Raw genomic sequence first — 225,899 nt, forward strand, 5'->3', positions numbered from 1 at the left:
ATAGGTCTCTGAACAAAGGAGTCTGGTCTTTTGACCAAGGTGAGCCTTCGTAGCTGCCGTCTGGCCTTTGACCCAGCAGTCAGCAGAGAGAGGGTGAGTAACTGCAGGTGCCTTGGTGCCTTCCAATAGGTGCAATTAGAGACTTGCCTTGACTCGGTAGCCATCAATTATCTCCACAAAAACGCCTATAAGCCATGTGAGGGCAGAGACAATGGTTTATATATCCAGCGCCCTGTGGTAGTAAGGGTTAAATAAATAAATGAAAATGAGAGTTTTTTTTTTTTTTTGGCCACACCACGTGGCGTGTGGGATCTTAGTTCCCTGACCAGGGATCGAACCTGCCACTCCCGCAGTGGAAGCGCAGAGTCTCAACCACTGGACTGCCAGGGAAGTCCAAGAGATATTATTGCTGGTGTGGCTGCAACAACATTAGAGATGCCCTGCTTCTGAATTCCACTATTGTTGGGATTTTGATAATTCAGAACTCAAATTTGTCCTGGGCTACTTGTCCTTCCTTTCAAGCAGAACACCAGACTTGAAGGTAAACCTGTATTGAGAACATGGAGAAAGCCCCAAGTCTGTAGTTGGGGAGATTCAAAATTGACCAAGACACCACCTCATCCTCAAGGACTCCAGGAAAGAGAACAGGGCAGGATGTGTATATAAACACGAGCCCATATGGTGCCAGATGGAGAGTGCAGAGGCTACTTCTGGTATGAGATGTGGAAGGCTACTAGAGAAAAAGTATATTTTCATTTAGCTTGAATTGGTGGAACATTTCCCTGGTTAGGAAAATGTAAAAAGACTTTTTCCTAAGATCAGGAACAAGAAAATGATGCTTGCTTTCAACCCTTCTATTCAACATAGTATTGGAAGGTCTAGCTAGTGTAATTAGGCAATTAAAAGAAAATAAAAGGCATCCAAATAAGAAAGGAAGAAGTAGAGAAAAAGTAAAAGTTTTATTTTTTTACCTTTAAAAAATTTATTTATTTTATTTATTTATTTTTGGCTGCATTGGGTCTTCGTTGCTGCACGCAGGCTTTCTCTAGCTGCGGTGAGCAGAGGCTACCTTTCCGTTGTGGTGCGCGGGCTTCTCATCGTAGTGGCTTCTCTTGTTGCGGAGCACGGGCTCTAGGTGCGCAGGCTTCAGTAGTTGTGGCACGTGGGCTCAGTAGTTGTGGCTCACAGGCTCTAGAGCGCAGGCTCAGTAGTTGTGGCGCACAGGCTTAGTTGCTCTGCGGCATGTGGGGTCTTCCCGGACCAGGGCTCAAACCCGTGTCCCCTGCATTGGCAGGCGGATTCTTAACCACTGCACCACCAGGGAAGCCTGAAGTAGAAGTTTTATATGTTGAAAACCCTAAAGAGTCTACACACACACACACACACACACACACACACACACCTGCTAGAACTAATAAACGAATTCAGCAAAGTTGCAGAATATAACATCAACACACAAAAAAGCTACATTTCATACACTAGCAAGGAACAATCCAAAAAGGAAATTAAGAAAACAATTCCCTTTCCAATAGCATCAAAAAGAATAAAATATTTCGGAATTAATTTAACCAAGAAGGTGAAAGATGTGTACACTGAAAACTAAAAAATATTGTTGAAAGAAATTAGACACACACAAATGGAAAGACATCCCAAGTTCATGGATTGGAAGACTTAACATTGTTAAGATGTCAATTGTACCCAGAGTGATGTACAGATTTGATGCAATCCCTATCAGATTCCCAATGATGTTTTTTGCATAAATGGAAAAATCTACCCTAAAATTCATATGGATCTCAAGATACCCTGAATAACCAAAATGACCTTAAAAAGAACAAAGTTGGAAGTCTCACACTTCCTGATTGGAAAACTTACAACAAAGCTACAGCAAACAAAACAGTGTGGTATTTACATAAAGACAGACATACAGACAAATGGAGTAGGATAGAGAGCCTGGAAATAAACCCTCACATATATGGCCAAATGATTTTTGACAAGGGCGCCAAGACCGTTGAATGGAGAAAGGACAGTCTTTTCAACAAACGGTGTTGGGAAAACTGTATATCCACATGCAAAATAATGATACTTATTATTTTGCATACTAACTTTCACCATATACAAAAATTAACTCAAACTGGATCAAAGAGTTAAAAGTAAGAGCTAAAATTATAAAACTTCTGGAAGAAAACACTGGGGTAAAACTTCATGACATTGGGGCTTCCCTGGTGGCGCAGTGGTTGAGAATCTGCCTGCTAATGCAGGGAACACGGGTTCGAGCCCTGGTCTGGGAAGATCCCACATGCCGCGGAGCAACTAGCCCGTGAGCCACAATTACTGAGCCTGCGCGTCTGGAGCCTGTGCTCCGCAACGAGAGGCCGCGATAGTGAGAGGCCAGCGCACCGCGATGAAGGGTGGCACTCCACTTGCCACAACTGGAGAAAGCCCTCGCACAGAAATGAAGACCCAACACAGCCATAAATAAATAAAAAATTAAAACAAACAAACAAACAAACAAAAAACTTCATGACATTGAATTTGGCAGTGAGTTTTTGGCTGTGACAACAAAAGCATACAGAATAAAGGAAAAAACAAATAAGGTGGACTTCATCAAAATTAAAAACTAAAGTGCATCAAAGGACACTATCAACAAAGTGAAAAGGCAACCCATGGAATGGGAGGAAATATTTGCACATCCTATATCTGGTGAGATTAATATTCAGAATATATAAAGAACCCCTACAACTCGACAACAGCAAAACGAACAGCGCAATTAAAAAACAAGCAAAGGACTTAAATACACCTTTCCAAAGAAGATATAACAATGGCCAATAAGGGCCTGAAAAGACGTTCAACATCACTAATTATTAGAGAAATGCAAATCAAAATGACAATGAGGGCTTCTTTCAGGGGGTGCCTACATGCTTCCTCCTACAGATTGTCAACGAAAGGTGAGAAGGAGCAGGAAAATGACATTTGAGACGAGGCTCAGGGGAAGGAGATTTGCCAAGTGAGGCATTATGGGATGAGGGACGTGCATGTGCAAACACTTGTAAGTGTGTGGTGTGAAATTTCAGTGTGGCTGAGGTTTAGGAAGCCTGGCTGGAGAGTTGCCAGGCTCAGATGATCAGGGCCCCATGTGTGCTCAAGGATTTGGAAGAGTTTAGAAGTCTCTGGCCGTGTGGAAGAAAAGACTGGTGGGGAGTGAGGGTGGGAGCTGGGGAACCAGGGAGGAGCGGACCACACTGGTCCAGACCAGTGATGGCAGTGGTGGTGGACCAGGTAGGGGCCAAGGATGGAGAAGAGGTGGGTGGTTAGAAAGGAGAATGGTTGATCTGGGGGACGGGCTGGATGTAGGAGGCTGAGGGAAAGGGATGAGAGCCGAGTTAGATTTTTTGGGGCCACTGGAGCCACCTAAGAGGTGGGGACACAGAAGCAGAATCAGGTGTGGGAGGAACACGATGAGTTGGGCTTTGGGCACCTTGTCAGTGTTAATGCTCTGGAAGATACAAATGTCCTCATTGAACCAGAAATCTCTGAGACCATGACATAAACTAGAAACCAACTATTCTGTTGAATTAAACATTGGTGAGGAATCAAGAAATGGGTCTTAAAATGGACATGTGTCCACAATCTCACTAGCTTGGAGAAGCTCCCAACTCCATCCTCTTGTTCCCTGCTTCCAGGGGTAACAGCTGTTCAGGATATAGTGCGTTTGGGGGTATATCCTGACAGAACTTTCTCTAAATGTTTATGTGGCAGTGACATGGTCCAAAGCAAATATCTGAGACCCTGTGTGTGCTAAAAAAAAGGTATCTTGCGACTTCCCTGGTGGCGCAGTGGTTAAGAATCCGCCTGCCAATGCAGGGGACACAGGTTCAAGCCCTGGTCCGGGAAGATCCCACATGCCCTGGAGCAACTAAGCCTGTGAGCCACAACTACTGAGCCTGCTCTCTAGAGCCCATGAGCCACAACTACTGAGCCCGTGCGCCTAGAGCCCGTGCTCAGCAACGAGAGAAGCCACCGCAATGAGAAGCCTGCTCACCGCAACGAAGAGTAGCCCCCGCTCGCCACAACTAGAGAAAGCCCACGCGCAGCAACGAAGACCCAACGCAGCCAAAAATAATAAATTAATTAATTAATTTTAAAAAAGGCATCTTGCTGGACATTTCATTGTGTAGCTTGCTTTCCTAGCCTTAACATTGCTCTAAAGATCTTTCCATGTTAGCTTAATTAGACCCATGTCATTTGAAAAATTGTATTAGGATGTTCCAGTTGCTATCACTGTATAAGAAATCACCCCGCAGCTTAGTGGCTTAAAACAACAATCAGTTTGTTCTCTCTAATGGTTTCTTTGTGTAGGGAAGGTGGGAAGGGCTCATCTGCGCAGGTGCACACAGGTGGGCTTTGGCCAGCCGTCTCTTTCTCCTCCTGTGTTCTTGGTGGTCTCTTGGCATGGGCTTCTTTGGGCTTCCTCACAACATGGTGGCTTCTAGGCATTTGGGCTGTTCCATGAGAGCTGACGGCTTTAAGAGGGAGTGTTCCAACAAACTGTGGTGCTTTGTATGACCCACTCTTAGCGGTCACATTGTCACTTCTACTGCACTCTACTGCTTACCAAGAGTCCCAAGCCAAAGTCAAGGGAAGGAGAATTAGATTCCATGTCTTGGTGGGGGAGTTGCAAGGTTCTAGAAGTGCATATGGGGTGGGAGATATTGTTGTGGCCATCTGTCACATGTGATGCTCTATACTCTTCCTGACTGCCCCCCTCCCAGTCCTAGCTGTGTCAGGGCACCCCAGGGGCTCCCATCATGCCCTGACCATCTGGCATTCCAGCCAAAGGGACCTGCTCACCCAAGTCTTGCTGGGGCCTTCCCTGACTCCCTGAGGACACAGACCTGGCTACATTACTCAATGCAGCACCCTTTCCAGGGGCCATTTCACCCTCCCAGATCCAGGGCCTTTCCTCCAGATTCAGAGCAGGTCCCAGCCCCCGAGGACTCACTCCTGTGCCCCCACAAACCTGGGCCCAAATCTGTGTGGCCTTGGGCAAGTGTCTCAACCTCTCTGAAGTGCACTTGTGTCATCTGTGAAATGGGAGTGAAGTCCACACCCCTCAGGGTTGTTGGGATAAATGGGGGAGGAAGGCACTGGCCAGCCAGGCAGAGATAGAGGGGAAAGGACTGTCCAGATAGATGGGTGCTGAGAGCAAAGGCCGGTGGGGGGTGGTGGGAAGGCAGTTAGCAGCTGTCACCAGGAGCGACAGGAGTTCAGGCTGGTAGAGGTCCCTGGTTCCTGGCCAGTGTCCACATGAGGGCCAGGTTGGTTCCAGGACCTCAGGCCAAGGTCAACGTGGGAGAGCCAGGCCAGGGGGATGACCTCTCACCCCCAGCACAGCCCACGTGTTCCTGGGTCACCATCACACTTGGCTTTGCATGTGTTGGGTGTTCAGCCCAACTAGCTCCTCTTGTTGATGCCCTTCATTTTTTTTCTTCAATTATTTCTCTTTTCATTGTCACCGTAGAAAATACAGAAATGCCCAAAGAAAGAAATAAGAAACCTCCGTGAGCATCTTTTGGTTTATCATCTCCTAGTGGGCTCAGAGAGGTGCAGAGAACTGCCCAAAGTCACATAGCCTGGACGTGGCAGGGCCAGGATTCAAACCCACGACCACCCAATGTGGGAGGAAGGCAAGTGGGGCTTGACAACCACTGGTTCTAGGACTGGCTGTGCAGGCTTGGGCAAATGTTTCCCTTCCCTGTGCCTCAGTTTTCTCACCTGAAAACTGGGGCTAACCACCTCAAAGTACGCAGTGAGCAAGTGGTGTGCCCACAGCTTTAGCTGGGCACATAGACACCAGAAGACAGGCTGCATTTCTCAGCTTCCTGTGCAGCTAGGTGTGGCCATTTGACTATGTTGTAGCCAACGAGCACATAAGAGAGAGTGAAGTTTCAGTTTCCAGAGAGGGTCTCTAAGGGATGGTGGGCCTTTCTCCTTCCCCTTGCCTCCTTGTTGATGGCTGGAATGTGGAATGGATAGATGGAGCACCAGCAGCCATATTGGGCCATGAGGTGATGCTGGACATAGGGGTGGCAAGTACTAAAGCAACAAGACAGAGAAGGAGCTGTTCTCCAACACTGTGAGGCACCAACTCCAGACTTTGACATGACAGAGGTATGAACTCATGGCAAATAAGCATTATTTTGGATTTTGCTGCCATCTATTCACCAACAAACTATATCAGACAAACACTTTTCTCCTACTCAAACTTCACATATACTTTTTGCCCCCTCAAGGGACACATTTTTAAATTGGCCTCAGTCTAAATACCGTGAAATCAAGGTGAGCTGCTTTTCTGTAAACATTAAAATAAATTCAAATTTCTTAAAATGAAGTCAAAGCCATTCACACACAAAAATGTGGACTTTCAAAATGACATGAGTATCTTGGCAAATCCACTCCATAAAAGCAACCTTAAAACTAGACAGAGTTGTCAAAAACAACCATTTCAGGATTCTGGAGATTAATCAAAGGCATTAGACAAATTAAGAAGAATTTACTCAAAAATAATTACTGAATGGCAAGGTAAGAGCAGTGGGAGGTAATGGTTTTTTTTGGCCTCCCAGCTCCTATTGGACTGGACAAACCATGAATATCACTGCTGGAGGGGGCTGACTTGACTAGGAGCCAAGTAACACCTCAGGCCACTGGGCAAATTGGAAACAGCAGGGATCTCAGGGTGGAATGAATGGGGAAGGCCAAGGTCTCCTAACTAGCTGAGGTTGAGATGCTGGTTGCAGATGGGTAAACTAGTCAGCATTCAATCGGGAGGTCCGGAGCATGAAGCACTTGGCCCCCTGTATCCTGAGGGTCTGGAAAGCCGTGTGCACACACCAGGCTGCACGAGAGCCGGAGGGAGCCCCGTCAACCCACAAATCCAAGCAAGCTGCTCAGCAGGAGGCCATGTGCACATGTTGAGAAGACGCAAGAGGGACGGCAGGAAGCAAAGGCAGGTCTGGCTTGCAAACTGCCTGAGCACGGGCCCCTGGCACAGGGCCTGACTGACTCAGGGGTTTGAGCACAACCTCTGTGCCATCACTGGCTGACCCTGAAGCTAGGCTGACCCAGGGGTGACTCCGAGAGGGAGTCAGCTTAAAGATAATGAAAAACAATAACTTTCAAAAATTGAGCAGAGACATAAACAGCTGCACACAGTGGGGGAGAGAGACCCTACAGAGTCAGCTCAGAAATAACTAAAACAAACAAAACAAAAATGCCGCCAGGACAACGTCCTGTTGGGGGGGGGTTGGAATTCAGAGCTGCTAAAATCTATTATTTAAAAATGTCCATTTTTGAGGGAATTCCCTGGCGGTCCAGTGGTTAGGACTCTGTGCTTTTACTGCCGAGGGCGTGGGTTCGATCCCTGGTTGGGGAGCTGTGGTCCCACAGGCCAGGCAGGAAGGCCAAAAAAAAAAGTCCATTTTTGAAAAAAAAAAAAAGCAAGACATGCAAAGAAACAGGAAAGTGTGACCCACCCTGAGGAAAAAAGCAGTCACTAGAAACGTTCTCTCCAGGGGTCCAGATGCTGGACTTCACAGCAGTCAATAAAAATATGTTCAAAGAATTAAAGCGAACAGTGTTTGAAGAATTAAAGGCAAATATGATGACAATGACTCGCAAATACAAGCTCTTAATGAAGAGACAAAAACTACAGAATAGAACCCAAAGTAAGTTCTGGACTTGGGAGTTCTCCCTGATCACCTGGGATCCCACAATGCCCTGGGATTCCTGTGTCACGACTCTGACTGCTGTGTGGCAACTGCCGTTTTTTGGTTTTTTTCCAAAACAAATATATTTATTTATTTATGGCTGCTTTAGGTCTTTGTTGCTGCACGTGGGCTTTCTCTAGTTGCGGCGAGCGGGGGCTACTCTTCGTTGTGGTGCATGGGCTTCTCATTGTAGTGGCTTCTCTTGTTGCGGAGCACGAGCTCTAGGCGCGCGGGCTTCAGTAGTTGCAGCACACGGGCTCAGTAGTTGTGGCTCGCAGGCTCTAGAGCACAGGCTCAGTAGCTGTGGCGCATGGGCTTAGCTGCTCTGCGGCATGTAGGATCTTCCTGGACCAGGGCTCGAACCCGTGTCCCTGGCATTGGCAGGTGGATTCTTTTTTTTTTTTTAACATCTTTATTGGAGCATAATTGCTTTACATTGTTATGTTAGTTTCTGCTGTATAACAACGTGCATCAGCTATACGTATACATATATCCCCATATCCCCTCCCTCTGGCAGGTGGATTCTTAACCACTGCGCCACGAGGGAAGTCCTGCACCTGCCTGTTTATGTGACTGTCTCCCCGACCCCACCTTAGCTGCAGAGGGGAAGGGACTGAGCTGTTTGCTCCCTGCATGACAGGGCGGGCTTGAACGCACGATGGAGAATGGCAGTGGTAAGGGAGCCAGAGAGCCCAGGCTTGCAGTCAGATGGTGTGAGGCCTGGGCAAGGTGTTTGCCTTTGCTTGGGCTTCAGTGTCCTCCCGTGTGAAATGGGACCCCTGGGATCCGGTGATGGGAGGACAGGGCCCCGGATACGGTGAGGCCCCACACGGGGCCCCAGGGCCTCACAGCGCTTGGGGTGGCAGCGGACATTCACCACCACCCCAGGAGCCGGGAATGAGTCCACCAGAAGGCAAGACTTTTGTTGTAGGTTTAATTTATTACTGTTGACATCCAGTGACACTGACATACCCCCGCCGGGCCTGCGGACCCCTGGCCCTGGCGAGTCTGACCTGTCCAATAAAATACAGTACGAGGAGTGGACGGCTACACACATGCATCCACAGCTTAAACTACAGTGATTCCAAACTGCGGCCGAAACAGTACTGCCAGGGAAGGAAAAGAAAAACAGGTGTCGCGTGTTCCCCAATTCGTAATTCTTTTTTTTTTTTTTTTTTTTTCTCATTTTAAACAGTTAATGCTGTTACAAACGCTACTGATGCCAGGACAGGGCCAGACACAAACAGTCCTACATCTTCTCTGCTGTATAAATATGGAAGATTTTCGTTTATACAGTTTTATCCCAAGTCTGAAACTACATCTGCTGCTACCCGTTACTGCTAAGGGCTACACCATCTCGGATCTGGATCGAGCGGCTCGGGGTTGAGACTCTGGAATGTCGGGACTCAGTCTTCCTCGCTGCCACTTCCTGAGCGGTCCTGGAGGGGGGACAGGAGGAGAAAGTGTGAGCCAGCCCCGTCCTCAGGAGCACCCCGACTGGCGCCGACCTCGGCTTTAGATGCACTCAACCACCAAGGCAGGCAGCAGAACAGCTTTGCCCTGCAGGGAGCGGGCAGCACTGGCTCCGTGAGGCTGGGTGCGGACTGGCCTTTGCCCTCATCGCCTGCTGCCACGGCCACACCCCGATGCCACCCTGCGTCCACATCGACTCTTCCTCGGGACGTGGGAGGCTTGCTGGGCCCTCCCTGCTCTGTCCCACTGCTGTCTGCCTGTCCCTGTACCCCGGACTTGCAGCTTTATTTTAATTTTTGTGGCCATGCCACACAGCTTGCGGGATCTTAGTTCTCTGACCAGGGATGGAACCTGGGCCCACAGCAGTTACAGCGCCAAGTCTTCACCACTGGACCGACAGGGAATTCCCCTGACCTGTGGCTTTAAAACCACCTTGGCAATTCCTGACCATGTAAAATCTCTGCTCTTCTGTATAAACATTTTAAACAGCTTGGCAAGGGTCACAGAAGCCCTGCTGGATCCAGATGGGCAGATGGGGAGCTTTACCGCCCAGACCCTCCTCTCCAGAAACAAGGGCCACCACTCCCTGTGTTCACAATGTCATTAACGTCCCCATAAGACCATGGATGTCTATGGTCAGATTTATTCTGAGGCACCTGGGTTTTTTTTTTTTCCCTAATTAATTAATTAATTAATTTTTGGCTGTGTTGGGTCTTCATTGCTGTGCGCGGGCTTTCTCTAGTTGCGGTGAGCAGGGGCTTCTCATCGCGGTGGCTTCTCTTGTGGCAGAGCACAGGCGCTAGGCGTGCGGGCTTCAGTAGTTGTGGCTCGCGGGCTCTAGAGCGCAGGCTCAGTAGTTGTGGCTCGCGGGCTTAGTTGTTCTGAGGCATGTGGGATCTTCCCGGACCACGGCTCGAACCCGTGTCCCCTGCACTGGCAGGCGGATTCTTAACCACTGCGCCACCAGGGAAGTCCCGAGGCACCTGGTTTTGCTGCTACTGCAAATAGCTATACAAGAAAACTAACGAGGGACTTTCCTGGTGGTCCAGTGGTTAGGACTCCTCATTCCCAATGCAGAGGGCCCGGGTTCCATCCCTGGTCGGGGAACTAGATCCCACACGCATGCTGCAACTAAGAGTTCGCATGCCACAACTAAGGAGGCTGCGTGCTGCAACTAAGACCTGGTGCAACCAAATAAATAAAAAAATATTTTAAAAAAGAAAAATAGAAGACTAACAACAACAAAACAGTGCTTGTCAGGCCGTTCTGGGAGCCAGGCCCCGTGTAATCCATTTGACCTCCTTGCTTCGTAGAAGTGGAGACAGGCTCAGAAGTGAAGTGAAATGCCCAGGCCCTACAGCAGGGAAGGGCCTGGCATCCGGGCTAGAGCCAGAGGGCAAAGCTTATTTAAACCCAGCAAATGGGTCTGCCCCTGCCCCCAAGCCCATGAAACTGCCCAGGCTCGGTGCTCCTGTAGCTCTTCCCTGGTGTGCAGGGGACTGCGGCCTGTGCCAGGGGCCCATCACCGAGGCACCGCTCACAGCCCCGTTCACGGGGTCTGCTCCACAATGTTTTTATGACTGTGGATTATGGGACCTTTGTTTTTTGCTTGCTTTTTCTTAACCCACTACCATTGTTTAGAAATCCTTCTAGACAGGCCGGAACAGAGCCACAAGCAGAGACCTGGGGTGCATGGCGTGTGCCCCATGCAGTGAGGACACCATGGCAGCCCTGGCGGCTGGAGGGCCCTGTGCTGTGGGCATGGGGACCCGCTGGCGGCATCTCCGATCTCACCGCCTCCCGCCCCAACACTGCCGGCCCGAGCTCGGCAGCCCTGGTGTCCTGGGTAGGCAGCTCTGCAGACTGCTGCAGCAGGAACAGGCTGGGATGCCCTGCCTGAAGCCCAGATGCCCACCAGCTCCAAGAGCACTGCTTCTAGGGTCACGTGGACTTGGACTTGAGTTCCACGCCATATAACGCTGAGCCTCAGTTTCCCCATCTGGGGAGCGGGGGTGTTGGAGCATCCCCCCTCCCACGGGGCCTCGGAACAGGGTCCAGCACCTGGCACGGGGCGGACGTCCAGTGACCCGCCTGCCCCAGGGCTCTGGGGGCTTTACCTCCTCCTGCTCCTCCTCACTGTCGTCGTCGCTCACCACCGGCTTGGCCCTGGACCCGCGGCTCGGCCGCCGCCGGCCGCCCTTGAGCCGGTCCTGGGCCTTCTCCTTCCGGCCAAGCTTGATCTTCACTTTGACCGAGCGGGCTGGGGTGGGGACCAGGAGGAAAGAAGATGTGAGCTCGGGAGAGCATGGCACCTCGGAGCCAGGGGCGTCCGGGAGCCGTGCGGGCTTCGGGTCCTCTCAGGTGGGTGTGACCCCATCCCCGCCTCCCTCCACCCCGAGGATGGGCTGCAGCCCCGCCCCAGCGCGCCCCCCCCGGCCCCCCGCCCGCCCGCACTCACACTCCGACTCCGAGCCTTCCTCCTCGCCCTCCTCTTCCTCCTCACTCTCCTCCCCTTCACTGTCTTCCTCCTTCTCGATTTTCTGCCGCACGCTGGTGAAGACCGACTGTAGGACGATGGAGTCTTCGTAGATCTGGGTGGAAACACACGGGGCTCAGGTGGGGGGCCTGCTGGGGAGCTCCCCGCCCGCTGGGCCCCAGTCCTGGCAGAGGGACAGCTCAGTGATCCTTTCCCAGCCGGTGCCCAAGGGAGCACTGGGTTGATGAAGTGGTTGGTCCCAGACAAAAGGTCAGGCGTGTTCTTTCAGAAATAACCACACGTTCCCCCCTCCCTTTGAAGAATTGCACTGAGCGCGTTTTTAAAGGCTCGAGAGGGTCTGCCGTAACATTAGAAACGCGTGCCCCTCGTTGAAGCCAGCATTTCCCCCAAATATATGACTAGCAGATCTCCTTTCTGAGAGGCACCCATCCCGACACTTAGGGAAACTGCTAGGCTAAGGCTGTGTGTGTACACGAATTTCATCCCAGGATGGGACACAGCACAGGATTCCTTTCAAGAGAGTCCCCGAGTGAATTCAAAACAGATTCCGAGATGTACGCAGACTGTACCCAGGGTCACCATGGATGGATGGCACCGAGTCTATTTCCTCTTTTTAGTTTGTTTTTATTTTCTGCTATTTTTTCAGTAATATACACACATTGCTTCTGTAATGAGTAGAATAGTCCAAGTTGGAGGGAATCTTTTCTAAAACCAGTCAATCCACGGGCGGGGGCTGAGGGGCGTGTCCCCGGGGCTGGGGGCTGCTCACCAGGGAGCCCTCCAGGTTGAAGGTCTGCGCGTTCTGGCACAGCAGCATCACGTCCTTCTCTAGATCGTTGAGGCTGCGGTACTTGTGGCTGCGGATGCGCTCCTGCGGGCGGGAGAAGCGGCCTTACCTCTGGGCCCCCTCGCGCCCGGCGTCCCTCTGCCTGACGAGGTCACGGCTGAACCCCCAGGCTCTGTGCAGACTCGGAGGCCCAGCTGTGGGTGCCGGGGTTGGGGGGCCGCCCGTCACATCCTCAGGACCCCAGCGGCCACCGCTTGGCTCCCTCCCTGGGGGGGGCCCGAGGCCCAGGCTCGGAATCCCCCAAACGCCGACGTGGCATGTCCCTGCGGGGAGAACCCCCGCCCTCCCCGCACACTCGACACGGGGTTACCTTTATCTTCTTGAAGTCCACAGGCTTGCGGATGAGCTCGTAGTACTCGGGCAGCTCCTTGCGGGACGGCAGCTGGATGAACACCTCGCTGAGCTGACGTCCACTACTACTGTAGGGAGGGACACGGCGGCGTCACGCACAGGCCCTGCCTGCTGGGGAGCCCCCGCCCCCTGCCCGGCGCCCCCCACCAGGCCACGCCCCCATTGCTTGAGGACAGAGCCGGTGAGAAATGCAAAGCTGACTCGGGAATCATTTCCTGTACCTGTGCTGTCTTGTGAGTTCTGGAACATTCCGGAGGGGCAGCCATGCAGAGAGGCCCCTGATGCATATGAATCGAGGCTCTGAACTCACCCAACTTCCTCCCACCGCCCCCCCACCCCAGCCCTGGAGGAAACAGCATCACGTGCCACATGCAGCAAAAGCCTTGGCACTTGAAAGAGGGAGAACCACCCTGATTATTTATTTACGACGCAAAAATCAGTTCGCTCATGTTGGGAGCATCAAGTGCCAGCACCTTCGGAGGCCAGTTTCCCAAGCATACTGTGCACCTCTCACAGGCGGCACTTACGAGCGGTGAACTTCAGAGAATCTGGCCAAAACCCAAGGGAAGATGTCCCCCGGCAAGATGCTAATGGATGACAAAAGCTGTTTTCTAGTCTTTTCCAATGAGAAAGCGCTTGCTTTGCACAAGGGAGCAGAGGAAAGACGTGCCGTGAGCGGCCATGAGATGAGGAACCCGAGCACTGGGCCGCCAGGCTGTGCCACGCCTGCGCCCGGCCACGCTGGGGCCAGGAGCTCCGAGGCAACATCCTCCCAGTGCCTGCACGAGGAGGGGGCGAACAGAGACCTCCACCCGCAGCCTCCCTTCAGCCTCCAGCGTGGCGATGCTGTCTCCTGGCAACGCCAGTTTTAGACCCGCTAAATTAACGCTGCAGCCCACTAACAGGCTTGCACGTGGTGCCAGGGCCACGTGCTCCGTGCTCACCCGTGGCATCCACACAGGTGGCCTGGCCTCGGGGTGTGCGTGGCCCTTCAGGGAGCTCAGGAAGCGGGACTCTAGCGCCATCATACAGAGGGAAATTTCAAAGCAAAACCCTTTCACAAACCTCTGGGGGAATCGTGTCCTTGAGGAATCAAAGGCCCACTTGGCCCGAGAACTGTTCTCTGGTGCAACGTGCTGAGGGCAGAGGGCCTAGAACTGGTCATGTGTGAGGGAGGGGCAGGGCGCCAGGGTCACGGGGGACTTTTAAAACCGCCCTGACGGAGAAGACCTCTTGAAAAAAGCCACTGCCATAAGATTTTCGTTGCCAAAGTGCTGACAAGTCATTTTTAATCCTTAGAAGTCCCCTGGAGAACTCCCCCCCACCCCTGACCAGGGGCTGGCGCGGCCTTCCAGGCTCGCTCACCGGTGCCCCCCTCCTCGGGGCTACTTGGCCCTCCAGGACGGGCTGCCCGTGACCGCTGATGTCAGCACCCCTCTCCACCTACTCAGTCACCTCAGAATCACCGAAGCGGCTGCTCCCCCAGGGAACCCCGGCTCCCACCCTCACCTCCGCATAAATGTCATCTTCCCGACACCTCGTAATAACACGGATGACTGAGATGACACATAAAGGCACAAACCTTCAGTGCTTGCTCCTGTGAGCCTCCCTGACCTCCAGCACCTGGCCGAGCTTGGCCTCCTCTTGAACTTGAGGTTACGGGATCCCACAGGGTGAGCCCCCAGGCCTGGCCTCCCCGGTCACCACTGTCGGTGAGACATGCCTCCTGCCTTGTGAGACTTGCTCTGAAGAAGTTTCTACCAGGTAGAATTGTTGGAACTCCATCTCTGGCTCTGCTCTGCGTCCGGCCGCCTGGCAGCGGTGGGCACGTGAGTGAAGGAGCCTGAGAGAATCCTGAGGCTGTCAGGATTGGCCCTGTGACCCCAATTCGGATATAAAGAAAGGAAGCACCCACCATGGCCCTAATGCCTCCAGCCTGGCCTGTCACCTGGCTTTTGGCAACACCAGCAATGGTGGCTGCTGTTACATATGACAGTGACGTTATTTTCCAGCCTCTAGATGTCAGTTCCCACAGCAGGGATTTTCTTCTACCTCGTTCACTGCCCTGTCCCCATCACACTCGGACATGAGACACAGAAGGGCTCAGAGTGACCAGGGCCTTGCCTGGAGCTCCAACTCCTCCCACATCTAGCTCAGAGGGCATTTCTTACTGAACGAGGTTTGTGACCACGCGGTGGGGGAGGCCTTACCTAGTGTTCTAAGCCCTTCTCCTTGGAGCCCGAAGAGCCCTGGTTGGGACCCTTATTATTTAACCTGCCCAGATGGTCTCCTCCCTATGGGAATGTGCCCTCCCCCACACCAACTCAGGGTTCTGGTGGGGCTGCCCGTCACTGAGCCCCCACCTCTCCCCCCAAGACTACGGTGCGACCAAGCACAGCTCCTTAGCCGTCTGGTCTCAGGGACTGGTCCAGGCAAGAGCCTGGGACACAGCCAGCCAATAAGAGCCCTTCCCTGGGCCTTTCTACCAGGAGCTGGGGAAGCAGAGGTCTTTTTTCTTGGTGTGTGAGGCCTTGAGGACCAGAGGACCTTCAGGTGCCCAGAGCTGTGTTTCACCACAGGGGTAAGGGGAGAGGTGGCAGGTGGCTCTGGGTCCTGAAAGCTAGACTACACTAACTCCTCCATGGCCTCCAAGCCAAAGGAACCCCTGTTCTGCTTGCGGGGCTTAGACCTGAGCTCCTGATACATAGAGCTCCAAAGTCTAAATGGACACATCCTTTGATGTGTCCTTGAAACAAAATGATAACATGTGAAGGAGAAACAGAATCAGAAGAGACAAAAAGCAAACCAAACAAACCAAACAAAAAAACAGACCCAAACCCCTGAACAGGACAGAACCACGGACTCTCAGAATCTAAGAGGTCATCCGTCGATATCCCATTCCAACAGATGGAGAAACCAGAGAGGTTATGAGAGCTGGCCCAGACACAGAAAATTGGTGGCAGGCAGGACCTGAGCACAGGTCCCCTAAGCTAAGTCAGGGGTCTCTTCCATCCTTTCCCATATACTGTTCTAGTACCTTTTTGTTGTTCATTTTTTTTGGGGGGGGGGCCGCGCCACGCGGTTTGCGGGATCTTAGTTCCCCAACCAGGGATTGAACCCGGGCCCTCGGTAGTGAGAGCGTGGAGCCCTAATCACTGGACCTCCAGGGAATTCCCCCCATATACTGTTCTAAATCAAGGGTCAGCAAACTTCGTCTATGAACAGCCAGTATAAATGTTATAGGCTTTGTCGGCCATACCACCTCTGTTACAACTACTCAACTCTGCCGCCGTTGCACCAAAGTGGCCACAGAGAACATGTAGGCCAACGGAGTTTGGCTGTGTTCCTCATTTATAAGAAACAAAATCTGATTTTCATATAATTTCACATCATGAAATAGTATTCTTCTTCTGATTCTCTGAAACTCATCTAAAAAAAAAATTCTTAATTCACAGACTATACACATACAAGTGGTGGGCCATATCTATATTTTTTTTGCTAGTTTGCAAATGTGGTTTGTTGACCCCTGGTATGAATCCTGAAAATAACAGAAAGAATGTCTGTATTGGGCATGATAACATACTGCTTGATGCCTTCCAGTCCTCACCCTTTGACCAGGGCAGACATTGCAAATGGATCAGAGCACTCTCTCTTGAGCTCTGATAGCCTCAGGCAGGCAGAAGCAATCAACTGAAGATGGTACTCAAGACAGATCCTAGTTGCCTCCTCCCCAGTCCCTCAGCCCCACTCTCCTTCCTAGAGTGCAGTTCAGACCCTCTTCCCATGACACCTCTTGACAACATCTTCTCACCCTGGGGCTATTTTCTCTTTTGACTCTTAGTCAGTGAACTGAGCCAGCAAGGGTCCTGGATATGAGAAGCTCAGGATTTTAAAAACTGACTTAGCAGCAGAACATTTATCTGAAACAGAATCTCAGATACGTGTATGTACACCATACGTGAAATTTGAAAATGATACAGTGACACACATTAAAGAGGGATTAGTACAAAATGACTTTCCAGGTTCACTTTTTTGACCCATTACAAAGTCAAGGATCTCTTGAGAATTAGAAAAGCGAGGCGTCTGGGGCAGATCCACTCACACATATTCACGAAGAGCCTCCACCTGCCAGGCACCCACCCTTAAAAGGTCAATGTCAGGGTCAGATTTATGGCCGTGTGGTACAGAAAAACCCCTGACTCATGCAGGGGTGAAAGGAAATGATATTCACCAAGGAACCTGCCAACAAGGAAGGTCTGTAGGCTGCCTGCCCTGCGCCCTTGGCACACTCTTCCGACAAAGAGGGAGCGTGGCGAAGCTTTACTGCAGGGTCCACATGCTGAGGGCTGGACTGGCTGTAGGTCACAAAGCTGATTAAGAATCTCATGAGCCAAAATTTCTAATGAACTGATTATTTTACAGGAGCCAATGACACACCTGGGGGCTCATGTCTCTTAATACAGTTCAACGATGAAATCCAAATCTCATTTTAAAGAAAACCTGACCACCCCCGCCCACCCCCGCTAAGCTGTATTTGAAACCACTTAGTTTGAAACCCTCATTCTGGAGAAGAGGGTCACGCAGCAAGCAGCAGAAGCCGGATCATAATCCAGCCTGGCTCTCGGGGGTGGCATCTACTCCAAGTGTACGTTCCAGCTTCCCCAAGCTGACCTGAACGCCGCGAGGGCCAGTGCTGTGCTCTGCCGTGGCAGCTGCTCAGGGATGTTAGCCGCGGGTGACGAGCACTGTTCACGGCACTGCAAGGACCATTTCTCAGGACCAGGGAGAAGATGAAAATGAGGGGCACAGCAAGCCCAGGAGCTGTGGCCAGGGGTGGGCGGAGCTGGTCATGTGAGTGCAGGGCTGAGTGACCTCGGTCTTGAGGAGCGTGCTTCCTGTTTGGAGCCCCCATGTTACCATCCGCAGCTCTGAGTACCGAGCGACGCCAAGGCAGAGAGGCCTCAAGCTGCTTCTCAAGTGGCAGGGTCTGCAGGATGGCCACCCTGGGAGCTACGGGTGCTGGGGATCCCTGGACTGCCGGGACCAAGGGGCTGTGGTGTGTCTGGGGGTCGGCGGGTGGGGAAACCGTGCTGCCACCGTCCGGGACCCACAGACCCACTTCCACACCTCGGCGGAGGCCCCCGCAGACACTCTCTCTTCCCTCCTCTTAACTTTTAATCTTAGTTAAATTACATTTTTAATTTAGTTTCTGAGTTTCACCTCAGAAGTTTGACACTTCTCAATCTGCCTTTCTTTTATCTAGCTGTCTCCTGGCTTCATTTTAAATTTTACCTCTGTTTTGGTAATTTCTCATTTATTTGACCTTGACTTTGGACCTTTTTATTCATCCTTTCCCCGTTTTTTTTCCCCTGGTTGTTTGGAATTTTCCATTTTACACCTCCTGCCTTACCTGTTTATCCTATTCTACTGATATTTTCACGAATGTTCCTCTACTGCTTCCTGAGTACAGAAGCAGCACATGCCCGCTGAAACGCACTGAGCATGTCACAGGGTCTCACAGGGGACTCCGAGGGGGGCAGAGTGACGGGAGGGGCAGGCTGCCACCTGCTCACCCATATCTACTTGTTTCCGGAGTCCAGGTATCTATCTGTACCTCTCCTATTTTAAGCTTTTGTGTAATTCTAGTTTTAAGACCCTTAAAACTAGAACCCTGTTTTTTGTTGTTGTTGTTTTGGCGTGCTCTGTCCCTACCATGGCGATTAGCAGCAGGGAGTGAAGCGGGGGTGGGGGGGGGGAGATGGAATCGGCCTGACTAACTGGGCAGGTGGGGCTTCTTCCCGCAAATTCTGTGGCAGGCTCAGAACCTCACCACGGCGCAGCAAGGCCACCTGGGCTAATCCTCTCGTGGCTCTGAGCCCCACTCGGCTAGCAGCCCGGCCTGTGCCCACGCTCAGGCGGGCCCGGGGATTAATGATGGGGATCAGCACTGTTCTCAAGACACCTCACCTCGGCGCCTCTCACGCCAGGCTCTGGACTCGGGGCTGAGCAGACAGCGCTGACCCCACAGGCGGAGGGCCGCCTCTTGCCCTGCAGTGCCCATTCCAAGCTTGGGCTCCCGATGAAGGGCCAGTGCACCCTTCCAAAGGCCGAGGCAGGAGAAACCTGAGGCCTCCCTGCCCCCTCAGGAAAGGGCTCCCAGACCCACCCACCGTCCACCCTCTCCCTTCTCCCCAGAGGCCTGTTCTGAAGGGCCTGGAGCCAACTGGGGTGTCCTCTCCTAGAGAATGTTTCTGCCTGACAACCTGCCCTGAAGCCCATTACACTGTCCCAGATTTTCTTGCAAATCAAAGCACAACCTTTCAACTGAAGAGCCATCTGCTTTTTGATTCAAGGTGATGCAGGGCTCCTGCAAGGGCAGAGGGCAAGTGCTGATAGGGTTTGGGCAGTGGCCACCAGGCCTGGGTGAAGCTGCCACCGTGGATGTGGTGGGGCCCTTCGTCACCCACAGTGGATCTGGTGTTGATCCCAGATCTCTGTGACACTCAAACCCTATGGTCCTTACAGGGCTGCTGCCTCCTGCTAAGAGGACAGGAGAAGCGGACCCAGAGGGCCCACCCAGTGGGGCTCAGCCCTGGGAGGCTTAGCCTGGGCGGCCTGTACACATCACCAACTTTCTGAACCATCTGGAAATAACTTATGAGTATCTCCTAAAAAAAAAGATGTTCTCTTCCATGACCCCGGCTCGATGATCAAATTCAGGAAGCTTGGTGCCGATCCGCCTCCACTGTCCAACGCACAGTCTTTACAGCAGTGACGACTCTGCCCTGCAGCAGTTAACGGTCAAGCTCTACACATCAGCCAGCGGGGCACACAAGGGGCTCTGTGGGGTCCTCTGGAGCCTGTCCCCTGAGGTGGCGCCTTCCAGCAGATGCACTTCTCTGACGCCATCCGAAAGGCGCCACGGGATGCGCCCTGGAGCACACACCTGCTGACTGGCACTTGGAGACGGTGCCTAAATGCCTCGGCCACCAGCTGCTGACTCCCTCCGAAGGACCAGGGGAGAAGACACCCACCGGCAGCACACGCAGCTCCGCGACAAATCCCAACCTGACCCTCTGCAGCCTAACTTATTGGTGCGCTTAGATATTTTAAAGTGAAAATCCCTACTTCCAGCTTAATTCCTTAATTCCAGTTTCACTTCTGGCTGTTAACCCGAGGGTTCCTCCGTGCAGTTTTGGGATTTCCAGCCACCAAGGAGAAGGCACCCTGCGAGGCCCTGCGTGCGGGATTGGCCTCCGGGCCCCTGCATGCGCAGTCCCCTGGCCTGTGATGCTCCTTCCCTCCTCTTCCCCGGCGGGCCCCTGCTTTTCCTCAGGCTCTGCTTATGTGGCACTCCTCCCGGAGGCCATGCTGGACCCCAAGGTTGCCTGTGCCAGCCCTCAGTTGCGTAAAACTGCACACTCTTCCAGCGTTTTCCCACCGTGACCCCACGGGAGGACGCGTATTTTCACCGCCACCCAGCAGAGGGTCAAAGCTGCAAAGGCTGGAGACCTCACAACTCCAGGGAGGGCCGCTCACAGGGTGCACTGGGGCCTTGGGAGGGGTGGGCCTGGCAGCCCTGAATCTGAACACAAGTGAAAGACGCAAAAGCTTCCAAATCAGGACATTACCTGCGTGCAGATCAGGATGTACACGCAAAGGTTCTATCAAACACGACGGCACTGGTATTTTAACACAACTGGGGCGGGGCGTGGTGGGGGGGTAGGGATCTTGAAATCAACACTCAGTAGCAACATTTGGAGTGGTGCAAATTGGGGGCGGGGCGGCCCTGCTCAGACTCAGCAGCAGAGGCATGGCCGAGCCGCTTCTCTCTGGGGTCACTGCTTCGAGGTGCAACCCCACTCCCACCACGCTCACTAGGGGCAGGAACAGCAGCGCCACGGCCCCTGCTCAGCAAGGCAGGCTCCCCACTCTGAATCCAAACGCTGGCGATGTCCTGTAATCATTCTTTGGTGTCCAGGAAGAACCAAGCTGTAACAGTTAAGTTCTCTCCTCAGGATCCACATTTAACTCAAGTACAGAGTTTAGCTAACCATAGGGTTCTAGCAAGCAAATGGGATTTTTAAATCCAAAGTTTCATTTTCTCTTCTGGAAAGGAGCAATCGGAAGTCTGAGACAAGAAAGTGTGCGTCAAGCTACCTCTGGTTTCGTTCCACTCCTGTTCTCCTTGGTGTGGCGTGGTGGCCAGTCCCTCAGAACCTTCCAGGTACGTGACAGCTGTGTCATAAAGAATTTAACCTGGCCCAAAGAAAGGTCTGGCCTTTGCCCTTGGCTCCTGGGAGGCCATGTCTCTGCCCTTGAATGTCCTGCCTGGTGGGGTGCCTTTGTTTAGCTGGGGGCCTTTGGCACAGTCTAAGTGTGATTCCAGGCAGGGGCGTCGGGTCAAGCGGCATCGGTTCAACCACAGAGGGACTGGAGACTGGGCAGCCACGTGGGAGGTCGGCCGGGTATACTGACCAAGTTCCAATAAAAACCCTCGACACCAAGGCTTCCCAGGCTGGCAATGCTCTGTGTGCATCTTCTCGTAATGTTGCCAGGAAAGTCACTGTGGGCGGCAATTCCACGGGGAGGACGCTGCTCCCTGCGCCTCTCCCCTCGGCTGGTTTTAATCTGTGTCCCTTTGCTGTAATAAACCATAACTGTGAGTACACCAGCTTTCAGAGACTTCTGAGAGTCCTTCTAGGGAAATTATCGAGCCTGAGGGTGGTCTTGGGGACCCTGAACTCTGCAGTTGTTGTCAGAAGACAGGGTGGTCTATAAACCGTGCCTAACCCTACAGCTGCATGAACCATATTGTAGTTTTCCCCATGGTTACAAATTCTTATGTTTTGATAAGAACATCAAAAATGTCCATTAAGTAGGTCAAGTTTGTACCCAAACATCATCTTTGAAAGCATCTGCCATGAAGTAACATTTCAACCAGGATGATGTGACTATCTTCCTGAGTTTATGTGCCTTGCTTGATCTCTTCCTGTGTGGCCACCAGCAAACCAGCGAGTGGAAGGCCCTGCTCCAATTGAGAACCAAACGTTTCTCAAAGCCAGTGCGTGGGAGGCTTCCTGGAATGGTCATATTCTCCGTCCCACTTGTAACTCCTTTGCAGTTTCTCCCCAGTCTAATGGCGAACTCCCCGTCCAGTGGGGCCATTGTTCCAGGAGGACGTGAGGTTTAAACATAAGCCATGCTTCAAGCCCTCCACGGAGGCACCACCACATGGGTCTGACAGACCTGGGAGCTCAGCTCTGTGACTGCAGTGTCAGGGCTCTCATCAGGCTGGATCTCAGAATCCCTACCAGGATCTTGGTGTCCTGCCACAGGCCAGTCTTGACAAGATGCCCCTGAACCCTAAGAGCTAGTTTTAATTTACTGCCCGAGTTATCACCCAGCCTTGCACGGGCTTGAGAGAACAGCTGTTTGCAGCAGCCAGGGGAGCCAGCTTCTCTTCTGTCACGTGACCGACCTTCAGCTAAGCACAGCGCCTTTTCTCTGAGTCATAGGATGACTAAGAAAGTGGACTGACACTTGACATATTTTTTTTTAGTTTGAAAATATCCAAGGCCTTATCGAGTGCAGGATGCCGATTTCAAGTGTCTACTATTTTTAAACTGAGGTGTAACCTACTACAGGAAAGTGCGCACATCTTATCTTAGGTGTACACCCTGGTGAAGGTTTTCATGTGCAGACCAAGACCCCAACGTCCCAGAAGGCTCCCTGGTGTCCCGTCCCTGTCACTTCCGACTTGAGGCGACCACTGATCCATGCTCATCACCGTCGATCAGCTTAACTTCCTGTAACTGGAAGCGTACAACAGGTACTTTTCTGTGTCTGGCTCCTCTCACTCAACCAAGTGTCTGTAAGATTCTTCCAGGGAGTGGTAGTTTGTCTGTTCTCGTGGCCGTTAGAATTCTGTTCTTCGATGAGGCCGCTGTGGACGTGTTCTCCTGTGGGTGGACACTGGGCTGTCTCCTTTAGGGGAGTCGCGATCAAAGCTGCTGTGGAGGCACCTGTACCTGTCTTCTGGTGGATGCATGCACTCAGGCCTAGGACTGGAGTGGCTTGGTCAGAAGCTTTATCTGTGTGTCGAGCTGCAGAAGCCACTGCCCAGAGCCACACGCTCCCATGAGCAGGGTGTGAGGTCCTACTGCTCCACGTCCTTGGTGGTGGAACTAAAAGGAATTTTAGCCCTTCTGGTGTGTGTGAGGAGGCACCTCACTCTCATTTTATTGTGCATTTCCTTCTCGTAATGACCTCGATGTGGTGGTCCCGAGCACCTTTTCACATGTTGATTGGTCACTGGGGTATCTTCTTCTGGGAGGTGTCTGTTCATGCCTTTTGCCCATTTTAAAATTGAATTTTCTTTCCCTAGTCTGTGGCAATTTTCACCGTCTTCATGAGGGTGTCCTTTGATGAACAAATGTTCTTAATTTTAGTGAAGTCTAACTTGTGAGTCTTTTATGGCTAGTGGCGTTTCTGTCCTACTGAAGAAGTCTTTGCCTCCTTCAAGGACATGAAGATTTTTTCCCATGTTGTACCTTTCACATTTATGGGTTTTTTAAAAAAGATTTATTGAAATATAGTTGATTTACATCATGTTTATGTCTGTAATCCATTTCAAATTAATATATGTGTATGGCGTGAGGAGGGGTCAATACTCATCTTTTCCATATGGATATCCCAGTGATCAGCATGACTTTTTGAAAAGTCCATCCTTCCCCACTGACCTTCAAGGGTCTTCTTCATTTTGACAATGTTAAGGTTCCCTTGCAAGAATACTATTAGGAAGAAAACATCAGGGTCTATTATTTTCATTGGATTTTTGCACATTCCATATTATAAATAATTGTTGGTCTACTTTTTTCTTTGTGGAATTTGCCTCCAAGGTGAAGTTTGCAAATGAGTTCAATATTTTGTTCTCAATACTGACACAAGGAACTTCCCTGGTGGCGCAATGGTTAAGAATCCACCTGCCAATGCAGGGTACACGGGTTTGAGCGCTGGTCGGGGAAGATCCCACATGCCGCGGAGCGACTAAGCCCATGTGCCACAACTACTGAGCCTGTGCTCTAGAGCCCGCGAGCCACAACTACTGAAGCCCGCGTGCATCAATGAAGACCCAGTGCAGCCAAAAATAAAATTAATTAATTAAAAAAAAACCCAATATACACTTAAAAAAACCCCAAAACACAATGACACAAAACGTAATATATTTTTTTTAAATTGTTTTTTTTTTTTAACTTTTGGGTTTTTTTATTTATTTATTTTATTTATGGCTGTGTTGGGTCTTCGTTTCTGTGCGAGGGCTTTCTCTAGTTGCGGCAAGTGGGGGCCACTCTTCATCGCGGTGCGCGGGCCTCTCATTATTGCGGCCTCTCTTGTTGCGGAGCACAGGCTCCAGACGCGCAGGCTCAGTAATTGTGGCTCACGGGCCCAGTTGCTCCGCGGCATGTGGGATCTTCCCAGACCAGGGCTCGAACCCGTGTCCCCTGCATTGGCAGGCAGATTCTCAACCACTGCGCCACCAGGGAAGCCCAAAACGTAACATTTTTAGGCCCAGCAGGTGAACTTAAATATGCCTCTTTTCCACTTCATCATTTGTTTCTCTTCCAATAGTAAAGGATTCTTCTTAAAGAGCAATTTGTATCCTTTCTTGGGGTACTATAACCATCACCACCCCCTGAAATCACAGGCTTGGTAACAGTTTCTCCAAATGATACACCATGGGCTCATGCCTTGACACTATTCCCTCAGACAGATTAAAATTCTCCCCTACTTTGCTTGTGACTGACCTCAAAGCATTACTATGAATTCAAGTTGTAAAACCCTCCCGTTACGGGGACAGCCTCATCGACCTGCATGTAGCAGAAAGTGGAACAGACACTGGGGGGGGGGGGGGGGGGGGGCGGGGCGGAAGGATGCCCCTGGCTGCCCTGTGCAGCTCCACGCAACCCACCCTGCGCTGGTAGGACGGGCACAAGTCTCCTAGGAGGGCCACGGAAGAGCCGTTATTTTCTTCTTCTTACTTAAGCAGTACTCATGATCCACAAACGGATCTACAAAGCGGAAAGCATGCATTGTCTTGTGGTTGGCGTGTCTGTGAGGGCAGGGGCCCCCGTGCCTAGTGAGGAGCCTGGTCTATGTCTTCTCCACAAGCGGCTGACCTGTGATGGGCCAGGGAGACCACAGCTGGGGCGGGGCGGGGCAGGGGACTGTCTACAGAAGGAAAGCCACTGGCTCTCTGCTCCAGCCACAGGCGCCTCCTCACCACGGCCCACCAGTCACGTGATCGGCCTCCATCACAGCACAGACCCCCTTCTCCCACACTCACCCTGCCACTGGCCTCGAACCCACCGGCCACCTCCTAGACCACCTGTCCCCAGACCTGCCCTCCTCAGGGCTCCTCTTGAACGTCACCTCCCCCGGCCTCTCACCACGGCTGACGCTGCCTGTCTCCCCTCTTCCAGGACGTTAATGTCACGTCCCACGAGGACAGAGGCTCCGAGACAGAGACTCGACCTGAGTTTGTGGAGCGACTGCCCGGGCAGCGGCCTCGCCGGCCCCTCCCAGCGGCCCCAGCCCGCCCGCCCCGCCCCCCGCTTACCTGTCCTTGTACTTGATCACAGCGTCCACGATCTTCTTCATCTTCTTGGTGAGGTTGGGCGGGTTGGGGGAGAGCTTCTCGGCAGGCGGCCGGCCACGCTTCTTCTGCTTCTTGCTCTCGTCGTCCTTGTCGCGGCTGCGGGTGCTGGTGGTCGGGGTGGAGGGGCCGGCATCGCTGTCCCGCTTGCGCTTCCGCGACGATTTCTTCTGCCGGACCTCCTCTTCGATCTCCTCCAGCGTGCCCTCCTCGATGGCCTTCAGGGTCAATAGTGGTAAAAATAGGACAGCCAGCACCGAGGTCGACAAGCAGAGGCCGCGGCGCAAACCCGGGGGCCTGGCTGGGGCGGGACACATGCTGGGGCTCCGGACGGGCTCCGAGGGCACAGGGGCCGTGAGGGCCAGCTCTGCCTTCCCGATGTCGGCCCACCCAAGCCCGTTCTTCGCAGATAAACGGCGTATGTTACACATTTAAGTGTCACAGCCTCACTGTGCGAAGCCTGAAGAGTGGGCTCCTGTAAACCCTCCACCCAGAGGTGACCCCGTCAACACTTCTGCTCTAGACCACGTTTCCATGTTTTTAAAAAACTGTGGTAAGATACACATAACATAAAGTCAGCCGCTGCAAACGCTGTCAAGGGTGCAGTTCAGTGGCACTGGGAACGCTCCTGCTGTGCAGCCGTCCCCACCCTCCACCTGCAGGATGGCCCACCTTCCCACGCACATGTGCACAAGCGAGGCAGCGCTGGGATCGAGCCACATACCACATCACGACTCATCTTTTTGCTTACTATGTCCTGGATATACTTCCTCTCGTTTTTCTGCAACATAATTTTTAATGCTTATTTAATAGTATTTCCTTGTACAATGGGCCTTAACTTAACTTCCTCTGTAGTTGGGCATTTAGGTTCTTTCCAATTTTGCGGGGATGGGTGGGTGGGCTATTCTAAGTTCCGCCATAACTGACATTTGTCTTTCTTTTAGATAGATTCCTGGAAGTGAAACCGCTGAGTTGAAGAACATAAACGTGAATGTTAACTTTAAAATAGTTCCAATGTGTTAATTCTCAACGATAATAACTAACTTGCATGTTTTAGCCTTGAACACAAAGTGATGGGAAGCCAGCTTTCTAGGGGGGCTTGGAATCAGAAACGGGAGTGGGGCCTGGACCCAAACGGACGCACTGGTTATTCATCTCAGTTACCGGCTGCATCTGAGTGCAGGTACGGGGCCAGGCACTGAACACAGCCCCTCGTGGAGGGGAGACAGTAATACACAGCCCACAAACATGGCGACAAGTGTGCCGAGTGCCAAGAAGGAGGGTGAGAGGTGCTCTGAGGATGGTGGAGCAGATGTGTCCTGGTCAGGGTTGGGGAGAGCTTCCCAAAGGTGGGCACTTAAGCAGATCTGAAGGGTCAGGGCGGTGGAAGGAGGCATCCAGGCCAAAGGAACAGCATGGAGGGCACAGAGCAGACAGGAAGGACTGAGAGGAGGTTGGCACGGGGCAGGGCACGCAGTGGGTCAAATGGTGTCCCCTCTAATTCATATCTACCTGGAACCTCAGGATGTCATCTTATGGGGTAATAGGGTCTTTGCAGATGTAATAAGTTAAGAACAGAGATGAGATCATACTGTATTAGCGTGGGCCCAAATCCAAGGAGTCAGAAAAGGCCGTAAGAGAGATACTGCAGACATCCACGTGAAGGCGGAGGCAGAGACTGGAGTGATGTGGCCACAAGCCAAGGAATGCTGGGGCCACCAAAAGCTGGAAGAGGCAAGGAAGAAGCCTTCAGAGGGAACATGGTCCTGCTGACACCTAGATTTCAGACTCCTAGCCTCCAGAACTGTGAGAGAATAAATTCCTGTTGTGTTAAGCCACCAAGTTTGTGGTAATTGTTATAGCAGCCCCAGGAATCTAATACTGGGGTCTCTGGTCCTGTGCCCTAGACATGCAGGTCAGCCCAGAAGGGCAAGAGCTAGGCACATTCTACAGGGTCTGGGAACATATGGCATCAGAGTGGCTGCCAGAAAAGTGGTGCGAATTACATGTCCACCACTAAGACAGAGGAGTGTCTGATTTGGGTAAATATCTCTTTTATTAATGTAAATTTTATTGAGTATGATATATTAAAAAAATGGCATGTGCTCAAATGGGAAAGAATAGTCTTTTCAACAATGGTGCTGGGACAACCAGATAGCCACATGCAAAAGAATGAAGTTGGACCCTGACCTCACGCCATACACAAAAATTAACTCAAAAACGATCAACGGTAGACTTCCCTGGTGGCGCAGTGGTTAAGATCCTCCTGCCAATGCAGGGGACATGGGTTTGAGCCCTGGTCCAGGAAGATCCCACATGCCACGGAGCAACTAAGCCCGCGCGCCACAACTACTGAGCCTGAGCTCTAGAGCACAGAAGCCACAACTACTGAGCCTGTGTGCCACAACTACCGAAGCCCACGTGCCTAGAGTCCATGCTCTGCAACAGAGAAGCCACCGCAATGAGAAGCCCACGCACCGCGATGAAGAGTGGCCCCCACTCGCTGCAACTAGAGAAAGCCCTCGCACAGAAACGAAAACCCAACACAGCCAAAAATAATAAATAAAAAAAAAAAAAAAAAAAAGAGAGTAGCCCTCGCTTGCCGCAACTAGAGAAAGCCCATGTGCAGTAACGAAGACCCAACGCAGCCAAAAATAAATAAATAAATTTAAAAAAAAAAAGAAAAAAAAAAAAAGGATCATGGACCTACATGTAAGAGCTGAGACTCTAAAACTCTTGAAAGGAAACACAGGGGTAAATCTTTGTGACCATCAATTGGCAATGGATTCTCAGGCATGCTACCAAGGCACAGGTGAAAAGAGAAAAACAAATAAATTTGACTTCATCAAAATTTTAAAATTCTGTGTTTCAAAGGACAGCATCAAGAAAGTGAAAAACAGGGGCTTCCCTGGTGGCTCAGTGGTTAAGAACCCACCTGCCGATGCAGGGGACACGGGTTCGATTCCTGGTCCGGGAAGATCCCACATGCCACAGAGCAACTAAGCCCGTGCGCCACAACTACTGAGCCTGAGCTCTAAAGCCCGTGAGCCACGACTACTGAGCCCGCGAGCCACAACTATTGAAGCCTGCACGCCTAGAGCCCATGCTTCGCAACAAGAGAATCCACTGCAATGAGAAGCCCACACACCGCAACAAAGAGTGGCCCCCGCTCACCGCAACTAGAGAAAGCCTGAGCGCAGCAACGAAGACCCGATGCAGCCAAAAAACAATGAATAAATAAAATAATTTTTAAAAATATGTAAAAAGAAAGTGAAAAACAAAGACAAAAACCACCCCACAGAATAGGAGAAAATATCTGCAAATCATATATCTGATAAAAGACTTTAAAGAAGATCTACAAATGGCCGAAAAGCATGTGAAAAGGTGCCCAACACCATTAGCACCACCACCCCACCCCACCCCACCCCACCCCACCGGAAGCAATTCAAAACCACAATAAGATACCACTGCACACCCACTAGGATGGCTAGAATCAAAAGGCAGATAAAAAGTATCAGCGAGGACCTGGAGAAACTGGAACCCTCCTGTGCTGCTGGTGGGAATGTAAAATAGTGCAGCCACTTTGGAAAACAGTTTTCGTTCCTCAAAAGGTTAAACAGAATTACCATTTGATCCACTCCTAGATACACACCCCACAGAAATCAAAACACGTCCTCATAAAACTTGTACACAAATGTTCACCACTGCATTATGCACAATAGCTAAAAAGTGGAAACAACCCCACGGTCTGTCAACTAATGACTAGATAAGCAAATGTTGTATATTCTTATAATGGAACGTTATCCAGCCATAAAAAGAATGAAGTCCTGATATATGCTAGAACCTGGATGAATCTTGAAAATATTTTGCTAAGTGAAGAAACTCAGACATCAAAGGATCACAAAATGTATGATTTCATTTATAGAAAATTTCCTGTTTAGGCAAAATTATTGAGACAGAAAAGTTGTTTAGCGGATGTCAAAGGCTAGGGGGAATAAAGGGATGGGAAGATAGCTAAAGAGAAAACAGTTTCTTTTGGGTGAGAATGTACTGAGCTTCATTTGTGGTGACAGTTTCACAACTCTGTGAATATACTAAAAATCACTGAACTGTACATCTTAAACGGGTAAATTCTGTGGTATGTAAGTTATTCTCAAAGAAAGGGAGGAAGGAGAAAAAAATGCGCACCAACTATTATTATTAGCACGTGGGCAGCTATTTTTTTAAAGGGCACCCATTGTCTCAGTAATGCCGGGCTGGCAAAGGCCCCACGCGAGCCGTTTGGGACTGTGGTTGGGCTGATGTTCCTTCATCCGAGGTTCTCTTCTGGGCCCTGGAGCCCGGGGCTGATGGCAGGGAATGAGACACCCCACCTGCCCCACCCGAGGTTCCGTGGTTCCTGGCATGTTTCAACAGCTCCCTCTGGTGCACAGCTCAGTGGGCGAGCTTGCAAGTCTGGGGTGTTCTGAGCTCCCAGGAGGGGACCAGGGCCACCTGGCCACATGGCTGAAAAAGCACTGGGGCAGCAGTTAATTAAGGGGAACCCCAGGGTGTGTGATAAGAGGCCTGGGGAGACAGCTGCTCATTCCGGGGTGTGGCACTCAGCAGGGCGTAACCGAAAGCCGCCACCTGCCTTTCAGCAAGTGCTGTCTCAGGGACAACTCGAGGGTTGGACTCTTAATCATCACCTCTACACTCAGAACCCCTGGAGCAGGAATGGGGTCTGATTTGTCACTGTAACCGCAGTGCCAGGCCCCTGTGCAAATGCAGAGCGCCCTTGCTCGGGTGGGGTCGGGGGGCTGAATCAGGAGGACCAGCAGCCGCCCGCAGCCCTGACTCAGCTGTGGGCAGCCGTGAGGGCTGGGAGCCACCTGCTGAAAACGGGTGCTCACGTCACCTCCATGAGCAGCTGGTGCCGGGAGCCTCAGGCGGAGGCTTCCTCCCTCTTCCCCCCCCACAGCTCCCAGGGGTGACACACGCAAAGGCGGGGCTGCCTGACCCCGTCACCACTCTCAACCATCTCGCAGGGTGACTTGACGATCCCCAATATATCCCTGGGTCCTCCGGTCAGCCCCATGCAAAGACTGGCAATATTTTGCTTAAACCTGACGCTGGAAGGGCCAACTCCACCCAGAAGTGGGTTTTGAGCAGCTCGGGAACCACACAGGGGTGCCTCCCCGAGTTCCATCAGGAGGAACTGAGTGAACCTGACCCCACGTGTGAAGGGTCGCTGTCGTGAGTGAAAACCGACCAAGAACGGCCGAAGGGCACTGCCCAGGATTCGGACCAAGGCCTCAATCCTGGCGGCCGAGCCCTGCGCTGCCCGAGCCCCGCCCGCGGCCCTCTCTGGCATGTACCTTGAGCCACTGCTTCTCCGTCAGCGAGTCGCTGTAGTCCACCTCCTTGCGGTGGCGGGAGCCGCGGCCGAACATCTTCTCCTCCTCCTCCTCGCAGGTCAGCCGCTCCACCTCTGCGTCGTCCTTGATGATCCACGAGGGGAGCTCATCCTCCTCCATCAGGCGTGGCTTCCGCTTGGGGTTGCGGGCCTCCTCGCGCCTGCGGTCCAGGTCCATGCGCTGTGGGGTGCGGGGCGGCAGGGACAGAGGGACAGGCGTCAGCACAGAGGGGACAGAGGAGATGGCCAGTGGGCACACGCGGGGGCACCCTGACCGGGGGCTGCTTCCCTGCCTCGGGACCATCGCTGCAGCGGTAGTTAAACAGCAGCTTGGTCGTGCGGTGGCCGAGCTGGCCGGGCTGCCGTGTCAGACCTTGGCTGGGGCTCTGCTTCGGGGGCAGAGAGAACTGGAAAGGACAGGAAGGGGGCGGAACGGGGGCTGGAACGGGGGCTGAAACGGGGCAGCGGCTCCCCTGCCCCACTGAGGCGATACAGGCTCAGCGGAAGGCACAGGCCTGCTGGGGCCGAGGGCGCCCCCAATTCCCCCCGATTCCGTGCCCACGAGGGGCAACAGGGCATCTGAGACCGAGGCCCTCGCCAGCCCCTCAGTCTTGGACAGTGTGACTCCCTCTGAAAGGGAGCCTCAAGGACAACAGGCATTGGCCGGACGGAGGACCATAAACTGGAGCAGGGCTGGGTGTGTATGTGTGTCCCGCCATCCCTACGACACACTTAGGAGGCCACGGAACAAAGATGGGTCAGTTAGGAGCCATGGAGGGGCCACCCTGAGGGCTGGGTACCCGCCGGGGATGCCACCGTCACTGAGACCTTTTGCTCTGTTCGGTGTCAGCAGGGAAGGGGGCAGGGGGCGGGGGAGGAGGCGTGTGAGCCCCACTGCACGCGGTTCACACAGGCGGGGAACCAAGCCCCTGAGGGTGCGCAGGGCCCGAGTGCCTGCGGCGCTCACCATGAACAGGTCGAACTCTTCCTCGTGCCGGGCAATCATCTGGTTCACCGTCTCGTCGTCAGGCACCTCGTCTTCTTCCTACAAGATGTCACACGTTTAGTTGGAGTGCGGGGAGGCCGGGGTGGGAGGCGGCCGGGCTCGGAGGCGAGCGGCGGCGGTCCATGGGAAATGAGCTGGCGGTCCCAGTCCGGCTGCGGTGGATGGGGACCCACACGGCAGCGAGAGACGCACACGCACACGCACACGCACGCTCCGTGGGATCAGGGCCCTTGCTGGCCATCTCAGCCGAGAAGCCGAGGATTGAATGGGCATGGAGACTGAACTACCCCTCTCACCTTTAGAGGTGGCTCCTCCAAGTCGGGGTTGACGCCCGCTGGCGGAGGGGCAGTGTGGGCGAAGCTGGCACTGCCGCTGCCCGTGCTGCAGTGTCTGCTCTGTGGATAAATAGAGGACTTCAGTCTCCAGGGCTGTCAATCCGGCATCTTTCACCAGCAGTTTAGAAAAAAAAAACCACTTCAAAGAAAAAGCAAGTACTCATCCTCTTTCCTTTCAGCCCACACTCCCTTTACTCCAAAGGGATGCAAAAAAAATAAGAGTGCAAAAAAGGTAAAAAAACAAAAATGAAAGCCGCTCATGCGTCCACCACTCACGCCGGGGAGGGGGTCGGGGCTGGCGCTGCCCTCACCTCGTCCTGCTCCTCGTGCTCGAGGATGGCCTGGAGGAAAGCGCGCCTCTCGTGGCTGGAGGACTTCTGGTCGAACATGCCGGCCTGGATCACCTTCTGGTCGACGTTGAGCTTGTACTTGGCCGCGGCCAGGATCTTCTCTTCCACGCTGTTGACCGTGCAGAGGCGGAGCACGCGCACCTCGTTCTGCTGCCCGATGCGGTGGGCACGGTCCTGCGCTTGCAGGTCCTGGGGAGAGAGATGCCGGTCAGCCCCAAACAAGCTATTTTTTTTTTTTAATTTTTAATTTTTATTTTTTTTCAAACAATCTCTTTAAATTCGTTAAGGGACAGTAGATCACTGGATGCCGCTGGGAAAGGCAGGGGCCTTCCAGTTCTCGGGTGCCTGCCTGGCTGTTCTGCCCACCACAGCCAGAAGCTCCAGAACAAGACCCAGAGCCCGTGCCGGGATGACTTCACCCCAAATTCCTGCAGAAGCGTCACTTTCTACCTTCACTGGGATCTGACGGATACTCAGGAAGAAAGTGCAGTTGTAGAGGGCCACCCCAGTGGGTCATACCCCAGCAGCTCCTCTCACAGCTGCACAGGCCCCCTTGGCTGCCCCGGGCAGGGCCTGGCTTGGCGTGGCTGTATCACGGTGAGGGCACTGTTTACAGAATGACGCCAAAGCTGGGCAGCACCACGTTGATGCCTGGTTTGATTGGAGGCCCTGCTACTTCCTTACCATGCAAGCCGGGCCCAGGCCCCACCTCTCGGAGCCTCAGGATACACTCTGCTGACACCAGCCCCTCTCGTGGCTATAGTGTGTGAGAGGAGCCAACAGGCATCGGGTGCTCAGGCCAGTGCCTGGTGTGGAGCAAGCGCCCATAAAGTGGTAGGCGTGGCGCCAACGCTGTATCATCACGCCCAGCGTAGACCCAGGAGGGGCTATGAGATCCTGTGTCTGGGGCCTGTAGCTGTGTGGGGCTGACCTCCAGATCTGCACCTCACGGGGGCGGCAGAGGCCACACCTGGTGGGAACAGGCGTGCCTTGTGTCCACGGTTCATACCCCCACCCCTGCCCCGCAGCTCAGCCGGCGTGATTCCTGGCTCTGCAGTGTGCTTCATGACCTCTGATGCCCCCCGGGTGTGGAGGAGGACAGGGCTCCACGGGGGTCTCTCCCCCCGACAGCCTGTGGGTGGGGGAAGCACACTCGGACCACCTCTCAGGACACAGGCCAGTCACCGAGGTCCGGGCGGGAGCCACACCCCAGGCTGGCGCAGCAACCACCCCAGGCACTCGTCTGTCAGGCGCCCGTGGCTCACACACCGATAACCAGCTCTGCTGGGCTGTGGAGAAGGGCTCGCTCACACCGTCAACAGGAGTGAAAGCTGGGGCAGCCTGCTGGAGGCCACTGTGGCAGAACCAACCAGAACGTGAAGGGACAGGCCTGTGGACCGAGCAATCCCGCCTCGCAGGCTCGGCCTGGCCGGTGCTCCAAGAGAGGGACAAGAGGGCTCCCCGAGGGGAACAGAAAACCCGGACGTCTGCCAACTGGGGTTTGAGTCAAAAATCCTGGGGCCACCATACGCCAGGACAGCTGGCGGCTGGGGAGAGCCCCCGTGTGCTTGCATGGAGACATGAACACACCAGCTGCTGGCGGGAAGAGACACGTGCTGGAACATGCCGTGTTCATGTCAAACCCAGAACATATGTGTGTACATGGGTAGATGCTGGCTCGGAGAAGAGCGGGGTTGGTGGGGAAGGGGAAAAATGGACTCTTTAATTTGTTACTTTCACTTATTGGTATTTGCATTTAAAAAAATTACTACTTTTATAGTAAGACGTAAGAGGTAAACACTTACTTTAAAACTACTGTACCAGGGCTTCCCTGGAGGTGCAGTTGTTAAGAATCCGCCTGCCAGTGCAGGGGACACGGGTTCGATCCCTGGTCCGGGAAGACCCCACATGCCGCGGAGCAACTAAGCCCGTGCGTCGCAACTACTGAGCCTGCGCTCCAGAGCCCACGAGCCACAACTACTGAGCCCGCACGCCACAACTACTGAAGCCCGCACGCCTAGAGCCCATGCTCTGAAACAAAGAGAAGCCACCACAATGAGAGAACTGCACACCGCAACGAAGAGTAGCCCCCGCTCGCCGCAACTAGAGAAAGCCTGGTGCAGCAACAAAGACCCAATGCAGCCAAAAAATAAATAAATAAAATAAATTTATAAAAACAAACAAAAAACTACTGCGTCTATAAAATACCACATCCCTGTTATCTACAGGCATGGAGCCCTGTGCAGGGTGTGTGGATAAGAAACAAGGGCAGCAGTGCACAGAGCACACAAAGTATGCCCCAGTGTGGTTTTAAGAGGCGCCAGCATGAGAGCTGGGCCAGAACATGGCCAGGAAGGACCTGCATGACTAAAACAGTGACCATTACTGCCAGCTGATAGGACTGGGGCATTTTCCGCTTTCTTTGCACATTTACGTGACACCAGAATTTTTTTTGTTTTTGTTTTGGCTGTGCCATGTGGCTTGTGGGATCTTAGTTCCCCGACCAGGGATTGAACCCAGGCCCTCTGCAGTGAGAGCACAGAGTCCTAACCACCGGACCACCAGGGAATTCCCAGGATTTTTTTTTTTTAAATAACAACAGAATATGAATTTTTTCATAATCAGAGCACAAAACTAGTTTTGTTTTGAGAAACAGGAAAGTAACTGCTCTCTGGGCTTCTCTCCAGGGGCCTCCGGGACTCCAGGAGAATGTCAAGAGGCCAGCAGCACTCATGCTAGTGGGCATGGTCTCCCCGAGGCTTCGAGCCCCTCCCCCTAGGGGGCCTGAGAGCTGTTACCTGGTGGGGGTTCCAGTCACTGTCGAATATGATCACAGTGTCGGCTGACTGGAGGTTCAGACCCAGCCCCCCAGCCCGGGTGCTGAGCAGGAAGATGAAGTACTCGGAGCCGGGCTCGTTGAAGGTCTTCAGCAGCATGCCCCGGTCCTCCGCTTTCGTGGTTCCTGCCGGGGGGTGGGGAAAGCGGGGTTAGCAAGGTGACCGTGGCAGGGGGAGGGGGGGCGGGCGGTGGTGCTGAGGAGACAGAGGAACACCTACATCAGGGAGCAGGTATAGCGTCCACAGCTGTCCAACTCGGGCCCCCCAAGCCATGGCCACACTCGCTCAACACGTGGCCGTGAGTGGTGACTGGCGAACAACTCAGATTTATGGCGACGCTACTGACCGCCAGTCCTCCCACCCAAGGAGAAGAAAACGAGCCCCAAGGGGCCCCCTGTGTCTCCTCCGTGTAAATCGGGGCTGCTGTGGGAACTAAGTGGGCGGGTGCTGGAGCACCGTGCCCGGCACCCAGCAGACACCCAGGCAATGGGGCTGCCCTGCGAGTCGTCACCACCTGCCCTGCCCAGGGGTCCAGGGGGTGGCGGGAGACACTGCAGCAACACTGTTAACACCGGACCCCCAAACCCACGCAGGGTCTCCAGGTGGGCAGACGGGGCTGCTACGGTAGTGAACAACTGGCCAGAGGACTGGCGCCTGCCTCCGTCCTACTGTGATGGGTTTTCTCCATTCACAAAGGGAATCACCTACAGGCGAGCACACGGGGGGCTTACAATGGAGACTTGTTTCCCTCTGGGCAGGACGGCTCCCCTCTTCATGGAGCCACAGGGACTCTAATGTGACGGCCCAGGACAAGATCCTCAGCATCATGACCCTCAGAGGGGCATCTAAGCTCCGCAGGCTACTGCCAGCCTGAGGGGCAGAGGTGCCTCTGGGAAAGCAGGTGTCATTTTTGGTGTTGCTTCTAGCCACTCGCCTACACGTCACGATGAACAGCATGGAGGCCTGATGCCCACTGGCGCCTGGGCCGCCCCAATTCCAAGGAGGGGCTGAGGCAGGCCCAGGTGGAGGGGCCGCTCCCAGATGCCCGGCCTGCACCCTCACTCTCGGCATTCTGACAGCAGAAGGTTCCACTCCACGTGCCACCGAGCCCCCACCCTTGCCGTTCTGGCTGCACCGTGTAGCACACGGGACCTTAGCTCCCCAACCGTGGATTGACCCTGGGCCCCTGTAGTGGAAGAGCGGAGTCCTAACCACTGGACTGCCAGGGAAGCCCCCCCCCTTTGCCCTTCCTTCCCAGAGTTTCCGCTCATGTGGCAGTGACCACATAAGGTGCCTAGAGATGCAGCCACAGCCAAGCAAACAAAAGTCCTCATCCTACATAGAGGACTCTCATCATGGAGGAAAAAAAAAGTGGGGGGCGCAAATGGATGGGTGCTGGGGTGGGTGGGAACACGCTCTTCACGTTCGGCCTGTCCTCCAGGGGTCGGGGCAGTGACACAGACAAGGAGCAGCACGCATGAAGGCTCAGCCCCTGAAGGACGGAGAGGTCACTGGGGAGGTCAGCACGCAGGGGGAGGGCGAGGTGAGCCTGGCCATGCAGGCCTTCCAAGCCGTGGGAAGCACCTGAAGGAGGGAGGTTTGAGGGAGGACCTGACCACAGCTGTGTTTGCAAAGGTCGCCCTGGACAGAATTCCAAGAACAGGCCGAAGGAAGGCAAGATAGGGATGCAGCAAAGGTTCTGGGTGCGAGTGGGGAGGGCAGAGACCGACAGACAGATCCGCCCAGCAACCACGGGTCCACGGTCTGAAAAACACCACAGTTCCACAAGATGTACCGTGAAAGACACAATGGGGGCAAAGAGGTCTGGGGTGTCTGGCCATGGATGCACATAGCAACGAGCTTAGACAAAGGCTCTGAGACGTGTGCTTTACCCCACACTTCTTAACTGTGTTGACCCTGGAGGCCCCCAAGTCCATTTTTCTCGAGAGCCCCACTCACTCCATCTGACAGAGGGTGGGGGGCTCCCTCTAGGGTCTTCCCGGTCAGTTGCCACGTGTCAGCGCACGGGCCCTGCGCACTGTCAGCATCTCACTCAGCTCCCTCCTCCCCGGAGCTCCTGCGTGCTGGGAACAAGGCAGAAACAGGGCTCCTTATGAGTGCATGTGGTCACAGTCAAGTGCTGTTCCCAGGAAACTCGCCGCTATCACCCCTGCAGCATCGGTTTCCCTCCCTCCCTCCCTCCCTCCCTCCCTTTCCTGCTTCTCTCAGTGCGCATGGTTCCGGCACGAACGGGCCCGATTCCAGCTCCAGAGCCACCCAGGCAGTGGAGAGAAGAGCCTGTCGCTCACAGCAGCCTAATGAAAGTTCACCCCCAGACCCCCGGGCGAAAAGACAAGCTGCTTCTCTGTTCGGGACACTGAGCAGGTGGAAGGAAAGCCCGGAGGGGACGGCTAAGAATGAAGCCAAAATGGAGGACAAGAGAGCCAAGAGCTCCAGAAAAGCCCCTCTTAACACCATCTGGGCACCTGGATCCAGCTGTGCCCGAAGCAAGCCAACCCTTGAGGTTCAGTTATGTGAGTCTATCAAGGTTTCCTTCCTTACGCCCACAGGATATGGGTTTCTGTCACTTCCCACCATAACAGGACCGTAGAGCAACCCTTAACCACTGGACGCAGCGTTCTGGTGCAAACACCGTAAGCCTCACATTCAGGAGATCCAGCCATGATACTCCCAGGGCCCTCCCTCCCATTCCCGCAAGCCTGTGTCACTGAGTGAGCCGCTATGCCCGCTCCTGCCGCTAGACCTAGAGAAGCTTTGGCAGCAGTGGATAACGAGGCCGCCCTTTAACAAACGTCTCTCTCCCGGTCGTACTCACCGTCGAGCCTGAGGTATTTAAAGCCGCGATACGCAAAATAGTCTTCCATGATCGTCATGAGGGAGGTCATCTGACAGAACAGCAGCACTTTATGGTTGGTGGCCCGGAGTTTGGGAAGAATTCTGTCGAGCAGCTCGAATTTCCCCGAGGCTCGGTACAGGTCCAGCCTGCGGAGTGGAGGGGGTGGGGAAAGACACACACACCACGTGAACCACAGCGCCCTGCAGGCGGGCCAAGGAGGACGTGCGCTCCCATGCCCAGGCTACCTGAGCCGGCCTAGGCAGGCTGGCCACCAGGCTCGGGGGCACACAAGTGCTTCCTTGGCAGACTACCCCCGCGCCCGCCCCCCTCCCCCCACCAAAGTTTCAGCAAAGCCATTTCAACCCAACTAAAATAAACTCGGTCATGAAATTACTGACCAACTTGGATACTTGTAAGAGCGAGAGAAGGTGCTAGTTATTAGTAAAGATACTGGGACAATGGGCGTGGACAGGGGCTGCCCCGGGAAGCCAGGCCTCCTGTTTAAGAACCTTCCAAGAGCAGAGGCTCACAGGGGAGAGTGCCCACACTGCGCCACACACAGGGCTAAGGGCCACTGCAACTTCCGTCATTTGCTCCTGGTTTACAGATGTGGAAACTGAGGCTGGGGGACAGTGTGACACGGCTGCTGACCTGCCAGGGCCGGGCTCAAACCCAGGTCTGTGGGACCCCATTATGCAATTTGGTATAAAGAACTACACAGCTAAAGAATCTTTTGCCCTTTCATTCGGTGCCTCTGCTCTAGGAAATAGTTTACTATCCCAGAGAAATAATGGTGGCTTTAGCGTTAAGAATGTTTTAACGGTGAAACCTTGAGGCAGCATTTGTGTCCAACACCAGGGCTGAACGATGCCTGGGCTGCGCTTTATAAACAACGCTGGAGAAAACACCCCCAGAGCAAGGTGCGTGGCGCACTGTATAAAGAGTATCCCTCTGTTGGTGGGCAGAGTTTAGGCTCAGAGTGGTTAGGAAAGCTGTCACAGGTCACAGAGCCCAGAGTTGGGGCCTGGAAGCCAGGTCTGGTCACCTCTCAAAGTGGAGAATTTTTATTCTCTTCTTTGGGTTCATCTATGTTTTCAAAGTTTTCTGCCAGGAATATACTGCCTTTGGAATTAGACCAGTATAACAACAGAAATAAAGCCAACCAAAGAGAGAAATACTGGCACACAGATGGTCTGCCCACCCTGTTAAGCTAGGAAGATTCTCACCCTTGGACGATGCCACCGGTAAATCCAAGGTGCTCGGAAAAGGACTCCTGCGATGGAATGAGAGGCGGGTCAGTGCGGGGCAGGAAAAGGCGGCCAGGCCCCACGCCTCCGAGCCCTCCCACCCGTGCTCAGCGATGGCCCATAGCGGCCCCAAGGCCACACACAGATGCTGAACACAGCTTTTCTATCCCACTGACATCCCTCCCGTAATGACCTAACACTCTTAACCACGGAAGGAAGCGCGCCAAGGACAGCGCGTGCCTGAGACCACACTTGGTGAGCTGAAATGGAACCCCAGGGGCCTCTGGCATGACCCCGGAACTTTATGCCAGAATGTATGGACATATGTGTGCTTTTCAGAAGCAAGCACCCAGACTCCCAAGGGTACTGGGGCCCAGAAGGTCATGGCCAGAGCCGTCATGAAGAGGGACGCTGCTCTCCATGCTCTGCCCAGGATGGCCCCATGTGTCACCAAGTGGGGAAGGCTAGTAACCACCAAGCAGGGGCAGCACAACCCCACCGGAGGAGAAACGACTCCAAAGAACAGCCTCCGAAGGCTTCGGCGGTTATCTGAGGTGGGATTTTCATTTCTCTTGCATATTTCCCTACAGTTTGGATTCTTTACAATATACGAGCGCTTGCAAACAAAACATCCATAAACAGACAAATGCACAAGCATCGTCTAGCCTAAACCTTACAAGCTTTTTTTCTCTAAAGTTGCCAGAGAGAAGCGACCTAGCTCTGTCTAGGGGCTAGGCGCAGACAGACCCCTCTGAGAGCAGGGCCCTGTGCAGGCCTGAGGCCCACGAGCTCCGGGTGCCGCTGGGCCTGCCGCCCCGGCCCTGGGCCTCACCTCGATGTGCTGGAACATGTACGGGTGGTTGCAGATCTTCCTCAGCTGCATGATGGTGTTCATCAGGGTCTTGGTGCCACCTTTGCCCTGAGGAGGCAGAAGAGAGGCTCCCAAATCGGTCTTGTCCCAGGGTGGGGTGGGGCGGAGGAGGCGTGGAAGAAGGATGTGGGAGGAGCTGTGGCTTGTGGCAGAGGAGACGGGGCGTGTGCAGCTGGCTCCTGTCGGGGCTCAGAGGCCTGAAGCCAGCATGAAGCCAGCGCTGGGGGAAGTGGAGACCCCCTGGCACCCTGGAGGGTGGAGGGTAGAGGGTGGAGGGTGAGGAGGGGCCGGCGGGACGCAGGGGAAACATGACTGGCAAAGAGCTGAGGGTGGATCGCAAACCCTTTGTGAGGCCAGCTCTGTGGGCACTGGGGGGAGTCCCCGGGGCGGGGCTGCAGCCAGACGGCTTAGGAAGATGTCTGGCTGTGGGGTGAAGGAAGGATGCCGGGGTGGGTGCCGTGGGCCAAAAAGGAAACGAGGAAACAGGGTGCTGCAACAGCTCGGGTAAGAAAGGGCCCAAATGAAACATCTGGAAGAGAAAATGGGGTGGCAGGGCCAAGCCCGAGGCAGCGGGGGCAGAAGTGAGGGACCTGGGAGGACAACTGCAGTCCTGGTGAGGGGAGCAGGGGTGGCAGGGCCCAGGGCCTCAGAGGGGCCCAGAAGGCAGCAGCCTGCCCAGCCCCCACTCCTCTCCACCGTAAACTAACGTCACCCCAACGCCACGTAATGACAAGGTAAACGGACTCAATGGCCCTGGCTGTTGAGGCTCTTTCCCAGCCGGAAAGGCGGGACTCCCTAGAATATTCTAACGGCTGGGGTCCGTGCTGGGCCCCCCACTGCCGACTGACGCATCCACGGGAGAGAGCACTTCACGAGCAGAGGACCCCAGACTGCTGACGGGGAGGCTCGGGGGCCTCCCTGGAAACGGGCCATCAGCCTCTGCCCCCTCAGCCGTATGGACTGGACCCATCCACACCAGCTGTGGTTTAAACCAGGCCCAGTCAACACCCTCGGGACCACGAGCAGATGGGGCCTCGGCCACGACTATCACCTCCCAGGAGGCGAGAGCCTGCTGCTTACACTGTGCACAAGCCCCGCACCCAGCGGCCCCCAGAGCGCCTGCCGTGGACACCCGGGGGGGAAGGGGGGGCCCCGGGCCAACCTTCTTATCCTTCTCAGAGCCATCGGTGAGCAGCACCCCCTTGGCCTGCATGTGCCGGTAAAGCACGCGCTGCAGCGCGGACATGTCGCACTTGATGACGTACTCCACCTGCAGGGCACACGCCGCCGTCAGCCGGAACTGGAGCCGAGGGTCCCGGAGCCCAACGCCCAGCCTGGGCCCGTGTCTGACTGCCCAACCTCTCAGAGGCATCCTGGGCCCTGGGATGTGTGCTCTGATCAGGGCACACAGGGGTGACTGTGAGGAGACCCCATACCCAGGGGGATGAGGGGAGATGGGATGTGGCAGACGCACCAGGGCAGAGAAATGTGGGGGGGGCTTCCTGGGCCAGATGGGGCAACTCGGCTACCTTCCAAAGGCCTGCCCACAGCCGACCAAGAAACAAAGGGCAAGTGTGACTGGAGGGGCAACTGGCCAGGGACCCCAAGCCCACCCAGGGGAGAGGGGAGGGGGCCCTGGGGGGACTTAGTGCTCTAACTTAGCACACCTGCCTTCCACTTGAGAGACCCAGTGAGGGCGAGTGGCCAACCCCAGGCGGGATCGACTCCTGAATGCCGAGGCCAGACCAGGGCCAGGCCTGGGACCCAGGGGAGCCACCCGACTGGGTCCACCCCAGGGAGGCCCCCTGGACGACGTTGCATTGGGACTTCCGCTCAAAACAAACATGGTACGTGGAATTCCCTGGTGGTCCAGTGGTTAGGACTCGGCGCTTCCACTACCGGGATGCCAGGGTTCGATCCCTCGTCGGGGAACTAAGATCCCGCAAGCTGTACAGCGCGGCCAAAAAGAAAACAACTAAACGTGGTACCTTTTCAGGTAACTGAGCCTCGACTTCCTTCTTGAGCCGCCGGAGCAGGAAGGGCCGCAGCACTTTGTGGAGACGACGGATGATGAGAATGGTTTCCTCCTCGTTCAGGTCCACCTGGCAGCCCCAACGAGACACGCCAACCAAGCGTTACCTCCACAGGAGGGGACAGGGATGCAGGGAAGGGCCACCTGGAGTCACCCTGTGCTCAGCACCTCCTTTTCGGACTGCCCTAAGCTTCACAGGAGCCTGGCAGGGCAACCGCTTCCTCTGGAAAACTGCAAGGATCTAAGACCTTCCATGGAAGTCCTGGGACACGGAAGCCAAGGCCCCAGGGCACTATGAAACACGGCAGCACACGGCATCGCTTCCCCAAGAGTAACAAACCCACGTGCCTGGAATCCTGCCAACACGTCCAAACGAAATCTGGACAGCACTGCGGGGGCCACACGGATAGAGCGTGTGGTGTAACTGGGGGGGTGCTCCAAGAAGGCTCTGTCACTGGAAGCCCAAATCAACTCTCAATTTGGCCTGGGTGGGACGGACGGAAAGAAATGCTGCTCTCCCAGGGGGCCTGCTACTCTGATAAAAATGTGAATTAAAAAAATTTTTTTTAAGTGAAAAGATGACATCTGAACTTTTCTTCTCTGGGTCCCTTTGGGCAGAGCTTTTGCTCAACTTGAAAATACGTGAAACCAGAGCATTTCTTCCTCAGCTCTTGGAGGTGGGGGGGGTCCCTGGGAATCTGAAAACTGGGGGCTCCTTTATTGTAGGATCCTTGGAAAGGCCTCAGTTTCTCCTTCAGGAGGGCTTCTGCCTCAGCCGGTACCAAGGAGGCGGGGCCCCATGGATGGTGCTGACAGAGCCCCCCGTAAGAGCTGAGGAACAGCTGCCCCAGACCTGCCTAAGGAAAATCCGCTAACTGGAAACAAGTGAGCTGGGGCACGGCTGCCGTGGGCGGTGACGCCCATTGTTAAGCCCACCTCCTCGGTCACCAGGCTAAGGCCGCTAACCTCCTTCAACAGAAAACGCTGTGGTCACAGACACACCAACAACGCCACTCCCAGCCACGCAGACATTGAGAGACACCGGCCACAACCCACAGCCCTCTTTAAAAACAAAAGGGACAGAATCTGACCATGTTGCTCCTTTCACTGAAACCATCCGAGCTACCCTCTGCCCTCAGGGTGAAAATTAAACTCTCCTCAGGCCCTCCAGCTGCACCTTCACACCTCAGGGCCATATTACTCGCCGTCCCCTCCCTGTGCCTGGGGCACAGGGTCAGGGAAGCCCCGAGCATCCCCTGGGATTTCTCTGCCCTTCTCCTCTGAGGTCTTTTGGTGCCAGGGCTGCCCTGCACTTGGCTGGGCCGGCTGTGGTGGGCACTCAACCCACAGCGACCCAGGGAAGCCACCTGGGCCGGGACCATCAACTTGGAGGGTCCTCGGAGCTGCTCCTGGCCGAGGCTCATGGCTCCCCACTCCACCTCCCCGCCACCACGTGGCCGGCTGCACACCCACCTTTTCCCCAGTCATGGCAAAGGGCGCGTTGAACCACTGCTCGAAGGTGCTGCAGCTCTTGAAGATGGTGGGCAGCAGGAAGTTGAGGAGCGCCCAGAGCTCAGGGAGCTTGTTCTGCAGGGGCGTGCCCGTCAGCAGCAGGCGGCGGGGGGCCACGTAGTGCGTGTTGAGGACCTGCGTCAGCTTGCAGTGGTGGTTCTTCATGCGGTGGCCTTCGTCCACGATCATGTACTTCCAACGGATCTGCGGGCCGAGAGCAGGAGGTCAGGGGAGGCCAGGCAGCGGGGCTGCCCACCTGGGTGAGGACCTCATGGCCATTAGGCAAGAAGGCTCTGGGCAGAACGGCCTGCTGAGCTGGAGAACGTGAGCCCAACAGCAGCCCCTGACGAGGGACCAGCTCACACCGCAGCCTCTGTAAAGCAGGGGGCGAAGACGGACACGCGGACAGGGAGACACGGCTGTGACCTGCGACTGGGTGAACAAATCCAGGGGCAGAAAAGTACTTTGGTTTCCCGAGAAAATTATGTATGCTAGTACATGACACGGAAAAACACCCCAAGTAACAACCCCCCTGCTGATCAGAGGCCCTCAGGGGTGGGGTCTTCAGGGGACTTGGTTCAGCAACGGGTGCATTTCCAGTCAGCAGGCGGGAGCTCTAAGGCAGGAGCAGCACAGGTGAGTTCAGCACAGGTGTGCGCTCTGGGGGCCCCGGCTGCGCCCCAGAGCCTGTCAGTGGCCACACGGCTGGTGGACACAGGCTAGATGCCGATTCTAACCATGAGTGTGAGCCTGCAGGCGGGAGCCACAGGTGTAAATCCCTATTTATGTGTGACTGCGACGAGCTTCAGAGCCACTCTGGCTTTGGCTTCTTTGGTACAGCCTGGCTGAGGAACTGCACGTCAGGTGTCCCAGACGAAAAGGGCAGAACCGACTGGGGGAGGGGCCTAGCAGCCATTTCCCACAAGGAACCCCCATGGCAGGGGGTTTACGTTAATTAAAGCCACTGTCAGACAAACACAGGATTTTCAGAGCCCCGTTCTCATGCTTGGGATGGGCCTGGTTTTGTACTGGGTCAGAAGGGTGAGCCTGCAAACTGGACACCAGCTCCCTGGGCCCCCGTTTCCTTATCTGTAGCTCAGAGATACACATCAAGCACCACATGTCATCAGTACGACCAAGGCCGACAGGTGTGGCAACATGTAAACATCTCCTCTACCCACTGGGTCAAAAACTCTACCACTTGACTTAATCCCCTACATGGTTAGTGAGGCCAGATGCAGCACCTTCTGGCTCAACGCCTTCCCAAACCGGGAAAAGAGCTTTTTGTAGGCGAGGGATGGTGCCTGTCTCATATCTGGGTCATGGTTTATTCTCGGTAATTCCCTGATGGCCCAACTAGAGCTGCCTTCACAACTGTGTCAGCTAAGAGGCTGCCCCCGCGTACACAGCCCCCACTGAATGCACCAAGCCAGCGGTCCGAGGCTGACAGAACACACAGGACATCAGAGTGCTTGGACCTGGATGCCAAGTCCCTCCTGCTTCGTGGGCCACTTTCCTGTAGGCTGCGGTAGGGAGACACGGCCACCAGGGAGGGAGGTCTGAGGCCTCTAGAGACAGGTGGAGACAAGGGGGGCCTCACCACAGCCCTGCCAGGGACACAGCAGGCAAGACAGGTGGGTCGAGAGTCACCGTGTGTGGCCAGGCTCTTCGGGCAGAAGGCCCGAGAGGAGCCAGTCCACATGTTGCGTAGACGGAGCCAGTCTCTGGACGTGGCCCAGGGCCAGCCTGGGGACAGATGGTCGGAGAGGCAAGCCCAAGGTCACCTCGACCGGGGCTGTTCGCACACACAGAGCAGCTGTCTTTTTACACATATGCGGGGGAATCACTGAGAAATGTCTTCGGGGGCTTTGAGAAGATGGGAAGCGTGACACACTTGCGACAATCCTGGGCTGGATCACGGGCTCCCTGACAGCACGCGACGGCCTGGGCTGGCTTGTTTTACAGGCAGACACGCTACCTTTGCAAGGATGTGCTTGTCTTTAATGATGTACTCGTACGTCGTCAGCAAGACGTTGAACTTGCCGCTCCGGAGCTGGGGGACGAAAGCACGTCTGGCTGCTGGAGAGCCCTGTGAGGGAGAGAAGACACGCGCACCTCAGCCTCTGGGCCCCGGGTCCTGGCCCCTCACCCCGGCAAGGACAGAGGGCCAAGTGTGGGGAGCGGAGAGAGGAGTGTGGGTCCTGGGCGGCCCAGGCCCCTGGGAGGCTTGCTGCCTGCACCTCCGTCGGCCCCACTCCTGATGGTCGACCAGCTCCGCTTCCCACACCCTCCTCTTCCCGGGTCCCCATCTCAGGCCTCCAGGCCTCCCACACAGGCGCAGACCGCCGTGATCACTCTCAAAGGGCAGCTCCAGCCTCTCCCCGGTTAGCAAATCTGCCCCGTCCCTCCTGTTCCAAGCTCACGTTCCAGACAGAGCTGCACTCGTTCCCATAAGCTCTTGCCAGCCGAATGACTTTCAGCTCCTCAAACGCACCAAGTTCTCCCCACACACGCTGTCCCCTCTGCCGGGACCCGATTTTCCCCATCGTGGGGCTGAGAGCCGCTCAGCACAGGGTGGCGAGCCTGGACCCGGCAGACCTGCAGCCAAGGGCCCAACGGGGCTCTGCCACTGAGTGGCAGTGTGAGGCCCTCTCTGCCTCTCTCCCCACGAGGACAAGAGGCACGTTTAGTCCCCACTTCACAGGCGAACTGATCTAGGGGCGGCACTCAGAGCAGGCCTGTACGGGGCCAACGTGTCCTGGCGTGCCCCGTCACACAGCAGCCCACGGTGGACACTCGTTAAGTCATCCCACGTGAATGGGTTTTAACCAAAGCTCGGCAAGAATAACGAAATCTTCAGGTGAATGCGTTAATGTCACCACATTCCACAAACTGAGTCCATAACTTCAGTAAAAAAAGAAGCATCACTCCTCGAAATAAAGTGATCCAAACCCTGTGTTAATGGCAGGATCCCATGTGTATAACATAAGAAGACGCGCACACGCACACATGCATCCTGTCATTAATGCAAGTTGATGCCCCTCTTCACCCACACGTATCCCCTATTCTCCCACCCTGCCCATGCCCACCTCCTCAGGGGGCGACGTACCTTGTAGGACACCTTCACCACCGAGGGGGCCCACTTGTCAAATTCGTATGCCCAGTTGGACAGCGTTCTGGTGGAAACAAGGAAGGGAGAGTCAGGATCTAGTTCTGTTGCCAGCAGCTGTCCAAAAGATGTCCACGAGGAAGTGAAGCTGATGTGTCTGTGACCCTCAGAGCTGGCCAAGTAATGGACCATCTGAGGGAAGGAGGGGATGGTGCCCCAGGTGGGAGACACAGGGACACACAAAGGCGTGGTGGTGGGTATAGGGTCAGCCTCCACCAGGTCGGCCTGGGCTGGAGCAAGGCGGCCGGAGAGGGCCAGGACCAGGAGCTGGACCCTGGAGAGCAGTTCTCTGTCACCGCTGTGTGGCCACAGGCCCCTGTGAGAACACACCACACGCTGCAGACCTGCTTCCCAGAAAAACGCAGATTCACGGTGCCTCATTTCAGGCTCAGGACGCTGGGGGTGGGGTGCGGGAGTCATGCCACGGAGGCCGGGGCTATAGGAGACACCACCGAGTCGCGGTGCCGCGTCAAAATGAAACTGGCAGCCACTGAAGGTTCCTGCCCGGTAAGAGACAGAATGAGGATGGGAGGCAGGCGAGACCAAGCCAGGCCCGGGCAGAGGACTGCAGGAGGGGGAGAGCAGGAGGGGGAGCGCAGGAGGGCTCGAGGCCAGGAAGAGGGGGGACAGACAGAGATGGGCAGTGAGCAGACGTGGGGGCGGGTGAGGAGGGACAAGTCACCCCCGACTCCAAGAGAGAACCTCAGGAGAGGGTGACAGCGACAGTAAAGCCAAGTTCAGAGCGGGTGGGCTCTCGGGGAAATACTGGGACACAGAGTCTTCGGTGGGGGAGAGAACTCACTCAGACAGTCTAGACCAGGGGGTTTGTAAAGACAGGATGCAAAAGGCAAGTGAAAGAGACTGCTCGTGGCTCGCCCGGCTCCTCCCTGCAAGAACCTCCACCGAGGAGCTCCCCCAGGAGCCAGGGCCAGCCAGGGCCAGCCAGGGCCAACCAGGTGGGCACAGTCTGAGCCAATGAGATGGAAGCCTAAGTCGCTGGGCTGAAAGTCAGGGAAAGGTCTTGAAGGAGGGTGGAGACTCAGCTGCCATATGCTCCTGCTGCCCTGGGCCCCGCCCATCATTCTGGGAACCCAGAGGAGATGATGGAGGCAGCGCAGCCGTCTTGCAACCATGAGGGTAAAAGCCTAGGGGCAGGGGTCACATGCTAAGGATGACTGAGCAGAAAACTGCAGGAGCCTGGGTCCTGGAAGCTTGAAGCCACCTGGCTGTGGGCTTCCCCTTACTGAGGATCAGCAAGATCGCCCTGGTTCAGTCACTGAGGTCTGGTTCCTATTGCAGGGAGCAATGGGGGAAGGTCGGGGCACTAAGAGAGAGAGAAGCCAAGGGCCAAAGCCTGGGGTGGGGGAGGGGCCTCCGCAGAGCGGCAGAAGAGCTGAGGGAGAGTCGAGAGCAGAAGTAAGGAGACAGGCCAGAGTCAGGGGTCAAGAGGGAGGCAGGACAAGCAAACTCATGGCAGAGAGCAGCACGCCCCAGCAGGTGGATGGGACAGCGGGACACTCACAGTCTGAAAACATCCCCCAGGGCACAGGTGGCTCCTGGAGATGACACTCAACAGACTGGGCCCCGGTCTGGGGAGCACAAGGGTGAAAAGGGCTGAAGATCAACGCACGGGATAACTTCACTGAAGGGAATGGGGGAAAGCAGTCAACTTAAGTGACCTTGGAAAAGATGTTTTGGCTGGAAACTGTAAGTCTAAGGACAAAAGGAACTGGATCTCTAGTTAGTAAGGCTGTTCCTCACAGACTAAGTATTCTGAAAGCACTGTACATGCACACTGGGAATGAACACACGAGCAAGGAGAAAGGCTAGAATGGGCCCTGTGGTCCCGGCTGAGTCAAAGACAGCAGTATGGTCACACTTAACAAAACAGAGACACAGATGACCAGACGCAAATCATGTCAGCACGTGTGCACTAGGGTCAGTACACGTACATATACTTCCTAGCACTGCACACTGAGAGGGCCTAGAAGCAATGACGCCCCAGAAGCAAGGAGCACACCTAGCACCCAGGTCTTGGTTTCTAAGACCATTTTCTAATAAGGGAAACCAGGGCTTCTTGGAGAAATGGCTGGTTCTAGGCCTGGGAGGGAAATGTACCAGCTGAGCTTAGAGCGTCTTTGGGTGCCAAAAAGCAAAGAAGTGCTCAAAAACCCCACAATGATGGGGGCATGTCAAAGGAACAGAGCAGCCAACTGAGAGCTCCTGATGGCCAAGGCTGGAATGATTTGAGCAACAAATAAACTAGTATTGGAGTTTAACCCTATGTATAAAATAAACATCCAGGAGTCCATATTGATATAAATGATTGAATACATTCAGAATTGCGGGAGAAGAGAGAAATCTTCCACATAGGAAAACTCCAAAAAATTTATGTAGTGATTTCACCTTCAAGGAGGTAGCTCTTAATTGCCCACCTATTATGTGTGGGCTGAACTTAGTGACTTTTTTCCAGAATACAGTATGGAAGGGGGGAAAAAGAGTAACTTCACAGTGGAGACACCTGACACACACTACCTCAGCCAGGTGATCAAGGTCAACCTCAAGAGTGAAAAGTCATGTAGACAGTAACTGCCCCCCCTTGTGAGGTGATAAGACACGTGCTTCACTTCTGGTCTTCGTCCCGAAACCCACCATCCCATTTAAGGATGAAAAAATCACCAAACAGACCCAGGCTGAGGCACATCCTACAAAACACCTGACCAGTTCTCCTCAAAACCATCAAGGTCACCAAAATTACACCAAGTCTGAGGAATGGTCACAGACCAGAAAAGATTGAGGAGATGTAAAGGCTAAATGTCATATGAGGGACTTCCCTGGTGGCGCAGTGGATAAGACTCCGTGCTCCCAATGCAGGGGGCCCGGGTTCGATCCCTGGTCAGGGAACTAGATCCCACATGCATGCCACGACTAAGGAGCTTGCGTGCCACAACTAAGGAGCCCTGGAGCCACAATTAAGGAGCCCGCCTGCTGCAACTAAGACCCGGTATGTATGTATGTATGTATGTATGTATGTATGAATGAATGAATGAATAAATAAATGTATGTATGTATGTATGTCACATGGGATCCTGGATGAATGAATGAATGAATGAATGAATAAATAAATGTATGTATGTATGTATGTCACATGGGATCCTGGAATTGATAACGGAAATTAGGGCAAAACTAGTGAAATCCACATAAAGTTTACTTAATAGTAATGTGTTTAATTACTAGTAATGTTCCAGTGCTGATTCCTCACTTGTGACGAATGTAACACGGTCACGTAAGATGTTATCAACCACAGGGGGAACCTGGGGAGAGTATATGGGAGCTGAGTACGACCTTTTCCACTTTTCTGTAAATCTGATACTAAAGTAAACAACAACCACAATGCAATGACAGAGACGTGCTGAAAGGACACAGGGACCGATCTGAAGCGTCTCCCTGGGCCAAATCTGGGACAATTTAAGCTAAGTAAATAACAATAGTGTCCACGAGCCAACTCTTCTATGAAGAATTACACCATTAAACAATTAAATAAGGGAGAAGAGACAGCTCTGCCTTGTAGTGGAATTCCAAGACCTGTAGAAGGAATGACGGAAAGAGAAAACCACTACTCGGCACTTTCCAGAGGGATCATCATTTCAGGTGAGACTCCCCTGACGGATGCTGAAATTACAGGCGAAAGTATGATGAGAAATGGGATATTCATATAGCTTCTAAGTGCCTTCTGACAAGTTACTTATAAATTACAAAGGAAAACTCTTAGGTTTATGTGGGGAAGCCCGCAGGCACCACGTAAGGAAAGACCGAAGTGATGCTCTCCTGTCACGGATCCCCTGGGCTCGTGCCTCCTGATGTGAGGCCCCAAGAAGGGCACAGCACCCACCCCGGAGTTTCTCGCCAGAATCCCAGAAAGAAGACACATCACACAAACCCAATCTGAGGGACGGTCTACCAAATGCCTGGCCAGGATTCAAGTGTCAAGATCATGAAGGACAAAGACGGACTCAGGAACTGTCACAGACACGACATGACAGACACACGGCAACAAAAGGCAAAGTGGGATCCTGGACCAGAAAAAGGCCTTTAGTGGGGAAGTCTACAACATCTGAACAGAGTCTCTAGATTCGCTACCAGTTAACAATGATTTGTTAAATCACTGTTACTATCCTGGTGTTGAAACTGTCCTAAGGTTATGTGAGATGCGGGAGGCCGGGTGAAAGGTATAGAGGAACTCTTTACACTACCTCTGCAGTTGTTTGTGAGTCTGAAATCGTTTCAAAACGACAATTTAAAAGTGACAAACCCAGGCTGCAGAGCAGCACGCTGGACAGAGCTATCCCAGTGGAGATGGAGTCGCGCCTGGGAGGCTGGACAGGAGGGAGGGGACTTGAGTGAGTGGAGGGCAGGGAGTCGGCGCACAGGCAAGGGCAGCGGGAAGCAGAGAAGCAGCTGGGTCTGACCACGGCCTGGGACCTTCTGCCGCACCGTGGAAACAGTTCCCTCTCCATGAAGATCTGTTCCTGCCAAGGCAGCCAGATTTACACCGCCATGAGGGACAGAAGGCAGAAGGAGGAAATCAGCTTCTCGAGGTGAAGTCTGGGAGGGTTCTGGGGCCCCCAGCCGTGGGTGTGTGGCCTCTGGAGGCCTGGCCACCTTATAGGTAGGAGGGCATGTTCCCATGGGCTGAGGGATGAGTACTCGGTTTCCCATCCTCCCCCTCGACAGCTGACTTGAGGCAGACATGGTTCCCCCTGAGCGCTGGGCCGACGGTAAAGGGGGTTCCCCTTCAGGGCCAAGCCAAGTGTACACACAGAGGCCTGGCCACATCAGAGCAGACCATCCCCCAGGCCCATGACTGGACTGTTGCCTAACATGTGACCTGAACTGGGTCAATGACAGCCAGTCCTGGGACTTCTGGAAAAAACCCGGGAACAGGAGAACCATTTTGTGACACATGCAGAGCTGGGAAGAGGGATGCCCAGATGGCCTGAGGAATCCTGGCCCCTGGAAGGGTGCCTGCTGGGAGGAAGAGACCAACGGTACCAAGAGGTGGTAAATGAGAGAGCCTCCTCTGGACGCCGTTTGGGTATCCAGATGCCACCTGAGCGTCTGTGGTGCCTGAACCAGGCTGGGACACGATCGACAGGGCTTGGTGCCCCAGCAGTAAGTGGACACAGTGTCTGCACAAATGGCTCCACTCCACACTTCTAGTGGGCAGTTATCTGACTCCTGTGACAAGCTTGTGTGGAATTTGCTCATTGTGGGGCCAGAAGAGGACACCAAGGACATCCTGTGAGAGCTGCCCCAACAGTGATCATGGACGGGCACTCCATCACCTGCCCTTCTTCTATCCTGAGCCTTAACACCAGAGGCAGGTGGCTATGGGCTGAGTTGTGTCCCCCCAAAATTTGTATGTTGACATCTTTGTGCCCAGCACCCCAGAACGTGACTATATTTGGAAATAGAATCTTTAAAGAGGTAATGAAGTCAAAATACGGTCATTGGGGTGAGCCCTAATCCATGACTGGTATGACTTCATCATAAGAAGAGGAAATTAGGGCACAGACACACATAGAAGGAAGGCAATGTGAAGACACAGGGAGAAGACGGCCATCCACAAGGCCAGGAGAGAGGCCTAGGGAGAAACCAGCCCTGCTGACACCTTGTTCTCAGACTTGTGGCCTCCCGGGAAATAGTGCCTATTGTTTAAGCCACCCAGGCTGTGGTCTTTCGTGAGGGCGGCCCAAGCAAACTAACACACAGGCGTCTGAGCACAGGCCGGGCTGCTGGTGACCTCGGGTGGCGGGGCCTTCCCACCGGGCACTCGCGGCCCCTGGGGTGGGCACACTCACGAGAGAGGCACTATGATGAGGAAGGGCCCGTTGATCCGCTTGTGCTCCATGAGGTACGTGATGAGAGCGATGGTCTGGATGGTCTTCCCCAGGCCCATCTCATCAGCCAGGATGCCATTCAGGTTGTTGTTGTACAGGGACACCAGCCACTCTAAGCCTTTGATCTGCAAGGAGAAGCGGCCAGGACTGAAGCCCAGGTTGGGTTCGGGGGTGTTCCCCGCGCTTCGGAGACTCACAAGTTCTGCCCCAGCCAGGGACCTCCTGCGGCCATCTTCACTTGGTATTTTGCTCTGAGTCAGCCCACTCCTTTCCCACTCAGCCTCATCCTCAGCAATCCTGTCTCTGAAATCACAGGGTTGCTGTGCTAATGAGAGATGTATATGAAATGTCCTTTCTGGGCGCACATTTAAACAGCTAAGCTTCTAACTGTTACAGTGTCCGTCTGTCACTGCCTGACACCAAGCCACACAGCACACCGGGACCAACCTGCCCTCAGCCGTGTGACACTGGATTCAGGAGAGCGTTGGGGCTTCAGGGGAACTTGGTGATGAGTTCACCACATGACTAACAACTGCCTCAACAGCATTTCAAGATTAACTGAAAGGATTCCAAAGCTTGTGAAGCTTTCTGAAACACAGTCAATTAGAGAGAATATTGTCTTCAGAGAAAATCTGGAAATTTTCATAACAGATTAAGCAAGTTACGTCTTGCCCATGTTCTGATTTCTCTCATTACACTGGTCTCTGGAAAGTTCCACTGGCCACAGGATTCACCTTTGGCACTTGATATCAGCACGGAGTTTCTGAGATTTCTTTTAAGGGAAGTTGGGGATCAGGTGTTACAACCAAACTGAGTTATCAGGGACATGTGTCCTTTGGTTGGGGATATACCAGCTGCCTCTTGGGAGCTTACAGATGAGCCTGGGATATGGGGCCACAAGAAAAAGATTTTTACTACGAGCAGCTCCATTTCTTGGTTGTTCCAGGCCAGACCCTGACAAAGAGCTTCAGAGGCGTCATCACTTCACTCTCTATATATAACCCTAACCCTAACCCTAACGCTCCAGAGGCGTCATCACTTCACCCTCAGAGGCTGGCAGGAGGGGCTGCTGCCCCATTTCCCAGAAGGAAGGACCGAGTCTAGGGCTGCTAACCTCTCCTGCCTTGCTGCCTCATGCTGCACAGAGCTCCACGAAATATGTACTGAGCACCCATGGGCCCACACCCGGGTCCCATTCTGGCTCAGCCATTCCCAGACTGTGTGATTTTGAGGAATCGCTGTACCTCTCTGTTCCTCAGTTGTCCCTCCAACCACCACCCCCATGAAATTGGGAGGACCACAGCACCTACTTCAGAGTGGCTGAGGGAATTCAGATGCTAACAGCCTATAAAGTGCTCCTATTCTGCTTGGCACATAAGAAGCACCCAGCAGATACTGATTTATTGCAACATTTCATTTCCTCTTGGTCAGACCATGCTGCTGCTTTACAGATGGGGAGACCGAGGCTCAGAGGGGAAGAGCTAGTTGCCCAAAGACCAAGAGTGGACTGTGAACTCAGGTCTGCCTGCCTTCAGCAGCCACCCACGACCTGGGAACCCCTCTGCCGAGACCGCTATGTGGACGTGGCCCCCTCCAACCTACCTGGTACTGCTTGAGGACGCCGTTGACCATGAGCGCCGACTGCTTATCCACCCTCTCGGTGACAGCGTGGGCCACGGCGTAATAGGACTGCAGGCCACGAGCGAGAGCCTGCGACACGCCGTACTCGTCATCAACATCTTGCTTGGCGTTCCTGGGAGCAAGATCAAAGGGCCGTGTGAAGACACACATTCCTACTTGTGACAATGTGCTTCTGACACAAACCTCCGCAGAGCAGCTTTATGGCCTGAGCCAGAAGATAAGCCGAAGAGCGGCCGCACAGTCTGAGGACAGGCAAGGCAGCAAACACTAATCCAGGTGGGCCCAAGACTAGACTTCTGGGTGCCATGGGAATCAAGTCACTGTCACACCACAGAAGGAATGTTGCTTTTAGCCAGAGGCTGGTCACATGGCCCACCCTCTCTACCGGGAGTTCGAGAGTCTAAAGGGAAAACGTACACTCAACAGTCTTGCACAAACCAGAATCATTTATACTTTGGCTGTTTTGTAATCTAATCTAGAATTCTTTAATTAAAAATACCTCTTTTTATTATTTTATTTTATTTTTTTGGCCGCGCCACAAGGCTTGCGGGATCTTAGTTCCCCAACTAGGGATCAAACCCAGGCTCCCGGCAGTGAGAGTATGGAGTCCTAACCACTGCCAGGGAATTCCCTGGAATTCTTTTAAAAAGTGACTTTAAACTATTTACATTTTATTAATGTGACAGATATATGTGATCCAACTATCATATTGTTTTATGCTGTATTTGTTTTTGTATCTTCTCACAAATCCTGCACAGTAAGCTGGGTTTTCTTAGCTTAGAGGGTTTTTTCCTATATATTTCTGATGGATTTCAAAGACTGTATGTTTGTTCTAGCGGTTCCCTTCATACCTAGTGCATATGTAATACATAATACTCTCAATGCTCTATTTAAGAGTATCCATTAACTCTGTACTGTAAGGCACAATGAAATTGGTATGTTAATTGTAACTGTGCTTACAACGGCAAAGGATGAGAAATAACCTAAACGACCACCACCAGACTCAGGCCACAACGTGAGAGCATGACAGGGATGCCACGCGGCCAGATGTGGAGGAGTGAGACACCCTGTGTGCACAGACATAGGAGCAAGGGGCAGAACACTGTGCCCCAGATACACCTGGGCAAATGAAAAGAAACACAGATACACGTCATGCTTACTGATGCACAAAATACGTGTGGAGGACACACGATGCTGGAAGCAGTTTCTTCCAGGGAGGAGATGGGGAGGGCTGGGGCTGGAGCACAAGCATGAGGCGGCCTTTTGTGGTAAACCCGACTGTCTCTTAAACACAGGATGAGCCACGTGAATGGATGGAACGTCATTCAACCCCTACAGATATCAGTGACATCTGAAGTAAATCAATCTGGTGTTTGTGGTCCCACAACGGCTGCCGGCTGGACAGTGCTGTCCGGGGAGAAGCTGGGATTCTCACGGCTTCTGCCGGTGCCACCTCGCAGGAAGCTGGTGGAGGCAGCGGGAGCAGGTGAAGGGATGCCTTACTCAATGATGTGCCGGGCGTCCACCTCGGAGACGTCGTCGCTGTCTGGATCCGGAATCTTCTTCTTCTCCTCCACGGGCAGGGCGGGAGGCTGTGCTGGCTGCGGCTGCTCCTCCTCCTCCTCCTACCAAGAGAGAAGCCAGCGTCCCCTCAGGTCACCCCAGAGTGATGTTTTTACAACCCACGTGCCCTCTTCCTACCAATCCCAAAACACGTCATGCTTTTTATTTGCATATTCTTTTAATTGCTCAGTATATGAGTTTTAGTTTTCGTGGCAGGGTCCAGACACTTCTTTTTAAGGACATCTCAGGGTATTCTGTACTTCTGTTGCACCCAGCCCCCCTTACACAATGCATACTACTAAAACAGCTTTTCCCTTCTCTTGGATTTCCTAGGTATTAAACATTTTATAGGTAACCTTCAATATTTATTGCTCTTGATTTACTTTCAGCTTTACTGACATGGCCAAAATGTCTAAAATATGTCAAATAAGACTGATGGTAACAGGCACCATTGTTTACTAAGAGGTTTTCTATAAATCTGTATATTAAGTATGAGTGTTGTGTTTCATTAAAAGGATTTTTCAACATTTACTGAGCAGATAATAAAGGGGATTTTGTATGACATATTGAAAAAACACACACAAATACATTTCCCAATATTAAACCATCCTTGTATTGCGGTATAAATCCCACAAAATGTGTGTGTATAATGGAACTGCTATAAAACTAAAAAAAAAGGAAAAGTATCTGTAATTAACCTGTCAAATCATTCCAGTCAAAACCCAGTGGGATTTCCTTTGGAGCATGCAAAATAATTTTACAGATCATTTGGAATAATGAACAGGTAATGACAGCTCAAACATTTTGGTCAAAAAAATCATAATCGGTAAGACTTATCCTAGTTGATATTACCATGCTGGGCATTAAAATAGGAACGGGAAGCCTGGCTAATTCCACTTAAAGGGGTCAGCAAATTTTCCCTTCAAAAAGTGACTTTAGGTGGTGACTTTAGCTTCCCTGGTGGCACAGTGGTTAAGAATCCGCCTGCCAGTGCAGGGGACACAGGTTCGAGCCCTGGTCCGGGAAGATCCCACATGCCACGGAGCAACTAAGCCCGCGCGCCTCAGCTACTGAAGCCTGCGCACCTAGAGCCTGTGCTCTGCAACAAAGAGTAGCCCCTGCTCACCGCAACTAGAGAAAGCCCGCGTGCAGCAACGAAGACCCAATGCAGCCAAAAATAAATAAATAAATTTATTTAAAAAAAAAAAATTCCCCCTGGTTCTCCTGGGGAGTAGGTGGGGAGAAAGGTGGGGCTGCTTGACAGCCCTGCCTGAGGTCTGACTTATATTTAAAAAAAAAAAAAAAGTGACTTTAAAGCTGGACAAAAGTAGCACAGGCAACCATTTCAGAGCACTAGGAGTCTGAGAAGCATTAACACTGAAAAAACTGCTGAGCCTTGGGTAAGAAGAGTGGGAGTTTGTAGAGTTCTTACTTGGGGGTGCTTTCATCTCTCCTACCCCCAGCTCCCAGTTCTGATGTGAAAGCTCTCCCAGGGTGGGCAAGCCATGAGGCCTGGCAGCTGAGGCTGATGGGGACTTAGTCATTTTGTAGCAGTGGACGATGCCCGGGCCAGCAGCACTGTCAGTGGAGGTGAGGACCTCAGCCATGGGTGGGGAAAGCATATTACTGGCTGAGGGCTGTGCACATGCACAGAGGAAACGAGAAAGGGAGAGAGGGCCCAGCAGAAAGTAAAAGCCAGGGTGGGCTTGAAAATGGCCCAAACTTGGAATGTGTTCTTCTACACACACTGATCCACTGGCTGGAGAAAGAAGCCTTACTGGCTCAAGGTGTTTGAGTACAAACTCTCCCCAGTCACTGGAAGACTACTAAGTTATGAAGAAACACAATCCATTCCTAGAGAGCCGGGATTAAAACTAAAAATGAGAAAAAACCAAAAACAATAAACTGAGCAGAGACACCAAAGGCAGCACACACCCTGGGAAAACATTCCACAGATTCAGCCTAGATAATTTACTAAACAAACAAAAACACCAAAAAGAACGCACAGGGGTGGAAGTCAGAATCCAGAGTGGCTAAAACAGCCTTCCACTAAACATTCATTACAAGACAAACAAAAAGGAGGAGAATGTGATACGAACTCAGGGGAAAAGACAGTCGGTTGAGACTGTCTCTGTTCCCAGATGTTGGACTTAGAAGACAATCTTACAAGCAGCTATTACTACATATATGTTCAAAGCTATTGTAAATATGTTCAAAGAAATAATGGAAACCATCTTTAAGTAGAATGAATCAACAAATACAGAGTCTCAATAGAAGACAGAAATGATAAACTTCCCAAATTTGATGAAAAACATGACTCTACCAAGCCAAGAATCTGAACAAACACTAACGAGAATAAACACAAAGAGAGAGTTCACAAACTGCTAAAAGCCGAAGACAAACAGAAAATCTTGAAAGCAAGAAAGAGAAAATGAATCATCAAGTACAAACGAGCATCTATATAATTAGTAGCTAACCTTTCATCTGAAACAAGAGACCAGAAAGTAGTGGAATGACATATTCAAAAGGAAAAAGACTGTCAACAAAGAATTCTATGTCCAGCTAAGCTATCTTTGAAAATGAAAGCTAAAGAAATACATTCCCAGAAAAACAAAGGCTGAGAGAATTTGTTGCTAGCAGACATGCCTTATAATAAATGGTAAAAGAAATCTTTCAATATATTCAATATCTTGCAATAACTTGTAATGGAAAAGAATCTGAAAAAGAATACACACACACACACACACACACACACACACACACATATAACTGAATCACTTTGCTGTACACCTGAAACTAGCACAACATTGTAAATTATACTTTGATTTTAAAAAATGGTATAAAAAAAAAAAGAAGTCTTTCAAGCTGAAAGGAAATGATAGGTGATAGTAAATTGAATCCATAAGGAAAAATAAAAAACATCAGAAATGGTAAATGCATGTATCAATATAAAAGACTCTATAAATATATTTTCCCTTATTTCTTCTTCTCCACCTTCTTTAGACTAAGTCATAAGATTATATCAGGTATTAATTAGAAGACTGTATTGTTGGGTTTATAACATATATAGACATAACATATGTGACAATAACAGCACAAAGGAAGAAGAACAAATGGAGCTAAGCTGGAACAAAATTTCCATATTTTACCAGAAGGTAGTTAGTATTATGAAGCATATGATGATAAATTAACATGCATATCGTAATCCTTGGAGCAACTACAAAGAAAATAACTTTAAAAATACAGTAAAAATTTGTACTTCCCTGGTGGCGCAGTGGTTAAGAATCCACCTGCCAATGCAGGGAACATGGGTTCAAGCCCTGGTCCGGGAAGATCCCACATGCCGGGGAGCAACTAAGCCCTTGAGCCACAACTACTGAGGCCACGTGCCACAACTACTGAAGCCCACACCCCTAGAGCCCGTGCTCTGCAACAAGAGAAGCCACCGTGATGAGAAGCCCGTGCACCGCAACGAAGAGTAGCCCCCACTCACCGCAACTAGAGAAAGCCCGCACGCAGCAATGAAGACCCAATGCAGCCAAAAATAAAAATTAATAAATTAAAAAAAAAAATCAAATGATCAACTTAATAGAAAAAGTATGAGATAAAATCTAGCTCACAGGGCTTCCCTGGTGGCGCAGTGGTTGAGAATCTGCCTGCCAATGCAGGGGACACGGGTTCGAGCCCTGGTCTGGGAAGATCCCACATGCCGCGGAGCAACTGGGCCCGTGAGCCACAATTACTGAGCCTGCGCGTCTGGAGCCTGTGCTCCGCAACAAGAGAGGCCGCGATAGTGAGAGGCCCGCGCACCGCGATGAAGAGTGGCCCCCGCTTGCCCCAACTAGAGAAAGCCCTCGCACAGAAATGAAGACCCAACACAGCCAAAAATAAATAATAAATAAATAAATAAAAAATGTACTTATCCCTTTAAAAAAAAAAAAAAAATCTAGCTCACACATGCATAACCCTTAAGATCAAAAACAAGCTAAGAATATCCGCTCTAGACACTTCTATTCAACATTGTACTGGAGGATCTAGCCAGTGCAATAAGGCAAGAGAAGGAAATTAAAGGCACACAGAGGGGAAAGGAAGAAGTATTGAAGAATTATGGTTATTTATGAATGACATTATCCTGCATGTGAAAATCCTAAGGAATCAAACAAACAAACAAACAAAAAACCCTATTGGAATTACCAGTATGAGTTCAGCAAGTACGCAGAACACAAGATTAACATTTAAAAAATATACATATAAAATTGTATTTCCATGTAATAGCAATAACACATCAAAAAATAAAATCAAGAAAACAATCCTATTCATAGTAGCATAAAAGGAATAAAATATTTAAGAATAAATTTAACAACAAAAAAAGCAAAAACTATACTCTGAAAACTACAAATCATTGCTAAGAGAAATTAAAGATGATCAAAATAAACAGAGAGACATCTCATGTTCATGGACTGAAAAACTAAATATTGTTAGGACGCAATTCTCCCAAAACTGATCTGTATATTCAACACAATCTCAATAAAAATCCCAGCAAGGCTTTTTGTAGTAACTGATGAGCTGATCCTGAAGTGTACATGGGAATGCAAAGTACCTAGAATAGCCAATGGAGCAAACAAGCTGGAGGACTAACGCTACCTGATTTCAAAACTTGTAATACAAGACAGTGTGGTAGTGGCACAAACACAGACATACTAATCAACCGGAAAACACTGAGCATCAGAAACAAACCCTTAATTTTATGGTCAACTGATTTCCCACAAAGGTACCAAGACTATTCATGGGAGAAAGAAGAGTCTGTTCATCAACTGGTGCTGGGTAAGAAGGCTATCCATAGCACAAAAAAAAAAAAAACAAAAAACCTTAGACCTGTACCTCAAACCATACACAGAAATCAACTCAATTATGACCCTAAATGTGAGAGCTTAAATATAAAACTTCTAGAAGAAAACATAAGAGAAAAACCTTCGTGACTTCAAACAGTTCTTAGATACAACACCAAAGGCACAATTCATAAAATACAACATCGATAAACGGATTTCATCAAAATGAAACATTTTTGCATTTCAAAAGACATCACTGAGGGAAAAGAAAGGCAAACAGACTGGGAGAAGATGTTTGCAAGCTATATATCTGATCAGGGACACGTATCAAGAATATATAAAGAATTCTTACGACTCAGTGATGAGGTAACAAACAACCGAATTAAAAATGGGCAAAAGATTTCAACAGATTTTCACCAAAGAAGATATTTGAATGGTGCATAAACATTCGAAAAGATGCTCAACATCATTATTTACTAGGAAAATGCAAAGTAAAACCACAAGATACCACTACACACCCACAAGGATGGCTATAATGTAAAGAACCGATAACGCCAAGCATTGACAAGGATATGGAGAAACTGGAACCTGTGAAAAGGTACAACTACTTCAGGCAACAGTTTGTCAATTCCTTAAAAAGTTAAACATAAACTTACGATATGACCCAGCAATGCCACTCCTAAGTATCTACCCAAGAGAAATGAAAACGTATGTCCACACAAGGACATGTATGTGAACGTTCACAGCAATGTTATTCATAATAGCAGAAAATGGAAAAAAACACAAATGCCCACCAATTGGTGTATGGATAAACAAAGTGTGGTATATCTATACAATGGAACATGACTCAGGAATAAAACAAACTTTTTTTTTAAGACCTTAACTTTTATTAATGGTTTCTCCACATTTATTTTTAAAATATTTTTTAATTGAGATAGAAATTACTTAGAGTAAAATGTACATATCTAATCATAAATTTTGATAAGTTGAGTTTGATAGGTTTGGAAATATGCATATAAGGGTTAAATCTACAGCTTTAAAGCATAGGATATCTTCTTTTTTTTGCTTTTCCATTATGGTTTATTACAGGATATTAAATATAGTTCCCTAAGTGTAGGACCTTGCTGCCAAATAGTGCTGTTATGAACATAGGGGTGCACGTATCTTTTTGAATTATAGTTTTGTCCAGATAAATGCCCAGGAGTGGGATTGCTGGATCATATGGCAACTCTGTTTTTAGTTTTTTGAGGAAACTCCATATTATTCTCCACAGTGGCTGTACCAGTTTACATCCACCAGCAGCATGGGAGGGTTCCCTTCTCTCCACACCCTCTCCAGCATTTGTTATTTGTAGACTTTTTAATGACGGCCATTCTGACCGGTGTGAGGTGGTACCTCATTGTAGTTCTGATTTGCATTTCTCTAATAATTAGCAATGTAAAACAAACTTTTGATGTACAGACAACATGGATGAAAATCAAAAACATGCCACGTAAAATAAGCCAGACACAAGATACTACATGTTGTATAATTCCACTTATGTGAAATTCCGGAAATGGCAAATCTATAGAGACAGAGCAGACCAGTGGTTTCCTGGGGCTGGAGGAGGTAGCGAGAACAAACTGTAAATGGGTGAGATGTCATTTGGGGTGACAGAAACATTCTAAAGCTGGTGTAGAGTAATGATTGCACAACTCTATAAATTCACTAAAAAAATCACTGAATTGTACTCTTACTGTGGGTGCATTTTACATATGTAAATTATATCTCCATAAAGCTGTTTAAAAAATTACAACAAAATGTTACTGGTCTAAGAATTATTAGAACTTTAAAAGAACCTGAACAGTACATCAACTATACCTCAATTAAAAAAAATAAATTAAATAAAACCCAGAAAAATAAATTATAAAAGAAAAAAGAAACTGAACATGTGACCCTAAAAAGACACCAGTGTGTCTTTAATATTAGTTTCTTAAAATATCACAGATCAGTGGGGAAGGGATGGACTAACAGTATACCAACTGGCTTAACGCTACTACTGGGGAGGGGAAAAAAGGGCTCCATCTCAAGCCCTACACAAAATAAATTCCAAATGACCTGAAGAGCTAAGAGGAAAAACCACGAGAAAGATATAGGTAAACACCTAGCTGATTTCAGGCTGGGGTAAATACATAAAGAACACTTAAAAATCCAGTTAAAAAACACAACTGATTAGAAATGGGCAAATGAAGCAAACCATTCACAGAAGAAATCTAAATAGTAACACCTGAAAAAATGTTCAACCTTCATAAGCAAACATCTGCCCATTAAAATTCCCTTTTTAAAATCTTATGGAGGTGGCAAAAGCTTTTTAAAAGCCTTGTAAGACACTCTTACCCCAGCTGAAGGGGGAGTGCAGGACAGCACCCTTCTGGATGCTAACTGTGGAAAACGAGCCCTGCTTTCGGACACTGCAGCCCCGGGCTCCCTCTGAGTCACCCTTCCCGAGGAGGCCACCCAGGACAGACAGAGGAACAAGGCTCTCATCAGAGCTTTGTCAACCAGCAAACATCCAAAAATCACCATAACGTGGCATAATTAAATGATTTAGAGAACATACACAATAAATGCAACCATCTGTAACACTGCCAAAGAACAGATTACAAGGGGCCAACATGTATATGATTTCATGCTCACTACTTCATACCAATATTTTTTGGAAGGGAGAGCTGTTTGGGCGCCTGAAATGTGGCCCGTACAACTGAGGACACATGAGTGAGGACATTTACATTTTACTTAATTAAGTGAAAGTGGAAACAGTCACGTGTGGCTAGAGGCTACGGTACTGGACAGTGCAGCTCTAAAGCACCAACTTTCAGCCTTGCCCCCTGCCCGTGTGCCTATCTCCTGCCCGATTCGATGCCTGGCTGGAGCGGGAGAGGATCACTGTGCCTCCTGTGGGTAGAGGTCACACCACACCGCACTGTGGGCCTCGACAGCCAGGAAATGAACTCTTACCTCCTCCTCTTCTTCTGAGCCACTCTCTTCACTATCAGATCTTGGAGCTACTTCATACCTAAAAACAAAACCCCAGCATTTTAATATAAATCTCCCCAGAACCAGCATGATTCACTTTCCTTAGCAAATTGGCCTGTTTCCAAATGTAAGCAGGATCACCCCCAGCTGCCAGCTCCCCTGGAATGAGGCCGACCGTTGACTCAGGATCCTGGCTGCCTCCGGAACACGAAGCCCCACTCACCCCGGGTTCATTTCCAGCCAGGCCTCCAGCTGGCCTGCTTTGGGTGCGTCTGTGCCCGTGAGGATCTTCCCACTCTCCACGTGGATCACTTTCACCGGAAGGTCGCTCATTTGGCTGGTCTCATCCAGAGGCTGAAAAAGAGTCACACGTGTGACTTGAGGTTCCGTACAGTCTATACCTTGGGCGCCACGCTAACCATGGCCAACTGGGGAAGTGCCCTCCCAACTCCACGCCCAGAAAACGGCACACCAATGTGACCAGTGGTTGTGGAGATGGGTTAACTGCATATTAACAATTCAGTAAAAATATATATATAACCCACTGATGACAGTTGCTTCTTGGAAGTAACTGATATCCACGTTTTAATTTTCAAATAGGTAACATATAGTTCAAATTCAAGATTATAGAGTGTGGACTCTCCCTCCCTATCCCCCTGCCCGACGGTTTCTCTTCACAGGCGCCACCAGTATCATTTTCTCCTGTGTTCTCCCAGATCAATTCCACACATAAGGAACACGGACTTACGTACTCCTTCCTTTTTTACCCAAGTGACTACGCTATTCCCATTCTTCTGGCCCTTGAGTTATTCAATTTATATTGTACTGTAGACTGCAACAAGGGTCCTCATTCTTTTCTGTTAAACAGCTAACTAGAATATTTGAAAAATAAAACTTCCTTGTAGCAACAAATATGGAATTCCTCAATTTCCTGAGATATCAACTTGGGATGAAGTTTACCCCTTCATCAGTTCCTTCACATTTCCTGGTGAAAACCTTGAGGACGAGGATGAGGATGGAAACCTTTGTTTGCATCTACCAGGAACTTATACCTCCCACGCCTCCCTGCATCAACACTGACCCACAGCAGAGATTAGTCTCCATGCAGGTTAAAATCTCACCCTTAAAGTGGCCCACCACGGAGGGGAACAGCAACCCCCGCCCCACGAATGAGCTCTGCAGGCTGCCTCAATCGGTGACTTGCACCCCTGAGTCCTTCCTGAGAGCGGTTACGGTGCTGATGCCGGGACCTCCCCACCCCCAGAATCCTGACAGAACTGCTCTGGGGTGAGGCTTGGGCCTCTCTGGGTTTCAAAAGCTCCCCAGCTGATTCTGATGTTCAGCCAAGGCTGTGAACCACTGGGTGAGAACAAGGACAATCAGCAGCCATCATCAAGTGATGGCTCCTGTTACTGAACAGGATGAGCAGCTGCAGTGATTCCCCAGCAGAATTCCCCGAGTCACGCTTTCCTGTGATGTGACCTCCCCCTTGAAAGCCACAAATGGCCGTGTGAAGGCTTTGCACTGTAGTAAAATGCCAGCCCACATTTCTCTTAAAAAATTCAACAGTGGGTTTCCCTGGTGGCACAGGGGTTGAGAATCTGCCTGCCAATGCAGGGGATACGGGTTCGAGCCCTGGTCTGGGAAGATCCCACATGCCGCGGAGCAACTAGGCCCGTGAGCCACAATTGCTGAGCCTGCGCGTCTGGAGCCTGTGCTCCGCAACAAGAGAGGCCGCGACAGTGAGAGGCCCACGCACCGCGATGAAGAGTGGCCCCCGCCTGTCGCAACTAGAGAAAGCCCTCGCACAGAAACGAAGACCCAACACAGCCATAAATAAATAAATAGATAAAAATTAAAAAAAAAAAATTCAACAACGTTTCAAATAAAATCATGTGAAATAAGAATATTATTTGAGTTAATCACTATAGTCATTCATTTCTGGGAATCAGGTCAAGAGGAAAAAGCGTGCCATCTGCTACAGACTGGACTGTGTCCCCTCCAAAATTCATATGCTCAAGCCCCAGCTCTCCAGTGTCACTGTATTTGGAGATGGGGCCCTTGGGGGGTAATTAGGGTTAAATTAGGTCATATGGGTGGGGCCCTCAGGATGGCATTAGTGCCCCTATAAGAAGAAACACCAGAGCTTGCTCTCTCTCCCCCCATGTGAGGACACAGCCAGAAGGCAGCAGTCTACAAGCCGGGAAGAGAGTCCTCACCAGGAACCAACCTTGCTGCTCCTTGATCTCCGATTTCCAGCCTCCAGAACTATAAGAACGTATATTTCTGCCGTTTAAGCCACGCAGGCTACCGAAAAAAAAAACAAAAACAATAACAAAAAAAAAACAAAAGGGACTTCCCTGGAGGTCCAGTGGTTAAGACTCTGCACTTCCACTGCAGGGGGTGCGGGTTCAATCGCCGGTCGGGGAATTAAGATCCCGTGTGCCATGTGGTCAAAAAAAAAAAAAAAAAAAAAAGCCACACAGGCTATGGTGTTTTGTTATGGCAGCCCAGCTAAGAGAGCATCAAAAGGTAATGTACAAGGGGGCTCATTACAACAATGTGTGGGATAGAAAGAAAGGAAACAATGGAAATAGCCACCCATAGGGGAGGGGATATAGGGTGGTCCATCAGAGCTGCTCAGTGCAGGATCTAACAGCTACAGATGGGAAGCAACTTAGATAGCTATCAATCTGAACAATGAAAGAGATCCTAGTACATCAATACAATAAAATGAAAGAACTAACGGCTTGATATGGAAAGTGGTCCAAGATACCTGCTAAGAAGGAAAAGTCTTGCTATGTGTAGACTGACCCAAATGGTCCCAAAACAAAACAAAGAGAATATAAGCATAAAGGTTTCTGGAAAGATAAAGAGAGAGACATCAACTAGGGATCAACATGCATGCTTGTGAGAGAACAGGCACCATGGGGGCTTCTACTTTTCATGTTATCATTACATTTACATTTCATGTTATCATTACCATTTTTTTCCTAGAAGTATTACATTTATAATTCAGAGAAGCAAGCACTAGCCACCTCTCTAATACGGTGGCATTAGAAAGAGTCAGGTAAGTGTACGTGAGCTAAGTTGGAAAGACTAAGATACCAGGCGGGAAAAAGAAAACCACCTGGAGGCACAGGTACGGAAAAGGTCCCAGAGCAAACACACCGAAGGTTACTCAGGTTTCTCTCTGGGAAGGGGGACTGAGGAGGGGCTGGAGGAGGTGGTAAAGGCCACACCTTGCATTTACACCTCACTGTGCAGTCTTCTTTCACACTAGTGTGTTAACCGAGAGGAGGCGGACAGGAGTGTTGTGGCAAAGACGCGTGTGTGGGGACAGCAACCCCTGAGTGGGCCTCACTGCATGGTTCTGACTTTTGGAACCGGGCTAGTATTTCACACACTAAATAAAGAAATGAGGAGTAAATAAATAAAACCAACAAGGGTTGGGGGGAGCCTCACTAACGGGGGCACAAGGGGAGAACTAATCTTCTGAATGCAGTATCTGGAGCATGTACTTTCAACTTCAGACCAACACTGACCTCTAGCTAGGAGGTTTCTTCCCTTTTATTTTTTTATAAATTTATTTATTTTATTGATTTATTTTTGGCTGCGTTGGGTCTTCATTGCTGCATGCATGCCTTCTCTAGTTGCGGGGAGCAGGGGCTACTCTTCGTTGCAGTGTGCAGGCTTCTCACTGTAGTGGCTTCTCTTGTTGCGGAGCATGGGCTCTAGGTGCGTGGGCTTCCGTAGTTGTGGCATGTAGCCTCAGCAGTTGTGGCTCGAGGGCTCTAGAGCGCAGGCTCAGTAGTTGTGGTGCACGGGCTTAGTTGCTCTGCAGCATGTGGGATCTTCCCGGACCACGGCTCGAACCCGTGTCCCCTGCACTGGCAGGCGGATTCTTAACCACTGCGCCACCAGGGAAGCCCCTAGCTAGGAGGTTTCTTTTGCAGAGGGGTACATGTTAGCTATTCTGAATGTACTTCCTGCACGGTCTAGGACTGAGGAAATGAGGGCCTATCTCGTGGCAGACGGGTGTCAGGTTTTGGGCTATTATAACGTGGACAGGGAAAAGGAGAGAATGAACCCCGTGGTACTGGATTAGAATTGGAAGTATCAGTGTGACCTCAGTATTTTTAATATATATAACTAGCAAAGCAGATGTGTGTGCATACACACATCTGTTTCCTAGATCTGTCCACTGAGAGGGCCCAGAAGCAATGACAACTCAGGAGCAACGAACACATCTAGATGATGGTTTCCAAATATTCTTCTCTGATTAAAGGAATCAGGGCTCCTTGGAGAAATGACCGAGTCCAGGACTCGGCCAGAGAAAGCAGAAGATGAGCCTGGGCCATTTTCACATGCAAGGAAGTCAGAAACCCCTCAAAGAACGACGGGGACACATCAAAAGCAGGCAGGAGCCAATGTGAAGGGGCTCCTACTGGCCCAAAATGGAACAATTTGAGCATCAAAGTACATAGTAACAGTGCAGGATTAAACTAAGTAAATCCATTAAACTAAATAAGAATCCATGAGTCAGTACCAAGGGTTGCCAAACTATGAACAAGCCAAATAAAAAAGAAGGGAAGGCTTTTCCTTCCTGCAGAAAGTCAACTAATAAATGCAGAAGAAAAGACGGGGGAAAAAACATCACCATTTTGTAACCATTATGGCAAAAACTGATACAGGCAAAGACAACAGATGCTGAAACAGCCGATGAAAGTTTGAGGAATCACGTTATCTTTACATAGTCTGAGTATCTCCGCACAAGGTACTTAATCTTTACAGCTGGAGACAGCTTGGCGGCCACCAAAGGCTCAAGGGCAGTATCTCCAGTGGGGGAAGAAATCTACGCCACACACTCCTGATATGACGCACGGAGAAGGACCCGGCGTCACTTCGGGGTTTTCTGTTGCTGTGAAGGACACTGGAGGGTCAACTGTGAAACCTTAACAAGAGCTGTGAATTAGATCACAGTATTGCGTCAATGTTCATTTCCTGGTTCTGGTCATTGTACGGTTGTGGAAAAGAACAGCCTTGCTTTTAGGATGTACACATTGAAACACACAGAGGGGTAAAAAGCCCTCACGTGTGCATCTGACCCTCAAATGGTTTAGGAAAAATTAATGACACGTGAAAAGTGGGAATCTGGGTGAAGAGTATGCAGGAACTCTCTGCACTGTTCTTACACCTCTCCTGTGAGCCTGAAACTTTAAAGTGAAAACTGAGAAACAAATAACAGCACGTGCATAGAAAAAGCTCTGGAAGGAAACGCACCCAATAGTAAACAATGTTCTCTCTGGGCAGTGGGAGTGAGGAAGGGTGGAGTGTGGCAGGGGACCTATGTGGATTTTTACCATTGTCATATACTTTTATAATTTCGAAGGAAAAAAAAATTTTTTTTAAGGATGAAATAGACCTAACCTCCGGGGCTGGGCTGGCATTTCCACAGAAGAAACCCCTGGTTCCTCACCTCGCCATCGGGTCCGATTGCAGGTGTCTGTCCTTCAGCGTTTTCTGCCTTCTGTTAGGAAAGACAGACACAGTCACCCCCCGACCGGGGAGGCCGAGACACACACGCACACACAGCCACGCCAGTCCCACCGAGGGGCGCACCTTCTTTTTCTTCTTCTTCTTCTTCTCCTTGGCGACCTGGGCGGCCTTGTGCTGCCGCACCAGCTCCGTGAGGTTAGCCACGTACTCGTCCGTCTGCTGCAGGAGGTAGGCCAGGCGCTTGTCCTTCTTCTGGTCGATGAGCTTGCGGTACCCTTCCTCGTCCTCGGCCTGCAGAAGCGCGCGGTTATGGCGTGTGCCCGTGACACGCTCGTCCACCAGCACCCAGGGCGGGCAAACCAGACTCAAGAAGCCCGCGGGGCTGCTGTTAACCAGCAGCCAGACCCACATGTAGGGAGCGCTGAGCTCACACCCAGGGCTGCGCTATATTCACACCTTTCACGTAACTACTGACTCCCCTTCAGAACTTCCCCAGTTCCCACCCCGGGCCAGGCTCCTTGGGGACCTGCTGGACAGACATGGTCCTGCCAGGGGCCATTTAAAAGCTCTGTCCCCTATGTCCACAAACACACCCAAATCCCAACCCTTCTCTCCACCTTGTCCGAGACACCGCTCTCCCACAGACTGCCTGCCCCGGCTTTCTGAGAACACATCGGATCATGTCGCCCCCCACCCGCATCCCAGCTTACAGCCTCTCTCGGCTCCCCGTCGTGGCCAGAATTAAATCCAAAGCCCTCCCCGTGGCCTGCAAGGCCCCGCATGGCTGCCTCCGGGACTCCAACCTCACCCTGCCCCACGCCACGCTGTTCCAGCGGCCGCTGGCTGAGCCTCACACACGGCTTCTTCCCGCCTCAGGCCTTTGCCCTCAGCTCCTCTTTGCTGGGAGGTGCTTCCCCTGATCTCCGCATTCGTGGGTCACACCCACCCTGCCCGTAACACCCAGTCAATCCCCACTCCCTGGCCCTGCTTTGTTCTCCTCAGTGCGCTTTTCACCACCCCAAACTATCTTGTCTGTCTCGCTTGGGCATCTGTCTCTCTAGGGCCAGCACGAGCCCCACCAGGGCAGGGACTCTCCTTCGTACTAACGTGGCCCCGTCCACTCAGCAATGCCTTTCAATATCGGCCTGGTCAGAGAACCCTCCACGAATAATACATGGTCAGACGCGACGGGTGGGGTGGGAGGTCGGGCTCACACCGTCGGCGGCTCCTCCACCAGGAGGGGTGCCACCTCCACCTTCCAGAGAGCACAGAGCAGCCAGCTAACCAGCTGAGGTCATGCAGTCGCCAATGGTCAGTGACCGGGCAAAGGTCTGGAGTCAGGTCTTTCAGACTCCCAAACCCAAGCCCCTTCTTTCTCTGTCCTGCCTCTAACTCTGAGCACCAAAATGCCCCGGCATAACCCTGGGTGGTTGATCTGCCCCCATGCCTGCGACACCCAGCACCCGCGTGAAGGGACCCGGGTCATGATGGCCAACTGTACCATGAGCCTCCGCATTCTCTCCTTCTCGATTCTTTCATTCTCCTTCTTCTGTTCCCGCTCAGTGTTGGCATGGTATGTGGCCACCGCCTTCGTGAGTTTCTGGATTTTGCCTGTGACCGACCTGTGATATTCTTTGAAATCCTTGGCGTGCTGAAGAATGCTGTTGAGGTATTCCTGCAGGACGCACACAGAAGAGTAGACTGACTATGGGACAGGAGTTGCCGTGGTGTCACCCCGAGTGAGACGAAACTTTAAAGGGGGCTTGGTGAAAACCAAGGGGACGCAACCAAAACGATACCGAGACACTGTCTGCCTATGAGGCCCAACATTCTCTGCGTGGACTGTGTGGTGAAAAGGGACCCCCCCCACCTCAATGCGTAGCAGACGGGGCAAATGCCTTGGCAGAGACAACCTGGCAGTGTCTGCCACCCGCTGCAAGATGCACCCGCCCTCCCACCAAATCATTCACTGCTAGGGATTTATTTTAAGGAAAATAGCAGAGATTGGCCCAAAAACCCAAGGACAAGAATGCCTATCCCAGTATTACTTTTAACACTGGAAAGCTGAGAGTATGCTGCGTGTCCCCAAATAAGGAAACAGTTTCATAAATCACTGAATGCTGGGCACACTGAGATGGACAACACATACGTTAAGATCATGCTTCAATGATACTTTAAACAGCTCAATGTGCATATATATATTTTTAAAGGCAGCTGTTTAACTTTTGATTACTGTATGTATATAGACAAAAAAGGTCAGAATGATATACCAAGATATTAACAGTAGTTAAAACTGAATATTGACTTCTCTGTTATTTTAAACTATGCCAGTAACAGACACTGTTTGGAGGCAAACTTTAGAAAATATAAATGAATGAACAAACAGAATCACCCCAAATCCTACTTGAGTAGAGATTTTGGTCTCCTTGACGGATCTTGTAACAGCCTCAGTCAGATCATGGACTGAGGACCCTCCGTGGCTCCCACCTCACTCAGAGCACAAGCCCAAGTCATCCTCCCGGCCCAGAGGGCCCTGCATGCTCTGCCCATCACCTCCCCATTCTCACCTCCTCCCACCCTCCCCCTCGCTCACCCCACTCTGACTATACTGGGTCACTGTTTTTCACAGAACACTGGGGCACAGTCCCCTCTGTCTGCAAAGAGCCTCGTCCACACATCGGTGTAGCTCCTCCCTCGGGGCTCTGCTCAGACCTCACATCCTCAGGGAGACCGTCCCCGACTGACCGTCCTCTGTAAAGGGCTCCTCCATCACTCCCTATCCCCGCTTCATGTCTCCTTACACCCTATTCACTCCCAACGTGTTATACGTGCGCTTGATTATGACCCACCTTTCCGTACTGTTTGGTTTTTGTCCACTGAAGTATTCTTAGTGCCTAGGATACTCTTATAATGAACAGAAAAGAGACTCAGACATCGTGCTGAGAGGAAAACCAAGACTCGACAGTGCAGAGCTGACGACTCAGGCACACGGTCAAGCCTGCGGCCGCGGGGACACACCTGGTGCTTCTGCCGGCGCTTGCGCTCCTGCTCTATCTTCTGCTGCTTCTCCAGCTTCTCGGTGATGCGGGCCTCGCGCAGGGACTGCCGCTTACTGCGCTTGTAGGCCTTGGCGTTGAGGGCCGTCTCGAGGGCCGTGTCCCTCCTCATGCACACCACCACCTCCTGCCGCAGCTTCGGGAAGGAAGAGGAGAAACTGGCGACGGGCACGACTCGGTAACATCCACGCAACACGTGCACCTCCGTATCGCAAGCCAGGCAGCAGGCTGCCGCTCCCAGGAGCACCCGTGAGCACGAACGCGTGCGTGGGGAGAACCCGTGGTGGGTGCCCGTGGGCGGGGCACGCACAGGGTAGGAGACAGCTGCTTCTGGACACCCAGCAGAGAGCCCTATGCTCAGGCCTTCAGGTTTCCAGCTTTGCCCTCCCTCAACCACAAACAAACTTCCTTATTGGTTGTTCAAAAGTAAAGGACCCTTAGAAATTAGACCCATCTAGGGACTTCCCTGGCGGTCCAGTGGCCAAGACTCTGCACTCCCTATGCGGGGGACCCGGGTTTGATCCCTGGTCGGGGAACTAAGACCCCACATGCTGCACAACATGGCCAAATAAAATAAAATTTAAAAAAAAAAAGAAAGAAATAGACCCATCTAAGTACCCTGCTTCAAGCTGGCCACTGCCACCTTAGGGAAGGCCCACACTTATTCATCCCAATGTCCCTCCACTGGGCAGGACATGGAAAGGAAAGGGGACGGTGAGCTGACAAGTGTGCTTGGGCACTGCGACTTTTGTTTTTTAAGATTTTTTTGATGTGGACCATTTTTAAAGTCTTTATTGAATTTGTTACAATATTGCTTCTGTTTTATGTTTTGGTTTTTGTTTTTTTTTTCACACACACACACTGTATTTTATTTTTACAAGAGATAAATAGTATGTTTTGGTTTTTTGGCCGAGAGGCATGTGGGATCTTAGCTCCCTGACCAGGGATCGAACCTGCACTCCCTGCATTGTAAGGCGAAGTCTTAACCGCTGGACCACTAGGGAAATCCTGGCACAGCGGCTTTAATGGTCAGGGTACATTTAATAACTACCCAGTGAGCGGCTCTTTGAATCTAAGCATCAAGGCTGGCAGAAAGAGTCTCTTCCGAAAGCAAAGGCCCACGCCTGCGCCCACCTGCCTCTGGAAGTTCAGCAGCCTCAGGGCCTTGAGCTCGATGGTTGCTTTGGTTCGCAAATCCCCGGCCAGGGACCCGGGAAGGTTTTCAAGTTCCTGAATTCGGTGTGCGATGCGAGCCTGCAGCCTAGGGCGCGAAGACAGAAAAAAGACAGGTGATGAGAGGTCTCACCTGTTTACAAGGAACCCATCTGTTCCCTTTCTTTGAAGCTGGAGCCTCAGAAGTACCCATCCCTCAAGGGAAGCCGATATGAATCATGAGACAGGAGATGGCCGAGAAAAGGATGCCACACAACACAGACTACATACAGGAGGGCATCCACAGAGGTCTCGGGAGCCACAGCAAACAGGAAACCTGACGGGGCGCAGCTGGTTTCTGGCATGTCAGCAGTGGGAGCCAGCCTCTGGAGTCAGGCGGGCCAGGGTCTCCATCCCAGCCCTGGGAATCTACTTAGCCCATGAGCCTCAGTGTCCTCAGCTATGAAGTGGGGAGACCCCTCAGAGCAACCCTACAGGCTTGGTCTGAAGTTCAAATGGGATAATCTCCTTACTCGGTCTTTCACACACTTATTGAGCACCTACTGTGTGCCAGGGACCACTCCAGGTGAAGGGATTCAGCACTAAACAAGACTAACAAGGCTGTTTGTTGCTCTCATGAAGCTCACAGCATTATCAGGACGACAGGCCTTAAGGAGTTAAAAAATTAAGTATCTATGGTAATTCCGGAGAAGGACTTTGAGGAGGGTCCTGGAGGGGAGGGGTCGGGGGTGGGCAGGGCCTCTATAAGGTGGGGACCCTGGCAACAAAGCTTAAATAACCACAAAGAGTCATGCAGAACATGTGCAAAGTCCCTGCGGCAGGAACAAGTCTAACCTGTTTAAACAGAAAGAGGAACCGGGACAGTCAGGTAGATGAGGACAGAGCATTGGGCAGGGGCTAAAGAGAAAAGGGTTACTCGATGGATAACAGGAAGCCAGTTTTAACCCAGGGAACAGATCTAACATAAGTTAATTGTAAAAAGAGACTTCAAACTGCTGTGTGGGAAACACTGCACAGGCAAGGATGGGAGCAGGGAGGCCAGGGAGGAGGTGTAGATCAGATGGCAGGGTGAACAGCGTTGGGGGGAAGGGAGCTGAGAGGGTTCACCAAGGGGACACTGAGGATGAGGGAGTACAAGCGAGGGTCAAGGAGCCGAAGGGTCCATGGTCCATTCAGCTGCTGCATGAGAACAGAGACAGAAGGGAAAACTGGGGGGCATAAGGCCATCTGGACAGGCCATCTTTAAGCCGTCCAGATGGAGCAGGTGGGGAGGCGCCACCTGGAGCAGGGGCTGGAGCTCCAGGGCACGTCACAGCTGGAGATGCACTCTGTTGACAGTCATTGGCACAGATTTACTGATGCAGCTGGGGATTTACGGTGAACAAGGCACAACCCCATCCCCTAATGGAGCTGACATTTACCAAGGGAGGCCAGCCCTGAACAGGTTATAAAGGCAGTGGAGAAACAGGGGAGCACGAGGTGCTCAGGGAGTGAATCTCAGGCGCCCCCAGCAGTGTGGGACAGGGTGATACAGACCTACTGTGCACCAGGCATCTCACACAGCGCCCAGCGCTCAGGAGGCCTTGGCAAAGCGACCAACAACTACTGATGTTTGAGGAACATCCACCGCAAAGCTTGCCAGGTGGCTTTTTGAGTGAGGATGAGCCAAAAGTTGGATAATACACTGTGTTGGAGAGGTGAAACAGCACTTTCACTCCAACACATACAATCTCCATGGAGGGCAGTTTTGCAGAACTGATGAAATTTCCACGTGCACGTAAATCCCCTGCACCCAAACTATGCCATGTTCACAAATTTATTCTGACATAAATGCACACACGTGAAATGAGAAATATGCAAGTGTAGTTACTACGGCATCGTTTTACTGAAAGATTAGAGAGCACCTAACGTCCATTCGGGTAAGACACTGGCTAAATAAGTCACAGTAGAGCCACCAGGCAGAATGTGTCCAGAAAAAAAAGAGCTTATTTTGTACAAATAGGGGATGATCCCTAAGATATTTTGCTAGGGGAGGAACAGTGCACATGTCAGGTACCATTTGGGGACTGCACAGCCACTTGCACCTATCTGCCTGTACACATACTCGGTTTCTCTGGAAGGATACACACTGACCCAGAGAACTGGGAGGCTGGGGACAGAGGCAGGAGGGTGATCTCTGGCTGCATACCCCATAGGCCTTTAGAAGTGTGAACCACATCAACGCGTGACCTGGGGGGGGGGGGGGGGTGCGGCAACACCCTCACCTGTACTCCCGCTCCTGCAGGATCTCCACGGGGTCCAGGCCCCGCGGCTTCTGGATGGGGGTGATGCGGCTCTGCTTCTGGTGGAGCGGCACCATGGGGGCGGGCTGGGCCGGCTGCCCCGGCGACTGTGTCTGGGGCGGCATCACGGGGGAGGCAGCAGGAGGGACGGCGGGGGGCGCAGGCGAGGGGCGACCCGTTGGCTGCGGGGGGATCAGCTTCTGAGGTGTGCTTGTGGGGGCAGCAGCATTCGCCATGGGTCCTGGGGGGGAGTCAAGAAGCAGGGCACAGCGTTGAGTTCCGAGTCCGTTCCAGGTGGAGATGACAAGCCTGCTGGGCGTTTACTGCCCTGGGGACTAACTCGTCCCCAAGGCTGACAAGGCCTGGGCAGCTCCCCGTAACCCCCACCTCTCACTGCCACACCACTCCTCGCCTATGGGGCTCGCTTCCTCTTCCTCCTCCAGATCTCAGCCTACAGGCCCCTTCCCCAAAGCCCCCTACTGGTCCAAGTGCTGAGTCTGGGTGTGCTCTTGCTATGCTGTGGCCTCACAGGAGCAGCAGTTGCCTGCCTTTCATCCACCCCAGCTCCAACGGAATCCTATTTAAGCGATTAGCCCTTCAATGCCCATCACTGAACCTCAGGGCCCGTGAGAATGGGGAATGAGTCCGTTTTATCCACTGCTTTGACCTAACAGATGTGACCTTCAAATAAGTACTAACTACATTTTACACAGAACACAGGAGAGACAGAACCCCGAGCCACCCTGCCATCCTGCCTGCCTCTCACAGCTCTGGGAGGGAAGAGAGTCAGCCATAACCTCCAGGCTCGGGACACTGCGTCCTGAAGGACGCTGCCTGCAGCTGCAGCCGGGCCTCTCACTTGAGTCCCACAGTGGACTCAGTCATTAGTATCCTTCTCTTCCCGCGAGCAGCTTAGAAACCCCAGGGTCACCGCGAGCCACAAGACAAGGGTGGGCAGGTATAGAGGAATGGAACAAAACCCAAGCCTTTGGGAGCTGAGCAGTGCCAGGTGAGACCCAAAGAAGACGGCAGAGGCAGCGAGGACGCGTCCTCGGCCCGCTCTCTCTGACCGGGCTCATCTCAGGGTCTGCATGATGCAAACTTGACATGGGAGTCAGGGCACAGACGTGTCACCAGAACAGAGGGAACTTACCTTCAGGCCAGGGCTTGGGAGGCCCTCCGGGGGGCTGGCCGGGCATCCCGGGGGGCACGCCTGAGGGTCCTGGAGGGGGCATGTTGGGCCCTCCCATACCTGCACGCAGGGAGAAATGGACAAGAGGATAAAACGCGTCCTGTGTTTCTCCCTGCACCTGCCTCCCTGGGCAGCCCTGGCTCCAGGGGACACACCCAACAACAAGCCCCTCATTGTGGGCACCAGGGGAGAAAGGGGGCAGCTGGAGAAACATTTATCACGACAGCAACCCTGCTGTCGGGGAAGCCGATGGGCGGCAGAGTTCAGATTTGCCCGACACTGATGCCCACACCCCTGTCAGTTTGCTCTGAGACCCCTCCCTGCCCCGAGGGCCATGGGCGGTGGGCCTTACCGTGAGGCCTGCTGTAGTTTGGAGGTGCTGGTCCAGGACCGGGGCCTGGCCCGGGCCCAGGGCCAGGTCCTGTTGCGGACACAGAGGGTGGAGGTAGTGTTGGCATCTGCTGCTGCATCCCGGGCATCGGCCGCTTCCCCTGCACTGCCATCTGCAGGTGGTCAGGGAGGGGCTGCCCCCGGGCCAGCATCTTGTAGGCCATGATCTGAGCTCTGAGCTGGTGCAGCTGGTTCTGGTTAAAGGGGGTCGGGCCCCGGTTCTGCTGCCCCAAAGCCTGGGGGTCAGCACCATCCAGCGGGGCGCCTCCAGGCCCGGACGACATCTGCGGGCCCGAGGACGGGCCGCTGGCTGGAACCGGACTGGAGGCGTGCTCGGAGCCACCCAGGGGCGAGGGGTAACCTGCGGGGAAACGTGGATCCGAGCGGTCACTCGGCAGCACATGTCCAGTAATTTTTAAGGCAGAGACGGGAACCCTTGCCTGCTTACACTGGCCCCTACCCTGAGATTTCGTTCCCATGATTACACTGGCCCCTATCCTGAGATTTCGTTCTCATGATTCAAACAAGAGGCACCCAGAGGGCACACGCTCGCAGCTTGGTTGGCTGCCTACACAGCAGGTTTGGTTCGGCCCATCTCTCAGTAACCTGCCAACGATTAAAGCTGAGATGTCACACAGATCTGGGCTTTCTCTGGGCCTGCCCCCCTGCCCCTCGGCTTGGCCAGGCCCACTCCTCTCACTTCCATTACCTGCGGAGCCCCTGAGCTTCCCACCCCGTGACAGGAAGCCATGTACCCCATCGCTTCTCAAACCTCCCTGTTCAGAAAAGTACCTGGAGGGCTTGTTAAAGCTGAGTCCTGCCCCGCTCCTGAAATTCTGACTCAGCAGGTCTGGAGCAGGGCTGAGCCCAGGAGTCTGCATTTCTTCTTCTTTTTTTTTTTCGGCTGTGCCACGCGGCTTGCGGGATCTTAGTTCCCTGACCAGGGATCAAACCCAGGGCCCCGGCAGTGGAAGCACCAAGTCCTAACCACTGGACCGTCAGGGAAATCCCAGGAGTCTGCGTTGGGTGGCACCAGAGCTGCTATCCCGAGGAGCCCATCCTGCCCAGGGCTTGTCTAACACCCAGCGCTGAACACAGTTCTGTCCCACCAGTATCCGCTCTCCTAGGGCTGCTCCAAGACAAGACGCCCTGAACAGGGCACCAGCCAGGCACAAGCTAAACAGCCCCCTGTGGCAGGGTCTCCCACGAGGCTCAACTGTCCTAGGTCCTCTGAATCCATGCATGGGTGACCCGATTAGGAAAATGACCTCGGGACTTCTGGAGGGCAACAAACATGAAGAAAGAAAAGAAAGGAAACCATACCTTGGGAGTGCTGGTCCATGGGGCTTGGCGGGGGCCCCATCCCGGCGTGGCCCCCCGACCGCATCCCCATCCCCTTCATCTGGTTGTAGCGGGGGTCGTCCGACATGCCCTTCTCGTGCATGGACTCCATTGGCTACGAGAGTGGACAACAAGGCAGGATCAGCAAGGGGGGAAGGGAAGAGGCTGCACAGAAAGGCGCTGAGTGAGAGGAGCTCAATATCACTAATAATGCCCATCCAAAGTCGCCACGGCATTTACTGAACCGCCAACATGACCAAGTGGCTTAGGTCCAAGACATGGTCCTGACATCTACTTAGGTGTCAAGGCAGGTGCATGAAATAGTGCCACCCAGGGAACCTGCAGATTGGTGGTCTAGAGGCAAGGGGACAGCTGGACTAGGACATCAGGGAGAGGGTGAGGAGACACTTTCAGACAGCCAAAATCTCACAAGGAAAGGCCACACATAGCTCTAGGTCAGGAGCAGTTTTAGCTGGGACACCAAGCTCCCTGTTCATCATCACAAGAAGACCTTGTGACCACAAGTCTTTGGAAGGGGGACCCTCTTGCCTGGGAGACTGTAAATCAGAGAGACGGGCAGTAACTCCTGCCCATGAAGTATGGTAACAGTATGTCAAATGTCCTCACTGATCCGAGATTGGCCTCCCACCTGCTAGCTGGGAGGGAGGCTGTCGGCAGCATCGTTCTGCCCCTCCGCGGAGGCTCGATCAGATCCTGGTGGGACAGAAACACACATTTTCCCTCCTGGTGCTCAGCACTAAGCACTCCCCCTACAGAACGGCTGGGAAAGGGGACATTTTCCGAGACCCTTCCAGGCCCTCTGTAGGCCCGGTTAATGCAAACATCCAGCTCTCTGGTCTAATAGTTGGCCCAGCAAAGTCAGCTACAGCTCAGTGTGCGCCGTGAGAGGAGGACGAGAGGGCACCGGGCTGGGAGCACGAGGGCCAGCTTCACAAGCAGAAGAAGCAGGGGGCCCTCGGGATGCTGAGGAGAACCCTGGGTGGGGCCCACCGGGTGGGGCCCACCCTCTGCTCCTTCTTCCCTGGGCTGGTGGAGCTGACTGATGGGCTCGCCTCCCCCAGAGCAGGAGCTCTGTGCAGGCAGGTGAAGGGCACCACCAGACTCAGCTCCTAGGCCAGACACATGGCAGGCGTCTGACAAACATGTGTCAAGTGTCCAGGAGGAAGAAACAAAATGGTCAGAGAGGGAAAAGGAGATGGTGCTCGAGGAGAAGCTGGCCTCAATCAGCGTGTGTGTGGGGGTGGGGGGATGGGGGGAGATCACCAACAGCTTTCCAAGAGGGAAGTGACAAGACAGATACTGTATCGAAGTTGACAAAAATCTATGGGGGATGGGGAGGGCAGGGAGTCACCTCACTGTGTGGGAGGTCAGCGATGTGGCACATGCCTGAGGGGCTGGGAGGGCTGGAGGGGTGGGATGGCTCTGCCACCAACTCACTGAGTGACCATCTCTCTGAGACCTTACTTCCTCGTCTGCAAAATGGGCAAAATACTATCCATAACATGCTATCCATAAGAGGGTATTTTCCGCATTTCCTTCAACCACCGCCCAGGAATGCAAAGAGAGAGCACAACCATTTGTGTTAAAAGAGGTTTTTGTCATCTCACTGGCAAAAGCATCCCTGATCAACTCAGGTAAGTGGTTAAGACAGTGGTGTCCGAGTACAGGATCAAGTGGGGACAAAGGGCACCTGCTGCTGTGCTCCGTGAGTTACCCGGGTGAGCCAAGCAGCCCGAGTGGAGGAAACCATGGGCTGTAAGCCATCTTTTAGGATTTGGACATTTTTAATTCATTAATAAAACAACGGGCGTGAGAGACAGAGGGTGGGGTGGCTGCCGGCTCGCAGCGGAGGCCAGGATGTGCTGCTCACCCTCCCGTCTCTGATGGTGAGGACCAGCTGGTGGGGCAGCGGGCCCAGGGCTCCCTACCTTGTGCATCTGGTGCATGTTGTCCTGAGGGTATCCTCCAGGCCCCTGGGTCGGGATGGGGTGTCCTGCTGAGGGAGGCCCTGGGCTGGGCCCCATCATGCTGTGGGCGGAGCCGGGTGAGGGACCTGGGCTAGGGCCCAACATGGCTCCAGGGGAGGGGCCCGGGCCCGGGGAAGGGCCTGGCCGAGGAGTTCCGCCCAGGGGTGGGTCTGGAGTGGACATCTTCACGGGAGCTGCGGACAGTGGTCTCCTGCTGGAAGAAAGTCCCAGTCAGCGTGGGGGTCACGGCCATCGGCTGGGCGGGTCAGGGCAGGTCAAGGACGATCACACACAGTCATGTCAGAGCACCCATCTGACAGGGAGTTGGCGCCTTTGACGGGCACCCCCAGTCACCCAGTCCTTTCTCCTCCATTCCTCTCTGAGGAGGTGATACATCAGGCACCCAAAATCAGATCAAAGTCCCCCGAGGAAGGGGTGGGACTCAGGAGGTGGAGGCACCAGATGATACTGCCTCACTTCCCCTGGTATCTTTCTGATTACAACAGAGAGGACGTCGCAGGGCAGTGCTGACACACCCTTCACATCACTCCAACACTTGCTCATCTTCCTATTTAAGAAAAAAGAAGAATGTGACTAAGGCTCAAAGCCTTTGCTGGCAACAGCATCTGACTGGACCTTCATCAACTAAAACAAATATTCACAGCAAGTAATGCTGGTTTCCACTTAAGGCAGTGAGACCAAGTTTCCTTTAAAATACATGAATTTAAGTTTTAAAAGTAGGCTCCTTTAAAGAGAAGTATTACAGAACTAATGGCACTCTGATATCTCAAATACTTCAAAAGTGATATTCAAGTGCTGTAAACTAAAAATTGATGCCCGGAACTATGACCCCGAGCCTCCACAAGATCCAAAAATCAGGTAAAAAAATATCCAATGATGTTGGTAAGTTATGATTGCTATGATTGGTCTGTGAGCTGATAAATTTTATAAGTGCTCCCTACAGTAAGGGTTCAGTTTTCAGGGAACCCTCAATATGTTATGACTGTAAGTTCTATGGCTGTTAAGTAAAATTCTCTTTAACAACCCCTTTCCTGATAAAGGAGTAATACATTCTCAGTGCTGAAATCTGGAAAACATAAAAAGAATACAGAAACTTAAAATTACCCATCGTCCTACCAGACACAGAGGTTAAGTGCTTGCTGGCCCTGCAGAGAGCAAGAAGCAACCCTGCCCTCCTTACCCCTCCCAGCAGGGTATGTGTGTGTGGGGAGAGAGGGCTGCAGCTCCTCAGAGACCCCCAGAGCTGTGACGATGGAGCCCTCTCAGGATGGAGAGCTGACCGGTGCTCCCGCTGGGATCCGGCCACACTCCAGTGCTTCTCCTTCGAGGCTATTACACACACAGACACTCGCTCTACAGAATTACTCAGCACATTCTAGGCCAGCTTTCTCTTCAGAGAATCATACCTACGACCTTTTCATCATTTAACAGTCTTCAAGACACAAATTCTAGCAGTTCCACCAAGTTCCCTGGTGCTGATGCATCCCGAGTTATTTAAAAGCCCCTCTTTATTTATTTACTTTTTAATTGGAGTATAGATGATTTACAATGTCGTGTTGCTTGCTGCGGTACAGCAAAGTGAATCAGTTGTACATATACATATACCCACTCTTTTTTAGATTTTTTTTCCCATACAGGCCATTACAGAGTACTGAGTAGAGTTCCCTGTGCTCTAAAGTAGGTCTTTATTAATTATCAAAAGCCCCTCTCTTGTTGGCATGCCACAAATCTGCTTTTGTTTCTGTGGACTTTTTGGTTTGGGGAATGAATCTCTTTGCCCCTAAGCTCTACTGGGCTCTCCTGATTCTAAGGATAAATCTTGAAAAAGTACAGGAACATTTTTAATTCTCTTGACTCAAAAAAAAAAAAAGTCTTCATTTGAAAGGTGGGGGTATATCTTCCTGGATAACAGATCAAAAGCCCGAACTTCTTCAGTCCAGTTTTATGACTAAATAACTGGAACAGAGAGGGTCAGAAATCTTGGCAGAGCCAGGACCAGCAGCTGTCACCCCTGCCTGCTTGTGAACACACCTGACCTTATGAGAAAACACTCCACCATCCTCCCGGCATCCCTGATCTCCTCCAAAGCTCAAGGAGCCTCAGTGCTGGACCTTAAATACACCTAACAGGAGTGCTGGAGAACTGACATGTGCTCACAATCCCTTCCCCACAAATCCAAAACCCAATACGCTCAAGGAAAAAAATCAAACTTTAAAAAAAAATAAATTCGAGACAAATTCATTTGGAAGCAAAATCTGACCTGATTCAAAAAGACCTGTACTCAGAAAATTCTAAAACTCTGATGAAAGAAACTGAAGAAATACAAACAGATGGAAAGATACACTGTGTTCATGGACTGGAAGAATCAGTGTTGTTAAAATGACCAAATTACCCAAGGCAATCTACAGATTCAGTGCAATCCCTATGAAAATACCCATGGCATTTTTTACAGAACTAGAACAAATAATTCTAAAATTTGTAGGGAAACACAAAAGACCCTGAATTACCAAAGCAATACTGAGAAAGAAGAACAGGGCTGGAGGTATCATGCTCCCTGACTTCAGACTACACTACAAAGCCAGAGTAATCAAAAGAGTATGGCACTGGCACAGAAACAGACACACAGATCAATGGAACAGAATAGAGCCCAGAAATAAATCCACGCATTTATGGTCAATTAATCTACAACAAAGGAGACAAGAATATATGCAGAAAAGACACATGTACCCAAATGTTCATAGCAGTATTATTTACAGTAGCCAAGATATGGAAGCAACCTAAGTATCCAGCCACAGATGAATGGATAAAGATGTGGTGTGCGTGTGTATATATATACACACACACACACACACATATATACAACAGAATATCACTCAGCCATAAAAAAAGAATGGAATTTTGCCGTTTGCAACATGGATGGACCTAGAGGGTATTATGCTTAGTCAAATACGTCAGAGAAAGACAAATACTCTGTTGTCACTTATATATGGAATCTAAAAATAAAACAAATGAACATAACAAAACAGAAACAGACTCACAGATATAGAGAACTAATGGTGACCAGTGGGGAGAGAGGAGAGGGAGGGGCAAGATGGCAGTAGAGGATGAGGAGGTACAAACTACTATGTATAAAATGAATAATCGACAAGGATATATTGTACAGCATAGGGAATACAGCCAATATTTTATGATAACTTTAAAGGGAGTATAATGTACAAAAACGTCTGAATCACATCGTACACCTGAAACTAATATTGTAAATCAACTATACCACAATTAAAAAAAAAAAAATTTGACCTGATTCAGCTCCATGTGAATATTCACACATTCTGCCGCACAAACAGGATGCTCTTTGCACTGCCACGTGACAGCGGTCTGCGCCCTGTATCTCGTTTGCTAAAATGCTGATTCTAGAGTTGGAAACCTCTGGTCCAGGGGTTTGTCTACAGGGTGGATGCACCAGCAGTCACACTTCCCAGGTGGGCAGCCAAGTGATACGGACGTGGCCGTGGCTGGACTGAGGATGATGGCTCCTCGGGGCTCCCTTCTGGGCCCTTTGTGTCCACAGGCCCTCTCTTCGGGTCCACAGAGCGCTGCTGAGGCGGGAAGAGGGAAAACAGTCCTGCAGCTCCTTAAGGAACCTGTGGCATCTGGCAGCTCATGGTTTCTTTCTCACCTGGAGGTCTCCACTCCAAGTCAAGCCAACTGAAACTGATGGCAAAATAAAATCCACACCACCCTCCTATCTAAAGACAGACGAACCGATGTGCCTCTGGAAGGACAGCTCTTCCCAAGGTCCCTCTAGGAATCAACTGCCTCCTCTCACAGCACCACTAACGTCATCGGTGACACACGGCAGCTCACCAAAGACATAGGAGGGCAGCGAAAAAGACTTTCACGCCCGAGTATGGCAACCTTCGCCTTCAAGAAGCATGGGCTTTCACAAAACCCTTTTTAAATGGCATTTCCTTCAGAAGCTGCCACCTCTGAAGGGTCAGGTTGCAATGAAACAGGTACAGAGCCACCGTCAGCAAACTCGTTTCTGGACTTGAAAGCTCAGACACACGTGGCAACGACAGTAAAGGAGATCCAAAAAGTGCAGACACAATGCAAAACCATCCTGAGCAGCAAAGCAGGTAGGGTTCCATCAAAAGCCCCACCAGGGGTTGGTGCTGGTGCCACCTGTGGACACAGGAGGGCAGTCCTACAGCATAGCGTTGGAGAGAACAGAAAAATGGAACTGGGGAGCGGCTCTCGGGTCCTTGGTGTAGTACTGAGGAGGGGGATCTTGAGTTCTGGCATACCTAAAGTGCCCTGATCGTAGGTATACAGCTGGATGAATCCTAGATCAGACATAGCACTTCCAACATTCCAGAAGGGGTCTTTGGCCCCTTCCCATCCAGAACCACCCTCCCGGTGGAACTCCTGTTCTGACTTTCTCACTGTAGGTTAGTTTCGCTTGTTACTGAACTCAATCTGAAAAGAGGGTCAGGGACTTCCCTGGCGGTCCAGTGGTTAGGACTCTGCACTTCCTTTGCAGGGGGTATGAGTCTGAACCCTGGTCAGAGAACTAAGATCCCACATGCCGTGCAGTGTGGCCAAAAAGAAAAAAAAAAAAGGAAAAAGAAAGAAAAGAAAAGAGGGTCATATAATTTACTTCTGCTCATCGCTAGGTCTGGGAGGGGCGGGCATCCACGCAGCTGGATGCTACTGTCAATTCTCCTGTTCCCAGATGTTGTGCTCCCAGGTTTTAGCACACATAAAGCTGCTGTGAACAGTGTCATTTGGTGGATGTGGGCGCTCATTTTCCTTGTGTGTCCAGGAGGGGAACTGCTGGTCATGAGGGAGGCATAACTTCACCTTGGCAGATATTGTCAGTTTTCCAAATCAGCACGACAATCACATACACCGCCCTCCCTGCAGCAGCTGGGTGAGCGTTCCAGTTCCTCTAAATCAACTCTTGGTGCTGTCAGTCTTTTTAATTTGTAACCGTTCTGGTGAGTGTATAATCGTACCTTATTCCAGTTTTAATTTGCATTTCCCTTGTGACTAATAGTGTTGCACCTTTCCATATGCTTACTGGCCACCAAGAGGTCCACTTTTGTACAGGCTGTAAGCTTTCACTAACATTTTATTGGGGATATGTTGTTGCTATTACTGTCTCCCAGCGATGAAGAGAAGTTCTTAATTTTAATGATGTCCAATGTATCAAGTCAGTTCTTTTATGGTTAGTGGTTTTGGGATCCTGTTTAAGAAATCTTTGACTACCTGTGACAATGAGAAATAATATATTTGGTCTCTGCCTTCAGTTCCTGACAGAGTTCCTAAAACCTGTGTAGTGATAGGAGTGATAAGAGCATCTTACACAGAGCTCCAAAATCCCTTAGAATTTCCTCAGTGATAGGAGTGTCTTTTGTTCTAATGAGGCTACTCTAGGTGGGCTCCTGGATGGCTTCAGGATGGGAGCTGGTCGTCAGAAAGATCAAACCATGGTGAGAAGCTTAGAACCTTCATCCCCACCCCATTCTCCAGTGAGGGGAGAGGGGCTGGAGATTGAGTTAATCGATCATGGTTACGTGATGAAGCACCATAAAACCCCTAAACTATGGCATTCAGAGAGCTTCTGGGTTGGTGAACACATCCACGTGCCAAGAGGGTGGTGCACCCCAACTTCATGCGGACAGAAGCTCCTGTGCTCCGGACCTTTCCAGACCTCACCCTATGTATCTCTTCTTCTGGCTGTTCATCTGTATCCTTTATAAACTGATAAACATAAGTGTCTTCTTGAGTTTTTTGAGTTGTTACAGCAAATTATCAAACCTTATGAGGGGGTCATGGGAATCCACGTTTGTAACCAAGTTGGACAGAAGTGTGGATAACCTTGGGACCCACTACGTGCGACTGGCATCTGAAGTGGGGGGCAGTCTTGTGGGACTGAGCCCTTAACCTGTGAGGTCTGCACCAACTCTGGGTAGTTAGTGTCAGAATTGAATTGAACTGTAGGACACCCTGTTTTTGTCCACAGGAACTTGGAGAATTGGTTGGTGTGGAACACCCACGTTTGGTGTCAGAAGTACTGTGACACTTTACTACCCAAGATCATGGAGATAGAGAAAGGGAAGGAATATTTTAAAGTCCAGGAGGATTGTGACTTGTTCCTGCCTCCTAGTGGTTTACAATTATTGAGGATGAATCAGTCACAAAGAAAGCGCAGGGAGGTAAGATCCAGTCAGAGAGGGGAGGGAAAGGAGTGGTCCCATTTGGTAATAAGGACAGGAATTTATTTCCTCACTGAGCCTGCACCACCACCCTACGAGGAAGGACTACCAGACAGAGGGGTCCCTGAGGCTCACAGGCCACCCAGTGGGTCAATGCAAGAGCTGGAGTCACAAGCCCAAGGCCATAGTAGAGCTCAGACTCTGAGCGTGGACTCTGCCACCTGCCAGTGGCACAACGCCGCACTCCCTGAGCCTGTTTCCTCTCTGCAGGCTGGGGCTGAGACCAGTCCGTCCCTCAGGGGTCGCTAGCTGTGTCACACAACCTAACACACGCCAGGCACATGCCAGCAGCAAGCGCTACCACGCTGCTGGTGAAATCAGCCATTAGCGCTCCGGACGCACGGCACTCAGGACAACAGGCTCAATTCCCTCCTCGGGAAGTAGAGGTTGCACGAGGCAGCTCCGCTGACCTGGAGGAGCAGCGGCTGCCTGAACGCCAGCACAGCCTTGGTGCAAGTGAGGACCAGCTGTCAAAAGTGACCGCGGTCCAGCCTGACAATCAATGGATAGGATTTGGGCCACAAACTCTCCCTTGCCTTTTTAGCTCCCACTGCACAAAGGAGTTGTTCTTAGCCATCATCAAGCCAGCCCTTCCTGAGGTGCGGGGCTGGGCATGGCCCTGCGGAGAGCCAGAGAGGGTGTGGGACGGGATACCAATGTGCTCCTACCCAGGGCGGGCCAGACAAGTTCAGCCAGGAATTTCAGAAGAGAGATAAGATCTGAGGGCAAGGAACACCCCTCTCCCCAAACCCCTTCTTCCCTCATCACCAAACCTCCTCATACAGGAAACTAAAGATCTGGCATTTTCAGCAAAGCCCTTGGGTCCCCTAGGTCATCCTCAAGGCTGCCTCAGGGGGGTTCAGGTGGCTTTCTGGTGCTGCCTGGACTCCCGCAACAAGTCCCTCTCTGACAACTCACTTGGTGTCTGGGCTGGAAGAGGTGGGGCAACTTTGCACAACACAGAAATCCATCTCAAGCCAGACAGACAACCCAAACCTAAGCAGGCGAGAAAAGCGAAGGACAAGGGGATGCAGGGGCCAAAATGGCAAAGCCACTAGCACATGTGTGTCTGGGAGCCTCATCGAGATGTGTGTGGCCCGAGGGGCAGGGGTATTTGGGGGTTCCACGAGGGGGGAACGGAACCTTGGGCAGGTAGCCCGAAGGCATGTGACAGAAAGTAAATGTACTCCAGGGCCAGAACCAAAAAGCTGAAAACTAAAAACAGTTCAGGAGGCTGTGAGATGAAAACAGACTCCCAGGTTCCTGGGGCCAAAGGGTCTGGAAGGGACTCAGCCATTTCACCTCAATTTCTCTGAGAAGCCCCCCAACTGCCGAACAACCAGAACTGCCCGCAATCCATGCTGTACAAGTCAAAGCATCATTAAAAATGAATGCGGGACACGGTACACGTGGACACAGAGGATGGTCCAAAATGAAGCAGGGGAACAAGGCATCGTCAAAGTTAGGGGTGCTTGGCCCGAACCCCACTTTACTAAGAAGAACAATTTCTGCACGTTAATCCGAGCACAGAAGCCAGAAAACACGTACCAAACTGCCAGCGGCTCTCTCTGGAGGCGTCTGTTGGGGAGCTTACACTTTCCACATCACAGATTTCTGGACTTTTTCTTTGTGTGTTTGTTTTAACTATTACTTTTGTAAACAGATTTTTAAAAAACACTTTAAGGAAAAAGAAAAAAAAAAAGCCCTGGATCAGAAAAAATACCTGGGAGATAAACACCCAGAAAAGATGCCCCAAGAAGTGCCTTTGTGGAAATAAAGGAGGAAGATCAAAGGATCTGCGGACTGTGTTATTTTCCACCTACTTTCAACTTCACCAAAATCACTATGCCGACATTCACATGCGGAACCAGACCTGCTTGAGGATCAGAGGTCTAGTTTCTTCTTTCGTACCACTCTTAGCGTTTCTCTTAGAAATAAAAAAGGACCGTGGTGGCTGGCCACTGTGGCAGGACAGGCTGCCAACAGGCGATCGGGACCCTCTGAAATCTGCTTGCTGAGATTATGGGTTGGCTTTTTTTTTTTTCCATCTTGCCTAAAAACCAGCTTTATATTTAAGTTTGGTCCCAGGATGGCTGCTCTTTTGTTTTTTGGGGCGTGGAGAAATTTGTTCGAAGACACATTTCAGCAGCAGCAACACTGCGGTCAAGTCAGGACCCGGCGCTCAGATGGTGCAAGGTGGCCAGGCCGGATGGCTTCAGCAGAGCCAGCCCCATCCGCCACATTTAAACTACAAAATGAGATTTCCACCTCCCCCATCCCCACCCCCGCCACACTCCACGACTAAGAAAACCCTCCACACCTGACCTGACGGTGTGGGGTGCACTAGTCCTCGAACCTGCAAGGACGTGCAGGGCGGGGCACCTGTGGTTTTAAGGACCGCGTGGAAATGGCTTATTCCTGAGATCCTGGGAAGCTGGCTGTTCTGTGGCATTTCCCTTGCAATATAATTAAGTAGCAAAACCTTGCCCTACATTTAAAAGGGAATGCATTTGAGAAACTAAAAAACCATGTCGTGATGATAAATTACAGTGTCTTCTCAGTTCTACCTCAGAGGTAGACATGCCAAATTGCTACCAAGTACTATTTTTAGCACTGGGAATTATATATCATTTCATTCATTGGAATCCTCCCCCCTGCCCTTTTTAAGTTTTTCATTCATCTGAAAACCACTGAAGAGTACCTCCCCATCTATAACATGGCAGGAGACATGAAGACAACCAGGCCAGCCCTCTGCCCTCGGGGAGTTCAAGCTCTAATCCAGCAGGGAGATAAACTGTCCACACTTCAAGAACACAAACACGAGCCTATCTACACAGGTGTTTTCCAAACTCTTTTTACCATGACCCAGACTCCAATGTGACCCAGCACAAACACGCATCAAGTAACCAAGACAAGTTGTACAGTTCTGTCCAGACCCTGCCCCCCGTGAAACTTGGGTAGACTCTCCTCCTTTTCTCTGTTAAGCCTGACCAAGCCCCGCTGGATGGACATCATGACCCACCACTGGGTCTGCTGTGGGGCCTGCTCTGTACTCAACACTGAGCACGATGCGTGACCTGTGCGTGTCCCCCATGACAGGGACGCACAAAGTGCAAGTGTGGCCAAGAATAGGTGGGGCGGCGTGGCACCTGTAACTGCCGAGTGTCACTCGTGACAGACCCCCAGCCACCCCCAAATACTTAGGGAGAACAAACTCTGCGCTGAACAGGGTTCTAAGCACTGGCCATGCAACAGAGAACAAAGTCCCTGCCTGGTGGGACGGACAACTGAGTGACAGAAACAAGCACACAAATAAATAGCACACAATGTCACGCAGTGGGTGGAAGTGCTATGAATAAAGTAGCAGGGTTAACGGTCAAGCTTACAGGAGGTGCGTTTCCAATCATGGTGGGCAGTGATGGGGACACATCTGAGCAGAGACCTGAAGTGAAATGGGAGCCAGTGGCTATGGACAGGCAGAGGGACCAGCAAGTGCAAAGGCCCTGGGGTGGGACCCTGAAGGAGGAGAGCAGGCGAGAACGGTGTGGCAGCAGATGAGGTCAGAGATGGGCAAAGAGGGCAGATCACAGGCCTCAAGGGCAGTGGTAAGGAAGTAGGAGTCTACCCTAGGTGCAATGGGAAACTACTGGAATGTTCTGGGTGAGGCAGCGACATGGTCCGATGATGGTTTTAGAAGACTTTTCTGTACAGGCAGATGGAATGGATGTGAGAGAATGAGAGGAGACAGGGATGACCAAGGTGACCAGCAGGGCCTCAGCTAGCACATGCCATTTGAAATATAAAGGGTGTCCCTTCCTTGGGGGCGACCAGCCCTGGAACCAGGCTTAGTTTAGCAAAGCCCAGCCAGGCTGGATTCCAGCCCCAACTTGCATCCCCTTGGTTCATGACTGGCGACTGAGGTGCCAACTGGGGACTATGGGAGAACCAGGGGGTTTTACGCTCAGAGAGGTTACGTTGTTTGCCCAAAATCACGTAGGAATAGAGTCCTGCCTACCTCAAGCCTGTCCAACTCTAATGCCTGAGTAACTGATTCAGGCTGAGGATCAGAAGACGGAGGAGGAGGAGGGTCTGGAAGAGCACAAGGTGCAGCAAAGAGAAGCACTCCAAAGGCGGGAGCCTCTGAGGGGTGTTTCGAGGAGGCAGATGAGGGCGCTCAGCGCGCTGGCGGTCAAGGCTGTGGTCGGATGTGTGCTCTGCGGTCATCAGGGCCAGAAGCAGCTCCCAGGGCACATCGAGGAGCCCCCTGTGCTTCAGCGTCACCATCAGGACAAGGAGGCACCCACTGTGCCCCTTTACTGGGACTTTCAGAGCAAGGTGGGGTGGTACACATCAAACCCTGCCCCCTCAAGTCTCTCACTGTAACAGGTGAGGTAGCAACTGCCACTCGGCCACCTGCTTCCTGAACCAGCAGGGCGCAACCTGCCAGTGAAAGGAGAACTTAAACCACCCCAAGGAGCCATTTTAAAGCCCATCATCTTTTTCTTTTTCTTTTTTTTATTTTATAGAAGTATAGTTGATTTATAATGTCGTGTACAGCACATTAATATGTGTATTCTTTTTCAGATTCTTTTCCCTTATACGTTATTACAAAATACTGAGTACAGTCCTCTGTGCTATACAGTACAGGTCGTTGGGAAAGCCCATTCTCTTTATCACACTCCTGCGGGTGGTAAACTTCACACTGAGCAAAACTCAAGACTGTTCCCAGTTACAAGTGCCCACACACAAAAATGAAGACATGGCCCTTCAGCAAAGTAACAGAACCCCAAAACAAAGCCCTGGAAACCAGTCTGGGTTTCTAGGAAGGGGCCAGCTACCTGTTCTCTAAAGAAAGCCCCTTCCCTGAGGGAACTGGAGGGAAATGGATGCATCCCTTTCCTTCCCTCTGCCCTGTGAAATATGATCTCCCAAGAGACCCAGCTACACCTGGTGCCTCCCGCAAGGTCCTTCCCCACACAGGAAGATGAGTGGAGGCCAAATTTCTCATGCCCATCAAATCCATATCCTGAAAAATTTGCACGCAGCTAACAAAACTCTAAGATATCACCGATCCTATCAATGAGCTTAATACTTCTTAGGGATGACATCTGGAAGGTGATAGCAACAGCAACTCAGTTCTGATGTATTCACCCTCGGACATCTCCCTCCAATATTCTTGCCGCTGTTACTTCCCTTTTATAGTAGGTTTGGCGTATTCTTTTGATTTTAATTTTAAAAAAAACTCTCTCTTCAGTGTTCCAATCAACGTTACAAGTTATGAAGAGATATATGAAATGCAAAACAAACACTTGATATTTTTTAAAACCCATGCCACCAGACACACTTCCCTCTTTCCAATGCTGTATGGTGAAACTGCAAGCACACAATTTTTTTTTTTTAAGCACACAATTTTTAAATTATTAAGGACAAAATGAAGGAGCTGATTCCTTTGCTACCACTTTGAAAACATACAGAACTATTAAAATGGGGCAAAAATCTGTTCTGTATCTCAACCCGCTAGGATGTTGTAGAGATCATAATATATGACAACGGCTACAAACTGTTTAGTCTTGTGTGTCAGGCATTGTCCTAAGCACTTAACGTTCGTCATCTGTCATCTTGCTGTTGTTTAGTCCTTGCAGCAATCCAACAAGTTCGGTACTATTACTGTCCCCCTTTGCAAACAAGGAGACAGGTAGGAGCGGAGAACAAGGTCCTTGTCTGCCTGTTCCCAGCTAAACCCCCAGCCCCCAGCTGTGCCTGGCTCGTGGCAGGCACTCAATGCACACTTGTTTGCTATACGAACGGGGAATGCGTGGCTGGGCTACTTCTTGCACAACTGCAGGGGGCGCCATTCACGTTGTGCTCTGTCTCTGGTGACTGTGAACGCCCTCTGTGCCATGGTAGCCCTGATAGCCCAGGCCAAAATCTGCTGTCATGTCTGAGGACTTACAAGGTGCCAGGCACTGTCACCCCCATTGCCTTGAGGCACCAAGAGGGAAAGTGGCCAAGCCAGGAGTCAGACTTGGATGTTCAACCCGAGAACTCCTGGTGAAATATCCCTGGACCTTAGTTTCTTCACCTGCAGAACGTTCTCATGGGATATTCACCTAACACAACTAATCCCTCCCACTCTCCCACATCTGATAAACAGCTAGGACCTGAAGCTGGTCTAGGATTACCTCCCAATGTTTTGAGGGTCCGCAAGGAGTAGCAAAGGTATATAAATAAATACGTGTTTATGTTGGAGTGCTTTTCACTGACAGGAAGTTTGGAGACCACTGCACTGCCCTACACAGAAGCTCTGATGAGGTCACCCCACCACCACCCCCAGCTCAAAAACCTGCAAGATCAACATCTCCTGAAGTGCTGGACACAAAATGATTTTAAGTGGCATGCGGAAGAACGTTTATTATTTTCATAATTGTGTATGCATTGATTTTAAAGAAAATTATAAAAATATATATAACCGGCACATCAAACCTGGGATTTCTGGGATACAGAATGACTCTAACTTATGTTTTCAGTTTTTTAAACAGTTAATTTACAAATACATACATACATAAACAATATTAACTCCAATAAATTGAGGGCTCGTTACATGCCAGGCTCTGCAGTGTGTTAAGCCACTTCGCATACTATCTTTTCAACCCTCATGACAATTCTTTGAGGTGGTCCCACTGTCATACCTGTTTCACAAGTGGGGGGACCTACTGGTAAGTGTCTTGCTTGAGGTCAAACTAGGATTTAGAGCTGGCTGTGAATACAGGAGGTCTGATTCCAGAACTAGCACTCCACACCACCACCTCATATTAACCACTGCCCCACACACACCCTCATTGTTGGGGTAATGAGGTTTGGAAAACAATGGCCTGGAAAGTTTAAAAACAAAAACAAAAACAAAAACAAAACCAGCAACAGCAACTAACATTTATTGCCTACAACCCCCCTTCAGTCGTGTGCCAAGCACTTCACACACATGTTCACTCAATCCTCCCGCATACCCTCCTCATTCATCCACAAAGGTTCACTGAGGGCCTACTACGTGCTGGGCCCGGGGTACACTGCAGGAGATCAGGTAGACACAGCTGAGGGCTCTGATGGCCCTTGGAGAAGAAGAGATGTATAATTACAAACTGGGGTAACTGCTACACAAGAAAGGTTCAGGGTGATGCGCGAGTGTAGCAGAGGGGAGCGATGACTGGTCCCGGGTGGTCAAATACAGCCTGGACGTCCTCCCTGATCCTGAGTAAAGGCCCCCCTCTTCCACGCAGCCTCCCTGATCTCCGGTTCCCATCACTCACTCCCCTGCGCATCCATCCACTGTGTTCCTCACACATGATAGGCCAAGGGTAGTTGTTCCCACATTTACCACCTGTTCCCCTACAGGACTGGAGAGGCTCCTCAGGGCACCTAACCTCCAACCATCGAACACCCAGTAGGGACTCAACAAATAATGAACAATAAAGGAAGAGATTGTACTGAACAACAATAATAGTGCTTCCCTCTAGCCAAGAACCATTTAACAGGCCTTCACCAACTCCATTTGTGGCATTATTCCCATTTCACATACGAAGACAGTAAGAGGTTCAGAGAGATTAAGCTATTTGCCTCACGTCACACAGCTAAGTGACCAGCAACGCCAGGAATCAAACTCGAATGCGGTCTGTCAATTAAAAGTGAAAACTTGTTTCAAATTCCTGGGAAGTGGCTCTCACGCTTATTCCCTACTTTCCCCAAGGATTCACTGGGCGGGGGGGGGGGGGGGGGGTAGGAAATCAAGACTAGTGTCTTCAAGACCGGCACAAAACATCCTCTCCTGAAAAATCCACGTTTTAATTAAATAAAAGCCTTAATCTGGAAAATCTACTGAGAGGAAGAGAAAAGGATGCAAAACTAAAACAATGCTTTCAACAGCAAACAGTTTCCCCGGTCCTTCCCCACTTGCTGCCGACCCCCGCTTCAGGGCAAACATTCTGAAGTCACTACTTGCGAGGGATTAGGAGAGTTATTTACCTTTCCTTGAAAATCTAAAATGACATGATTTTTTAAAATAAAATTTTAGGTCGGCTAACCCAAGGGGGCTGCTAATGTTCGTGTCCAGGCGACGCTGGACACACCTGGGGTTTTTCCTCCTGAGTTCCGACCGCAGCCTCGCCAAAAATCAACATTCGAGTCGGACCCGTTACAACGTAGCCAGAAAAGCCAGGACGCCTGGCTATTGTTGGAGCCCCGATGGGGGCCGGGCCCCTGGCCCGCCGACGGGGCTGCGAGCTTTGTCCTGCGACCCCGGCGAGAACGCGCGCGAAGGGCGCGCGGCCTCCACTTGGCCCGGGCCCCCACCCCACCGGCCCGCGGATACTGTAGCCGCCGCGGCCTCGCTGCACTGTGGCCTTCCCCGCGCGCGCGGTGCCGGCCAGGCTTCTTGACCCTCGGGCGCCGCCGTACCCCAGCCCCAATCCGGGCGCCAACGGCCCCCTCCACCCTCAGCGCCCTGGCTCCATTCAAACCGTCCTCCCAAGTCCCGCGCCGCGCTCACCCCGAGACCCGCGTTCCTTACCGGGAGTCGACGGCGCCGTCGCCTTCCCGGCGCCGCCCCCACCCCTCCGCGCGGGGCCGGGGGCAGAATGGGCGTCTCGTCTCTTCTCACGAAACAAAGAAGGCGCCACCGCTGCCGCCGAGCGAGGGTAAGCCTGGCGCGCGCGCCCGCCCGCCCGCCTCAGCCGCCCCCCCACCACGCCGCCCGCGCCCCCGCTGCGCGCGCACTCGTCACCTCCCCTCCCCCCACCACAGACAGCCTCTCTCGCTTCCGTCGCCGGCCCGGCCTCTTGCGCGTGCCCGCCCGCCCTTCCGCTCCTATCGCGCGTGCGCGCCCGCCTGGGGGTTGGGGGGGGAAGTTGGGAAAGGTGGGTGGGGCCACAGAGACCAAGCGCGCCCGACTCACCTCCCCACGCTGTGCGGGACGGTCCTGCGCCTGCGCGCGGGGGGTCTTCGTCCTCCGCACGCCGCGCATCTCCACGCCGCCGGGCATGCGCAGAGCGGGTGGCACTGCGGCGGTTGTGGAGGAGGAGGTGGCTGAGGGAGGTGGGGGGATGGGGTGGCAGCGAGGTCTGAGGAGAAGGGGTGGCCGAGGGACCCTGAGACTCGTAAGTGAGGCCCCAAGGTCGTGCGTGAAGGCAGGAGGCGGACAGGCTGGGCCGGGGACGAGCAGAGCCGACCCCTGGGCCAAGGGCGGACCTAGGAACCGCTTTCATCCCTGGTCGGAGGATGGTGGTGCCCGTCCGGCTTTGCCGAACGGGCACCGACCGTGGCTGCCTTTTCTGCAAAACCTGCCTAGGGCTATTAATTGGATTAGCAGATATCTGTTGACCTGCCCCAGGCTCAGGTGCTACGGAACCGAACAAAAATCTCACCCTCTGTGGCGCTCACGGTCTAGTGGGAGAGGCAGGCGCGGGGCTAGAGAATTAAGTAACATACACTTTGTTGATATGAAGACAGGAAGGGTCGTGGGAGTTTTAAATGGGGCAGCTAAGGAAGGCCTCGCTGCGAAGACATTTGAGTCAAGACATAAAAGCAGTGACGGAGAGAGCCTTGTTCCGAGTGTGAAGACCCAGAGCCTGTAGGCGGCTTGGTCTCTTTATGTTTTTAAAGTATCTCCGAGTCTGTGTATGTCGCGTTTAGCTCCGCAGCTGGACAGACGCTCCCCAAGGTCAAGTCCCACAGCCTATGACTGTCCCTACCCCTGCTTCTCTCAGGCCGGCTCTTCCTCATTTTTCAGGTCTCAGCTGACACATCACCTCCACTGGCCTTGCCTCCTTTTTGATCACTGCCTCTTTTTCCTTTCTTTCACAATTCTTGCGTACCCCTTTTATTTGTCTGTCTCACTCAAATGACACGATGTTGTAAATTTTAGTCCCTAGTGAATACCCAGCATCTAGTGTGTCGCCCCCCTCTGCCACATGCTAGATACTTAAAAAAAATTTTGGGGGGGGCTTCCCTGGTGGCGCAGTGGTTGAGAATCTGCCTGCCAATGCAGGGGACACGGGTTCGAGCCCTGGTCTGGGAAGATCCCACATGCCGCGGAGCAGCTGGGCCCGTGAGCCACAATTACTGAGCCTGCGCGTCTGGAGCCTGTGCTCTGCAATGGGAGGGGCCGCGATAGTGAGAGGCCCGCGCACCGCGATGAAGAGTGGCCCCCACTTGCCGCAACTGGAGAAAGCCCTCGCACAGAAATGAAGACCCAACACAGCCATAAATAAAAATAAAATAAAATAAAAAATTAAAAAAAAATTTTTTTTGATTGAAAGAATAATAGAGATTCTATTGAGTGTGTATCATAAGCTCTTTGGGCCTTTCCAAGCCCAAGGTGAGTCCCTTGCAGCATAGAGCAGCAGGCGAGATCTTGGGCTGAAGCCAAAAAGACCTGAATTGAAAACCCGACTCCATTGTTAGTAGCTGGGGGATCCCAGGCAAGTGTACTGGACTCATCCACACTTCCTTTTCTTCACCTGTAAAATGCAAACAATAACAGCACTCACCTCCACAGGTTGGTTATGAGGAATCCTTGAAAGCAGGCCACCTGGGAGTTCTCAGAACCTTAGCTTGTGACGTTGGGTAGTGGACAGGAAATGGGCAAATGGAGTCTGGACTTTGGTCTCTCTCATTCACTCAAGTAATATTTCTTAAGCGCCCTCAACATGCTAGACACTGAGCTGGTCATAGGCTTGCAGGCAGGGTTCCAGCCCTTGGAGCAGACAGTCCTTGAGTTCAGCTGACTGTCTCCCACATTGATCACACTAATACATGATAGGAGAGTCTAAGTGCAATGGAAGAAAAGCCCAGGGTGTGATGAGATCATAACATGGGGCCTTCCTGGGATTGAGGCGTCAGCTCGACCTCTCTGTATGCCAAGACCCGAAGGAGGAGGGCACTAAGTGGAGGAAACAGGATGTGCCAAGACCCTGAAGAGGGAAAAGAGCATGGGGACAGCTCCTGTGGCTGTGAGGGGGACGTCGGCAGTAGCAGGGCAGAGCAGGGCAGTGGCAAGGATCTCGAGGTTTTTCTGGAGCACAGTGTGAGGCAGTTGGAGGGCTTTAATCAGGAATCCCATGCTGCTCTGGCTGCAAGGTGGAGACTGGGCTGGCGGGGCAAGGAGCAAGGAGAGGAAGTGGGGAGCCCCTTTAGGCCATTGCAGTGGCCCAGGGTGAAGAGGGTGTCTTCACATCTAGAGGTAGATGAAATTGGAGTTAGAATGGATAAATATGGAAGTGGGACTGAGGTGAAGAAGGAGGGCCCTGTGTGAACTCCAGCTTTCTCTGCAGCTGGGACACTGGGGACATGGACACTGGCAAGGAAGGATCAGAAGTCTTGTTTGGGGGGAATTCCCTGGCTGTCCAGTGGTTAGGACTCAGCACTTTTCATTGCAATGGCCCGGGTTCAATCCCTGGTCGGCGAACTAAGATTCCACAAGAGCCATGCAGCAAGGCCAAAAAAAAAAAAAAGAGTCCTGTTTTAAGGACAAGATATCTTTTAGGAATAATCCTATAGACCAGTGGTTTATGGCTGTACAGTGAGATCCCAGTTTAAGCAAAACTGATGCCTTTAGCACTATACTTCTGTCTGTGATACATTATGAGTTAATTTTTGTATGTAGTGTGAGGTAAGATTGAAGTTCATTGTTTTCCATAGGTATATGCAGTTGTTCCATGCTGTTCGCTTCCCCCTTTGAATTGCTTTGGTGCTTTTGTCAAAAATCAGTTGACTATTTGAGACAGAAAGTGTGAGTCTATTTCCGAACTCTCTGTTCTGTTCATTAATCAATATGCCTCCCCTTAAGCTAAGCCACACTGTTTTGATTACTGTAGCTTTACAGTAAGTCTTGAAATCAAGTAGTACTCCAACTTTGTTCTTTTTTAAAATTGTTTTCGTTACTGTAGATCCTTTGCATTTCCATGTAAATTTTAGAATCAACTTGTCAATTTCTACCAAAAACAGTGACTTATCACAGTCATGGTTTGGGATTGCACTGAATCTGTAGACCAGTTTGTGGAGAATCACCATCTTCCAATCCATGAACATGGCGTATCTCTCTGTTTATTTAGGTCTTCTCTAATGTCCATTAAACTTGCTCTTTTCAGGCCTTTCCTAGTCCAGTGAAATGACTCCTGTCCAGGTCACAGGGACCTACCTGTTGCTGAAGGCAGAAGTCAGTTCTCAGCTTCACCTTCCTAGGGCTGGTGGCCACAGTTGACACTTTCCCTCCTTAGAACAATCTCCTCACTTGGTTTCCAGGGCACCACACACTCCTAGGTTTCTTCCCACCCCATCATCATCTCCTTTGTGTCTTCCTCCTCCTCACACTGATCTTTTAAGAATGACCTGCCATAAGACTCAGACCTTCATCCCCTATCTACATTCACCCCCTTGGCTTCCAGTCTTGTGACTTTAAAATTTTTTCCAGGGGATTCCCTGGCAGTCCAATGGTTAGGACTCCATGCTTCCACTGCCCTGGCCCGGGTTCAATCCCTGGTCAGAGAGCTAAGATCCCGCAAGCCGCATGGTGAGGCAAAAAAAAAAAAAATCATCTACATCCTAGATATCTACCCAAAAGCACTGAAAGCAGGCAGTTGAACAAATACTTGTAAATAAATGTTCATTACTGCTGCACTATTCATAATACCCAAAAGGTTGGAACAGTCCAAATATCCATGGACAGATGAATGGATAAACAAACTGTGCTGTATACATTCAATGACTATTTAGCCATGAAATGAAGCGAAGTCCTATTATGTGCTACAGTCTGGATTAACCTTGAAAACATGCTAAGCAAATGAAGTCAGACACAAAAAGCGGCATATTGTATGAGTCTGTATATTTCAAATGTCTGAAATAGGCAAATCCATAGAGACAGAAAGCAGATTGCTAGGGGCTGGGGGTAAGAGGAGAGTAACTGCTTAATGGGTACAGGGTTTTATTTGGCAGATGATGAAAATATTTTGGAACTAGTTAGAGATGATGCTTACACACTGTTGTACTAAATAGGACTAAATCATTCATCTTTGTTTAATTTTATATGAATCTCACATTAATTTTTTTTTAATTTTATTATTTATTTATTTATTTTGGCTGTGCCAGGTCTTAGTTGCGGCATGCGGGATCTTTTTTTAGTTGCAGCCTGCAGACTTATTTGCGGCATGTGGGATCTTTTTTTAGTTGCGGCATGCTGGCTTCTTAGTTGTGGCATGTGGGCTTCTTAGTTGCGGCATGCATGCGGGATCTAGTTCCCCCACTGGGGATCGAATCCGGGCCCCCTGCATTGGGAGCGTGGAGTCTTACCCACTGGACCACCAGGGAAGTCCCTCACTTTAATTTTTTAAAAATCTACATGCTAATGATTTCCAAATGTTTATCTCCTGTCTGGACCTGGAGCTCCAGAAAAGTGCCTCTCAGATACCACCATTTGGATATTTAATAGGAGTTAAAATGTTCAGTTCCATCATGTCCCTCTTTTGCTCAAAACCCTCCAATGGCTCCCATCTCACCAAGAATAAAAGGCAAAGACCATCACGAGAATGAGAAGACAAGCCACAGACTGGGAGGAAATATTTGAAAAGTCATCTGATAAAAGATTGTTATCCAAATATACAAAGAACTCTTAAAACTCCACAATAAGAAAATGAACAACCCAATTAAAAAACAAAGACCTGAACAGACACCTCACCAAAGAGGATACACAGATGGGAAATAAGCACATGAAAAGATGTTCAATATCATATGTCATCAAGGAATTGCAAATTAAAACAACAGTGAGATACCACTACACACCTATTAGAATGGGAGAAATCCAAAACTCTGAAAATACCAAATGCTGGTGAGGATGTGGAGCAACAGGAACTATCATTCATTGCTGGTGGGAATGCAAAGTGGTTCAGCCACTGTGGAAGATAGTTTGGCCGTTTCTTACAAAACTAAACATACTCTTACCATATGAACCAGCAATCATGCTCCTTGGTACTTACTGCAAGGAGTTGAAAACATGTCCACACAAAAACCTGTACCTGGATGTTTCTAGCAAGCTTTTTTTTTTTTTTTGGCACGTCATGGGGCATGCGGGATCTTAGTTCCCCAACCAGGAATTGAACCCGTGCCCCCTGCAGTGTAAGCGTGGAGTCTTAACCACTGGACCACCAGGGAAGTCCCTCAGCAGCTTTATTCTTAATTGTCAAAACTTTGGAAGCAACCACGCTGTCCTTCAGTAGATGAGTGGATAAATAAAGTGTGATACGTCCAGACAATGGAATATTAGCACTCAAAAGAAATGAGCTGTCAAGCCATGAAAAGACATAGAAGACCCTTAAATGCATATTACTGAGTAAAAGAAGCCCATCTGAAAAGGCTTATGTTTGTTCTGCATGATTCCAACTATATGACATTCTGGAAAAGGCAAAATTATATAGACAGTAAAAGGATCAGTGGTTTCCAGGGATTTTAGGGGAAGGAGGGATGAATAGGCAGAGCCCAGAGGATTTTTACAGCCGTCTGTCTACTCTGTATGATACCACAATGGTGGATGCTTGTCATTATACATTTGTCCAAACCCCTAGAATGTACACCACCCAGAGTGAACCCTAATGTAAATTGTGGATGCTGGGTGATGATGATGCTTCCATTTAGGTTTATCAGTGGTAACAAAGGCGCCACTGATGGGGGGGGTGCTTTGATGGGGGGATGCTGTCCATTTGTGGGGGCAGGGAGCGTATGGGAACACTCTGTGCCTTTTGCTCAATATTGCTGTAAACCTAAAACTGCTCTAAAAGATAAAGTTTATTTTTTTAAATTAATTTATTTATGGCTGCATTGGGTCTTCGTTGCTGCGTTAGGGCTTTCTCTAGCGGCAAGCGGGGCTACTCTCTGTTGTGGTGCGCAGGCTTCTCATTGCGGTGGCTTCTCTTGTTGCGGAGAACAGGCTTTAGGCGCACAGGCTTCAGTAGTTGTGGCTCACGGGCTCTAGAGCGCAGCTCAGTAGTTATACCACACGGGCTTAGTTGCTCCGCGGCATGTGGGATCTTCCCAGACCAGGACTTGAACCCATGTCCCCTGCATTGATAGGTAGATTCTTAACCCCTGTGCCACCAGGGAAGTCCAAGATAAAGTTTATTTTTTAAGTGTAAACACATTTAAAAGACCAAAGTCGGTCATCACAGGGACCTGTAGGCCATTTGTCCCCTCCCTGACTGCATCTCCTATTGCCCTTCTCCTGGCTCATTCCCCTCCCACCACTGGCCTCCTCACTCGCTATTCTTCAAACCTGGCACATTCCTGCCCCAGAGTTTTTGCCCATGTGCTCCCAACCCATGCATGGCTCAGTCTCCCAGAGGATCCCGGTAATGTTACAGATGCCTCCACCTTGCATTCCCAGTTGTTTTTTCTCCACGGTACTCATCCCCCATGCTGGAGCGTAAACTTTGTGTCTGTCTCCACCACCCATGCATCCCAGCACCTAGCACAGTGCCAAATGCCTGGTGCACGGAAGAGAGAATGAAGGAGTACTCCCAGGTGACTCCTTGCTGCCGCTCCTCACACGGAATCCCGGTTTACGAGATGCTTCCTGAGGCATCAGTATTACACTCCCGGCTTCTCAGATGCCAGTGGGGAGAATGACTCGAGCCCTGGACTGAAGTTACAGCTTTATGCTCCGCCCCTCATCTCCTGTGTCCAGGTCCCAGTCACCCTCCCCATCTGCTGCCTGGCACAATGATAGCTGCCCCTCCCGCCTTCCCCGGTGGGAAGGAGAGTGCCAGGTGTGGAGGGAAGGGTGGGAATGCAAAGAGGTGTATAAAAGTCCAGATGTTTGCAGCATCACTCCTCACGCGGTGAAAATACAATTCCCAGTTGGTCTTAGCAGTCTCAGAGTCTGTGCATTCACGTCTACATCCTCTGGTATCTGCTGCCTTATTAGGCAGGAGTCTCTCACGTGGCTCAGAGGATGTGTCAGGGTTCTCTAGAATCAATATGATGTTGGATGTACATATATATACATCCTATTGATTCTGTTTCTCTGGAGAAATGGAATATATATACATATATAGAGAAAGAGAACACACACACACGTATATATATTTATATTTATACAGATAAAGAGAGAAAGATGTTTATTTTAAGGAATTGGCTCACATGACTGTAGGGGCTGGCAAGTCCGAAGTCTAATCTGTAGGGCAGGCCAGTAGCTGGAAATTCAGGGAAGAGAGGATGTCGCAGTGTTGAGTCTGAATTCCACAGGGCAGCAGGCTGGAAACTCAGGCAGGGTTTCTGTACTACAGTCCTGAGAATTTCTTCATTGGGAATCCTCATTCTTTGCTCTTATGTCGGATTGGATGAGGCCTATCCACATGAAGGAGGGTCACCAGCTTGACTCAACATCCTCAGTATGATTTAAACATTAATCACATCTATGAAAATCTCCACAGCAACATCTAAGCTGGTGTTCGACCAAACAGCTAAGCACCATGTGTCAAACTGACACCTAAAATGAACCATTGCAGAGAAAATGAACTTCTCTTTTTTGACTCAACGTCAAGGGCTTGAAATAAAATGCTCACGCATGTCCAGCAGGTAAAAACGTGAAATGCATCCTCTTCAGTTGCCACAGTAAAGTGAGTACTTTTTGAGTAATCTCTTCAGATCTTCCTTAGGCATGAAACTGCTTATTTATTAACCAAACATATATTTATTCCTCAAACATGACCTCCTGCCCTGAAAAATGGGCATCACAAGAAAACGATTTCCCCAAATCAAGCAGTGAGATGCGTTGTGCAGAGAACAAGAAGCCATCCTTCCAAATTATAAACCCAGGGCAATAGATTTCTTTTAGCCGGAAGCCCAGGTTTTAACTCAGCTCAGCAAATGATCAGCATATCGTGTTACACTTGCACTAAATCATGTCACTTCCTGCAACTACAGGGCAAAACCTAACTCCCCACGTTTGTCATAATTCGATAGGTTTTTTTATTCTAACTATAAATATGTCTAAATATGTTTTATTTTAGGTTGAGGTTTATTAAGCTCTTCTAAAACACTAGTTCGGAATTATTACACTTTGGCCCTCCATCAAGAATAATCACAATACATTTTTCACACACACATATACATATATAAGCCAAACATATGATTTGGGCTAGGCTTGATATATTTAGGCATTTCACCAAGGAGGATATCCAGATGGCAAATAGTGCGCGAAAAGATGTTTAGTGTCATTAGCCATTAAGGAAATGTAAATTAAGACCACAATGAGAAATCACTACACATCTATCAGAATGGCTAAAATAAGAATTAGTGGGCTTCCTGGTGGCGCAGTGGTTAAGAATCCGCCTGCCAATGCAGGGTACACGGGTTCGAGCCCTGGTCCGGGAAGATCCCACATGCTGCAGAGCAACTAAGCCCGTGTGCCACAACTACTGAGCCTGTGCTCTAGAGCCCGTGAGCCACAACTACTGAGCCCACGTGCCACAACTACTGAAGCCCACGCGCCTAGAGCCCATGCTCTGCAACGAGAGAAGCCACCGCAATGAAAAGCCCACGCACCGCAACAAAGAGTAGCCCCCACTCGCCACAGCTAGAGAAAGCCTGCTCAGCAAGGAAGACCCAAAGCAGCCAAAAAAATAAATAAATAAAAATAATAAAGTTCCCTTTAAAAAAAAAAAGAAGAATTAGTGACAACATCGAATGCTGGCGAGGATGTGGAGAAACTGGAATACACTGGAATACTAGTGGAATAATACATTGCAGGTGGGGATGTAAAATGGTACAGCCACTCTGGAAAACAGTTTGGCAGCCTCAGAAGAAACTAAACAGACCACTATCATATGACCCAGTAACTGTACTCCTAGGTCTTAATCCCAGAGAAATAAAAATGAATGTTCACGCAAAACCTGTGCATGAATATTCATAGCAGCTTTATCTGTAATAGCCAAAAACTGGGATCAACCCAGGCGTCCTTCACACAGGTGACTCAGTAAACAGACTGTGGTCCATCTGTACCGTGGACAACTCCTCAGCAATTACAGAGAATGAGCTATTGATTCATTGGACAACCTGAATGAAGTAATGTCAGGGAATCCTGAATGAAGTAATGTCAGGGAATTATGCAGTCACGCTGAGAGAGAGAGAAAGCCATACTGTATGATTCCATTTATGTAACATTTTTGAAATGGCAACATTTTGGAGATGCAGGACAGATTAGCAGTTGCCAGAGGAGGTGTGTGTGCGGTTATAAAAAGGCAGCACTAGGATTCCTTATGGTCTTGAAACTGTTTCATTTCTTGACTGTGGTGGTGGATATGCAAACCCACACAGGTGGTACAATTGAATGGAACCTAAGACACACACAGGCACACACACAAATGAGTACAAGCAAACCTGAGGAAATCTGAATAAGATCAGTGAATTGTATCCATGTCAATATCCTGTTACATCTCAATAAAGCTGGGGGGCAGGGGGGAGTAATGGGAAAAATATGTGTTTCTCTCTCCAGGCTGTGATATTATACTATCATTTTGCAAAAGATTACCACTGGGGACTTGAACAGATATTTGCACACCCATGTTCATAGCAGCGTTATTTACAACAGCCAAGATGTGGAAGCAGCCCAAGTGTCCATCAATCGATGACTGGATAAACAAAATGTAGCCCATCCATACAATGGAACATTATTCAGCATTAAAAAGGAAGGAATTCTGACACATGCTACAACATGGAGAAACCTTGAGGACATCATGCTGAGTGAAATAAGCCAGACACAAAAGAACAAATACTGTATGATTCCACTTATATGAGGTATCAAGAACAGGCAAATTAATAGAGATAGAAAGTGAATAGAGGTTACCAGGGGCTGGGGGAGGGGAAGGGGGATGGGGAGTGAGTGTTTAATAGGGACAGAGTTTCAGTCTGGGAAGATGAAAAAGTTCTGGAGATGGATGGTGGTGATGTTTGCACAACACTGTGGTTGAACTTAATGCCACTAATCTGTACACTTAAAATGGTAAATTTTTGTTATGTGTATTTTACCACATTTTTTTAGGTGTTATTTAAAAATAGCTTTGAGGTATAATTGACATACAATAAACTACACATACTTAAAGGTACAATCTGATAAATTTTGACACATACTGTGAACTGCCAACATGAGATGATGAGCATATGCACCCCCCACAAAGTTTCCTCATGCCCTCTTATACTCCATCCCTCCTGCCTCTCCCCACTCCTCGCTGAATACCAGTCCTGTCCCAAGGCAACCGCTGATCTGTTCCTGTAGATTAGCTTGTATTCTCTAGAAATCTATATAAATGTAATCACTACCACAATTTTTTTAAATGGAAAAAAAATAGTTACCATTGGCGGGGACTGAGAAAGTGTACAAGGAATCTCTCTGTACTATTTTTTCAACTGCACGTGAATCGACAATCTCAATAAAATTTTCCATTTAAAAATGTAAACCAACATGCAGATAACTAGTGGATCCTAATAGTATTGTATGCTTTGGCTACTATAGGAGCCTCTCGTTTCTACTGCAGTGTGTCTCCTTCAAAGATTTTTTTAACATATGTGTGAAGATGTTAAACTTCCATGGGATAGAAATTCACATAAACATATTACCATGAGGTTAAACAAAGCAAAGTTGCAGATCCCTTGCACTCTCTCAGATGTATTTAAGCTTCTATCCAGGGGAGCCAGTGAGAAGCTTAGGATAACATTTACAAGGAAAACGGGCTCCATACAGAAATATAGTCACAGATGTAGAAAACAAACTTATGGTTACCAAGGGGGAAAGGGGAGGGGAGGGATAAATTGGGAGATTGGGATTGACATATACACACTACTATAAAACATAACTAATAAGGACCTACTGTATAGCACAGGAAACTCTACTTAATACTCTGTAATGGCCTATATGGGAAAAGAATCTAAAGAAGAGTGGATTATATGTATATGTATAACTGATTCACTTTGCTGTACACGTGAAACTAACACAACATTGTAAATCAACTATACTCCAATAAAAATTAATTTAAAAAAAGATTCTTGTGTAATGGACTGGGTAGAAATTGTTATGCAATGAACTGAGCAAAAAATTTTATTTTGTTGTTGCTTGAAATATGAAACAAACAAACAAAAAAAATGGGCTCTGTAGCCTGCCGTATTCGTTTGGGCTATTTGGTCTCTCCTGCTCTTGTGTGAGTGTGTGTGTGTGTGTGTGTGTGTGTGTGTGTGTGTGTGTGTGTGAAATCACACTCCTTGTGGCCTTTCTAGGTACTCACACAGCAGGAGCAGCAGTGAGATCTGGTTAGTGCACTCGGTACATGCAGCTTCCCCTCCTTCCCAACCCAATCAGGACAAGGGGACAGTCTAAACTCTAATTGCGTCACCCTCTGTCAATGTCTGGAGGAACAATGCACAATATTCTGCAGTCTGCAGAACTACCCCCAGTTCTACGCCACGAACTGTGTATCACATCTGCTTTTTAACTCCATCTGACTTTCGGTGCTTATATGAATTTGATCAGATGAATAGATGAGCGTGAGAAGATGTGTCCGCTTATCGGTGATCTGGTAAGATATGTTGGGTCCCTTCTCTGTTGTAATCATATCAATACCTCAGTTGCTAGAAGAAAATTAAAAAGAAAGCTGTCCTCCCTTCTGGAAACTACAATCACGTTGGGTAACAAGACAATTCAATAAAAATGACTTAATCCATTACTTGATTTATTTGCACGTACTGTGCACCTCCTCTGCCCTGATGGAGGTTAATTTGCACGTACTGTGCACCTCCTCTGCCCTGATGGAGGTTATGTTCTAGAGAAATAGACAAAGAACATCACCTGTGTGGTGAATCACTGAGGGGGCTTATTCAGAACACAAGCCTAGAGAATTTTCTGGAGGTTCTGAGACCCTCTTGGGTGGAGCTCCAGACTTTTTTTTAGTAAGATGTGCCCAAGGTGAGTCTTACCATTTGGAAAGTCTGTGAACAGCTGAGGAAGCAGTGATTTCAGTGGGGCAGATCCACAGACTCACCGGCTTGCTGATATGAAAGGCCAGGGTGCTTCCAATGAGTAATTCACAACTAGTGTGGCCACGTGATTAATTTAACATGACCATTTTTTAAACTCTAGATTTAAATGTGTGCTAGAAAACACATTTTTAGTGTGTTTATCAGAATCCTCTCGAGGGCCTATCAAGAGGCAGGCCTCTGGGTCCCCACCCACAGAGCATCTAATCAGCAGACCTGGGGCAGGGCCTGAGAACCCTCACTGCTAGCCCGCTCCCAGGTAATGCTGGGCTTGGTGATGAAATCCTCGCACCAGCCCAGTGAGATTCAGGCTAGTGTCATCCTGGTGCCCTTTTCATGGTGAGGCAGCTGAGCCCAGAGGTTAAGATGCTTGTTGCAGCACTATTTACAATAGCCAGGACATGGAAGCAATCTAAATGTCCATCGACAGACGAATGGGTAAAGAAGATGTGGTACATATATACAATGGAATACTACTCAGCCATAAAAAAGAATGAAATAATGCCATTTGCAGCAACATGGATGGACCTTATTTTTTTTTAATTTTTTTTTTATACAGCAGGTTCTTATTAGTCGTCCATTTTATACACATCAGTGTATACATGTCAATCCCAATCTCCCAATTCATCACACCCCCACCCCCCACCGCTTTCCCCCCTTGGTGTCCATACATTTGTTCTCTACATCTGTGTCTCAATTTCTGCCCTGCAAACCAGTTCATCTGTACCATTTCTCTAGGTTCCACATATATGCGTTAATATATGATATTTGTTGTTCTCTTTCTGACTTACTTCACTCTGTATGACAGTCTCTAGATCCATCCACGTCTCTACAAATGACCCAATTTCGTTCCTTTTTATGGCTGAGTAATATTACATTGTATATATGTACTACATCTTCTTTATCCATTCGTCTGTCGATGGGCATCTAGGTTGCTTCCATGACCTGGCTATTGTAAATGGTGCTGCAGTGAACATTGGGGTGCATATATCTTTTTGAATTACAGTTTTCTCTGGGTATATGCCCAGTAGTGGGATTGCTGGGTCATATGGTAGTTCTATTTTTAGTTTTTTAAGGAACCTCCATACTGTTCTCCATAGTGGCTGTATCAATTTATATTCCCACCAACAGTGCAAGAGGGTTCCCTTTTCTCCACACCCTCTCCAGCATTTGTTGTTTGTAGATTTTCTGATGATGCCCATTCTAACTGGTGTGAGGTGATACCTCATTGTAGTTTTGATTTGCATTTCTCTAATAATTAGTGACGTTGAGCAGCTTTTCATGTGCTTCTTGGCCATCTGTATGTCTTCTTTGGAGAAATGTCTATTTAGGTCTTCTGCCCATTTTTGGATTGGGTTGTTTGTTTCTTTAATATTGAGCTGCATGAGCTGTTTATATATTTTGGAGATTAATCCTTTATCCGTTGATTCATTTGCAAATATTTTCTCCCATTTTGAGGGTTGTCTTTTCGTCTTGTTTATGGTTTCCTTTGCTGTGCAAAAGCTTTTAAGTTTAATTAGGTCCCATTTGTTTATTTTTGTTTTTATTTCCATTACTATAGGAGATGGATCAGAAAAGATCTTGCTGTGATTTATGTCAAAGAGTGTTCTTCCTATGTTTTCCTCTAAGAGTTTTATAGTGTCTGGTCTTACATTTAGGTCTCTAATCCATGTTGAGTTTATTTTTGTGTATGGTGTTAGGGAGTGTTCTAATTTCATTCTTTTACATGTAGCTCTCCAGTTTTCCCAGCACCACTTATTGGAGAGACTGTCTTTTCTCCATTGTATATCCTTGCCTCCTTTGTCATAGATTAGTTGACCATAGGTGTGTGGGTTTATCTCTGGGCTTTCTATCTTGTTACATTGACCTATGTTTCTGTTTTTGTGCCAGTACCATATTGTCTTGATTACTGTAGCTTTGTAGTATAGTCTGAAGTCAGGGAGTCTGATTCCTCCAGCTCCGTTTTTTTCCCTCAAGACTGCTTTGGCTTTTCGGGGTCTTTTGTGTCTCCATACAAATTTTAAGATTTTTTGTTCTAGCTCCATAAAAAATGCCAGTGATAATTTGATAGGGCTTGCATTGAATCTATAGATTGCTTTGGGTAGAATAGTCATTTTCACAGTATTGATTCTTCCAATCGAAGAACATAGTATATCTCTCCATCTGTTGGTATCATCTTTAATTTGTTTCATCAGTGTCTTATAGTTTTCTGCATACAGCTCTTTTGTCTCCCTAGGTAGGTTTATTCCTAGGTATTTTATTCTTTTTGTTGCAATGGTAAATGGGAGTGTTTCCTTAATTTCTCTTTCAGATTTTTCATCATTAGTGTATAGGAATGCAAGAGATTTCTGTGCATTAATTTTGTATCCTGCAACTTTACCAAATTCATTGATTAGCTCTAGTAGTTTTCTGGTGGCATCTTTAGGATTCTCTATGTATAGTATCATGTCATCTGCAAACAGTGACAGTTTTACTTCTTGTTTTCCAATTTGTATTACTTTTATTTCTTTTTCTTCTCTGATTGCCGTGGCTAGGACTTCCAAAACTATGTTGAATAATAGTGGTGAGAGTGGACATCCTTGTCTTGTTCCTGATCTTAGAGGAAATGCTTTCAGTTTTTCACCATTGAGAATGATGTTTGCTGTGGGTTTGTCATACATGGCCTTTATTATGTTGAGGTAGATTCCCTCTATGCCCACTTTCTTGAGAGTTTTTATCATAAATGGGTGTTGAATTTTGTCAAAAGCTTTTTCTGCATCTATTGAGATGATCATATGGTTTTTATTCTTCAATTTGTTAATATGGTGTATCATATTGATTGATTTGCATATATTGAAGAATCCTTGCATCCCTGGGATAAATCCCACTTGATCGTGGTGTATGATCCTTTTAATGTGTTGTTGGATTCTGTTTGCTAGTATTTTGTTGAGGATTTTTGCATCTATATTCATGAGTGATATTGGTCTGTAATTTTCTTTTTTTGTAGTATCTTTGTCTGGTTTTGGTATTAGGGTGATGGTGGCCTCATAGAATGAGTTTGGGAGTGTTCCTCTGCAATTTTTTGGAAGAGTTTGAGAAGGCTGGGTGTTAGCTCTTCTCTAAATGTTTGATAGAATTCACCTGTGAAGCCATTTGGTCCTGGACTTTTGTTTGTTGGAAGATTTTTAATCACAGTTTCAATTTCATTACTTGTGATTGGTCTGTTCATATTTTCTATTTCTTCCTGGTTCAGTCTTGGGAGGTTATACCTTCCTAAAAATTTGTCCATTTCTTCCAGGTTGTCCATTTTATTGGCATAGAGTTGCTTGTAGTAGTCTCTTAGGATGCTTTGTATTTCTGCGGTGTGTGTTGTAACTTCTCCTTTTTCATTTCTAATTTTATTGATTTGAGTCCTCCCCCTCTTTTTCTTGATGAGTCTGGCTAATGGTTTATCAATTTTGTTTATCTTCTTAAAGAACCAGGTTTTAGCAAACCAGGCTTTGCTATTGTTTTCTTTGTTTCTATTTCATTTATTTCTGCTCTGATCTTTATGATTTCTTTCCTTCTGCTAACTTTCGGTTTTGTTTGTTCTTCTTTCTCTAGTTCCTCTAGGTGTAAGGTTAGATTGTTTATTTGAGATTTTTCTTGTTTCTCGAGGTAGGCCTGTATAGCTATAAACTTCCCTCTTAGAACTGCTTTTGCTGCATCCCATAGGTTTTTTTTTTTTGGATGTTCAGTACAGAACATTTTATTTTTCTCACCCATTTGAGAGTAAGTTGCTGAACAGATGCCCTATTACCCATGGATTCTTTATTGTGTGTTACCTACAAACAAGAACATCTTCCTGTGTAACCACAATACATCCATCACATCAAGAAATTAACAGTGATACTTAACCATGATACTACCATTTTAATTCTTAGGCTCCTTTTACATTTTACACATTTTCCCCACAATATCCTTTATAACAAAAAAATTCCCAAAGGCTGTGGACAATGCCACCTTACTGATTTTCTAAATAGGACATTTTTGCTTTTTATACCAGTCTTTTGTCAAATTATGCTGCCCTCCTACTCTACATTAAATCTTAAATATGCCTTATTCTCTTATTCCTAATGATATGAATTTTATATAGCTATGAAAATCCATAGGTGGGGATTATTTTAATCCCTTGACTCACTAAATTTAGACCCATTTTCCCAAATAAAAAAAAACAAACAAACAAAAAAAAAAACAAAAAAATTCAGTCCAGAATCACAGGTTTAGTTGTGCTTTCCCCAGCCTCCTTCAGTCTGGAAGAGATTCTCAGTCTTCCCTGACCGCCCTGACACTTTAGAAAATTACAAACCAGCTACTTTGTAATGTGTCCCTCACTTTGACTTCATTGGATGTTTCCTCTTGATTAGATTCAGATTGTGATCCCATAGGTTTTGGATCGTCGTGTTTTCATTGTCATTTGTCTCTAGGTATTTTTTGATTTCCTCTTTGATTTCTTCAGTGATCACTTGGTTATTTAGTAACGTATTGTTTAGCCTCCATGTGTTTGTGTTTTTTACGTTTTTTTCCCTGTAATTGATTTCTAATCTCATAGCGTTGTGGTCAGAAAAGATGCTTGATATGACTTCAATTTTCTTAAATTTACTGAGGCTTGATTTGTGACCCAAGATGTGATCTATCCTGGAGGATGTCCCGTGCGCACTTGAGAAGAAAGTGTAATCTGCTGTTTTTGGACGGAATGTCCTATAAATATCAATTAAATCTATCTGGTCTATTGTGTCATTTAAAGCTTGTGTTTCCTTATTAATTTTCTGTTTGGATGATCTGTCCATTGGTGTAAGTGAGGTTTTAAAGTCCCCCACTGTTATTGCGTCACTGTCGATTTCCTCTTTTATAGCTGTTAGCAGTTGCCTTATGTATTGAGGTGCTCCTATGTTGGGTGCATATATATTTATAATTGTTATATCGTCTTCTTGGATTGATCCCTTGATCATTATGTAGTGTCCTTCCTTGTCTCTTGTAATAGTCTTTATTTTAAAGTCTATTTTATCTGATATGAGTGTTGCTACTCCAGCTTTCTTTGGATTTCCATTTGCATGGAATATCTTTTTCCATTCCCTCACTTTCAGTCTGTATGTGTCCCTAGGTCTGAAGTCGGTCTCTTGTAGACAGCATATATATGGGTCTTGTTTTTGTATCCATTCAGCAAGCCTGTGTCTTTTGGTTGGAGCATTTAATCCATTCATGTTTAAGGTAATTATCGATATGTATATTCCTATTACCATTTTCTTAATTGTTTTGGGTTTGTTTTTGTAGGTCCTTTTCTTCTCTTGTGTTTCCCACTTAGAGAAGTTCCTTTAGCATTTGTTGTAGAGCTGGTTTGGTGGTGCTGAATTCTCTTAGCTTTCGCTTGCCTGTAAAGCTTTTGATTTCTCCATCAAATCTAAATGAGATCCTTGCTGGGTAGAGTAATCTTGGTTGTAGGTTCTTCCCTTTCATCACTTTAAGTATATCATGCCACTCCCTTCTGGCTTGTAGAGTTTCTGCTGAGAAATCAGCTGTTAACCTTATGGGAGTTCCCTTGTATGTTATTTGTCATTTTTCCCTTGCTGCTTTCAATAATTTTTCTTTGTCTTTAATTTTTGCCAATTTGATTACTGTGTGTCTCGGTGTGTTTCTCCTTGGGTTTCTCCTGTATGGGACTCTCTGCGCTTCCTGGACTTGGGTGGCTATTTCCTTTCCCATGTTAGGGAATTTTTCGACTATAATCTCTTCAGGTATTTTCTCGGGTCCTTTCTCTCTCTCTTCTCCTTCTGGGACCCCTATAATGCGAATGTTGTTGCATTTAATGTTGTCCCAGAGGTCTCTTAGGCTGTCTTCATTTCTTTTCATTCTTTTTTCTTTATTCTGTTCCACAGCAGTGAATTCCACCATTCTGTCTTCTAGGCCACTTATCCGTTCTTCTGCCTCAGTTATTCTGCTATTGATTCCTTCTAGTGTATTTTTCACTTCAATCATTGTATTGTTCATCTCTGTTTGTTTGTCCTTTAATTCTTCTAGGTCTTTGTTAAACATTTCTTGCATCTTCTTGATCTTTGCCTCCATTCATTTTCTGAGGTCCTGGAATCATCTTCACTATCATTATTCTGAATTATTTTTCTGGAAAGTTGCCTATCTCCACTTAATTTCGTTGTTTATCTGGGGTTTTATCTTGTTCCTTCATCTGGTACATAGCCCTCTGCCTTTTCATCTTCTCTATCTTTCTGTGAATGTGGTTTTTGTTCCACAGGCTGCAGGATTGTAGTTCTTCTTGCTTCTGCTGTCTGCCCTCTGGTGGATGAGGCTATCTAAGAGGCTTGTGGAAGTTTCCTGATGGGAGGGACTGGTGGTGGGTAGAGCTGGTTGTTGCTCTGGTGGGCAGAGCTCAGTAAAACTTTAAACCGCTTGTCTGCTGATGTGTGGGGCTGGGTCCCCTCCCTGTTGGTTGTTTGGCCTGAGGCGACCCAACACTGGAGCCTACCCAGGCTCTTTGGTGGGGCTAATAGCAGACTCTGGGAGGGCTCACGCCAAGGAGTACTTCCCAGAACTTCTGCTGCCAGTGTCCTTGTCCTCACGGTGAGACAAGAGCCACCCCTTGCCTCTGCAGGAGACCCTCCAACATTAGCAGGTAGGTCTGGTTCTGTCTCTATGGGGTCACTGCTCCTTCCCCTGGGTCCCGATGCGCACACTACTTTGTGTGTGCCCTCCAAGAATGGAGTCTGTTTCCCCCAGTCCTGTCGAAGTCCTGCAATCAAATCCCGCTAGCCTTCAAAGTCTGATTCTCTAGGAATTCCTCCTCCCGTTGCCGGACGCCCAGGTTCGGAAGCCTGATGTGGGGCTCAGAACCTTCACTCCAGTGTGTGGACTTCTGTGGTATAAGTGTTCTCCAGTTTGTGGGTCACCCACCCAGCAGTTATGGGATTTGATTTTATTGTGATTGCGCCCCTCCTACCGTTTCATTGTGGTTTCTCCTTTGTCTTTGGATGTGGGGTATCTTTTCTGGTGAGTTCCAGTGTCTTCCTGTCGATGATTGTTCAGCAGTTAGTTGTGATTCCAGTGTTCTCACAAGAGGGAGTGAGAGCACGTCCTTCTACTCCACCATCTTGAACCAGTCTGGATGGACCTTATTATACTAAGTGAAGTAAGTCATACAGAGAAAGACAAATTATCATGTGATATCACTTATATGTGGAATCTAAAAAAGTGATACAAGTGAACTTATTTACAAAACAGAAACAGACTCACAGATAGAGAAAACAAACTTATCGTTACCAAAGGGGAAAGGTGAGGGGAAGGGATAAATTAGGAGGTTGGGATTGACATATACACTACTATCTATAAAATAATCAACAAAGACCTATTGTATAGCACAGGGAACTCAATACTCTGTAATAACCTATATGGGAAAAGAATCTGAAAAAAGAATAGATGTTATGTATATGTATAATGGAATCACTTTGCTGTACACCTGAAACTAACACAACATTGTAAATCAACTATACTCCAGTAAAAAATAAAAATTCAAAAAGAACAAAAGCTTGTTGTGGGTCAAACGTCTGGGTAGGGGGTGGGGGTTTGGGGAGGTGGGAGGTGGCTGGCCCTCTCTAAGCACAGCTCTGGGCGGGTCCCTAGGGGGAGCTGTGATCCAGGAAGGCAGACGCTTACACCCTTTGGGACTGAGTGCATGTATAAATACTACCTGTTTACTTTAAATAAACCCTTGAGCGGCTCAGAACGAGGCCCTGACTTTGTAAAGTGGCCCACAAGGCTCTGCCTACCCCCCCGCCCCTTCCCCCTGCAAATCTTCCTCTACCTGCTTGGAAATAGCAGCCGTGCCCACCCAACTGCAGGTCCCATTTTGTCCTTTTCTAGTCTCCCAGCCTTTGCCCACGATTCCTCAGCTTGATGCTCTCTCTCTGCCTCTCTCCTTGGCTTCCCTACACAAGGACTTGGCTTAGATTTAACTTCTGTCCCTGCCTGAGACTGGTTAGACACCCTTCCTCAGTTGGGAGGAATAGGGACACTTAGGAGGGAATCCTTTTTCAGAGGTGTTGAAAGGATGAGCTTAGCAAGCCAAAGGGTGTGTGCTAAAGGTAGCTGCCGTTAAAGTACCAGAAATTAATGTTAGCAACAATAGCTAACAACACTTGCGTAGCACTTCCTGGGCGCCAGCTGCTATTCTAAACTGCGAATATGTAAATTAAAATGTAGTAGAAGTGCAAATTGGTACAACCATTTTGGAAGACCGTTTGGCAGTTTCTTACAAAACTAATCATACTCTTATCATCCAGCAATTGTGCTCTTAGGTATTTACCCAAATGCATTAAAAACTTAGGTCCATGCAGAAATCTGCACATGAATGTTTCTAGCTGCTTTATTCGTAATTGCCAAAACTTGGAAGCAACCAAGATGTCCCTCAATAAACGAAAGGATAAACAAACTGTGGTAAATCCAGACAATGGAATATTAGCACTAAAGAATAATAAGATCAAGCCACAAAAAGTCATGGGGGAAACTTAAGTGTGTATTTCTGAGTGAAAGAAGCCAATCTATAATGGCTACATACTGTGTGATTCTAACTATATGACATTCTGGAAAAGGCAAAACCGGAGACAGTAAAAGGAGACCTCCCCCCTCCCTGGGGTTTGGGGGGAAGGGTGGGAGGAAGAGGGAGAACACAAAGGACTCTTAGGGCAGTGAAACCATTCTGTGTGATGTAGTAATGATGGATACATGTCATTAGACATTTGTCCAAACCCGTAGACTGTGCAGCATAGGGTGATCCCTAATATAAACTGTGTACTCTGGGTGATGATGATGTGTCAGTGTAGGTGCAGCAATTGCAACAAATATACCACTCTGGTGGGGGACGTCGACAGTGGGGGAGGCTATGCATGTGGCGGGGAGGACCAGGGCTACAGGGGACATCTCTGCACTTTCTGCTCAATTTTACTGTGAACCTACAACTGCCCTAAAAAATAAAGCCTATTAAAAAAGTAGAATATACAACAGCATGAGTGAACCCTAATGTAAACCATGGACTTTAGTTAATAGTAATGTATCCATATTGATTCAGTTGTAAACCAATTTCAATTGTAACAAATGTTTCACATTAATGCAAGATGTTAATAATTAGGGAAACTGGAAACTATGGGGCCGGAGGGCTGATGGGGAGAGGAGATACATGGGAACTTCGTACTATTTGCTCAATTTTTTGTAAACCTAAAACTGCTCTAAAAAATAAAGTCTGTTCATTTAAAAACTGTATGTCCGTATCCATATATGTACCTGACCCTCACCACACCCTTTGCTGCATCTCCTACCATTGCCCCCACATGGTAGTTGGAACTGAGGCACAGAGGGGGTTAATAATCTACCCAAGGTCACCACTGTCCTGGCAGAGCTGGCCTAGTCACAGCCAGGCAGGTGGACTCTGGTGGTCGTGCCCTTAACCACTGCTGCCAGTGATGGGCGCAAAGGAAAATGCAGAGCTAGAGATAGGGGTGAGAGTTGGCTGCCTGCAGGTGATACACAGAGCCATAGAGGGGAGGGGAACCCTAGGTGACCATTGTCACCTGTGCTCAGTTGTCTGTGACAAACAGTGCCTGAGTTGGTTTATTTAGAAGATCTCATCTCACCTCTGTAGTCAGGGTTCCCCTGGAGAAACAGAACCAACAGGATGTGTATGTGGATAGAAAGAGATTTGCTGTGGACTGAATTGTGTTCCCCAAAATTCGTATGTTGAAACTCTTACCCCTAATGTGACTGTATTTGGAGATGGGCCTGTAAGGAGGTAATTAAGTTTAAATGCAGTCATAAGGGTGGGGCTCTGACATGATAGGATTAGTCTCCTTATAAGAACAGACACCAGAGAACAATCTTAACCTGTCTCTCTGCGTCTCCATCTCCATCTCTATCTCTGCCATGTGAGCATACAGCAAGAAGGTGGCTGTCTATAAGCCAGGAAGAGAGCCCTCACTAGAAACTCAGTTGTCTGGCACCTCGATCTTGGGACTTCCCAGCATCCAGGACTGTGAAAAAAATTTTTTTTCTGGGAATTCTCTGGCGGCACTTTCACTGCTGGGGGCCCAGGTTTAGTCCCTGGTCAGGGAACTAAAATCCCACAAGCTGTGTGGCGCAGCCAAAAAGAAAAAGAAAAAGAAAAAGAGGTCACCTAGTTTATGGTGAGTTGGTATGACAGCATGAGCAGACTCATTCAAGATTGATTTTAAGGAACTGGCTCAGGTGATTAAGAAGACTGGAAAGTTCGGAATCTGCAGGGTGGGCCGGCAGGCTGGGGACCCAGGAAGAGCTGATACTGCAGTTCCAGCCCAGAGGCTGTCTGCTGGCAGAATTCCCTCTTGCTTGGGGGTGGTGGGGGGGAGTCAGTCTTTTGTTCTGTTCAGGCCTTCAGCTGATTAGAAAAGGCCCACCTGCGTTGTGAAGAGCAATCTGCTTTGCTCAGAGTCTATTGATTTCAATGTGAATCTCATCCAAAAACACCCTCACAGGAACATCCAGAATAGCGTTTGACCAAATGTCTGTGCACCACAGCCCTGCCGAGTTGACACATACAATTAACCATCACATCACCAAAATAGACTAGGAACACGTGGGCACCAGGACATAAGTTTGCTGGACACCTTTGGTGTGGACCTACAGACAGATTCAATCACCATCCTCAGAGCTGGCAGAGCAGCTCTGTTTTCTCTACTTTGCCAGGGTGGAGCTGGCCACAGGGAGTGCAAACTGAAAACATCTACAATGTAGCATTTCACCCCCTTCTGTGGAAGAAAATAAGCAGGAGGTGTGTGTTGGGGTTTGGCCCATGTCAGGGCCTTTTTCTCAAGGGTCTGTTAGAAGATGGTGTCAGGCGGGGGTTCTCGACCTCAGCATCACTGCGGGTTGTCCTGTGCACTGCAGGGACTGTAGGGCGTTGAGCAGCGACCCTGGCATCCATCCATCACTGGTCAGTACCGAAGGCCAGAGCCCAGGCACCCTCCCGGGTGCCGCCTTGGGGCTCAGGCCTTTGTCTGATCTTCCCTGTAGAAGCTCCCTCGTGGCAGGGGGCCCAGTGTCCTGGGTTCCTGGTCTTTCTCTTCTTTTTGCTACTTCTCCGTGACTGAGCACCACGCAGCTGACTGTCCCGCTGTCTGGCGGCCTCTCCAATGATGGTTGGCTTTGTGTGGGCCAGTGACAGGGAGATGGGGCGGGGTTTGCATCCCTCTCCTGTGGGTCCACTCTCCTCCATGTCCACTCTCTAGAACCACCCAGGTCCCCACCATCAGGACCCCATCAAGGGTAGGAAAGGGAGGCAGCAGGCTCAGCACCAGCAGGTCCCTCCAGCCTCCAGGTGGGAGTCCAGGATCGCGGAGGATCCTTCAGAAACATCTGTCTCCTTCCCTCCCCTCCCGTGGGTGTGAGTTCTAGGCTTGGAGCCCCACCACTGACAGATGTCTGTACACTGATTTGGGGACAGAGGCTGGGCCAACCTGGGGGTTGGGGTTGTCTCTACACGGTGGATGTGCAGAACTTAGTCTATGAGACAAATTCAGTTATGAAAATTCAGTGGCTAGTATTTAATGCTGATCTACTATTATAAAGTACTCTCTATTTTTATGACTTCAGAGACTGCTATGTAATAAAGGACACCCCTCCTCCAGTCCAACATCCAGTTCCAACCCCAGAGAGGAGGCAGATTGGCATATTTGTCTGTTCTGTAAGTTTACAGTGTCCAGAATCCTGTTTAAGGTTTTAGGATGCCCTCAATACTTTCTGAAATAAAAATTTTCCTAACTAAAAAAATCCCCCCTCAGGGTTCTGACCACCAAAAAATGTCTCCAGACATGACCAGATGTCCCTGGGAAGTAAAATCATCCCCCACTGAGAAGCACTGATTTAGGGACCTGATTTAGGGTAGCTTCTAAGCATCCTTTTACCTTCTCCTGTTCATAAGAGGATCACGGCCGAAACGATCGTCCCCTAGCCCTGGGGTCTGTGTAGACACACACACGTGGCCAGGGGAGCCTGCAGTGGGGCGTGGATGTGACAAAACCAGGTGGCCGTCCTGCCCGGCCCCCTTCCATCCACCTCCTCTTTCCCTCTCGTGTGCCGTCTCCTCCCTTTCTTCCACTGACCTCATTCTGCAGTGCAAATTAAGCCTGGGAGTGGCATCCGTGAGACTGTGGCAGAACAGGTTGTCCAACTGTGAACTGAAGAAGCGAAACCCATCTCTGCCCAAGCTGGTGTTCCTCCAACATGGCCCACGCATGAGCTCTTGTCACCAGGTGACCCTGGGAAAGGCACGGTGGGGTGGGCCTCAGTGGCGCTGCTTCTCCCGGAGAAGGGTTTCACTGTCCTGGGTTCATCTGGCTCTTACTTCTCCCTGGGGCTGCTTACCAGGTCTTTTAATGACTTTATAAACCCGAGACACACTTCCATGAAGGCAGAAGCAGCCTCTTAAAACTCAGGAGTGGGACTTCCCTGGTGGTCCAGTGGCTAAGACTCTGCCCTCCCAATGCAGGTGGCCCAGGTCCGATCCCTGGTCTGGGAACTAGATCCCACATGCCACAACTAAGAGTTCACATGCCGCAACTAAAGATCCCACATGCCGCAACTAAAAAAACCAAAAATGGTTCTGATGAACCTAGGGGCAAGACAGGAATAAAGATGCAGATGTAGAGAATGGACTTGAGGACATGGCCAGGGGGAGGGTAAGCTGGGACGAAGTGGGAGATCAGCATTGACATACATACACTACCAAATGTAAAACAGATAGCTAGTGGGAAGCAGCTGCATAGCACAGGGAGATCAGCTTGGTGCTTTGGGACCACCTAGAGGGGTGGGATAGGGAGGGTGGGAGGGAGGCCCAAGAGGGAGGGGATATGGGGATATATGTATATGTATAGCTCATTCACTTTGTTATACAGCAGAAACTAACACAACATTGTAAAGCAGATATACTCCAATAAAGATGTTAAAAAAAAAAAATCCCACATCCCACAACGAAGAGCCCGCACACATCAACAAAGATCCTGCGTGCTACAACTAAGACCCAGTGCAGCCAAATAAATAAATGATATTAAAAAAAAAAAACCAAACAACTCAGGAGCAACTACCACCTCACACTACTGGGATGGCTACTATCAAAAAAATAATAATAACAAGTGTTGGAGAGGATGCTGAGAAACTGGAACCCTTGTGCACTGTTGGTGGGAATGTAAAATGGTGCAGATGCTGTGGAAAACAGTATGGAGATCCCTTTAAAAATTAGAAATAGAACTGCCATGTGATCCAGCAATCCCACTCCCAGGTATACATCCAAAAGAATTGAAAGCAGGAACTCAAACAGATATTTGTACACCCATGGTCAAAGCAGCATTATTCATAATAGCCAAGAGGTGGAAGCAACCCTAACATCCATCCTCAGATGTACGTGGTCCATCATACAATGGAATATTATTCAGCCTTTAAAAGGAAGGACATTCTGACACCTGCTACACCATGGATGACATTATAAGTGCAAAAGGACAAATGCCATATGAATCCACGTGGTATATGAGGTCCCTAAAGTATAGTCAAATGCAGAGAGTCAGGAAGTACAATGGTGGGGGTCAGGGGTTGAGGGAAGGGGTAGGGAGTGAGTTTAATGGGGACAGAGTTTCAGTTTTGCAAGATGAAGAGAGTTCTGGAGATGGATAGTGGTGATAGCTGCACAACAATGTGAATGTGCTTAATGCCACAGACTGTACCCTGAAAAATGGTTCAGATGGTCAATTTTCTGTTATGCATACTTCACCTCAACTTTTTAAAAACCTCGTTAAGTCGTAATAAATCCAAGCCATCCAGCTAACCTCTGATGAGCACAGCCCAGATCCTCAGGTGCTGGCTGAGTGACAGTGTGAGAAGAAGCCTCAGCCCAGGATAATTAAGACTTGATTCTGCTGGCTTATCCGGGCACCCTGGGGAACCCTGGAGATGGTTTTCATCTGATGGAGATCATGACCGCTGTGTTTATGGAGGGCACGTGCAGGCCTCCATCATGATGCTCATTGTCTGCGCTTCTGAGATCGGTGCTGAGGCTCACAGGACAGGATGGAATTACAAAAGTGCCAGCCGAGCCCTGAGTCAGCGTGCACATGCGGTAATTACCGCCGGGAGACCTCGCTGGTGAGAGCCAGGGGAAGGAAACTGCCCCTTCAGTGGCTCCAAGGCTGGTTTTCCTTTTAACAGTCATCTGCTAGTCCCTTGGATGTGCTGTTATCAAACATCTTGAAGTGGCCTGCTGTGCTCTACCAGACTCCCCTACATCCTGGACTTAGATTTAGATTTTTTTTCTCCATATTTAAAATTTCCCGAAGAATAAAGTGGAAGAAGCCATGGATTATATTTCTAGGGCAAGGTAAAGACAGCATTTCTTGCAATCAGAGCTTCTGGAATCTTCTTAGGCTAGAAGGACTAGCCTCAGTGGCTGCACTGACCTCAGCTGAAGTCCCAACCATGGCCCTCAAGGCCCCCTGCCCTCGCCTCTGCCAGTCCCCACCACTCACTCACTCCAGCCACACCAGCCTCCTCACTGCTCCTCCAGCCTGCCAGGCGCAGTTCTGCCACAGGGCCTTTGCACCTGCAGTCTTTCTGCCTGGAGCATTCTTTCCCCAGATATCTGCATCACTCCTCCCTCAGCTCCTTTATTTATTTTTATTTTTTTAATTTTTATTTTTGGGCGCTCTGCATGGCATGCGAGATCTTAGTTCCCCAACCAGGGACTGAACTCATGCCCCTACAGTGGAAGTGTGGAGTCTTAACCACTGGACCACCAGGGAAGTCCCTCCCTCAGCTCCCTTAGACCTTTGCTCCAGTCTCAACAACTCCTGTCACCCTATTCAGTATTGCAACCCCTCCGTCAGCACTCAGCTCTCCCAGCCGCCCTTCTCCATAGCACTTACCACTTTCTAACACACTCTCTGATTTCCTTATTTACTATGTCAATCATGTATTGACTATGCCAACAGCCTCTGTCCTTCGTGCCCCTCCACTGAGCGGAGTCTTTGTGTTGTTCACCAATGTATCCCGTGTGTCTGTAATAGTGCCTGGTGTGTAACAGGTGCTCAGCAAACACTAGTCAACTAAATGAATTCACCTGAACCACCAATAGGACCCTTTGGTTTAGAATTTGAAAGGTGTTCACTGAGACGAGTGACCAAAATGTGAATGATTTTTAATTATTTTTAAGTTAATACTTTACATTTAAAAAACACTAGGGCTTCCCTGGTGGCGCAGTGGTTGAGAATCTGCCTGCCAATGCAGGGGACGCAGGTTCGAGTCCTGGTCTGGGAAGATCCCACATGCCGCAGAGCAACTAAGCCCGTGAGCCACAATTACTGAGCCTGCGCGTCTGGAGCCTGTGCTCCGCAACAAGAGAGGCCGCAATAGTGAGAGGCTCGCGCACCGCGATGAAGAGTGGCCCCCGCTTGCCACAACTAAAGAAAGCTCTCACATAGAAACGAAGACCCAACACAGCCATAAATAAATAAATAAATAAAATTAAAAAACACTAATAGGGAATTCCCTGGCAGTCCAGTGGTTAGGACTTTGCGCTTTCACTGCCGAGGGCCTGGGTTTGATCCCTGGTCAGGGAACTAGGATCCCACAAGCCGCACGCTTGGACCCAAAAAAAGCAAAATTAAATTAAATTAAATTAAATTAGAAATAAAAAACAGTAATAACAACCTTGTTTGTCCGTCCAAAGCAGTTCCATCCCTCCGGGTACTCAGGCCAAAACTCTCAGAGTCAGCCTCACTGCCTCACTTTCTCTCACCGCCCCCACATCCAATTAGTCTGGTATTTGTAATTGATTCTACATTCAAATTGTGTCCCGTGATATTGTGATTTATAATAAGGACTATATATTTGGTCTTCATCCCCGTTCCTGGCACAGAGCTCCTAAAACCCTTGGAATTTCCTAGGTGATAAGAGCAATAAAGGTGTCTTGATAGTCCTAACAAGCGCTTTTCAACACACCTGAGTTTATGTTAATGAGACGACTGTTGGAAAGCACCTGAGGATGGGAGCTGGTTGACAGGAGAACCAACCCTGTCTGGAACATTCAGTTCCAAAGCCCCACCCCAGCCTCCAGGGAGGGGAGAGGGGCTGGAGGTTGAATCAATCACCACCGACCAACGATTTCCTCAATCATGCCTATGTGATGAAGCCTCCATAAAAACCCAAAAGGATGGGGTCCAGAGAGCTTCCAAGTCGGTGAACCAGACGCATCCATGTGCTGAGCCCCAAACTCCACGGGGACAGAAGGTCCTGCGTTCAGGACCTCGCCCAGTGTACCTCTTCATCTGGCTGTCAATTTGGTTCCTTTCATAGCCTTTGTAGGGAACCGGTAATATAGTAAGTGAAATGTTTCTCTGAGTTCTGTGAGCCGCTCTAGCAAATTAATCGAACCCAAGGAGGGGTCGTGGGTAACCTCTGATTTATAGCCAGTTGGTCAGAAGCACAGGTGACAACCTGAACTTGCGATTGGCATCAAAGAGACTGGGAGCCAGTCTCGTGGGACAGAGCCCTTAACCTGTGGGTCTGATGCTATCTCCAGGTGGGGAGTGGGGAGCAAAATATGGATCTTATTCTCAAAAAATGTGGTTATGGGACTTCCCTGGTGGTCCAGTGGTTAAGACTCCACACTCCCAATGCAGGGAGCCTGGGTTCGATCCCTGGTCAGGGAACTAGGTCCCACATGCTGCAACTAAATATCCTGCGTGCAGCAACGAAGACTCTGCGTGTCTCAGCTAAGACCTGGCTCAGCCAAATAAATAAATAAATAAATATTAAAAAAAAAAAAAAAGACTCCACACTGCCAGTGCAGGGGGTGAGGGTTTGATCCCTGGTTGGGGAACTAAGATCCCGCGTGCCGCATGGCACGGCCAAAAAAAATAATATTAAGGGCTTCCCTGGTGGCGCAGTGGTTGAGAATCTGCCTGCCAATGCAGGGGACACGGGTTAAAGCCCTGGTTTGGGAAGATCCCACATGCCGTGGAGCAACTAGGCCCGTGAGCCACAACTACTGAGCCTGCGCGTCTGGAGCCTGTGCTCCGCAACAAGAGAGGCCACGATAGTGAGAGGCCCGCGCACCACGATGAAGAGTGGCCCCCACTTGCCGCAACTAGAGAAAGCCCTCGCACAGAAACGAAGACCCAACACAACCAAAAATAAATAAATAAATAAGCCTACACCTTTAAAAAAAATAATAATAATAATAAAATGGCACACTAGGGAAAATACCCATCAAACACCAAAGAAGACCGTAATGGAGGGATTAAGAACTAAAAACATATAGGTCATATAGAAAAAAGTAGCCCAATGCATCTCACAGGAAATGTTTCTCCAGCATTGACCATGGCATTGACACTGGAGATTTAACATCGAGAAGTTTCTCTTGTCCTCAGGGATACATTATCCTCCAGACACATCCATCTGCAACAATACACAGAGATTATTGCCAGCCTGGAAAGTATCCCCAAGTCTCAGTGTTCAGAGCTTTTACTGGGGTTTCTTAGGTAGGAATCATTGATTGAATACTTACATGATCAAATTATTGCCCACATGGCTGAATCTCCAGCCCCCGTCCCCACCTCCCCTCGCTGGAGGTCAGGATGATATTGCATGACTCCAACCCTATCCATCTAATTACATGGTTGGTGTTTCTGGCATGGACCCACCACGAGTCATCGAGTTAGCATAAACGATCCAGGGGCCCACCATGAGTCACCAAGTTAGCTTAAACTGTCAAGTGTGTTCCGTCTAACACCATATACAAAAATAAACGCAAAATGGATTAAAAACCTAAATGTAAGACCAGATACTGTGAAACTCCTAAAGGAAAACATGGGCAGAACACTCTGACATAAATCACAGCAATATTTTTTTTGGATCCATCTCCTAGAGTAATGGAAATAAAAACAAAAATGAACAAATGGGACCTAATTAAACTTAAAAGCTTTTGCACAGCAAAGGAAACCATAAACAAGAAGAAAAGACAACTGTCAGAATGGGAGAAAATATTTGCAAACGAAGCAACTGACAAGGGATTAATCTCCAAAATATACAAACAGCTCATAAAGCTCAATATCAAAAAACAAACAACCCAGTCAAAAAATGGGCAGAAGACCTAAATAGACATTTCTCCAAAGAAGACATACAGATGGCCAAGAGGCACATGAAAAGATGCTCAACATCACTGATTATTAGAGAAATGCAAATCAAAACTGCAATGAGGTATCACCTTACACTGGTCAGAATGGCTATCATCAAAAAATCTACAAACAATAAATGCTGGAGAGGGTGTGGAGAAAAGGGAACCTTCATACACTGTTGGTGGGAATGTAAATTGACACAGCCACTATGGAAAACAGTATGGAGGTTCCTTAAAAAATTAAAAATAGAACTACCATATGACCCAGCAATCCCACTACTGGGCATATACCCTGAGAAAACCATAATTCAAAAAAACACACACACCCCAATGTTCATAGCAGCACTATTTACAATAGCCAGGACATGGAAGCAACCTAAATGCCCATCGACAGAGAAATGGATAAAGAAGATGTAGTACATGTATACAATGGAATATTACTCAGCCATAAAAAGGAATGAAATTGAGTCATTTGTAGTGATGTGGATGGACCTAGAGAGTGTCATACAGAGTGAAGTAAGTCAGAAAAAGAAAAGTAAATATCGTATAGTAACGCACACATGTGGAATCTAGAAAAATGGTATAGATGATCTTATTTGCAAAGCAGAAATAGAGACACAGATGTAGAGAACAAGTGTATGGATACCAGGGGGGAAAGTGGTGGGGTGGAAGGAATTGGGAGACTGGGATTGATACATATACATTATTGATACTATGTATAAAATAGACAGCTAATGGGAACATACTGTATAGCACAGGGAACTGTACCTAATGCACTGTGGTAACCTAAATGGGAGGGAAGTCCAAAAGGGAGGGTATATCTGTATGTGCAGGGCTGATTCATTTTGTTGTGCAGTGGAGGCTAACACAACATTGTAAAGCAACCATACTCCAATAAAAATTAAAAAAAAAAAAAAAGCTTTTGCACAGCAAAGGAATCCATAAACAAAATGAAAAGACAACCTACAGACTGGGAGAGAATATTTGCAAATGATGCTACCGACAAGGGATTGATTTCCAAAATATACAAACAACTCATGCAGCTCTATATCAAAAAAACAAACAATCCAATCAAAAAATGGGCAGAAGATCTAAATAGACATTTCTCCAAAAAAGACATACAGATGACCAACAGGCACATGGAAAGATGCTCAGCATCACTAATTATTAGAGAAATGCAAATCAAAACTACAGTGAGGTATCATCTCACACCAGTTAGAATGGGCATCATCAGAAAATCTACAAACAACAAATGCTGGAGAGGGTGTGGAGAAAAGGGAACCCTCTTGCACTGTTGGTGGGAATATAAATTGATACAGCCACTATGTACAACAGTATGGAGGTTCCTTAAAAAACTAAAAATAGAGTTACCTTGTGATCCTGCAATCCCACTCCTGGGCATATATCTGGAGCAAACTCTAATTCGAAAAGATACATGCACCCCAGTGTTCATGGCAGCACTATTCACAATAGCCAAGACGTGGAAGCAACCTAAATGTTCATCAACAGATGAATGAATAAAGCTGTGGTATATATATACAGTGGAACATTACTCAACCATAAAAAAGAATGCAATAATGCCATTTGCAGCAACATGGATGGACCTAGATATTATATTAAGTGAAGACAGAGAAAGACAAATATCATATGATATCACTTATATGTGGAATCTTAAAAAATGATACAAAAGAACTTATTTACAAAACAGAAATAGACTTACAGATATAGAAAAAAAAACTTATGATTACCAAAGGGGATACCAGGATGGGAGGAGATAAATTAGGAGTTTGGGATTAACATATACGCACTACTATATATAAAATAGATAAACAACAAGGACCTACTGTATAGCACAGGAAACTATACTCAATATCTTGTAATAACTTATAATGGAAAAGAATCTGAAAGAGATTATATATATGTATAACTGAGTCACTTTGATGTACACTTGAAACTAACAGCAAAAAAAGTGTGTTCCAAGGGGCTTTCCAAGAATAGCCAATACATCCTATCACTTGAAGAATCCCAAGGGTTTAGAGGTTACCTCCCAGGAGCTAGGACAGAAGCCAGACCTCTCTTTGGGTAATTCTTCACTATACAGTGTTACACTTCAATTTAAAGTTTATCAAAATAATAACTCTGGACTTCTCTGGTGGTCCAGTGGTTAAGACTTCACGCTTCCACTACAGGGGGCGTGGGTTCGATCCCTGGTCAGGGAAGATCCCTCATGCCGCCTGGCGTGGCCAAAACAAACAAACAAAAAACCCCAAACTCCACATGTAGTCCAATTGTAATAAAACTGTAGAATATCTAAAACAAAGAGATGACTTTCAGATCAGCCAGAATAAGAACAATTATACAGAGCTCTGACATTGCAGAAGCAGCATTGGAAACCAGAAGACAAGGAATCATAACTTCAATAAGTAAACAAATTTTGGATTCTGAAACACCAAAGTCAACTTTGCACTGAAAACAACTTTCAAGAACATAGTAAAAGGGACTTCCCTGGTGGTCCAGTGGTTAAGACTCCACACTGCCAAAGCAGGGGGCCCGGGTTCAATCCCTAGTCATGGAACTGGAGCCTGCATGCTGCAACTAAAGAGCCCATGTAGCCAAATGAATAAATATTAAAAAAAAAAAAAAAGAACATAGTAAAAGGCAGACATTTTCATTCAAATAAAAAGAGAAAGTTTGCCACTAGCTGACCTCCATAAAGGACGTTCTGGACTTCTCTGGCGGTCCAGTGGTTTAGATTCCGCACTTGCACTGCAGGGGGCGCAGGTTAGATATCTGGTCGGGGAAACTAGGATCCCTCATGCTGCGGGGCGCAGCCAAAAATAAATTTAAAAAAAATAATAATTTTAAAAAATAAAATGGTATAAAAAATTATAAATTTTTTTTTAAAAAAGGACATTCTTCAAGCAGAACAAAAAGTGATCCAAGGGGGAAGGACTGAGACCCAAAAAGGAATGTTGAGCAAAAAAAAAGTGGTAACTGTGGATAAATCTAAACACATGTTGAATTGGTAACACTAGTAATAATGCAATGTATTTTTGAAGTTGAAAATAAACAGTTTAGAACTATTTTTTAAATTAGTATGGTGGCCAGAGTTGAGCAGACATTTCTCCAGCATAGAAGACAGACCAGGTCCTTGATGTCTATGTGTCAGGTCTGGGGATGTGACATGAGAAACCTGAATGTACAAATCCCTCTACAATCTCCCTGCGGTAAGTGCTCCGAAGGCAGAGTGTATAGCAAGAAGCCAGAGCCTGAAAAGCTGTCCTTGGCTAGAAAGATGCTGCAGGTGACACCCAAAGAAGGAGCTGGCCTTAAGGCAAAGGGTGGGACCGGTGGGACCAGTGGGACCTGGGAAGAGAGAGCCGGCCTCTCAGCACAGCTGGCTTCTGCGTACATGGAGAGTTTGAGCTTCCAGGGGATCGCGTGTCAGAAGTGGTTTTGCAGCTGCCATCGGCCCTCCCCAGCAGCTGAACCTGTGTGTCCAGGTGCACTGGGCCCAGCCCAGGTGTGTGTATTTTCGGTTTTTGAAGAAGAAAGAAGTCACGCTACAGCACAGAAGATGGATGAGAACCAACTTGAGCATCCCTGTCATCTCTGAAAACAAGTGGCTGGCGGTTATATAAGCTTAGATACGTTTCTGTCACCTTGAAATCATTTCCAATGTAAAAATATTTCCTCAACAACACTAATCATGAGGGAAATGCAAATCTAAACCACAGTGAGATACTGCCTGACATGCATTAAGATGCGGAGAGGGCTTCCCTGGTGGCGCAGTGGATAAGAATCCACCTGCCAGTGCCGGGGACACGGGTTCGATCCCTGGTCCGGGAAGATTCCACATGCCGCAGAGCAACTAAGCCCGTGCACCACAACTACTGAGCCTGCGAGCCACAACTACTGAGCCCGCGTGCCACAACTACTGAAGCCCACGCGCCTAGAGCCCGTGCTCAGCAACAAGAGAAGCCACCGCAATGAGAAGTCCACGCACCGCAACGAAGAGTGGTCCCCGCTCGCCGCAACTAGAGAAAGCCTGCGAGCAGCAACAAAGACCCAACACAGCCAAAAATAAATATTTAAAAAATACGCTCTTTAAAAAAAATAAAACGTAAAAAATTTTTTTAAATTAAAAAAAATTTGTTTCACAGCAATTTCCAGACTAGGGTACTGGTGAGATATTTTCTTTTTCTTCCTTTTTTTTTTTTTTGGCCACACCACGCAGCATGCGGGATCTTAGTTCCCCAACCAGGGATGGAACCCATGCCCCCTGTAGTGGCAGTACGGGGTCTTAACCATTGGACTGCCAGGGAAATCCCAAGATATTATTACTAACTTAAGGTTTCACACCTGCACGTTTCCTGTGTTCTCCATTTAACCACCTGACCACTTAAAATCAAAGTGATTTTCCTCTCATTGGACATGGCAGCGCACCAGCTTATAAGTCCCCCACAGCAATGGAAGGGTTGCCTTTATGCCACCATGAGGATTGCAGGGGGAAGCCACCAGGTTGAGGTTTTTTTTTTTTTTTAATATTTATTTGTTATTTATTTATTTGGTTGCACCGGGTCTTAGTTGCAGCAGGCGGGCCCCTTAGTTGCGGCTCACGGGCTCCTCAGTTGTGGCATGTGAACTCTTAGTTGCAGCATGCATGCGGGATCTAGTTCCCTGACCAGGGATCGAACCCGGGTCCCCTGCATTGGGAGCGTGGACTCTTATCCACTGCACCACCAGGGAAGTCCCCAGGTTGAGTATTTAATCCATCTTCACTGTGAACGAAAGACACCTCCTTCCTCCGGCTGCGCTCGGAGACCCCCGCAGGTAAACCTGTTTTGGAAGTGACATGCTGTGTGGCTGGAATGTTCTGTCTCTGCCTTCGCTCTTCTTTAATTAAGTCCCTGACCCATGCCTCCATCTACCTACGCCATGATTTAATAAAAAAAAAAAAATTCTATGGTTTGTACACTTGTGCTTTCTTCATTCTGATTTTATGATAGTGAGACCTATCAGGAATCTACTCAAAACAACTAGTCTAGCAACATTACTAGGATTAGAAGCTGATCTCATATCTCATGCCTTCTGTATGCATAGAAGTCATAGTATAATGGATAAAGGCACTTCACAGGAGACTTGGCTCTGTTTACTAGCCATGGGACCTTGGGCAAGTCATATAACCTCTATACATTATCTTCCTCATCTGTAGGGCTCTATTGGGTTAAAATACGAATACTGTACTAGGAAATCTCTTGTACATATTATAATAGTTTAGTATTTAGTATACTGATTAATATTCAAAGCCCTTTGTTACCATGAAAAATTAAACATCATAGAGTGTATTGTGGTTATTAAACTAAAGAATGTATGTAATACACTTTAAAGGTTTTTCAACAGAAATGTTAAAACAAATTTGCAATGCTCAATTATTCTATATGTGTCTAAAAATTCAATAAACTACAATTTATGAGCCATTAAAAAAAAAAAAAAAAGCCTGCAAATCTGAAGAAGGCAAAGCTGGCGTGCAAATACGTAGCACAAAGGGTTTCATCCAGGTCCTCTCCGAAGTCCCTTTCAAGCAAAATTCTCTGCCCAGAGGTTGCAGACCAGGGACTTCCCTGGCGGTCCAGTGGTTAAGACTCTGCACTTGCACTGCCAGGGGCACAGGTTCGATCCCTGGTCTGGGAACTAAGATCCCGAATACCACTCAGTGCTGCCAAACAAACAGAGGTTGCAGACACAAATATCAAAGGACAAACGGGAATGACCATGAGCTGAGAGCAAGCGTCTGCACTGCAGGAGCCCGTTCTCTTAAACCTTCCTTCATCAAACAGGGAGCTGGGTTCTGGAGGGTCCTTGCTTGCAGCTTGAGCTGCCAGGCCAGGTCCCGCACAGAATCGCCAGCTCCAGGCCATACAGAAGCTCATCGTTACCGTTAGCCTTGGCTGTACTCCTTTTGGGCAGCTCTGAGATCACTCCGTTTTCAACAATTTCATATCCCTGATTTTTTAAAAAATTGTAATACATATAATATAAAATTTACCATCTTAACTATTTTTAAGTGTACAGTTCAGTCTTGTTAAGTATTTTCACAATGTTGTGCAACCAACCTCCAGAACATTTTTGTTTTGCAAAAGTGTAACTCTCTCCACATTGAACACTCACTCCCCATCCCCCTCCCCCAGCCCCTGGCACCCACTCTCCTACTTTCTCTCTCTGTGGATCTGACTCCTCTAGGGACCTCATATAAGTGGAATGATACACTATTTGTCTTTTTGCATCTGGCTTATTTCACTGAGCATGATGTCCTCAAGGTTCATCCATGTTGTAGCAGGTGTCTGAATTTCTTTCCTTTTTGAGGCCGAATAATATTCCATTGTATGAAAATAAACTCAAAGTGGATTAAAGAATTAAATGTAAGACTGGATACTATAAAACTCCTAGATGAAAACACAGGCAGAACACTCTTTGACATAAATCACAGCAATATCTTTTTGGATCTGTCTCCTAGAGTAATGGAAATAAAAACAAAAAAAAATAAATGGGACCTAATTAAACTTAAAAGCTTCTGCACAGCAAAGGAAACCATAAACAAAACAAAAAGACAGCCTACAGAATGGGAGAAAATATTTGCATTTCCAAAATATACAAACAGCTCATACAGCTCAAAATCAAAAAACCCAATCAAAAAATGGGTAGAAGATCTAAATAGATATTTCTCCAAAGACATACAGATGGCCAACCGGCACATGAAAAAGCACTCAACATCGCTAATTATGAGAGAAATGCAAATCAAAACTACAAAGAGGTATCACATCACTCTGGTCAGAATGACCATCATCAAAAAGTCTACAGATAATAAATGCTGGAAAGGGTGTGGAGAAAAAGGAACCCTCCTACACTGTTGGTGGGAATGTAAACTGGTACAGCCACTATGGAGAACGGTATGGAGGATCCTTAAAGAAACTAAAAATAAGCCTACCATATGATCCTGCAATCCCACTCCTGGGCATATATCTGGAGAAAACCATAATTTGAAAAGATACATGCACCCCAATGTTCACTGCAGCACTATTCACATTAGCCAAGACATGGAAGCAACCTAAATGTCCATCAACAGAGGAATGGATAAATAAGATGTGGTACATATATACAATGGAATATTACTCAGCCATAAAAAGGAACAAAATAATGCCATTTGCAGCAACATCGATGGACCTAGAGATTCTCATACTGAGTGAAGTAAGTCAGACAGAGAAAGACAAATATCATATGATATTGCTTATATGTGGAATCTAAAAAAAAGGCTACAAGTGAACTTATCTACAAAACTGAAATAGAGTTACAGATATAGAAAATAAACTTATGGTTACTGGGGGGAAAGGGGAGGGGAGGGATAAATCGGAAGACTGGGATTGACACATACACACTACTATATGTAATAGTAAGGACCTGTACTGTATAGCACAGGGAACTCTACTCGATACTCTGTAATGGCCTATATGGGAAAAGAATCTAAAAAAATGTGGATATATGTATTTGTATAACAGATTTACTTTGCTGTACACCCGAAACTAACACAACATTGTGAATCAATTATACCCCAATAAAATTTTTTAAAAAAGATACATGCACCCCAATGTTCATAACAGCACTATTCACAATAGCCAAGACATGGAAGCAGCCTTAATGTACATAGACAGATGAATGAATAAAGAAGCTGTGGTATATATATACAATGGAATATTACTCAGCCATAAAAAAGAATGAAATAATGCCATTTGCAGCAACATGGATGGACCTAGAGATTATCATACTAAATGAAGTAAGCCTGACAGAGAAAGACAAATATCATATGATATCATATGTGGAATCTTAACAAAAGAAAGAAAAAGAAAAAGATACAAACAAACTTATTTACTAAACAGAAATAGACCCACAGACACAGAAAACAAACTAATGGTTACCAAAGGGGAAAGGGGAGGGAGTGATAAATTAGGAGTTTGGGACTGACATATACACACTACTATATATAAAATAGATAACCAACAAGGACCTACAGTATAGCACAGGAAACTATACTTAATATTTTGTAATAACCTATAAGGGAAAAGAATCTGAAAAAGAATATATATATATATAACTGAATCACTGAGCTGTACACCTGAAACTAACATGACATTGTAAATAAACTATACTTCAATAAAAATATATATATATATTCCACTGTACGGATGGACCACCTTTTGTTTATCCAGTCATCTATTTGGTGGACACTAGGCTTGCTTCCACCTTTTGGCCACTGTGAATGTGGGTGTGCACATATCTGTTCAAGACCCTGCTTTCAATTATTTTGGTTCTATACCCAGAAGTGGAATTGCTGAATCACATAGTAATTCTATTTTTACTTTTTTGAGGATCCACCATACTATTTTCCATTGTGGCTGCACTATTTTCCATGCCCACCTACAGTCCACAAGTGTTTCAGTTTCTCCACATCCTCACCAAAGCTTGTTATTTTCTTTGTTGTTGTTTTCTTATACTAGCCATCCTGATGGGTGTGAGGTGACATCTCACCGTGGTCATCCTCCTGATATTTCAAAAGTGTTTTAACTCCATTTGTTCATTTAAATAGGTTTTATTACTTTTTAAGAACAGATTAGGGTTTATAGCAAAATTGAGCAGAAAGTTCCCTTATGTCCCCTGCTCTGTCCCCCCAATCACACACACACATGAGCTCAGAGCCCCCCACTCCCAACTATCCCATGAACATCCTGCACCAGAGCAGTGTGTTGGTCACAATCCATGAATCTACATGGACACATCACGATCACCCAGAGTCCAGAGTTTACCGTACGGTTAACTCCTGGTGTTGTACATTGATGGATTCTGACAAATGTATCTCACCATGAGAGTATTGTTGGAGAGGAAGAAATTTTTCTCTACCTTTCTAGGTTCCTCTGGCTGCTCTGAGAATTAAATTGACATGAGACAGATGAACAGGAGGAAATCAAACTAAGTTTAATAATACGTATGCATGTGAGAGACCCAGGAAAACTGACTCAGTCACCAAAAGTGTCTTAACTCTGCAGCAGCTTTTATAAAACCCCCCAAAAGTAAGCCTTATAGGATTATTTCAACACCCAAATGGCTGTTTACAGAAGAAGTGGGGAGACTTTTCAGAGGACTGCTCCCTCATCAAGGCCACGGGTCAGAAACCCAGCTGGGAGAAATCAGAACTGCAGATGTTACATGCACCTAAACCAAGAATAGTGGGGTCCCTGCAGGGGTGATGAGAACCTCCCAAAGGCAGTTGTCCCCAAGTGGAGTCAAACCCAACCTTCGGAGCACTCTGCCTACACTGAAATCAGTCCATGCTGGACTCAAACAGTGAAAAACTCTAAAAATTCTAGCATGAATAACATCCAGAAGAGCTGGGTTCTCAGAGCAACCCTCCTTGTTGGATTTTTTTTTTTTTTAATTCAAAGGACTATGAGAATTTCAAATAAATATTTTTCATTTAATTATTTGCCGTAAAGGGTTACAGCCACCTATGAAACTTGAGGACACAGTCCACCCAAGACCGCCCTCCTTTCTGATATCAATTGCAAGGTCAGGGGGCCTCGAGACCACCGTCAGGTTTGGTAATTTGCTGGAAAGGCTCACAGAACTGACCTGAAGCTGTTATGCTCACAGTTACGGTTTATCACAGGGAAAGGATATAGATCGAAATCAGCCGAGGGAAGGAGGTGCACGGGGCAGAGTCCAGGAGAAGCACCAGGTGCACAGCCCCTAGTGCCCTCTCCCCATGGAGGCATCATTTCCTCTCCCATCATCAATGTGTGATGATGTACACAGAGTATGGCCAACCATGGATGCTCACCTGGGCCTCAGGTTCAGAGTTTCTACTGAGGCTCCATTATGTGGCCGCGATTGATTGTTTGGTAGCCCACAAGGTTGATCTTAGTCTACAGGTCCGCTGATACCGTGTGACCCAAAGCCCGCACCTTAAATCACACCGTGGGTCTTTCTGGCCCCCAGCCTAAGTCATATCATAAGACTATCCATTGATTACATGAAATTTCTAAAAATCGTTAAAAAATAAATAAATAAATAAGACTATCCATTGGATCCAAGGCCCCCAGGGAAACAAAGACACTCCTATCAGGCCTGACATCTTAGCGATTATCTCCAGGAGCTTGAGACAAAGGCCAGACCTCTTTTGGAGCAAAGTTAAACTCTTTACTACACAGGTTTCCTCCAGAAAATGGTAAACTCCATGAGGGCAGGACTAAAACTATCTTTGCTGCCTTTCAGTGCCAGGGATTTTGTTGGATTCCAAGAGTGGAGACTATTTTAAAAATTAAAAAAAAAAGCAAAAAGTTCTCTTTCAGTATTGAGGCATTTGGGTTATTTATCAGCAAGGGTCAGGGTGTGAATGCAAGGTGATGGCATTAGGCGGTGGGGCCTTTGGGAGTGATTAGGTCAGGAGGGCGGAGCCCCCGTGAATGGAAATAGTTCCCTTGTAAAAGAGACCCCGCAGAGCTTTCTCACCTTCTTTATGCTGTGTGTGGATTGGATGAGACATCCAATCCAGAAGAGAGCCCTCACGTTGTAAATGATGCTACTGTGAACACAGGTGTAGGGGAGACCCTGCTTTCAGTTCTTTTGGGAACATGTCCTGAAGTGGATCATATGGTAGTTCTGTTTTTAACAATTCGAGGGACTGCCATGCCGATTTCCATAGTGATTGTCATCACATCTGTTTTTACTCTTATCTCCTAATTAGAGCAAGTGATACTAGCTGCCACATATGCTAATGACAGAAAATTTACTTTGCGAAAATTCGATACATGAAACAGTGAGCCCACTGAAATAAAACTAAAAATCTGCTCAAAAATCTAGGTGCAAAAGCATGTAGAGGGACTTCCCTGGTGGTCCAGTGGTTAAGAATCCGCCTTCCAATGCAGGGGACACAGGTTCGATCCCTGGTGGGGGAACTAAGATCCCACATGCCACGGGGCAGCTAAGCCCGCACACCCTAGAGCCCGTGCGCCACAACTAGAGAGCCTGCGCACCGCAACTACTAAGCCTGCGCGCTCTGGAGCCTGTGTGCCACAACTAGAGAGAAGCCCACTCACCGCAATGAAAAATCCCACATGCCGCAAATAAGACCCGACGCAGCCAAATAAATATTTAAAAAAAAGAAAAAAAAGCATATAGAGGCATACCCCCAGCTGCTCTTTTCTTGAGGTTGATTTGTAGACCCACTATGAACTTTCTAGGTGGGCTTTTTTCTTTATCTTTCTTCTTTAGTGTTTACGCTTTAAAACAAATGGCACAAACATCTCTGCTTTATCAGGCAATTAATCTGGAACAAACCTTCAACAAAGGGTACATGGGAAGGTTTTTCTGGCATCCTCTCTGGCAATTTTGCATATTCCATCTTCACAGTGGTTCCAGGAGATATTCGTGGATCTGTTGGTAGAAACACAAACTAACACAGAATTTGTAGCAGTCGCATGTCCTTGGAGCTGCTGGCAAATTAATTTCTTCACACCCTTTTTGCCAGGATAATAGCTAGAATGATTGCAGCTAATAGCACCAGGCCCAGCTGTCTCCATGGTAATATTATACCCTATCAATGTCACTTGCATAACTCCAAGAACACGGTTCATAGGATCAGTCCCAGTCATCTCCATGGTAACATTGTACCCTATCAACATCACCTTCATCCCCCCAGGAACACAGCTGCCCAGGGACCAAGGCAGACCTGGGAGAGGAAAAGATACTGGTACATTTTAAATCTCCATTTAAACTATCTCCATCTCTGTAGGTCAAGTTTACAATGTTTTAAGAGCAGAAAGGGCTCATAATGGTCTCAACTGTTTTGCAAGGTGGCATTTCAAAGCAGAGTTACATGGAGTAATGGCCTGAAATCCTACAGGTGAAGGGATCTTCCAGTGACCACATGCTGAAGTGGAGCAGCCTCCAAGCTATGGTCTCAAGAATAGAGAAAATTAGGAATCTTGGTCTTTGAAAAAGATGTACCATTATGATGGCAGGAAACCTAAATATAACCTATAGCCACTGGAACCTAATGCCTGGGATCCAGTAAGTGCCAATAATTGCTCAGTGAGTGGGTGGGATTTTCCATTTGCTGTCGTTGTGAGGTCATCGTAGAGAAAGGCTTCTCTGCAGAATGTAAGGTGCAGGATGTAAATTCATTCATTTAACTACAGATAATGACTGTCTTAGTCTGCTCAGCCTCCTAGAACAGAATACCATAGACTTAACAGTTATAAACGACAGAAATTTATTTCTCACAGTTCTGGAGGCTGAGAAGTCCAAGATCAAGGCTTCAGCAGATTTGATGGCTGGTGAGAACTCACTTCCTGATTTATAGAGGGACATCTCACTGTGTCCTCACATGGTAGAAAAAGGGGGCAAGAGAGCTCCCTGAGTTCCCTTTATAAGGTCACAAGTCCCATTCCTGAGGACTCCAGCCTCATGACTTAATCACCTCCCAAACTCCCCACTTACTGTACCATCACACTGGGGGTTAGGGTTTGCACATATGAATTGGGAGGGAACAAGCATTCAGTCCATAACATTGACCGAGAGTGTGCACTACAGGCCAGGCACCAGAGAGGAAGTAGTGAACAAGGGAGACAGATCCCTGCTCCTTCAGACCTTCATCCAATGGGGGAAACGGACACAGAAAACATCACTGAATACTTGGGAGAGGGCTTCCCTGGTGGCGCAGTGGTTAAGAATCCACCTGCCAATGCAGGGGACATGGGTTCGAGCCCTGGCCCAGGAAGATCCCACATGCCGCGGAGCAACTAAGCCCGTGCGCCACAACTACTGAGGCTGTGCTCTAGAGCCCGTGAACCACAACTACTGAGCCCGCGTGCCTAGAGCTTGTGCTCCACAACAAAGAAAAGCCACCGCAATGAGAAGCCCATGCACCACAACGAAGAGGACTCCCGGCTCGCCGCAACTAGAGAAAGCCCACAAGCAGCAACGAAGACCCAATGCAGCCAAAATAAATAAATAAATAAATTTATTAAAAAAAAAATACTTGGGAGAAAGACAAGGTAGAACAAGAGTCTAGAGAGGGATCTCAGCAGGGTGGTCAGGAGAAATCTTTTGAATAAGGTGACGTGGATCAAAGCCAAGGTGAAGGGATGGAGCCAGACAGGCATGTGGGGAAAAAAAGCTTTAAGGCTGAAGAAACAGCAAGTGCAAAGACCCTGAGGTATAACCAAGCCTGGGAAGAGCTAGGAACAGTGTGAGCAAGGAGGGCAGGAGTAGAAGATGAACCAGGAGGGGTGTACAAGACACTGTGAAGACTTTCATGGTTAACAGATAACCTATGCTGTCCTCATAGTCACTGGAAACCATTTAGCAAGTGTTGAGGGCTGAAGGAAAGGCCATCTTGTTTCCTCCTCCAATGTGGTATGTGCTGAAAATTAGTTACCTTAAATGCCTTCTGAACAAGATGGAGAGTTCTCTGTTTTTGTATTTTATATTTGGGGGGGCGTGGTTAGGCTAAAGCACGTGGTCTCACTTAACGCACGTCATCTTACAGGGTCTCCTGTCCCCTGGCTCCTGTATCCTCTTAGGTAACTAACCAAGAAGTCCCAGGGTGATGTGCTCCACAGAGGTGAACTAATGTAGAAGTCATGGCCAGGGCAAGGAGGGGCAATGGTTAAGACCTCAGACTTCAACCAGCCTACCTGGGTCTGAATTCAGGTCCTGCCACTTGCCTATAAATTGGGAACAAGGGGACGGCAAGAGTACCTGTATGAACAAAAAGAAAATATCAGTAAAGAGATATAAAACCTAAAAAAAGCCAAAAAAGAAATTCTAGTGCAGATTTGAGTCGGTAGAAAAAGAATCAGCATAAATGAAGATAGGACAATAGTAGTTACTGAGTCTGAGTAACAGAAAGATAAAAGAGTGTGATGAAAAGTGAATGGAATCTTTTATTTTTCTAATTTTATTTTATTCTTTTTTTTAAATAAATTTATTTATTTTTGGCTGCGTTGGGTCTTTGTTGCTGTGCACGGGCTTTCTCTAGTTGCGGCGAGCAGGGACTACTCTTCGTTGCAGTGCACAGGCTTCTCATTGCAGTGGCTCCTCTTGTTGTGGAGCACGGGCTCTAGGCGTGCGGGCTTCAGTAGTTGTGGCTCACAGGCTCTAGAGCGCAGGCTCAATAGTTGTACCGCATGGGCTTAGTTGCTCCGCGGCATGTGGGATCTTCCCGGACCAGGGCTCGAACCCGTGTCCCCTGCGTTGACAGGCGGATTCTTAACCACTGCGCCACCAGGGAAGTCCTTATTTTATTCTTTATACTTTGTTATTGTTCTCTCCTTTTGGCTTGCCCCCCCCCGTCCTTTTTTTTTCTTTTTTCTGTTGTGGTTTTATTTTACCTTGTTGCAGTTGTTTCCATTTATAGTTTTATTTTTCCTAAAATATTTTTTATCTTTCTAATTTTATTTTGTTTTTTATTCTTTGATATTGTACTGCTCCTTTTTTTCTTTCTTTCTTTCCTTTTTTTTTTTTTTTTTTAACTGCGCCACAAAGCTTGCCGAGTCTTGGTTCCCAGGCCGGATGTCGGGCCCAAGCTCCTGTGGTGGGAGCTCCAAGTCCAAACCACTGGACTAACAGAGAACCTCAGACCCCAGGGAATATTAATCAGAGTGAGGCCTTCCGGAGGTCCTCATCTCAGCACCAAGACCCAGCTCTACCCAACTGCCTGCAAACTCCAGTGCTGGACATCTCAGGCCAAACAAGCAGTAAGAGAGGAATACAGCACCACCCATTAAAAAAAAAACAGTTCGAGCCCTGGTCGGGGAGGATCCCACATGCCGTGGAGCAACTAGGCCCGTGCTCCACAACTGCTGAGGGTGTGCCCTAGAGCCCATGAGCCACAACTAATGAAGCCTGCACGCGTAGAGCCCGTGCTCCGCAATGGGAGAGGCCACCTCAGTGAGAAGCCCGTGCACCGTGGCAAAGAGTGGCCCCCCTCGCTGCAACTAGAGAGGGTCTGCGTGCAGTAACGGGGGCACAACTCAGCCAAAAATAAATAAAAGAAAATAAATAAATTTATTAAAAAAAAAGAGAGAAAGAAGAACAGAAAAACCCCAAAGTTAGCAGAAGGAAAGAAATCATAAAGATCAGATCAGAAATAAATGAAAAAGAAATGAAAGAAACAGTAGCAAAGATCAATAAAACTAAAAGCTGGTTCTTTGAGAAGATAAACAAAATTGATAAACCATTAGCCAGACTCATCAAGAAAAAAAGGGAGAAGACAAATCAACAGAATTAGAAATGAAAAAGGAGAAGTAACAACTGACACTGCAGAAATACACAGGATCATGAGAGATTACTACAAGCAACTATATGCCAATAAAATGGACAACCTGGAAGAAATGGATAAATTCTTAGAAAAGCACAACCTTCTGAGACTGAACCAGGAAGAAATAGAAAATATAAACAGACCAATCACAAGCACTGAAATTGAAACTGTGATTAAAAATCTTCCAACAGGGGCTTCCCTGGTGGCGCAGTGGTTGAGAATCTGCCTGCTAATGCAGGTGGCGCGGGTTCGAGCCCTGGTCTGGGAGGATCCCACATGCCGCGGAGCGACTGGGCCCGTGAGCCACAACTGCTGAGCCTGCGTGTCTGGAGCCTGTGCTCCGCAACAGGAGAGGCCGCGATGGTGAGAGGCCTGCGCGCCGCGATGAGGAGTGGCCCCCGCTTGCCACAACTAGAGAAAGCCCTCGCACAGAAGTGAAGACCCAACACAGCCAAAAATAAATAAATAAATAAATAAATTTAAAAAAAAAATCTTCCAACAAACAAAAGCCCAGGACCAGATGGCTTCAAAGGTGAATTCTATCAAACATTTAGAGAAGAGCTAACACCTATCCTTCTCAAACTCTTCCAAAATATAGCAGTGGGAGGAACACTCCCAAACTCATTCTACGAGGCCACCATCACCCTGATACCAAAATCAGACAAAGATGTGACAAACAAAGAAAACTACAGGCCAATATCTCTGATGAACATAGATGCAAAAATTCTCAATAAAATACTAGCAAACAGAATCCAGCAGCACATTAAAAGGATCATACACCATGATCAAGTGGGGTTTATCCCAAGAATGCAAGGATTCTTCAACATACGCAAATCAATCAATGTGATACACCATATTAACAAATTGAAGGATAAAAATCATATGATAATCTAAATAGATGCAGAAAAAGCTTTTGACAAAATTCAACACCCATTTATGATAAAAACTCTCCAGAAAGTAAGCATAGAGGGAATCTACCTGAACATAATAAAGGCCGTATATGACAAACGCACAGCCAACATTGTTCTCAATGGTGAAAAACTGAAACCATTTCCTCTAAGATCAGGAACAAGACAAGGTTGCCCACTCTCACCACTATTATTCAACATAGTTTTGGAAGTTTTAGCCACAGCAATCAGAGAAGAAAAAGAAATAAAAGGAATCCAAGTTGCTCCGTGGCACGTGGGATCTTCCCGGACCAGGGCTCAAACCCGTGTCCCCTGCGTTGGCAGGCAGATTCTTAACCACTGCAACACCAGGGAAGCCCTATTGAAGTATAGTTGATGTACAATATTATATGAGTTACAGGTGTACTATATAGTGATTCACAATTTTTAAAGGTTATACTCCATTTATAGTTATTATAAAATATTGGCTATATGCCTCATATTGTACAATATATCCTTGTAGCTTATTTTATACATAATAGTTTGTACCTCTTACTCCCCTACCCCTATGTTGCTCCTCCCCCCTTTCCTCTCCCCACTGGTAACCACTAGTTTGTTCTCTATAGGTGAGATGTTGTATGAGGGTCTGAGGAACCCAGGTACCACTGGAGTAGAAAGGAACTAGATTTTGTTTAAGTCCTCTTTGGGGTCAATTTATCTTTGTCCAGGTTGCTCCGGATTCACCAGAATGAACTGATATCCTTTTCCTTAAAAAGGGATGAAGGCGAGAGACTAGGAAATAAGGAATGAAAAAAGAGTTTAAAAGTTCCAGCTTCAGGAATTCCCTGGTGGTCCAGTGGTTAGGACTCCCTGCTTCCACTGCAGGGGGCACAGGTTCCATCCCTGGTCGAGGAACTAAGATCCCTAATTCCTCGAGACACCGATAAATAAATAAATAAATAATAAAAGTTCCAGCTTCACTCAAGTTTTCATGGGAACTCTTACATGGCTTTAAATGCATAATCGTCCCTCAATACGATTCAGTGTGTAATAAGTTATCATGAATTAATAATTAAAAACCTATTTGTAGGCATAAGATTCCTTATTCTGAGCCCTTGATAATACATTCTGAAAAACTCGATCAGTATTTCTGGAACAGGCACTATCTTCCCTAAAGAGCCATAACTGAGAACACAGGGCGAAGACAAGGCACGCATCACCTGCCCTGAATCCAAGCAGGGAGCCCTGCACACACCCGGGAAGGCAGCTCTGTCTGCAGCCGGCAACAGCAGCTTAACGTAATCAATAGATAGAGGAAGGGGGGTGTCCCTCGGACCAAAGATTCCAAGCCATCACCCCTTCTGCTGGGCCCCTGATTTCTCATCCAACCAGCAAGCATCCTTGGGCAAGGGGTCGCTGGCATTGCAATCATGGGAAATCAGGCTCCGGGCTGCTTTTCCTCCCCCCCTCCCCCTCCCCCCAACAGCTAAGTTCATCTCTACAGATGGCAGATCCAGCTGACTCTTCAGTTAACTTCTTTGGGGGAGAGATTCTGGACAAGCCCCCATAAATACTCAACAAAGCACTACCCCTTCCCCCCCCGCCCCGCGTCATGCATCTAGTCATGAAACCCTGGTTTTTAATCCGAAGAAAACAAGTCCAACTTAAGTTTTCCCACAAGTGGTTTCCAGATCAACCCTAGTTCAAGGTAAAGACCCGATCAACCCTAGCGCAGGGAACAGTGGGGTTAGGACTGGGGGGAAATGGCTAGTACCGTCCTGGTTAGAGAGAAGGGGGAATCTGGCGCCCTCTGGTGGTCACCACGCGCCACAACTCGTCCTGCTGTGCCGCTCCGTGGTGTCTGCCAGAACCCGCCCAGTCAGCTCTGAGGATGTCTTTCAATAGGTGAGCGGATACACACACGATGGTCTATCCAGACAATGGCATATATTCAATGATAAAAATAAATGAGCCATGGTAGAGGGATGGATTGGGAGTTTGGGATAAGCAGATGCAAACTATTATGTAAAGAATGGATAAACAAGGTCCTACGGTGTAGCACAGGGAACTATATTCAATATCTTGTGATAAACCATAATGAAAAAGAATAAGAATGTATTAGAATATATATTTGTAACTGAATCACTTTGCTGTACACCAGAAACTAACACAACATTGTAAATCAACTATACTTCAATTAAAAAAAAAAAAATATATATATATATATATATATATATATCTCTGTTGTAGGTTCATCAATTGTAACAAATGTTCCTGACTAAAGCAAAATGTTAATAATAGGGGAAACTACTGGGTGGAGGAACAGGGGCTGGCGGGGAGTCCGTGGAGACTTTCATTACTGTATGCTTAGTTTTTCTGTAAACCTAAAACTGAAGCCTATTAATTTTATTAAAAACAGCTTTATTGAGGTATAGTTGACATACAGTAAACTGTGTATACTTAAGGTGCACAGTTTGATTCACTGTGTCGTGTGTATATACCCATGAAGCACCTGTGAACCACACTCCTCTCTCCCTCCAGACAACCACTGATGTGCTTTCTGTCACTAAAGACGGCTGCGTTTTCTAGACTTTTAAATAGCTGGGAATCATCCACTATGTACCATTTTCTTCTGGCTTCTTTCACTCCACCACGTTATTCACAGACAGGTGGCAGCTCGGATCAGGAGTTGGTTTCTTTTCACTGCCACGTGGTATGCCACTGCGGGGACATCCTCCCCTGTGTTCATGCATTCCCTGCGAGGGGCACTCAGGTGGTGTCTGCCTGCCCTGGTCCGCTTGGACTCTCAGCTCCACCTCCTCAGCTCCCTGGGCTCTCAGGGAGAGAGCGGTGCATAGGCTCAGTAGTTGTGACACACGGGCTTAGTTGCTCCGAAGCATGTGGTCCCCAGCACCACAGCCTGGAACTTTCTCAAGCAGCACACTCGTGCGGTCACGTGGGTCTCAGGAGCCACTGTCCCTCCAAGACATGTCCAGTGTCTTGAAAACCTTCTTTCATACATCTTGCCCAATCTGGGAGTTGTGTCCGATGGGAGAGGAAATCTGGTCCCTGTCACTCCCTTGGCTGGAGGAGAAGCTTCATCCCTCAGCTCTGGACTCTTCTCCTCGCCTTCCACCTTCCATCCTGTCCACTCTACCTCTGTGTCCCCAGCTCCCTCCCTTGTTACCAAAGCATCCTCTAGTCTACTGCCAGCTCTTTAAATATTTATTTAACTTGAATTATAGAATTACATATTTAATGTAAAATACTTAGGAGATATTGGTAAGCAACAAGGATACTGGTAAGCAACAAGGAAAAAAATCCTAATTCATTCTCCCACCACAGGCAAAGGACCACTGTTAGCTGACATTTTGTTCCCATCCCCCCAGATGTGCTGTCCTTTCTGTGATGGTGTCTGACTGCCCTGATACTCTGCAGGGCAAGTATTAGATCATCCTGGTGTCCCCAGGATCTAAGATACAGTCTGGCCTGACCTGGCACAGGTGGATGGTGACTGACTCAATCCCCTGCTCTCCTTTTCACACGCTTTATTTGTTTTTTAAATAAATTTATTTATTTATTTATTTATGGCTACGTTGGGTCTTCATTGCTGTGCGCGAGCTTTCTCTAGTTGTGGCGAGCGGGGGCTACTCTTCGTTGCGGTGTGTGGGCTTCCCATTGCGGTGGCTTCTCTTGTTGCAGAGTATGGGCTCTAGGTATGTGTGCTTCAGTAGTTGCGGTGCATAGGCTCAGTAGTTGTGACACACGGGCTTAGTTGCTCCGAAGCATGTGGGATCTTCCCAGACCAGGCCGTGTCCCCTGCATTGGCAGGCGGATTCTTTTTTTTTGGCCCCGCTGCGTGGCACGTGGGGATCTTAGTTCCCTGACCAGGGATCAAACCTGTGCCCCGCGCAGTGGAAGCGTGGAGTCTCAACAACTGGACCGCCAGGGAAGTCCCGGAAGGCGGATTCTTAACCACTGCGCCACCAGGGAAGTCCCTCACACATTTTAAATACAAGGGAGAGGGACTTCCCTGGCGGTCCAGTGGTTAAGACCCTGGGCTTCCACTGTAGGGAGTGCAGGTGCAATCCATGGTTGGGGAACTAATGGTTGGGGAACTAAGATCGCATAAGCCGCACGGGGCCAAAATACACACATACATACATACATGCAAGGGAGAATCATGTCATTGCCTCCCTTCTGTGACTTGCAGAATTCAATCACTACAGTATCTTGGAGAATTTAGTGAGAGAGAAACCCAAGGCATCCTTAGCTGAACAGCAGAGAGGAGTGTTGGATTTTTCACTTAGGATGAGCCTGGGTCGTAGGGCAGGGGGATTAAAAGGTCAGTATGTGTTTAAATTACACCAGTGTTTGCAGCAAGATGGGTGGAACTAGAGATTATCATACTAAGTGAAGTAAGTCAGAAAGAGAAAGACAAATACCATATGATATCACTTATATGTGGAATCTAAAATATGACACAAATGAACCTATCTACGAAACAGAAACAGACTCACTGATGTAGAGAACAGACTTGTGGTTGCCAAGGGGGAGGGGGATGGGGTAGGGATGGATTGGGAATCTGTGATTAGCAGATGCAAACTATTATATATAGAATGGATAAACAACAAGGTCCTACTGTATAGCACGGGGAACTATATTCAATACCCTGTGATAAACCATAATGGACATATATATAAACTGAATCATTTTGCTGTACAGCATAAATTAACACAACATTGTAAATCAACTACACTTCAATAAAAAAATTAAAAATTAAAAAAAATTACACCAATTGGGTCATTTGTAGAGACGTGGATGGATCTAGAGACTGTCATACAGAGTGAAGTCAGAAAGAGAAAAACAAATATCGTATACTAACGCATATATGTGGAACCTAGAAAAATGGTACAGATGAACCGGTTTGCAGGGCAGAAATAGAGACACAAATGTAGAGAACAAACGTATGGACACCAAGGGGGGAAAGCGGCAGGGTGGGGGAGGGATGAATTGGGAGATTGGGATTGACATGTATACACTAATATGTATAAAATGGATAACTAATAAGAACCTGCTGTATAAAAAAATAAATAAAATTCAAAAAATAAAATTACACCAGTGTTTAACACAGTGTGGAAAGATTTCCCTAAATTGCTGCATGATGTTTCAGGACCTGAGGGGTAGAAAAACCCAGTACAGTTCCCGCTTGGTATCCAGGGGGACCGGTTCCAGGACAATCCCCCCTGCCCACGACCTGGGGATACCAGAATCCATAGATGCTCAGGACCCTGATATAAAATGGCATAGTGTTTGCATATAACCTACACACATCCTGCCATAAACTTTATTTTTTTATAAATTTATTTATTTTTATTTTTATTTATTTTTGGCTGCATTGGATCTTTTTTGCTGAGTGCAGGCTTTCTCTAGTTGCGGCAAGCGGGGGCTACTCTTTGTTGCGGAGCACGGGCTCTAGGCGTGCGGGCTTCAGTAGTTGTGGCTCACGGGCTCTAGAGTGCAGGCTGAGTAGTTGTGGCACACGGGCTTAGGTGCCCCGCGGCATGTGGGATCTTCCCGGACAAGGGCTTGAACCCGTGTCCCCTGCACTGGCAGGGGGATTCTTAACCACTGCGCCACCAGGGAAGCCCTCTCCCATATACTTTAAATCATCTCTAGATTACTTACAACAGCTAATACAGTAGGAGTGCTATGTAAATAGTTGTAAATGCAATGTAAATATGTAAATTCAAGTTTTGCTTTTTGGAACTTTCTGGAATTTTTTTTCTCCTGAGTATTTTCCATCCATGGTTGGTTGCAAGGCAGGAGATAGATGGGTCCCAGGCTGGGCAGGTGGAGTTTGTCCCCTGTGGACAGACACTCCAAAATAGCAGGAGGGAGAAGAAGCTAAACCTGCCCAGGTTAAGAGACCACATATTTCTCATTCTTGAGGTCAAGAATACCTTCCTGACTACACACGCACAGAAACGCTCCTTGAAGGTCAAAAAGGGAGGGAGTGCCACTGATATACTAGGTGATGTCAACCTACCCATAGGCCACTTAGCCAGAATCCATCTTGCCTAAGAGATGTGCGCCCACACATGGGAGGACCCTGAGATAAACCAAATTTGGACTCAGAACCAGGCAAAGCAAGATGACTGGCCAAAGGAGACCCGGAAGAAATGCCCCATATGAGTGATACAAACTACCACTAGGGCGCGACTCTTTCTCTGAGCCCGCCCATGTGTCTATCCACACATACCCTTTTTCCTCCTAATAAACTCTTTACTTGCTTCACTACTTTCTGTCTCTATGTGGAAATTCATTTCTACACAGCTGACGGGCCAGGGCCTTGCCACCGGCCACTGGTCTAGTGGCTAGGATTCAGCGCTGTCACTGCTGTGGCCTGACTTCAATCTCTGGCCTGGAACCGAAATCCTGCTTCAAGCCTCTGCAGGCTGAGGCCACCTGAGATCAGTGGGATCCCAGCACGTGGAACCCGTGGATACCCAAGGCTGACTCTAGCGCCAAGCCCCTCAACCTGCCATCCCTGTGGCTCTCTAGTTCTGGCCAGAATCTTCGCTCTCACCCCTCCTGAGTCTTAAACACCTTGTAGGTGAAGCCTTCCTGAGGGGAGAGGGCTGTTACCACTTTGCCTTCAGACAAGAAGTCCTTGAAATCTGGCAATAATGCATCAAATGTCTTAAAAGCATGCAGAGCCATAAGACATAAATCCCTCAAGTCATGTGTCATTTACAACCCCATCTATCTTTTTTCCCTGTTTAATTTTGGTTTTTTTTTTTTGGCTGTGCCATGCGGCTTGTGGGATCTTAGTTCCCCAATCAGGGATAGAACCCCAGGCCCTTGGCAGTGAGAGCACGGAGTCCGAACCACTGGGCCGCCAGGGAATTCCCTCCCTGTTTTAAATTTCTGAGCTTCTTAAGCCTACATGCTTTTACCGGCTTCATGCTAAATAAAGGAATTTCATGTTTTGGCCTTAAAATACCATCTCCAGGGGCTTCCCTGGTGGCGCAGTGGTTGAGAATCTGCCTGCCAGTGCAGGGGACACAGGTTCGAGCCCTGGTTTGGGAAGATCCCACATGCCGCGGAGCAACTAGGCCCGTGAGCCACAATTACTGAGCCTGCGCGTCTGGAGCGTGTGCTCTGCAACAAGGGAGGCCGCGATAATGAGAGGCCCGCGCACCGCAATGAAGAGTGGCCCCCACGTGCCGCAACTAGAGAAAGCCCTCACACAGAAACGAAGACCCAACACAGCCATAAATAAATAAATAAATAAACCCAAAGTTTAAAAAAAAAAAAAACTTATTAAAAAAAAAAAAACCATCTCCAAACTGCTAGTAACAGAACTCCTAGCAAGATAAGGAGACAATTGTCTCTCTCACTATCCCTTTTTTTCACAGCTGTAGAAAAGCAGGCTGCATCGGAAATATGAATTTGCAAATATTTCTTACAAAGGGAGGCCTGTAAGACACCCATACAACAAAGATTATTTCTATGTCCCATGAAAGTATCTTTAATCACTTAACAAAAAAATCTAATTCAGACTATTTATCTTTTTAAGTTGTTGTCCTGGTCATATTAAAACCATCGGGTAGCTTCAGAAGTGTTTAAATACTCCTGAGTTTTCTTTGCTAAACCTTAAGATGATTCTCGATGTTTCCCTTTTCCCGTTTGGAAATGAAAGCAAACAGAACTGAAGACTCTGCTAGCTTTTTTTGTTTAAATCAATTTCCAAAGTCACCCCATTTAAACTAGCAATTCTAGGTGGACGGGGGGGCAGGAATCAAAGATATATGTACAAGAATATTCATTATAACTTTCTCTAGAAAGAATTAGCAGATAACAGATTAAGTAAATTGTAATGTAAAACTCACTTTGTAATTCAGGTATTTAATAGATCATCAAGACGGCATCTCAATTGTAAATCAACTATACTTCAATAAAATAAATTTTTAAAAAAAAAGACGGTATCAGGAACTCCCTGGAGGTCCAGTGGTTAGGACTCTGCAGTTTCACTGCTGAGGGGGTGGGTTCGATCCCTGGTTGGGGAACCTGCATGCCGCACAGTGAGGCCAAAAAAAAAAAAAAGACAGCATCTCAAAACTGTGGAGAGGGCTTCCCTGGTGGCGCAGTGGTTAAGAATCTGCCTGCCAATGCAGGGGACACGGGTTCAAGCCCTGGTCCGGGAAGATTCCACATGCTGCGGAGCAACTAAGCCCGTGCGCCACAACTACTGAAGCATGCGTACCTAGAGCCCGTGCTCCGCAACAAGAGAAGCCACCGCAATGAGAAGCCCATGCACCCCAACGAAGAGTAGCCCCCGCTGGTCATAACTGGAGAAAGCCCGCGCATAGCAACGAAGACCCAATGCAGCCAAAAATAAATAAATAAAATTAAAAAAAAAAAAAAAACTGTAGAAAGGACAGAGGGTTCAATAAATGGTGTTGGCATACGTGAAATAACAGAAAATATATTGGTCTCTGGCTCTGGATCCTTCTCCGGACTCCTGAACCTGTTGTCATTTCCTGGGTGACAGGAGTGCCTTTTGTTCTAATGAGGCAACCCTGGGTGAGGCCCTGGATAGTTTCAGGATGGGGGCTGGGCGCCAGAAGGATCAAGCCATGGTGAGAAGCTTGGAACTTCAGCCCCCACCCCCATCCTCTGGGAAGGGGAGAGAGGCTGGAGATTGAGCTAATGATCCATCTTGCCTACGTGATGAAGCGCCATAAAAATCCCAAAGGTTTGGAGTTCAGGGAGCTTCTGGGTTGGTGAACACGTCCACGTGCCAGGAGGGTGGTGCACCCCAACTTCATGGGGATAGAAGCTCGGGACCCTTCCGGACCTCACCCTATGTATGTCTTCATCTGGCTGTTCATCTGTATCCTTTATTATATAATAAACTCGTAGGCATGAGTAAGTGTTTCCCTGAGTTCTGTGAACTGTTCTAGCAAATTATCAAACCTGAGGAGAGGTCGTGGAAACCCCTTCAGCCAGTGAGTCAGAAGTACCAGGGGCAGCCTGGGACTTGCAGCTGGCATCTGAAGTGGGGACAACCTTGTGGGACTGAGCCCTGAACCTGTGGGATCTGGGATGTGAATATTTTTTCCTAGTAAGTTTTTGACTTTGGCCACAAAGAAGTTTATTTTATGGAGTCGGATTTATCAGAGTTTCATCTTCTGGCTTTAGAGCCATACTTAGGAAGGCTTTTCCTAAGAAAAGCTTAGAAAGGGATAATCCCGTGGTTTCCTCAAATAACTGTATGATTTCCTTTTTTCCTCTAAGTAGCTTGTGTGTGTGTGATAAAATACACATAAAACTTAACATCTTCACCATTTTTAAGCTGCCAGTTCAGTGGCATTAAGTACATGCACATTGTTGTGCAACCAACCCCACCATCCATCCTCAGGTCCCTTTTCACCTTGCAAAACGGCAACTCTGTCCCCATTAAACACTAATTCCTCATCCCCCTCCCCCATCCCCTGGAAACCTCTAATCTACATTCTGTCTCTATGACTCTGATTACGCTAGGCACCTCATATAAATGCAGTAATACCATATTTTTCCTTTTGTGGCTAGTTTCTTTCACTCAGTGTATCTTCAGGTTTCATCCATGGTGTAGCAGGTGTCAGAATGTCCTTCCTTTTTAAGGCTGAATAGTATTCCACTGTATGGATGGACCACCTACATCTGAGGATGGACACGAGGGTTGTTTTTACCTTTTGGCTATTGTGAATGGCGCTGCGATGGACATGCTTGGATGAGTATCTGTTGGATTCCCTGCTATCAGTTCTTTTGGATACACACCTAGGAGTGGAATTGCTGGCTCATACAGTAATTCTACACTTAGCTTTTTGAGGAATCACCAAAAACAGCAGCTGCATCATTTTACATTCCCACCAACAGCGCATTTTGTTGGGTTGCATTTTCTCCACACCCTTGCCAACACTTGTTATTTTTGAGGTTGTTTTTTTTTTTTTTTTTAAATTGTAGCCACCCAAACAAGTGTGAATGCACACATCTTTTAACCCAGCAATTCTACTTTGGGGAATTTAAACTCTTCCAAAATTTGCTTTTGTTAGTTCATGACATAACCTGGCCATCCTTCCATGTCGTGCATATAATTCTCACCCTCTTGTTGTTGACTGTGCTATTTCCTAAGAAGGATGGACCTGGGGTTAACTACTGTTTCCTCATGGACATTTACACTGATTTCAATTTTTAGACATTGCCACACTACAACAAGTATATGCTTTATGGGACTACTCCAAGAAATACAGTCCTTAAAACCTACTTCCAAAAACCCAGCTTTCACTCCTTAATTTGCTAAGCACCCCTGAAAGACTGGAGTCTGTGGGCTGTTTGCTTTCAGACCGTGGTTACATGAGAGCTCCTGCACAGTCGGTAGGTCTCTGCAAACTCTTCCCCCAAATAATAGAGCTTTGGTGCCTGGACCCAAATTTCTGCTGAACATTTTGGCAAAGGGGATAGAGGTAGTTTCACTCTCATCTTTAATTCCAAACTATGATTTCCCAGAGACCCTATGCCTGGGCGGTACTGAGCAGGCAGCAGGTGACCTCATCCGGTGAAAAATGAAAGACCAGCCAGCTACTCGGCTGCTGTTCCCTTGACCCACTCCCAGTTTCGTCTGATGTTCCACATTTCACTATGCAAAATTTAAGAGATGCGAAACTATGAAGACTCACACAACAGACATCCACATACCCACCCCCCAAGCTTTTCCAAGACAGCTCAAGTCTCCAGCCCGCCCCTCCCCAGAGGCCAGAGACAGTGGCTGTCTGTCATGAATCACACCAGTGTTCAGTATACCCTGACTCCCTGTATATCACCACAGAGAATTGGGTTTTGCTGGCTTTTAGGTTTGTTTTTTTTTTGCTCTTTTTTAAAAATTGAAGTATAGTTGATTTACAATGTTTCAGGTGTACATTAAAGTGATTCGGTTATATGTATATATCAATATCTTATTTTCCGGGGCGTGACTGTAGCCGGTATGGTGTCTTTGGTTTCCACGCCATTGATCCTTGTCAGCAGGGAGGCGCCCGTTGACACATATATGGGTTTGCTGAGCCCTCTCTGTCCTTCTACACGTGTTTTTGTCGATACCCTGTAATTTTCTAAAGTCAACCATGTCCTCTGCAAACAGGGAGTTTTATTTCTCCTCTCCTCTGGGGAGGAGGCTTAGACGCCCAGGGGTGGGACAGGATGGACGGGGGCCGTGGCCTGTGGGGTCTCCAGGCCAGGGTGACTGCTGTGCTGGGGCCAGGGTTCAAGGGCGGGAGCAGGAGGCAGGAGAGGGCCGGCTGAGCAGGATCCGGGCTCTGGGGGTGCCGCCCCTCGTCCCTGCCCCTGGGGAGTGAGGACCTGGGCTGTCGCTGCCTGGCCCGTCCCTGTGGTTCGGGGGCTGCGCAGGGGGAGGGCCGTGGGCGCAGAACCGGCCGAGGCCACAGTCATTTCCAATTCTGTCCTGTTTCCTGTCCTATGGGGCCCCACCTGACACCCTGACTGCGGGGCAGAAGCTGACAGCGAGCGGTGAGTTCATGTCCCAGGTCCCCAGCCACCTCGACCACTGGGACTGGCCAGGGGCGCCTGGCACAGAGGGTCCACCCAGTGCCACTGGCTTGGGCTCTGGCCCTTCCTGTCATGAGGACGGAAGGCAGGGGTGAGGGATGCGAAAGTCTGCTGATTCCTGCCCTTCTGGGCAGTCCTGGAGCCCGTGCCCCCGCCCCTCAGTCCGTACCCCCAGCCACTCCTAGACGGAGTTGAGGGGCAAATCTGGGGAGCACCCATCTGCTCCAGCTCCTCTGGGTGCAGAGGAAGAGCGGGACGCCTCCCACACAGGCACGCACAGGCCTCCTCGGGAGCCAGAGCTGGAGGGGGACACCTGTGCCAGATGACGTGGTGGAACCAGGCCGACAGCACAGGGAGGCTGGTGTGGTGCCCACGCAGGGCCTTATTCACGTTGCTCTGCTTTAGTGGGGTCTTGGTTCTGAGAAGTTACAGAGACCCCCGAACGCCCTCCTTGCAGGAACCTGACCACGTGCCCAGCCTGCCGACCCCTCCCCACGGCCGGGGGGGAGTCAGAGACCACACGGGGTGCCATGCCCTGAGGACGTGCGCGACCTGAGTCGACGACATGGAGGAGCCCCAGGAAGATGTCGTGCCAGCTGTTTCGAGACTTAGAGGAGCTGATTCGAAAGTTCACATGCAGAATAACTAAGCAAGAACAGCTGGGAAAACCCTGTAAAAGTGTGAATGAGGGACTAGGCACACCAGCTACAAGACATAGATAAAGGTTACACTAATGCTACTGTAATTACCCAAAGCCTTTCTAAGTCAGACAGAATCCTAGATTCCACTTTAAAAAGTGGCTGATTCAACCACATGAAAATCAAGTGTCAGCATGGGGGAAAAATCCCTAATCAAACTCAAAGGAACCATGAAACTGGGGAAAAATATTTACAGTTCTAATGCCCTTAATGGGTGAGGACTTTCTACAAATCAATTTCTTACAAGGCAAAAATATGAGAAATGATAAGAAGGGATAGTTCACACAAAAAAGGAAGGAATGATAAAATATGCTTGTTCACCTCGCTCCTAAGAGATGTGCACATTGACACCAAATCAATGTCGCCGTGCCCGTCTCACCTCAGCAGCGAGGTCACAGCTATGAGGGAAGGTCGAGGAATCTCAGAGGGTTCTGGTTGGGGGTCATCGGGTACCATGAACACACTGTTAAAGCTAAGAGCGCGGAGGTGACAGACAGCATCCTCTACAGGTGGGAAGAGCATGAGCTTGGAGCCCTCTGTTGGCCCTTGTGCATTTGCCAGATCAGAAAAACATGAGTGCCCATCAGTAAGGAACTTTAATAAAATCATGATGGAAAGCAGCGACAAGTACAACCGTATCTAAATGGAAAACTGTCATTCTGCAAAAGACACAGTTAAGAGAATGAAAAAGCTACAGAGTGGGAGAAAAGATTTGCCAATCGTATATCTCATGAAAGAGTCGTGCAGAATAAGAACCAAAGTGCTGGCGAGGACGTGGAGCGAAAGGAACTCTCGTCCAGCACCGGTGGGGATGCATATGGCGCAGCCACCGTGGGAGACAGCCTGCTGGTTCCTTACAAAACCGCACACACCCTCACCACGTGCTCAGCAATCATGCTCCTTCGGATTTACCCAAAGGACTTGAAAACATACATCCACATAAAACCTGCATGCAATCTTCTCTGCTTTGCTCATGATCGTTAACAACTGGAAGCAACCAAGATGACCTTCAAAGAGGAAATGGAAAAACCGTGGAATTCCATGAAACGGACTACGATTCAGGGACACAAAGGAATCAGCTATTGATTCACTCAAAGCATGGGTGAGTCTTAGCCTTGTTTTGCTAAGCGAAAGAATCCAGACCCATGTATGACTCCATTCACAGGATGTTCTGGAAAAGGCACAACCCCAGGAGGATAAGGAGCAGTGGCTGCCGGGGCTGCGAGGCTGGGGGCTTAAGCTGGAGCGCAGATGCGGCGGCCCCACCCTTGTGTGAAACCCATGGGCCGTGCATCCCAGAGACTGAGCTGTTATGTGTGCAAACTGAAAAAATAAAGAAAGTCAAAGCTCGTCACACTGTACACCTGGGATCTATGCATTTCCTTGCATGTACGCTTTACCCCTGAAAAATGGTTCACACTGAGGTGTCCTGAAGAGTTCACTGCTTTTTTGCCTTATTTCTTAAACACACCTGTTTTGTCATGAGGGTTTGTCAGGCAGTATGAAACTAAGAGCATCAGCATGAAACAAGCACCCCTGTGTCTCCTTCCCCAGGCAGCAAGCCCTGTTCCACGTGCTGGCAGCCTACTCCGTGTATGACACTGTGAGGATCCCCGCGCCCAGGCCCTGCCCCTTCCGGGGGTTCTACACGATGGTCAGGATGCAGGCGCACAGGGTCACAGAGGTGATGTAGGGGGCTCCCCAATCTTAGACTGAGACAGAAAGGCTGGGGTGCAGACTCCACTTTTCGGGACAGAAACAGCACCTAACTCCTGGGTTGAGCGAGACCCGCATTTGACGGGGCTGCCAGGCGCTCGCCGCAGCGGAAACGTTTTGTAACAATTAGCTCGAGGCCTAACAAGCATTGCCGTTGTCATGAAATTTGAGTTTTGATCCTGAAGATGCCATATTATTAATCGGAATCTTAGCAGGGATGAACGTTCCCAGTAACCCAGACTCCTGTGGGGCCCCAAGGGAGGTAGCCCTCACCTCATCTGCTCTTTCCAGAACATTCCCTCGAGGAACATCAGCTCCACGTCTGGCCTGCCAGCCCGCAGCCCAGGACAGCCCTCAGGATTGGCTGTTGCCACGGCGATGGAATTCCCTCCCAAACCTCCCAGTGAACCATGAGGCCACAGGCAAGTGGCCCGCGGACATCAGCTTTCAGCCGGAATGCAGGGTCCCTTACCCTGCGGCACTTGGCTGGGCCACCCCCAGGGCCACATGACAGGCCTGGCCCTGCAACCCCACTGAGGCCCCTGCCACCGGCTCTGCCCAGCCTGCTGAAGACGGCACCGCCGGGCCCAGGACGCTCCTCCTGCCCTGTGGCACCTGCAGCCAGCACCCCTCCCGGGGCAGTGACCAGCACGGCCACAGCGGAGCCGGGGCAGCGCCCCAAGAGCTGCCGCAAGGCCGCACACATGCCTACGACCCCCTGACATCTGTGTCCTCAGAAAAGCTGGACACACAGGGGCCTCCAGAAGACAAGGTGACTGTGAGCAGTGACCCCGAGGCCCCGGGAATCCAGCGACACGCCCTGCTGCTTCATGCTGGTCTTCCCGGAGGACGGTGCCCCCTTTGCACAGCACAAGGCCCTGACCCAGAAGGGCTTGGCCTGGCCTGAATTTGGGCCCCGGGGGAGCAGGCGCGCCATGAGCAACCCCCCACCCAGGATGATGACTAAAGGGGCCACCCTGGCCAGTCCAGAATTCTGGCCCAAGGCCAGGCAAGCCCTCTCAGAGCCGCATGTGGCCAGCTGGGGCCTGGACGTGCCCCACAAGGCCACTTCGGTGACCTGAGGTGGCTCTGGGAGCCACAGGCCACCTCCACTGAGGGGGTGGCAGGGGCAGGTGGGCCGACCGCACCCCCATACACATAAGGAGGCAGGGCTGGCCTGATGTCAGAGCCCCGCAGCCACCTGGGCCCCGCAAGGCAGAGCAGAGGGCGCTGCTGGGCGGGCTGGACCCAACAGGCTGCACCCTTGCTTTTGCCAAAGTCAGTTACTGCCTTGCAGGATGCCCAAAACTCAGGAAATACGACCCCAGCCAGAGTCCAAATGAGCTCCCCGCCCCCCGAGCCCTTCCCTATGAAAGCCTCCCTCTCAGGGGAAGGGACAGCCTTTGTCTCAGTTTCCCCCTTTGCTGGTTGAAGGTGAATAGTTTCACGTGTTACGTGCTAGACTGGCCCATTCTTGCAGCACCCAGGGGTCTCTGCAGGACGCCCCTGGGGCCCCCAGAGGCAGAGGGGCCGCCAGCTGGACGAAGCTGAGGTTCCCGCATGCCTCCTGGGGGGCCACACGCACAACAGCCTCCCGGGCTCAGCCAAACACCAGGGTCAAGACCATCAGATACTTTACAGTGACTCAGCATGTGCCCAGTGGGCCAGTATGGGGCTGAGGAGAGTGATAGCTGGGGGGCCAGTGGCATCAGTTCACGACAGTCTGTGCAAGGCGTCCCAGCAGACCCATGGTCCCTCTGTCACCTACCTGGGCTGGCCGGGCTCCGGCGGCGGCACTTCCTTCCTTCCCTGCATCTTCCCTGCTTGTGCCTCTTCCACGCCTGTCGCCTGTGCCTCAGTCAGGAGAGCAGGCACCTGCAGCTCAGGCAGCCCAGGCCGCCCCCGTCGGGCGGGCGGGCTCAGCTTGCTCGCCTTGTGCTGCAGCTCCTCTTGCGCTCCAGCTTGTAGAAGGCATCCTCCACGCCCTGGGAAGAGGGGGCCGGCTCGTTGGGGGGACCACTGCCTTGGCCTCAGCTGGAACCCCAGCCCCTTGCTCACCCCACCCCGCAAACAGGGAGCTGTGCCCTGCCCATCTTGATCCCCAGGGCCACCCCGTTGGGAGGCTTGTCCTCAGCAACTCCCCCACGGCCTCCTGGGGGGTTGGGCCGATTGGGACCTACTTGCTGCTATGGGGGTACAGGGGACGGGGCCCCAGGGTCACCGCTCCAGCCTGGTCAGGGCAGCTCTCTCCGGGGACCTCCACATCCCCCAGGAGCTGTGTCGGCCCAGACCCGGACGCTGGCCTCCCTCGCTGTCCTGATGTCCGGGGAGACTTAACAGCGTGAGGGGCTGCTGGGCAACGGGGGTCTCAGAGGGTCCAAGAGGGTCCTGGAGCTGGAGCCAGAGCCAGAGCGGCTGCCGTGTGTCGAGGGAGGGGGGGCAGTGAGAGCTGCTCCTGGGCGGGGCGGGGAGTAGCTCCGGCTCACCTGGCACTTCTTGGCCGAAGTCTCCACGTAGGGGACGCCATAGCTGCGGGCCGGGTCCTGGGCCTGCCGACACTCCACGGTACTCGTGGCCAGGTCACACTAGTTCCCCAACAGCACCCTGGGCATGTCGTCCGATTCCTTCACCCACTCGATCTGCTCCCTGAAAGGGGGAAGGCGTGAGCCGGCCGGTGGGCTGCGGGCTCGGCTGCACCCGGGGCACACAGAGAGAGGATGGGAGGCCCCCGAGGGTTGCCGGGCAGCTCACCTGTACTGGCGGATGTCCTCAAAGGATCTGGCCCTTGAAGGACTTGGCGTCGTTGACGGCAAACAGAGGAAGCCCTCCCGGGTGCGCGTGTGCTGGGCCCGTGTGGCGCTGTACTCCTCCCGGCCCACCGCGTCCCGGATGCCCGACAGGCACGGCTCCCCGTCGATGGCCACTTGCTTCCGGTGGGAGTTCCTGGGGAGGACACTGCTCAGACAGCCGGCCCGCCAGGGAGGGACCCTCCCTCGCTCCTCTCGTGCCCCCCAGGACCAATGACAAGGAGACCCCTCCTGCAGAGCGGGTGGGAGACAAGCCCGTGTCAGGAGCTGGGCTGTGGACAGGAGCCGGGCCGGCTCACCTCTGTGGTGGGGTGGTACTCATCCACAAAGCGGCTCTGGATGAGCTGGATGGTCAGGGCACTCTTCCCCACGCCTCTGGCACCCACCGCCGTGAGCTTACACTCCGTCATCAGTCCTCAAGGGACCGCAGCCCAAGGCACTGCAGTGGTCTTCTGTCCCACCAGCCAAGGAAGCCTCACTCAGCATGGCCAAACCAGCAGGACACGCCCGCTGAGCTCCCTGGGCCAGCCTGCCCAGGCCCGGCCTGCCCTCTGTGCCCAGACACCCAGGTAACAGGGGCCCCAGCAAGAAGAGTGGCCCAGACGCTGACCTGTGATACCCCCAGCCCAGAGGTGGGTGGGGTCCGACCTCCAGCTGCACTTAATGACTGTGTGAGAGAAGCAGGGAGCCGGCCCCCCAACACAGGGCGGACAGCTGAGAGCATCTCCCAAGCAAGCACCTGAATTAGAAGCTGCTAGGTAGGCAAAAGGCCTGAACTGGAGGTGCCATGGGCTGAGGGTACCAGTGCCCCCACAAGAACAGGCCTTGCCACAGTGGAGGGCACAGCAGTGTGCCGGGACTGGCAAGTGGCAGCCGACAAGCAGCTCCAGCCACCCCCCACCTGGCATGCTGGTGCATTTGACAAGTATTCACAGAGCGCCTACTGCATGCCAGGTGCTGCTCCAGGCACAGGGTGACAGGCAGACAGAAGGAACCCCTGCCCTGGCAGGATGAGGCTCTGCTCCAAGGAAAAGATCTACGTAAAGGGAAAATAAAGGGAAACCCACGAGGCCCCAATGCCAGAAGAAGTTTGGAAAACATAAGGCAGGTGAGGAGGTGGGCAGGCGGGGGCCAGAGCTCCAGGAAGCAGAAGCTGATCACAGGAAAAGACTCAAAGGAGGTGTGGGAACAAAGGGACAAGTAAAAAAGGAAAAGGGCCTGGGGCCAACGCTCCTAGCTGGGGTGTCCCCATTTTGTGATGCTTAAAGAAAGGGGTCCCTTACAGGGTCAGTGGGCAGTGATTTTCTAAACTCCAGGTTCGCCTGGTGTGTGTGATGGCCATGCGGTGCCCGAGCTCTTCGCAGGGGTCCATGGGGCTCTGGCGGGTGGGAGACCTGCCTTGCCCCATGCTCACGGGCGGGCCTCCTCTCGGGGGCACCCAGCACACTTGTGGGGTCCCGGAAAACAGGGCCAGGGACACACAGCCAGAGGAGCTGGCCTGGGTGAGGCAGAGCGGAGCACCTCTGCCCGTGTCTCACCTGTGGCCCCGCGTGCCTGGCGAGGACAGTAGGCACCTCACCCAGCCCGGCTCCTGCAGCCCCTGAGGACATCTAGAGGCCAACTCCTGGACTGGTCTGGAAAACTGAAGTGATTCAAGCTACTTAAGAATGAAAAGAAAAACAGAGAACTGGAAAATGGTCCTGTTATAGCCAAACATCCTTTTGTTCTGAGAGAGAAGCGAACCCAGGCTCCCGGCTCTGTGGTCCTCCGTTTACTGAGCACTTCCCGGGGCGGCCCTGCAGGGCTGCAGGTGAGGCTGGGGAGCTGTGCTCCCTTCCCAGGGTCGGGCAGGAAGGGTGTGGAGTCAGAGCTGCAATCCTCCCCACTCAGCCCCACTGCACACCGCGAGGGCCTGCTAGGTACCAAGTGCTTTCTGCTGGTCTCTGATTTTGCTAACACCCCGAGCAGACTGTGCTCCTGTTTACAGAGAAGGAATCTGAGGTGTGGAGAGGGCGCTTCACCTATCCCAGGTCAGTCTCAAAGTTCTTAGTAGAGCTTGGGAGCTACCTAACAACTGTGATACCTCAGGCTGTGAAGCCCAGTGAAAAAAGGCTTATTTCAGTCTAATGCTCCTTACTAACTCTGGCAGTGCTAAACATAACATGGCATGCCGCTCTGCTCTCCCCAACTCCTAGACCAAGGAGGCTCTGAATTAGCGTCAGCTCACAATCAACAGGTGAGAGGGAGGCCCCCGATTTTGTGAAAACGCAGGAAGAGAACAGTGCAAATAATTTATTTCCGTCACTCGGCGTTTGAGGCTCACTCACACCAACTGCACAATCCCGGGCCAACAGTCTGTCAGGGCTCAGAGCCCGATCGGGACCCAGGCTGGTCTGGGTTTCATCTCGCGACTTCCGACGGCACCAGCGGGTCGGCCTGGCTCAGGGCGAGCTGGTCCTTCTTCTCCTTCTGCAAGACCTGCTCCTCCCACAGCGCCTGGTCCACCTGATCGTCGGTGAGCACCACGGGCTTGAACTTCTCGTCGAAGAGCCGCTCGTTGGCCTCCGAGTGCAGCTGGTGGGGCCCGACGACGCGCAGACGTGCCGGCAGGTGCAAAAACTCGTCGTCGTTGATGTCGCAATCGCGCATCCGAGCCCCCAGCACCCACCAGCGGCCCACGAAGCCCACATCCAGGATCCGGTCCGGGAAGTCGACCCAGCGGGGCTGCAGGTAGCGGCAGCGAGCCTGGTAGAGGCTGGCCTGGGCGTCGAAGGGCGCCTCGTACACCAGCGAGCAGAGGCCCAGGCTCACGTGACGCAGGCAGCCGCGACCCCGCAGCCAGAGCAGCCGTTGCACGAACGCCTCCGAGTCGCGGTTGCGCGTGGCGGGCGCCAGCAGCAGGAGGGTCCCCGACGCGTCGAGCAGCGCCTCCTCAAAGGCCGCCTCGCTCGGCGCGAGGGCGCAGCAAGCCGCCGCGCCACCCAGCAGCCCCACGTACACGGCCGCCCGCACGGGTCGGGCCCTCGCCGCCGCCGCCGCGTCCCCGCAGGCCTCAGCGTAGTCCCGGAGAAGCGCGCGGGCCCAGGCGCCTGAGAGGAGAGAGGCGCGATGAGGGCGGTCCGGCCGCTGCGGCCGCCCACCCCGCCGCCTCCCGCCGCTACTCACCCAACCGTGCCCACACGCCGGGCTTTGCGGCCGCAGCGTCACCAGTCTCTCCGCGGCTTCGGGGCCAAAATCTCTTCAGAACGGCCGCCGCCATTGTCTTCCGGCTTTGCGTCCGTACTCCGAAGAGAAACGCAAGGTAGGCGAAGCAGAAGGCCCGGGGAGTCTCTTCCGCGCAAGCGTCAACACTGCCGGAGGTGGCTTCCCATCGGAAGAGGGTAGAATACGGACCGACGCCGGATGTTGCTGTCAGATCGGAGTACGGTCGTCTGTGGCTGGCAGGCGGGTTGCGCAGGCGCAGAGAGCCCGGTCCCGCTGGTTGAGGTAGCCGCAGGTGAGGGGGCCGTGGGCGCACCTGTGGGGCGGGAGCGGCGAGTTCACGCCCCGGTGGGTGCTGTTAGCCGCCAGACCGGGCTCGGGGCTGAGGCTAGCCTCCAGGAGGGGCCCCGAGAGAGGTCGGGGGCGGGCCTGATTGGCCTCTGTCCTCAGAGCGGGATGCGGTGACGGCCCTGAGCGACCATGGCAGCGGCAGACGAGCTGGCCTTCCACGGTGAGTGCATCCGCGACCGGGCCCGACTCCTGCTCCCTCCGCTGGCCGGAACCTCCCATCCAGGTTCCAACTCATATCTAACCCGAACCCCAGTCAGCTGTGAACCCCGACCCAGGCATGAAACCCATCCCTAACTCGAATCCCGCTCCCGCCCTAAACTCAGGCCTCAAACCCGAGCCTCTACCTCAGTCCAGAATCAGCCCTCAGTTGCGGGCCTATGTTAGAAGGGAGGGGACACACCTCCTTCCCACTCACCAGAGTTGAGGAAGACGTGCCCTGAGTTGGGGGTGAACACCCAGGTGGTCACGGTTAGCGTTGGCCCCCAGATGAGCAGTGGGCAAAACCAAATTGTTTCGTTTGTTTTTGATACATTTATTTATTTATTTATTTTGGTTGCGTTGGGTCTTCGTTGCTGCGCGCAGGCTTTCTCTAGTTGCGGCGAGTGGGGGCTACTCTTCGCTGCGGTGCGCAGGCTTCTCATTGTGGTGGCTTCTCTTGTTGCAGAGCACGGGTTCTAGGCGCGTGGGCTTCAGTAGTTGTGGCTCGTGGGCTCAGTAGTTGTGGCGCACAGGCTTAGTGGCTCCGCGGCATGTGGGATCTCCCCGTACCAGGGATCGAACCCGTGTCCCCTGCATTGGCAGGCGGATTCTTAACCACTGCGCCACCGGGGAAGCCCCGAAACCAAATTGTCTTGACTCCCAAATACGCCTGTGTCCCATATGCCTTCTTGACAGAGTTCGAGGAAGCTACTAATCTGCTGGCCCAGACCCCAAATGAGGCCACCACCAGAGGTGATCAGCTGGTCCCCCAGCGGCACGTGGCTGTGGCCATGGACTCAGGTGGCAGCTACGGAGCTGAGGACGAGGTGGAGGAGAGTGACAAGACCGCGGTGAGTCCCATAAGTCCCCGTGCCCTGCCTCTTGTCCCTACCACCCACCCCTGCCACCCCCCCCAGCGCTGAAAGCCTGCATTCTGCAGCTCCTACAGGAGGAGAAGCAGCAGCCTGGTTTCTGGACCTTTGGCTACTATCAGAGCTTCTTTGACGTGGACACCGCACAGGTCAGGCCGGGAAAGCTGGTGGGATGGGATTTGGAGTCACGCTTGGGGTTCAGCCACTAGTCACCGAGCACTTCTTGTGCGCCAGGCCCTGGGCAAGTGCTGGCAATATGCACCTGGGAGAACAAGAGCTCCTACCCAGGCTGGTAGGTGTGACTATGTGCACTGCAGGGATGTGGCGTGACCGGGACTCTTGGGAACACGGGGGACACAGGTGATATGGTGGGTTAGGGAAGGGCCCACTGGAGGAGGTGAGGAATTTGCTGAGGCTTAGAGGAGAAGGTAGACCTAGCCAGGCAGAGTGGAGGGAAGCATAAGTATGTTCCAGGCACAGGGAACAGCATATGCGGAGGACCAAAGGTGAGAGAAGGCACACACTACTGCGGAGGCTACCTGTCACTCAGGCTGGAGAGTGAGGTGGGGGACTGGCGGAGAGAAGCCAGATCACCAAGGGCCTCACGAGCTATGTTAAGGAGTCTGGGTTTTATCCTAAGGGTGCTGGGGAGTCATGGAAGGGTTTAGAGCAGGAGAGGCTTGAGTAGCATGGAACATGGATCGGAGGCCCCAGGCCAAGGTGGGAGATGGTAATAAACCAGGGCTGCGGAGTAGGGAACACGTTGGGAGAGATGGGGGAAGGAGAGCGCCCAGGACTAGGACTTGTTGCCGACGGTTAATGGGGTGGGGGGAGAGAGCAAAAAGGGGAGTCCGGGGCAGCCAAGCTGGAGGAGGAGGAAGCAAAGAAGAAGATGGCAGGCCCTGAAGCGTCCTTCAGAGTGGTGGGACACTGGGGTATTGAGTGGGGGCTGCCCGGGGAAGGGGCGGGCTCCAGGCCATAGGAAGACAGGAGCCCCTTCTGGCAGAGTGTAGAGAGAGGAGGTGGGAGGTCAGCAGGGAAGGAGCCCCTAAGGAGCTTGACCCCTCCCCTCCTGGGTGGTGAAGAGCCCCAGGCGGGCTTCCATCCTAGGCCCCGGCCTTGTCCCCTAGGTCCTGGACCGGATCAAAGGCTCGCTGCTGCCCCGGCCTGGCCACAACTTTGTACGGCACCATCTGCGGAATCGGCCAGACCTGTATGGTGAGTAAGGTTGTGCATTCAGTTCATTCGATTATTCATTGAACAAACGTGGACTGAGTGCCAGGCCCCAGTATACAGCTGAGAACAAAGCAGAATCACTCATGGAGAGCGTGAAACTTACACTCTGTTCAGGGAGATAGAGCCAAATGAGGCTGCAGAGGGCGTTGTGGCTAGGAAGAGAAGCACAGGGTTTAGAGGATGGGAACTGCGATTTCGCACGGGTTGGTCAGGGAAGACCCCTCTGAGGAGGGTGAGAGAATGAGCCTGGTTGGTGTCAGGGCGGGGTGTGGGGAGACCCCGGGGAAGAACATTACAGAAGTGGGATGTGGTGGAAACAGGCCTGAACTGCAGGGCAGCACTGTCATTGGACTGGAGTGAGCTGCCAGGAGGCCACAGAGGTGACGGGACAGGTCACACAGGACTCCTATGCTGTGGTGAGACGGGATCTTAGTTAAGTGTCCTTAGGTGCTCTGGGCCCGGGGCGGGAGCGGGGTCGGGGGGAGGGCAGAAGCTGGGAGACCAGGGAGGAGGTGACTGCTGAGGTCCAGCACGGGATGATGGGCCTGGCCTGGGGTGGAGAGAGCCGGGCGTTGGATTCTGGCATACGTCAAAGATGAAGCCAACACGTCAGATGTGGGGTGGAAGGAGAGGCGATAAGGAGGCTCCGGAGTTTTTGGCTGGACTACCAGAAAGCGGGAGTTGCTATTTACTGATGCGGAAAGGCGGGCAGTGTGGTGGGGTGGAGTGGGAACGTTGAATAGGAGCCGCAGGTTCAGGGCAGAGGCCCAGACTTGAGACATTTGGGGGTTGTCGGCACAGAGGTGGCATAAGGCCCTGAGGTTGAACGAGATCACACAAGGGGTGAATGAACGCAGAGAAGAGGTTTGAAGACTGGGCCCCGGGCCGGCTCCCCGCTGTTAAAGAGCTCAGAGAGTCAAAAAGGTTGAGGAGTTGCCAGTGAGATGAGACAAAAGCAAAAACGTAAAGTCCTGGGAACCACATGGAGAGTGTTTCCAGAAGGAGGGCGTCAGCTATGTCAAAGGCCATCAAGAGGCCAAGAACGATGAGTGCTGGGCGCCAGCACTGGATTCAGCCGCCAGTTTGTCGCTGGTGTGACGCCGGGTCGATGAGTGGGGTCGATGGGGTGGAGGGGTGGAGGCAGCCCGGAGCCTGGGAAGAGGCTGGGACAAGATGGGACAAGTCACCTGTCCTGGGAGCTCCCACCCTGGGACCCTGACCGTGCCCCGCCCGCAGGCCCCTTCTGGATCTGTGCCACACTGGCCTTCGTCTTGGCTGTCACCGGCAACCTGACCCTGGTGCTGGCCCAGAGGAGGGATCCCTCCATCCACTACAGACCCCAGTTCCACAAAGGTAAGCGAAGTGGGCAAGGCCTGGTACCTGGCGGGGGGGCGGGGGGGGGGCGGTGCCGTGGCCCGGGGGCGATTACCTGCCTTGCCCGCAGTGACCGTGGCCGGCACCGCCATCTACTGCTACGCGTGGCTCGTGCCGCTGGCGCTGTGGGGCTTCCTGCAGTGGCGCAAGGGTGTCCGGGAGCGCATGGGGCCTTACACCTTCCTGGAGACGGTGTGCGTCTATGGCTACTCCCTCTTTGTCTTCATCCCCACTGTGGTGAGTGGGGCTCAGGGACGGGTGGGCCCCGGGCGCCACGGGGACAACCTGGTAGCCAGCTGCCTGTGTCGTGCCCAGGTCCTGTGGCTCATCCCTGTCCCCTGGCTGCAGTGGCTCTCCGGGGCCCTGGCCCTGGCCCTGTCAGCCGCGGGCCTGGTGTTCACCCTGTGGCCCGTCGTCCGTGAGGACAGCCGGCTGGCGGCTGTGCTGCTGCTGTCCGTGGTGGTGCTGCTGCACGCCCTCCTGGCCACGGGCTGTAAGGTACCCGGCTGCGGGGGTCACAGGCTGGGCCTGGGGTCGGGCGTTGGCTTGCTGCCTCTGACGCTGACCCAGGGCTCTCTCGGTTCAGTTTTACTTCTTCCAGCCGCTGCCTCCGGAGCCCGCGGCTCCTCCCCACCAGGCCACATCTCAGCCCCCAACCATACTACTGTCACCGCCCCCGCCAAGGTCCGCAGCAGCCTAGGAAGGCTGGAGCCCGCAGGTGAGGAACTGTTTCCGGCTGTGGCTGAGGGGGTCTCCGGCCCCCATCCCAAGGTTAGAAGTCATGGGGCCACTCCTAGGAGTTTCTCTCTTTCAGGCCCAACATAAGGGGGTGCCTCTGCCTGCCCTGCCCCCCAGACGGTGACTGAAGGCTCCCCTGAGACCTCGAGATGATTTTGCTACTTTCCAGACTTTTCTTACAAAGCAAACACTTTTATTTTCTATGCAAAGGTGATTCAGAGAATTTATATAAAGGCGGGAGAGGGGCAGAGCAGGGAGCTTCCAGGGCAGCCATCGCCCCACAGGCCACCGGCCAGGATGGGCGGGCAGCGCAGGGGGCCACCCCAGCCTCGGCTGTGCCTGCTCTTCCTGGGGGACCCAGTTAGTGGGCCTTGGGCCTAGCCTGAGCTCCACCACATCCGAGTTTGGGGTGTTAGAAACTGGGAGCAGAAGTAGAAGAAAATTGCCTGTGCTGAAACGTACATTTCCTTCTTTATTGGTTTTTTTTTTTTTTTTTCTTTTCTTTTTTTCTTTTTTTGGAGAGGTCCCTGCAAGGCCCCTTCCCAGGCTGGGGAGGGACCAAAATGCCATCATAGTAGTAGGGACTGGAGCATCTACAAATACTGAAGGGGATACACAGGCCTAACGTTAGCTACAAGGAAAAAGGATGCCTTCCACGACAGACCCTTGAGGTTTCTGTGTCTGCTCAAGCGGCTGACAGTGACCCTTCCCTCCAGGCCCAGGGCCCACAGGGCCACCTGTTCTAGCTCTTGGTGTGGGTGTGGGACCTGCAGGGGCTCAGGGACAGGACAGCAGCAAGTGGCAGGGGCCGAGGACGGAGGGCCTTCCCGACAGCCGGGTGGGTTGTACATTCAAGTGTGAGGTGAACCCTTTGGTGGGAGGGGGCCGAGGGGCTCCAGAGGCCTGGCCCCGCCCCATCCCGAAGACTCGGCAGGGCTGCCCCTCGCCACCGAGCCTCTGAGTTGGGGAGAGGGGCTGCTGGCTCGGCCCGGCCGGCCTGATGTCTCGGAGGGTCTGTGGATTGACACTGGTTCTTTTCGTAAAAAAATAAACTTAAAAAAAGCAGCATGTCACGCCCATTGTGACCAAGGCCTGGTAGTTGAAGGGGAGGCCCCGCCTGGCCAGGACTGCCTTCCCACTGGAGGTAGGCAGGGGGCAGGCCTGAGGGGCCAGGGGATGGGGTTGGGGGGTGGGCGGCAGCTGCTCCCCTCCCTCCCTGCCAGGCCTGCAGCTGTCAGGCCCGGACACACCTGTTACAGAAGATTTCAAACCGAGGTCAGGGTGGAGAGGGCAGGAGCGGGTAACAGGGCTCCCACGACACGATCGTGTGTAAAATAGGGCAGCGACACGCGCTCAGGGCCAAGATGTGGGCGGGCAGCGGGCTGGGGGCGGCGGCAACATCGTGTAAAAAAGTGTTCAAGTTCCCGTAGCAAAGAGGGCTGTGAGCGGGTGTTTGGGCTTCTCCGGTACAAGGGTGAGAGCCACCCGGGTGGAGGGGGGGGTGGGCAGGGTCTTCATTTGGTTTCCTGGTGCTGTCAGTCCGTTCCACGCCAGAGGGGCCTAGCTCCCGTAGTGCATGGTGTTGGTTGGGATGGACATGGGCGAGGCCATCGAGATGGCGGGGCCGCCCATGGTGAACTGGCTGTTGACCGCGTAGTGGGCACTGGAGCTGCCGCCGCTGCTGCCCTGGGCGCCGGAGGACCCTGTGGGGCGGGGTGTGGGCACTGAGGGGCCAGCTCTGCCCCCTCGCCCGCCCAGACCCACGGCAGAGTCAGAGAGAGAGAGCGCAGGCGAGAGGGCAGGCGGGCGCCCGGCGGTGGGCACCCTCACACCCGCGGGACCCTGCTCCCCCCGCCCACCGTTACCTTGGACAATCCCCGTGCTCATTATGGAGCCCATCCGGGAGTGGGTGTGATTGACAATCCCCGTGTTGGCTGCGCAGCAAGAGGAAGGAAGGAAGGAAAGGAGATGGCGTCACCGCCCCCAGCCCGCCCGGCCCACGTGCCCGGCGTAGTGGGTGCTCACACTCGGATGTGGGGAGGGTGGGCGCGGTGCTGGCAGAGCGAGACAGAGAGGAACGGCGCGGGGGACCTCAGCCCCCAGGAAGAAGAAAAGGGGGTGAGGCCGAAGGCCTGAGCTCGCCCCCAGCGCCCCCCCCCCCCCCGCGCTCACCTAAAGGAATCAGGTTGTTATGGCCCACGCTGGAGCCGCCGGCGATAACACTGCTCAGGTCGTAGGCGGTCGGCATCCCTGTGCCGGGGAGGGAGATGTCAGGGGCGGGGGACAGTGTCCTGGGCAGGGAATCGAGGGGCCAGAACTGCCAGCGTTTACTCAGGAAGCACCGCAGGTGTGTCCAGGAAGTGACGCTGGCACCTGCCCCACCCACACGCGGGCCTGCTCACCAGCCACGGCCATCCCGCTGCTGAGGTTGTAGGTGCTGCCGGTGTTCCACATGTTCTCCGAGGGGGACGTGTAGTGGGAGCCAGGCGGCGGGGAGGGCGTCGTGCCTGTGTATCTGCGGCAGAGACGGACCGGTCGACAGGGCTGAGGGGCTGCAGGTGAGGAGGGGCACGCCCCCTCCCACCGCATGCAGGCCAAGGGCCCATCCTACCTGAAGAAGGGGTTTTTCAGATCCAGGAGGTTACTGGATTTGGAGCCTGTCTGGTCTACCTGGGCCACAATACTGATGTCGTAGCTCTGTCTGTAGAGAAGGCAGGAGGGGCCAGCCATGAGCCGGCTGCGTGGATGGACTGGACCCCTGCCTCCCCCAGCCCCGGCCAGCAGCTCGCACCTTTTGTTGGCAATAAGCAGACATGTCCCTGAGAGCGTGTCCCCGGCCTTGGCAAACAGTGGTGACTGGAACAGGCACCGGACCTGGTACCAGTGGGTCAGGGGCTCCGTCGGGGCCGTGGACAGCCACACGGTCATTCTGCCAAGCAGGAAGAGGCACGCGTTTGCCTGGGCTGCGGCCCCCACCTTGTGCACCCTGAGCTCCCCCCAGGCATCTGTGCCCCGCCACCCAGGGGTCCCCTGGGGCCCTGGAGCCGAGACAGCCTGGCTGTCCAGGAAGTTAACACATAGCCCCACAGCCATGGGGCACCCACTCACCCTGACATACATGCCAAGAGACACAGTCAGGTCCCGTGAAGAACAGTCACTCAGAACAGGGTAGACACCCACCCTGCCACAGCAGCCTACTGCGTGAAGGCCAGCGCCCACTGCCTTTGGAAGAAACAGTGGAACCCAGAGGAGTCGGGTCCTGCCCTCGCGGCCCCAGTTCATCATCTGAGCCAGCCAGGCCTGGGCTTCCCAACTGCAGGCAAGTCCCTGGGGCCAGGGGCAGGGGCCACCTGCTCTGCCCTGTTACACTCACATGGAGCCAATGAAAGCGACGTCAAACCAGAAAGCCAGACCATGAACCAGCCCGGAATGCAGCATGTGGAATTTGAATGGGATTTCTATCCTGAAAGGCAAAGGGCGGTGATTGCTGGGGAAGCTGAACAGGGGCTGCCAGGAGAGAAGAGGGGTATCCGGGTGTTGAGTCTCGAGGGCCCTGCCCGCCTGCCCTGGGAGGAGAATTCTGCCTGAGGGAGCCGGCTGCGGCCTTGACCTCTGGCAGGAGCCAGGCCCAGGAGGACAGGGCATGGGTGCCGGTACCTGTGCAAATCTCCTTCTTTGGCTTCTAAGAAGTTCACCGTGTACTTGACAGACTTGGCCATCAGGATCCGGATGTCAAATGTGTCCTGGGAGAGATCAGAGATGTGACCTGACTTCAGGCATGGGGTGAAGTCCTGAGTCTGGCTGCGGCCTCTAGGCCATTCAGCTAAAACCAGTTTGCCCTTCTCAGACATGCTGGGGGAGGAGGAATTGGTACAACACAATGGAGGGCAATTAGGTGACAGCTCGCAAAATGACAACCATTCATCTGCATTAAAGACTTGGCAGTTCCACTTCTGGGATTTTAACCTACAGATCTATGTGCACATGTACAAACTTACACATGGAGTTACAGATTGCCTATAGTAGCGACACGCTGGAAACCATCTAATGAAACGAGTGATGGCCCAACAATAAAAGATTATGTACATGAAAAAGAATGAAGAGGCTGTTTATGATGGGGAAAGATCTCCAAGATAAACTGTTAAACAAGTTCACACACACACACACAAAAAACAAGTTAGAGAACTGTGCACTGACGTCCACTCCCAGCCATGACGGAGATTTCTTATCAGACTAACACTCCTGCCAAGAACTATATGAACTGAATAAAAAACAAAGGAAAAAAAACCCCAGTTGTCTGAAATCACTGGAGAGCGACCACAGCAGCCACAGCTTTGGGGCCAAGATCCGAGAGAGAGAGAGAGAGAGAGAGATGCTTTTCGGCCTGTGCCTTTCCCCTTGGGATGGGGCCTTTCAGCAGCCTCCCTGGGTGGGGAAAGCAAAATGGGGACTCGGGATTACCAAGGCAGCTAGCACTCAAGGGGCCAAAATGCTAAAGAAAACGGAAATGTGGAAATTTGAGGTGGACATTCTGCACGTGATTTCACTTCGTGGCATTTGCCAATTCCTGAGCTACATGTGGGATGGGGGTAGGGAAATCAAGCAGAAAGCTGCTTCTATGAGATTAAAAAGCTAATGAAAGGTTCAGCACCATGTTGATGCTGGGAGGCTGGAACAAGGGGCCCTGTGAACCACCAGGCTCACCAAGACCATGAAGACTATGCCCTAAAGCAGCAGTTCTCAAAATGTGGTCCCTTCCAGAGCACCCTCAAGGTCAAAACTATTTTCACGATATAACACTGTTTTCTGCCCTTTTAATTTATTCACTCACCTGTGATACCACAACAGATTGAATGCACAAGCAGAATCCAGCTGTCTTCTGCTAAGCCAGCCATTAAAGAGATTTGCAAATTTAAAATGTCGCTAATTCTTGCTGGAAAGTTTTGCAAAATAGTTTTCTTTTTAAAAATGCTATTTATGTTAACATGTAATAGGTTATTATTGTTATCCTTAAATTAACTAATGTGTATTTTTAAATTTCTTGGGTTTAGTTTTTACTGTCAATAGATATTGACAGTACATCATTCAATACAATGCACACAAAATTTCTTTGGGATCCTACATTTTTGAGAATGTAAAAGGGTCCTGAGACGAAAATGTTTGAGAACTGCTGCCTTACAGGGAAGCCGGGCGATATACCAGTTAAGCAGAGTCTGAAAAGCAACCTCCAAATGTCTTAAATGCCTCATAGGACCAAGGTAATCTGTCATTATGGCTTCTTGCCTGAACAAAAACGAATCCTTGGAAAGAAAAACATCATCCAGAGCCTCTGTAATTTTTCATTCTAGCATTCAATGACCAGGCATACCAAGAGACAGAACCAAAGTACCAAAAACCAAGAGAAGAAAAAACAGAAATACAGTTACCACTTATCCAGATACTAAAAGTGATCAGAGACTTAGAATTAACATGTTTAAGGAAAAAAGGTGAACAAATTTCACAGAGAACTGAAATAATAAAAAATAAGCAAAATGAAACTCTAGAACTGAAATTTTAGAAAACCAAGGGGGGAGGAGGAGTTGGATGGGCAGTCAAAAGGAACTACAAACTTCTAGTTATAAGTAAGTACTAGGGATGGAATGTACACCATGATAAATATAATTAACTCTGCTGTACGTTATACATGCAAGTTGTTAGGATAGTAAATCCTAAAAGTTCTCATCACAAAAAAATTTTTTTTTCCAAAAACAAAAAAATTCAGATTAGACATAGTGATGAGAGGATTGGAACTAGGAGATGGATAAGAAGAAAACATGAAAATTATGCAATTGGGATAGAAAAGTATAAATATAGAAAAGAGTATAAGAATCATCCGAGAAATGGTGAAAAGGTCTAATGTATACATAATCAGAGTTCCAAAAGAAGAAAGAGAATGGGGCAGAGGTAGTGTTTAGAGATGCTGGGCTTCCCTGGTGGTGCAGTGGTTAACAGTCCTCCTGCCAACACAGGGGATGTGGGTTCAAGCCCTGATCCGGGAAGATCCCACATGCCGCGGAGCAACTAAGCCCGTGCACCACAACTACTGAGCCCGTGAGGCACAACTACTGAAACCCTGCGCACCTAGAGCCCGTGCTCTGCAACAAGAGAAGCCACCACGATGAGAAGCCCGCGCACCGCAACGAAGAGTAGCCCCCGCCCGCTGCAACTAGATAAAGCCCGAGCACAGCAATGAAGACCCAAAGCAGCCATAAATAAATAAATAAACTAAAAAAAAAAAAAAAAAAAAAGACTGTAAGGCAAGAAGTACTACTAGAGAGAAAAAAAGACACTTGTTATAGTGACAAAAGGATCAATCCAACAGGAAGATATAAAAATAATCCTAAACCTGTATGCACCTAATAACAGTAATGTCAAAAAAAATAAGGCAAAAACTATCAGAACTAAATGGAAAAATAAATCTACAATCAGTAATAGATAGGAAAAGCAGACCAAAAAAAACAGTACAGATAGAGAAGACTTGACCAACATGATTAACAAATGTGACCAAATTGATATTAATATAACAATGTACACAACAAGTGACTGGTATACATTTTTCTCAAGTACAGAGGGAACATAAACCAAGAGAGACCACATACTGGGCATAAAGCAGCTCTCAACAAATTTCAAAGGACCAAAATCATACAGTGTATATCCTCTGAACACAGACAAACTAAGACAGAACAATATATTGATTATGCTATACTTTGAAAGGAAAAAAGGTTAAATATATGTATATTTGTATAGGCACATTTAGAGATAAGACTTCTAGAAGAATACACAACAAAGACTGTTTGCCTATAGGAAAAAGAACTGTGTGGCTGGAGATGGAAGTAGGGAGGCTTTCCACTTTTATACTTCTTTGATTTTTGAACCATGGGTCTATGCATCAGTTCAAAAATCTCAATAATTAAAATTAATCAAATAAAAGCAGTTCACCAAGGATCAATTCATCTAATGACAGTAAACACGTTACTGCATGCTTACTATGCACTAAGCACTCTACATGCATTGCTACTTAATTCCCAACATCCCTGTGTGAGAGCTCCGTGCAGGGGCAGAAGCTCAGAGAGCAACGGTGGCCTGCCTAGTGCTGCACAGCTTGCATAAGGCCTTACAGGAAAGCCAATGCCCCTCTCCTGTCACCCCAGAGGAGGGCCATGCCCCGTGCTACTGTGGTAGTGAGTGCCCTGGGTGCCCCCACTCACCACCACAGGCTGCCGGAAATACTCGTCCACCGCAGCACCTCGGAGAGCTGACAGGTCCACTCCATGGAAGGATGGCTGGTACCTGCAGAAAGCCCCCACCCCCCATGGCAAGGTCACCAGCAGCAGGACACAGTTGGGGCAGCCTGCCTTCTCTCCCAGCTGGCCCTCATCCAGCCCAAGTCTTTTAGGTCCTACTGAGGATAAGGAATAAGAGAAAGGTGGGGCCATCCCTGAGAAGGCAGGACACCCAGGGGCACACTCACCAGAAGTTGGCCTTGGTGAACTGCTCCATGTAGAGCTGTTCATCCGTGAAGGGTGCGAGGTGGACATCACCAATGGTGGGGAACATGTTTCCTGGGAGTGGGGGCAGGGAGCGGTGCTGGCGTCAGGGTGGGACATCCAGCAGGACCTGGCAGAGCCTCCAAAGGGCCCCAGGACCCCAGCTCTGGGCCTTCCCAGCCTCTCACTCATCATTCACTCATTCATGCACTCATGCAATGAAGAGATACTGAGCACCTACTCTGCCAGCGGCCACTGAACACTTGACATGCACCTCCTCACTAAACCTGTACAGCTAGCCAGGGAGGAAGGAGGGCCTGGCCTCAAGTCCCATTACAAGGGCTGGGAGACAGGAAAGCACCTGCCAGAGCCTCAGGGGTAAGTAAGCAGTGCCTGGGGTGTGGCCAGGCCTCCAAGGGCCCTGCTCCATCAGCCAGACAGTGTCTCTCGGATAGGCGTGCAGCAGGGAAAGCAAAGGAAAGTGCTGTGGACAGAGCACGGGTGAGCCCCAGGCTATGGCATCACGGGCCCCAGCTGAATCCCCACCACAGGACCGCCCAGGCTCTGGCAGGCAGGGTGGACCACTTGCATGGCCTGAAATGGGAGGGGGACTCAAGGAACAGACAGATGAGTCAGAGCCAGTGGCAAGGAGAGCCAGGGCTCAGGAGGCCCCACCTACTTCGAGAGTCTAGGGCCCCCAGTCACCTGGCCTCCAGATGTGGACCTCCCTCCCTCCTCTTATTGCAGGGGAGAGTCCCTGAGGTGCTGGGAATCTGCCTTCTCAAGCCTTCCTTCAGCTGCAGCCACTGGTGTGGGGAAGGGAGGGGCTCACTGGCCCAGAGGCCATAAGCCAGGCCCCCTGCCCAGGAGGAGCCCATCAGCCCCCCGGAGCAACATGGAAAAGTGCCCCCTGCCCTGAAGGCACCTAAAACTGTGCAGCTGCGGGGAGGGTTCCCTTAATCCCCCGAAAGAGCTTCCTGAGATGGAATGAAGCCGCACTCATGCAGGCTGAAGGGGAAGAGGTTAGCCCCAGGCCCGATCCTGGACAGGCTGCTTGACCAGTGGGGTGAGTGTGCAGCTGCCCACCGGAGCCTGACTCCTGTCTGTCCTTCCGTCCCATAAGGAGGAGCCCACACCCTGCTGGGGCTGCTGCTCACCACCCCCCCCGACTCCCACCGCCCCCCCGACCCCACTGCCCAGCTAGCTTGGCCCATCAACAGGGCAGAGCATGAGAGCAGGTCTAGGACAAGCCTTGGGGCAGCCTGGCTTCCCACACACCTGGGTCGCAGGACAGAGCTGTGGGGAAGGGCAGCCACCTCCTACCTCCCACCTCCCAGAGTGGAGCCTGAGGCAGGCCCTTCCCCACAGACCAACTCCTCCCCTGCCCTCCACGGGGCCCGCAAGTGCACGGGCCTCCCGTGCTCTGCCCTGGCGGGGGTCGTCTTGTACCACACACACACACACACACACACACACACAGCCCCTTTCCTGTACAGAAATACTGAGAACGTGCCCAGAACTGAGCAGAGAAACGGACACGTCGGCAGATGTTCAGGGCCCCGCACAGACCAGACCACCAGTGACACAGATGGGCAGGTGTCAACAGTGACCCAATGACCCCAGAGCACAGACAGGCAGGTAGTGACACAGACAGGAGACCACAGACATCAGCTGCCCCCCAGTGCACAAGAACCCCCATCCCACTCACACACACACACACCCCACCCCATGGTGATGAGCGCAGGAGCCCGTCAGGCTGAGGGCAAGGTCTACAGCGCTAGGAATGAAGACGACAGGGCAGTTCCTCGGGGAAGGTGCCGGCCACAGAACATGTCCTGCTCCGACCACAGCCCAGCCAGACACTGTCCCCCATGGGCCATGAGATGCCAGAGGCAGCCCAGTGGCTCTCCGCAGGCCTGAGGGGAGCCCCTCCGTACCCTAACCGAGCAGGCCGGGCAAGTGGACACGTGGCCTCGTTTGGGGCCCAGCCAGCTGAGGTCAGGTCCGGGTAGGGAGCGGGGGTGAAGGCCCAGATGCCCTCTGTACCCCAGGCCGCCAGCTCAGGCCAGTGGGGAGCTGAACCACACCCGTGCTGACTAAGCGGCACCCAGGGGCTCTCTGAAGGGGCCCCCGGGGGCGCACCCCTGGCCTCAGGCCCAGGGAACGCCCACCCAGGCAGTGGCCCGCGCGGCAGGGACACTCACCCCCAGGCCTCAGGTACTTCTTGGCGTGGAGGTAGCTCTCGAGCATGCGCTCATTGAAGAGCATGTAGCCCATGGGCTCCGAGATGATGATGTCCACCTGCTCGGGGAGCGAGACCTCCTCCACCTTCCCGGGGATGACCACGATGCGGTCCGTGAGGTTGTTACTTTTCACCAAGACCTGAGGGCGGGCGAGCCACAGGGGTCACGGGGGTCCTTGCGGGGGAGGGCCTCCGTCCACACTCAGCTACCAGATTCCCCTCTGCCTCCCTGTCGGGTCGCCCCTCCTGCAGCTCCGCAGCCTCCTGATGTCACCTTGGGGACGAGGACAAGTAGGCCTTGCCACAGCCGCCAAAGCTAAACCTGGACACACCTTCCGACCCAGCGATTCCAGTGCTAGGAATCTGCCCTACAGACGTAACCTCACATGGAGAGGGGACACGTGTACAGGGGATTCGGTGCAGCGTTTGTGCTCCAGACTGAGAAGCAGCCTCAGTGTCAGTTACAGCCTGTGTCTCAACACACAGTGGTCCGTCCAGGCAAAGGGATGCTCTGCAACCACTAGAAAGAGTGAGGAAGCTCTTGACATGATGACGCAGACATATCCCAGATGTATCGTAGAGAGAGCAGAGCCAGGTGCAACACGGTGGCGTGTACATTCGTGTGGGAGCTGGCGGGTGGAGGAGCCCATGGGGGCTCATGGAGTGGCTCTGGGGAGCTTCCACATCCGTCTTTCTCCCTCCAGTGGGGAGGGATCTAGGTGGTTGGGAGCCAGAGGTGGGGGAGGGAAGCATCCTCACTGTTTACCTTTGTAGCTTTTAGGTTTTAAACTTTGTGATGAGGGCTTCAGTGCCAAAAAAGCATCAACTGACAAAATGAAATCCTGTCGTCATCCACCTCTCAAGTGGGGCTCAGAGAGGTGGGCGGCTTGCCCCGCGCCGAGATCCCACCCTGGTCTGTGTGACTGCACAGTCCAGACCCTGAAGCACCAGGCCATCAAGCCCCTGAAGACCCCAAATCACCCCTGAACCCATTGGGCCACCACCCGTCATGGAAGGGAGACTACCTCAGGCCCAGCAAGCCCCTCCCCCTGAAACCACTCAGTTTCGGGAACAAGAGACCAAAGTAGAGAATGACATTCCCAGGCTCCCCTGGACCCAGGGGTCAGGTCTCCTGGGGGCTCCCAGCAGGGCTGGCTTCCCCAGGCTGGAGCAGGCACAGAGCTGGGGCACGGAGACAGGTTGGGCCCCCGAGGGCCACTGACCTCGGCGTGCTGGGCCATGGTGCTGGCTTCCACCGCGTAGATCTTCCTCGCTCCAGCCTGGGCGGCGAAAAACGACAGGATCCCAGAGCCGCAGCCGACGTCAAGAACAATCTGAGGGAGGAGGGGGCAGTGAGGACAAATTAGTGGTAAAGTGACGTGATCGTAAAGATGTGTGTGTCACGAGACGCTCCCTCCCCGCAGACCCACCCACGGAGCACGCTCTCTGCCCTGTGGCCTGCTTCCCCTCTACACGGCCAGCTGCCCACGAGGGTGCTTTCTGAGAGCCATAGGAGGCTGCAGTTTGGATCCAAAGGTGGTAGAGTGGGACTTCTGAGGACAGCTAGGATGTTAAGACCAGTACACACTCTCAGACCCGATTCAAGAAGGAATGGTGTGCGCGGTCTATGCAGCACATGGGAATGAGTGCTCACTAGGTAAGGACACCTCTGAGCCCCACAGCAGAACCACTGAGACGCAGGGCTGACTGGTCAGGGCCACGCGGCCAGCAGGAGGAGGGCGGCCTCCCACCCCAGGCCCCACAGGGCAACCCCGCAACCTGGGAAGAGCCCCGGGGAAAGCTCCCACTCGGGTGCCCTCTCCAGGGCTGCTGGGCCCCAGAGCACAGGCTCTGGGAGGAGTCCCGGCTAGTGTGTGGTAGACTGTCCCACACTCTGGATTCGTCTGACTGCTTCCGCGCACAAGCGGAATCAGGATAAACGTTTCTGGTGCACGGGTGCTAAAGGAGACCTGCTCTGGGCACGGCGGTGGGGCACAGGGCGAGCGCCCAGCAGGGGCGCTGGTGCTGTCGGGTGGGAGGGCCTCAGGTGCCTCTCAGAGCTCTAGATGAACTAGGAAATGGATCTGCATCCTGGGAGAGCTGGAAGAGGCTTTGCTGAAGGGACACGGGCTTCCCGGGCCCCAAGCACTGCCCCAACGCTGCCCACGCCAGCCGTCAGGGCATAGGGATGGCCGCTGTGTCGAGGATGACTCCTTCCCAGCCTGTGGGGCTCAGGCCCTGGGACCGGGAGGCTCAGTCACCTGAGGGGATTCTCAGCAATGCTGGGGGAGGGCATCACCAAGGCGCCAGATGAAATAGATCCACGTGGATCATGTGGACAGTCCCCTAGATATGTCGAGAAAACCACAAGCTTTCATGTGGTTAAAAAGGAAAAACAAACTCTAGGCCATGGGAAGAGAACAGAATAAAATTTCACCTCCGAATATATATACTCTGGTCTCTTTTTAATCACAAGTATATAGTTGATCCTCGAACAACGCGGGAGTCAGGGACGCCGCCAACCCCACCACCCGGTAGAAAATCCGAGTATAACCATACAGTTGGCCCGCCATATCTACGGGTCTGCAGCCGTAGATTCAGCCAACTGTGGATCGTGTAGCACAGTTGCTCATATCTATCGAAACCAGTCTGCATGTAAGTAGACCAGTGCAGTTCAAACCCATGCTGTTCAAGGGTCAACTGCTCACTACTTGGTAACAGCAAAAAGATTTTAAAAGGAACTAGGGAAGTGACTAGATTACACTACATCCACGTAACTTAACAGGACATGCCAAGACACAACATTAAGTGGGGGAAAAGTATTTTGCAGGAAGCGAATGTAGAATACAGTCCTATTTTGTATATCTGTATTTTTAAAAGATTATAACCCTAAACTATATATGCTGGTATATGCATGGGGAAAATCTTGGAAGAAGAGAGCTTTACTGTTGGCAGTGGTCATTCTGGAGGGAAATGACAGAGGCCTTTCATGCCCATCTGATACACACTGGGCTTCTACAAAAAGTAGATTTTGCTTTTGCAATCTGAAAAAATTAAAGATAAAATCAATGAACAAAGGGGGGAAAAAAAAAAAAAAAAGAGGCTACTGAGCCAGTGAGGCGGGCACGGAGCCTGAGGGAGAGGGCGGAAGGCAGCAGGGTGGATGCAGCCGGCCCCGCTCACCTTGTCCTTGAAGTCCGTGTGGTTCTGCAGGATCGCGCGCTGGTAAGTGCCTGTCCGCACGTAGTCCTGCATCATGTTCTGCTGCTGGGACAGGTAGCCATAAAACTGGAACAGAGACATGCCAATGGCACAGGGCACGCAGCAGACAGATGGCCGAGGCCCTGGCCGACCCTGTGGCAGAGAAGGGTCCACTTCGGGCAGAGATCTCCCTGGGGAGGCCGCACCCCCTCTGCTGGCCTGGACTCCCCGGCTACCTGCTCCAGTAGAGGGAGCTGGAAGCTAGAGGCAGCCCCCAGGGAGGACACCACCACCGTCACCGTGGCCAAAGGACACAGTTGGTTGATACCTGGTCCTGGAAGCAACCCAGGAGAACTGAGGATATGCCACACGCAGGATTCTGGGATCAAGGGCCACCTGCCCCATCTTAGGGGCCCCAAAGAAGTGGAGGAGTGGATCAAACAGAACCCTAGAACTCAGAGCGCCAGGCAGGTGAGGTGCTGTGGGGTCTCTTTGTAAGACAACAGGCGATCGGGAGGCAGCGTGGCACCTGGGCAGGGGCACAGGCTTTGGCATCAGGCAGACCTGGCTTCCCATCTTGGCTCTGTTGCATAATAGCTGTGTGACTTGGAGCAAGTCACTTAACCTCTCTGAGCCTCAGTTTTCTCATCTGTAAAATGGGGACAACAATAGTACTTACCTCCTAGAGTTGTTGGGAGGGTTCAAGTGCTTCCGTACGTGTCAAAGCGCTGGGGCCAGTGGCTGGCATGCCCTACGTGTTCAGGACACTGTAACTATGCTATCATTACTCAAAATGCCTGTGGACCTGAGCTTCACCTGCACTCAAATCCTTCCAGCAACCCTCATAGGCAGGCACTGGCATCTCTGTTTCACAGATGAGGAAACTGAGGCCCAGCGAGCGGAGGAAACCTGCCCAAGGTTACTCAGCGAGTAAGGGGCAGAGCCAGGACATGAACCCGGGTGGGCCTGCCCTGTGCCGCGCGGCCTCTGGGGGCCACCGGGGGCAGCAGCCTGGCCCAGGCAGTATGTACCCACCTGGAAATACTGCACAGCAGAGGACTCCTCCGTGCGCTCACTGAACACCGACCGCTCCAGGGTGTGGCCCCGGCAGGTTTTCAGGATGTTATAGAAGGAACAGAAATCTGGAAGGGGGAAGCCAGGTCATGTGTGGCCGGCTCAGGGGTGGCGGGCTCTGTCTAGGCGTGCACCCCGACTTTTCTACCTTGAGCATGAGTGATCTGAAACCCCCACACACACATACACATACACACAAATGTTGAAGAGTAAGGAAAAGAAGAAGGGCAGCCAAGCCTGCCTCTTGGTGACTGGCACGGGAGAAGGCAGGTGTCAGGGGCAAGTGTGCTCCACGCGGCTGGCGCTGCTTCGCCAAAGGGCAGCTTGGCCAAAGCCTTCAAAGGATGACCCGGCCGTCAAGTCTCTGGGACTCGCCCCAGCAAATACCCGTGGGTCCACCCACAGCTCACGGCAGTGTCTGTGGGTGGCAAGTGGACACAGGGACGCCACCCCAGTGTCCGGTCAGAGGGGACTGGATGGACCCCAGTGGACACTGAGAAGCACATGACAGAACCAGTCACCAGGGGTCTGCAGGACCAGATGTTACGTGGCAAATGAACTATGTTTATGAACACAGACCACTAAGTTGCATCAAGAAAAAGAAGCAAAACAAAATCATGAAGACAGATAGGATGGTGGGGGCCAGGGGCTGGAGGGGACAGGGAGGGGGAGGGGGAGTTAGTGTTTAATGGGAACAGGGTTTCAGTTTAGGAAGATGAAAATGGATGATGGAGATGCATGGTGGAGATGGCTGCACAACAACGTGAATGTGTTTTAATACCTCTGGAACCTGGACACTTGAAAATGGTTGATGGTAAATTTTACGTTAGGTGTATTTTAACACAATTAACTAAAAGACAGGACTTCCCTGGTGGCGCAGTAGTTAAGAATCCGCCTGCCAACGCAGGGGACACAGGTTCGATCCCTGATCCGGGAAGATCCCACGTGCCGTGGAGCAACTAAGCCCGTGCGCCACAACTACTGAGCCTGCGCACCACAACTACTGAGCCCTCGCGCCACAACTACTGAGCCCATGCACCTAGAGCCCGTGCTCTGCAACAAGAGAAGCCACCGCAATGAGAAGCCCGCACACTGCAATGAAGAGCAGCCCCCGCTCACCACAACTAGAGAAAGCCCACGTGAAGCAATGAAGACCCAATGCAGCCAAAAATAAATTAAAAAAAAAAAAAGACACCTAAAAGACAATTTCTTAAAAATATACAGTTTGGGAAGATAAAACAGTTCTGGAGCTGGATGGTGGTGATGGTTGCACAATATGAATATACTTAATACCACTGAAATGTACACTCAGAAAGGGTTATTAACATGGTAGAATTGTTGCTATGTACACTTGACCACAATTTAAGAAACTGATAGGATTGAAAGGAAAAAAAATCAGAATATAACTATCCATGAAGCAGAAAAAGACGAGGCGGATCTAAAACATCAACTCTTAATGATAACCCTGGTGGTGTTTCTGTAACTTATCTTTTTAAACATTGAATTGGGGTTGATTTTGTATAAAGAAGGAAACGGAATGTGGAGCTCCTGGTGGGAGGTGGTCAGCCATCTGGCTGCTTTCTCCCAGCCCGGCGTCTCTCAGCTCTGAAGCCAGGCCACTTGAGGGCGGGCAGTCCTGAGGGTCTGGACTGGGGGAGCCTCCTCTCTCCATCGGGGGCACTGAGACAAGTAAGAGGGCTCTGGGGATGCTGGGGGCAGCCGTGGGCAGGCGGCCTCTCCATCCTGGGCTCTCCTGCCCCAGCCCCTGCGCCGACCACTCTCCATCCTGGGCTCTCCTGCCCCAGCCCCTGCGCCGACCACTCTCCATCCTGGGCTCTCCTGCCCCAGCCCCTGCGCCGACCACTCTCCATCCTGGGCTCTCCTGCCCCAGCCCCTGCGCCGACCACTCTCCATCCTGGGCTCTCCTGCCCCAGCCCCTGCGCCGACCACCAGGCCCACTGACTTCGGCTCTGCAGGGACCAAGTCCGGTTGCTGGACCCTTCGAGGGGGCTCCAGCCCAGGGCGGCTCACCACCTCCACTGCTGACCCCCACCCAGAGCCACCAGCAGCACTCGCCTGGGGCTCCGCAAGCTCTGCCCGTGTGTCCCCCAGATGGGTCTGCTTAGAACCCTCCAGAGTCTCCTCTGCGCTCGGAACAAAGCCTCTGCCAACCTCAGGACCTTGTCTCATCCCATCCACTGCTGCGGGAGGGCTGGGCCCCTGACCCCCATCTGACCGGCTCCTCCAAGAGGCCTGGGGTGTGGGCAGGTCAGGACAGGCCTCTCAGAGGAGGGGACATATAAGCAGAGCCCAGAAGGACCCAAAGGAGCCGGCGAGGTCTGGGGCAGAGTGTCCAGGCAGCGAGCACGTACTCTTACCGTGGACATATTTCCATTTGGGAATATTTCTGATGTTGGCGGGGCATTCGCTGGGTCAGATGAACGGGCTATGATTTACCCGGGCTCCAGGCCCCCCGCCCGCCACGGCTGAGAGCGTAAGCCCCCAGGCTCTGGGCGCTCCGTGTGCTGCTGGGACGGAAGGGAGACGTACCGCTGGGCGTGGCGAACTGGATGAGGACGCTGTTGCAGCCCAGGGTGATGATGAAGGACTGCTTGCCCACACGGCTGCACTCCGTCTCCCGGGACACCGAGCACTTGAACACACAGACGTCTTCATCTGCGAGAGGAGGGAGGCGGGCGTGAGCCGCCAGGTCCCGGGGCCACCTCCCCCCCCCCACCCCCCGCTCACGGCACCCCAGATTCTTCCAGGGTGCCACAACACCCGCCCCACGAGCGCTGCCATGTGCTCTGCCTGCCCAGCCTACGCTGAGGACGAGGCGCTGGCTGATCAGTGTCCCCAGCGGGGATACAGGATGCAGTCTGTCCAGCAGGAGAGGACAGTTGTCCACCGGGCAACCAGGGCTGAGGTGGGGGGACAGGGAGTTGCCAGGCACTGGGGGGCCCAGGGGGGCACCTGTGCCAGGACGTTCCCTCACGGAGCACCTGCTGGTGCCAGACCCCCTGTCGCTCCTGGGCACTGAGGTGGGAAGACACAGGGGAGAGAAGGGCAAGTCTGGCAGGCTCAGGGGGTCACGGGAACCCAGTGGGCAGCCCAGGCCCAGCTGAGGGAGTCGGGCCTTCAGCCACCAGCCCCTCCGTGTCACATGGGGGCGTCGTCGGCCTTCAGAGCTGAGCAGGGGTGGGCGGGGGTCAAGAAAGAAATGCCAGTGGTGCCTCTGCTTCCTCCCGCTGAGCCCCTTCCTTCTTGCACGTATTTTGAGTGTGGCCACAGGAGCCTGACGGCCCGTGTTAATGCCCCGTCTACTCCACTTAGTGTGTCACCAGGGCAGGTCTGAGCCCTCAGTTTTCTCATCTGTCAAGCGGGACTAACGGTGGGGCAGGGGTCGGGCCCAACACATGCATACAGGAAGCACTGCATCCCCACGCCCACCACTACTACTGTTACTAGTCATTCACTCAACAAGCATGGGGCACCCCACCTCAGCCGAACCGTGAGACACGGCATCACCAGGAGACAAACCGACCCGATGCTGTAGCCCGGATGTGGGGCAGCGGGACAGACACGCTGGTCCCATCACGAGGGGACAACAGACAGTGCCAGATCACAGGGCCGTCTGCAAGACAACTTCCCTGGTTGCCTCAAAACGGTCAAAGTCAGGAAAGGCAAAAATTGCTGGGAAGTATTCCAGAGTGAAGGAGACTAAAGAGACGTGACCGTCAAACGCCAGGTGTGGTCCTGGACTGCAGCCTAATGAACACCGTTCAACAGCTACAAAGGACACGTGGGGAAATGTGTGGACTGCAGGAGCCACAACTTTAAATGATCTAGATGTGACAGGAGCATTATTCTGCAGAAGAATGTTCTTATCATTGAAAGATACATATGGAAGGAAAGTGAATTCTTGTGATGTCTGCAACTTGCTTTCAAGTGGTTCACCAAATCAACAACAAAGACAAAATATATTTATAGAGAGAAGCATGAGTACAAATGTGCAAAGTGTTCCCAATCACCCTCATAACAGCCAAAACAATCTTGAAAAAAAAAACAAAGCTGGAAGACTCACACTCCCCGATTTCAAAACCCACTACGAAGGTATGGTAATCAAAACAGAATAGTACTGGCAAATGGAGAGACACATACATCAACAGAATTAGAGTCCAGAATAAACCCTATGTTTATAGTCAATTGATTTTTTTGTTTGTTTGTTTTTTATTTTTTGGCCATGCCTCACAGCACGTGGGATCTTCGTTCCCCGACCAGGGATCGAACCCATGCCCCCTGCCTTGGAAGCACAGATTCTTAACCACTGGACCGCCAGGGAAGTCCCGTATAGTCCATTGATTTTTAACAAGGGTCCTGAGAACATTCAAGGGGCAGAAAATAGTCTCTTCAACAAATGGTGCTGGGACAACTGGGTCTCCCTGTACAAGAGAATGAAGCTGGACTCCTACCCTCACACCATATATAAAACCTGACTCAAATTAATCAATGACCTAAACATAAGAGTGAAAGCTATAAAACTCCTAGGAGAAAACAGAGGGGTAAATCTCTGAGACCTTGGATTTGTCAATGGACTCCTAGATATGACACCAAAAGCAAGAGTATCAAAAGAAAAACTACATAAACCGGACTTCATCAAAATTATAAACTTTTTGGGGAATTCCCTGGCGGTCCAGTGGTTAGGACTCGGTATTTTCACTGCCAGGGGCCCAGGTTCGCTCCCTGGTTGGGGAACTAAGATCCCACGAGCCATGTGGCACGGCCAAAAAAAAAAAAAAATTTTTAAATAAACTTTTTGCATCAAAGGACAGTATCAAAAAAGCGAAACGACAACCTACAGAATGGAAGAAGATATTTACAAATCATATACCTGATAAGGACCTATTGTCCAGAATATATAAAGAACTCTTAACAACAAAAATATAACCCAATTCAAAAACGGGCAAAGGACTTGAAGAGATGTTTCTCCAAAGGTATACAAATGACCAGCATGTGAAAAGGTGCACGTCATCATTAGTCATTAGGGACCTGAAACTCAAACCCACAATTACATACCACTGCACACCCAGCAGGATGGCCGTAATTTTAAACAAAAAAGGGGGAAATAACAAGTGCTGGCGAGAAATTGAATCCCTCAGACCCCGCTGGTGGGAACTTAAAATGGTACAGCCGCACAGAATTACCATTTGACTCAGCGATCCCACTTGTAGGTATATACCCCAAAGAATTGAAAGCTGGTATTCAAATGAATACTTGATGCAAATATTCAAAGTGTTACTATTCAAAACAGCCAAAAAGTAGAAACAACTCAGATGTCCATCAACTGATGACTGGATAAACAAAATGTGGTCCATCCATACAATGGAATATTACTCAGCCATAAAAAGAAATGAAGTCCCAACTCACTGATGAGCCTCAGAAACATTATGCTGAGTGACAGAAGCCAGACATAAAAGGTCACAGGTATATGATCCCATTTATAGGGAACATCCAGAACCAGTAAATTTGTAGATACTGAAAACAAAATTCGTGGTTGCCACGGGCTGAGGGTGGGAGAATGGGGAATGACTGCTTAAATGGAAACAAGGTTTTCTCTTTGGATGATGAAAATATTTTGGAAATAGAGGTGATGGTTACCTGATACTGTGAGTGCACTAAATGCCACTCAATTGTTTTATGCTATGTGAATTTTATCTCAATAGAAAAAGAAAAATGTTCCCAATGGGTGAATCTGGATATGAAGGGCCTACGGGTGTCCGCTGGGCCCCTCGCTCTCCCCTTTTTTAGTCTGAGCCCTAAGCCTGGGCCACAGCCTGGGTTTCTGCCAGACGACCTCCCACCTCTGGAGCCAGGTGCCACCTCCTGGAGGGAGGGGGGAGCAGGGCACAGGCAGCCTCCTGACCGCAGGCAGGAGGGAAGAGCGGATTGGGAGGCCAGCCCCAGGCTCACAGCCACGCCGCACTCACAGGGGACCCAAGACAAGGTGCTCCCAAGTCCAGCTATAAATGGGTCTCAGGAAGGGACCCGAAACCTTGACGTGGTACCCATGCCCACTCCTGGGGCAGAAAATAAAGCCGATCTGTCAGCTACTCCTGTGTGGCAGCGAGCAGACCAGGGAGGGCCTGTTTACAAAGTAGCCTGGCAACCCGACCAGCTGCCCTAGGCCGTGCCTGCAACCTGGCGCCAGGCAGGCGACCACAAGGACCTGTGGCTAAGGGAAGCTTGGCCGCATCCAGAGGCTCGGGCCAGGGAAGCCAGGGCTAAGGGCAACCTGAGCTGTCCCATCACAGGTGGGACCACCAAAGCCCATGGTGCCAGCACTTTGTATAAGTCACACCAGTCCCTGGCACACAGGGGATGCTAGGTAAATATCTGACACACCAAAAAAAATTTTTCAAAAAGCCGGACCAGGCTCCTACCTCTTTTAAAGCCGCAGGAGAAGTCCAAACTCTCGGACTGGCAGTCAAGGACCTCCGCTCCCCAGCCCCTTCCCCTGGCCACACTCAGCGCCCCAGCCCCCAGTGGGCAGGGCTCTGCACCTTTGGGCGATCGCCGTTCCCCTCTCCCCCCCCACTGGGAGGGGCCCCCAGGACAGTGGGCAGAGGTGGTGGCGCTGGGCCTATCCCAGCCAGGTGGTGCAGCCTGCCTCCTGGGCCCCAGGGGAGGGGTTCCTGGGAGAGGGCTTCTCTCCCCTGGTCACACCAGGCGGCACATTCGGGGGCTGTTGCGTGCACACAGCCCGGAGAGGTGGGGACAGGAAGCGGGAGAGGGGCTGGCAGACTGCCGCGTCGCTCTAACTGGGGGCGACCACAAAGGGGGCCGCAGGCCCGGAGGCTGTGCTGGGTTCCCCCCGCAGCCAGGTCGGGCAGAGCCAGTGTCCCTCTTCCCTGCAGTGATGGGACGGGAGGGCTGAGCGGTGAACAGGCTCCGCAGAGGCTCACCCAAGACGGGCTCTGAACGGGAAACGAACTCGGCCCAAGGAGTATTAGTCATGCCGCAGCCATCACAAACGTGTCCACCCTGCTCCTGGACCCGGCCTGCCGCCCCGGGCTGGCCTCCCAGCCACCACACTGCAAAGTCTGTCCCGCCCAGGCTCTGGAGCCAGGGGACGAGGGGTCGGAATCGCCAGGGACAAATCCACAGGAAATGCAGAGCTCGGGGTGCAGCGGGGGGAGCTAGGAAAACCACCCCATCTGTCTTGCTCCCTGGGGAGCAAGGCCCCTGAATATCCAAGTCACAAACACCGAGCTTCCACAGGCAGCGTGGCCCAGCACCCACCCACTCACACCCTGCTGAGACCGGGATGGGGCTGGGAGGTCAGACTCTGAGTAATAACTTCCCAGGTGCCAGGCTCTGTTCCTGCGCTATCCACGGACCCCTCACAGCACCGCTGTGTCTACTGCTACCACCCCTACTGGCTCCGATGAGAAAAGGGGGCTCAGACAGGTTAGGTATCTCGCTCACGGTCACAGAGCGAGGGGCTGAGCCAACTGGCTCCAGGTCTGTGCTCCTAGCCAGTGTGTGCACCACCTCTCTGGGCTTCTATCTGTAAAAGACCAGAAAATAGATACTTTCAGCTTTTCAGGCCATTTAATCTCTGCTACTGTGACTCAACTCCACCACAGAAAATATGTAAAGGAACATGGCTATGTGCCAATAAAACTTTATTACAAACCCGGCAGTGGCGTGAGAGGAGACACCCTCCCCATCCCAGAGAGGGTGAGGAGAGCCGGGTGGCCAAAGTGACAAGTATCCCCAGGTGAAGGGCACTGAGGCCAGGGGCACAGGGGCGCTGTGGGAGGCTAGAGATGGCACCTGACCAGCCAGGGAAAGAGACTGGGAACAAATGCTCCAGCGAGAGGAAACAGCATGTGGGAAAGCAGAGAGAAAGGGGGTGGTAATACGGTGATTTATAATACATATGTATTTGGCCCCTGTTCCTGGCACAGAGCTCCTAAAACTCTTGGAGTTTCCCAAGTGATAAGAGCGATAAAGGTGTCTTTTATGATTCATGTGAAGCCCACCCCTTCAGCCACCCCAGGATATAGGACTTACAAAGCCATGTGGGGACCAACCAAGTAATTAGAGGGTTGGAACCTTCAGTCCCCCCTCCTCAGCCTCCAAAAAACCCCAAAAGGACAGGGTTCAGGAGAGCTTCCGGGTTGGTGAGCACGTGGAGGTGCTGGGAGGTTGGCACCCCCGAAAAGGGCACGGAAGCCCTGCACTGCTTCCCACACACCTCACCCTATTCAGCTCTTCCATCTGGCTGTTCCTGAGTTGCATCTTTTTATATTAACCAGTCATCTAGTAAGCAAACTGTTTTCCTGAGTTCTGCTGGAGCAAATTAATCGAATCTGAGGAAGAGGTCCTAGGAACCTCTGATTTATAGCAGGTTGATCAGAAGCACAGATGACCCAACCTGAACTTGCGACTGGCGTCTGAAGTGGGGTGTGTACAGTCTTGTAGGACTGAGCCCTCAACCTATGGGACCTGACACTACCTCCAGGTAGACAGTTTCAGAATAGAGTTGAATTGCCAGACAGCCGGCTGGTGTTGGAGAATTGCTTGATGTGTGGGGACACCCGCCCAACACCTGGTGATCAGAAGTGTTCAGTGTGAGTACTGAGAGCAGGGGACACACACAGGAGCAGTGTTTTTCCTTGCAGGGGCCCAGCAGGGAGAATGCGGGCGACTGGGACTTCCTGGCTGCAGCCCAGAGAGGTTGCAGAGGCTCCAAGGCAAGACGGGCGATTTGTAGGAAGGCTGTGGAGGAGGTGAGAGAGGCCCCGGGGGACCTGTGGCTCAGAAGTCTGGCTCCCCCAGAGCCACGGGCAGTACCCAGAGGGACCCCGTGCTGAGAGAGGGCCAGGGCTGGAGGGCAGCTGCCGTCCCGGCAGGAGACGACGGAGGCTGGGAAGCAGGCGGCTCTCGGGGACAGGCTGCCTGCCCCTACCCAGCACAGCGCCACCCGATGTCCCTCCCTGTCGGTTCCCTGGACAGCACCATGGGACCCAGGGCAGCAGAATCTGGCAGACACTGAGGCACAGGGGCTCCCCGGTCCCAGGCCTGAAGGCAACACCCTGCTCCCCACCCTCACTCCTGGGCCCAAACCAGGGCCCGGCACCCAGGAGGGGCTCAAAAGAGTCGGCGGCCTCAGGGAGGGGTAGGCATCCTCTCTCAGGGACACTGACCAGACGACCCGGGGGACGCGCTGGGCCTCCAGTCATGTCCCAGTCACAGCATCCGACGCGGCTGATTTGCTGTGGTCTCTCCCCTGCTTGCACCCCTCAGTGGTTCCCCAGAGCCTTCTGGAACAAGTCCAAACTCCTTATGGGGCTCGCGAGCCCCTGCTAACACGGACGACCTCGACACAGCCCCTCCATCGCCCCGCCGAGCCACGCTGACCTCACCGCCCTCCAGACCACGGGCAGAAGGGCTTCTCTCCAGCCTCCGCGGCTCCACAGACCCTCCCTGGCACCCTGCCTCTCTTCCCCTGCACCCCTGTCACCTCCTCCAGGTGGAGGGGGACCAGGAAGGTTCTCCAGCACTTCCTGGACGAGCCCTGATCGTAGGCTGACTCCTTATTGAACCCAGGGCTCCGCACGTGGCTGGCCCAGCGCCCAGCCCGGCACCTGGGGATGCTGACCTGCACGCCCCACCCCCCACCCCCAAGGGCCTGGGGTCAGGGAGACTGGGCCCCTTCCCTACATGCAGGAGGCAGCCAGAATGGGGGTCCACTTGCCCAGGCCGAGGCCGTGTGTGGCCTGGGGAAGGTCACTTAACTACTGGAAGATGCTGGGCACTGGGCAGCCCCATGGTAACCTCTGCCCTCTTTCCCCTTCCCCTTTGCTCTGGAACAAGCAGGGGGTCCTTGAGCCCTTCAGGCTGGACAGACCTGTGTCAGAGGGACCCAGTGGAATGGAGATAACTGCCTGGAGTCAAGCTCTCTCCTCCCGTAGAACCTTCCATCCTCGCGGGAGATGCGAGAAGCTCTTTGCCTCTTGGAGAACAGAGAGGTGGCGGGCCAGACGGGAGAGTGGCCACCAGCTCAGGGGGAAAAGAAAAGCGACCGACACAGAAAAGGGCCACATTTCAAGTCTTTGCCTTTCTAGCAGAAAAACTATCACAGCCACAAGCAAGGAATAATTAAAGCTATTTACCTTGGCAGACTTGGGGGTGGGGGGACGCCTGTCCATATGTGAGGTCTTTTATTAAGTCACCTCCTACTGCCAAATAAAACACAGGCTGTTCACCTTCCAGAGGAAAATATTCCACAGGAGAGAGGAGAGTTGGGTGAAGAGGAGGACGAGGCATGGAGAAATGGGGGTGCTCTCCTCGGCCCACCCTCTGCTCGGGGCCATCGGCTCGCTGGGTGGCTCGGCCTGCAGCCCGCTCGGTGCCAAGCACGGGCATGAGGGCACCGCGGTGAACAAGGCAGCCAGGGCCTGCCTTCCCGCGCTCCCGGGCACCACAGGGAGGCAGGCGACACCAGTGGGGAGGCCGGGTAAGAGGGGCTGGAGGGACTCGGGGGTCTGATACACACGATGCCCTGTGCAATACAGATTACAGGCTGCCTAGGTGGCGACATCCAAGCCGAGCCAGGCCCCGGGGGATGCAGGGCTCGCCTTCCTCAAAGGGCCTCCCGTCTTCCAGAGGCACCAGGCCCCACTGCCCCGCTTCCGCAGCAGGGAAGGCCAAGAGGGCCGTGGTCAAAATGATGGGCATCCAGGGAGACATGGGTTCAGGGCCAACCGTGCCGCCCTCCAGATGTGACTGTGGGCCTCAGTTTCCTCATCAGTCCAAAGGTGATCGCGGCACAGCCTGCAGGTGAGAGGACACAGCCCACTTGGGAGGGCCCCACCACCTGCCTTCACCCCGAACCTCAGGAGCCCCATCTGTGCAATGGGGATAAGGTGAGGATAAAACCCTCCCTGCCGTGAGGATTCCATGAGATAAGGGAGGCGTTAGTAAGTGTCCTATGCACTTCATAATCAGGAGCAGCCATGGTTACGGTCTCGGAAGAGAATCCCACCCCGGGGAATCCTAGCCCGGCTTGGCCTCCCTCTCTGGCTGTAACCTAAGCCGGCTGCTCCAGTGCTGTCCTCGCAGACGCTCCGAGCAGCTGCTGCCACACTGCCCAGCCCTTGGGTATTTGAGGACCATGAGGTCACCCTGGGCTCCTCTGGCCTGGCCCTGTCCCGGGTCAATCCCAACCTCTCCCCCAAGCACCCAGAGCCCCCGGCGCACTGGGCCAGCCCCCACCTGGGCATCTCTGTCAAAGACTTCTGACCCAGAAGTCCCCTTGCGGGGCCTTATCCTACAGTTCTACTTCTAAATGTCTGCAAAGATACACCTAGATACAGCACTGCCCAAAGCAGCAGAAAACCTAAAGAGCCACTGAATGAGTGAAAGAAGGTACAGCCCATGGAAGGACATAGATTTCTGTCTGTAGACGCTGACATGTTAAGATGACCAGGCCGCACTGTTAGGGGCAGACGGTGTGAAATACACACACGCCGCAGGTGCAAAAATGAGCAGGGGGAGCCGGGGAGGGGGAGGGGCCAGGCGCACTGCCTGCCTGGGGCTCGTCTAGAAAGAAGCACCACGAAATGACTGCAGGGGCTGCCTCTGGAAGGGAGGCACCTCCCTCTCCCATGGTTTAAACCTGCAGAACCTTGAGCCCAGTGGGCTCCTGGGGAGATGTGGGCACGCAAGCCCGTGTGTGCCTGAAACACGGCGCGGGAAGGGCGCACCAGAAGACGAGCGGCGGCGCGGGGGGCAGGCCAGGATCAGGCAGGACGAAGAGACGGACTTTTCATGCTACACCCTCCTGAGCGGTTTGAATTTCTACCACATTCCTGACAAAAGGCAATTGTGACAGCGGGGGAGGCCTGGCGCCCACTCAAGTCGCCTGGGCCCTCTCCGAAGTGAGCAGGTCAGGCCCTGCTGGTGGGGGGAGGGTAGTGGGAACGGCTCTGATCTCTCCTCTGCAGCCTCAGGTCCTGTGACCCAAGTGACCACTAGGGCTGGAGGATGGAGGACACCGGCTTCTCAGCCGGTGACCGTCTTGCCTGGCACAGGCCCGCACCCAACCCACCCCCCCTTAGTGGCTGTGATGGAGGAGAAGCAGCAGGCGGGGCCAGGCTGGGGTGCCCGGGGCCACTAGAGACTTGGGTTTCCTGAAGCCCAGGGTAGTTCCTCTCCCCCTGCCAGGGAGGCCACACTGCACCTGCAGATCCCAGAACTCCAGCTTTGGAGTCCGTTAGACCCAGCTTTGAATCTGGGCTCTGCCACCTGGGGCCCCACCCACCACCTTTCAGGTCTAGAAAAACAAAACAATAATGCATCGCTCAGCACCGTCATGAGGACCAACACACCCTGTGCCCAGCCCAAGACGCACAGGCACATAGCAGGGGTTCTGAGCACAAAACATCCACCTCGGGGCCCCTTATCCCCATGGCACTCTGACCAGACGCAAAGATTGGAGAGAAGGAATCCCAGAGAGAATTCTGGACACAGGGCCACACTGGGCCCAGACCAGGCATCTGGCCACTGGACCAGCCCGACTGGGCACCCAGCCAGGCTTGGTGCAGGCCACTCAGACCCAGAGCAGCCATCTGGCCGAGGCCGAGAGGCACCAGCTTCCTACCGTGATTGGAGAAGTTTTGATTCTAGATTTCAAAGGTGCCAGATTGGGTCTTTAGGCCACGTCAAAGTGGCCTCTTGTGAAGGCTGACCCCCGGTGTTGGCTGAACAGGAGGTTACCTCCCTGGGAGGAGACAAGATAGGGGGCCCTTTGCTCTATGGGCAACGTTTTCTCTCTTAAGGTGGCAGTGACTGCTCTGGGTGTTTGCTGTATTATTCTTCATTCTTTGAAAATATTTCACAATATAATAGTCACCCACCTCTGCTGGCCCGCCCCTTGTCACCTCTCCTCCCCTTCCAGTGGGGCTGACCACAGGCTGGAGAAGAGGCCCCGCACTGCAGACACCCAAACCTCCTAAGTCAGCTCTGACTTCAGGGGGTCAGGGGCCCGGGAGGGGGTGTCAGCAGGGATTCCTCTCAAAGGGCTGGTCCATGGGGGCTGGGGGGCGATATCTGCCTTTAGGGGTTGGAGGCTCTGGTCCTGCAGGCCTGGTCTGGAGGGGACCAAAGATGAGTCTAACTGTGGGGTGTGCGGAAGGGCAACCCCAAGAGAAGAAGGACCAAAGAAAGGGCTTGGCTTTTCTGAAAAGAATACTAGGGGCTCTGACTTGGGCGGGAGCCATTACATGCAAATGTCTGCCCCCTCCATGCTAATCAGCCTGCAGCCCTGGGCTTTGTGAGCTACAAAAGGAACAGCAGATGTGCGCCTGTTCCTTGGCCCCTGAAAGCACGGGGGCTTAGCGGATAACTGGGGGTGGGGGTGGGGGGCGGGGGGTGGAGGCAACAAAACCAGCAGCCCAGCCCCTCACTCCATGCGCTGGGCTGCCGGCCTCCTCTGCCGGGCCTTTCTTCTCCGGCCATGACTTTGAAGCTGTTGATATACGTGGTACCAGGCAAACACCTAACGCAGTGCAGTAGCTCAGCTAATGCTCCCACCCACCTTCCTGGGCACACTTAGCTCACTTTCAAGAGGGGAAACCAAGGCACAGAGAACTGACATGCTGGGAGCGGCTCAGCCTGGGGACTCAGCAGCTCATGAAAGAGAGCCGAACCCCATCCCAGCCTCTGGGAGGAGAGTTGGCCCTGGGGGGCTGTGGGGACCACGCTCAGGGCCCTGGGAAGGACATGGGCCCTGGGCCCGGGCAGAGCCAGGCCTGGCTGGTTGACCATGGCTGGCAGGCACCATCCCCCTGAGCCTGACGGAGCCTGCCTCCTAGGGCTGGGAGGGATCACTGAGGGCGGCCACCACCTGTGCCAGCAGGAGTTGGGCTGGCAGTGCTCCGTGAGGACGGAGGCGGGCGGGCGAGCTCTGTCAAGGGCAGCAGCAGGACCCCCTCAGAGCGGCTGGTACGCTCCACACTCTGGCTCCCGCAGCCGCCAGGGACGCTGCGCCAGCATAGGCAGCTGAGCCAGTCGGTGTCTGGGGAACTCAAACGTGTCCCTCCAGCTGAGGGGCCTCAACCCTCAGATCAGGGTGGCTCCAGGGAGGCCAAACCGGAAGAGGCCGGAGGACGGGGCAGAGGCAGCCTCGGCGGCGGAGTGATGGAGGAAACCAGCTCAGGGGGCTGAGGCCCACTTGCAGTCCCGGTGGAGGGCCCATCGACAAAGAAAAAGGTGAAACAGGATGTCCTGGGGCCTCACGGCTGCCGGAAGGGCCTCCGCCAGGCCCCTGGGGCTCCGGGAGCCCCTCCGGCCCCGCCTCCGGCCTCAGAGAACAGGATGTTTGAGGTAGGAGGGCCCCTTCCCACCCACCCGTGGCTGCCTCACCAGATGTTGACTCCAGATGTGGCCCAGGCGAGAGGGGACAGAGGCTGCCTGACACCATGACGGAATCGGCAACGAGGCAGGAATGAGGAAAGACTGGCTTCGGGCTCCAGAAGAATCCACCGGGGCCACTGCCCCGACACAGGACAGAGACCACAAGGGCCAGGTGCAACCTCTCCTTTACGGCATTGACTCCTCACCTGCGCCCGAGGGGTGGCAGGGCTGAGTCGAGATGTCAGGGCCAAAGCTGGGTTGGCATGCGACTGCCGCCCACCACCGAGTGCCTCAGTTTCCTCCCTTACGAAACGGGGATGAGCTGTGGCTCCGGGGGCTCCCCAAGGGGCTGTTCTGACGGCGAGGCAAGTCAATGAACGTAAAGTGCCTGGCACGGCGCCCGCCCGCCACATGTTTGGGCTCAGCCCACGTCAGCCACGGTAGGGCCTCAAAGCGGTAATAGGCAGGGCACGGGGGTGGCGTGGCGGTGGAAGGGAGTCATGTGGCCCGTCAGCATCCCCCACCCAGGGCTCATCCATCACTAGGGACGCCAACCTCTGGTCACACAGAGGGCTCAGACCAGAGCCAGGCTGTGCGGAGGGGGCCTCCGGGACATACAACAGAAGTCTGGGAGCCCCAGCCTGCCTTTGCTTTCCCCTCCAGCTCAGGGAAGAATGTGGCAAGCTCCTGGAATGTCCCTCTTGGGTCTGCAGGACACCCCCCAGTCTGCCTTTGATTGTATTTACTCACGTGCCCCCTGTGGGGGGATTAAAAGAGCATCCCTTATTCATTAGAGCACTGATCTGCCAGGGTCCCTGCGGCCGACCCCGCCAGAATCTCACCAGTTCCTGTACTGTCAGGCAGGTTTCTACACACGAAACCGTTAAACGAGTAACACATCCAGCCAAAAGGAACCCCAGCCACGGGAACACAATTCGCAGGGGAACAAATCCGCCAAACAATCTTAAAAGAAAACAGCTCAGACCCGCTTACCGAAGCTGTGGGTGATGAATCAATTAAAAGAGACAGACAAAAAGAGGGAAGCAAAGGGGTTCTCCTCTCACTACGCAAGGAATGGGGGTTGGTAGGAGACGGAGCACACCCCCCGGCCCCCCCACCCTGCCCCACCAGTCTGGACCTGTTTTCAAGTATGCGCTGCCTGCCGTCAGGGGACAGACCCACCTGACCAAACAAAACCCACCCAGAGGCTGGGGGACAAGTTCTAGGTCTGGCTTTGGGTGGCGGTTACATGCATGCACACACTGTCAAGTGCACCTAAGGCCCAGGCGTCTGTGTGTGTAGATTAAACAACAATTAAAGTAAGTGATCTAAAGAATAACCACCAGAGGAGACGCATGAGGGCCACAGAGCCTCCATATCCAACTCCTGCAGGCCTGGCTGAAGCCTGGTCTCAACTTCCTTCACAGAACTGGTTTTCAGAGAACAAAAGGGGTGGGTGTGGGAGAAGTCAGGGACTCAGGGTTCTTAAACCAAAAGTCGGAGCTGTGTAGCGTAACGAGCGTCAGGGCAAGTGCCATGGTTTCTCCGGGCAGATGTGAAGGGTGCCAACAGCCCCGCCCCACACTGTTCCTGGGACCCCGAATCCTGAAGTTTCCCAAGCAAGTCCCGGAAGTGAGAAAACAGGAGGGTGAACGCACAAAGTGAGTCATTCGGGACCTGGAGGGGCTTGGGCAGGATCTCCAAGGCCACCTCCTTGTGCCCTTCCCAGCTCCTCCTGTACCTGTCTGGGGGTTTCACGATCACCTCTTCCAGACCGCACAGCAGGTTTAGGAGACCAATGATATCTTACACCATGTCATTCACCTGCTGTGTGTGCGGGGCTAATACCAGCCCCCAAGACCACTCTCCATGCCCCAGGAAGAAACGAGCGAGAACTAGGGTCACTTGGCCAGGGTCACAAGGTCAAGTCAGATAAGGCTCCACGGCCTATGCTAACCATGACCTCCAGCTGCTTCTGACTCTGGAGAGGACTGCTGCAGACCAGGAGGGAGAAGGGCGGGCATTCCAACCCAGGAATGCAAAGCAGGGCTGTCCCTTGGCCTAGCCGAGAGAGACAGGGACCCAGGAGAGCAGGACTGACCCAGAGATACAGCAGACCCCAGCTAAGCCACTGCCCCCTGCCCCCGGGACTTGCCTCCTTCCCACCTCAACTCTCTCCAGCTGGTGGCCTCCTGACTCATTCTCTTCAGACTGGCTCCTGGGCCACTTCCCCCCCACAACAGCGAGAGGGGTTCTTCCTCCGCCTTTTCTCTGCTCCCCGAAACTAGGAGTGTGCCTACAGTCCGGGCACAGGTGATCACCTGCCACCAGCCAAGGCCCTCAGTGGAACCTCCCCACCGACAAGGAAGCTGAGATCTGGGAGGCTGAGTCATTCGCCCAGGATCACCCTGCCAGGAAAGGACAGGGGACAGAACTGTGCTTGAGCCCAGACACAATCACAGGTGTCGCTTCCCTCCCCAACACTCTGGGAAAAAACGCCAAGCCCCTTGCTGGGGCCCAGCCCTCCCCCTACTCGCCCTGCTCCAGCTACACTGGCCCCTGGCTGTCCTTGGCCATGCAGGCCCACAAGCTCACTCCCCAGCAGCTCTTCCCGCCTGCTGAGTAGCAGACACTATTTTAAGCACTTTACTTCTATTAGCTCACAACTCATAACAACCCTCCAAGGTAGATGCTACCAAGACTCCCGTTTTACAGCCGAGGAAACTGAGGCACAGAGCAGTCACGCCGATGGTGAGGCGCTGCCTCACCTGCGCTTCTCCTGGTGGCGTTAATGCCCCATTCTGAGCAGGGACCATCTGTGACCAACTCCTTCCTCCCCCTCACTTTGAGCAGCCCCTCCCCCAGCACTCTCAAGCCTCAGTACGTTTTACCTCCTTCAAGGCGCTGACCACTAGCGGGTGACTGCTGACTTAATGCCTATCACACACACCCCCCCCAAGACCCACAAGTGTGGGCCCACGTGCTTAACCCCAGCTCCTAAAACAGTATCTGGCACACAGTGGATGCTCAGTAAAGTTTTGCTGTTTAAAGTTAGACAAATGGTAACGACCACAACGCGACAGCAAGTCCACTCAGAATACGTTTCTGGTTGAAAGGATGAAGGTTCAGGTCTCCCCATTTTCGGAGAACTGCTGGTGGGCCCTGCTGTCCTGGGTCGCTCTCCCGCTCTCCACCCAGCCTTCAGCCTTCCCCAGACCTGCCATCCGCCTGGGTTCCCTCCCCCACCCCAGCCCTCGGATGGGGCTGCCCCTCCTGAAATCCCGGGACCTGCCCTTGGCATTCCTGCCTTTCAAAGTCACTCCCCCTGTCTGAGGACGGGACACACACACACACACACACACACCCCGCTCCTCCCACTGACCATCCCTTACAAGCCAGGGGCATCCACTTTACTCCCCAATCTGCTGCTGTCCTCAGGGGCCGTCAGCCTTTCTCGGGTCACAGATCCCTCTGAGGAGGATCGAAAGCAAGGGAGCCTCTCCCCCGAAAAATGCACAGAGAACCAACCGCAGCGTCACAGCCACAGTTTACCAGAAGCACACAGACCTAACAGGCATTTTAGAAGTGCTGCCTCCGGAGAGGCTCCTCTGAGGTCCCAGCCATGGACTCTTGTTCCTCTACCCTTATGCAAGTGGCATATAATTTCAAGGGATCATGGGACACCCCCCTCCCAGGGGCCATCCAAGGACTTCGGGTTCAGAGTCTCAGCTCTGAGCTGCCTGAAGCCCCTCCCAGCCTCCACTCTCCATGGGAGCAGCCAAGTCTGGCCCAGGTCTGGCCCTCCAACCCCCCCTTCTCCCCAGCTGGGATGGGTATTTCTCCAGACGTCCTGGCAAACTCACCACCTCCTCAGGTGCCTCCTCAGGCTCCCCAGGAAAGGAGCCTCGCCTGCCGCCAAGAGTTCTCTTGCCTCCCCCATTCTGCTAGATATGACCTGGTCCCAGAAGGCACCACAGAATCACCTGAGTTCACACCATACTCCTCCTTCTGCCAAAAGGCCCTGCACGCCCACCTCATGCAGGCCCCCACACCTAATGCCTGCGCTTGCTGCCAGGTGCTGCTCACGGTGCCGGCCACTTTCCACCTGTGATCTCACGCATGGGCCCAAACAACCCCAACGGGGGTACCGCGCCAGGCCCTTAGTCCCTGCCTGAAACACGTGCGGCCCAGTGTGTTTCAGATTACAAACTCTTCAGATCTGAAAAAAGCTAACAAGGTTCAGATAACGTGGATTATCCCCAGCAAACTATAGGAAACGTCCAGAACCGAGCACAGTCTTGCAGCCAAAAGCGGGAACAGTCATTCTAAACTGGATACCCAGAGATTACAGAAATCCCCACGTGGCAGCTCAGGGGGGAATTGTGCCCCAGTTTGGGTCAGGTTAGAGCTTGCTGTCAAATGAGTAAGAAGTTAGGTTTTCATACCTTTTAGATTTCCAAATTGCCGGTGAGGGCCTGTGGGCTACACAGGTGCAGGGAGAGGTGAGGAAGGGGAGGGGCTTGGGAGGTGGGCAGTGGACGGGGCTCGGGACTGGAAGCCAGGTCAACTTGGACTGGGGTAACAGCCCCCAGCTCCACAGGGCTCAAACTCAGCGGCCTAGAGAAAGGGATGGGGGACGAAGAACGGTGTGGGCTAAGGGTAAGAAACATTTTCCCACCCCTGATTGGAAACCTGGGTTCAGAGAAATGCCTCTCTACTTTAAGTAACAAACCACTGCACAGATCCCACATCCCGCAGAGCAACTAAACCCGTGCACCGCAACTACTGAGCCTGCGCTCTAGAGCCCGTGAGCCACAACTACTGAGCCCATGTGCCACAACTACTGAGCCTGCATGCCTTGAGCCCGTGCTCCACAACAAGAGAAGCCACTGCAGTGAGAAGTCCGCGCACCGCAACGAAGAGTAGCCCCCGCTCACTGCAACTAGAGAAAGCCTGCGCACAGCAACAAAGACCCAATGCAGCCAAAAATAAAATTAAAAAAAGAAAAGAAAGAAAAGAAACAAACCGCTGCAAGTGAGAGGGCAAATGGCTCCTGGTGCGAGGCCTGTGCTGGGCAGCGGCGAGCAGGGAAGGGACTCTAGCCATGTGGGGTACCTGCCCCTTCTGAAGGCAGCACTGCCATCCAACTCAGCCTCGGGGTGTGAAGGCCCAGGGTTGCCAGCCTTTCTGCTTTTTCAGAAGTACAAAGCCAGATTTTGATGTGAAATCCCCCGATTTTTAAAATACTGGGAGTCTCCTTTTAACCACATAGTGGAGCTAGCCCTGCAGGCAGGTCACTCACGACCCCTGGCCATGGGTCATGGCCTCTGCCATCTGCCCTTTGCCTTTGCCCTGGGCAGAATTCACCCTTTGTTCCATAACACGATTCCTGGCCTCTGACACGCTTCAGGGGCAGACTAAGGTGAAACTATTCGGTTACATTTCTGTTGCATTCTCTCGCCTGGAAGCTTCTGCAGGCTTCTCTCTCCTTGCTCCCGTCTACAGCGTAACCTGCTGCCAGAGTATTCTTCAGAAATACCATTCTTATCATGTTAGGCCCCCGTGAAAAATGGCAGGCCACTCCTGACCACATAAAGGAAAAGGCCCTGTCACTCGGGAAAGTGACCTGGGCCCAACCTTGTTACCCATCCTTTAGTTCCTCCAAGGGACCCTTTTGCTCCACACCAGGCTGCTGTCCCCACCCCCCACTTGAGCATGTTTCCATAATCCAGGAGTATCCTTCCCAACACTGGTGGCTACATCCACATCCTACCTACTGTGGCCAAGGTGACTGTCTCCCAATGTCTGTTCCCCCTTTCTCCCACTGAAAGAGAAACCCTGAAATTAGCTGAGTACAGCGCTGCTCAGACTAAAGACTACATTTCCCAGGCTCCCTTGCAGCTAGTGATGGCCATGTGACTGCATTCTAGCCAATGGGATGCAAGCAGAAGCACCCAGGGCCAACTTCTGGGAACCTTCCCTAACAGACACCTGGCAATGCTCTTGGCATCCTTTGTCCCTTCCTTTATCCTGCTGTCTGACAACCAGGGTGTAATAGCTGGGCTCCAGCCACCATGTTGATCCATGATGACAAGACCCGAACCCGGGATGTGGGAGAGGGGTTAGCTGGAAGGACCTGGGTCCAAGGACTTCCTGGAGCACAGCTTCCACACCAGCCCTGGTCTGCCAACCTCCAAGGCTTCAGGACGAGAGCACAAGAAATGAATTGCCATCTTGTTTAAGCCACTGCCACTCTGGGTCTCTGTTATGCACAGGTAAACTGAATCCTGACCACCCTTTTCCACTGAACCACTCTGCAGTGAGCAGAGGGTCCAACAGCTGTGAACTCCAAAGCCAGCTCTTCTGCCTGCCAGCCATGTTATTTGGTCAAGCCCTTTCACCCCTGCTTTTCCAGCAATAAAATGGGAGTGGTGTGCCGACCTCCCAGAACTGTTCTAAGGACCAGTGGTAACACACAGCAAGGGCCACACCTATCAGGCTAACTGACCCACATGATCCAGAAAGTGTACTCTATCTGGCCTGAGCAATCAGGACACTTCACAATCAAAACAAACAGACCTACACAAAGAAGGGCTTTTCAGTTTCTCTTAAGCTGTGGAAGATCTGCCAACCCTGGCTGGGGCTGAGTCCCCAAGTCCCGGCTCCTCCTGCCTGTTTCATTCATTTATCCCAGGGGTCTGCAAGCTTTTTCTGTCAAGGGCCAGTAAGGAAACATCTTAGGTTTTGCAGGACTCTGTGGTCTTGGTTGAATATTCTTCCTTGGGTTGTTCTTTTCTTTTTGTAGAGAGTGTTCAACACTTCAAAAATGTACAAACCGGGACTTCCCTGGTGGCTCAGTGGTTAAGAATCTGCCTGCCAATGCAGGGGACACAGGTTCGAGCCCTGGTCCGGGAAGATCCCACATGCCATGGAGCAACTAAGCCTGTGCGCCACAACTACTGAGCCTGTGCTCCAGAGCTCGCAAGCCACAGCTACTGAGCCCATGCTCCACAACTACTGAAGCCCACGTGCCTAGAGCCCGTGCTCTGCAACAAGAGAAGCCACCGCAACGAGAAGCCGGCGCACCGCAACGAAGAGTAGCCCCCGCTCGCCGCAATTAGAGAAAGCCGGGCACAGCAACGAAGACCCAACACAGCCAAAAATTAATTAATTACTTAGTTTTTTTAAAAATGTACAAACCGCCCTTAGCTGTCACCGGTTAAAAAACTGGCCACAGGCCCGATCTGGTCCACAGGCCATAGCTTGCCCACAGGCCCTGCTTTATACTATTATCCTTTCCCCAGCTGCCCCCAAAGTCAAGCATTTGAGTCTGTCAACACTGGTTTAAGCAGGGCCTGGCACACAGTAAGTGCTCAATAAATGACAGCAGCCAGTAGCAACTAGCAGGCACCACTGAAACGTGAATGCCTTTTGGTGTAACTGGCTGGGTCTTCCCCCCAGCTTGACACTGAATGTCCTCAAGGCTGGGTGGAGGACAAACTCTTCCAAACCCTCTCACTACCACCCCCCTGCCACAGCTGCCAGGGGTGTGGGCTACCAGGAGGGTGACTGAAGGAAGTCACAGGGTCCTGATTCCGGGACAGCAGGCCATGCTTCACCTTGCTTTTACAGAGGGTTTTTCTCTGGGGTTTCCACCCCTGGCAGGTCCCTCATGAACTGAAATTTAGCCCCCGTCAGAGCCAGCCCTGCCATACATCCCTTCCTAGCTGATGCAGCAGGGACAGGCCAGAGGACCAAGAGAGAAAAGCAGCACAGTCAGCTCCAGAGAGGCCGCCACGGGGCTGAGGAACTGAGAGTCTGTTCTGCTCGCCGCCCCACCGCCCCATGATGGGCTTCCCGAGGAGCTGCCTCCCTGCAAGGGGATGGCAGCCCAAGTCCAAGGACTCCAGAGGCCGTGCCAAAGCTTCCTCAAGGCCCGGGAAGCTGGCAACTCTGCCCAAGGAAAACGGCCCAGTTTTGGTAGTTGCCATTTAGCCAATCCCAGGGACACGGGCCAGGGTGACATCAAGTGGCAAGAAGGGGTGGGGAGGGAATTCCCTGGTGGTCCAGTGGTTAGGACTCTGCACTTCCACTGCCGGGGGCCTGGGTTCGATCCATGGTCAGGGAACTAAGATCCTGCAAGCCACGAGGCCAAAAAAAAAAAGAAGGGGTGGGGAGGGTCACCGTTCACTGCAGGGTGACTGGGACAGGACCTTCCTCAGCTGTCCTCTTTCCCATAGGGGGAGGGCAGACGTCAAGGAAAGGGGCTGGATGTCCTGCTGCCCACACCCATCTCCCAGCCCTGCCGCCTGAGACAGAGGTGGCAGCCCAGGGGCCCCCCTCCCATCTGCTGGGGGTGCAAGGCAGGTGGGCAGCCCCGCAGCATAAGGGACTCCCTCCTAGAAAAGCCAGCTCTTCACCATTCCACGTCAGTAGCATCACCGCTGATACCATCTATAGACAGGTCTACCCTTCACCGCCGCACACCCTGCTCCACAACCCCGTGCTGCACTTCCCCGCATTCCGGGGCCCCCGGTGGCACTATTCCCATCGCAGGTGAGGAAGCGGAGGGCGCGTGCGTACAGGTGTCGCTACAGGGCTGCTACAGGTGACATGGCTAGTTCAAGGCTGCGTAGCTGGTGACTCACCCAGCCACACTCCACGTTCAGGACCCTCAGCTCCCAGATGTGAGACACTGGGAGATTCGAGCGGATGTCTCGGGCGACCGCCCACCCGCCCCCACCCCAGCTCCACCCACAGAGGCGAATGCCCGGGATCTGGAATCACCAGCGGCTCGCAGGACCTCGCCTCACGAGGGACAGGTGAGCAGAACAGGGCTCCTGAAGCCTTCTCACCTGGCCAAAGCATTCGGGTCCCAGAAGGGTCCAGGATGGGAAATGCTGAGGCCAGGGACGGAAGTTCATCCCAAGAGAAAGCCTAAAGCTCCCAGCAGCAGCGTGGTTCACCCCTAAGTCCCCCCAGTGGCCGGACCACCTCTGCCTTTTTCCAGGGGACCGTCAGCCAGCCCTCCACACCCAGCAGGCCGGGCCTGATCTCTGATCCAGGACTTTGCACTCCCCCAGCAGACTTCAGAGCAGTTCTTCCCCGGATGCCCGCGCTCCCCAGGCCGAACTGGCTCAGGAACCAGGGCTGCCCCACCCTGAGCAGTAACCCGACCAACTCTGAGGCCATCACCAGGCCTTTACCGGGGCAGGTGCTGCCTCCAAAGAAGAAGTGTTCGTTCATAGAGCAAACACGCTGTGCCACAGTCCTGTCATCACCTCCATTCTACCGCCGAGGAAACTGAGGCACAGAGACCCACAACTACCCTCAGGGCACCAGTCTAGCCCACGTAGTGGATGCCCCCCAAAATATGTCCAAGCCCTAACCCCCGGAACATGTGGATATGACTTTACTTGGAAAAAGGGTCTTTACAGACATAATTAAGGATCTAAGATAATCCTGGATTTAGGGTGGGCCCTAAATCCAGCGACAGGTGACCTTACAGGAAAAGGCACAGAGACACAGGGGAGCAGCCATGTGAAGACAGAGGCAGAGACTGGATTTCTGTGGCCTCCAGCCAACCAGCGCCTGGAGTCACTGGAAGCTGGAAGAGGCAAGAAAGGATCCTCCTCTAGAGCCTGTGGAGCAAGTGTGGCCCAGCCGACACCTTGATTTTGGACTTCTGCCCGTGAACTATGAGAGAATACATTCCTGTTGGTTTAAGCCACCAAGTTTGTTACGGCAGCCCTGGAAAACTAATACAACCAGCTTTGGCCAACTCCAGAACCCATACTTTTACACTAATACCTCACACTAATGTTACTTGAGCCTAAAGAGGAAAAAAATTATTTCAGACCCCTGAGACTTTATCATCAGGAGTCTGAAATAATTTCAGACTGAGGCTCTCAATTTGAGAAACATGGACTTTCTCCTCTTGACGAACGCTTCAGTTATGAATGACCTCTAAAAAGGGAAGTGTTCCCTTTGTAACTAGTAACAATTCCGAGTAGATCCACAAAACAAAAACACAAAAGTAAAAACTCTCCTGGAGAAACATGTAAAGAGAGGAAACTACGTGTAGAGTATATGAGAACGCTCTGTATTATCTTCCTAGTAATTCTATCAATCTAAAACTGTTCTAAAATCAAAAGTTTATTTACCAAAGATAAACGACCTCTCCTGGAACTCCTTTGAGGATCAGCCCTGGAACCCTAGTTTGAGAAACACTGCCCTTCTTTGTTCTGTATCCCATTAATGCATGTTGAATGAATGGCCATGCTTGTGATCTGGGGGATCCTGCTGAGCTTAAGTGTCTGTCCTGAGCTCCGATGCCCACCGGGGATACCCTTCTTTCTCCTCATCTGATCCAAGAAGACCCAGCTCTGCCCCAGCAAAAAGAGGTGCGACGCTGGGGACAGACGCACAACTCCTTTATTTTGGGTTTTCCAAGTTGAGGTGTGGGGAGAATCCTGTGTGGGAACCAACTGCTCCACACACTTCCCTTCAGAAAGCCCCCGTTCCCGAAGTGGCAAAAAACTCACACAGGCCAAAGCCAGGAGAGGCCCCCTCAGTGACTCCACAGAGCATCAGTGCAAGAAACCCGGAGAGACCAAGCTGAGTGTAACAGAATAACAAAATGTGAAGGAGGGGGTCCTTCCCTGGTGGCGCAGTGGTTAAGAATCTGCCCGCCAATGCGAGGGACACGGGTTCGATCCCTGGTCTGGGAAGATCCCACATGCGGAGGAGCAACTAAGCCCGTGCACTACAACTACTGAGCATGCGCTCTAGAGCCGGCGAGCCACAACTGCCGAGCCCGCGTGCCACAGCTACTGAAGCCCGCGCGCCTAGAGCCCAGTGCTCTGCAACAAGAGAAGCCACCGCAATGAGAAGCCCGCGCACCGCAATGAAGAGTAGCCGCCGCTCGCCACAACTAGAGAAACCCCATGCGTAGCAATGAAGACCCAACACAGCCAACAATTAATTAATTAATTAATTTTAAAAAAATGTGAAGGAGGAATCGTGACCGGAGAGAACTGATAAGAAAGAGTAACAAGAGAAAGAAAAAGGATGAACTACAAAGACGCGAGGTCCTTGGCAAACACATTTGTGATTTTTTTTTTGTCCACCTTAATGTCAGTTTTGAAACTAGCTTCACAAAATGTAAGCAGCTTCTCACATCCCCCAAAAGGAAGATCGGAGGACCGTGGCGAGGGAGGAGTCCGTGTTACCTCTTACTTCGGAGCTGGGCATCCAGATAGGGGCCCTCCCCGTCCACGTTTCCAAGAGACGCACACCCAGCAGCTCGCACCACCCTCGCAGGACCCCTCTCCCCTGATCTAGAAGTTTCCCACTCGGGAGTCCAGAACGCCAAGCTCTCCAGATGAGTGGCACAGGGTGCTCCAGGCCCCCCCAGACTGGGCACCACTTTCCAACCGTCCTTGGCAGTCCAGAGGGTCCCCTGAGATGGCCAGAGGCTGCCCACACCCCTCCCTCCTCCCCGCTAGAGCGGCCACACCCGCCCACAGACTCCCACCTCTCCCACGCCCAGGCCCCCTCCCCTCCCACCCAGCGCCCCCACCCCCGGCTTCCTCCAAATTCTTACTTTGCACTATCGGCCCCCCACTTCCTGCCCACCCCCTCCCAATCTCAGGGCCCTCACTACTCCCCCATTTCCCGCTTCCCTCTGTACTCGGGGCACCTCACCTCTGGCCACCACTCACGCCCTCTTTTCTCTTTCTGCCCCTTTGACACCGTTCCTCCACACCCCTCACTCGGGGGCCCCCCACACCCAGCTCCCTCGGCCCGGCCCCACGGAGCCCACACCAGGCCCCTAAGGATCAGGGCCCCTCACCCTCGGGACCCCGGGCCCCTCACCGCGGCCGCGTCCCGTCCGCCCCGGGCCCCCCGCCCGTCCGGCCTCGTGCGCAGCCCCCGCGCGCAGCCCGGCCCTCGGCCCGGCCCTGGGGCCCCGCACTCACGGCTGTAGAGGGCGATGCCCGCCGCGTCCGGGCCGGCGCGCACCTCGAGGCGCAGCGCCTGCTGCTCCGCGTGCCGCTGGATCTCGCCGTTCGCGTCGCCGATGGTGAGGAGGCGGGCGCCGGGGAACACGGACACGGCCCCGCAGGGCCCCGTGACACCCGGGCCGGCCGCCCCCGCGCCGCCCACGCCCGGCCCCGCCGCCGCCGCCGCCGCCGTTCCTGCCATCTTAGATCCGGCTCCAGGCCCCACCGCCGCCGCCGCCGCCGCCGCGCCCGGGCCCAGGCCGCCGCCGCTGCCACCGCCGCCGCCGCCGCCGCAGCACAGGCCGAGGCCGAGGCCGAGCCGGGTAGCGCCGCCTGATGGCCACGCGCCGCCTCGCCGCCACCGCCGTTGCGCTCCAACCCCGTGACGCAGCGCCCCCTGCCGGCGGCCCTGGGCTCTGGGAGGAAGCACGCTGGGGGGCGGGGCCGGGCCGGCCCCGCCTCGCCCCGCCCCGCCCCGCGCAAGCGGTCGCAGCTTTGTGAGGTGACTCCTTGGCCCAGGAACAGCGAGGGCGGGAGCATACGTCAGTAGTGGTGCTCGGCCGCGCGGACACGCCCCTAGGTCTGGGCCCCGCCCCCAGCCCGGCGCGGCCCGAATGGCCGCGCTTTGTAAGGCGCTGCGGCTGCCCAGCCCGGAGCGCGCGTCAAAGGGCGGTGCTCGGCTGTGCGGACACACGCCGGAGCCCCGCCCCGCGCAAGCAGCCGTGCTGTGTGAGGTGGCTCCCCAGCCAGGGGAACGGCGGCGGCTGGCCTAACGCCCGACGGGCTCCGACACGCCCCTGAGGCTGGGCTCCGCCCCTGGTCCCGCCCGGCTTTGTACGGCGGCTCGCTGAGGGGCGGGGCCCAGCTGCGAAGAGGCCCCGCCCCTATACCGGTCCTGCTCCCCACCACTGGTCTCGCTTTGTGAGGCTCTGGGTTCTTGGGGAGGGCCGGAGTGAGGGGCGGGGACAGGACGTAGGGACACGCCCCAGCCTGTGGCTCCACCCCCAGCGCGCCCGGTGGAAAAGCAGTTTGAGCATGGACTTGGCCTCTGCACACCACCTGTGCCCCCTCTCCGAGCACTCAACCTCTCCTTCTCTCTTCCCCATCATCTCCAGCCGCTTCCCCCAGTGCCCTCCTCCTCCATCCTTGGCCCTTCGCTGTCTTCGCCCCCACAAAAAAATTCTTGGACCTCTATTTTAGCCCCTTCCCCCCCACCCCAACTCACTCTCCCTTCCCGCAATGATGGCTGATCAGTGAATCCAGCAGATCAGGGTCTAGTGCCCCTTTCCATACACGGATACACACACCCATCTTCCCTGCAAGTCCCCCCTCCACTGCGCCAGGGCCCCGTTCTCCTCTTTGGTGGCTTCCAAAGGTGCTTGCGGCCGCCCACCATCTCCAGCTGCCACTCTTCCCGGGACCTGCTTTTTTTTTTTTTTTAAGGCCCCACCGTGCCGCATGCGGGATCTTAGTTCCTCGACCAGGGATCTAACACGTGCCCCCTGCATTGGGAAGGAGGAGTCTTAACCACTAGTCCGGCGGAGAAGTCCCTGGACCTGCTCATTTACTACTCATTCTCCTCAAGCATTCCATCATTCCACCTCCTGTACTCACCAATGCAAGGACTTTAGCAGAGACCCCACATGGCACTGCCCCCCTCCCTACACCCCCATGGGCCTCCCCATACACCACCCTGACTGCATGCAGTTGAGGGGTACTGCCCCCTCCCCCCCACCCTGCAATCAGTGATTGGACCCCAGAGGGCCTGGGCTTGAAGGATTACACTCCATAGAGGCCTTGGGAACAGCTCCAAACATTATAATTAATAACTTAGGCATGCCAGCAGGGCACATAGAATATAACCCCCAGGTACCCTATGCTCCAAAAACCCAAGTCAGGTGTGGCATGGGACGAAGGAAAGCGGAGGGGTGTGTGGAGAGTTCAGACTTCATAATGGCCCAGCTGAGGGATCCTAACAGCTCCTTCCGTGGTGGTCTGAAAAGCTGGCAATCCAGAGAGGCTTCCTGCTTTCTGTCCAGCCTCCAGGCTGATGCTTGCATCCCCTCTCCCACTCCTGCTCCTCTGCGAGGAAGGTCCCAAGGCCAGGGGGTCCCCTTCATTTCCTCTGTTCACTGCCCTGAGGAAGCAGCAGCCAGAAGTCCCCAAAGTAGCTGGAGGGAACTGAGACCCTACAAAGCCCAGCCAGCGCAAGGGGGAGGGCTGAACGGAGGGCACGCAGATAGAGGGAAGGGCTCCCCTAGCAGGCCCGGAATGTGCTGAATTCTGGGGGCTCGGGTGAGGATGACGTGGAGGTGGGCCTCTTCCGGGTCCCAGAGTTGCCAGGTGTCACAGCAGAGCCTGAAGGAGCATCCTGGGTGGCTGCGTCTTCTTCTGAAGTCATTTTCTTTGTCCGTGGAGGAAAAATAGAGAACCGGGTGATTTGGGGTTTCAGGATCTCGGGTTGCCCCATGTTCTGAACCCGAGACTCCCCCAGTCCATCGGGTCTCACCTCACCCCACACACACACAGCTTCAGCGCCCTGATCCTGCCTTCCTCTCTGCTGAATAGGGAACCAGACAGCCTGGGATCGAATAACAGCTCCCCCTCTTCCTAGGGGTGTGATCGCCCCCTTTGTGCCTCAATTTCCTTTGTGCACTTTTGTACAATGGGGGAGAATGCCAACACCCCCACCCCGAGGTGGCTACGACTCATAAATATGAACACTGTATGGCATAATTTCTGTGTAAAATCCAGAATAGGCAAATCCATCAAAGCGACAGAAAGTAGAATGGTGGGTGCCAGGGCCTGCAGTGGGGGTGAAACAGGGAGTTGGTGTTTAATAGGGACAGAGTTTTTTTTTTTCTGGCCACACCGTGCGGCTTGTGGAATCTTAGTTCCCCGACCAGGGATTGAACCCAGGCCACTGCAGTGAAAGTTCTGAGTCTTAACCACTGGACCGCCAGGGAAGTCCCAGGACAGGATTTGTTTTGCAAGATAAAGTTCTGGGGATGATGGTGGTGATGGTTGTACAACCATATGAATACACTTAATGCCACAGAACTGTACACTGAAAAATGACTAAAATGGTAAATTTTATGTATATTTTACAATGATTTTTTTTTAAAAAACTAGCAAAGATCACTAGAATTTACTGTTAAGGAAAAGAAGCATCATGCCTAACAGTGTGGTTAGCATGCTGTCATTTGTGTTAAAAAGAGTGAGGATATAGACTTGCTATTTTTGCCTTTGCTTGTATGCGCAGGAAGCTCCTAAATGGTGATTTACCTGTACGTCTGTGTGCAGAGGGGGAGACCAGGGGTGGAGAGGGATTAAGAAAGAGAAGAGAATTTTACTATGTATATAATTTGTACATTTGGATGTATTTCATAGTCAAACAATTTTTTAACTAAAAAAATATATTTTTAAAGTCACCAGGACTAAGATACTGAGAAATAAGTTATTTTTCTCCTTCCTTTTCTTTGTTTTCCACCGTTTCATTTTAAATGCCTTAAAAAAAAAAAAAAGGGTGGGGGTGCGGGGGAGGCAGTAATCACCAGGCTAGTGCCTTGAGCGGTGTGACTTCTCACAGAAGGTTTCAGAACTTGCCCCGCCTGCCAGGCTTTTCTTAACAGCTCAGGATTTGTTCCCTGAGCTGAGATCTCAGAGGGCTGGACAGGCCGGTGCCAAGCCCCTTCCTTCCCACCATCTGTATACCAGTGACTGGGGACCAGTCTCCATCTGCTCTGTGGCAGCACTGGGTGAGGTGACCTGTCTCCTGTCTCTCCAGAACTCCGCCACGCCTCCTTCTCCCTCGGCCCACTCATCCACTCCAAAATCAGTGCCGTGTTTCCCATCCCCTGAATCTACCTGACCTGCATCTGTTCGCTTCTTCCACCTCCGCTGCCAACACACTGGACCAAACTACCCGCCACGTCTGCCGCCTGAACCATTGCCGGGTCCCCCAGCTCCTGTCCGTCCACGGTCCCCACAGTCTATCCTGCCCGCAGCCGCCAGAGGGCGCCCGTGAGCACATAGATCAGGTCAAGTCCCACCTCTGCTCTGAACTTTTCATGGCTCACCCTTCACTTGGGGTCAAAGTCAAAGTCAAAGTTCCGCGCGGCTCCCCTCTCTACTCCTCACTCCGCTGCACCCCTACTGGGCCGTGCCAAGAACGTGTCCTGAGCCTGGATCAGTCCTCCGCAGCTACCTCCTGCTTGTCGCTAATCTCAGAGACCTCCCGGATCTCCCATCTAAGTGAGCTTCTTGGTCACTCCCACCCCACGTGGCATTGTCTGTCTCCCCCTGTAGAATTAAGAAGCTCTGAGGGATGAAGGGCCTCATCTTGTTCTTGTCCAGATGCCCAGGAAGGCTATGTTGAACCCATCCAATCCTCCCCCCACCCCCCTCCCCACCATGGTGCCCCAAACAGACTGACTCCACCCCAGGCTCCCTGACTGAAGTCCCAAAGCGTCCACTTACACAAATGGAACTTCTGAGGCTGCCTCAAGGGGGACCACCTGCACCCCAGACCTGTACCCCTCTCTGCATGGAGAAGAGCTAGCTGGACATTTTCTTTTCTTTTTTCTTTTTTTTTTTTTGGCCGGGCCATGCCACACAGCATGTGGGATCTTAGTTTTTCCCACCAGGGATCAAACCCGGGCCCCCTGCAGTGGAAGTGTGGAGTCCCAACCACTGGACCACCAGGGAATTCCCCTAGCTGGACATTTTCTTTTTTTTTTTTGGACATTTTCTTGATCCATCATGTCCAGGGGTCAGATATCTCTAATTTAGTAAACTAATAATAATAATAAGTACCTCAAGGCCATCACAAGATGCAGCTGTGTAGAGGAGTCCCATAGACCTGGGTTCAAATCCCAGCCAGGACACTGTGTGATCTGGGGGAGCAACACCCCTTGCTAAGCAGGGGGTGGGGAGTGGGGGTGGGAATGGGGGTTGAGACCCTCCCCCTTGAAAGGGAGACGCATGTCTGGGACAGCTAAGCTGAAGTTCCTGAAACTGAACACAAAAGTAGGCTTTTCTTTATACCAGGAGCGAACCACAGTGTGCACCAGATTGTCACAAGGCTCCATGACCCCAAAGAAGCCACCAGGTCACCCTGAGTCCCTTGTCACCATTCTGAGTGCAAAGGCAGTGCTGACAACCAGGGGCCTGCCCACTGCCCCACGAAGGCCTGGACAACGTGCCTACCTCCAATCCCCTGGAATTTTCCAGTGCCAGCTCTCGGCTCACAAACAATCCCTGCTCAGTGATTCTGGGCTTTTCCCAGACCCCAGAAGCTCAGGGACAAACAGGTCAACCCAGCCTGGTGGTAGCCCCAACCTTCCCATGGTCAGGACAGTCAGCAGTAAATCGGGACCGAGAAACAGGATGACTTACGGAGATGGTAAACAGGTAGTTATCGAAGGACATGTCTGCAACAGAAAGACAAGAAGACCAGGATGGGGGCCGGTTCAGATTTCCTGCTCACCGCCCTCCCCAGGCCCTCCCCACAAGCCCACAGGCCCCAAGTCAACCATGAGGAAGGGCATAAGGTCCATCACCCCTCATCCTCTTTGCCCCCTTCCAGCCCATTCTACAGGGTGAACTGCACACAGCTACAAATTGAACTGTGTCCCTCTACGGCTTAGAACCCTCCCTCAGGGACCTCTGGCTGCCCTCCGGGAAAATGGTGCCTCGTCTCCACTCCCACTTTCCAGAACACCTCTCAGCTCCTCCCCCACCCTGGGTTGCCCGCTCTTCACCCAGCTACTCCCTGCTCCCCCCTATAGGTCTCTGATTCAACACCACCTCCTGTGGGGACGACCCTCCTAGCCCAGACAGGGTCCGGCCCGCCATGGGCTGTTTCCCCACTGGAGTATGGGCTTGTGGACAGAAACCGCCTCTGTCTTGGTTATCCTGGGAGCCCCCAGACCTCAGCACATACTCGGGGTGCTCAATAAATACGTGAGACAGTGAAAGAAGTACAGAGAATGGAGTTTTCTCTGCTTGGAGCCCCTTCCTGGGCATCGCACTTCACAGGCTGGCTCCCTCTCCCCACCCCCAGTGGAAGCCAGCAGAACAGCACATTCTGGACCACAAGTGGGGCTCCATTTAAGGACGGTGCCAGGCACTGTGAAAGCCGGGTGCCCTGATGGTGGACAAGACAGATGCAGTTCCCCACCCTCTTGGAGCTGATGGTCCAGTGGTGGAGGCGAGTGTCACACACCCAAGCACGCAATGATTACTTAATTGTGTTTCTACTGAGGGCTAAGAGGAACGACAGGGCACTGGGGGCATGTAAGTAGAAAGAGTAGATCCTGCCTAGGAAGTCAGGGAAGGCTTCCAGAAGGAGGCGACCTTTAGACTGAGACCACAGGGAGGAAAAGCATTCTAGGCAGAGGGCAGAATGCGTGAAAGGCATGAGGATGGGGCAAGGAGAGGTAAGAGGTGAAAGCTGTTCACACCAAAAAAAAAAAAAAAAAAAAAATAGGTGAACCTGGTCAGGAAACGGCAGGGGATGGGGGAGAAAGAGGGGAGCGTGTGTTCTCAACTCTAAGGGAAGTGAGCAGCTGTAGAAGGGGTTCAGTAGCGAGTAGTGAGACCCAATGGCATTTTGAGACAGTGACACTGCCCCGGTGAGGGGCAGGAACTGGGAGGCACAGACCTGTGGTGGCGAAGTCAACCTGGGCCCAGCAGGATTCTCGCTCCCTGCAGAGGGTTTCAGGAGAAAGTGATGACTTGTCTCAGGCAGGAGGCTCGTTCCGGGTAGCCCTGGTCAAACTTGGCCCTTCCTCCCCACCCCACCTCCGCATCCTCCCTGAATCCCCTCAGATGGAAATTGTCTCGCAGGAGCCCCACAGCCAGGTGAAGTCAGGATTCCATCACCGGGGCTACTGCTAGTTCTCTGCCACTAGGCAGCACGGTGTCCACCCCTCTCTCAGAGGGGAGAAACCGAGGCTGGAGCCAGTAGATTCTGATGCCCAGGAACCAGGGCCACTGTCTACAGGCTACAAGTTGGGCACTGCACAACCCCAGGGGGCACCACTTGCCTCTCCCACAATCGTGGATTTCTAGAATGACTACTTAGCAAATTTTGGCAACTGGCCGTAAAGGGATGCGAGGAAGCCTCAGCCTCCTCATCTGTAAAATGGGGCCACTCCTAGTGCCTGCTTCCAGCGCTGCCATGAGGATCACGTGAGCTCAGGGTCCAGAGTCCCGCAGCACAATGCTGGGCACGCTGTAGGCGCTTCCTGAATAGCACCTGTTTCTATTAAGCCAGCCTCCCACCAGAAGACGCTGTTTGGGGTGGAGCCCTGGAAGGACCCTTCTTCCCCTAGAACCCGGCCAGCTATCAGAGTCTTTAATGGCCATCAGGAACTCCTGCCTTGGGACTGAGTTTTCTTTCCCCAAAACCACCCTCTGAGGGTCTCCAGGGATGGTCTCACCGTTTCTTCTGCAAGCTTTTTACTTTAACTGGGAGAGAAAAAAAAAGTGTTTGTTAGATTTTGGTCCTGGTTGCATCCTGGTTGCAAAAAGCCAAGAAACCAAAAGGTCCACATACATTTGTAGCCCAGCCTTCCCTTCTTTGCTGGCAAATTTCCCACTCAACAGGGGAGCTACTGAAGACACTTTTTTCCCCCCAATTTCATGATCAATGTATGTTGGTAAAAACTTCAAACAAGGTACGAGCATGTAAAATTGTTGGGTTTTTTTTTTTTTTAGTCCACACCACGTGGCTTGCGGGGTCTTAGTTCCCCGATCAGTGATCGAATCCGTGCCCCCTGCAGTGAAAGCACTGAGTCCAAACCACTGGACCACCAGGGGATTACCGCTTTATTTTTTTTTTAAAGACTGAGTTCAGTGGTGCCAGGGGCTGTGGGAATGGGGAGTGGGGAGTCGGTGTTTAAAGGGGACAGTTACAGTTTGGGAAGATGAAAGAGTTCTGGAGATGAATGGTGGCGACGGTTGTACAACAAAGTGAATATACTTAATGCTGCTGAACTGGACACTTAAAAAGGGTTAAAATGAAAAAAATTAAAAATTTAAAAGTTTAAAAATAATTTAAAAAAAAAAAGGAATTCCCAGGCGATCTACTTTCACTGCCAAGGGCCCGGGTTTGATCCCTGGTTGGGGAACTAAGATCCCACGAGCTGCGCAGCGTGGCCAAAAAAATTAAAAAATAATAATTTTTTAAAAAGGGTTAAAATGGTAAATTTTACGTCATGTATATTTTACAACAATTTATATATGTATATATATATATACACATATACGTGTATATATACATATATAAATTGCCCCTGCCCACCACCATCATCGAAATTCTGGAGGGTTCTTCACTGCTAAACCTCTGTAGTAAGGACTCCCAACCGTGCTCCTAAAAATGGGTGTGAGTGGGAGTGCATATACAAGTTCCGGTGGGCCATGATTTCTCTGCCTGCCGTTACCTTTCCTGATGACCAAGGCAATGGTCACCAGCCCAGCGAGGAGGAGGAAGGATCCAGCCAGGCTCAAGGAGAGTGCCAGGATCCAGGTGGGCGCTAGAGGAAGATGGGAAAAGAGAGATTGGGCAGGTCATGGAACTGTGGGGTTGCAGGGAGAAGGTGGGACTCCTGTCATCCCTCCATTTGTTTTGGATGTTGCTAGACCCTGGGGACCTAGCAAACCTGTTTCTGGCCAATTAGCATATTCCCGCCTTCTGGCCAACCTGATTGGTTCAGGGAGGGGCATGTTGCCCAAGCTGAGCCAATGAAAGTAATTTCTGGACTTTGGCTAGACCACTGGGAAGAGAGGTTTACTCCTCAGGCCAGCGTTACAAAGCTGGTAGGATATACACCTGGGGCTCCAAGGTACAATTTTGACACCCTGAGAGGGAGGGCCTGCCTGAGAATAAGACACAGAAGAAAGCAGAGCTGAGAAGTGGCACATGATTCCTGACATTGGTGAGCACCTGGATCCAGCCATGCCTGAAGTCAGTACTGTTCAGTGAACCAACAAATCCCCTTTTGTCACTGAAGCCAATTTGAGTCAAGTTTTCGGTTACTTGTGGCCTGAAGAGTCCTGCTGGCTGGGTAACAGGGGGTCAGATAACATCCACTCCCAGTCACATGGTGGACCCTGAGGCCCACATAGAGGTCAGCCACAAAAGCATGAAGCCCCAGCTCCAGTTAATGTCTGCAAAAGATTCGGCTGCCCCTCCCTGGAGAGAGGGGGAAGCCAGCAGGAGATGCCCTGATCCCAGTGGAGGTCAGGAACTAGCCAGGAGGGGAGGAGAGGCACACACTTGGTGTTCTCAGTGTTAGCCCTTGTTCCTTCATTCACCTGGGGCAGGAGGGATGTCACCTCCCCACTCTGAGACCACAGGACCAAGGTGAGAGAAGGGGGCCTTTGACTGTGGAACTTGAGGCCGGGGAAGGACACAGAGACTGTTCTGTCATCACAGACTGTGGGCCTCTGCTGGCAACAAAGTTCTCTTTGCAGCAGGAAAGTTCTGACTGATGGTGAAGCAGAGGCTCCACCCAGAGGCTCCTTCTTCACTCCGGCTTCTTGATCCAGAACCCAGGCCCAGCCCCCTCTCTTGGAAAGACTAGAGGAAGACATCAGCCCTCCCAGGGCTTCTGTCTCACTCAGACGAAAAGCCAGGGTCCTTGCTGCAGCCACAAGACCCTGCACAATCCTCGTTGCCTCCCCCCTGCCCTCATCTCCCCCAACTTTCCCCCTTGCTCACTATGCTTCAGCCGTATGGGGCGCCTCGATGTCCCTCAAACACACCAGGCACGCTCCAGCCTCAGGGCCTTTGCACAGCCTGCTTCCTCTGCCTGGAACACTCCTGCCCCTGACACTCACGTGGCTGGCTCTTCATCCTTCAGGTCTTTGCTCAAACGTTTCCTCCTCAGAGAGGCCTTCCTTGGCCACTCTCCTCTCTATTTAAAATGACACGCTTGGGAATTCCCTGGCAGTCCAGTGGTTAGGACTTGGCGCTTTCACTGCCAGGGCTATATTTCATCCCTTCACCAGGCTATATTTCATCCCTGCCACTTTCTTTGTCCCCTGTTGGCAGACTGAATGTTTACCAAACTCCTTATTTATCGTCTGTCCCCATCCCTCAGAATGTCAACTGTGAGACGTCAGGGACTTTGTTTCATTCACTGCTGAACCTGCAGTGCCAAGGACAGTGCCTGGTACATAGCAGGTGCTCAAGGGAGGGTGGAGGAGAGCATGCAGGTTTAACGCCTGGATTTCAGGGAGGGTGAACGCATGCCAGGTTTAACGCTCTGCCACCTGCTGGCTGGGTGACCTGGGCCAGTCTCTTCATCTCTTGTGCCTCAGTTTCCTTATCTGGAAAATGGGGAGAATGGCTGTACCCATTGCATGGGGTGACTGTGAGGACTAAACAAGGAAAAGTGAGAAAGTCTGGCAAGTTGGAAGAGGTGGCTCGTCCTGTGATGACTTCCAGGTGGAGGGAACAGCACCTACAAAGGTTCCGTGGTGAGAAAATGGAGCCCGGGGCAGTGAGGAATGATGGGAGGGCCTTACCTGGGAAGGAGACGTGCATGGGCTCACTGAGGTTCGACAGTTGAGGCTGCCTGTGCTCGCCGAGCACGCCATACTGGCAGCAGAATGGTCCCCCTGGAACCTCCCTGCTGCCACCACTCAGGTTGAAGATGACCTCGAGCTGGTCCGCGGGGGCCTGCAGGAGCTGCACCACCTCCTCCCCTTGATACAGTGTGAAATTCGCCCCCGGGAAATTCCTGGGGGCCATGCATGAGATGTGGATGGGGTCCTCCCGGCTGCTGGGATGTGGGGGCACCAGCATGATGGATGGCGCTGGGATAGCCAAGGAGCCTGTGAAGCAAGATAGGGGAGGCTTGCTGGGTGGTTAGAGCAGAGGCCAGCCTGGCTGTGCAGCCTCGGGCAAGTGGCTCACCCTATCTGGGCCTTGGCTTTCATGTACAACTGGAAGCTAGTCATCCCTACCCTACTGTGATGTTGAAGGGGTAGAGTGCCCAGCACGTGGTGAGAGATCGCTGCATTTGAGTCATTTTATTATAATAGCCGTGGATGTTACACAGCAGGGCAATTATACTTGTATTACTTCGATCAACAGCATTGACTACGTGCCAGGCCCTGTTTAGGTGCTGGGGACAGAGCAGCGGACGAGATAGACAGATAGACGGACAGATAAGGTATGCCTGCCCCGGGGGGTTGACTTTCTCAGGGAGACAAGGGTGGTAGGGTAGCCACAGAGGGCTTCCATGGAGACACGGCACAGGAAGAACCGGGGGCGAGCATTCCAGGCAGAGGGACAGTCTGGGGCAAAGGCCACAGGCTGGAAGGGGTGTGGTGTGTTCAAGGAGCCTGGGTGGCAGGAGGGAGGGTGACCGAGGGGAGAAGGGGAGGGCAGAGGGGTTCTATCTTGTTTTCCAGGCTGTGGTGAAGAATATGATTTTGGGGCACGACTTCCTGCAGGAGGGACCAGTGTCTCCCCAGCCGCTCACAGGCTCCCGAGCAGAGCGCCTGGCTCAGGTGAGGTCGACACAAGCCTTCCGTTCTCTAGCTTCCCCGCCCCACCCTCTGACCCCCCAGCAGATCCTCCTGTTGCCCCAGCCCTGGAGGTAGGAGCCTGCAGAGGCCAAGCAGGGCTGAGTCATGGGGCGTGGGCACTGCTGTCTCTGGTGGGGTGGCATTTCTGATACCCTTGATGTGGGTGGGGATAATGAGACCCGACAAGAGAAATCCATGCTCCTGGGGCATTTCCAAGGCTCTGGGGGAAAATCGGTCAGGGCTCAGCTTCTCCAGCACCTGGTTTCTGCACACACACCCCCTCCCTGCCACCCCCCAGCAGAGGCAAGGTTGGGGAGGTGGAGGGAGCGGAGCAGGGGTGGCACAGGGGCACCAGGCTCACCGGCTGCAAAGAGCAGGACGGTCCAGGGCATCTCTCCTCCCGCGTTTGGCCAGGAAATCTGGCTGAGACCAGCGCGGCCCACGGCTCACTGCCAGCTCCTCCTGTGAGGCCAGAGCAAGGAAAGAAGAACCAGGACTGACTTGAGCTGAGTGTTTCCTCATTGGCAGGAAGTTGCACACACACACTTGGGCACTGAAAGGGACTCTCTCCCCTCCCCACCCCTTCCACGGACGCACATCAGACCCTGGCACCTCGCTGTTCCTTAGGGGCCAAGTTTCGGCACATGGGAGGGGGAAAATGAATGAGATGGTCCAGTGCGTGGTTTTTTTTGTTTTTGTTTTTTTTCCCCTGAGAACTCCTGGGCATGAGGAGGCATGAGGAACATGGGTTTTTTGGGAAACCCAGGCCCAAGTCACAAAATGTGGCCCAACCAGTGCTGAAGTTGAAACGTGGGGTGGAAGTTGGTAGGGCATGGTGGTTAGGGCTTGGCCTCTGTGACCTCAGGCAAGACAAGGTCCTTCTTGGAAGCCTCAGCTTGCTGCTCTGAAGAATGGGGCTAAGAGTAGTGGACACTAGCTCCAAAGAATTCATGTCATGAAGTGCAATGCCTAGTGTAGTGTGAGTGTTCCCAGTGTGAGGCCGCAGAGGAGAAAAGTCTCAGGAGCTTCACCAGCCAGGTGAAAGGAAACACTAGCTCCAGAACTGAGGAAATGACATTGTTTGCAGCATAAATTGCCTCCTGTTGATAGCCCAGAAAGGTCTGTCTTACCAGATTTGCTTTGGTCTCCAAACATTTCTGGTCAAGTCCAGCAGGTAGGTCCACCTGGAGGTTTACACCCAGGAAGGATGTAAGCATGTAGTTGCCAAATACTAAAGAGGGCCATTAGAGTGGACTTTTTTCTTTGGATACACAAAGCTCATTTCAACCTCAGGGCCTTTGCATGTGTTCCATCATCCCTGCCTGGAACACAATTCTATAGACCTGGTCAAATCCCACTTCTGCTTCAGGTCTCAGTTTAAATGCCATTTTGAGGAAATCTTTCCAGATTCCTCTGGACTTAGAAAAAATGCCTTTGCTGAATCCTGCCATAATACCTTGTAGTTTTCTTTGATTGCAACTAGCATGCTTGTATTTTCATGCTTGTCCATTTCATCTAACTTATCAAACTTATTGCTATAAGCCTGTTTATATTCCCTTGTTAGGCTTTTAATATCTGTGGGGTTTGTAGTGATGTCTCCTCTTTCATCCCTGATAATAGAAATTTGTGTTTTTTCTCTTTTTTTCTTGATTAGCTTTGCTAGGGGTTAATCAGTTTTATTAATCTTTTCCAAGTACCAACTTTTGGCTTTGTTGTTTTTCTCTATTTTCAGTTTTCTATTTCATTATTTTGTTCTTTCTTCCAGTTACCATGTGTTTACTTGGCTCTTCTTTTTTTTTTTTAATTTATTATTTATTTTTTTCGCTGCGTTGGGTCTTCGTTGCTGCACATGGGCTTTCTCTAGTTGCAGTGAGCGGGGGCTTCTCTTCATTGTGGTGCGCAGGCTTCTCATTGCAGTGGCTTCTCTTGCTGCGGAGCACGTGCTCTAGGCGCGCAGGCTTCAGTAGTTGTGGAGCGTGGGCTCAGTAGTTGTGGCTTGTGGGCTCTAGAGTGCAGGCTCAGTAGTTGTGGTGCACAGGCTTAGTTGCTCTGCAGCATGTGGGATCTTCCTGGACCAGGGCTCAAACCCGTGTCCCCTGCATTGGCAGATGGATTCTTAACCACTGCGCCACCAGGGAAGTCCCTGTAACCTGGAATTTTGAATTCAGAAATAGCCACACATACCTGTGTTGGTGAGCTGACACACAGATTATGCCCTTAAGAGACAGGACTGAGGAGTCATGGGCAGGGTGAAGGGAAAGCAATGACGGATGGTGACTCCCTGGGGTCAGGGAACTGTTAGCAGCCAGGCCTGAAGTTGCTGGGGAGAAAACAGTTCTGGAACTTGGAGAGAGCTGGAGTTACAGGCTTTGGTGGAAAGATGCAGACCAACAGGGTAGGAGCCAGGGAATAGATGCCTAGACCTTCCTTTCCTTCAGCCCTCAGATATCCTACCAGGGCTGAACCCAACTGGAAATAAGAGGAAAAGGAAGCCAAGTTGACCCGGTGTGTAGATATCAGCTCCCTGCCTCCCACTGCGAAGCAGTACAGGGAATGGTAGAGAACAGCTCTGGTGGGGCAAAGAAACACTGCCCAGCACATGGTCTTGTAATCTTTTGGTTATAATTTCAGGGGATCCCTGACCTCCAGAAGCCAGTCTGCCAACTCCCCATGGTCATAAGAACCCCAGGCTAAGATTCTAGGCCAACATTACAAACGGAAGAGGGACTCTGTATGATGTGGCCTCTGCCAAAGGCTCCCATCTCTTCTCTGGCTACTCCTCTCACCCACCCCACCCTCATCTCCCTTCTGCCTCTTGAACTCTCTTGAGAGCCTTTGACCTCAGAGCACTGTTTTTGTCTGCTTGCCTCTTCTCCCTTCTATTTCAAACCTGAGCTTCAAGGCCACCTTCTTGGGGAAGCTCTCCGACTCCATCCAGGTGAAATGAGCCACCCCACCCACACACCTAGCATTTACTTCTCAGCGCCTCCGACTACCTGAAATCATTTAGTGGAGCAGCACTGGGAATGACAGCTCCACGAGGACGTCGTCTGTGTTATTCACAGTGTCACTCAGTAAATTTTGTTGAATACTTGGGGAGGGGGAGGGTTTCGTTTAATTGAGGGAAACAAGAATCACCCATTCACCCCAGACAACAGTGAAAATGGCAGAGCTGGTAGCTCCATGGGCCTCCACCTCCACCAAAACATCGACCAATTGAGCAAAAGTGGTAAGAATCAACTTTATCCAAACTCTGGAAAACAGCTAAATGTTTATGCCAACCAAGGAAATGCTGAATCAAGAAGAGGCAACTTGATCATGGCAGGAAAGCTTTTTGTGGTGTTTTCCCTGCTCTTCCTCATCTCCTGCCCCAGCACAGTGGAGGACTTGAAGACAGCAGCCTGTGTCTTCAAGTGAAGTATAGGGCCCTGGTCCCCAGTTTCTAAGGGAGCAGAGCAGCCCTCGTTCTCACAGTATTGTGTGTGTCTGTTCTAAGATGTCTGGGGGTTACCTGAAGGACTGCCTCAAGGTGCTTGTCTGTTTAACTCAGAACACATTCTTGTAAAACACTGTAAGGCAAAGGAAGAACCCACAGTTCTCTGGGGCACAAGATTACAAGTGACATACCAAAAGCTGGGAGGAAAAGCTGGGGTGAGAGTTTCTTTGGGTAATTAAGGCATTCAAAAGCACCCATACACACTGGGGAACTTAGAAAGCAATGTGAATGCCCAGGGCAGGACAAATGGTCAGAAAAGACCTAAGAAGACCTTACTCTTTCATCTCTGGCTGATTTCTAGGCTTGGTGCAAACAGGAAGAGAAGACTAAGGCAGAGTTATAAACACCCAGGTGAAGTATTGATGTGCCCCAGCAGAGACTGGCAAAGAGTGGGAGAGGTTTTTCATTGTTTTTCTTTCTTCCTTTTTCACTCTATAATATATGAATCAACACCACCCCAATTTTAAAATGGACAAAAGACTTGAACAAACATTTTTCCAAAGAAGATATACAAGTGGCCAATGAGCGCATGAAAGGATGCTCAATATCATTAGGAAAATGCAAATCAAAACCACTATGAGCTTTCGGGAGTTCCCTGGTGGCCTAGTGGTTAGGATTCCGGGCTTTCCCTGTTGTGGCCAGGGTTCAATTCCTGGTCGGGGAACTGAGATCCCACAAGCTGTGCGGCACGGCCAAAAAACCCAAAAAAACAAAACCACTATGAGCTTTCAGCGACTGTGAAGCTGAGGAGATCCTAGGGCCGGGAGAAGGATGTCAGATATCACTGTCCTCCCAGCTCTAAGGCCCTCCCCCGATGCCCCTCAATAAAATGGCTTGACCCCCTAAAAAGAGACAAACAAACCACTATGAGATACCACTTCACATCCATTAGGAGGGATATACTAAAAATAAAATAGAAAATAACAAGTGTTGATGAGGATGTGGAAAAATTGGGACCCTCGTACATGGTTGGTGGGAATGTAAAATGGTGCAGCCACCGTGGGAAAGTTCGGCAGTCCCTCAAATAGTTAAGCATAGAATTACCATATGACCCAGCAATTTCACTCCTAGGAATACACTGCAAAGAACTGAAGGCAGATACTCAAATACACATGTTCTTAGCAGCACTACTCACAACAGCCAAAAGGTGGAAACAACCCAAGTGTCCAATAGATACCCACACAATGGAATACTACTCAGCTATAAAAAGGAATTAAATACTGATATTAAGATGAACATTAAAAACATGCTAAGTGAAAGAAGCCAGGCACAAATGGTCACACATCCCATTTCTATGAAATATCCAGAATTGCCAATTCCATAGAGGAAGATTGGTTGCCAGAAGCTGGGGTGAGGGGGGAATGAGGAATAATTGCTTAATGGGTTCAGGGTTTCCTTCTAGGCTGGTGAAATGTTTTGGAAGTGTGTAGAAGTAGTGGCTGCACAACATTGTGAATATACTAAATGTCACTCCACTGGGTTGTTCACTTAAAATTATTAATCTAATGCAATGTGAAATTCACCTCATTAAAAAAAAATCCTTAAAAAAATAAGTTAGCACTCATTCTCCACAACTACTTCAAAATGTCCAAGTAGTGAGTCTGAATAATAGAAAAACTTGGAACGAAAAGGAGTACGAAGGGTGACCATACATAAACTTTGACATTACAAAGTGTTACTTCCCCACGCTCTCCAAACGCCAGAAACAGTTGACAGTCACCAGCTGTATTCGAAGAGTAACTGCCACCACCTGCCAACCTCTCTCAGGCCTGTCTTGAAAGACTCAAAATTTCCATCTGAACATTTTTCTTATGTTTAGCTGGAATCACCGGAGTCCATTTCTCCAGTGACATCTTTGCTTATCTGCTTAGGTCGCCTCCAAATCCTCTAAGCCAGACTGAGGGAGAGGTTAATTGGCGGCATGCCCAAGGAAGGGCGATAAACCTGGAATATAACGGATAACATTTACTGAGGGCCTATGATATGTCATGCACTAAACAAGCACCTCACTTAATCTTCACAACAGCCCAATGAAGTAGGACTAGTATCACCCCCCCCCCTTTTCTTTAAATATTTATTTGGTTGCGCCAGGTCTTAGTTGCGGCAGGCGGGCTCCTTAGTTGCGGCACGTGAACTCTTAGTTGCAGCATGCATGTGGGATCTAGTTCCCTGACCAGGGATGGAACCCGGGCCCCCTGCACTGGGAGCGCCGAGTCTTAACCACTGAGCCACCAGGGAAGCCCCCTTACCCCTTTTATGGATGAGAAAAGTGAGGCCCAGCAGAGTGATGCCTCAAGTAAAGCGTGAGGCGTGCTTTGAACTAGGCAACCTGCCTCCCAAACCCACACTCTCTTCTCCGCTCTTCTCTTCTGACGCTAAGCACCTCGGCTGTCATTCTTCTTACCCTAGGCCAATTCAATCACTGTTTACCTTCTGGCCCTCGAGTTTGAGACCATTGGGGTGCAGGGCGGGGCCAAGCCGCCGTGCTAACTATATGCAAGAAATTTGGGGCGCTCACTATAGGCCAGGCCTCATCTCAATTTTCATCACCTCTAATTCACAAACGAGGAAACTGACAAAGTGACAGCTCTAAGGCGCCAAGGAATGAGCGGTTAGGCATCCGACCTGGCACCAAACTCACAGACCTGGCACAAGTTGCCCCCCATGTTAACATAAAAGGGTCTCCGTCTACC

General features: G+C 51.1%; 6 protein-coding genes and 3 long non-coding RNA genes across 27 annotated transcripts; 3 read left to right on the forward strand and 6 right to left on the reverse strand.

Annotated features, from left to right (window-relative positions):
• Positions 1-8,683: 8,683 nt before the first annotated feature.
• SMARCA4 (SWI/SNF related BAF chromatin remodeling complex subunit ATPase 4) lies at positions 8,684-96,104 on the reverse strand. 12 transcript variants are annotated; one of them, XM_082380168.1, is made up of 36 exons: positions 95,926-96,098; positions 81,028-81,280; positions 79,061-79,193; positions 77,700-78,098; positions 77,309-77,407; positions 76,138-76,396; positions 73,835-73,961; positions 72,663-72,836; positions 71,146-71,319; positions 69,768-69,935; positions 69,625-69,675; positions 64,369-64,499; positions 64,128-64,185; positions 56,242-56,363; positions 54,700-54,850; positions 53,059-53,222; positions 47,138-47,204; positions 46,007-46,117; positions 43,990-44,232; positions 42,473-42,586; positions 41,647-41,754; positions 40,446-40,532; positions 39,593-39,639; positions 38,346-38,512; positions 35,471-35,634; positions 32,634-32,861; positions 32,284-32,382; positions 31,949-32,026; positions 30,944-31,162; positions 26,311-26,367; positions 25,551-25,813; positions 12,891-12,996; positions 12,503-12,604; positions 11,695-11,827; positions 11,354-11,496; positions 8,684-9,202 (listed from the first exon to the last, which is right to left on the reverse strand). In XM_082380168.1, exons 2-36 carry the CDS (start codon positions 81,247-81,249, stop codon positions 9,170-9,172), a joined length of 5,001 nt encoding a protein of 1,666 aa, XP_082236294.1. In that variant the 5' UTR covers positions 81,250-81,280; positions 95,926-96,098; the 3' UTR covers positions 8,684-9,169. The 12 variants fall into 12 exon arrangements, with proteins under 12 accessions (XP_082236294.1, XP_082236293.1, XP_082236295.1 ...); XM_082380167.1 differs by having other exon boundaries at positions 12,891-12,999; positions 81,028-81,277; positions 95,926-96,097; XM_082380169.1 differs by having other exon boundaries at positions 12,891-12,999; positions 25,551-25,804; positions 95,926-96,097.
• LOC309623369 lies at positions 17,794-25,539 on the forward strand. Its single transcript, XR_014241339.1, has 3 exons — positions 17,794-17,947; positions 19,457-22,763; positions 25,414-25,539. It is a non-coding gene; the product is annotated as an uncharacterized lncRNA (long non-coding RNA).
• Positions 96,018-97,655, forward strand: LOC309623372. The gene is made up of 2 exons (XR_014241342.1): positions 96,018-96,052; positions 97,402-97,655. It is a non-coding gene; the product is annotated as an uncharacterized lncRNA (long non-coding RNA).
• Positions 97,656-97,758: 103 nt separating this feature from the next.
• On the reverse strand, positions 97,759-111,663 carry LOC309623371. Its single transcript, XR_014241341.1, has 3 exons — positions 108,185-111,663; positions 100,585-108,142; positions 97,759-100,539 (listed from the first exon to the last, which is right to left on the reverse strand). It is a non-coding gene; the product is annotated as an uncharacterized lncRNA (long non-coding RNA).
• Positions 111,664-124,821: 13,158 nt separating this feature from the next.
• On the reverse strand, positions 124,822-161,880 carry LOC309623367 (GTPase HRas-like). Its single transcript, XM_082380257.1, has 6 exons — positions 161,008-161,880; positions 159,669-159,860; positions 159,404-159,563; positions 158,686-158,902; positions 137,874-138,120; positions 124,822-128,127 (listed from the first exon to the last, which is right to left on the reverse strand). Exons 1-3 carry the CDS (start codon positions 161,130-161,132, stop codon positions 159,503-159,505), a joined length of 378 nt encoding a protein of 125 aa, XP_082236383.1. The 5' UTR covers positions 161,133-161,880; the 3' UTR covers positions 124,822-128,127; positions 137,874-138,120; positions 158,686-158,902; positions 159,404-159,502.
• Positions 161,881-162,001: 121 nt separating this feature from the next.
• Positions 162,002-163,113, reverse strand: TIMM29 (translocase of inner mitochondrial membrane 29). Its single transcript, XM_082380256.1, has 2 exons — positions 162,890-163,113; positions 162,002-162,813 (listed from the first exon to the last, which is right to left on the reverse strand). The coding sequence occupies exons 1-2, from the start codon at positions 162,981-162,983 to the stop codon at positions 162,125-162,127; spliced, it is 783 nt and encodes a 260-aa protein (XP_082236382.1). The 5' UTR covers positions 162,984-163,113; the 3' UTR covers positions 162,002-162,124.
• Positions 163,089-168,759, forward strand: YIPF2 (Yip1 domain family member 2). Of its 4 annotated transcripts, none has more exons than XM_082380237.1 (10): positions 163,089-163,220; positions 163,376-163,436; positions 164,171-164,325; positions 164,415-164,495; positions 165,477-165,564; positions 166,819-166,935; positions 167,027-167,193; positions 167,272-167,454; positions 167,543-167,674; positions 167,754-168,759. In XM_082380237.1, the coding sequence occupies exons 2-9, from the start codon at positions 163,406-163,408 to the stop codon at positions 167,654-167,656; spliced, it is 936 nt and encodes a 311-aa protein (XP_082236363.1). In that variant the 5' UTR covers positions 163,089-163,220; positions 163,376-163,405; the 3' UTR covers positions 167,657-167,674; positions 167,754-168,759. The 4 variants fall into 4 exon arrangements, with proteins under 4 accessions (XP_082236363.1, XP_082236362.1, XP_082236365.1 ...); XM_082380236.1 differs by having other exon boundaries at positions 167,771-168,759; XM_082380238.1 differs by having other exon boundaries at positions 163,211-163,436; positions 167,305-167,454; positions 167,771-168,759.
• CARM1 (coactivator associated arginine methyltransferase 1) lies at positions 168,154-208,479 on the reverse strand. 5 transcript variants are annotated; one of them, XM_082380221.1, is made up of 16 exons: positions 208,143-208,467; positions 184,288-184,413; positions 181,699-181,805; positions 180,646-180,750; positions 178,686-178,796; positions 177,425-177,602; positions 175,205-175,295; positions 174,942-175,023; positions 171,352-171,437; positions 171,068-171,157; positions 170,486-170,623; positions 170,306-170,395; positions 170,097-170,209; positions 169,867-169,944; positions 169,560-169,628; positions 168,154-169,397 (listed from the first exon to the last, which is right to left on the reverse strand). In XM_082380221.1, exons 1-16 carry the CDS (start codon positions 208,366-208,368, stop codon positions 169,255-169,257), a joined length of 1,833 nt encoding a protein of 610 aa, XP_082236347.1. In that variant the 5' UTR covers positions 208,369-208,467; the 3' UTR covers positions 168,154-169,254. The 5 variants fall into 5 exon arrangements, with proteins under 5 accessions (XP_082236347.1, XP_082236348.1, XP_082236346.1 ...); XM_082380222.1 differs by lacking the exon at positions 169,560-169,628 and having other exon boundaries at positions 208,143-208,479; XM_082380220.1 differs by lacking the exon at positions 181,699-181,805 and having other exon boundaries at positions 208,143-208,475.
• Positions 208,480-209,449: 970 nt separating this feature from the next.
• Positions 209,450-220,859, reverse strand: LOC309623360 (protein HIDE1). Its single transcript, XM_082380242.1, has 8 exons — positions 220,841-220,859; positions 220,072-220,172; positions 218,703-219,011; positions 216,614-216,706; positions 215,612-215,639; positions 214,831-214,874; positions 213,564-213,598; positions 209,450-210,570 (listed from the first exon to the last, which is right to left on the reverse strand). The coding sequence occupies exons 2-8, from the start codon at positions 220,100-220,102 to the stop codon at positions 210,424-210,426; spliced, it is 687 nt and encodes a 228-aa protein (XP_082236368.1). The 5' UTR covers positions 220,103-220,172; positions 220,841-220,859; the 3' UTR covers positions 209,450-210,423.
• Between the last annotated feature and the right edge of the window lie 5,040 nt (positions 220,860-225,899).

The sequence above is a fragment of the Balaenoptera borealis genome, assembly GCF_965194805.1.
Source record: "Balaenoptera borealis genome assembly, chromosome: 2".
Taxonomy (NCBI): domain Eukaryota; kingdom Metazoa; phylum Chordata; class Mammalia; order Artiodactyla; family Balaenopteridae; genus Balaenoptera; species Balaenoptera borealis.

Coding starts and splice junctions, on each gene's coding strand:
- SMARCA4 (XM_082380167.1), bottom strand. CDS start 81,249: ATGTCCACTCCAGACCCACCCCTGGGCGGAACTCCTCGGCCAGGCCCT. Junction 77,408..77,699: donor AAACTACAGCAGGCCTCACG/GTAAGGCCCACC, acceptor CCCTGCGTGCAG/GTATGGGAGGGCCCAACATG. Junction 38,513..39,592: donor ACCGGTGGCATCGTCCAAGG/GTGAGAATCTTC, acceptor TCCACTCCGCAG/GCTGGACCTGTACCGAGCCT.
- LOC309623367 (XM_082380257.1), bottom strand. CDS start 161,132: ATGGGGCAAGGCAGGTCTCCCACCCGCCAGAGCCCCATGGACCCCTGC. Junction 159,861..161,007: donor AATCACTGCCCACTGACCCT/GTAAGGGACCCC, acceptor TGTCCTCCCCAG/GAACTCCCACCGGAAGCAAG. Junction 159,564..159,668: donor GAGGACATCCGCCAGTACAG/GTGAGCTGCCCG, acceptor TCCCCCTTTCAG/GGAGCAGATCGAGTGGGTGA.
- TIMM29 (XM_082380256.1), bottom strand. CDS start 162,983: ATGGCGGCGGCCGTTCTGAAGAGATTTTGGCCCCGAAGCCGCGGAGAG. Junction 162,814..162,889: donor CGGCGTGTGGGCACGGTTGG/GTGAGTAGCGGC, acceptor CTCTCCTCTCAG/GCGCCTGGGCCCGCGCGCTT.
- YIPF2 (XM_082380237.1), top strand. CDS start 163,406: ATGGCAGCGGCAGACGAGCTGGCCTTCCACG. Junction 164,326..164,414: donor AGGAGAGTGACAAGACCGCG/GTGAGTCCCATA, acceptor TGCATTCTGCAG/CTCCTACAGGAGGAGAAGCA. Junction 166,936..167,026: donor CAGACCCCAGTTCCACAAAG/GTAAGCGAAGTG, acceptor CCTTGCCCGCAG/TGACCGTGGCCGGCACCGCC.
- CARM1 (XM_082380221.1), bottom strand. CDS start 208,368: ATGGCAGGAACGGCGGCGGCGGCGGCGGCGGGGCCGGGCGTGGGCGGC. Junction 184,414..208,142: donor GGGCATCGCCCTCTACAGCC/GTGAGTGCGGGG, acceptor CTCCTCTCGCAG/ATGAAGACGTCTGTGTGTTC. Junction 170,624..171,067: donor GTCGCTTTCATTGGCTCCAT/GTGAGTGTAACA, acceptor CCTGCTTGGCAG/AATGACCGTGTGGCTGTCCA.
- LOC309623360 (XM_082380242.1), bottom strand. CDS start 220,102: ATGCCCTGGACCGTCCTGCTCTTTGCAGCCG. Junction 215,640..216,613: donor TGCCTTGGTCATCAGGAAAG/GTAACGGCAGGC, acceptor TTTCTCTCCCAG/TTAAAGTAAAAAGCTTGCAG. Junction 210,571..213,563: donor ACTACCTGTTTACCATCTCC/GTAAGTCATCCT, acceptor CCACGGACAAAG/AAAATGACTTCAGAAGAAGA.